The sequence below is a fragment of the Rhipicephalus microplus genome, chromosome 7 (assembly GCF_043290135.1).
Source record: "Rhipicephalus microplus isolate Deutch F79 chromosome 7, USDA_Rmic, whole genome shotgun sequence".
Lineage (NCBI taxonomy): Eukaryota > Metazoa > Arthropoda > Arachnida > Ixodida > Ixodidae > Rhipicephalus > Rhipicephalus microplus.
In genome coordinates this window covers 15,973,937-16,225,741 of record NC_134706.1, presented here as the reverse complement: position 1 = coordinate 16,225,741, position 251,805 = coordinate 15,973,937, and the positions used below count along the sequence as shown (strand labels likewise).

General features: G+C 45.1%; 9 protein-coding genes across 11 annotated transcripts; 7 read left to right on the top strand and 2 right to left on the bottom strand.

Moving 5' to 3' along the window:
- Positions 1-8,555: 8,555 nt before the first annotated feature.
- On the top strand, positions 8,556-53,443 carry LOC119179373 (uncharacterized). Of its 2 annotated transcripts, none has more exons than XM_075868764.1 (16): positions 8,556-8,928; positions 26,726-26,892; positions 29,498-29,611; positions 30,252-30,509; positions 30,728-30,812; positions 31,007-31,165; positions 34,981-35,342; positions 36,840-36,930; positions 39,456-39,555; positions 41,639-42,001; positions 43,507-44,195; positions 46,511-46,717; positions 48,988-49,051; positions 50,890-51,052; positions 52,250-52,370; positions 53,389-53,443. In XM_075868764.1, exons 2-15 carry the CDS (start codon positions 26,732-26,734, stop codon positions 52,356-52,358), a joined length of 2,925 nt encoding a protein of 974 aa, XP_075724879.1. In that variant the 5' UTR covers positions 8,556-8,928; positions 26,726-26,731; the 3' UTR covers positions 52,359-52,370; positions 53,389-53,443. The 2 variants fall into 2 exon arrangements, with proteins under 2 accessions (XP_075724879.1, XP_075724877.1); XM_075868762.1 differs by lacking the exon at positions 8,556-8,928 and adding an exon at positions 24,275-24,500.
- Positions 53,444-71,936: 18,493 nt separating this feature from the next.
- LOC142766818 (uncharacterized) lies at positions 71,937-74,132 on the top strand. The gene has a single exon (XM_075868043.1). The coding sequence runs from the start codon at positions 72,046-72,048 to the stop codon at positions 74,110-74,112; it is 2,067 nt and encodes a 688-aa protein (XP_075724158.1). The 5' UTR covers positions 71,937-72,045; the 3' UTR covers positions 74,113-74,132.
- A 20,052-nt stretch (positions 74,133-94,184) lies between these two features.
- LOC119183246 (uncharacterized) lies at positions 94,185-122,780 on the top strand. 2 transcript variants are annotated; one of them, XM_075868761.1, is made up of 15 exons: positions 94,185-94,495; positions 96,800-96,966; positions 97,997-98,110; positions 100,715-100,810; positions 104,045-104,281; positions 106,168-106,252; positions 106,995-107,150; positions 108,413-108,804; positions 109,516-110,127; positions 112,116-112,206; positions 112,769-112,936; positions 114,155-114,337; positions 118,460-118,638; positions 118,944-119,014; positions 120,512-120,704. In XM_075868761.1, exons 1-15 carry the CDS (start codon positions 94,364-94,366, stop codon positions 120,550-120,552), a joined length of 2,724 nt encoding a protein of 907 aa, XP_075724876.1. In that variant the 5' UTR covers positions 94,185-94,363; the 3' UTR covers positions 120,553-120,704. The 2 variants fall into 2 exon arrangements, with proteins under 2 accessions (XP_075724876.1, XP_075724875.1); XM_075868760.1 differs by having other exon boundaries at positions 94,186-94,495; positions 118,460-118,595; positions 120,512-122,780.
- Positions 122,781-125,446: 2,666 nt separating this feature from the next.
- Positions 125,447-160,872, top strand: LOC119179378 (uncharacterized). Its single transcript, XM_037430444.2, has 16 exons — positions 125,447-125,867; positions 128,671-128,843; positions 130,933-131,025; positions 133,793-133,906; positions 135,605-135,838; positions 137,512-137,769; positions 141,443-141,527; positions 142,584-142,733; positions 144,755-145,053; positions 148,892-149,065; positions 151,553-151,643; positions 153,977-154,144; positions 156,405-156,593; positions 157,732-157,867; positions 158,579-158,649; positions 160,391-160,872. Exons 1-16 carry the CDS (start codon positions 125,736-125,738, stop codon positions 160,658-160,660), a joined length of 2,637 nt encoding a protein of 878 aa, XP_037286341.2. The 5' UTR covers positions 125,447-125,735; the 3' UTR covers positions 160,661-160,872.
- Positions 160,873-167,509: 6,637 nt separating this feature from the next.
- On the top strand, positions 167,510-189,803 carry LOC119179784 (uncharacterized). The gene is made up of 7 exons (XM_075868759.1): positions 167,510-167,760; positions 178,237-178,781; positions 182,010-182,142; positions 183,429-183,540; positions 184,163-184,329; positions 185,724-185,890; positions 187,721-189,803. The coding sequence occupies exons 2-7, from the start codon at positions 178,502-178,504 to the stop codon at positions 188,161-188,163; spliced, it is 1,302 nt and encodes a 433-aa protein (XP_075724874.1). The 5' UTR covers positions 167,510-167,760; positions 178,237-178,501; the 3' UTR covers positions 188,164-189,803.
- An 11,916-nt stretch (positions 189,804-201,719) lies between these two features.
- On the top strand, positions 201,720-206,986 carry LOC142767181 (uncharacterized). Its single transcript, XM_075868402.1, has 6 exons — positions 201,720-201,797; positions 202,009-202,242; positions 202,329-202,378; positions 202,441-202,546; positions 203,408-203,478; positions 206,081-206,986. Exons 1-6 carry the CDS (start codon positions 201,720-201,722, stop codon positions 206,106-206,108), a joined length of 567 nt encoding a protein of 188 aa, XP_075724517.1. The 3' UTR covers positions 206,109-206,986.
- A 380-nt stretch (positions 206,987-207,366) lies between these two features.
- On the top strand, positions 207,367-222,146 carry LOC142767307 (uncharacterized). The gene is made up of 9 exons (XM_075868758.1): positions 207,367-207,504; positions 207,564-207,641; positions 208,110-208,218; positions 209,158-209,283; positions 210,066-210,194; positions 211,977-212,137; positions 214,384-214,534; positions 215,798-215,912; positions 219,859-222,146. Exons 1-5 carry the CDS (start codon positions 207,468-207,470, stop codon positions 210,085-210,087), a joined length of 372 nt encoding a protein of 123 aa, XP_075724873.1. The 5' UTR covers positions 207,367-207,467; the 3' UTR covers positions 210,088-210,194; positions 211,977-212,137; positions 214,384-214,534; positions 215,798-215,912; positions 219,859-222,146.
- Positions 222,147-238,176: 16,030 nt separating this feature from the next.
- Positions 238,177-240,584, bottom strand: LOC142767306 (uncharacterized). The gene is made up of 6 exons (XM_075868757.1): positions 240,534-240,584; positions 240,040-240,194; positions 239,900-239,977; positions 239,377-239,481; positions 238,296-238,434; positions 238,177-238,231 (listed from the first exon to the last, which is right to left on the bottom strand). The coding sequence occupies exons 2-5, from the start codon at positions 240,102-240,104 to the stop codon at positions 238,326-238,328; spliced, it is 357 nt and encodes a 118-aa protein (XP_075724872.1). The 5' UTR covers positions 240,105-240,194; positions 240,534-240,584; the 3' UTR covers positions 238,177-238,231; positions 238,296-238,325.
- Positions 240,585-241,054: 470 nt separating this feature from the next.
- LOC119180047 (uncharacterized) lies at positions 241,055-246,104 on the bottom strand. Its single transcript, XM_075868401.1, has 6 exons — positions 246,027-246,104; positions 245,585-245,812; positions 245,445-245,494; positions 245,273-245,384; positions 244,348-244,416; positions 241,055-241,188 (listed from the first exon to the last, which is right to left on the bottom strand). Exons 1-6 carry the CDS (start codon positions 246,102-246,104, stop codon positions 241,183-241,185), a joined length of 543 nt encoding a protein of 180 aa, XP_075724516.1. The 3' UTR covers positions 241,055-241,182.
- Positions 246,105-251,805: the final 5,701 nt, after the last annotated feature.

Sequence of the window (251,805 nt, the reverse complement as noted above, 5' to 3'; positions counted from 1 at the left end):
AATACATACATACATACACGCACATACATACATACATACATACATACATTCATACATACATACATACATACATACATACATACATACATACATACATACATACATACATACATACATACATACATACATACATACACACGCACATACATACATACATACATACATACATACATACATACATACATACATACATACATACATACATACATACATACATACATACATACATACATACATACATACATACGCACATACATACATACATACATACATACATACACACGCACATACATACATACATACATACATACATACATACATACATACGTACATACATACATACATACATACATACATACATACATACATACATACATACATACATACATACATACGCACATACATACATACATACATGCACATACATACATGCACAGGTGAACAAAGAGCATTACGAGACGCAGAAATCCGTGTGCACGCATTTGCGTAAACGTACGTGAGTAGGGCTTTGTGTCCGCAGCCTTTGTACCCAACTTCAGGGATTCTTTGATTCTTTGGTGTGTTTCGTTGGGTGAGTTCAGCTGTATCTGCGCGTGTGATAAAGAAATGGGTCCAGAGCTAAGCTTTTGTTGTTGTTGTTTTTTTTCTTTTTTTTTTGCATAAGCAACTACAATATCCAACGAACCCTAATATGTTTATTTTCGGATCCGTGTCGATCTCCAAGGAAATCACCTGTTTGCAATAACGTTATGTCGACGCGTAACTATACCTGTAACTGTTGGTTAGCCGTATAATGTTCGCGTAACATCGAAATCAATGGATTTTCGTTTAATACAGTGGAATGCCAGTCAACGTAGCGAGTAATAATTCGTTTGTTTTTTGCACTGCATGAAAAATTCGGCTAGCCGGCAAACTACTTTTTGCCCTTTACAATTGACGTTGTAGAGTTTCCTAAAATTAACTAGAGGGGACTCTGTCACTGCGATCGTTCAGCGACCATGAGAATGATGGGTAGTGCACACATTTGCCTATTCTTCGTACTTGCGGGCAACGAATCGTACTTGCGGCTTCGTTTATTGCTGTGTTTCGGTATTGTTTTGAAAGAAAGATTCAACCCTTTGAAACTTCTGGACCCAATTTGGAAAAGTAAGTCTTAAAAAATAGGGTGGTGAAGAGCAGCCGCTGAACACTTGTTGATTTTTGTTTCGTGAGAAAACAGCTTCAAGCCACACGAACACACACGGAGCCAAAAGCAGGCCAGAAGTACAAAGATTAGACAAATGTGTGTACTACCCATCATTCCCATGCTCGCCGAAGCGCCGTGCGTTGCGGCTCCCATAGACACTAGCACCAGAGTTCCCTCTAGCGTATATTAGGTAACTCTATGATTGACGCCGACTTTTATTTCGTTTCTCCCGATACTGAGACGCCTGCAAAGCAGCACATACACACATGGGGCCCTGATGCACCGTCTCTACTCAGCGAGATATAGCTCTATGTGCCCGCTCTGCAGCGTACCGGACACCCTGGCACACTTGCTTCTTGCATGCCAGTTTATTGCCAGATGTAATCTGCAACAACACTCGACTGATAATGAAGCAGGATGGACGAACAAAGACCTAACCGAAACGTGGGAGGCGAAGCTTGCCCTCGAGGACCTGCAAGACCAACAACAACTCGTCGCCAGGGCCAGGAGGGCAGTAGAAGCCAGAGGGTTCCTGGACTAAGGAGCCCTCCCAACTCAGGGTGACACCGGGCATTGATCGGGATGCTGTTTCAAAAATAAACGTTTACTTCTCTCTCTCTCCCGTTCTCTTGTTGCACAGGGTTGGCGTACAAAGAGTGGATACATTCCTTCAGTGTGCTTTGAAAAGCCTTCGGGGTCCTTCCGCACCTTCACTACAGGATATGGGGATGGGTGAACGTCCTCAAAGCTAGATAAATAGTCTGGGAATCGGAAAACATAGCGGTGGAAAAGCTAACTTGGAGGTGTTTTTCAAGCTTATGCGAAGGGGCGATTCCGTTGAGGCAGCTGACTCTCGATCGGTGGGACACCTGTGGACATGCTGAAATGACCGGCTGTCTCGTGAGTCCAGCTGGATGAGCCAGGATCCCTCGAAATGCCGCTTACACTAACTGTTCGCTATGTTGACATTTGTTCACCACGCTGCGCTCAGAGATTGTACTCCTTCGAGGTAAACTAGTGGTAAGCAGTCTCGGACACTGTCCGTTTTTTCCAAAGTCTCTAGATTTTTTCCCGTAAGGGAAAATTCTAGGGACTTTAGTTCTTCTGGGTCCTTTTCTTTTTGCGCACACCCCGCGAACGAAGCGTCACAGTCAGCACGTGGCATGGAGCGTAGAGATTCATGCTCCATGCCACCTATGTATGAAACTCTATAGTGGAGTAAACCGGCTTGTGCGCTTCCCCTTCGCCGCTTCACGCTGCCTGTCTTTTGAGCACAAACAGGCCAGGTGCCGGTGGTACACCTGCCACAATTCACGCAGAAGCCGCCACCTGCAGTTGCTCGTGGCGGCTTCTGCGGGGTTCAAGATTTGTGGGGTGATGACCCTCTTACCCTCCCTCAGGGGGTCGGCGTGTCTACAAAAATTTCTACCCGTGATTACTGGAAACAAAACCGATTCGGCTCGTGCATTCTTCACTAACGACCTGCGCAAGCCCACAGCTGTCTGACTAAGCGTCGAAAGAATTCGTCGGGGCTAGCTCGGGAAAAATGTCACCAACAAGATGAAAAAGTAAAGGGCGACGTGACATTACACCGTCACCGAAAGATGGTCAAGTAAGTACGCTACCCGTAACAGCTCCGAAATTGTAACGAATACGTTAATAGAGTTACTGAAAGACGTAATGCGATATTGGTAACGGCGTTACAAGTTACGCGTTCAGTGGCAACCCAACTGCCTAGCCATTCACCGTGACGTACTACAACAAACTACCTGTTTCCCACTCAACACGTGCTGCTGCCTATCGTTTCCAAGAATGCTACCTTGAGAGGCGCTCAACCACCACTATTTATTCCGATTCCCTTCGCATCGCTATCGGTAGGACGATTCTCTCGACCGTGCCTTGACTGCAGTACCTTTGAGGTCAAACTCCGGTGCTTGTGCTGGCGAGTGGCGAGTCATACTGGATGGGAGGTGGGGGTGGAAAGAGTGCTGTGACGGCTCGGAGAAATGAGGAATTCAGAAAGGGCTTTTTCTTCTTATCATATCTTCAACAACACGTGTCTACCCCTCCCTTTAAAACCCACGCTTACTTGCCCGCATACCCTGCGGCTTTGCACGCCGTCGACCAGTCCTGCCTCACTGGGCAGCTGCTCTCCATGACAATGGGTGCAGGAATGCGCGGCTGGCTGGCTGACGAACGCTTTCGAGCAAGTCACACCACAATCGAAGCATGAGACCTCCTTCATTGTGCATCTGTGGAAAACACCCCGCTATCGCTGTCGTTTACTCCTGACTCATTCAGTGACGGCCTCCATTCAGTAGTGACATTCTTGAGTCAGACAGTGGTCATGATAAGAAAATTACTTTTTTTTCCTTTTTATCTGTTGCAGTATAGTTTCTCAAGTTAGCAGCCAATCACTCCTACCACTCTCTACCATACTACTATCGATTTCTCTAGAAGAATGCGTGGTTCTAGGAGAAAGAAAAAAAAAGTTTTCAGACTTGCACTTGGTTGCTGTAGACACATATCAACGTAAATACGACTCTCGCAGCTGTTCCTAAATACTTTCGTGCAGGTGTGAAAAAATAACTAAGGGTGAGAGAAAACACCACAAAAAGAAAGGGCACGTTAGAAGGGCCAATAGCAGTGCAGCTTCGCGCGTGCAAAGCCACACAGGAAACGCACTCGCCAAGCAAGAAAGTTCTCTTTCTTCTCGTTAATCTCATCTCCCTATTGTTACTCCAAAACTTGACAAGGAGGCGGAGGGCGCTGCGGTGCTGCCTCGGCGAAGTCACGTGAGTAGCAAATATCCTTGTCCTCAAGAGCTTGTCTCGTCTCTGGACGAGTGGATATCGATTACTCCTTCAGAGCATACGAGCGTGCGTGACAGGAGACTTCTGGTTGTTCTCAAAGAAAACCGAGCACATCCCTCGTCAAAGATGACATTGGAGAAGAGCTTCTTCTCCGGCTCCACCATCGACTACCGCGCCCCGTGTACAAGCCGCGAGGGTCGTCTGTGCCACATCTTTGGAGACCTTCACGTGTGGAACGAATTCTTCTGGCAAGCGAACCTCGAACTCCGGGAGCTTTCGCCGGGCGAACTTTCTCTCGTCGACTCGTACGGCACGCAAATCCGCTACCATCCTGGCGCTCGACCGCTGCAGGCCCACCGACAAGCGGCGGCCGGCCTCCTCTGCCACTTGCTGACGCTCCACCACTGCATCGTTTCGGTGAACCTTACGAACTACATATTGGAGACCAACCACGAAGTTATATGCGACGTGTTATACAAGAGTACCAGCCTGAAAAAGCTCGAGTTGGAACCTTGGCCCTTCAGGACGAGCTCTTCGCGAAGCCTCACCACAGCGCTTCCGAAAATGAACCAACTGCAAGGGTTCGACTGTTGCGATGTTCCACTCGACCGTGCCACACCGGAGAGCCTCTCGAAGTTCTTGGCGAGCACCCAGACACTGACGACGCTCTACATGAGCACCGACCTTATCCAGGAAAAGGACGCAGCCATAATTATTCAGGGCCTCAAGCGGAACGCGACACTCACGACGCTGGAACTCACTGGATCTCTAATCACAGATACGCCCGAGTGTAACATAATGTTAGCAGAATACTTGAGCTGCAACCAGACGCTGCGCGTCCTGAGCGTGAAGTCTTACAGTATTTCATCGTATGACAAGCTTCGCCCAATAATTGGGGCGCTATGCTACAATAGCTCCCTTTTCGAACTGAACCTCAACTGTTGTAGTCTCGGTATCGACTACTTTGAGGCCATCGCCGATATGCTGAGACGGAACCGGACCCTGAAAAATTTCCACATGATAGACTGTTCCGTTTCCAATTATGATCCGCGCCCCACTTCCTGGAAGCGTAAAAGAAAGGGTGAGTCAAGCATCATTTCTCAGTGGTCGCGGACGCTCGCCGAGAACAAGGCGTTGGAGGAGCTCACCTTGGATCTGCGGTGGATCAAACGTGAAGAATGCAGTTCCCTCTTCAAGGCGTTCGCGTCTAACAAGTATCTGACGAAGGTCACCATCGACACGTTCCCCGACGAGCAGGTCGCCCACATATGCCGGGCACTGCGGGACACCCACGTGCCGGAGCGCTTCTTCGTCGGCAAACACCACCTCTCAGAGGACACCATTGCAGTGCTCCCGGAGTGCAAAGAGATTTCTCGGATTTGCCTGGAAAACTGGCGTCCCACCGAAGTTGAGCCCCTGCACACCACACTTTGCATGCTTCCAACGTGTGATCATGTGAAGTTCCTTTCTCTTGTAGTCCACGTGGATCTATTCAAAGGAAGTGAGGGCTCCTTGCTTGCAAAGTACGTCACCAACACCATGGCGCTCACGGAGCTAAACCTGAGAATCTTCCTGTATTCGGACGACATTGACGACTTTCGTTGTGACTCGTACCCCATTGACAGACCACAACGGACACTGCTGCAAGCTCTGTCCCTCAACAAGAGCATACGAAGGCTCTCACTTGGGGGTCTCTGCATCACAGAAGCTGAGTCCCAGATGCTGGTGGACACTTTACAGTCCAGCCGCACGCTATGTCGGCTGTCCTTCAACCCGGATTGCGAATGCCACTCGTCCGGCCTCCCGCTGATCCAGAAGCTGTCGGCTAACGTCTCAAGGAACTACATGCTGCTCGGCATGTACACGTTGTGGTACAAGCACCGCTGCAGCGACACGTTCACCATCGCTGACGCTGTGCGTCGCAATAACTCGCTGGTGACGCGGGCGGTGAACTTCGTGACTGCAACGAGGAACAAGCACTGCGGGGCTGCTCTGGAGCTGGTGCATTTCAACCCCGTACTGGTGGAGAAAGTGCAGGAACTCAAATCACTGGATGAAGTCGAGGCAGCTGCACTAATCGAGAGCAGCTTGAGGAGCTTCTCCGAAATGGACGACTTCATGCGCCTGGCAGGGGTCGTCAAGTACGGTGTGTCTTGTCACAGGCGCGACGACGGTCAAAAGCAGTTGGTGGACCTCGGTCGCGACTGCTGGCTGTACCTACGCCGATTTCTGAAAGTGAGTGACATCTTGGATCCAATGTAAGCATGGGCGCAATCATGTGCCCGGTGCGTATCTTGGTGTTTTTTTTTATTTTGCGGCAATGCTACACAATTTTCTCTGTTTACCTACTCTTCCATAGTTCTTCGTGGATTGGTATTTGGGCAGTTTTCTAACAATAGTTGCCAATTCAATCGTCATTTCTTCCCATTTTCTGTTATATTAATACAGAAGTTTTTTTTTTCAATATGTATCAGTGCTTCCAATGAGCGAGTGTATACAAGGAATTGTACACTGATTAGTGATAGCTTCGCAAGTCCCTCTCCGCCATAGAAGAAGTGCCTGTGTGAATGTTGTATGTAGATTAATTGAGGCGTGAAGTGTGTACAAGTCACCATCTTCCACTGTCATCTCTTGCGAACTTTGTCAGTTTCACGCTGTCTGCGTATTTCCATGAATTCTCGCATTGGTTTTTCGCGCTGTTTCATGTCCAAGAAGTGTTGCCTCCCGTGCAGTATTTTCGTCAATTAGCTTTCTAAATGTCACCCTTATTTGTCTAATCTGTTTTGCTCTGATTGGTGTTCTAACCTGCCATTCCCATTATTCATACACCCATGCCTACGCCCACTCACACAAATGAGAATTCCGATTTCCGTAAACATTGCCTCGTCAGAAATATAGCATACATGCCGCGCAGGCCTGAATATGCAGATTACGTTCAATTGTTGCCAAGTGCTTAACATTTTGCCAAAGTGCAGCTCGTAAATTGTGGATTAGTGTAGTATACGTAAGTGTGGCATATTACATGTCTGTATATCTCGATTTGTCTCTACAATGAATTCACCCTTCCTAATGCTCATTGCAGTTTTAGTCTTGGAGCAATTTAACTTGTGAGTGTTAAACTTCATTTTGTACCCCAGAGTTGCATATTTTGTTTTCGTTGCACATTTATGTTTTAAATGGAAGTTCAATTGTTCAATTTTTTAATAGAAGTTTCTGGAAATGCCTTTCGTGACTTTGACTTCTTCTCGTGCTTTCCGATGACGTGCCATTTGCGAGCGTGTATTGCAATGATCTTTTTGTTAACCTGCTTGTCCCCTCCAGATTTGATCATGTGCTGATGAATTCGTACTGAGGATTTTGCTACAGATGTCTCGAACAATTGTATACTGTACTGTTTTTTTCGCAATAAAGAAAGAAAAAAATGAATATATTGATTTGATTTGTAATCTCTCCATTGGGTTGAGGACTAAGCAACCTGTAATCGTCCGGAACGGGTTGCGCTGCTTCTTTCTTTTAAATAGGGCACTGTGGAATTACGATAGGTATGATGTTGTGAGAGGAATATGGAAAGGGGTCATGGTTCCTGGGCTGACGTTGCGTTCTTGTGCATGAGATCAGAAGTTCAAGCAAGATTAGAAATTAAGCAACGTGGAATAGGTAGGCTTGCTTTAGGAGCTCACGGGAATACACCAAACCAGGGAGTACAAGGTGATATAGAATGGACATGATTTGAGGGCAGGGAAGTTAGCAGCAAGATAAAATTTGAGAAGCGATTGAGAGAAATGAGGGAGGAGCGTTGGGCTAGGAAGGTTTTCAGCTACTTGTACATGAATGTCGATACAAAATGAAGGAAGCGAACCAGAAAATTGGCTGGTAAATACTTAGAAAACAGCAGGTGGCCAAACCAAAAAGAACTATCGGTTCAGAAGAAAGTGAAGGAAACGGAGACTGACATGTGGAGAATTGACATGATTAAGAAGTCCGCACTAGAGATCTATCAATCTTTTAAGGAGGAAATTACCAAAGAAAGGATCTATGATAATACTCGGGGTAGTTCTCTACTGTTTGAGGCCAGGACGGGAGTATTGCGAACCAAGACATATCGGGCCAAATACGAAGGGGTAGACACAGTATGCAGTGCGTGTGGAGAGGAAGAAGAAACTGCCAAACACTTGATAATGTTCTGTAAAGGGCTTCACCCTATAGTTCAGGATGATGGCGCAGAGTTTCTCAATGCACTGGGGTTTAGGGACAGGGAGGGCAAAATAGACTTTAAGCGGGTAGACTTAACTAAAAAGAGGTTATCTGATTGGTGGCTAAAGTCAAGGCACGAGTGAAAATTAAACCGTTCACTGCAAAGTACCCGTCCAACTTTACTATTTAAAGGGAAAAAAAGATTTGCGGCCACGAGTGGCATACTGTTAACACGTGCCTTCTTCTGTCATAGGAAAGCGAGGCTTGCCTCGCGCAACCAGCCCCAAGCCACCTGGCCGTTACTCATCAACCAAGCTGTCAACAATGCACTACTATCTAGCCCCGACCAGCATGACGAAAAGAAGAAACGCCCTTCTGTGACGTCACAAGCAACAGCGCCACCGGGACCATACTTAAACGCTGGGAAGCTGCTCACCTCCGGGATTTGCGGCCACGAGTGGCATACTGTTAACACGTGCCTTCTTCTGTCATAGGAAAGCGAGGCTTGCCTCGCGCAACCAGCCCCAAGCCACCTGGCCATTACTCATCAACCAAGCTGTCAACAATCCACTACTATCTGGCCCCGACCAGCATGACGAAAAGAAGAAACGCCCTTCTGTGACGTCACAAGCAACAGCGCCACCGGGACCATACTTAAACGCTGGGAAGCTGCTCACCTCCGGGATTTGCGGCCACGAGTGGCATACTGTTAACACATGCCTTCTTCTGTCATAGGTAGGAAACTTTTGTTCACACTCACCGTAATTGCAGCTACCACAACTTTATGAGGCCGTAAATCCCACCACGTGTGTTGTTACATTTGTGCCATGGGTGTCGACGTTTGTACGTACCGTGCACGCATCGGTACCTTCTTTCCCAGCCGAGCACACGGGTGCCGTCGTGTCGATTGTTTCTTTGCAGCGTTTGGTTTAACCCGGGTACTTTGCCCTAAACCTTCTTCACTGCTACTGTCTATGTGCCTTGCGCTCCTGCTGCTATCAACTGGAGATGTCGAAGCAAATCCAGGGCCCAAAATCGATGATGTGCTCGCACTTGTCAAGGAGTGTCATGAAGAAACCAAAACGGCTCTGGCAGAAATCAAACAGCATATCACAAGCATCGACACTCGTGTTCGCGCTATCGAACGAAGTATGAAAAATGTGTCTGATTGTAAGGTTAACGTCGATGCCGCCGCTGATTCCGTTAAAGAAGTGAAAGTTCACATTAACAAGGCCAATGAAGAGCTCGTAGATCTCGTGGATAACATGAATAACCGCATGCGCAGAAACAATCTTATAATTAAGGGCCTTGATGAAGTCGAACATGAGGACTACGTGGAATCGGAACGTATTGTAAGGGAATTTTTTTCTAAGCATCTCCGGCATGACGTTGGCGACATTGAACGGGCTCACCGCGTTGGTCGCAGTCGACCTAACTTTCATAGGCCACTCATTGTAAAATTTCTGAACTTTAAATCAAAAATAGAGGCTCTGAGCCTTGGACATAAACTGAAAAACCTCGAATCACCCAAAGTATGGCTTGAGGAAGATTTTTCCCAGAAGGTTCAGTTCGCTAGAATGAAACTGCGTGAATTCGGAAAGGCAAATAGAACTGACGGAGAAAAATACTATGTGCGCTTTAACAAGCTTCACACGGAACGCGGCACTTACCGCTATGATTCATCCATAAACCAAGTAGTCCAGGTTTCTGCAAAAAATCAGCCCTCCTCTAGGTGACACACTGTTAGTCGCTCACGTAGCTTCCAAACAATAGCCCCAGTTTCCTTACTCCTAGCAAACTTCCGCAGTATATTTCCAAAGCTTGACACCCTTAAAGCTATTATGCACACATGTTCAGCCGATATCATTATCAGCACAGAAACATGGCTTTCCGACGAAATGTCAAATAAACATCTTACCCTTCCTTCAAACTTCGAAATTTTTCGCAAGGACAGGTGCGGCTCTCGCGGGGGCGGCGTAATGATCGCAGTTAAAGAAGAGTATCGCCCATCACAAATAGACATCGATTCACCATTAGAAATTATCTGGGTCAGCGTTCACATTGGTACACCTTGTGTCTTAGGCGCTTGTTACCGTCCCCCCGATGGTCCCGCAGATTTCGTCGACAGTTTAAACGATACAATTGGCATCATCTTGCACGAATTTCCAAGTAGATTGTTAGTTATAGGTGGTGATTTTAACTACCCGGGTATCGACTGGCCAACAAACTCCGTCACTGCGCAAAATAATCGCCTCGAATGCCTTAGCTTCATTCAATGTATTGATTACCACCAACTTACGCAAATAGTATGCGAACCAACGCGGAGCGCCCATTTGCTTGACCTCATTCTCACAAATCAACCCGAAATTACTAACACACACGTCATTGACGAAATAAGTGACCATAAGGCCATACACTGCACACTATCAGTGGCACGCGCTATCAAAACTAAAACAGAAAAACAAATCTTCAACTACGGACGCGCTGACTTACAAAAAATGAACGATATGCTGGAAACCTTAACTGTTAATCTTGAAACTGGGTTGCAGGATCGTACAATGAATGAAAACTGGTGTCTATTTCGCGACAAGCTCAAAGAAATTCAGGCATCTTGTATTCCAAAAACGGTAATAAGCTCTAGGACGAACGACCCATGGTTTACCCGTGACGTCAAACGGCTTTTAAACAGGAAAAAAAGGGCCTACAGAAAGTCAACTCGAACCAACGATCCTGATGACTGGCAGAACTACAAACAGATTTCTACTTTAACTGAACAAACAATACGTGAGGCAAAACATAAGTATTTTAATATTACGCTCCCAAGTATTATGAAAACCGACCCAAGCAAATTCTGGAGTATTATAAACCCCAAGAACAAAAACACGGTACCCGTCCTAACCAATGCAACCGGGGTTAAGTTATCCTTGCAAGAATGTGCCGAACATTTTAACAAAGCCTTTGCCAAAGTTTTCACTACCGAGCTACCTTTAAATGACTCTTTTGATCCGTCGCAACCAAACATAGATTCCAGTTTTACGCCCATTGTATTTACAGCCCATGGCGTGGCATGCGCTATCGACCACCTAGCTTCCAAGACTAGCCCCGGGCCTGACGGTATAACAGCGAAGCTCTTGAAAATAACTTCTCCTTACTGAGCTTACCTGCTTTCGTTGTTATTTCAGCAATCCCTAGATTCAGGTTGCTTGCCGGACGATTGGAAATTTGCCCATACCCTACCATTTTTCAAATCTGGCGACCGGTCTGATCCCCTTAACTATAGGCCTATTTCACTTACTTCAATCAGCTGCAAGTTGCTGGAACATATTCTTTTCACGCATGTTGTAACCCACCTTAATCAGAATAACTTCTTCATTAGCAGTCAACACGGATTTAGGAAACATTTCTCATGTCAGACACAACTTTTTGAGCTGGTCACTGACCTCCACGTTTCGCAGCACAGGTTGCTTTGTACCGATGCCATTTTTGTCGATTTGTCGAAGGCGTTCGATCGGGTTCCACATCAGCGTCTAATGGCTAAAATTTGTAACCTTAATCTGGATGACAAAACAACCCACTGGATTCGTAGTTTTTTAACAGACCGTTTGCAATCTGTAAAATTAAATGACCACGTTTCTAACCCAGTGGGTGTCTCATCAGGAGTCCCCCAGGGGTCAGTACTTGGCCCTTTACTGTTTCTGATTTATATAAACGACCTCGCATGTAACATTTCCTCGTCAATTCGTCTCTTTGCCGACGACTGTGTGATATATAGAGAAATAGTAACTTCCGATGATGTTTCTACACTCCAGCATGATTTATTTACTCTAACTGAATGGTGCGAAAAATTGCTGATGAAAATAAACGTAGAAAAAACTAAGCATGTGCAATTTTCTTCTACGACAAGATCCGAAACTTATAATTACTTAATAGATAATGCCAAAATAGAAACAGTTTCATCTTTCAAATATCTGGGAGTTACATTCACCTCCGATTTAAGCTGGACCCCCATATAGAAAAAATCACATCGAAGGCGTGTAAAAAGCTCGGCCTGCTCAAGCGTCACCTTTATTTAGCTAATTCAGAGACACGACTTCACGCGTATAAAGCTCTTATCCGCTCTTCACTAGAATACGCGCAAATCATCTGGCATCCACATCAGATGTGTCTGACTAACAGGCTTGAATCCGTACAGAACAAGGCCGCGCGCTTCATTCTGTCATCGTACTCAAGATACCAGAGTGTATCTGCCTTGAAGGACGAACTTAATCTCCCCCCTCTCACTTAACGCAGGTAGTTGTCAAGATTAACTTTTTTTCACACCCTGTACCATCATCCAACACCATTCGCTCGCAAATTTATACTCCCGGCACCCTATACGTCCGCACGCGCTGACCACGCTCACAAAGTTGGCCCAATTTTTGCCCGAACAAACAAATATCAGAACTCACCCCTTGTTCTGGCAATCAATGAATGGAATTCTTTACCTAGTAGCCTAGTGGACCAAACAGACACCTCTTCTTTTCAAACCGCACTCCTCGCTTTTCTAGCTATTCAAAATACCCTGTAACTTGTCTTCATAATGCTCATCTTTTCTAGGCTGTAAATTTGTGTTCCTGCCTTCCAAATACCAGATTTTCTGTCACTTTTACACTTTTTTTATATGTTTCACGCTGTACTTTGCAATTGTGTACTTTTGCTGCCTTTATGATATTGTAATGTCACTTTTGTTGTGTTGATTCTTTCTTTTTACAATATTGTACGTTGTGTCGGCTTTCAACCCATTCCCCCCCTATGTAATGCCCATTTGGGCCCTTAGGGTACCTAAATAAATAAATAAATAAATAAATAAAACTAGTGGTTAGTTTACTAAGTATTACGCCTAGGTGGCGTTAGCCGCCGCCCGATGTAAAAGGTACAGCCATACATCCATACATCGATCCTAGAGTTATTGACTGCCTAAAGGTAGCATATATAGTAACTCTATTCTTCTAGCTGGTACCGGGGCACATTTACCGATTAGAGTAGCATTATGTCTTCAATGACCAGGAAATTTTTCTTCATATTTTAACTGAGCATAAACTGATGTTCTTACATTGCCACACATTTTTTAGACCAGTATTTGTTGTTTCTTCATTTTTTTTTACTGCCCCATACTGGAGTCTTATAATTCGCGCATGTACGGACAAAATATACTTCTAAATAAATATTGTGTGATTACTTCGTTGCGTGACAGATATCTTAATTGGCGGTGCCGTAATTCAATCGTTCTAGACCTGTACAAAAAAATTTGAGTGTGCAGGCAAACACCATTCATGGCTCTAGAGGTATGAGCCTTTGATTCACGTAAAACATATTCAGCCACGTGAGTACCTTGTAAAAATGAGTCGGCAAAACCATCAGCGCGAGCGTTATTGATATGCATTCATTGTTGAGTACCATGAATGTAGTTCTACAATTAAGGGAATAATTAAGTTACACATTAATTTGTCTTACTTTGTTACACTTGATGCTACAGCCTCTAATAAAAATAATAAAGTGCCAATAGCTTGGCTTTGTTTTGTTCTTTTTATGTAACAAACGCCAACTCTAACGTATTTAGCGAAAGTTGGTGTTTCTTTCCCGGTACACTGCACCGAAAGACCCTCATCATTCTCATTCCGAACATTATCATTATCATAACTTCGTGTTATAAAATTTTTAAATCTATTGACTCCCTCCTCTGGTGAAATAAGCTGCGCTACGCCTACTACCCCTACTACTATTACTACTACTGTTATTATACTACTACCACTGCTACTACTACCACTACTACTGCAACTTCAGCTACTGCGGCCCGACCAGTTCTGTAGGTCTGCTGGTGACGTGCGATCGGCCATTTCGTATATTGGTATACTTGACGTCATCACAAACGATCATGCTTGGGGAATGGAAATGTGAGGAATGGAAAGTAGTTTTTCAAAACGTGGTGCAATGAATTTCCAAGAGTGCACTTATGGTTACCAGGGTATTTTCTAGGTTGCTGAAAATTTCTTATTTGATGTGACGCAGCAAATAAAGACAGCTGAAAATTTCCGTATCACGACACGACAGCCGAACCAAATTACCAGATCACGATGTTTTGATTTAAAAGTTTAATAAAATTTAGCCATATACTAACTGTGACAAGACCACGCTAAATGTCATTTTTCGTCACAGCGAATTTTTGTCGATTTCTCTGGTTGAAATTCGCCATGTCAGCTCAATGGTGCTAGCATATACTATCATAGGAAACTCTACGGGTGCTTGGACCTTACTTCTTCATCCCTGTGGATATCATCGTCACCATCACCAGTATCGTGTCGCGTGGCTTGCGCCATTCACGCGCACCTTCTGTACCTGTGCCCCGTTAAGGTGAACGCTCTCTAGCATGGACGAAGACAAGCGACCACTTCCTTCGCCGAAGAGTCCGCCGTGGAGCCGCCGTCTTCTCGGGACCGACCGAGAAAACGCCTCCCGTACGAGAAGAGCCGTCACAGAGTCAACTTCATCGCTCTCATCAACGCGGCTTGTGCTGCCTGATGGAGTGACAGGTGAAGACTGCATCGCTATCAGCCCCGACATGGTATTTCGTCGCCGTACCTTGTACCATGACACCAGGCCTCTGTGCGACGAACCTCGGTCACTGTCCTCGCAAAGCAAGCCTTTTGAGTTAGGCCTCGAAGACCTGGGCGGCTGCGACGCTGCGAAGCCACGGGCAAGGATCTCCGCTTCATCGCGCAAAGCGACAGCCGTCCCGCGGTTGCGGAACCCACCCCTTGGGATTGCCTCTGACATGGGAGATGCTGTCTGCTTCGTTGCTTTGTCATCGCCACAGCAACGCCACAAGGCCACTTCGTATCCCAGATTAAAAGCAAGGGATGATGAATCTGCCGGCAGTTCTACCCGGGGAGGAAGAAATTCGCAAACAAGGTTTGATGATCCGGAATCAGAACCTTCAGTTGAAGTCTCTTGGCGTCGAGAAATATGGCCGACAGAAGCGCATTACACGTCCAGAACAAAGCCGATGCCAGTTCTCGCTCACCAAAAGAAATCTTCAATCGCGATGGGCCAAGCCAACGTGACGGAGAGGGTCTCGCACAGCGTCGCATCCACGAGCATGCGGAAGCCTCCGGCTGCCGGTGAAATGGAAGCAGATACCACAAGTCCAGGGCCTAAGAGGCAGGGCCTGAAGATCGATATATCATTCGAGAAACCTCCTGGTCCAGACAAAGACGGCAAGCTGCTCAAGTCCATCTCGACAAACGTCGAAAAGATAGTAGCGCGCCTCCTGGCGCGGTGTGGCGACGATCGACAGCCTCTGTCATGCGTCGACGACAGCGAAACGTCCGTGATAGAGCTAGACAGCCAGCAATGCGTCTCGGTGGACGTGAAGATTTCTGACGACGTCAGGGACCGAAAGCAGCCGCCACCGACTTTTCCCGTCAAGGCTACCCACGGCCAAGAGATCAACAGAACCATGTTGCCCCCAAGGCCGCACATCACGACGACGCCAACTAGGACAACCACTGCGGTAAGACGCCGTCATGACGGACCACGAAGAGCGCTGACACCGACGTCCATCATTCATTTGACAGTCGGTCCAATTCATTTCGGTCACTCGCAGCCAGGGCTCCAGGAGCTATCGCAACCGGTTGGCGGACGAGCTACCAAATGCTGGAAGACGCCCGCGGAGCGTTCGCCAACAAAAAGGACGACCTCGAGGACGCCAGGGGAAACTGAGACAGGTCAAAACATGTTGCAGACAGAAAAAAAGCGATTTCCTCAAGCCCAGGCTTTCAGAGGTGCACCTCTAACGATAACCAAAGAGCAGCAGCTAACACCAGAACCAGCGTTTTACCCTGAAACGAAAGTGAAACGAGGCAAGCAAAGCGACTTGACGAGTATACGGGATGCTGATGAAGATTACGTAAATAAGTATGTCGAGGAAAGCGTCAGTATACCCCGGTACGTTCCTGAAGGGAAGCGATCGCAGGAAGGTTTGTCATCGGTTCAAAATATAGCTCCTGATACTGGTGAGATACTCCCAGTCAGAAAGAAATCGATTTCGGATAAGATACCAGTGTCAACGGCGCCCACTATAGAAAGGCCGTTGAAGTCTCCCGTTTCTTCTCAAGAAACGGAACTTCAAAAAGAGACTCAAGGAGCAAAACCAGCAAAAACGGATCCAAAAAGTAAGTTATCTGTTGACAAGAGGAAGCTGCCTGCTGGCGTTATCAAGAAAGAGCGGAAAAGCGTGGGTAAATCTGAGCCCACACCTGCAAGAAAGTCATCACTGGAAAGTTTGCCGTCGGTTCACGAAATAAGCGTGCTTTCTCTGGATACAGAGAAACTCCTTCCAGCCAGAAAGAAATCAATTTTGCAAAAGAAACCAGTGAGGACAGAGTCCTTCAAGCAAAGTCTGATGAAGCCTCGCGTTTCTGCTCAAGAAACACATCAACAGGAGAATGAAGAAACCAAACCGGCCCAGAAATCGGATGTGGAAAGCGACATGTCATCTCTAGACAAATGTTTATCAACTGACGTCAAGAATTCGGGTGCAGAAAAAAAGAAACAAGCGACATTACCTGAAAAGCGCCGTTGCCTGAAGTATCCGGCTTCTCCCGAAGAGACACTGCCTCAAAAGGCCAAACCTGCGAAGCCGGTAGACAAAACACTTCGGAAAAGCGAGCTGTCGTCTCCCGACTCTGGAAAGTTGCCTTTGAAGAAAAAGAAGTCGGTGGCGGATAAGAAACGAGCTACAAGAGCACTCGCAAAGGACAGCCTAAAGGGCGTTTCTCGTTCTCCCGAAGAAGAACAAGCGAAAGCGACCGCACCTAAGCGGCTAGTTTCTAAGGCAGCCGAGAGCAGCGACGACATCAAGGAAGTCTCGAAGACAACAGAAAAGAGCCTGCCAAAACGAACTGATGAAGCACCTTCGAAAACTGGTGATCCATCGCAAACGTCTGAAAAAGCAGCCCTTAGTAGCCAACAAGAAAAACCTGAAGACGGTTCCAAAAGGCAGAGCAGAGCGATGAAAGACGGTTGCGGTGAGGCTGCCAAAATGCACGAAAAGCGTTCGAAGGTCCCTGAAGGGTCGAAAAGGTCCGCAGCGTCTGGAACAAAATTGAGCAGTCGCAGAGACGTGGCGTCAATGGAACCGAAAACTTCCGGTAAAGGCCCAAGTCCGATCAAACGATCATCGGAGAAGATATCCGTGGATGACCGCACAGGTCACACGAAAGATCTACCGTTGCAGGGTGCTGGTTCTGAAGAAGTCTCGAGATCGACGACTGCTAGGACGGTTGAGTCTGAGACGGGTGAAACGGCGTCAAAGACCATACGCACACGAGAGCTGGGTGAGTTGAAAGATCCAGACGCATTCGTCATTCGAGGGACGCACGAACAGTCGCTAGTAAGGAAGAAACGAAGCGAAACGGGTGAAAAAGACTTGGATGATTTTCGCTATGGTGTCGAGTTTGATCTGTCCCCCTACCGTGTGTTGGTTGGCCTCGAGCCAGCTGGGCCGTCAGCAGAAGACGAAGAAGGAACTACCAAGAAAGACACTAAGCTTTTCAAGGACCGTACGTACAAGAATCGAAGTACAGGCATCGTGAGAATAAAGAAATCTGACATAGAGTGGAAAGAGAAGAAAGGTCAGATTGGATCACCGCAATCTTTCAAAACTGGTGAGCGAGCCCCTGGCGCCAACGGAAAGAAGCGGAGGAGAGGCAAGAAGAGCAGACGCGTGTCGGAGTCGCGCGATAGTAGTCGTAAAAGCGCCGCGATCGTGGAGAAAGTGAGTGCCGATGCCGCGGCCGCCAGTTCAGTCACTCGCAAGGGAAAGAGCGCACCTGATGGGTCACAGCTAGAGCCGGCTTTGACGGAAGAGCGCAGTGCACGTGATTCACGTCGGCCCTCTATCGACGAACCATCTGGCTTGCGACAATTGGAGCAAGAGGAGGCCATGAGGGAAAGGAAGAGGAGGAAGAAAATGGAAGGCGGGAAGAAGCGCAAGAAGTCAAAGAAGCGCAAGCGCAAGAAAAAGCGGGATCGTCCCATCGGTTACAAATCGGGCAACGCTGCTTGCCGTATCTTGTGCCCCGTTGCAATCGGCTTGGTGTTTGCTGTGATTCTCCTGTTCATGCTTCTCAGAGCGCTCGTGAATGCGACCGCAGTGACTACCCTGGCCACTACGGAGCAACAGACATTAACATTCCTAACCCTACCACCTAGAGTTTCTACAACAAAACCAACTGCGGTACCACCTCCTCAGACGACGCCACCAGCGAGGACCGTTTACGTTTGTCCAACCGAGACCTGCAAGCGCGAAGGTGCCTACATTGCTACTCTCCTGAAATTTGACTCGAGGCCCTGCGACGACTTGCTCGGTTATGTATGCGACTCCTGGACCCGTGATCATCCAGTGAATCCCGCAGGCATCGGTGCATTCGTGTCACGAGGCACCCTCATTCAGGACGATTTGCAGCGAGAGCTCCTCAAAGTCATCCGGAGTGCGCCCAACGAAGACTTGAAGGTTGTATCAAGCCTTCACGAGTCTTGCGCAAAGAGCCCCCCACGCGAATCGCCACTCCTGTTCTGGAGGAAGATGTTTAACACTTGGGTCATCAGGACGTGGCCTGCAAACCCAAAGGCACACACGATGGACGTGTGGCAGTTTGCTGCCGAACTGGTCCGGGACTTGGGAATCAGTACCTTGCTTGCGGTCACAGTTGGCGTGGGCCGCAAGAGTCCACCCCAAGCCGCCGTAGAGCTCGACAGACCTGAACTGTTGTTCGAGGAAGGCGATGACCGCTTTGATCAAGTGCACTTGGTACTCCGCGGTGCTATTCTAGAGATGCCATTCAATACAACTCAACCCGGTAGTTTACGAGGGCTTGCAAATCAGACGCAAGATGTGATCTTCAAGCTTGCCCGTCTGCCAAACGACGGCCGACCTTACAGCACTACGACGCAAGAACATTGGATTTCGGTCAAGTTTAGCGAGCTCGAGGGAGGGCTGCAGCACTTTCTTCGAAAGCCTTTCGATAACATCGTTCTTCCTGGCCAAGAACAAGATGTGGTTCTGAAATCTCCGGCATACATTCGAGAAGGCCTCGTGCACTTCGTGAATAAGGCACTTCCAGTCGATGTCCTCAATTACATGGGCTTCATGGTTATGGTACGGCTCGCACCTTTTTTCCCTAAAAAATGGGACGCACGACGCCTGTTCGCGTACAGCGTGCTTGGCAGGACCATGTCCGATGTCACAGACAACTCTGCACTTTGTCTTCTGGCTGTGGAGTCTCTTTTACCAGAATGCATCTCTAAGGCCACCGCCATCTTGCGCGACCGGACCGACGCCGACTTTGGCGCGAGAGATGTGCTGTCGCGACTGAAGAGCCTGTTTGGCAGAGAGATTCCTCGTTTGGCATGGTTTGGAGAGTTGTCGTCCCTGGTAATGCGGTACAACTTGCAGAGCAGTCGAGTCATCCAGTTCGGTCCTCGCCCCGGGTCATGCGCCCGATGGCGGGCTAACTCCGAGGACCCGCCCCTGAAGCGCTACTTTGATATATCTCTGATGCGACAACAGGAGAAACTGCAGGCTGTCCTCAACTTTACTGCAGCCACGAAACTCCGGGCGTTCGAGTCGGACCTTGACACGGAGGTCAGATATGATCCGACTCGACGTAGAGTCCACGTCCCGGCGACTATCTTTAGTCCGTCGTCGCGCACCAACGAGTCGTTCTTCGCCTTGCAGCTTCCGCGAGTCGCCACCAGGTTGTACCGGGCTATGGTCCAGATGCTGACGGAGGAAGAGCCGTATGGCGAGCAGCTGCAGGACCTGGTGGCAGGACTTACCGAAAACTCTGCTCGCGCACTCGGCTTCCTGCTCGGTTGCCTTGAGAGAAACATGCCACACGGTTTGGCAACCAAGACTCAAGAAAAGATTCGAGCGAAGGCTGTGCTGGAGCAAGCGGTGGCCGTACACCTGGCCTTTCGCGCCTTTCGCGAGATGTTGCACGTGAAGCGTATCTGGAACCTCGACTATCGGTTGCCTGGACTGCCCGACGTCTCGTCCGACCAACTGTTCTTTATTTACTTCGCACTCGATAACTGCCACTCGGAGGACGCTGTGCGCCACGGACGATTGACGCCGGCTGCCGTCGATGAGCTGAGAGTCGGCGCGCCCTTGAAGTATCTTGCAGAGTTCTCGGACGCTTTTCAATGCGGCTGGCAGCCCGCATGTAGAATTGCTTACTGATGACGCTTTTCTGTGTGGACGCGTACGGTGTTCACATTTTATACTTTATTCTTAACTCTGTTCAAAACGTGCATTCGATCTCAGGCATATGCCAATGTAGAATTTCCGCTAGATTTGATAGCCATAGAAGGATTTGATGGCCATATATGCTCTATTATTTTTGCCTTTCGTGTAGTTCGATTAATGTACGACTGCTTTATACCACGATCAATAAAATGTAGCTTCGTTGTTTCACATCGAATCAGTATACGTCAGATTTAATGCAGCGTGTGAAAAGTTTACAGGAGGTTTTCAGAAGCCTAGAATGGGAACAGTTAGGGATAAGAGTCAATGGAGAATACCTTAGTAACCTGCGCTTCGCCGATGACATTGCATTGCTGAGTAACTCGGGGGACGAATTGCAACTCATGATTACGGAGCTAGACAAGGAGAGCAGAAAGGTGGGTCTTAAAATTAATCTGCAGAAAACGAAAGTAATGTACAACAACCTCGGCAAGGAGCAGCGCTTCGAGATAGGTAATAGTGCACTTGAAGTTGTAAAAGACTATGTCTACTTAGGGCAGGTAATAACCGCAGAGCCGAACCACGAGATGGAAGTAACTAGAAGAATAAGAATGGGGTGGAGCACATTTGGCAAGCACTCTCAAATTATGACAGGTAGTTTGCCACTATCCCTCAAGAGGAAGGTATATAACAGCTGTATCTTGCCGGTACTTAGCTACGGAGCAGAAACCTGGAGACTTACAAAGAGGGTTCAGCTTAAATTGAGGACGACGCAGCGAGCAATGGAAAGAAAAATGGTAGGTGTAACTTTAAGAGACAAGAAGAGAGCAGAGTGGATTAGGGAACAAACGGGGGTTAAGGATATCATAGCTGAAATCAAGAAGAAGAAATGGACATGGGCAGGGCATGTAGCGCGTAGACAGGATAACCGCTGGTCATTAAGGGTAACTGACTGGATTCCCAGAGAAGGGAAGCGGGTTAGGGGGAGACAGAAGGTTAGGTGGGCAGATGAGATTAAGAAGTTTGCGGGTATAAATTGGCAGCAGCAAGCACAGGACCGGGTTAACTGGTGGAACATGGGAGAGGCCTTTGTCCTGCAGTGGACGTAGTCAGGCTGATGATGATGATGATGAAAAGTTTTGGATAGAGTAGAGAATTTAAGTACCGTTTTTTCGGGGGGGGGGGGGGGTTAATGGGGTTTATGAAAGTAGCGAGAATTTGCGTATTTGCGTAAAAGGGCGTCTTTGCACGTCCAAAAATGAAGAGTGCAAATTCGATACTGACCTTAGCAACGCGCACACGCAGCCATGGTGTAAGAATACTTATTCTTACACCTCGCACGCAGCACATGTAGGACAAACTTTTCTGTACTGATTTTGAGACAGTTCAGCATTATGAAACAGCTGGTCCAGCAATGCAAGAAGCCCAGAAGGAGGATAATTATATGAGGACCACCTATTCAGAGTCGTCCAGGTCTTTTTCATCGGCCACGTTACAAATACGCGGCACCTTTCTATTAATAAAGTACTGTTCAGAAGAATTAGCTTGACACTATCATTACGTCCACTCTCAAAAGGCTACACGACCTACAACAGTCCGCTACCATAGAGAAACCCTACATCTCAATCATAGTCATCGGCAGGATTTTCTCTTGGGTGCAAACCATTGTTGCATCGTGGTTGATGGAGATGCAAGGTGTAGCTTAGGTGAGGACAAGTGCTGTTGTTGCTTTGGGGGGGGGGGGGGGGGGTGCAAAAGTGTCCCTTTTGCATCTGCGAACGTCTATGATCTTGGCCTTCACAATACAATTGATGAACTAAATGAGGAGAATCTCACTGCGCAGATCTTGAGGCTTTCAATAACGGGGCCACAAGATTCCTGAGAGGCAGCTGCATTGCCTATATACAAGCGCCACTTGTCGGGGTCCCCTGTCTAGGGAAGCTGAATAAAATAGGTCGAATCTGAACCGAGAAACATTCATACAGCATACAGGGTGTTTCAAGAAATGTGTCCAATATTCTTTGAAAATCAGCAAAAGGCGCTATTTGCTCACTGTCTTCGGCGTTGCCTTTTTTTTTTTTTGTAGCGACAGGCATCTTGAGAGGGTTGAAGAGATCATTGGGAACAGTAATCAGGAAAGTTAAAATTAATCAGCTTTTAATTAGTGGAGTTTAACAGACAAGTCAAATGATAGAATTGAAGCCCTTCGTGCGAAGCACTCATTGTCGATTTGAGATTTCGGAAAAACAGCCTGTAGTAATAACAGTGAATGATGACAAAAAAAAATGCAACGCTGAAGACAGCGAGCAAATAGCGCCTTTTGCTGTTTTTTAAAATATTAGACACATTTTTTGAAACACCCTGTATAACGAGGGCCAAAGAATAGCACGAGAGCCTTTATTAAAGAAAAAAAATAATAACCCACCAGAAGGCCCACGATATGGTAGTAAGGCTAAACCTTACTAGACAGTTATAGTTTGCCATTATCGTGATATCGGAGGTTAAGGGCATGGCGTTACCGTGCAGCGAACGTTCGTTGAGGACAGCGTCTTATAGTTTAGCGGGATAGCGTTTACGTGGTTTACGTGGCCCAGCTAGAATGGTGGCGCCACCTATGGAATGGTTAATAAGCTAAAAACAGTGAATAGGAAAAGAAAACGAGAGTGTTTATGCCACCGCGCGAAGCATTGTTACAAGTTTTATTTAGTAATATTAGAAGTAAATAAATATGAGCCACGCACCAAATGCGGAAACATATATTACATATTACATATACATTCGATATTACGAAATACGGGGGGGGGGGTATGTTTCCTCCAAGTTTTCGAAAGAGGGGGGATGCGCAATGTCTGCACCGTGCATTGGCCATAAAGAAAGAAGAAGACTTTATTTCTCTATGCATTGGCTTAATAGTCTACACCCACACCCCCAACCCTGAAGGGCGAAATTTCGTGGGAGCGCCTCCTGAGGAAATAAAAAGAAGTGAACCCCGCAACGGTCGCCAGCAGAGTGGGGCACCTCAGCAGTGGTTCTCAAGGGAAGGGAAAAGGGAGGATTAAAAGAGATGGAAAGAAATGTAAAGACTGTAAGACAATTAGAGAAGTTCGCGGACTGGGCCCCGATCAACCAAGAGTCTCCCTGAAGAAAAATGGCGCAAAGTAGCTCCGTGGTCACCTCCCACCGCCTTTGTAGCTACACTTGTCTTTTACAGCGGAGGAGGATAGCGCACGGTACGTAAATTTACGAGAAATAAGAATACGTTCCCGTAAGATAAAATACGTACGATTGTACGTCGTTATTACAACGGCTACAAATACGTCATGGCCGCCATAATTTTAACGGCACCGTTGCACTACTACAATCACGGAGGAAAGACCTTTCCTTCCTCCGTGACTACGATGATGATAGTTATAGTGCGACAACAAAACGACGACACAGAGACAAGAAGGACACGAAAGACACGAGCGCTATGTCCTTCTTCTCTCAGTGTCGTCATTTCGTTCTCGCGCTATAACTATCGTCATGCCATACCAACTAGCCCAAGCTGCCACACTTCTACGTTGCACTACTGTAGTTGAACGGAGGAAAGAGGTTCTGGGCACCCTTTAAAAACTTTTTTTTTTAATGTTGCTTCCAATGTAAACCAACGTTTATGGAACTAGGGTAGTTCATTTACGTTGTAACTATAAATCAACGTTTGTGCAAACGAGTTTGGTAAACGCCGACTTATCGGGAAATGTCAGGTTTTCGCTTGACCACCCAACATGCGTTATTTCCGCGCACTTTCCCGCGCCTGTTTTCTCTTGTACAGAGAAAGCGCTGCTGCTTGTACGAATGAGTTCGTTTTGTGTGCTGTTTGTTGTGTGACACTGCGGCGTTTTCCGGCGCCGGAATGGGCGACGTATTTTGCCTCGTGATATTACAAAACGGCAACCGGCGAAAGCTGAAGCTGGCGACGGGGACCTACGCCGAGTTCCTGGAGAAACTCGCCGCGATCGTGCATCTCGATCTCGGAAACACGCTGGTACATTTTTCCGTGCACCCTCTGCATGCTCCAGCTTCTATGACGCGATCGTAGTGGGGAGGTGAACGAGACGCTTAGAGTGAACGCGTACAGCGTAAGTGCAGCCGTATTGCCTGTCAGTGCAGTAGATTGTAAAACTGGGCTGTATGAATACTTGTTTGATGTATGCAGCGTTAAAAACGGAGATGTGATATTCGGAGTGCCCGCCTTGATGAAGCAGCGGCTAGGGTGCTTGGTTGCTGATTCGAAGGTAGTGGGTTCGAACCCAGTGGTGGCGGTCGCATTTCGATCGGCGTACTGTGCAATGTCATGCATGTTAAGGAACACCAGATCGTCGAAATTTCTGGATCTCTGTACTAGGGCGTCTATAATAATCACCTCGTGGTTTTGGAACGTAAAACCGCGCACATTATTATAGTGAGCAGGACGAGCGCTGTTTCTTAACTGTACCATTTATTTCGAAAAAAATAACAAAAAATAGAAAAACAAATCCGAGCACAGCAGATGGGCGCATAAGGAAAGTAAAATATGTCATTTAACATCAAGACGGGTACATTCGTGCACAAAACGTGCGGAATACATACTTCATTTGCGAGATGGTGCCTGTCGTGTGCACTGTGCTTTTACGACTTATGTCTGTACACATCTTACATTGATTTGTGTCTGTGTGCACTCTGTTTTTTTTTTTTTAGCGTTGCATTAATCATGCTTGCCTCTCGTACTTGTAAACTACTTGAGCAAGTCATGCAAACTTAAGCCATCACTATCATGATGACAATAACATGACTCTCAAGCACCAATGTGGTTTTTACGAGGGACATCCAACTTGCCAGATTTAGTAGTGATGTACACGTAGTAATTGGCGGCTGTGAAGTTCATATAGCATTTCTAGATTTCTGAAAGGCATTGGAAGATATGGGCAGCTGCCATTGGTCTGCATTTCACTCCTCGATTCGGGTCTTCCAGCGATCTGATTCGTTGTTACGAGGTGTCATGGAAGAATCGAATGTACAGCTTTGATTCCGTAAAGAAATGCGTGCTACAGGATACTCCAGCTGCATTCTTCTAATTTCTCTTAAAGGTTCCTGCATTTACTGATCATGTGGAAGAAGAAAACAACTTTTTAAATGATGCACTGTGTGTCCGTATAATATACGGAACTTTCAAAAGAAAGATTGCCGTTAATTTAGAACATCGCTTATTATTTGTACAGCTGTGTTCAAGGCTCCAGCCTAAAAACTGCGGGCAAGACAAACTAGTGCTCTGAAAATTGTGATTAAAATTATGATACTCAAGTGCTCCACAAAAATTTTGCTCACAGAGTGAACCACTTCTGATAGTAGTGTGTGTTTTAAGGATACTTGTGAAGCGTTTTCGAGCCTGAAAAGAGAGGTGTGTGCTTGCTGGCCTAGTATGTAGTCATTACTTGGACTACTTTGAAAGTTCATCGCTATTTTACATTGGAATTTTAGTGTTTGTTAGATTGGGTTCACATACATGATAGAGGACGCATGTTGCATTTGTTCCTTTTTGTGTGTCACTTGTAAAATTCGATTATCAGTTAAACGGAATCTTTTTTCCAGCAATGTATCCTTTGTATATTCTATATACCCTACTTGGCCTTTCACTAATTACTTCGAATATTGTTTCGCATCCCTATTTGTGTTGCTTTAACTGTATGCATTATATTGTCCGCGTTATGTATTTTCTGCGTGTATATTATTTTGCCCTTTCAGAATACTCTGTACCTCTGTCTCACACCTGCTATAATCTCTGTTCGAGACTGCAGTATTAATAAATAAATAAATAAAATAAAATGAATAAATGCTCTTGTGTCTGACATATTTTGACGAAAGCCACTTCAAGAATGAAACTCGTTATTCGTTATAAATCTACACATTCAATTCATTCTGAACTGCAAGCGTGAAATGAAACTAAGTTTTTGGTAGAATGAGTTGGCACTTGAACAAGTTAAAACACATGGCTTTCTTTCTGCCAGTTAGTAGTGCAGGTCTGGCAAACAGTGTGCAGCACAGTCATGAATGTGGTTTGACATTGTAACTGCTGTTTTAATGTAGCAAGAAAAGAAAATATAGCACAATGGAATAAACAGCCCACTGATTAAAACTAATAACGAAGGCATGTTTAGTGAATTGATTCGTATTCTATGGATAGAACTTCCTTTCTTTTTTAAGAAGCAAAATGTGATTTCCTGTCCCGAACAGATCCAGATGTTTGACAGCGACCTGGATGACTTTGTGGACCTGGCACCTGAAGACGACATTCCAAACAAAGCAAAGCTGCGTGTCGTCTCAAGGAGCACTTCAATTCTGTGCAACGCAGCAGCGGTTGCTGCCGGTCAGAATGTTGCTCCCAGTTGTTCTCAAGACTCGTGAGTGTTGTTCAATATCGGTGATTCAAAAATCATTCAGTCACAGTGTTGACATCATTACCACCATCTCTGTACATATGATGTAAGCACTAGTGTCTTACTTTCAACCAAAGACATTGCAATACACTTGTGTAGTGAATGAAATTTAAAATAGCTTTCTGTTGGATCCGTGCGTTTGACAAAAGGTTGGATTGGATGTGATGTTTTGTATCACTGCTGATAATCATTGTACTTTTTACCATGAGAACACCCCTAGATCAGGGATAGCCACCATACCCAGTCACTGATTCATAGACGAATATTTTTGTTCGTTAAAGTCGCAACAAACCATCATAAAAGATCAGTATGAGTTTTTTTTTTTTTCTTTTTTTTTTCACAATTGTAAAGCTAGCTTTTCTGCGATACACCGAGCCCTACTCATTGCAGCTAGTCATTGTGAACAGCGAGTTCGAATCCAGTTTGTTTGCTTGCGATGTGTCTTGGAAGATGAACCCTAAATACTCTTGATATAAGCACACCTAATAAACAAGCTCTAGCACCTGCAAACTATGACGTCTCGATTTGAGACGTGAATGGCACCACCATAAGGTGGGCAAACGTGCAGTGCAAGGAAGCACTCTTGTAGATTATAAAAACGGTCTATTATGAAGACTGCCTTTAAAGGCTGAAATTTGTAACCTACGGGATGAGTTTGTTCATTTGAATGTGTCTACATTGTGTACAGACGTGGAGGCTGCAATTTAAAACTGCGGAGATCGCAGACTCTCCAACTGTCTGCATTGTCACATTGTATCTCTTTGAGCACATGCAAACAAAATTGCAAATGGAGAGTTAGGAGATCCCCAGGTACCTTCTCACCAGGGGCCTTGAAGGAACACAGTTATTGTCGGTACCACTGCTTCTCACCATCTACAGTTCGCTAATGGTGTTCAGTTGTGAAATTCGGTGAAGTCAATAGAAACATTGCCCGTGCGGCTTCGCATAGCTTTCTTGGGATGTAATACTAAGTGCCTTGGAATTATTGCTATGTGAACTTGACTAATTCGTAGACAGTTCATCATAGTTCTGAAGGGGATGATTGGCAGGGCTTAGACGAATCCATTTGTTTCGTACTAGCTCCGTCATAGTGATGGGTTGTGCACTAATCACAATTTTCTTGTAAGTCATATGTCTTTAATTATTGTATCTGTAACCACTGCTATTTGTGGTGGCAAAGCAACGTGGAAAAGCCCATGCAGATGTGATCGCCTGTTTCAATCTGAACTCGTGCAGGCTACTTGCCCACTCTTCTGCACCAATAAATAGTGAAATTGGCTCACTTTTGTGACATCTCTTGTTGAGGAGAAAGTGTTGGGCATGCTTTAACGTGTCCTCATTATTGAAATCAGCTCTTTGCCCAATCATGCCTGCAAAGCCTTTTCCCCCAAAATTTGAGAGTGAATCGTAGAAACATTGCAAGATAGTAACAAGTGTGTTGCTATAGAACCATGAGGATGTCAATGTATGAAGTTAGCATAAGCGTCAGTTTAAATCTTATTGGCCATGCAGCACATGACGGCATCATAAATTAGATGTAGAAGGCCGATTTTTTTTGTTCTGATGCTGTCGTGTACTCACTTTACTTGCCGAACACATGCATGCAAATGCTATATGGACACTGAGCAAGAGATGTGAAATACTGCACAAAAGTTATCCGCTATTTTTATGGATCGAACAGCGATGTGGCCCTTACAGTACTGTAACCAACGTGTGAGGTGTATTGTAGTATATTATATGTTGGGTTTAGTGGCATAAAATTGATGTAGGCATGTTTTGCTAGGCACAGTACGCATTCCCCTTTGCGCTGCGAAACTGTCGGAAGAATATGTCGTGCATGTGCTCCTCCAAGTGAAACGAGTAAACATCTTGCTAGGTACTGACATTATACAGTGGCCACGGTAAACACTTGTCTCGTTTCATGTGCCTTGAAAGCGTAACACTCCAAATCACACCGTGTTTCTGGCATATTTCCGGTACTATGCTGAGCAGTGTTATCACACGCTTGGCCTTTGGGAAAAACTGCCCATTAATATATTTAGGTGTTTAATATAAAATGAATGCCATTACTGTAATAGAGTTTACAAATTTTCTATGTGTGAGCTGCAAGCGTTTTACTGTGTTGATTGCTTGCCCTTAAGTAGATTAATGTGTCTTTGGCCAGATCGTTCTCACTCATGTTAGTTGTAGCAATCATGTTAGCTTTTATTCTCCATTGCCCAGTCAATTTACATTTTGGTTAGTCTACCTGGCATGTTCCATTGCAAAGCATGTGTCGAAACTCATTCTTTCTGTACTGATCTATATCCTACATGTTGTGCCTTATCAAACACAAGGGCTGCGGCATTTCACTATTGTAACCTCTAAATCTTCAGAGGCTCTGTGAAAGCCTGTATCCAGGGGCTCTTGTTTGTTGTTAACTATTGTTGAGATAAAATTATGCAGCGGGGCTGTTAAGGTGCTCATGCAGCACATTCGAATATCAGATGCAATGTGTAAAAACTGGTGTTTACATTGCAGGACAGGGCTCCTGTTTCTAGACCAGAAAATTAATTTTTGATATTTGCAGTTGTGCAATCCAGCCGGCTCCGATCCGCGAACAAGGGGAAGTTGTGTTGCAAGCATGTGAAGCAGCAATTCAAGAAGATGGCAGCGATGCAATGGAGACATCTCAAGCTTTGCTGTGAGCTGACAATACATTAAAACTTTAGCTCTTTTTCTACAGTTTCAAATGGGTCTGCTGTAAGGCATATTGTATGTTGTATATGTAGCAGAGCATTTGCATGTGCAGTCATACTGCTCGCCCTTATTTTTCTTTATTATTATTACAATATTGGATATAGAAATTGGTCGAATTCTTGAAAAATATGTATTTTTGAAGTTCTGAACATCATTTTGGCAAAAAATAGTGCACCATGTGTTTGTAGCAGCTCAGTACAACATACAACTGCACTGATAAACTGTTCCTCTGCTGGTTACCATGTTAAAGCCAAGCATAATAAATTTGCATTGTGTTGCTTGCCTTTCCAAGCAACCACAGGCTTGTTCAATCATATTTTTGATGCATGTGCACTAGGAATAAAGGTTGCGCGAAGACTGAGATTACACAAGCTATCATTTGGGTTGAATATCCCGGCAGCAAATTCTCTTTCTATGCCTTTTTGAAAGGTTCAAATGTGTTGTCTTACAAAGTGCACAGGCAGTGTGTCCGTAATCCAAGAACATCTTTCAGCTCAAGGGCTCACTGCCTTCGAATATTGTCAAGTTCTGTGCGTGTGCCCTTACAGTGGGTCATTGACTCATGGTCCCATTGTGTTATGCAGGATCGTGACTCGAATCGAAGATGCACCATGTGCAGTTCTGTCTTATAGACAAATGAGCGGCAGTGACGAGGTGCAAATTGAGGACGCTGCCATCAGCCACGCGTCAATGCACGACAATGAGGATCATCTCAAGTTCCAGCTACCTCCATCCTTCGGCATCTGGTGTGACACTTTTTTGCGGAGCAAGCAGCCAGTCACTGCGAAGGTCAAAACGCACATTATTTCTCATCTCTTCAAGGCTTGCTACAGGATGACTTCGTAAGTGCATTAGTCTTGCACGTTTTTCCGTAAGGTCTGGAAAAATAAAACACCTTTTGACTATGGCATAAGTATTTTTGCATTGCATGTAACATTCCTTGACTAGGTTCAACAACAGAAACTAAAGTGGTCAATCGATCAAGTAGTGTGTGCTCAACAGGATTATTGCCGTCGTGTGTTGGACAGAGGTCCATGAATTTTTTTTTTTTTTTTGACAGATGTTCAACACCGAGGCTGTACAACAAAGTACTTGACTCGCTCGTGGCAAAGTACCCACATGTGATGGAAGGAAAGTACAACAGGGTAAGGTGATATCCTTAAGCAGTATTAGATAGCACGACACTACAACATCCTGGTACATTCAAAAACTGCAATTTTTCGCCCGTGTCACCAAATTTTGTGAATTGCTGAAAACGACATCAAATGGCCAGTCTTATCTGAAGCTTGGGTCTATTGTGAAGCACCAATGTTTGTTCGCTTGCTTCTCGCTTTGGCAGCGCCGCTGGTTGATCGCCTTGAGGAGCAGGTTCAAGAGCGAACGCGAGAACCTCACGGGGCCTTCAGCTGCTACAGTCGAAGCACAGGAAACGTCTGGACTCGACCTTTCACAACCTGATGCTGACGATGCATGCACCTACGCTCACACACAGCATGCGGTGAGTACACAGAGCAGCAAAGTTACCAGCAAAAATTAATAGTTTTGCCACTAGTTACATGAAGCAGAAAAGTAACCTTGTCAAAGTTACGTAAGCTATCAGTTTTTCAATTTTAACGAATTAACTTGTTACGGTCTCCATTGGTAAACAAATTCCTTCTTTGTTACTTGATGAACAGTAATTAAAGGGTTTTAAATGTAAAGTGGATATTATGTTTAGATTCATGCCAGAAACATTACCCTTTTTGAAATCAGTTATACATATCACTGTTTTGTTATTTTGAACACACTCAAACCCCGTAACAAAATTGACGGGTCGAACAATATTCATTTTGACGGAATTTCGTCACAGTAAAATTTTATCTACTGATCACAAAATGAGGTCAGATGTGATGAGTATGACCTGTCCTTTGGTTCGAGCAAGCGCACGTTTTGAACTCTCACTAACCGAGACGTACCTGGCTGCACACCGAGTGAACGTATTTTCTCGCATAACATAACACAAAAAATTAAGAACTATACTCGAGGTGCAGGTTATACATGAATTTCGTTGCACCAGTTGCCTTGACAGCACACCTTCCCAGTATTGCAAAAAAAAAGATGGCCTTGCAGTAATAAATGGGTATCTTTCTTCCATGGTTTATAGTTGAAAATGCCAGTTATATTCAAACTGTCTTCAGAGCATGCTGAGCATGAGCACTGTGAAGGAGTGTGCCAAAGCTTTGCTAGAGGCCAGCTGAAAACTTAGTGCTGAAGCTCCAGTGTTGTAAACAACGGGAAGGCCGTAATACTTTGTGCCGTTTTACGGGTTTATTGCATAAAATTTTAGCTGCGTACCTTCGGACAATAGCGAGTACGGTTGCCACAGTGCTTGTGGGGAACAGAAGCTCCGCTTTCAATTTGTGTTTACTGGCCGCGCACGTGCCTTAAAAACTGCGCCGGTGCTGTCACCGCGTCTACTGCAGCATTGTCCGCAATGTTGCAATAAGCAGCATTAATTTGACTCACTGGGCATTATACAGTAAAAGCTCGTTAATTCAACACCCGTTAATTTGGATAATTCGGATGGCTCTATTGGTCCCGGCCAAAGTGCATGTTAATCTATGGGACCAAACCTTCGTTATTTCATCGGAATTCGGCTCTGCACCGCTTCATTCTTAATTGGGACAAATGCTGACGGCTGCTGCTACACAAAAGTGTGATAAAGCAGCGCTGGCACCACTGGAGTGAAACCGAAAGCTGAGTGGCATCGCCATCATCATCAACTAGTGGGGGCGATCGCAGCGTCACCGAACGTCTGCGTCTTCTTTCTTCTCCACTCAGCGCCTCCGACGCCATTTTCCCTTATGTTGTCGTGTCGGAACCATCTCTTCTTGCGGAGTTCTCTTTTTCTTCCATTGTGACCGTATTTCATGCCACCACCATCGTGCGCTACAGTGATTCAACGCCGAAAAAGCGGCAGAACTACGACGCGAAGAACTTAGTGACTAAAGTGGAAATTTTGGAAGCACTGAAGAACGGCGAATCCCGACAGCAGGTTATGACCACGTACAACGTGAAGCAAAGCACGTTGGGAACGTACGTGAAAAATGAACAGATTCGACAAGCCTTCGAAAGCGAGAAGTTTCATGCCTCTAGAAAGCGATTGTGAACTGCATCTCATCCCCAGCTCGAAGAAGCTTTGCTCCGGTGGATCACTGACTATCGCAACGCGCATCTGCCTTTGAGCGGACCTCTCATCATGGCGCAAGGTGAGAAGTACGCTGAAATGATGAACATTGAATCGTTCAAAGCGTCAGAAGGGTGGTTTGCGAGGTTTCGAGAGAACTTTCACGAACTTGTCTTCAGGAGTGTGTGCGGCGAAAAGGCCACTGTTGACGAAAGCGTGATCACCGAGTGGAGAAATGTGAAGCTGCTGGAGCACATCGCCGCATATAAATCACGTGACGTGTTCAATGCAGATGAAACTGCTCTATCTTTCAGAGCTCTGCCCGACAAGACGGTGACTTTCAAAGGGGACGCGTGCATTGGTGGCAAGAAGTGCAAGCAAAGGATAACTGTGCTTCTTGCTGCCAATATAACTGGCACGGAGCTCTTGCCACTACTTGTCGTCGGGAAGGGGCTTAAGCCACGTTGTTTTAAAAACGTCAAATCCTTCCTGTCGCGTACACAGCGAGCAGGAAGGCATGGATGACATCGGACATTTTTCGCGGCTGCCTGCAGCAGTTGGACCGGCACTTCACGTCGAAGGACCGCAAGATAATTATGGTTTTTGACAACTGCAGTGCCCATAACTGTACAGTCGAACTGAAGAGCATCAAAGTAGTTTTTTTGTCGCCCAACACTACGTGTGCTCTTCAGCCGATGGACCAGGGTATCATTCACTACGTGAAGTCGAAGTACCGCAAGCACCTGCTAGAGTGAATGATCCTATGCTCAGAAGCTGGAAAGCTGTATCGAGTGGACTTACTTGGCGCAGTGCACATCATCGCCCTCGTGTGGAAAAACACTCCGCCGCAAGTCATCGCCAACTGTTTTCGGCACAGTGGTTTTGTGAGGCCCGAGCATGCAGCAGTAGCTGACAATGGCATCGAGGAGGTGTCAGCCGAGTCCACCGACGATGACTGACCGACTTTCGATGCTGTCCTTCCCACATATGTGACCCTTCAGGACTACATCGCGATTGATCATGGTGTCGCCACGAGTGGTCTCCTGACCGATCAAGAGATTATTAATGATGTCACGGGCGCCTATGAAGACCACGATTCCGACGAAGAATCATGCGAGGAGATACAGCCGCGACCTCATCGCACCTCACGGGAAGTCTCAGAGGCGCTGTTAATATTAGAGGACGCTTGCCTGAACACTCCCGAAAGCTTGCGTGCTGTTGGCCATTTGGAACAGTTAAGAAAAATTGTGATGTCAGCCGGAATCTGTGCGAAAACGCAGACGACAATTACAAAATACTTCAAATAAAGGTATGCTTCTGCAGCTTGATTTTAAATGTTGTTTTCCCTGTTCATTCGTTAATTCGGCATTCGGTTAATTCGGACAGTTTTTTTGGTGCCGTGAAAACCGAATTAACGAGCTTTTACTGTACATACAGATGAGGTTAAAGCTTGGACGAGTTGGTTCCCATACATAGTTAAATAACTCAGCGCAAAATGACAGGAAAGAAAAGCAGGAGACAGAACAGAGTGCTGACCAAAACTTCTTGGGGCAGCCACTCCTTCCCGAGAGAAAAAGACGGGGGGTGCGTGCTCGGCACCAGTAGTAGGATTTCACTATGTGTGTGAACAAAGCCGCCCAAGCTTTAACTTCAGAAAGCTTAATTTTTAGTAGAGAGGGCCCTTTTAGTTGTTTCTTTCATCCTTATCGCCTTCTCTGAGTCACCCTGATCTTCATCACCGTCTCTGTGTGCCGAGCACGCACCCAGTCTTTTTATCTCCGGAAGAAGTGGCTGCCCCTAGAAGTTTTGCTCAGTGTTCTGTTCTGTCTCCTTTTTTTTCTGTTTTCTGTCTTTTTTGCACTGAGTTATTTCATTATCTACAGATACATTGATGGTCCCCCATGGTTGCGTTGACTTCGCATTTGTGTTTGTGATCGCATTTGTGTTCTGCTAAAAAAAATGGCACCTTAAAAATTGGTTGTCGGTCCCTTTAAGTTGTGCCTGACTGAAGTTACTCTTGAAGACTGGCACAAAAATCACAAGTGTAAAGTAGTAGACTCCTCTTACCAGTTTACACCTGCAGGATTTAGTATGTACTATATTACATTTATGTGACTTTTTTTTGCTTTTCACTGCTTGCGAGCCAGAAGACACAATTGAGTTCATCGGCCTATTCACCTGGTTGCGAGGACAAGTCAGTTCACGAGGAACATCTCGGCGAGTTCACAAATGCATCTGCTCATGGTGCTGAGACCTATATAGCCGACACCTTGCCCTTGGACTCCATGTGCCCTGTGTCCGACTCAGTGGAATGTCTGGAATCTGAGGACGATGAGGAATCGATGGATTGTCCGAACCATTCCGACGGCTTGCTGGAGGACGAGACCGTGTCCAGCCTGCTTCGAAGCTGTACTGACGAAAAAGCGTCAGAGGCACTGATGGCACAGCAAGAAAGTCAGGCTTCTCTGGATGAAAGTGAAAGCTGTGATGAACCAACAGAGGAAATCGGGTACTGTTAAAAAAAATTCTTATTGTCACGTGACAATAGCATAGTTACTCTAACTACAGTCAGGTAAAGCTTTAGAAGGCAGCGGTATTTTCACGTGCACCAAAAAGTGCTCATTCTAAACTCATGTGTTTAGACAGACGGTCGGCGACTCTGGCTCAAGAACACCATCGAGGACTGGACCCAGACAATTTCTTTAGCTGCAGAGGAAATTGCCTGCTGCACTTCAGTCGTATGTGCAGGACCTCTTTTGCCTTACAAAGTTGTATTCAACTATGGTTACATTGGCATAATCTCATTAAGGGGACTGGTTTTCAATCATTACCTTCAGGTGCTTCAGTCAAACCCAGATGTGTCAAACTTGGAATGCATTACAAAACAGTTCTATACAGGGGTAATACGATATATAAGGTATCTTATGCTGGCAGAAATCGGTAGTTCGACGGAAACCCGTTTGTTCAGGAACAGACATGAAGACGATTAAAACAACACACTGATTACAAATATAAGCAAATAAAGGCACGACGTTTTGGCTCCCCGTACGGGAGCCTTGTTCACAAATGAAAAATGACTAGATTAGCGGTCTGGTACAGGGGCCGGTACGGGGGCCGGAACGTTCTGCTTTCATTTGAGTTTATTCGTGGTCAGTGTGTGGCTTTCAATTGCCTTCATATCTTATGGTGCATTTACTCACATATAAATGCACTCACTTAATAAACACATGCCCGAGTTTAGTAGTCAGAATTGGGATCTTTCTTTTTTATCCTGCACAGGGGGGTAAACACACACTCCACTTTTATCCGCCACAGTCTCGCGAACTGGTATACGGCGCCTTTTTGTTGTAGCGTTCTCTTTTTTTTCTATTGTACCGACACCCCCCAAATCGACTCCCCCTCCTTGCTCCCGCATGTGATACTTTGTATTCGTGTGCTGCACGGCCCTTTCTTATGGCAAGATCATTGCTGTAGCTCAGTTGGTAGTGCATTGAATGTGTGTCGAAGGGGGCAGATTCAACCTCAGCCAGCATCAAGTTATCTTTTTGTCCACTTAACTTTCTCCAAATTTATATTGCAGTTAGTGCAAATAATATACCTCTGCTCTCCCTGACATTACTGTCTGTTAGTCCTCGTTAATTAACCAGCAAGCCATCTTATGACCACAGGCACCAGCAGAAGTTTCAGTTTATTGCCTTGTGTTGCTTTGAGGTGGCGCAGAAACGTTAGTGTATTGGAATCTCTAATAAGCATGCCTCATTAGACTGATAAAAAACGGTGTTTCCTGGACGTCAAGTTCCGGGAAGTCAACTAGTTCACTATATCGAGAATTTCGTGGCATTGAAGTTTATTATATAGGGCTTTCACTGAGTCCCTTTAGCAGATTACTGCGAGTTGAAATTTGCATGAATTTTCACCACAGCATTTTTCATAGTTTATGCATAGCATCAGGGCGAAAAATTCGCACTTGGTGAGCTACGTTATTGGTGTGTGTCTATTCCTGCAGGCCTTCAGAAAGTAAACCAACCACAGAAGCGGTGCGCAGTGCGTTTCATAAAAATCCACTTGTGTCTAATGGCGAGGCAAAGACAATAAAGGTAAGTAGTTTTTTTTTTTTTTTTGCAGTAAATTCAAATAATACAATAGTTGTGTTAACCTTTAGAATAGATCTATATTTCTGGGTGAACTTCAAAAGACCCTTTACATCCCGAATTATGTTAACTTCGAAGTAGTTTCAAGAACTACCCTTTTCTCGTTGCGTATCTTGCATTGGCATAATGCAGTCCCAGGTCTGACACTCATGAGCGAACAGGCTGCATGTTAGGACTGCAGGCACGCTTTCTTAAACTCCAGTGGCGCCGTAGGTTTCTCCGAGCCAGCAAAGTGACATTGAGTGCCAATATCGGAAATCGGGCACAGATTTACGGAAGCGAGAAGCGTAGAAGAAAGAAGCAAAAGGAAAATGCCAGTGCCGAGAGCTAGACACAGGACGCTCAAAGTAACAAATATACAAAAACACTAGAAAGGAGATTACGAGAGAGAAAAGGATATCAAATTTCAGAATCACATGAAAACAGAATATAGTGAATAAACACAGGGGAAACTTGGCTGAACCAGTGCTCCACAGTTTGTACAGCTTTCGCTTGTAATGTAACGTAGTTCTTTTTTTATAATAAAAGGTTGCATTCTTCTGAGCCTGGAAAACATGCCATCAAACTAGCTTCAATTTTTTAAGACTTACCGAATGAAGTGACGTCATTTTTGTTTCTAAAGAGTACCACACCAAGTGGAAACAAACGTTAGCTAAGAAGAATATTCGTTTGGTATACATAAAGAAAAAGTTTTGCAAAGTACAAAAGAAAGCTTTCTTTTCTGCCTTCAGCTTATGGCTTTTACTTGTAATGTTGCTAGGTAAAATAGCATTGTGGTGCCACATCTGTGCATGGTGTAAGAATGCTACATATGACTGCCTTTACAGTATAAAATTTATGCAGTGTTTGTGCATTAAACTGACCTGATAATTTACAATGCTGGCCGTTTTATACAAATACAGAGGAAACCTACATTAAGTCAGTGGAAGTATTTTTTTTTTTCAGGTACAGAGAAAGTGTCTTTATTGGACCATTAACAAGTCATAAGGCTCACTCCTCTGTGAAGATAACTTCCAACTAAAAGACCCTATTTACCAAGCTCCTTATTACTTCAGATCTAGTATATGAAGGAAGGCCAGGAGGGGGGGGGGGGGTTAAATACAGCTTTCTTTCTTGTCTATGGTTTTCTTTTAATTATTTGTCCTGACAACCAACAGGTGTTTTTGTTTAAAGTCTGTTGCATTCATGAGGAACTAGTGTAAACAGCATTGAACTTCAGTCCTGACACACTGGCTGGCTGTCTGTATCCACAACTTCAAGCAGAAGTTTCTGTGCAACACTTCATGGTGCCTTGCCAGCACGGTGGTCTGGTGGTTGTTGTGATGCGAGTTTTTACACCCGAGCATTGCGGGATCAAATCCTGGTTGCAGAAGTCACATTTGGATGAAATTGAAATGATGAAGGTTCATGTACATTCATTTAGTGCATGTTAAAAAAACCCCAGGTGGTCTAGCTTTCCTTCTAATATTGTCAAAATACCCCAGAAATTGTTTTAAATTACAGTACTCTCAGTAAACAGAACTCGAAGGTACCGGGAAAACATGTTTTTAACAGGAGTTCCGTTTATGAAAGATGAACATGGGTGTTTAACACAAGCCAGAAACCAAATGTGGCACAGGCAATTGTTTCGTTTAGGTAGTAGATTTCTATTTACCAAGAGTCTGCTGTAATTATACGGTACTTTCATAAACAAACGAGGACGCCTCAAACAGGCAGGGCTGCGCAGCATCTTGCGGAACAGCTAGAAATCTTCAGTTGCTTGTCGTTCACAGTACTTTCTCAACAGTTTTTTAAAATCATAGCTTTGTGCCTTGCGTCTCGTGTCGCATTCAGACTGTTTGACAACCACCATTCAAGAAATTGCGGTATGAAATTTGACAGTTGCCTTTGTGGCATCATGGTGGATTCTTCATATGTCATAAGGTTTTGTATGACCTTACACACGTCAAAAACGCAAGTTAATGCACTAGTGCATTAACTTGTTACTAGCGTATAGTTCTTTGATTGTTGCAAAAATTGAAACAGCTAGACACTCGGAAGACATGACTAGCATTTCATCCCTCTTTTTCACATTTTCAAAGACATTTTCAAAGTCCCAAACTAGCTATCACAACTTGAATCGCACTTGTCTACAGCGGTCGAATGCGTGGCTGTTGATGCTAGTGCCATCTGCAGCTGCCACCCTGTGTTAGCTGCAAGATTCTGTTCATGCTTGCATAATAGCACGAGGACCCAGTATGACCATGTTTGATACGATTACAGCATTGGGGCCTGCATACGTTCGCAAAATGCGGCGGCCAAACGGCGCTGTACACAAGTGTGATTCAGACTGTACGTAGCGGCAGTGCTGCATAGTGCATGCGTTTGGCTATTGTTACTGCTTTGTTTAGTAATGGGAGCTAATATAGTGTATAACAAAAAAAAACGAGACTAAACTTCCACTTTTTCATTTTATGGTATTCGGAAAACAGGTAGTTCTGAAGAACTGCGGGGAGCTGGAAAAAAATTCTGAGGGAAACAGGAATGGTCTCCCCCTTAAGGACAGAGCTTCACGGGCCACTGTTCTGCCAGGTGCTCTCCTGCATTCTCAATCCTCTCAGTGGTTTTCGAGACATGGGGCGTATTGATTTTGCCTTACAGTATTTCCAGAAAGTCTAAAAATATCTATTCAGTGGGTGCACTCATTCGTATTAGTTCGTTATTGCAGTGCGTGTGTGTGTGTATATAAGTTTAACTCGGCAGGTGACATAGTTTGTTTCAAATGACCCACTGATGATGGGAATTGCAAAATGGTATATGCTGTCATCTTTTGCACTAACTTCTAGCCTCTAGCACCATGTGTCAGTAAAGCAAGATCAGAGCACTATTTTAATATGCATTGAATAGCACCTGCATGCATCAGTAAAAACAAATTTTCAGTAAAACTTGCAAATTCGTTCATTGGCAGTCGCATTTCTCATCTTTTTTTGTGTGTATAGTATATGTCTTTTGTTTTGTGGTGAGTACTTCCGTTGATTTTGTACGTAGATTACATTTTTGTATTGATTTGTGTGCTACGTATATATACGGCCTGTTACCGTGCTGTTACGGGAGCGTAAGCCTTTGTCAGGTCACACGACCTTTAGCGTCTGCTTCCTTTTTGTTGTAAACAGGAGAAATAAAACTCAGTTCAATTCAATTTATGCAGCTTTTGTAGCGATGAGCAAAAAAAAAAAGAATGTGACACTGTGTGTTACTACGTTATTGGCCTACTGTAAAATTCAGTGCAAGTTTGCCTTGCCCTTTTCTTGAGATTTGAAATAGGCGCCGATAGCCGAGCAAGTGCCGACCTCCCCTCCCGCCTTTCTTTCTCTGTTTCTTTCTCTCTTTTTATTTTTTCTAAGATTGTGTTTTGCTACAAAATCCTGCAGCAGCAGCTCCTAGAAAACCAAGCTCTCAGTCTTTATATATGTGCATATCGAGGAAAAAATTACTGCCATGGAAAATTAAATTGGTCAGCTAAAGCAATGTAAGGAAAAACTAGCAGAGTACGAAAAAAACTGCCTAGGAATGACTCAGCAAATACTAGAACTGACAGCTAAGGTTGACGATCTGGAAAACAAAAGTCGTCGTAACAATCTCGTAATATTTGGGGTGACTGAAGAGCCTGATGAAGATTCAAAATCACTGAAAGAAAAGGTTCAACGAACTATTTTTACTAATATACTTGGTACTGTCGTAAAATCTGTTGAAAGCATCCACAGAGTAGGCAATCCTCGTAGCAAACGCCCACGATCAATTGTTCTACAACTTTTCAATTTCTCTGAGAAGTCTAAAATTCTCTCTTGCTGTACCAAATTAAAAGGCACAAAAATATCGATTTTGGAGGATTGTTCGAAAATAGTGAGAGATATGCGCAGTTGTGGCACTCTGCCGCAGACGAGAAAGCACATGGAGCGAAGGTGTCCCTCGTGTTTGACGAGCTAAAAGTCGATGGCAAAATGTTTGTCTGGGACCCTGTGCAGAACACCAGACTAGAAGCTGCTGCAGGGTACTCTTGACCAAAAGTAGCTACAAGGGCAAGACCTGACGTTCAGAAGGCGGATTGACAGGAGAAGACCAAAAACTTGAGAATCTTGTCCCAAGAAGTCCACTGCATTTGCTCGTCAAAGGTGGATGCACACGAACCTGTATCAGTGGGCCCGCTCTCTGGACAAGATACGTGAGCCAAACTGCTGGTGACCCATCTTCGAAGAACATTACGACATTCACGAACAGGACGACTTTGCTGATTGCTGAGGCAGTCAGCTGCAATGCTTCAGTTGTCTAGGCGGGGCAGGATTCTCAAGTTGTATCTGTCTATAGTGTTTATCAGGGACAGCTTCCTGTAGTTGCGTTTGAGTGTTCTATTGCAGGAATGGGAAATGACTCCACTTAAAGCCTTGCTGTTTTGTTCTTCTCATTTACAATTACTTTTATATTGTGCTAGACAGTACCATACACTTTCTTTTGATATTGTTGTGCTGTGGCAACACATGCTTGCGAGGAAAACCCACTAATTGAACATGCAGTGTGTACAGGCCATGGCATCAGTGTCCCTTCGTGTTCTCATGAAAACGAGGTCACTGTATCAAGCTTTATGCTTTATAGGCTGTCTCCTTTTCCATTCTTCCAGGCACTTTACGAGGGCGCAGCAGTTCAACGGACTCCTCTGAAAGTGAAAAACAAAATGAGAATTTTTCGTTTCAGTTTGAAGGCTTGCCAAAGTATATTCGAAAGGCTCTCAAGGCCCAAAGGCCACTTCCCTCTGCTGAAAGAAGGGCTCTGGTACGATGCGTAGTCGAGCAGCTGACAGAAGTGTACCCCTATCCAAGCCGAGACTTGATTCGAGAGGTAGCCATAACGATTGTAGACGCCTTTCCCGAGGCCCTCAAGGACCGTGACCTGGATGGTGAAATGCTTGGAAAAGGACACAACTCCTTTTTTCAGCAACTAAAATGCCGTGCCGATACCATCGCTCTGGGAAGACTCTCACCAGGTGAGCACAGGCGTTGGAATCCAGTAAAAGAATAAATGACTGCCTGTCGTGTAATGTCGACTTATAATACGACATTAGACAGTCGTGTAATGTCGTAGGTAAAATTTAGCTGTTTCCTTCGCAAGAATACCTTACATTTCTTTTCATTTCTTAGACGGCACTGCTATTTCAGCATACCCGTTTCATAAAGTAAACATGGCGTCCATGGTGTAGTGGGTCAGTGCAGTGTCGCAAACACACTGTGCAGTTCCCCAAGAAAAGTTTACCTCTAATGTGGCCGTAAAATGTGCTCTGAGTCATTGAAATAGCTCTCCCATTCACATTTTTTTGTGTATCATACCCTGAATGTGTTAATAATGTGAATGAGCCAAACTACTTGCAGAGCAAGATAAATGTGTGGAAGCCCCGCCTCCGTAGCTTTCGCTCCAATGTCAAGCTAAGTTGTCGCCAAGCATAGATGTCATGTAGTGTGACTAAGATTAGATGGCCTTGGTGCCCTTTTTCCCGTTTCATTAGCTTGTTACAGTAAAAGCTTGTTAATTCAACCCCTGTTAATTTAGAAGCATTTCCTGGTCATGACCAGCATATGCATTGTTTTGTGGCAATAAACATTATTTATTTCACTTGTTAAACTTCTTACTCATTAATGTTTATCCAATCAGTCAACCTTTTGTTACCTCGGTAGTCTTTGGCCCCAACTTGTTTATCTAAACGATCTTTGAAACGGACTGAGCACTGCAATTGTGCACCACAAAAAAGTGTAAACAGCTTTCGCAGCAACCGCTGTCAACAGCTGTCCACATCACTGTTTTCATCAATTAGTGACCATGATTTCGTCCAGATCCATTGCTCGGTGGCTTCATTTTAGCCCAATGCAATGCACACGCAGAGTTACAAAATTTAGGTACGGGGGAAGCTGTTAAAGATGAGCTTTCAGCAACAGCTGGCATGCTGACATAATTCGTTATTAATTGGTTCATTGCTATGTGGGATAATGCTTAAAGAAAGAATGGAGAAGTATTGTCACTTGAAAAAAAAACATTCCACGATAAGCATTGCAGCACATCACAAGCAAGAGAATTAGTCGAAAAAGGCATGCGTTTTAAACATACTGGCAATGACGTAAATGTACAGCAAAAACCTTCAAAGGGTTAACATGCTACTCAAAATTACACCCATGTAAATACATTAACTTTCATTGAAGAAAAATAAGGTAGCCCAGAATTTGCAATCTTTATTGACTGTCACATGCTTTTGCTACCTAGTATAAAGTGATGATTATGTAAGTGACATAATTATAAAGTGTGGACATATAAAGTATAAAGGGATGAATGGAGCTGATGTGATATTGATATATATGACTTCTCCTAATTGAGGACTTGATAATTTTATTTGTCCTGTGAGCAAAAGTAGCTGTGTTTAGGTTCTCTATTGTTCACAACATGAAATCAAGGTCTCCACATCTAGCTTTGTACTTTACAGGCTGCTTTCTACTCTTCTTTCAGACACTTCACCGGGATTCAGTGGATCAATGCATTTGCATGAAAGTGAAGGACAATACGGGAATGTTTCGTTTTACCTTGAATACTTGCCCGAGCATATTAGAAGCTCTCTTAAGGTCGAGAGGCCACTTCCACATAGAGAAAGAAGAGCTTTGGTACGATGTGTCATTGAGAAACTGACCACAATGTGCGCCAGGCCCAGGCGGGACTTGCTTCGAGGGGCAGCCACCACAGTGGTGCGGGCCTTTCCCGACGCCCTTGAAGACCGCGGTTTGGACGGCAGTGTGCTTGGAAGGGGATACGACTCTTTTTTCCACCAACTGGAATGCCGGGCTGAAAACATCCGTAGAAAAGAAAAAGGTGCCGTCGCTCCAGTTGCGCAGAGAGGCAGTAGAAAAACAGTGAAGAATACATTTGGCTGTGTTAACTGGCAGCCTGTGAGGAACTCGGAGCCACCGGAGGACATTGAAGACAGGATTCAATTTCTAAAGCAAGAGGGGAAGAAAAGCCTGGAAGAGATCGACATGCTACTTTGTGTTGACTACATGGAGGAAACATATCCGGAACTGAGGAGTTTCGTAAACGCCGATCCTGCTCCCGGAATTTCTGTGGTGAAGGATCAATGGCCGATGCTTTTTCACAGACCATTCTTCTACAGGCACGGGAACGAGCTCCTTGCCAAGAATGTAAAGGTGCACTTAGCTTCTTTACTTGTAATCTTTCTGTCAAGTCCGAATTTCGTGCTCCTCAACTTCCCTTGCCTGCTCAAGTCCACTGCAAAGCAAGAGTCTCTTCTTGGTTTTTCTCCAACTTACTCCGCCATGTCTTGTGTTTTCGACTTGTTAAGGTTGCCTCACAAGATGTTTTCTTTTTTGCTGGCTCTCTTGGACTATGCTTGTGTACTTCCTGTACTTGCAGTAATAGTAAGCTTCAATCTGCCTGTCTTACTGACAGGTCTCCATGACTCATCCCAGTATGGGACACCAAAGTTTTCTACCGCACACACGTTTTACAGCGAAAGCTGTTATGAGATTAAAACACGGGTCACACCCCGCGCCGTGGTTGTTTGCCGCCGCCGGTGTTCGTAACCAGTATCGAAATAAAAAAAAAAAACTGTGAATACAAAACACCAATGACACAATGAAATTCGAACCCGGGTCCACTGCAATGCCAGCCCAGTATTCTGCCACTGAGCCAGAGCAGTGCTTGGAATTCGTTTCTAAACTTGCCTTTGGCAGGCCTGATATTGAGAAAGCAATCGCGTTAATATGAGTAATGAAGCATTTTAGAACATCAAGGAAGCAGCCAGGCATCGCACAATGTGAATTGCCTAACATGTGGGTCGAATGCTCCAACCCATTAGAAACCTTGTTCTTTATAACCTATTAACTATTGCGCATACCCACTACAGGCATAGTTCTTCATCGACGTCAGCCACTGCATAAAAAATGCACAAAATCCCTAACAAGTGTGTACCAGATACCATGTCTCTCCAAAGAATGATGAAGCATAGCATAGTGAATGCCGGCCTACTACACGAAAATTATAATTATTTATGGCGTAGTGGGTACCCAGCAGTGTGCTTGTAGCTGTTACCGAGAGAGTGTTAAGAAAAGCCTCTGAAAAGCTGCTCTTCTAGCTTTCGCTGTAGCTTTCGCAACTGCTCAAAAAATGGTCGTTGCATCTAAAGCAGGCACAAAAAACACTCCTAATTTCACCTTCACATGTGCAAAGTTTATGCAGTGAATAGTAAATGAAAAGTTTCGTTACAAGGTAAACTGACCCCTAGAGGCTTTTTCAGGACCCCTGCAACACCTTTTTAGCATTGTCAAAAACACTTCCGATTAATAGTAGAAGCTTCTCAGCACATTAGAGCCAAAAATTACAGCACTGCATGCGACCAGAACTTCCAAATAATTTTCAAAGTCAGCTATAAATTGACTCCCTCTTCTCTCGACAAGTGATGCTGTAAGCCTAAATGATTGTGCTATGAACTCAGCATTTATGGCCATTGGCTGACTTGAACATCAATAGCTGCATAGTTGCCAGTCTTGTTTTAGGAGACTGCAACGATGCCCGCATGCTCGCTTGAAACGACGCTGAAAGTAAGCCACATGCTTGAAGAAAAGAAAGTTCTCAAGGTCATTACGCGTGCTGACGAATTATCGTAGCTTCTTGGCCCCTTGTTATACGCCCCTCTTGTGTAGCTTTCAGCGTGCTTGCTTGCACAAAAGGATAAAAAAAGGCATTTAAAGCATGTGTGAGGAGGTTTATAAACCCCGCACCTCCACCAAATGTGAGGAGGTTTATAAGCCGTTAAAGACAGCGACGAGACAGCGTCAAGAACCGTCCAGCGATCGGCACAGCAACGAACCGAAGCACGAGCCGAGAGAGCTAGGCGTTGGCGATGCTGCTCGCTGCAGGCACATCTTCTTCTTCACACATGCAACAAGTCCCTGTAACTGTGCTCATACTTGACGGTTTCAAAAATTTTTTCAGGCAGTCGATTCAGGAAGCGTTTGGAGAAATGTGCTGCAGGATTTGTTTGAAAGAAAATATCCACAGATGACTTCAGATCATGCTCGTCAAGTACTATTACGAGTTGAACTGACAGGTTTGCTGGCTATGAACAGCACAAAGCCAAATCGCATGACAACTCTAAGCAAAGTCAAGTGTTTTGCATTTCCCGAACAAAAGTGAAGTAGGTGCTTTGAAATGTAAGCGTTAAAAATCTCGACATCCCTCCACTCTTTGAATACCTACGAGCAGTACATTCTTTAGTAAACCAGATATTGAACCTTTCCTTATTTGTGGCTGCCACTTATATCGTGTTCAATTTTATATCATGTTCAGTTTGTTAAATCTTTGCCTCTTCATTGTGGATTTTCCCAGATTCTCAGTTTCATTTTATCTTGTACGCGTTCTATGCTTAATGCATGCTAAAGCTACTCGAGGATACTGTGACTTGCCTGCATACAATCATTAATCAGTGCACATGATGTTTCAGGCAATATTTGATCAAAAAGTGTCAACATATGCACCACCACTCATCCAGTACTTGGAGTCAGTCCCCAAGAAAGAAGTCATGTACACGTTGATGATCATGCGTGAGGCAGCAAAAAAAGGCAACATGAAATCAGCAGAGGAAGCTGTGCCGCCCCTTCTGTGCACATATTTCAAAGAAGATGAAAGGCATCTATTCCAGGTCCTGGAAGTGAGTTGCATTACACGTTGTGGTTTTAGGTGTTGTCATTAACTTTCACAAAGCATGTAGCACATGCCTTTTATAATTGCTCTGGCTCTTGCAAAGAAAAATTGCTGCAAGTTCTAAAACGCACAAAGCTGGGTCACAGCAGAGCTGCTGAGGCCCCGCCGCGGTGGTCTAGTGGCTAAGGTACTCGGCTGCTGACCCGCAGGTCGCGGGATCTAATCCCGGCTGCGGCGGCTGCATTTCCGATGGAGGCGGAAATGTTGTAGGCCCGTGTGCTCAGATTTGGGTGCACGTTAAAAAACCCCAGGTGGTCGAAATTTCTGGAGCCCTCCACTACGACATCTCTCATGATCATATGGTGGTTTTGGGACGTTAAACCCCATATATCAATCAAGCAGAGCTGCTGAGAACCTAATTGGTCTTGGCTTGGCTGTTAGCTTTCACCTTCTCACTTATCATTCTCCCACACTTTAATATACTGCACTCAAACAATGTTATAACAAAGCTGCACCTTACAAGAAAATAAGTTTGTTATAACCGATATTTCGTTATACCTGTATTTGTTACATTGAGGTTTGAGTGAATACTATACAATATATATAGCTATGCATGCTGTCTCGTATAGCACGTATGCGCTATGTAAATTGGGCACATTCATTACCTCAGTACACTGATGCTCAAAAAAAAAAGTTCTGGAAACACTTGAGCGGCAAACACCAATTAGCGGCAACACATTTCAGCTTCTCTCGTTAACTACTAAGTGCGGGTTTGGTAACCGGGGGCGCACTGTTTCATGATGGTCATTTTCTATTATGACTTACTGCAAACCTTTACCATAACAGCTCTGCTGTAAAAGGTTTAAACAAAGCGTTGTCATTGCAGTGAGCACAGTGCTTGGCTACTTACCCAAAGGTCACGGGTCCCACCTTGGTCGTGAAGGTTACAGTGAAACGGAGGAAATTTATATATTTTTACCTCAAGTCGACCTCTAACATTCGTTCTTGCGACATTGCAATCTGATGATACGAGATCATTTCGATAAGCTGTTATTCTTTTTGCTTTCCAGTATTTTTGAAGGCGCTCACTAAGTAGCTCGCATAGAAAATATAAATTTTTAAATCCTTCAAAAATACTCGTTTCTCAAGAATCAGTTGCAGGCCCAAAATCAGCATGCAAAATTACACTGTTACAGTTTCGATCTCAAAAACTTGAAGCATGTTTGAGCTACGCTGTCAAAAGCGGAAAGGGATAGTGTAACTGGGCCCCGGTCTTATCGCCTTCTCAGTCACTAGCCCAGCATTGCTTTTCGACGAACACAACTGTGCCACGAGAAAATGAAGGCCTGTGCACATAAAGCTGGCAGTGTCAAGCTGACCTTAACTTGCGTACTGCAGGTACAGTTGCAAAGTGCCTGCTACTCCATAGATGTTTCATTTACAAATTGGTAAAGTATGCCTCCGTCAAGCAGTGTGCCCACCCGCACTATCGCTTTGCGATTAATTATATCTTGGTGTTTTGCAATAGATGGGACTTCAAACCAACTGCGGTTGTTTCTGATGCCTGGTGAGATTGAGTGCATCAGTGCATCTCCCACGCAAAATACAAGCATTAAAGACACTCACACTGCATGACATTCCTGGGCTTACGTTTCAAAACTGTTTTAGGTACAGGCATGGCTTCATTATGAAAAACCTGCTTGCTTGGCAGAAGTCCTGGGTCTAATTCCCACTCGTGCCGAAAATTTCTACCATTTCTTTATTTGCATGTATCAAATGTTCGCTCAAGGACAATGCTGGCACTTGAATTTTATTGCAATCGTATTTCTTGGCTGGCCTTGGGCTTTCACCAGAACGATTCTGTTGTAATTACCGGGCGCACAAAGGTCACTGCAATCATTGCACAGTCTCCGTTTGTGAAGAAAGCACGGTTTTCATACGAAGCAAAGTAACAACTGAGACGCTTCTTTGCATTCATCTGTACCTGTGAGTACGTTTTGTGCGTCATTTATGCGTGAGAAACGTGGGGCAAGTTTCTATCTGTTTGCCATTCTGTGTGTGACCTTCTGATTTGTTGCTATCGCATTCATTGCTTCACCTTTGTGGCAAAGCTGTGACTTTTTTTAGGAAAAGAGCTCTTTAGTGCTCTCACATTAGAACACCTGTAAATAAAAATAAAAGTTCAAGTGTAATGTTTGCGGTATTCAAATGCTTCTTTAGAGAAATGTTTAAGTACTGATGACCCAAATTCTTTTTCTTTTTTTTCTAATCTTCTAGGAAGAAAAGGACATTGCAGAAATGCTCCATGAGCTTCCATGCACCCCAACTATTGTTGCACTTGGTATGTTTCCTCAGAGCTTTCATTTGCATTGTTATTTACTCCTGAATGATTACGTAGCCCAGCTATCATCATCTTGAGCTTCAAGGCACGTCATGTGCTAGGTTTTTGAAGTGGGGTGACGGGGAAACGAGTGCAGTTGGTAGTAAAAGATATCATATACCGTATTTACTCGATTCTACCGCGCCCTCGATTGTAACGCGCACCCGATTTCCACCGCGAAAAAAAAAAACGTGAGACATCGATTGCAACGCGCACCCATTTTTTTTTTCTGGCCCGCACGATCACACCACTCGAAAAAACGATTCCTTTCGGGATTGTCTTCCATTTAAATATGAGGTACGGGCGAAGCTTATGCCCATCTGACGTGTAACAGAGCATTGCCGTCACTGTAGTTTTACCGTGGACCGATGTCAGCACGCGAACTTGCTTCGCCCCCTTCTTCTCGACAGTTGTGGTGCCAGGCATGTCGAAGTAAAGAGGCGTCTGATCGGCATTCCAGATTTGCCCAAGCAGGTAGCCGTTGTTGCGCCGCAAGTTTAGGACGAACCTCCGAAAACTGTAAAGCTTTTCGTCGTACTTCTCCGCAAAAGTTTTCGCATATGCATGTTCCCCTTCGGAGGGAAGAGCCTTTCCTCTTCATATAGTTAATTAGCCAGCACCTGCTCACTTTAAACAGGCTCCGCATTAGACTTTTTTCTAAGACTAATTGCATAGCCCGCACTTGGAGCAGTTCTGTCGTCATGGGCCGCTGTGCCGCTCGCTCCTCAAGCACATACTCGCGGAGCAGCTCTTCAATTTGCGGAAACCGACCCTGCTGTGGTTCACTGAAACCTTTGCGTGAAGCTTTGCTGTCGACAATCTTCTGCTTTTGTTTCCGCCGGTCCCGCACGCACGTTTCGAGAAGGACCGCGATGCGGCCCGATTTCCGTCCGTTTCTGTACACGCGATGACTTTTCTTTTAAAAGCGGCATCGTGGTGCACTCGAGTTTTTGGAGTCGGCCCTTCCACGTCGTCGATGCTAATGCACTACTAGATGACGAACTCCTCAGCACACGTACGAAGTGCCGCACATGGTAGACACATAGGCAGAAATAGCCGACGCACCATGCCGACGCACACGGAGGAAGGAATTCCTCCGTGCCGACGCACGTAGGGGGCGGCCATTTTGGATTTGCGATGGCAATAGATTGACCGTAATTTTTTTGTTCGTACTCGATTCTAACGCGCATGCAATTTATGAACTCGCTTAACCGGAAAAAAGGTGCGCGTTAGATTCGAGTAATTACGGTACTTTGCTTACATCTCACTAACCCCATTTTATATCTCTGAAGAGGCTCAACAAACTAACTGCAGTAAGTAATAGCTGAGGTTCATACGAGTTAGTGTAATGACAACAGTAGCTGTTAGTGTTGCCATTGTTGGTCAAGTGAAGGAAAAGTTAGGGGTAAAATTTATGTTCTTATGGACTGTTTCAATGAGTACCTTTCAGTTTTTAAATAGTTTTTCTTCTCAGTGACTGAATCGTGCAGATTAGGACCCTGCCTTAGGCAAGTTATCTTTCCTTCCACTTTTCTTTCTTCACATCCACATTACAATTACTTCTAATAACATTCCCTATACTTTCCTTGGCATCATCTGTTGGCTCTCATAAATATTAAACCAAGTGTGTTCTTTAACATCCGCTCCCCTAGCAGGCTTCCCGGGAAGCCAAGTAGTGCCATCGAGTGCTGCGAATGTATTGGCACCCTTTTTCCTCAAATATTTTAGCCATCACCTTGCAGTGATTGTGAATAAGGAAGTATTTTCGATAGGTTGTTCTGTTTGCAATCTTGTCGCAGGAGGCATTTTCCAAAAGAAATGTTTTGTGGCCTGCGAACGCGAGATTCTTTTTACCGAACCTGTAGACTTCTCGGAGGCAACCTGCCTTTTGCTTCTGAGCTACTACGTTTTCAACTTGGCATATGCAGACCCTGTTGCCACAACGCTGGAATTTCTTCAGAGGTGAGAAATGTGCTGTCTATAAGACAATCGGTGCATTCTACGCCAAACATTTCAGCCATATTAGCGACCATGGCAAATGTACTTTAAACAAATTGTGTCAAATCCTTTAATTGAAGACAGTGACATATTTGAATGTCCTGGATAAAAAACTTTTGTGGTCATGTGGGTCAATTTGTTCTGATAGTATTGTTTCTGATTTCAGTACCAAAGTTGGTTAACGTATTAAGCAAATATATTTGTGGTTGAAGCTAAGGAATGCTAATAATATACTTTTATTTAGCATAAATGCTTCCCAAACTTTGACGAGAATAGTCCATGTTTGCAGTTGTTACCATTGTACCCACTTTCAATATTTGCTTTGGCTGACTTTTTTGCATAACCACATGAATAGAACATCAGTTTGCATTATGTAGTTGTGCCATTTCAGCATTTTGATGCAGCCCAACTGGGTATCAGTCAAGTGGATGTTCTCGTTTTTCAGCTGGTCAAAAGAAAAATAAAGTGGTTATATTTGTTGTCCCTTTTAATTTTTAGCACTGGAAATGTTTTTCAGTAAATACTGAACAAGTAAATAAATTATCCCACTCATGCATTCCGAAGAACACTTCTGCAAGATTACACTTGTATACAATAACTTGTCTGGAAAAAAGTAACTTGTGCAAACTCAAAAACTAGCAACGATTTCATTTTTAATGTAAGGCAGGTAAAAGAGTTTTCTAGGAGATTGTTAGAACTTTAGGAGCAGAACAATGTGACCTGTACGCAGAAGAAATTCTTTGGGAAGGGCATTTGTCATATATGCTCCTGCGTTCGGATAACAAACCAAGGTTTGGCACTTTATCACTTTTTATCACAAGACGAATGCAGCATACGCTTCACAAGGACGGACATAAGGAACATGAGGCAGAGGCCTTATTTCTTGATCTATTTCCTTAAGTGACGTATTCCTTGACGCATTTTTGTGCCGCTTAGTCAAACTTTATGTGACTGTTCAAGCGGATCAAGCAAAATATACAGTGGAGCTGCTCGATAATTGCCTCTGCATAAATCAAGTTATGAGTACTCCTTAGTTCCTCAAGAATTAACGCATCCTTCCGACACACTCAAAGCGGGAAGAGACCTGATTGTGACTTTACAGTTTTACTGGGGAATTTACGAAGTAGGCGTCCAGCTAACCCAATTTCAATTCCCTTCTAGGGAGATGTTCACTGTCAACCCGCTTAGAGGCAGCAAATGCAGCAACGGGCGAAAGTCAAGGACGTCCGTGAGCAATAAGATAATGAGACTGATGCAACACTTGCGATGAAGGACTGCAGTTGTAAGTTGATATTCATCGGTGTTACTTGCTGATCTGCTGTGGCATAATGCTTGTACATGTAGAGCTTGAAATCAATAAAGGTGTACCGAACACGCTCGTTAGAAACAAATATGAAATGCTCAACCTGTGAGAAGATCCATTGTCACAAATTTTCATTGAAAGAATGCTAAAGCCCTTGTTTTTACGCAGCTAGGGGCCATGTCTCACTACAGTAAAAAAAGTTTCAGGCAAAGCGATGGTGTTTAGAACAATTCAACGGCAGCTTCGAAAAATGCACACTCACATTGGGTGACAGATTAGATTTCATTTTCATTATCATAGTTTGGCCTGCACCTAAGTAAACGCTAAAGAGAATTATGTTGTTTAGGTTGTGGGGGTCTTTCGCACACTCCGGAAAGTAATGGTTGCAGTACACAATCTAGTGTAACGAGCACGTGAATATCTTTTATACAGAGGCGAGCCCACCAGTGGAATCGTACGAATAGCTAGAGTAATGCAGCAAAGCACATTTGAATGCCAATATAATGTACACACATAACATAACATTCATATCTTCAAGGTAAAACTGGCATCCACAAAATAACAAGCAGAGACGCACTAAGACGAATGCAAGCGAGCACATACCTCTTTCTTTATTTCGTGCATACCACTTTTACTCTGTATATGAACCAGCTCGTCCAGTTGCAAATTTGGTTGACACACACTCAGAAAAAAAGATAGTCTCGCATTTTAGATGGACTTTGTCTCTCTTCAGTGCCCCTTGTATGGCATTCACACAAAAATTGTCATTACGATCTCTTCATGTGAGTGTTGCTTTTGTTCACTTGTTTAGGCATTTGAGGAATACATGTTTCTTCCATTTCTAAAAATTTCGTTGTGCTGTCAATATAATAAAACCTCTTTCCATGTGTCTCTTTTGTTAATGAAAATTAGATGTGATATGTAATTTTGGAAAAGATTGCTTTTGTTATTGGTTCAGACCTACCAATTCCAACCGTTTCCTCTTTTTTTTTTCCAGGTGAGCCCGAGTGTGATCAATCAAGTAAAAATAAATGCCCAACTGTTCATTTTCAGAGTGGCAGGATGTTGACTACTTGTCTGGCAAGAATTGATGCTTCCTTCCGCATTTACGAAGTTCCTCACGCTTTTAGGAAGCACAGTGGATCCTACAAAACTCACTGAGATATATTAGGTTGTCTTATTAAGGTGAAAGCCCTACATGCCTATGTAGCATTCATGTAAGATGTATACAACCCTGTACATTGCCCCCGTCTAAACGTACAGACATTATACAAGGAAGTGTCCGTTTTTTGATACCCAGTTTACATGTTATAGCTGAACAGTACAATGTATGTATTCTTGGGATTGTAACACAATTTTCCGGCAACGAAGCCAACTTTATCGTTTCTAAGAGGTTCCTTTCACAAGCACTGCACTTTAATTCTGGAATACACACCTGTCTCTTCATAAAAAGCAGAACAAACTTATGTTCAGTTCGTTTCATATAATTTAACGTTTCGAAGTTACGTGGAACTATCTGGCAACATTTTTCATTCTAGTTTGTACCAACCTTAAGTGCTTAGTGCACATTTATGAAAAACGGTTGTTTTGGGCTTTTGTACGATAGAGGGAATATTTAAGTAAATTTTCTTTTTTAGCATGTACTGGTATTTCGATTGTAAAATAGCGCTTGACTTTTTGTTGAATGTAGTGATGTAGGTTTTTCATTAGGTGCCTCCATTTTACAGAAAGTGTTGTAGCTTGGTAACAGAAAAGTTCTCCGTAACGGTTTGTATGAGGTTCTTAAAGGAACAGCGAACTAAAAACGTGAAAAAAACTGACAGAAAGCGCAGAGTTCTACTCAAATGATGCGACTGTTTCGTTAAACAAAGTTAATTTCCCGTATGCTTGAAAAGTTTCCTGTGCTTTGGACGATTGAGAGCGCGCGGCGGCCACACACTAGTTGAAGTCGTGACGTCACAATGGCTGGGGCGCATATGCGCATGTTCGTCCTCTTTCCTTTCTCCACTTCCTTTCATGCCACTCTCCCTCTTCCACAAAAGTACTGGTGCTATAACCAGCCGAGAGCATTGCTCGCTACTTGTGATGTCCATAGTCGCTAGTAGTTCGAAGAGCCGTAGGTGCAGCCAAGCGGATTGGGAGATACGCACGATAGCTGGCATTGTTGGCTTGCCCATTTCGGGCGTTTGTGGCATCACCAAACGTCCCCTCTAGTTCACGGTGCGGCCACTATACACGGCACTTTGTGAAAAACACAATAAATTCATTATTTGCCTGCAGTTTCCACCTGTTATAAACGTTGCCAATCAATTTTAGGAGCCAGACTTTGTTGAAAGCGCTGGCGGCAAAATTTTGTTCTGTATTCCTTTGACCTCAGAGCCAAAGGATGGCATAGCGTGCCCTCTTTTCCCTTCTTTGTAAACTTTTTTATGTTTTGCCTTAGTATACACCATACCACTGAAGTCTCTAAATTTTCCCTGTTCCTTCTCAAGTTGTGACAAGTGCCATCGATGAATCTCATCGGCTGACGCTCGTTTTCGGCAGTTATGTTCTTCCTAACACTTTGCTGCCAGCACTGTGGTAAAACGAGTCTGGGTGCGAAATACCGTGGCGCCACCACGCGGAGGCGTCCCTGTGACGTACGTGGTTGGATTGCTCCTCCGCCCGCAGCCGCTTTCGTGTCTCCTTTTTTTATCATTATTTTCTTGTACTTCCCTCAACAAAATTCGTAAAATACTGCTGCAGCTTCTTGCCTGACTCTACGTAGTGCTAAATAACAGCCCTGGAAAAGTTTTACGCTTCTCGTAATGCCCGACGTCGTCTGCTATGGCCACCTGAAGAAAACCACGGGGGTCGAGCACGCCGCCTCTGGAAAAGGTGGCAACTCATTCCGTGTCGAATGGAAGTATCAAATGAGTATCAACGGTAAAGAAACCTATGTTCGCTACAAAAAATGCGTGCAATTACGCTACTTGCTTGATATGTGGCGTTTAACGTCCCAAAATCACCATATGATTATGAGAGACGCCGTAGTTGAGGGCTCCGCAAATTTCGACCACCTGGCGCGTGGTTCTTTAACGTGCACTCAAATCTGAGCACACGGGCCTACAACATTTCTGCCTCCATGGGAAATGCCGCATCCGGGATTCGATCCCGTGACCTGCGGGTCAGCAGCCGAGTACCTTAGTCACTTAACCACCGTGGCGAGGCAACCACTCTACTTCATTCGTTGTAGATTCGCGTCAACTATCCGCCTACCGCGATGATGTTGCCACGCTTGTTTCGTATTTACAATCTTTGCTTCATTCGGTTTTCTTCCGAAGCCTGTCCTGAATGCTCAGCGCAAACTGCACCTTTGAGAAGGTTCGTGATCATTGCAGATCGTACTGTTAAGATTGCGCACAAGGCACCAACGCTCGGGATTATGCCAGAGCTTGTACGACAACCAGTGATAAGACTGGAACATTCGACGACACGTGTATAAATGTCGATGCGCTTCGCCGCTTGTGAGTTGATCGACGTCCGTTCACCACTATCAATGTCCGTGTGTTGCTGTAATCTGTCCTTCAGTTTTCTGGCTATACAAGTTCCGTCAAATAAACAGTTTCACCACGCTACTTCATTCGTTGTAGATTTGCGTCTCAAGAGGGGGCCGCGGTCTACATGACAAGCATGCGCAAAATACATTTTTGTTTAGCGCCCATAGCCCCACCAAGCACAGCGCAAGTGGATTTCGTGCTTTAGATGTGAAGCAACACGGCATTCCTACGTTCGCGTGCAGCCCTAACCTTTATGTGATCATTGCGGGCGAACGTGAGAATCACGCAAGCGCGTGCCTTATTCAAAGTTGTAACTTTTCTCTGCGGCACGATCCTAATATTTATTACGCGAAATTTCTATGACGGTCACGCGTTGCACGTTCAATTGCCATCAAGCCACACACGGGTAAAAATTGTGAACGATTGGTTCAGGTCCAGCATTTCTATAAAGGATTTAAAAAAAAAAATGACACCAGCCAGCCGTATCATTTTGTGCCCTTGAATGTGCATGCTGCGGGGTCTTGCGTACCGTAATCTAAACGGCAATTTCATGTTTCAGCAAAATTGCCAATGTCCAGTTTTTTTCTCCTTTTTTTTTTTTTTCACTGCTTCAGGCTATCGTAAGCTGTGTTATATTTCCCGGCAGCTCTTAGAATATGAATCGGTTCTCGAAGCTGACCGCGTTTTTGCATGTAGATCAAAACAACATTGAGATGAAATGACAGTGGCTGTGGGCCCATTCTACAGAAATCTGCATAAGCAATGAATTAAATCTGTGAGCTTAAGTCGCGGACAGCAAAGGCATTGGCAGAAATTTTTTCGGACGGGGAACCCCTTTGAATAGAATTGGGCTCGGGCAGACAGAGGTAGTACACCATTGTTCTGTGCGAATATACCATGGGATTTTTTTAGGGGGAGGGGGGTTCACGGGACTGGTGTGCTAGGACGCCACTGGTGGATGGAAACCCGTGTGGTCGGCTACACACACGGTGACGGACAACCGGGGAGGAGGATGGTGGCGCGGACTGCGGTAAGGGTTACCTTAAGCTTCAGCAAAGACGGAAGCGGCCCATGTATGGTGTAACAAAAATGGTATTAAATAATTGGTGGTAAGAACATCGAACTACTCTTCGTTGCGAACGCATCGACTGCGAGAATTCTCGCTAGCTTCCGCAACGTTGCACATGATGTGTGAAACAGAGTATAACAACGGGGCACTGGCCGGAGAAGGTCGCGTCCGCTGAGACATGGGTGGCTAATGTACTTAGACATGTCCGGGCTTTGTAAATCTTCTGAGTTATGAAGCAAATGGTGACAGACGCTGTTCAAAACTGTGTAGAAATGAAGTGGCGATATCGTCATCGGGAGGATTAGTTCAGTATTTGGAATAAAGAAGAGGTCGACGTCAGGCTTCGCCATGGAAACGGCGGCTAGTTCCTTCTTCGACAGACGCCGGATGCGTGTGGGTACTGCGAGATTGATTGATTGATTGATATGTGGGGTTTAACGTCCCAAAACCACCATATGATTATGAGAGACGCCGTAGTGGAGGGCTCCGGAAATTTCGGCCACCTGGGGTTCTTTAACGTGCGCCCAAATCTGAGCACACGGGCCTACACCATTTCCGCCTCCATCGGAAATGCAGCCGCCGCAGCCGGGATTCGAACTGGGTGCTGCGAGAGGAAGCAGTTGTCGGTACTTGGCTCTGCAGCACTTTTTGAGCATGGTCAGAAAACGCTGCCGATCGGTAGTGGAGGCTCCCGACAACACGCGAGCCAAATATAGCACAGCACGCGGCCTCGAATTCACAGTAAAATACCAAAGTCAGCTAGAAAATTGCTTTCTATTTTCTCGACAAATCACGTTATATGCCCAAAGTTCACACGTCAACGACCCATATATCAGCCATTGACTAATTTGAACATGGCGCGTTCGCTCGTTGCAGAGATCGCCGCGGGAGGCCGCTACTTGTCCACGCACGCGATCACACTGACAAAGCTGCGCATTCGAAGAAAAAACAAGCTAAAAGGTGCTCAAGGTTTCGAAGCGTGCGTGACGTTTTTCTGTGGCCCTGCCATCCCTCCCTGCCTATCTCCCAGCGCTTTCGTCAGGACGAGAGGAGAGAATGGAATTGCAGCATGCGACAAATCTTGTAACTCCACTCGCACTGGACAGATTCTTAATATTTTTGTGGCGTTCAATTCGTGAGACAATTAGCTCTTCTAGTGCATTCATTCCGTGGTTGCTTGATAAAGTGTTTCAGGGCCCCTTTAAAAGAAAAAAACCTATGGACTTTACTTATCACAAAAGGGGGAAAAACGCCGCCATGATGGGCTGGGCGTGAGAATAAAAAGACTAAAGTCATCTTCGGCAGAGCATTTCTGGGGCGTCACTCCGATTTGCTCAGCCCCCCCCCCCCCCCCACCCGAAAAAAAAAGACTATGGTGGCACCTAGGGAGCCGTTTTTAAACGGTATGACCGTTTCAAGTGTTTTCGAGGGGTGCTCCCTCCCCCCCCCCCCCCCCCGCGAAAAAAAACGTTGCCTCTGCGGGGGTAGAATTCTTCATTTTTTTTTTTGTAATGATAGCAGCACCTGATCAAGGTAAAGTGGTGATCCGCACTATACTGTCACAAACGTCTGCAATTCCTGTCTGCACGCCCTTTCGACGAAAAAGGGGCGCCTTTTTAAAACGACTCTTAGGGAACGGCGTCGCCAAAAAATTCCCGCACTTGCAATGAAAGGGCATCGATTTGTTTTGGAGGGAATCACTTCCAGGGGGATGCGTACGTCCTGGAAAAAAAAACAAAAAAACTTGTTTTTTCACGTGGGTCAGTACTGACGCACTGGTATCCATGTATTCGCCTCCAAGTCATCGTTAACAATGAGTAGACTGGCAAGCAACAATGAGGCAGTAATTTTTGAGAAAAAAAAAAGCTTTTGTGGTGTTTGGGCACCTTCACTGACAAATGGACCTTAACTAGGGAAGGAGCAGTGTTACGGTCATACGGTACCATATTTCTGCAATTTGCTAAAACCTTCTGTTATTACTCATTTCGCGTACGGAAAGAAACGAGGGGAAATTCTTTACGCCTCAAGTACTACAAGAGGGGAAAAGCACATGTTCTTCTTCTGGTGTTTTAGGTGTCTAGAATTTTCCCTCACTAAGATGTACGAATCAGCCCTGAAACAATTAAGTACCTCTAAGTTACGAGAAGTGTACAGCTGCTTGAAGAACACTCGAGAACTCTTCTGCTTCGCTTTTTTTTTTCTCTGGTGGTGCTTATTGGGAGATTGAATATTTCTGTCAAAGACATGTTTACGTGCCAGGCGCATATCGTCGGCCATGTTCGTTTTTGAGTGTGTCGTGCAGCTGTGGCAAGTTGGGTAAAACAGCCGCGTTTATATTCTAGGAGCACCTTTTTTACTCATGAAAATTATTTTTGTGGATACATGCATGTTGCACGCAGGCTTCAGTATATTTTTATTTCTCCCAAACTCCATGGCTCAGGAAGGTCATGGTCATCATTTAAAAATGACATTAGTTTTTGCGTGTTTTTTTTTCATTTTAGTTTCACTTAAGTACCCTGGCGGCCGGTTCTTGGCCCAACCCCCTCTGTGGGTGAGCGCCATCCATCTGAGGTTATCAGCATCGTGTGGCAGACGGCACACAGGTAAAATCACACTATAGGTCCGCTTAACGTCATTCGTTGTAAATGTCATCAGTGTTTTGGGACGTTAAACCCCACATATCAATCAATCAATCAATCAAATGGTATCAGGCTTACCGTCCGTGTTACGGGTATATAATGTTCGACCACTGAAACATGCCGACTCTGAAGAGAGCACTAGCAGCGTGTTCTTGGGTGCTTTTGCGACCCCGATGGAATTCGCCATAAAAAAAAAAAACAGCTGGTGCTAATCCGCCAGACCAGGGTGAAAAGGGTATGACCGGTAACCGTGCTCCCAACTATAGCGCTGCAGGAACAAGATATCTTCCTGAAATGCACCATGTGTACCCACATTTGCTCTTTCACGAATGACCCGAACAAATGGAATGCCGATTTTCGCTGTCTCTGCAGCCTTTGCTTTCCTATCCTAGATATATGGCATGTACCCACTTTGGGGTATTGGCCAAGAATGCAACGTAGAAACTGTCAAATGTTATTTTAGGTAAGCTATGAAATTTTAAACCAAAAATAAAGAAATGAAATGCCAATTACGCGTAAAATATTGAATTCAACTACTAGTAGTATGCTTTTGAGCCCGTATTCCAGACTACCGTAATAACCTGACGGGAATAATTTTTAAAACCGGCCACTGACCACCGTTCTCATCTTTCTCGTTTCGCTCTAGCTTTTCACTTCGAGCTCGAGCATATCCGAGAGCCCGTGAACGGCGTCCTTTATTTGTAAAATTGTTTTCTATAGCTTCAAACCACAAGTGTTCTGTTCAACCTCCAAAATTAAACGTCATTACTATTGCGCAGCGTACTATAGATGCTTTAAACTGAATGTTTTTACGTGAAGACGCCCGACTGTAAATTTTTTTTTTTATTCAGATACCCTAAAGGCTCCGAAGGGCATTACATAGGGGTGGGGGGGGGGGGAGAACAATGTGTTGAGTACATTTCAATTCAAGAGCAAACACAGTCAAGAGCGGGCATGTAACAAAAAACGGTAGAAAAGCAAACAAACAAACAAAAATAAATGGAAAAGAAATACAAAGCAAGCGCACTTAGTACATAGTTCACGGCTCTGATAATAAAAATCGCTTCAAGTGGCTTACAAACAAATCGTGATTATGGGTTGTGGCAATATCTTCTGGTAATCGATTCCAATGAAAGATGGCCAAGAACAACGGGGATTGACGAAGAAGATTAGTACGGGCAAACAAGGGGAGGACTTTGAAAGGGTGATCTAGACACGGAAAAATGCGATGCGCAGGTTTGATATGCGATGCAGCAAATGACGACGCACTATGATAGAGCCGGTGGAAGTGACATAGTAATGCTAGTATTCTTCGTTTTTCCAGGGAGGGCTGCTGTAGAGATTCTTTAATGGCAGTTATGCTAGATGTGCGGGAATAGTTCTTAGTAATGAGACGTGCTGCTTTATTTTGCAAGGCCTCCAGTCTGTTTGTTAAGTATGCCTGGTTTGGGTTCCAAATAATAGACACGTAGTCGAGTTTGGATCGAACTAATGAAGTATAAGCTAAAAGTTTAGTTGACTGACTAGCTAAATACAAATTTCGTCTGATGAAATCGGATGTTTTATTTGCCTTGGAAATTATAGCATCAATGTGTTCATTCCACGTAAGGTTGGACGACAAATAGACACCCAGATATTTTAGCGTAGAAACGTTTTCAATAGCTGTGTTATTAATAGAATACGAATTTAGGTGCATGTTAGTAGACCTAGTAAATGTCATAGCTTTTGTTTTGAAATCATTTATTTGCATTTGCCAATCCTCGCACCAGTTAACAATATTATCCAGGTCGGTCTGTAAAGTATTAGAATAAGTACAGGTCATTATGGTGCAAAAACACATGTTTTATCAAAATCACCATCTTTCTTTTCGGTGTAGCTTACCTTGTTGCTCACCTTATCACCTGCTATTTTGAGAGCTCGGTCGCACAGTTCGAATCGCTACTTTGAGAACATTAAAATAAAAATAAATAAACATCCGAAGCAAATAAACTTCCACCATTCTCTCTGTATTGTTAATAAAGAAAACAAATAATTAAAATTTTTTTTTCTGCAAGAAAATTTAACGCGTTTTAGTCGCACGAATTCATAGTCCTGCTAGATTTTTTTTTTCCTTTTAGAAGAAGCTTGGTAGACCACCTGGAGAAGGACGAGCGCGAAATCTGAGACAGTTGGCACGGAAGGCACGCTACGAGCAAGTGTGCGCCACGCGACGGACCTTAAAAAGTTTTTTTCCGTACCTTGGCATACAAGGCACAAAACGACATTCTACCTCATTTACCTTCCCCGAACTCTCCTTCATATGAAGGTACAGCGCCCCTCCCCCCTTCTCACGAAAAAAAAATCTGCCTACGCCTCTGTGTATATATATATATATATATATATATATATATATATATATATATATATATATATATATATATATATATATATATATATATATATATATATATATATATATATATATATATATATATATATATATATATATATATATATATATATATATATATATATATATATGCAAACCACTGCTTTGCGTGTTTTCGTATGAGGTTTTCAAACTGCGCTCGCCATTCAAAAGCATCTATTCCTAGTTTTCATTGTGGTCACCATGGCCGACATCTTGGGTTACAGCTCAAGTCGAGAGTTGGACAGAAATCCGTCTTCGGGTCTTCGGAGTATCGGCTAGTGGAGATGCAGCGTAAACTCTTGCTCGAAAGTGCTATAAGCGAGAAGCGCTGACAGGTTAGCAGAGTGACGTCGGTAACGCGTTACAACAACAAAAAAAAAAGCAAAGAAAAAAAGCAGGCGTCAATACCTAAGGTCACTAGCAAATAAGTGATGCTTTGTTTGCGGATATAGCGTGCATGATTGGATCTCCTATTACGTATAATGTCACATTCAGAAAGATGGCTTCGCTATGTGGCACAGAGTCGGAAGCCATCACACGCAACTCTGCGGGAACCTTTAGGCTATCTGTAACGCTGCTAAAGTCCGATGCATTCGTCATTACAATTCTAGTGAAATGAGTATTTCGGTTATATAATCCTTGCTGGAGGTCGAGGCTTGATGTAAAACACAAGTCTGAGGTTTAGGATACTTCTTATTGCGCTTTCATGTACCACCGGCATGTTGATTTACTGCACCAAAGGCATATTGATTAATACTTATGATTGAAGAGTAACGGTAGCGGTAACGTCCGTTGCATTTTTTTTACAGCGAAAGCTGTTATGAGATCACGACTCGGGTCACGCGCAGTTGTTCGCCGCCGCCGGTGTCCGTAACCACATCGCGTGAAATTAGAAAAAAAAAACTAGCATTAATGACTAAGTGGAGCTCGAACACGGGTCCGCTGGGCGCGAGCCCAGTATTCTACCACTGAGCTACACCAGTTTTTTTTTCTTTAATGAATGAAATTATCACCAGTAAAGTACACAGAACATACTTCATCAGAAGTCAGGCAAACACACACAAGCGTCCAGAACGGGAAGGCACTCCGGAACGGGGTCAAAAGTCTCGTCAACAATGCGCACTTGAGCAGCTGCTTCTCGGAAGACAGATCTCGTCGACCGTGGTGGCTCGGCGTGTCTATCGATCATGCGACTTTTTCTTGATGAATAAAGTCCCAACAACATAAACAAGTCGTAAGGAGTACTATCAGTCAGACTCTTTTTGAACGGAAGGAACCTAATACCAGTGCTTGTGACGATGTCAAACTTGCCTTAGGCAGGCTTGATGTCGGGAAGGCAATCGCGTTACTAGGACTTATAAAGCGTTTTAAGACAGCGAAAGAAGAACCAGTCGTCGCACAATGCGAATAACGTTACGAGTGGCCCGTCCAATGCTCCAACTCATTACAAAATATCGTTCTTGTTCCCATATTAACTGTGGCACATACCCACTTCAGCCATAATTACTCATCGTCATCGGCCACCCCGCTGTGGTGGCCTAGTGGCTAAGGTACTCGGCTACTGACCCACAGGTCGCGGGATCGAATCTCGGCTGCGGCGGCTGCATTTCGGAAGGAGGCGGAAATGTTGTAGGCCCATGTGCTCAGATTTGGGTGCACGTTAAAGAACCTCAGGTGGTCGAAATTTCCGGAGCCCTCCACTACGGCGTCTCTCATAATCATATAATGGTTTTGGGACGTTAAACCCCACATATCAATCATCGTCGTCAGCCACTGCATGGCATGAACAATGGGCACAAAATTCCTTGCAAGTGTTTAGCGGATACCACGCTTCTCAGAAGAATGGCGAAAAATAGCATAGCGAATTCCAAAAGGACTTGTTTTTGGGCTAGTTGGTGCATACTTGGTGCAGAAGACTGAGGCGCAAAAAACATAACGTGAAGCAGGAAGAGCAGGAGAGAAGACAATAGTTGGCGCTGTTCTGTCTTCTCACCTGCTCTTCCTGCTTCACGTTATGTTTTTTTGCGCTTCAGTCTTCTGCACCAAGCATAGCGAATGCCGGGCCTACTACCCCCCCCCCCCAAAAAAAAAATTATTATTGTCCTAGTGGGTATTGTTGAGAAGGCAGGGCCGATCCCGCCGAAGCCACCACTGTTGAGAAGCCACCTCCGAATCCCACCGCTGCCACCACTGTTGAGAAAGACGGCGACGCCGACGCGGTCCCGGAGGCGCCACTGCTTTCAACTCCGCCGGGAAGGTCACCAGCCGTTTGGTAGCGTATGTTTATCAGCTCGCGACTGCTTCTGCGCAAAGCTGATAAGACGAGCGGACGAGACGACGGTGAGTTAAACAAGGTTTATGTACAGCATATTTACAGAGGCGTTACAATTTCGGCACTGGGGCCGACAGAGACTCGAAGAGCCGAACTCTCCTCTCTAACACATAGGTCAGCCTTTCGCCTAAGACCGCTGACTCACACACATGTCGGCACTCCGACACGGGGACGCCTCTCACATAGGACCGCCGATCGCGACACGCCGCAGGGCTTCTTTTATTTGCACCGGGTCCAACCAAAAAGTCCAATCAGAAGCGCCGCTGGTCGTCCGAGCAGATTCCGCCAATGGGGGCCGCCGCGCCATGCGTCAGACCACCAGGCACGCGGCCGCCGGCTCGCTGTCACGTGCGCCGCTGACTCACTGCACCTGGGCCAGAGGGGCGCCGCGCGTGTTCACGCCGTCGAGGTGATCGCGCCAGGCGGACTGGCCTTGACCCAGATTGCCTTTTCCAGAGGCACGGACGTTTGACGAGGACTCGCTGGCATAACAGCACCCCCGCCGCCAGACAATGCACCGGAAAGACGAGCTGCTTCCACGGGGCTCGGATGTCAGGTGCGCTCGTTCGCCAGGTCCCTCCAGGTTCGCCTCCAGGGCCATGTGGAGAATACAGCTCCAAACTGTTCCGGGAACACATCCCATTTTTGACGACGGATCCCAGCTCCACTGGCTTGTCGCCACAACTTGCTGACCAGCTTCACTCGTCTCTTCTGACCATCTTCGGTTTCAGCACTTGTCGATGGTTCTGCAACTTGCTAAGAACGGTTCGACAACAGACAACACACGACACAAGCAAGTGCCCTTGGTCACCCGACAGAACACCAGACAAAGTATAGTACAACATATACCTATCTACGTGTTTATCGGAATTTTGTTCCCTCTACATCAAGAGGCACATGTGGGACACAAGACTCTTAAAATGACAACTCAATTTTTTTTTTCCCACGTACAACAACGTAACGAATTAGAATACCACCAAAGTTGGCCCCTTTGAGATCACTCTGAACGAGAGCGCTCAGCCCAGGTCGTGATGAGGTCAAAATTTTGCCCCGAATCGCCAGCCAGAAACCGAAAGGTTGAGAAGGTACTAGCTAGAACGCACTGCTCAATGCACCTGCATTAACGTTTACCTTTCCCTTTTTTTTTTTTTCCTTTAGCGAACGTCAAAGTTGCGCTGTGGAGCAACATGCTCCACCTCAGTAACCGGCCACTTTTAGGCGACGATACCTATGCGGCACCAAGAGCGGCTCACACTTTCGACGTTGTACAGGGGAACAACGATACGGCTTGCTACTGATTGACTCCTCACGGCTTAGCTCGATATCGTGTTCGACCACCGTCGCGTCTCCGGGACGGTCCGACAACACATACCCAAACTCGGAAACAATCTTTCTCAGGTTCTCTTTCTCAGGTCCTTCTTCACTTAAGCTAGGCTCTAGGTTTATCTGCTCCCGGATTACTTTCGATCCCCCTTCAATTACCTCACTAGAACTCAAAATTTCTGCTTCCTCTTCCTTTGAAGCATTCAACAACAGATTTACGACCGCTTGATGTTGAACGTATGGTTTCATCAAGTTGTAAATTTTGTCCGGCCGCCTTCCTAATTTCCCTTCATAATTTGTATCGCAAGGCTTCGATAATACTTTGGCGGGCCCTTCCCAATCAACCTCAAGCTTGTTCCTTTTGGATGGCTGCAGCCGCATTACCTGATTATCAACTTCAAAAGCGCGCTTCTTCCCCGATTTCTCGTAGTGCTCCTTCGACAGCACTTTTGCCGCGTTTTTCTGGCTTTCCACGAGCGCTTCAATTTGGCTTTCCACTAGCGCTTCAATCGAGAGATCCTCACTCTGCCCTCGAATGAGCGTCTCTCGATCAACTCTCGGCAGCTCGCTCCAACTTTCCGCTACAGGCGAGAGCGTTGCAACCCTCTCGCTCTGACTCAATGGCGCCATGTCGTCTCCCCTTTCTCCGGAAACCGCGCAGCTAGGTTCGGCGACGGGCCGCTCGCGTGACTGCTCACATGACTCATGCGGAAACTTTCCTTTCTGGGGTTCCGTCGACCCGCCGACAGGGTCACTTGAGAGTTCACCGCATGGAACCAAGTCAAGCTTTCGCGAAAGCTTTCGCGCTTGCGATCGCGTGAGAGCCATGCACGCTAAGTTGGGGAAGAACGATTTGCCCTGCTCTCTGAGAAGCTGCTCTGAGTTGTTGGAGAAGAGATAAGGAAAACGATCATTTAGCGCGGCAGACACAGCTGCTTCGGTGCAAAGCTTACCGAACGGGCCTTCAATGACAACCGTGGCGATTGGTAAGCGAACACTCTGCACCTCGGCGACTTGCCTAATCCACGCGCATTCTCCTGTGAAGTCATCCGGAGACACCAATGAAGGATGGACAACGTCCATGGTTGCCGCTGAGTCTCTAAGTGCTCGGCACGTTTTCTCGTTGACCCTAATTTCTTGGAGATACGGCTCCAACAACCGAATGTTTTTTTCTGATTCTCGGATCGTTGCGAAGGCAAACTTTTCCTGACAGTTTCTCGCGATGTGCCCTTCCTTTTTACAGTTGTAGCAGATTAGCGGCTTCCGTTTGTTTTCCGATTCCAATGTCTGTGTGGTAGAAACCTCACTTGATCTCTCCGCTTCTGTTTGCCCTTCCCCTACACTGTCCTTCGTAAGAGACGGGTCCTTTTTGAAATTACGGTGCGGAACGGGTTTCCGTTGATCAGGTTTCCTTGAAAAGCCCTCTTTCTTTTCATCCTTTTCAACGCGCGCTGCCCTGCTATGCAACTTTCGGCGAGTATAATACTCCTCAGCTAACTCAGCTGCCTTGTTTAACTGTACGTCTCCAAGTCTGTCCTGCAGCCAAAGTTTGACATCCTCCTCGATGCAGCGGTAGAATTGCTCCAATGCAACGCATTCCACCACTTTATCGCGGTCGTCATAAACACCTTCGCCCTTGAGCCATTCAATCAAATCGGCTTTAAGACGAAACGCGAAGTCAACGTGTGACTCATTCCCCTTTTCAGCATACCGGAACCTTTGCCTGAAAGCCTCGGGTGACAACTTATAACGTCTCAAGAGCACTTCCTTAACCTCGTCATAGCTCTCAAACGCTTCCCTCGACAAGCAAGTTATCGCGTCGGACACTTCGCCGGGAAGAAGAGCTAGCAGGTTCCGCGCCCAAAGAGACTGCTCCAAAGCATTTCGCTCACAGACGTGTTCAAACTTGACGAGATACTTCGCCATGTCCTCGCCTACTACGAACGGTGGCAGTTGGTCCCGAATTCTGAAACCGCTGACCTGAATCGTCGGAGAAGCTACGCTAGGCGCCTGCGAACACTGTAGGATTGCCAATTCTAGTCGTTTCAACTCTAGGCGCTCTTGTCTCTCGGCCTCCTCGCGCTCGCGAGCTTCTCGCCTTTCTTCACGTTCGCGAGCTTCGCGCCTTTCTTCACGTTCGCGAGCTTCGCGCCTTTCTTCACGTTCGCGAGCTTCTACTTCTCGCCTTTCAGCCTCCTCACGGCGTGCTTTAATATCCACCCAGGCCTCATCGACTTCCTCAGCCGACACTCCCTCATCCTTCATGATCTCAAGGATCGCTTGCTTTCGTTTCGCACGGCCCAAAGTAATGCCGAGTTCCTCACAAATTTCGATGAGTTCCTTCACTTTAAGGTTCTCCATCGTTCACACTAGCCTCTTGCTGTTTGCCCCTGTTAACAATTTACTTGCCGTACCCACTATAAGTCAACTAGCAAGACGCGCAAGCAACTTTTCACTCTCCCGTGTTTACCCCCTCCGCATTAACTTTGGTTTCAAAGCACTTCGACTTTGCTTGAAACGATCAAAGCTCACTCTAATGCTTCACACAGCCCTTCTCTAAACTACTACAACCTGAGCTAGAGTAGTCTGGTGAACTGAGGGGAAAACATCAGGCACTCACCGCATCAATGTCGCTGACGCCGGCCGATCCCGCAGCTGCCAACCACTGTTGAGAAACGGCGGACCGATCCCGCCGAAGCCACCACTGTTGAGAAGCCACCTCCGAATCCCACCGCTGCCACCACTGTTGAGAAAGACGGCGACGCCGACGCGGTCCCGGAGGCGCCACTGCTTTCAACTCCGCCGGGAAGGTCACCAGCCGTTTGGTAGCGTATGTTTATCAGCTCGCGACTGCTTCTGCGCAAAGCTGATAAGACGAGCGGACGAGACGACGGTGAGTTAAACAAGGTTTATGTACAGCATATTTACAGAGGCGTTACAATTTCGGCACTGGGGCCGACAGAGACTCGAAGAGCCGAACTCTCCTCTCTAACACATAGGTCAGCCTTTCGCCTAAGACCGCTGACTCACACACATGTCGGCACTCCGACACGGGGACGCCTCTCACATAGGACCGCCGATCGCGACACGCCGCAGGGCTTCTTTTATTTGCACCGGGTCCAACCAAAAAGTCCAATCAGAAGCGCCGCTGGTCGTCCGAGCAGATTCCGCCAATGGGGGCCGCCGCGCCATGCGTCAGACCACCAGGCACGCGGCCGCCGGCTCGCTGTCACGTGCGCCGCTGACTCACTGCACCTGGGCCAGAGGGGCGCCGCGCGTGTTCACGCCGTCGAGGTGATCGCGCCAGGCGGACTGGCCTTGACCCAGATTGCCTTTTCCAGAGGCACGGACGTTTGACGAGGACTCGCTGGCATAACAGTATCAAGCAAGCGTACTTGCAGTAGGCACCCAATGATTGTTCTGAAAACGCATTGAAAGGCCGCTCTTCTAGCTTTCGCTGTGACTGTGCTGCGCCTTCCGCGCAGCCCTGGCGTTTCTTTATTTATATAATAGCGACGTGTTACTTTGTTTGTTGAGGTCACGTAAGGTAGTAACGCGTTTTTTTTTCTTAGACTAACGAGTAACTTGTTTAGTTTTTCTTTTTTGTAACGAGTACAAACCCCGCGCATTAGTTCCCGTTTCCCCTCGTGTTCCTTCGCGCGGCCGGTGAACAGAAGACAGGGAAGAGCACTAAAGAACGCGGAGACCGAACCACCTGCCTGTCACGTCGAGGCTATTATGAACCTGCGCTATCTCAACCAGCACCCTACTCCTCAAAAAATACTTGATCGGCGGAACACGGGAGAGGTCTATGCCCCGCAACGAGCGTTGTCGGGGACTACGGTATGCCAGCGTGTATACCAGAAGCCCAAGGGTGACAGGAGTCTTTCCTCCTGATGCAGAATCTGCCGCGCTGAACACCTGCGACCGCTGAATAGAACGATTAACTGCGGATAGGGGACAATTACACGACCGGGCAGGACCTCTCTGAGCACTGTTTGCTGGTGGCGGGAATGCCGTCCCGATGGCAAAGAAACCTTGCTTTGTGTTCGTGTCGCACACCTGCGTTAGTCTCGCATTCCATTTTATGGTTCATTGAAAAGAAAAAAAAAACGCGCTCGAGGGATGGCATGAAAGCTCGAAAGGAGGAACAGAATGTCTTCTAGGGAAAAAAAGACCTTAAAAAAAAGCAAGCACACTTACCGGCCAAATGTTTCCCGCTCAAGCTGCGCGTTTTTAAGTTTCGGGTTTCTCAGTATAACCACGAAGGAAGGAAAGCTGAGATCAGGCTGCGGAATCCTATAGCGCGCGCCCAATTTCTGGCGATGCGCCGTGATCGCAGCCAGGTAGCAGATTTTTGTTTTGTTTTGTTTCCCTGGGATGTTGGCTCATACCCACTCAGGGGGATTGGCCAAGAAAGTGTAGTGCAGTTTTTCTGTGATCATTTTAACTATGTGTAATGAATTGGTATTATAATAATAAAAATGTAAAAAAACAACATAAAAAGAGCAAACGAAAAAAAAACCAAGTTGAGCAATTTTGAGATTTCAGGTGTTATGATTACCACTCAGCTGCGTTTACTTCACTCTGCCCTGGGGAGTAATAAATAATACTTTTTTGATTGAAGATCACAAAGGTATACGCTTGGTTGCCTGAATATAATCGCAAACGGCATTGAAAGCATCCCTGTGGCGATGTCCCAAAACTGAGGCACCAAAGCTTAGCGCCGTTTCCGCCGTCAATCTAACGCCTATTTTCAGAAATGGCATAACTGGTAACCTTTTTCGAAGTCTGTCGTAGCGGCGACAATACAGCAGAAATCGGGCGACTTCTCCTAACAACTACCGCCACCCCCAATGTCTGGCCAATGACACCCTCCTTTAGAATATGATAGAGTAATATTGCACAGCACTATCATACACACTATACAATCAGTGCGCGCACCCGTATCAGCGGCAGAGTGCGTACAATCGTATCACTGAGTGACATCACCCAGGCATGAATATTATAGACCGATATTATACAAGTGAATACAGTCATGTTGGAAGCAGAGTGTTTTCAATTCTTAATTAAGAAGTTTGCAGGTATAAAGTAGCAGTGGAAAGCTCAGGACCATGTTGATTGGCGGATCATGGGAGAGGCCTTTGACCCGCAACGGTCGTTGTCAGGCTGCTGCTGACAATAATGTTTCCGATTCAATGTGGCGCTCATCGCGACAGTTATTATTTTTTTAACTGTTTACTACTTCCCGCCGAGTGTGGAAAAACAAGGGGGGAAAGGTGGTGTTGGTTGTGGTTAGAAAAAGCAGAAGGTGTCTAATTTATCAAAATATCAGTCTACTGATACAGTATTAGCTCTTTTTCTCGTATTGATTCATATTTATTTCATTAATATTTTATTTTTGAAAGATTCTTTCCGTTTTTATTCGGTCATTTAATAATACCCTTACAATCAGTGTATCACATATAGCCTACTACAAGCTTTCATGGCCGATCTCCCAGAGTGGATATGTGCCAATGCTTAGAGGCAACAAACAAACAAACAAACTGCAGCCAGGTAGGGAGCATATCGCAGCGCTTAAAAGAGAGACCACAACAGAGCGAAGAAATGGCACTTTGGAGAGCCAAGTCATCGCATTGCAACAAAGACGCGTATGTAAGTCAAGCTAGTTGGTTGACATTCACACCGTGACGGTTTTAACTGCGCTTTAACAGGGTCAGTACACCATGATCAGACGGCACGTGCTGCTGTTTAATGCCACCTTTTGGGCGGTCCTCTGAGTGGGCCTAAGTCGGCGTGAACCCATCACTCCAACCTCACTCCTGTACCTCCCCCCCCCCCACAAACAAAAATATACGCAGCAGTCGCCTAGCCTAATTGTCTACTCCCCTGTCAACACGCCAACGTCCAGAAACGAGAGACTTGATGCCCTTCTCAGAAAAAAGGTCTTGCAGGGGCATGCAAACCGACCGGCACCTGCTCAACGGCGCAGACTACTTCAAAAGTTCGGTGTTGTGGGCGATCATTTTCCGAAGAAGTGACCCCCTCCCCTCTTTCTTTTGTTTCCCTCTCCTCGCCTTTCACCTCAGCGACACGAAGTCATGCTCTATTGTAGGCGCCTTTCGTAGACTCGAAGACCGGTGCGAAGAACGGCCGGCACGTCGGTGTCGACATTTTACTTGGTCGCGCTTAGCAGTCCGCGCACTCATACTTGGCTAGTCTGTCAAAGAGTGAAGAAGTTCGAGCTGTGTCGATCGACCGCCTCTCCGGAGCATACGAGCGTGGACATTCGCAGACCTGCGCGCCGATTCTCGAGGAATACCGCGCGCATTGACAGCAAACATGCCCGCGAAGAAGAAGAGCGGTCTCTGCGGCTCCAGGCCTAACTACAGGACGCCATGCACGAGCAGCGAGGACCGACTGTGCAACATCTTCACGGACCTTCCAGTGTGGAACGAATTCTTCTGGCCCGTGGGTTTCGAACTGAGGGAGCTTTCCCCGGGCAAACTGTCTTTCGTCCATGTGCCCGACGCGCGTGTACCTCTGGAAATAAGGACAGAAGAGAAGGAAGCCGCCAAGCTCTTGCAGCGCTTGCTTGCGCATCACCGCTGCGTCGTTTCGGTTGACCTGGACTGCGAACTTTTCAAGCACCACCAGCAAATGATATGCGGCGAACTGCGCAGATGTGAGTCCCTCGAGAAGCTCGCGTTACGCGTGCCGTGCTACTTCACGGAAAAGTCTCTGAAGTTCGTCGCCAAGCTTCCGCAGTTCGACCGCCTGCGGGAGCTCGAGCTTTCTCGTGTGCGTTTCGACCGAAGGTCCGTCGTAGGACTGTCGAAGTTATTGGCAAGCACCCAGTCGTTGACGACGCTCAACATCACCGAGCAGGATGTCGGGCCCGAAGACGCGGTCGCGATTGTCGAAGGGCTCAAACAGAACTCGACTATCACGAAACTGTTGATCAATGCAAGCCTACTCAGAGAAGCCCATCAGGAGGCCAATACAATGTTCGCCGATTTCTTGTGCAAGAACAAGACGCTGCGCACCCTAGGCGTAACGTCGCTTTTCCGTGGTGCTTCGAGTTACTTTCGTCCGATCATCGAGCCGCTTTACCAGAACACCACCCTAACAGAGCTGAACCTTATCGGCATGAATGTAAATTCGCCGCACTACCAGCTCATCACTGACATGCTGAGGAAGAACCGCACCCTGACAAGTTTCCATATGGTCGACTGCTTTTGTTACAACAACGGCCGCATCTCCAGCCCGGTCGCCATGTGGTTGGAGGCGTTGTCGAAAAACAACGCGCTGGAAGAGCTGACCATGGACCTGTCGTGGATCGAGCCGGAGGAATGCGGCTCCCTGATCGGGGCGCTCGCGAGCCACAAGTCCTTGAGAAAGGTGACCGTCCAGACCGTCAGGGACAACTGTGTGGCCCACATTTGCCGTGCCATTCGGGAAACACGTGTGCCGAATCGCTTCTTCCTCGACCAGCAGCAAGTCTCGGAGGACACCGCTGCGAAGCTCCCGGAATGTAGAGAACTGTCCCGCATCCGGATCGACTACTCCCTCAGCCCACGCGAGTCCGAGCTGCTGCACGATGCGTTGTCCCAGCTGCCGACGTGCGGACACGTGAAGTCTTTGCATCTCAGCATGAGAGAGACGAACTTCGATTCCAGTGTGAAGTCGTTCATTGAGGAGTACATCACGAAGACGACGGCGCTTACGGAGCTGGATCTGTGCTTCATCGCCAATGCATGGACCACCGTCGAGCGGCCCCAACGAAAACTGCTGCAAGCGCTGTCCAAGAACAAGGGCATACGCTGGCTGTCGATCCGTGGAATCCGCTTCGACGAGACCGAGACTGACATGCTGGTGGACATGCTACATTCCAGCCGGACTCTATGCTACCTGTCCTTCTTCCCGGACGATGACGACTTGGCGCTCTTGCTGGTCCGTAAGCTGTCTGCGAATGTGTCCAGGAACTTCACACTCCTTCGATTTGACGTGGGCTTGTTCGACGCGGGACGCATCGGGGACAAGTTCGCCATAGACGACGTGGTGCGGCGGAACAACGCGCTAGTGATGCGCGCTGCAGACTTCGTTACGGGAACGAACCACAAGCACTGCGCAGCCGCTGCCGAGCTTGTGCGACTCCACCCCGGCCTGGTGATGAAGGTGCAAGAACTCAAGTCGATCGACGAAGACGAGGCCGTGTCGCGAATCAAGGACAGCCTCAAGGACATCATCGAGTTGGACGATTTCATGAGGCTGTCGGGGGTCGTCAAGAACGGCGTGAGTTGCCGGCGGCGCCACGACGGCCAGAAGCAGTTGACTGACCTCAATTTCGAGTGCTGGCTTCATATCCGGCAGTATTTAAAGTTTGACGACATCCTGAATTCGAAGTAGGCGCGGATTTTCGTTTCCTTTGAGCCCCATGTGATTGGTTAATCGCACGCTGTAGGTCCCCCCCCCCCCCCCACCGTTTTTGTTACGACACGCGTACAGTGGTGCACGTGAACGTCTTTTTCTTTTTTGTCTTTGAAAGCTATAGGCGCTGCTCTTTCTGTTTTTTTTAGTCGCGATGTTGCATGCTAGTATATGCTGAGCAGTACGTCTCTTTTAATTGCCTGTCTTGTTTCATAATTTGTCTTACTTGCATACGATACAGAAAAAAAAGTGCCACCTCACGAAGGAAGCCTTGAGCGCCCGGTGTCAGGTTTTCCCGGTTGTTCGTCCGGTCGTCTTAACTGACTGTGGCTTTCTTGCCAAGCCGTGATAACAGACACGAAGACACATGGACACGTGATCTTACAGACGCTTGTTATCCCCCGATAGTTGTGTCGTGTACCGATTGCATGCCCTGTTGAGTGCTGTGATTCGTGTTGTAGCTTTTCTCTTCTTTTTTTTTCCTCCAAGTTTCGCGGTGATTGTGCGCAGGTACTGTTTTGATAGTCGTGACTACGTGTTATGAGAATGTGAACTAAGACAGCCACGTAAGTACAGTTGTGTATTGTGATAAGTAGCATATAGTTTCTTCTTTTGTTTGCGCCTGTATTAGGAAGCTATAGGCCGGTTAGGCACTGCTGGTGCCTTTATAGCTTTCTGTTTTGGCAGTCGTGGTGTTGCATGCTAGTGTATACGCTGAGCAGATTTTCTATGATGTGACTGTTTCGTTTTCATAATTCATCTCGCTTGCGTGATACAGAAAAAAAAAAAGTGGTCAAAGAATGCCTTGCGCGTTCGGTTTTTTTGTTTCACCGTATGTTCGTCTGGTTAGTGCACTATTACAAGTTTACGATGAGTACATTCTACTCTGGTTTTCTAGTCAACTGGTACAATTTCTTACCTAGCCGTGGACGCACAGACACGTTATATAGGTGTGTCCTCTGATAGTCGTGTTGTAGCGATTGCGTGCTCTGTTGAGTTCTGTGATTTATGTGACCTTTTTTTTCATTCCGAGTTTCGCGCTGATTGTGCGCGCGTATATTGTTTTGACAGTCGTGATGACATTTAATGAGAATGTTAACTGATATTTTTGCATTGATTGTTTCGTTACCGTAATGTACTTTACTTGGTAATAAAGAAGAAGAAAGTTCAATTCACCCGATGCATCTCGCGCGCTGGTTGCTTTGCGTGTTCGGTTTCGTGGTTCGTATCATTAGCTTGTTCCTACCCCCCCCCCCTACACCCTTCTGGTATAATTTCATGGCCGCATCTATTTTCCCGGCAGTTTGGAGTACTTGTACCAGCAGTTGCGGCCAGAAAAAAAAAAAAGAAGTCTGCGGATGGACCCGATCGTGAATTCTTTGTTTATTGCGACCACGAATACGATGGATGGATGAATGGATAGATGGAATTGGCTGTACCCTTTAGATCGGGCGGCGGCTAACGCCACCTAGCCGTCATACTTAGTGAACTAACCACTAGATTTATCTTTTTTTTTATCACATCAGCGTGGCAGCGCCAAACGAAAATACTCTTAATATTCTCTATAGGACTCCCCTCCCGTTCAGAGAAGCATGTTGTTCACGGTTTGTGTCATGCTCCTTCACTCCCTGCACTCAAAAAGATGTGGTGAAGATGGAGTCATATTGTCCCACAACGATAATCATCATTCAAGCAAGCCGGATGATAATTGATGTTTCGGGATGACAAGCATCTTTTTTTTTTACTTGCTCTTTTTTACAGGGTGCACGTTTATGCGTTCTCCTTGCATGCTGTACCACAACAGTCTGCACAGGTAGCGGTGGCAGGAGGGGAACGACGAGATTTCGATATATTTCCGTGTTTGTTCCAGTTTGGTGATGAAGGTTCATTGGAGGCGTATGGTTCGAGGTAATTGTGGTGCATCTCACGAACGGAATTCGTAATGGCGATTTTTTTTTTTTGAAGCCATATATCTGAGCAAGCAAGGAAAGTTAGTCACACGCCTTGTTTGATGAACCTGTGTTGTTCCTACACGTCGCAACAATGTGGATAAACAAACATGGCGCTGTGAGTGTCCATCTCGCGTCACGTCGCATAGCACTGCAGCCGTTATGCAGCAACGGAAAATGAATGTTGCTCTAAAGGTGATGCTCTATGTGAACAGCCTCCACGCAGATCGACTTTCAAATTTAGTGCACGGCGAAAAACTGCGAAATCAATTCCTTGCCTATAAGCTTTGTGATCGCTCTTCCGATAATAAGTTATAGATATAAATTTATTATATGCATTTATCGCTGCGATTACAAAATAGCATTCGATATAATGAAATAATAATGATTGCAATCAACACGCACTGCTCACGACAGCGGGATGCGAATTAAGTACGTTTACTTCCCGCTCACCCACATTAATCAAGCAGCCATGCGTAAAAGGCAAAAGAAGTTCGGGGCTAGCCTCTCATAAAACTTCTGCAAATAGCTTGCCCACATCAAGACAGGGATTTTCCTCGTAAAATAATACGTGCGTGTTTGTGGAATAATCTCAAGAACTGAGCGAAATTACCAAATCCAGCCCGGTCCTACTCACCACCTCATACAGAACCCGACCCGAGCTCTGCGCCCAGGTCCGCCGGGTCGTCTTTACCCGGCCCACTGGCCGAGACAAGGTGGTGTTGGCAGGGTCCGGGTTTTCGGGTAGGCCAGAGCCTGTGCAGTGCTCCAGCACTGGCATTATTTTCCGGGGGGGGAAGGGGGGGAGAGGTCGTGGGGTATGCGTTTCAGTGCGACACGCGAAATGAATCTGCAATTGTTGTTAGCAGCATTCGGAAACTCGCTTTCAAGCTTTTTCCAGGAATGGGGTCGGAGCGTGTCCCCTTTTCCCTCCTCAACTGACACCTACACACTGCCACGTTAATGCAAAGCGCTTAGAAGACGATGATAGAACTGCACTCGCGCAAAACCGTGTGAGCTTTCGTTGCCGGTGCTTTCACTCTATCCGTACACGGTGAAGCGTCATGCACGGTGTCACGTACACAGCCCTTTTCCGCCACTCACTGTATCAACGACATACACGGCGCTTGGCTTATCTGCACCCATATACCACCACACAGCACGAGATTGTACCGACATGTCGGCGGTAAATTCATTTCTAGGGACTTTGGTAGGGACTTTGGGCCAATGTTCTAGGCGGCGGACGCCGCTACAGCGCCCAAAGCGGACGACGTCCAAACGGGAGTGCAAGAAAAAGTCCCCGCACTCCCTTGCAATTTCGGATAAACTCTTTTTCTGTCCAGTAGGCCACACACCTCGATAAGCACACTCAGCTCCCGAATATTCATGCGATATGACTTTCAGTAATTGCCAGGGAACTTAATTTAATTTTGTACGTCGCCTGTCTTGACATGGCAGGTAAAGAGAGGTTGCTGTTGCTTGATGCCGCTCCCACTCTTCTCGCCCCATCAACGTAGATGCAACCCCTTGCAAGAAGTTCAGCAGACGCCCTTGCTGTTCTGTACGCTTGACATCGTCATACTTTCTTGTTGCTCCTTCGTATAATGAATCATCACCAGCTTAACCACGCCCACTGCAGGGCGAAGGCCTCTACCAAGATCCGCCAATCAACCCGGTCCTGTGCTTCCTGCTGCCACGTTATACCTGAAAACTTTTTAATCTCATCGGCCCACATAACTTTCTTTCTCCCCATCGTGCTTGCCGAATGCGCTCCACCCCATTATTATTCTTCTATTTACTTCAATCTCGTGGTTCGGCTCCACCAAAATTACCTGTCCAAAGTAGACATGTTCCTTTACAGCTTCCAGCGTCTCTCTACTTTTCACAAAGTGATGTTTTCTGCCAGCACTGTTGCACATTAGTTTTGTGCATATTAATTTTCAGAGCAACTTTCCTGCTTTCCGGGTCCAGTTCGCTAATCACGAGCTGTAATTCGTCCTCTGAGTTACTCATCAAGGCAACGTCATCAGCGAATCGCAGATTATAAAGTACTCTCCGTTAACTCTTATCCTTAACTCATCCCAACCTAGGGTCCTGAAAACCTCCTGTAAGCACGTGGTGAATAGCGTTGGAGAGATCGTGTCTCCCTGCCTTACACCCTTCTTTATTGAGATTTGATCTGTTCGCTTTCTTTATGGAGAACTATGGTGGCTGTGGATCAATTATGGATTTATTCCAGTATGTTTATGTCGGGTTCTACGATGTATGGATTTCGTAGTGCCTGCATTACTTATGGCATGACTGAGTCAAACGCCTTCTCGTAACCTATGAAGTCTATGTTGTAGGGGTTGGGTGTATTCCGGGCATTTCTCCAATACCTGATTAATAGTATGAATATAGTCTATGTGGATAGCCGGTATATACGGAATCCTGCTTGGTCCTTTGGTTGATTGAACGCTAATGTCGGCTTAATTCTATTAGCTATCATTTTTATAATAGTTTGCAGAGAATGGATAGTAAGCTGATCGGCCTGTAATCTTTTCAGTCCGTGACGTCTCCTTTGTTATTAAGATTATGTTGGCGTTCTTTCAAGATTCTGGTACCCATCCCGCAAGAGACACTTCGTATATATGGTGGCCAGTTTTTCTAATACCATTTCTCCGCCATCTTTCAGGAGGTCCGTTGTTACCTTATCCTCACCAGTGGCTTTGCCTCTTTGCATTCGTTCTAGGGCTTTCCTTGCTTCCCCTGTCGTTACTGGTAGAATGTCGAATTCCTTTGGACTATTATTGTTCCTCACTATATATCATCATGGTTGTTTTAGCTTCTGTACGTACAGCTCTCTGTAGAACTCCTCCGCCACCTCGACTATGCTATCCTATTGGTTATCACATTCCCTTCCTTGTTCCTTAATGCATACATCCGATTTTTTGCCAATGCACAAGTATGCCGTCGCAGCTTTTTTGGATTCTGCCGCTTTTTACAGCCTGCTCAATTTTCTACGTGCCAAACCTTCTGACGTCGGCTACCTTGCGCCTATTGATTAACAACTTGCGCACCCTTAATATTTTTCCAGCTGTACTAACAAAACATTTGCTCGCATATTTTGCGCTGCCCGACCCGCCCGAGCCAGCTCGCCGAGACGCGCACGGAGAGACTTTAGACCTTTGAATGCTTTGGACGGTCGCGCCGAGCAAGCGAGCGCAGTCAAACGGGCTGCGAGTCGAAGAACCTTCTTCCGGCGAATTCCTGCGACTGAACTATAGACTCCCTAGAATACCCTTCCCAAGGTCCTCGGAACGCGAGATGGGATACAGAGGGAAGTAAACGTTTGAGCAGCGCCGAGCGTTTGCCTTGACTCGCTCGCTGGATTCCGTGCCGACCAGTTGTGCCCTCGCGATCTCCGACGTCAGCATAGCCCTGGCCGACTGGGCTCGCCCTACGTCATCTCCTGACGCCGATCTCCAACGACAGCGTAGCTCTGACCTACTGGACTTGCTCTACGCCATCTCCTGACGCCGACAAGAGCTCTCGCAAGTGGTGGCCCGTCCTCGGACTCCTGTGACCGTTTTTTCATCTTTCCTATCTCTCCTATGCCCTCGATATGTCCTCGCTCGCTGGCTTAGCGCATCTCTCTTTCTCTACACCTTTATTCTTATCCTTTTAATTCCTCCTCACCCCCATCCCTTGTGAGCTACTGTTGAGGTGTTGCACCCTGGTGCAGACAGTTACGGGGCTCACATTTCTCTTCTTTTCCTTCTTCTAAGCATAAACTCCCCCCCCCCCCCCCCCCAGTTGGCCTTCTGTTATCTCCCCATCTCTAGAACACCATCAGAATGCACACTCGCATCACGGCACGGACGACTTTTTGCATCGGAGATGAGTGAGGGCCAAGGAGGATCAAATAAAAATTGCTTGAGTGGAAGCTCCCGCAATGTCTTGCCAGCAGAAGCGAAGCCACCTTTTGCCACTGCCAAGATGGCGGAAACATGTTCTTTTCTTATAGTGGCCACTTAAAGATCAAGTGGATTTGATATTTTATGTAAATGCTACGTTAGTTCTATATTAAAAGACATTCGTTCCCGACGAAATAACATGCAGAAACGAGTGTGGATAACTGAATTTTCAAGGAACTTTGCCTCCAATTAGAGGCTCACCAACTAGTAACTGTAAGACGCACTTGGAGCACTATGTGACCCGAAAAAAGTTTCCACAATAAAATCGGTGGGTGTACGAGGGAAACTCTCTGTTCTTAATCACTAAACGATGATACTTTATCATGCCCCTAGTAAAATCGCCGCCGCAGCCACCATCTTCACTGTTGGGCAATCACTTCCACTCCACCAGTTTTTTAAATCCTTCTCGGTGACGGCCTGTCACGCCAACTTCTTCCCTCGTTTTCTGCCTACCAGGAAGTCAAGCTCCCTGTTTTATTTGCCAAAGAAAACGGGAACCGCACTACCGCCATGCGCTTCTGCGTGAAGTTCTTCACCGCGTGACGATCGGCGCGATTCAATTATGCGCGAACGCTTAGGTCCTCCGGTATCCCCGTGTCGTGTGACTTGGCTTCTCCCAACATTGTCGAGAAGAGCTTAAAATATATGGGACATTCGAACGTGCTCGACGGAGCCGAAGACCATGCCGGGGGCCGAAGACGATGCGCTTTGAGAGGGAGGATGTGCTTTGAGAGGACGGTGACAGCGGCCATGACGATGATTCCCAATCAAAACGCTCGATCAATGATCCCGTCTAGACAGCGTGTGACCGGATCTGACTGGTTTAAGTAGGTGCTGGTTCGGTTAATTAAATAAACAAGTACACTTCGTTCGTGCACCAATTTATTATCATTTTTTAATGTATGCACTGCATACGTTAAGACCGTTGCACATTATTTCGTATGCGTTCGCAAAATCCTCGCGTCGAAGCCCCGAAATCGCAAAGGAAAAAAAAACTGCGCAAATAATGCGAGTAAATACGGTACGCCATATTTCAAACATAATTTTAAAGGCAGCATCTCCTGCGCCGCGCGGCGCAGCTGGCAACCCCGCTATGGTGGCAAGAGGAGAAGGTGACGCGAGCGCGGCGCGAAAGGCGTTCCGCTGTTTCATGATACGCAACAGCGGCGCTGCGGCTCGCAGTATGATGCCTGTCCGCCGCGATGGGCGCGGATTTCATCTACTGCGGCCACGGCGCTCATTGCGTTATTGGCTGCTCGTTTTGGTGTGGGCGCATCAATACATCTAAACTTTGTGAACCACGTTGATGCGGTACAAGTATCCGATACTTGCGCTTTGGTGCGTCTCTTTAACGCTATAACACTTTATTTCACTCCACTCCCTTTTGGCTAACCAGGGTCGCTTTTAAGTGTGAATACACTTTATAAGCGACCCCAAACCATCCACCGCCGTCGGCGGCGTCCGCAGTCTTCTCTCTATCTTTAAAAGAAAGAGTACTTGGCGGGCCGCAGCGCGACGCTCTACCGAATAAGCCACCGACGCGACGCTGATATCGGCTTCAGTAACGCGCCTTATACCCCCTCCCCCTTCGCTCGCTCCTCCGCTCTCCTCGCTCGCTGCAGCTGCGCGCGCACCCCTCTCTCTCGTGCGCCCGCCTTCTCTTTCAGTCTCCCGTCGAGAGCGGGTCGTGAGGGGGAGTAAAATTAAAATCCGTTGGCATTCACCAGTGAGTTAACGTAAACTCCCCCGTGTGATCAAATTGCGATTCCCAGGAACCATTGCACCATAAAGGCACCATCGTGTGATTAATAAATATAATAGTGCGAATTAATAAATACCCCGTGTATTCGCACTTAACCATGTTCACCCTCGGGGAAATGCTTGGGAGTTTTTTGAAACTGGTAGCTTGCCGTCGTAGTGTGCGATGTGTGACTGAAGTTCATAGCACCTGCATTTGCTAAAAATGTAGCTGGGCTAAAATGTAAGAATATACTGTCGGTGCTCATGTTAACACGACAACACTTTTATTTGCTACACGCGGACTTCAATGAAAAATATTTATGTTGTCCACAAGAATAAATTACGAGAACATATTCGAATCAAGAAACATATGCACGAAGTAAAAAAAGCACAAAAATGCATTCCACATACATAAATAACACAATAAAAAACGAACATAACGAGATATGTCGCAATCATAGCATACAATAAAACAAAAATATCAGTCTAGCTTTATTGCGAATTGCAGTAACTTTATCTTAAATAGTGTACTAGTAACAGAATAGAAAAGCAGATAATATGATGTATCTTGAAAAAAAAAAAAAGAAACAGCAAGTACTCGTTATTATTCGTGCAAAAAAATCCGACGAACACAAGAGCATTGTTTAACCATGCTGATTCTTAATCAAGGTAATGAATAATTGTCTTATCTAAACGAGTGACAAGCAACTATTGCACTCCTTTTATTCTGCCTAGGTTGTCTTTTCTTTTTTCTTTCTTTTTTCTGGAGGGTGGTTTCGATTGTGAAAAAAAAATCTTACTTAATTAAGTCATCGATTCTTGGCCGATCCCCCTGAGTGGGTACGAGCCATGTCTGTGGAATCATCATCATCATCATCATCGTTAGATTTATTTGTATGCTGGAACGAGATGGTTTGACCGCTTGCTCAGCAACCATTTTTGTTTATTGGCAGTTTTATCTCTTAACTAAATTTTGAGATTTGCTTTAATTTAATTTTAGTTTAATATAAGTATTCTGTGGCCCGGTTCTTGGCCCATCACCCTCTGTGGGTGAGCGCCATCCATCTGAAGTGATCAGCATCAGCATATGTGGAGCGGGTGACGTCGAAATCCGGACCAATCGTTTTAAAGGGTATCACTACAATCTGCCAACACAACCTTCACGCTGCGAAACGGATGCAAGATTTTTGTGCTGAAAGAAATTCAGAATGAAATCGCTACACTTGATTTCAATAATTTCATTCTCTTCTGCCTTTCACTTCGGAAAGAGTGCTGGTTATTCATTGGGAAATGAAGCCTATATATTATCTTGTTCGTGAGAATTGTGTAGCGCTAGGTACACCCTACAAGAAGTGTGGCAGTTTGGGCTAGTTGGTATGGCATGACGATAGTTATAGCGCGAGAACAAAACGACGACACAGAGACAAGAAGTCTTTCGTGTCCTTCTTGTCTCTGTGTCGTCGTTTTGTTCTCGCGCTATAACTATCGTCACACCCTACAAGCGTCAGCTTTGCGGGCTGATGGAATGTCACAGTTCACTTGCTTTAAACTACATCAGCGTGTAAATGTGTTATCAGGTGTTGCCGCGAGTGCATTCGGTTTCTCTGATGGGTATAAAAGGCCTGGTCTGTCGACTGCTTGAGTGAGGACCCACCCTTTTCTTGAAGCAGTTTTCTTTCTCCTACACATACTGGGGAAGGTAGGTGGTGGTAGTGGTTAGAAGATGAGAAAAGGCACCTAATTTATGCAACCCGGTCGGGAGCACGGCGCAGTGCCAATGGGGGAGGTAAGCGAACACCGTTCAGCACAAGTTGATAGGGAAATACTGCTTATCAAAATATAGCTCGTGAATTCTTGAGCTTGCGTCAAGAGGTTGATCTGAACGGGTTACTGGAAGCTGCCGCATTTTTTTAAAGGTTCGGGCTCTTTCGGCACGGAAAACGACACGTTTGCCAGATCTGGACGAGACGTACCCGCACGAGCAAGGCTCCTTTTGGCGTTGCATAAGTGGTTGCCAGACTGGCAGGGTAAGTGTTGCCAGATTGCCACTCAATTTGACAGCGAAATTTTTTTCTGTAGTTGTGGTTTCTCCGTGAGAATTTGGTGCCATCCGCGGTGCATTTCGCGAACGAGTGACGCTGGCCGTTTTAATTACCGGAATGAACCGCGCCTAGCAGTAGTCGAGCGTGGCGCTGCTGTGCAATTAAGAGGCCAATTTATTCAACGGAATGAACTGTGCCTGGCAGAAGAGTCGCACGAGGTGAAGCGCTGCCCCCTCCCCCCTTACTTTTTTTTCCCTCTCAGCTGATCGTGTCGCGTCGACCGCGCGCTACGACGGGGGACGCTACGGTTCCCCTAGCTGCCTTATTGCACGGCAGCGCCACGCTCGACTTCTGCGAGGCTCGGTTCATTCCGTTAATTAAAACGGCCAGCGTCGCTCATGCACTCGCGAAATGCACCGCGGATGGCACCAAACTCTTACAAAAAAGCCACAACTACAGACAAAAATTTTTCAGCCAAATTTAGCGGCAGTTTGGCAACAACCACCCTAAAATCTGGCAACTGATTTATGCAACGCCAAAAGGAACCTTGCACCCTACACGAACAGCCGGGTGCGAAGCAGAGTGTCTGCCTCGTTTTCTTCTTTACGCCCACTGAGTCCATGCTGCTAGCAGTAAAGAACGAGAACTTGCACGAACAAATAGCGCAATCTTGTAAGAAAAAAATGAACACACGACGATGTGCAGCACAACACCTTTTCTTCCTCCATGCAAAACACGAAAGAAGGCTCGTGAGCAAGCGCCATGAGAGAACAGGAAGCATTGATAGATGGATGGATTGATATGACTGTAACCTTTAGAATGAGCACGACCTACTATACTCCTGACCTGCCCAGCTGGCGGTGGTCTACAAAGTTGCCTGCGCTGGCTCGGATTCTGAACTTTGCCGCCTAGGGGGCGCTCGAGTTACCCCAGCTAGGATGGACATCATTTGAGGGCAGGTAAGCTAGCAGCAAGATAAAATTTGAGAAGCGATTGAGAGAAATGGGAGAGGAGCGTTGGGCTAGGAAGGTATTCAGCTACTTGTACATGAAGAATGTCGATACAAAATGGAGGAAGCGAACCAGAAAATTGACTGGTAAATACTTAGAAAGCAGCAGGGGGCCGAATCAAAAAGAATTATCGGTTAAGAAGAAGGTAGAGGAAGCTGAGACTGATATGTGGAGAATTGGCATGATTAAGAAGTCCGCACTAGAGATCTATAGAACTTTTAAGCAGGAAATTGCCAAAGAAATTTTTATGATAATACTCTGGGTAGTTCTCTACTGTTTGAGGCCAGGACGGGAGTATTGCCAACCAAGGCATATCGGGCCAATTCGAAGGGGTAGACACGGTATGCAGTGCGTGTGGAGAGGAAGAAGAAACTGCCGAACACTTGATAATGTTTTCTAAAGGGCTTCACCCTATAGTTCAGGATGCTGGCGCAGAGTTTTTGAAAGCACTGGGGTTTAGGGGCAGGGAGGGCAAAATACACTTTAAACGAGTAGAAATAACTAGAAGGAGGTTACCTAATTGGTGGCTAAAGTTAAGGTACCAGTGAAAATTAAAGCCTTCACTGCAAAGTACGAATCCTCAACCTCACTATTTAAAGGAAAAAAGTAAATCTAGTTTTTGGTTCACTAGGTATTACGTCTTGGTGGCGCTAGCCACCGTCCGATCTAAAGGGTACAGCCATATCCATTCATCCATCCTGAGCGCCGGTGAATGCATGGGAATGCATGGGTTGCCGCTGGTTTGAGAAGAGTTTCATCACGCATTGAGTAAATGTGGTGGTTATCTTGAATCATTTTATTTCACGTGACTTTTAAAATCTTCTTTTGCATTTTAGTTGACATTTCAGTGCATTATTTTTCAAATAGAATCGCAAATCAGGTACAAACACAGAGATCAGAGCGCAAAACAAGAAAGAATGACGACGTAGACAGGTTGTAAAAAGCTCTGGCCACCAAATGTTTGTTTAACTCATGATACCAGGTATATGTGTATACAATGGTAGACTTGTTGCCGTTGGATTACACTCACCTGGCTTGCATTTACTGTCTGGGCAAGAAAGGGCAAGGCCTATGACATTTGAAAGTGGCCACAGCATCCAGTGCGCATAGAAAACAACCCAATACAGATCATTTTGCGCATAAATGCCTTTCGTCTCAATTGGCAAATGTAGATCGCAGGTACATGAACAATCAATGGAAGACACTCTGCAACTGTTTTGAAACGAAACAACACTTAAAATCACTTATTCAAAACTAATTCTTCACACAATGGGTGTGTTTCAAAGCCTAGTTGCATAACCACATGTACATGGCTTCCATATGTGCATTCTTGTCATCTTTCCTCTTTTTTTTTTTGCTAATAAACAGTTGTAAGTATAGCGCGTCGTTGTTTACTTTCTTGAGGTTGTCGGTTTATTTTTTTTACGCTAATATGCGTCTCAGTCTGTCATGCACCACCAACCAGCCCAGCAACTCATTGTTTAGAGACACGTAGTCTTTTACAACACATTACATTTTCAGCATGCCAGACAACCCTTAATTGAGCAGACTTACCCTTCATAGAAATCACCTTGATCCATTTTTCACGGACCTCGGTCACTGGAAACTCATGAAAACTCACATCGGGGGGTCTTCCCTTGGTTCGCAGAAAGGCACGCAACACACCACCATCGTCATCGACCACCTCAGTGTCCTCACCCCGCTCCAACGCAGTGTGCCAAATGTGGAACCCCCGCACCTGCAGGTCTCAATACCCATGACTGCCACCCCAAGTGCCTCCTCTGCCACGGCGCCCATGAGACTGGGACCAGTGGCTGCACGGCAAAATATAGGAAACGCAAGAAGCCCTCAACATCTCCTCGAGGAACCACCTCATATTCGTCACAGCCAGACAGCGGCACTAACCTGCATCTGTCGGCTCCACCACTCCACGCCGACACTCAGGCATTCCCACCGCTCGAAGCACCAGCGGCGGTACCTCAGGTGAGCAGTTGGGCAGGGAATGCTGCTTCTAAGCCTCTCTCACCCCCTTCTGTCGATCCTCCTTCTCCCGAACTTGCGGCCCTTCGCCAGCAAGTTGCGGCACTTCAAAAGCAAAATTCTCTTTTAACTAAACAACTCGAACTTATAAATAAGCGACTTCAACCCCAACAACAGTGTACTGCAAGGCCATCCGGTATTGCCTCCGCTGTCCAGGCGGCTACGCCAGCTACGGCCAAGCTTAGTCCTTGCGCTAAGTCCACTTCCATTAAACCGCCGGTTCAAGCAGCCATGTGTACTCCAGCACTCGGAACCGGTGCCGCACCTACTCCAGAAGCTCTTGAGGCTCCTGGGGCACCTCAGGTTCTCTTGCCCGCTAACGGAACTCTCCCTAGCGAGGAGCGCGCCCCGCGCATAGAGGAACGCCTTACGCGCGTCGAAGCTTCGATTAATCACCTCCTCACCAGCTTCTCTGTCCAACGCATAGTAGTAGAGGTTACCCAGGCTATTCAAGCCTGGGCAATCACCCAGTTTCAACCCAAGGCATCGCGTTCCCGCTCCTGCTCGGTGAGCAGTGAAAGTGCAGCTCCACGGCGTCGTCGTAATGTGGCTACCACCACCCCGCCGTCGGACAATCCGGCCTCTGTGCCTCTCCCTGCCTCTGAGGATTCCGAGCGGGACATGGAGGGCCGAACATAAAACCTAAGACAATCACGATGGCTACCAATCGTACGTCCCGTTCAAACATTGCGTCTCAATTCGAGATCATACAGTGGAACCCTGGAGGCTTCGGGAACAGGCGAAAGAGTTCACATCTTTGCCTTTTCCTCAGCTCACTTGGCTCTCAGCCGGCCGTCTTGGCGCTCCAAGAATCTGGCCCTCCTCCATCCCTTTCTGGATACTGCTCCTATGTAGGTGGCACCACCACATGTCTCCTCGTGCATAAAGCTTACACGGCGATACAGATTGACCTCGATCTGGATCTTCCTTACGACTACTGCATGATATCAGTGCTGTCTCAGCGGAGGGGCCAACCATCAATACATATCTTAAACGTGTACTGTCCCCCTTCGCCTTGCTAGGGCTTCGTTTGCGCATCTCTTCCATCGGGCGCTGCGTATAGCGGCCCGACAACCACTGGTGATTGTCGGGGACTTTAATGCCCCCAGCCCTCACTGGGGTTACCACTACGAGAAGGCCCGGGGCAGAGAGCTCAAGGAGCTCATTTCCTCGCTGAGCCTCACGCTTCTTACCGATCCGGCACAACCCACACGTTCCGGCAACTCGGTCACGCGAGACACATGCCCCGACCTCTCCCTCACCCGTCACATCCGCGATGCTACATGGGAAAACTTAGGCGAAACCCTAGGCAGCGATCACTTTTTACTCCGCATTTCGTTCACACCGCGGCAGAAAATGCGCCAGCACTGGGGCCAAGCCCGTCTCACCGATTGAACTCAGTTCAGAATGGAACCATTTTCCGCCGTCCTCTCCTCGACCGAATATGCAGCGTGGGCATCATACACCCTCCATTTGAAACAAGCGAACACTCGCACCCTTGCAACCTCTAATTTGACTCCTGCAATCGATCCACACCTCCTACATCTTTGGCACGCTCGCCGCGGGCTCGTAAGGCGCTGGAAACGCAACAAACTTAATCGGAAACTTCGCGCTCGCATTGAGGCGCTCACTGCAGAGGCGGCCGCATACTCTGCACAACTTTCCGATGCTAACTGGGCAGACACCTGTTCGAAGGCTGCAAACCAGATGAGCTCTAAGAGTGCGTGGCGACTTTTTAGAAGCCTTCTCGATCCCTCCACCACCAGGGGAGAAACGCAACGCCAGCTCCACCGTGCTCTGCATGCCTTTCAGGGCACTACGGATCAACTCGCGCGAGAACTTTGTGACCGCTACATCTGCCGCACAATTGATCCCGCGGGCCCAGCATATACGTATTCCGGCGCCCCTAACAACGACCTCGACGCCGCATACACGCTTTCCGATTTACGATTTGCACTCACGAAAATGCGACGGGGCACGGCCCCTGGACGCGACGGAATCACAGTATCGCTCCTGGCAAATCTTCCCGACCAAGCACACCTCTCGCTACTCCACCTTATAAATTCGATATGGGACGGCTCTCCGCTGCCAACGGAATGGACCATATCGGTCGTGACATTCATACCCAAATCGGCAAAGTCCGTTAGTATCGAGGCACTGAGACCCATCTCACTTACGTCCTGCGCAGGCAAACTCATGGAAACCATGGTTCGCGAACGCCTTTCCGCCTACTTGGAGGCCAGGAGGACCTTTGCCGACACGATGTTTGGCTTTCGCCCGCATCTGTCGGCGCAGGACGTCCTGCTCCAGCTTCAACACGATATCATAGAGCCGACTACTATGCGCCATAACGATAAAGCCGTGCTCGCTCTCGATCTCCGCGGGGCGTTCGACAACGTCAAACACAGCACTATACTCACTAACCTGTCTACCACAAACTGCGGGCAGAAGACTTTCAACTACATTCGCGCCTTTCTATCACATCGCACCCTCTTCATTCGCCTTAATTCTACCGAACACGGCCCGTACTTATTAGGCACGCGGTGTACACCTCAAGGGGCAGTCCTGTCTCCTCTGCTTTTTAACCTGGCGATGATGAACCTCCCCTCTCTTCTAAGCGAGGTCGAGGGAATACAACACGCACTATATGCGGACGATATCACAATCTGGACCAACACCGGCTCCTTAGCGCAAATCGAAGAACGCCTGCAAAAGGCTGCCCTTCTGGTGGATACCTACGCTGGTTCATGCGGCCTGCTCTCCAGCTAAATCGGCTCTTCTTTCAGTCTCTCCGCTACCGCCGCCTAAAATTTTTCTTCCGTCTGGGCCCGTCCCGTCAGTGCAAAATATTCGGGTTCTTGGCCTTCACCTCACATCGTCCTTGGATCCAAAGGGCACAATAGCAGGCGACAGACGCACCAGCAAGCAGGTGAGCCGCATGATACGGCGAGTGTCTACCAAGCGCGGCGGCCTCCGCGGGTCTCAGTCCCTCCGATTGGCCCACACGTTTGTGACCAGTCGCGTCCTCTACGCCTTGCCTTACCTTCGCCTGCGTCGTCGACACGAGCACCAGCTGGACGTCCTTCTTCGTTCAGTATACAAACGCGCTCTGTACCTACCTATTGCAACTTCCAACAGCCGATTCGCGGCTCTGGGGGTACACAACACCTTTGCAGAGATGCGCGAAGCTCATCGCGTTAACCAAATCAATCGACTGTCACAGACGCCTTCAGGGCGCCGTCTTCTACACAGACCTGGCCTTAACCCGATATCTGACCAAGACCCTCTGCAGCCGGTACCAGAGCTCTGGCGTCAAAAGCTATGGGTGGAACCTCTACCCCGTAATATGAACCCCGACCTCCATCCTGGCCGTAGACTAGTACGCGCCGCGGCCCTTTATACGCGACACTCCGATCATCCTGGTGTTTTCTACGTGGACCTCTCGGGTCCCTCCCCCTCGGGTCACTTCACGGCTGCCGTGATTACAGAGGGCAAACACGTCGATGGCCTCTCCTTTCCAGCAGACACAGTAACGCACGCTGAAGAGGTTGCCATAGCTTTGGCAGCATCTCACCCTGCCTCACGCACCATCCTGACGGACTCGCGCTCGGCCTGTTCTCAGTACCTTCAGGGTTCCATTGCCCCGCTGGCGGCTAGCCTACTACAGGCAGCCTCTTGGCGCTTTAACCCTCATCCCATTCGTATAGTCTGGACCCCAGGCCACTCGGGCCTGCCCGGCAACGAGGCGGCAAATGCCGCTGCCCGCGCTTCTCCTTTCCGGGCCGTTACCCCTCCATGTCCCGAGACGGAATCTGGCAATACCAACCTGACGCGCGCTTTCGCGAAATTTTGGCTTATTACCGGGCTTCGCGCCGCCTCTACCCGGACCCCGCACGCGGTTTGGAGAAAGCGGACGAACGACTGCTACGCCGCCTGCAGACTAACACCTTTATCAGTCCGGCGGTCACCAGGCACTTTTTGCCGGAAATCAATGGCACCTGCTCGACCTGTCATGTCCTCGCCGACACATATCACGTCGTAGCATCGTGCCCAGTTAATCCCGTCCCTTTCTCATCCCCTTTTCCTATCCCAACTAGAGACTAGGCTTGGGAGGAGCACCTGTTCGGCTGCTCTACCTTGGCTGCGCAACGCTCCTTGGTGGAGCGCGCACGGGCAGCTTCCAGCTCCACTGGCGTCCCGGAATAGGGTCTGGCCACTCTAGCACGCCGATGGGCCACGTCGGCACTCTCTAGTAGACTTTTTCTGAAATAAATGTTTTTTACCACCACCACCACCATCGTGATGGTTGATTTGCACCAAGAAACCTCGCTTCGCTGGTGTACAACCTGCACCTACTTGAACGCTTCTGTCACAGCTCAGCACGAGCAGACGGTAGCAAAAGATTGTCATTATACTTTTAAGTTTATTCAAAAGGAGGCACTTATTCACTTTAATCGTCCAGAGTGTATGCACGCGTAAACAATGCTGCTTTTCCACAAGCTTTGCGCGAGCAGACGACAAAAAAAAAGTCAGATCCCACATACAGTGGGAATCGATGATAAGTGAAACACGAATAAGAAAGCTTGATATGTCACTTTAAAATCAGCACGACGCTACGAGGTAGAGGTAAATGAGGCCGTACATGACTTCCTTGTCATGATTATCATGTTTGGACGTGTCGTTTACCTTCGTCATCCATTGAAGTAACGTGATACCAAATTTAGTATATGTGGAGCTAGCGAAACGGCCGCGAGCACGCTATGAGCGTGGTAAGTTGTCATGTTCTTAAATCACACGTGTGTCAGGATTATCGTGTTTGCAGCAGTCATATATTTCGTCACCCATTGACGTCACGTAACACCTGATTTGGTATAGTGTGGAGCTATAGCAAAATGGTCGCGAGCGCATCATGAAGGGCCCTATATACTCCAATGTAGCATTGACGCGCGCGCACGCTGGGCACAGCAACGCTACGTCAGCGAAACGCAAGCACTCGTTTAGACGCCAGGCGCAAGTGACGCGACCAGCGTCCGTCGGCGCGGCCTGACGGTAATTTCGCGCCGATAACACTGCGTCTCTCTCTTTTCGTGACGGAAGGACGCCGGACGCGCTGAAACGCGCATGCGTCAAAGCAACGCCTCCTCTAGAAAGATGCCTGAGGAATGGCTCGCGCTCCCAGCGGAGTTGGCCTGCCTTCAGTTTTAAACAAGCTCCGCGCGGTGGCTCTCGCGACCGATACTATTATCACAACGATGGGCGGTACCAGCTAAGCGTTTTTCATCTGCGGCCCATAGGGGCGCGTCAGTCGAGAGTTGTTTGAAACCTGCAACTGTACACCACTGTTTCGGAGGCTATGCAAGGTGTTGCGTTGTTGCACCGTCCGCCACAGGTGACGCTAGCGACCGAGAACATTTCGAAATGAAGGAGAGAAAGAATGTGGCAGCTGTTTTTTTCTCATTCGGCACGCATCTTCCTAGAGGAGGCGTTGGTCAAAGCAACGCAGCGCGCGCCTGCGAGTATCTGGCAGGACCGCTACCTGGCGTGGCAACGCCGGCGTGACTCTACAAAACGAACGCCGGCGAGCACGCGCACCGTGTCGCGTCGAAAAGTATTGGCGCCTTGACTGTGGCATGTAGTCATGTTGTCACATTACACGCATCTCATGATTATCATGTCTGCACCAGTCACACACCTTCTTCATTCATTGACGTCACGTAATACCAAATTCAGCATATGTGAAGCTAGCGAAACGGCCGCGAGTGCATCATGAGTGCGGCTTGTCGTCATGTTTTTGCATGACACGCATGTCGTGATTATCATGTTTGGATGTGTTATTTACGTATGTCGTCCGTTCGCGTCGCGTAATGCCGAGTTTGGTACATGTGAAACTAGCGACACTGCCACGAGCGCATCATGAGCGTAGCATGTAGTCATGTTGTTACATGACACACATCTCATGTTTATCATGTTTACACCAGTATCATACTTTCGTAATCCACTCACGTCCCGTAATACCAAATTTGGTATGAGTGAAGCTAGCGAAACGGCCGCCAGCGCATCCTGAGCGTTGCATGTAGACATGTTACGTGACACGCATCTAATGATTATCATGTTTGCACCAGTCACATACCTTCGTCAATACCTCACGTACCGTATTACCAAATTTGGTAAATGTGACGCTAGCAAAACGGCCGCGAGCGCATCATGAGCGTGGCATGTAGTGATGTTGTTACGTGACACGCATGGCATGATTTTCATGTTAGGGTCTGTCGCTTGTGTTCGCCATGCAATCATGTCATACCATACCAGTTTTGCAACATGCCATGTGAACGAAACCACCGCATGAGCTGCAGGACCATGAAATGTAAATCATGACATTCATGACATACATGTCATAATTATCATGTCATAACTACTCAAACATGTTATTCATACTGTCATGTTATGCCATACCAAGTTTGGTATTGACACCATTATTGAAACGGCCAGGAGAGCTAAAAGTCGTAGGCGGCTAGATAGATAGATAGATAGATAGATAGATAGATAGATAGATAGATAGATAGATAGATAGATAGATAGATAGATAGTAAGAATACTGTTAGACGCCACGCCGGGGTGATGCAACCGTTTAATAGGCCGAACAGCAGCGAGACAGCAGCCAGCGGTTTCAGCAGCAGCACGAGCCTCTGCTACAACAAACGTCTTCTTCATCATCTCTAGCAAGCCCGTATTTTTGTCACTGCAAGATAGATAGATAGATAGATAGATAGATAGATAGATAGATAGATAGATAGATAGATAGATAGATAGATAGATAGATAGATAGATACGCTCAAAGTCACCGAAGTTCACTAAGAAATGCTTTGCATTTAAAAGCGCGGCGACCCATGTTTCGGCCGCCAGCAACCAGTGTGGATGAGGTAAGTTGCAGCGCCACAGGGCACTTAGCGGCAGGCGCCAATACCAGAAAGGGCGTGCTGGCGCTTCGCTCGCTGGGCAGGTCAGTAAAACACAGTAGGTCGTGAGATTGAGTGGTGGCTAACGCTACCTGTAATACTTAAAAACCAAAAACTAAATTTATCTTTTTTTTTAAATTTCCTTTAAATAGTGAAGTTGAGGACTGGTACTTTGCAGTAAAAAAATTAACTTTCACTCGTGCCTTGATTTTAGCCACCAATCAGATAACCTTCTAGTTAATTCTACCCGCTTAAAGTCTATTTTGCCCTTTCTGTTCCTAAACCCCAGTGCTTTGAAAATTTCTTTCTACGCGCTTTGCATACCGTGTCTACCCATTTGTCCATATCCCTGCCACTATAATAGCTTGACCATTGCGACTGTTTATAGGTGTTGTGTGATTTTGACCACCGAGTATTCACTATTTCTACTTGCTTTCCTGGCTTTCCCGCGCTGGCTGCTCGTGTATGAACGTGTTGATTTGGTGCGCTGTTGGGTGACTCGCGCAGTGCTTCCATCGCGTTGTTCCTGTAGCCAAAATGGGATACGTGTTCTGCCTCGTCATATTTCAAAGCGGCAACCGGCGAAAGCTGAAGCTGGCTACGGGAGCCTACTCCGAGTTGGTGGAGAAACTGACCGAAATCGTGGATGTCGATCACAAAAACACCCTGGTAGATTTTTTTTTTTCTTGCACCCCCCTGCATGACCCGCACGTTGTGACACGTAGTTTGTCCCAGTTAAAATGAGCTAAGGTGAACTGCATGCAGCCGCACGGCATCCTGTGTTTTGGAAATGGGGAGTATGCAAGAGCCGATGGTGTCTCCACTGCCGATGTGCATTTTACTCCCTCTTTTGGGTGTTACTTTGAACGATCCGATACGCTCCTTGTCGAGAATGCGCAAAAGTGAATTCATCGCTTGGAGCCCACAAACACAATGCATACTTAAAGAATCTCTAACCGCCGTTCTTTTTAATTGCTCGTAACATTTGTACATTTAAGTGACGACGCAGAACGGACACAACGTTAGCGCTAACTTTTAGCAAGTGTGTGTGTGTTTTTTTTTTTCAAGACTTTATTGCTCTGTGTCTGTCTCCCCCCCCCCCCCCCCCTCTCCTTTTCAAGTTGTTCGAGAGATTTAATTTAGCTGACACGCAAGATCAATGTTCTCAAGGCTGATGCATTTCGAGAAAAATCAATTAAATAACCGCATTCTTAATCCGCACTTGTTAAGAGTTGTCACTTTCGTTGTGTTCTTCCTGTGTGCCTGTCCATCAAGCAATTTATAGTTTTAAATGAGGCACCATGTAAGCGTACAGTGAAACATGCCCGTTTTAAAGGTAACTCTAGCGAGTGTGACAACAGTTTTGTTGTTATGGAAATAGGGAATGCAGTCATGTTCAGCAATTTAGCCCTAGAACTGTGTACACATGCTAAAGGTTTTCCAAGTGGGAAGGTAGATATACGAGTGCTTGCTGGCACAGTCATGTACAGTGTGTTGGTTGCTTGGTTATATGAGCATCGCATTGTCCTACAGAGTTTTTGGGGACCTAGGCCCAGATCTTCCTCGATGTCGAGTCCATCAGTGTGCAGAAACTGCTATAGCATGCGTAACGTCGAAAATTTTCTGTGCTTCCACCAATTTCTTTTCGAGTTTTATCTGAATATATCGCTAGGAATTATAGCGTCAGTCGCAGCTGCCCATAAAAGAAAATAATAACCTTTTGGTGCTTGTAATGTTCAAGCTAACATCGCCAAACTCCATGTTTGAAGCTTGCATCCCTTCAATGGGCGATAGAGAAACCAAAGGCTACAACAGAAGACACTTCGATATATCCCAGCTCGCGATAAACTATGGAAGTGCATGTTTCAGCTTTGCTACTGACAGCTCCTTATATATAGGTATCTTTGTGTTACAAAACAATAGTTGCTATGTCGAGTACTTATGTTTTCTTTCCTGGAAGCTACTTGCTCACTACTTTCCCATCGAGAATTTCATGTCATGCTTACTTATTGTGCACATGTGGTTTGAAAACTAGATGTGTTAGAGACACATTTGTAAACCAACAAGAGACACAAAAGATGGATGATGGCTGTTCTGGGGCAAAAATATGCCTACGAAACGGTGCAACTGTTACTAGAGTGTAGTATAAGTATTCGAACTTGATATTGAGGGGGCCATAAGTTTTTTATATGTGGTAGTTGTAACAGTAGCGATACAAAACGCCAATAACTGATTGGCAGTTTGTGTCATGGGGATATCCCAAATACAACATCGAATTATTCTCGGTTTCAAGCCCAATCTGAATGATGTAGCTTTTTCCTCTCTGCTTGCGGCCTTTCAGACTAAACAGACTTAGACATGGTATGGTGAAATAATAACAGTACTAAGTTCATGTGACGAAACCGGCCATTAATTGAATCCCTTTATTAGAGACACATGACGGAGCAGTTTTTGTCCCTTATATACGGGTTCTCTTATAAGCCTGGTATTGCATTCCCATTTCCTGATCAATCCTTACACCTATGTATGCACACTAGTGTCTCTTATATTAGAGTCTGTCAAGGGTGGAACAATATTTGAAGCAGAATGTGACTACCTTCTCAGCCAAATTTTCAATATTGCAAGGACATTGTTCTTCAATAATTATTTCACTATTTATGCCACTGTTTGAGTTTTGAACCTTATGCAACCCAAATGTTTCTTTATTACAGCTGGTATTGCTGCAGCACTAGCACTTTTTGTTTGGGTATGAAAATGTCGTTGAAAAAAGCTTTCCCTAAGGTGTTTGCATTTATTGTATTATTACTGACAATTCACTATTTCAGTCTTATGTATAGCGAGGTTCAAGTGTAGTGCGAGGGATTCGACAGCTCACTGATGATAATGTGTGGTAATACCACGTCGTGTGAATCATGACGTATCCTTGCTTTAGAACTTCCTTTCTTTTTCAATAAAATCCTGCATCTCATACAGGTCCAGATGTTTGACACTGATCTGGACGATTTCGTGGACCTTGTACCTGGAGAGAAAATTCCTAACAAAGCAAAACTACGCGTCATCTCAAGGAAGGCTTCAGCGCTGTGCAATCCAGCTGTGGCTACTGCTGGTCGGAGTGTTGCACCCCCTTGTCTGCGAAATCTGTTAGTATTGTTTCACGTCAGCTATTTTTATCCAACATACTGCTGAGTCATGGTGCCCTATATAAACCTTTTGGCTGTTGACAAGCATGGGTCCCGGACGGCTTCGAGTTTTGTGCACTGACACAGCCTAGTTAGCATGGGCGGGGAATCGAAAAGAGCCTTAGCCCGCTCATTTTCGATGCTTTTCTCTCTGTGATTCGCCATATATTTCAAATACATTCTCTTCTAGGCTCCACACAGCATTATAAAATCTAGTCCTTCACTTCAGGTGCCTTCCTTTTCCCTGAAAGCAAAAAAAAAGTTTTTTTTACTCTACCACAACATAAAAAAACTAGCTTTTTGCTTCGACATTAAGAGCGGTAACTGAAGCGATCGGAAGTTTCTTGGGAAGCAACACGTGCAGCTGCTATTGCAATGCTAAAACCGAGCTAAACGGCAAATGTAGACAGATGTCTTCTTCAAATATTTTTGAATATTGTGGTCACTAATGACGCAACAAATATGTTTTACACAGTGTTTAATTTAAGGGTCATTGTCTTGCATGGAAAGACGTCATGCCGCCGCTTGTGTGGGGAAATAAGTTTTCTTAAGTAGGCCGATGGGGTACTATCTACTGTGCTTGGTTCAGTGTAAATGTAGCGACATTTTGTTTTTTTCGAATATTTTAAACATTTCCTCTGCAGCTCTTCAGATCCCATGTGCAGGAGTTCTGTCTAACCAATACCTTTGGCAAGATTAATCAAAGCGTTTTTCGGTCTTGTGATTGAAGTACTGCTTACAATGCGTCCTTACCTGCGAGATTAATTGTTCAAACACATGAAGTGTGTTTACACATCTATCCAGTGACCTTAGTACTTGGATGCATGTGAAAAAGGTGAGGGCTGGCTGTCAAGCTATTTCTGTGAAGCAGTTAAATATTGTCATACGTCATGTGAAAAAAAAGTGCACTTGCTGTCTGTCACTCTGCAGTTTATTTCGCAGAACGGGCCTTTTAATTCTGTACATGAAAAATTTCTTTTGAAATTTGCAGTCCTGTAACAGAGCCACCTTTAGCCAAAGAACAAAGGGAAGTTTCGGTGCAAGCATGTGAAGCTGAAATTCAAGAAGCCAGCAGTGGTTCCATGGAGACACCTGAACCAGTGTTGTGAGCTGACCATATTCGTTCATTCATTCATTTTACCTTAAAGACCCCACAGGGGTGTTACATAAAGGGTGGGGTATAGAATACAAACAGGAAAAAAAATTACAGAGCCTGTTCACAAAATACTCTTGTTGATGTGTCCGTGAAGGCAGTTGAGGTGGCGATAAAAGTGATGTGGTGAGGAAGGCCGTTCCAGTCTCTGACTGTGCGATGAAAAAATGATGACGAGCAAGCGACAGTGGGTGCAATTGGGCGAGCAACGTTATATGAATGGCCAATGCGCACTGGAATGCGCGAAGAAGGTGAAATGTAAGGTGTGCGACGAAGTGAACTGTTGTAGAACTTGTGATGTAATGATAAGCTCGCGATACAGCGGCGATGAGCCATAGATTCCGATCCAGAATCTGCTTTTAAAGATGAAACACTGATGTCGTATGAGAATGATGAATGAATATACCTAACTCCGCGACTCTGCACGGACTCCATGGCGTCGTTGAGGTAGTTCTGATGAGGATTTTATATGGGCGATTCATACTCAAGCTTAGGCCGGACCACTGTTTTATATGCGAGTAGTTTTATGGGTTGAGGAGCACTGCAAAGGTTACGTTTGTGAATTCCTAAAGTTTTGTTTGCAGATGAAGTTATATTAGTCACATGGGAGCACCAGTTGAGATCATGTGTAATTGTGATGCCTAGGTACTTGTATGAGTTGACATGGTCGATGTCGGTGTCATCAATTGCGAAAGTAATGTGATTACGATTTTGTCTTGCGAGAAATCGACATGGACTTACATTTATTTGTATTCAAGACCACCATCCACTGATCACACCAGTTTTTAATGTTATTTATGTCATCCTGCAATGAGATGCGGTCGTGATTGTTAATGATAGATCGATGAAGGACGCAATCGTCTGCAAACAATCGATTGTTAGATGATACATAGGTTGGTATATCGTTTATGTATATTAAAATAAACAGCGGACCTAAAACGAAGCCCTGGGAAACGCCTGGCATGACTGGTAGAAATTCAGAAGCAGTATTGTTAATAATGACAGATTGTGATCGGTTACATAGAAATTTCTTTTTCCAATTTAGGACGTTAGGCTGCAAGTTTAAGTGAGAAAGTTTTAATATTAATTTTTGGTGAGGTACTTTATCAAATGCTTTCGCCAAGTCAAGGAAAATGAGTTCTGTTACAATGTTATGATCAAGGTTTGAGTGGAGGTCGTGCAGAAATGAGGCTAGTTGGGTTTCACGCGATAAGTTCTTACGAAAGCCATGCTGTGACGTATGGAAAAAGTTATTACTGTAAAAAAAATTGATAACCTGTGAAAATATGACGTGTTCCATGATTTTGCAATGTATACTAGTGATGAATATGGGGCGATAGTTCAATGGTGATTCACGGTTACCTGATTTGTAGACTGGAACGACCTTGCTCTTTTTCCACTCGTCTGGAAGGGTGCCTGATGATAATGATTGCGAGAACAGCAGAGTTAGGTACATGGGAGATATGCACTTGGTGTTTTTCAATAACGTCGAAGTGACTTCATCAACACCGGCTGATGAGGATAATTTGTGTTTGTCAATCAGTGCAGATATTTCGACTAGTGAAAAATGTACATCAGGCATTGAAGGCAATACAGGAACAGAAAATGCATGGCGAGGCATGGGCAGTTCAATTGTGAAAACAGATGCGGCACCGCAGTTAAACACATTGGCAATCTATGTCGGATAAAACTTCACAGTCTTTTAGAAATTGTGATACCAGAGGATGAATTGGGGTTGATGACCTGCCAGAATTTTCGGGGGTTGCTATTAAGCATGCGAGGTAGATCTGAATGAGAAAATGAATATTCATGTTGTTGAATAGCGACCAAGTAGGTGCGTTCAGCTTCGTATCTCAGGAGTTGAAGTTTGGCCGAAGTATAGCTGAGATGTGTTGGTGAACCATGGTTGGTTGCAATTTGGCCGGAGTACGGCTGTTGGTATATGTTGCGTAACAAGATTAGACAGCTTGTTCTGGAAGAGCGACAAGTTTTGTTTCATCGAGCGATTTTCAAAGCCCGATACGAATGATTCGTAGAATGCTTCTAATTCGCTATTCATAGCAACATAGCCTCCTTTAACGTATAAGCGGATTGTTTTGCGATCGGTGTAATGTTTGACAGGGAAAAAAGAAAAAACTGCATGAATTATTTTGTGATCGCCTATTTCGTGTAGACCGCTAATGGAGGACATGCTGCCCATATGTTTGAAATTTCATTCACTAGAGTTACAAGAGAGCGTGCATTAAGAAACAAGTGTACCTTGTATACGTGGCAGTGCAGTTGCTCGTTCAGCTGTACTATCTGCCCGTGTCTTCTGCTAGCTACTGTATTAGATGCAGACATGAATCGCATTCTTGATTATGTGCATTGAAAATAATTTCTGCCACTTATAGGTCGATGTCGCGGTCACTATAAAGAAAGACGAAGTGCTTTGGCTGAGGCCTCATTTTCTTTATACACTGCTGCTAGAAGAATGGCAATGCTCATGCTCTGTGGCGCAATGTTCTGCCTCCACGGTAAAAGAAAACATTTTTCTCTGCTGACCTTTTTTTACAGCGTCATCGAAATTCCTAGCGAGACTGTGCGCTGCTCAGACGCTGCTGTCCAGACCGTGCCATTTGGCGGTTGTGGCAGTCCTGGGTGCATGGCTGCGTGAGTACAATTGGAGTTCTGCCATAAAGGTTGTGCACTTAGAGCGTTGTATGTAAAACCCAACCTCTTAACTCGGGAATCGATTACTCAAAAACCTTTACGTCAGAGTAGCATTCTATCTCATTTCGAACACGATACCATTGGAGAGCTCATTTCACAGATGCCCTGGCGTCAGTTCTATCGATTGTGAGCAAATAGATTTAGATAGATGCAAATAGGTTATAAAAATTTTCTGTTAGTGTAGTAATCATACCAAAGACAAGCAGTGTGGCAAGCAGATGGTCCGCAACAGAGGTATGCTGGTGCGTGAATCTGTTTCAAAAAAAAGAAAAAAGGCCCTGTACAAATGCTCTGTGCTGTGCGGAGCCTCCTTAAGAAGTATGTTTTGACAGATTGCCAAAAAAGCGTTTTTTTATTTCATTACTAAAGAATGATGCACACTCTGAAGAGAGAAATCGTGCAACGGCAATTGCGGAGGAGCACTCAAAGGTAATTAAAAATGGTGCGAGAAACCATGCCTCATAACAAATGTTAGGCCTTGTTTACTTGTTTTCTATCATAATTTCTCATTGTATGTATTGTTTATAATAAATATGGCTAGATTGGTTCAATATATTCATTTCCTGTCATTTTCATGAGCAAATTGCAAATTTACAAAGCCCATGCTTTTGTAGTGTATTCATTGGTTTTATGTTGTGAAAACTATTCATGTGTGTTTAAAAACATATAGACACATTTTTCTCATGTGCTTGTTTTTGAAAATTGTCCAAATTTGATGTGCTTTGTTTGGAAAACTATCTGAAAAACAATTGCGCTAAAGGTTTCTCACTTTATACTTAAATCCATTCCAAATAGTCGAACTTAACCTTTTGAAAACTGTGTAAAATGTAATTTAAAAAATGATTAATTGGAAAGTGTGTCTTGTGGCATGTGACATGTGCGCACAATATTTTTTTTCTTGTCAGATATTTGTGTGAGCCTGTGGAATTAGCATGCTAGATTTCGCATTTGTAGTTTTTTGTTTTCGAGAAAAAACACATTTACACATACACTCTAGTATAAAATTTGGCTTAATAAAGCACTGACATCAAATTTCAGAATCGAGATGTGCCCTTCCTGTGATTGCTCGGTGTGCACAGATCATCTTGGCCAAATTTGAATCAAATCCACCCTGTGGTAGTTATTTTATTTCAACGGCAAGTAGCATACCAGAGTTTAATGAAAATGGAGTGCCCTGCGACATGGACACTAGTGCTACGTGTTCGGTCTGATACTACTTTCCACACATACCATCCCGAGTGACGCACGCTAGTAGCGATGACGTCTACGATGCGAGTGTTCTTATCGTGGCGCTGAATGGCGCCGAAGCCTGGATACTCACTCGCTCGTCACGTCTGATCATCGATGCACCGCTTTGAATGATTTCGCGAACACACCAAGATGAAAACCACCTATAAAAGAACAGCAAAAGAAAAGAGCATGATTAAAAGTATGCATGTCAATCAGCATGTCAGGGAACCGTTAGGAGTTGCGGGTGAGTTGCACTCGTCTCGTTCTAAGCGTGGAAAAAGCGCAATGCGGGTGTCTTTTCACGCCAACACGACCACAAGCTATCAAAGTGGAACAGCATTTAGACAAGATACCATTGCTAGCAAGTAACACGCAGGTATTGTTATAGTGTTTTAGTTCATCCGTAGACTTCTTTGCATCCGCGTAATACTGGGTTACTGCTGCCGCAACCGCGACAGACTGGATAGGTGGGGCCATCTGGAGGCGCAAAGAAGAACCTGGAAAGCAGGGAACGTATTCTATTTTTTCGCTGATGCTCCTTCCCGATAGCGAGATTCTATTGACCCCTTTGCCTATACCTGAATGCCGTGCACGCCAAAACACACCAATATAGCTAACTGAGACGCACGAGCGTACATGGCATCCTTGGGAACCTCCTCAGTACTGCTTGGAATGGTATCCATTTTGAAGTCGTTCTGTAAAGGGTCGACAGAAGCAAAAATAATTCGCAACGTCGTGAATCTCGGGGATTCCAAGCTCCAGACTCGGGTATTCAACTCGAGTCGACACTTTGTACGGCGACGACAACAATGCAGGTGACAAGGCATGTCTGAATGTTTCCGCCTAGCAGACGAAATGTTTGCGGAGCAGCTGAGGCTGACGCCACTGGGAGGTGGCCGTGAGGTCACGCCACTGGTAGTGCTCCCAGCGCTAGAAATGGTGGGATTGCCGGCTGTTTTGAGTCGTGCTAGATACCAGTGATATGAATCAATGAAAGTGATATACATTCCTCAGTTGCACTTTACGTCACGAATCGCTGGTACGGAGTCTATAGCTACTCGTTGACGCAAAAATCTTGGCATGAGTGAATTTAATGTCCGTGCTCCTTAAATACGAAACAATAACAAGACCTTTTTTCTTATTGCATGCAAAATTTCAGAATAAGATATGAAAAAATTTCTGCAATATAAAGTTTACACCAAGATGGTGTAATCATATGGTGGTTTTGGGACGTTAAACCCCACAAATCAATCAATCATTACACCAAGATGACCTATTTGCCCCATCCTACCCCCTTAATGAATCCAATATTGCGTGGCGGAGGTGTGAAATCCCACTAGGTGTTATGATTGCGCAACCTATGGTAGTTTCGTCTCACCGAATACAAATCGCTAAGGTACACTTGATTATCAGCAACAGCATCAATAAAGCATACCGAGCCTTATGGACGCATAGTGGGTACTACATCAATTTGTGAGGAGCAGGCGTTATGTATAGTTTAAAATCAACAAAGATAGATGGATATGTGGGGTTTAACGTCCCAAAACCACCCTATGATTATGAGAGACACCGTAGTGGAGGGCTCCGGAAATTTCGACCACCTGGGGTTCTTTAGCGTGCACCCAAATCTAAGCACACGGGCCTACAACATTTCCGCCTCCATCAGAAATGCAGCCGCCGCAGCCGGGATTCGATACCGGAACCTAAAATTAACAAACCATACTACCGTGTAGTTTGAAATGGACGAAGTCACGTGCGCACACATTCATTTTTCCTTGCGACACAGTTGAGGTGTGCACCGACAAATCAAGCCAGACTAGCAATTGAGATGCCGACGTTAACGAGGCCTAGCTGCTCTATCGTGTTTAACTTTCGGAGTCGAAGTTCAAGCATCCTTCTAGTTTTGCTGCTCTCTTATCGGCTGTTCGCTCTTGTGCTGTGCAGGAACGTCACACGAACGCAAGACGCATGGTGTGCCACGCAGCCATTCAGCATCACGGAAGCTAGTGTGGATATCACTCCCGCAGTAACGCGGGACAAAAAAGACCATCTCAAGTTTGTGCTGCCTCCTTCCTTCGGTGGCTGGTGCGACCTCTTCCTGCAGAGAAAGCGGCCAATCACCAGGAAGGTCCGGACGCACATCATCTCTGTGCTCTTCAAGGCTTGCTACAGGATGACCCTGTGAGTGAGTCACTTTTTTTAGCGTTTTTTTTTTTTTGCAGGGCATGATTTAAACTACATGGCTTAGAGACACTAAAGTTTATTGAGGAATCGATATAGGTTTTAATATTGTATTCTGACAGCTGGAATGTTGTCGATTTCATCGTCATAGCTTTAGTTATAGAAGAAAAAATGGAGGTAAACGATTCGTGTCTAGATTTCATGTCTTGATCCCTACACATATCGCGTATTTCAAAGTGTATTTTTCATATTTTGTCAGCATTGGCTTGAGGAAATTTTTGGAAACTTGGTATGTAGAGTCTCTGCACCACTCTTTTTCCCTTCCTGAAGGCGACGCCTTTCACATTTACCAATTAGGGTCTATGTAGGTACCAGCAGACGCTGTGAAAATTTATAATGTCATTATGGTGATTTTTGCAGAATCTTCAATGTGGTGTTGCCAGCTACATTTTTTTTTCACACTTTTTTTTTTCGCTTATTACGTGCATTCTTGTGTCAAGCATAGTGATTTTAGTATTGTGAAAGGGTAACTTGCTTGTTGTAGAAAAATAAAATAGTTCTCCCAACGATTGGCTGTAAGCCGATTAAAAAACACCCTTATGGGTGTCTCTGTTTAACAACGATTCTTACCTGCCCCGCCGCGGTGGTCTAGTGGCTAAGGTACTCGGCGGCTGACCCGCAGGTCGCGGGTTCGAATCTCGGCTGCGGCGGCTGCATTTTCGATGGAGGCGGAAATGTTGTAGGCTCGTGTGCTCAGATTTGGGTGCACGTTAAAGAACCCCAGGTGGTCGAAATTTCCGGAGCCCTCCACTACGGCGTCTCTCATAATCATATGGTGGTTTTGGGACGTTAAACCCCACATATAAAATCAAATTAACGATTCTTACCTAACTTGTGTGTCCTTCCTCAATTTAATGCCACACTCGCGGTGTTTTCAGCTGACTTGCGGTGCATGCGCCATCAGCGTATAATCAGAACGACGTGCGTCACAGTCTTGTGTGATCACATGATCAAGCCACCTACACTGCTACGTCGCTGCCCGACTCGGCACCCAGAAACCTAAACCAAACGTTGTCCACATAAACGAGGCAATACTAAATTATTTAGTGAGAATACGCGATGGTGCGTGTATCATTATTCCTGGCGCTATAAGAAACGCTGGCAGCAAAGAATGCGCAAGCTGCAAACTTGTGGCATCACCCCTTTAAAGTGAAGTGAGTATGATAACTAAATCTGCCCAGTGGTGGTGCAGACATCTAAATTGAAATTGAATTGAGGTTTACAATTGAATTCTGGCAATAAGTGGCAATGACCAGTGCTTGTCCCTTATATAAGGTGTCTCTTTTAAGCCTGATACCGTGTTCTGATTTTCGAACCAACTTTCAGTACTGGTGCACCTGTGTCTCTTATACCCAATCCCAATGTCTGTTATAACAGTGTCCCTTCTAAAGGGGTTCAGCTTTATAAAAGTAATTAGTGAATAATAGCTAGTTACACTTTGATATTACTGAACAGAAGCTTCATTTGTGGCATCAGGTAGAGGGTATCGTCATTACCGCCGCTGGTACTATGGCTGTTAGTCATCAATTATCCTACCAGAGAGCATGAAAATTTGGAGAAAGAAGCGTTTCAGCATTGGCAGACTCAGAAGTGCTTACGTGTTGGCTCTGACACGTGTAAGGGCTGCGAAGGCATTTCCATGATCAGGTGCCTGAAAAAAAGTCTGCTGTTGACTCTGGCAATATTTTTGTATTCAATCCAACATTGCTTATAGAATGTTCTACTGTATTTAAAGAAGCTAATATGGGTAATAGATGAAGTTGTGTTTGCTTCAAATATTATTGCTGTCATTCATAGCGCGAGGTCTCGAAATCTCTTTCTTGCAGATATCCAACATCGAGGCTGTACAAAAAGGTACTTGACTCGCTGGTGGCAAAGTACCCCCACGTGATTGAGGGAAGGTACAACAGGGTGAGACATTTTCACATGGTAGTTTCTGACTGTATGGCTTTTCAACATCCTGGCACATTTGAAAACTACAATTTTTCACCTGCATTGCCAAAACTTATAAAGCGCTCGGAAGAAAAGCACAAATGTTCGCAGTTGGATGAAGCTAGACGACAACTTAAGAAATTTATGTTGAAGAATACATTTCTATAAGAAGTGAGGCTTGTTTGATGTCGTGATTATGAAGTTTGACTGGACCTGGTGGCTTCTCTCTGAGAAGTGGCGAATGTTCTGGTTTGCTTAACTCTCGGGCGAGCGTCAGCACGATCCTCTGTGCTTGCAATGTTTGGCAGACGGTCTGGTTTAGCCCTGGTCAAGTCCTTCACTTTCCTAAGTATGGTTATTTCTGGAGACGTTTAAAAATGTAAAAGATGCCAAGAAATAGTTTTTGACTGTGATGACTGGAAACAAAAAACCTGCCACCTCTGCAATTGTTTGGAAACTGTAGCATCTTGAACAACTTTGCCAGGTTGCTAAAAGTTAGACTTTGATCTCTCTCTCTTTCTTAGACTATGACCAAAATGTGTGAGCGAGCTTTTACGCGGTGTCATTCTTGCGTGTGAATACAGCAAGTCACTTGCACTGCGGAATAGTCCGCGATCCACCGTTGCTGTGGAAAGGTGACGGCAGGAGTGCTCCTCGATGTCTTGCTTCATTGTATGAAAATAGAGGCAACGCTGTATCTGCTTGCCTCTCGCTGTCACAGTGCCATTGGTCGATTGCCCTGAGAAGCAGGTTCAAAACCGCACGCAAGAAGCTTGTGGCCGCTGCTGCTGTAGTCAAAGCACGAAGAACGCTGGGACTCGAGACAGAGCTGGTCCCTGATGACGACGAGCATGCCTACGCCCATACAGAGCTAGCGGTGAGTACATAGAGTGGTGAAGTTACCAGCACAAAGTGGCAGCGTTAGAGTTGCGTGAAGCAGAAAGTACTATGTTGCCTAGCCGTCTTCCTCTGTGCTACGGTGCTCGGCTGTTGACCGAAAGCTCATGGTTTCGGTCACTGCCGTGGTGGCTGCACTTTGATAAAGGCGAAATGCTGTAAGCCCCTGAGTTGTGCGATCCTCTTCTACAGCATGCCTGATATTGTGGTTCGGGCATGTGATACCCTAAATATTACTGAAAAGTGTAATAGCTGATTACTTTGAGTGAATTAATTAGAGGAAAATCAGATAATTCAGGCATGTTTTGTTGTTTCGGCCAACATGTGCATTGTTAAAAGGCATCAAGCTGTCATTGATTCGGTGCCGGACATGATGCTCTGTAAATGTGCATCGCACAAGAGCGAAAACAGCATTTGCTGGTGACCATACCAAGGCGGTGCAGTCCACGTTGCTGTCTTCATCAATTAGCGACCATGGTTTCGTGCACATGATCTGGCTCCCACCAGCTTCGTTTTAACTTGACGCAATGCACGCGCAACATCGCATAACCCAAACATGGCAAGAATTTTTTAAGAGGAAGCGCTTTCAACTGTGGTAGGCATTCTGGCATGAGAGTCATTGGCTACACTGCGATGGATGAATCATCAGTTGCTGGCCATATTACCTGGGAAAGAACTACATCGCCTTGTGCATGTGGTGGTGGTGGTTGGTGGGGGAGGGTGGCAGTACGGAATAAGAAAGAGGTGCCGAGATTGTTTTTGGATAATGAAGCACGGGAGCCTGGCACCATGGCAGCATAGAAAACGAAGTTGCAGGATGACAAAAATTGGGCCTTTTGAACTGCTCTTATAAAATTCAAGAAAGGGATAGTGTATTGATATGACAGATATTTTGTGATTGCGTCCTTTTGAGTGCTTGACTTTACGCACCACAGCCTTGGGCTGGGATAAAATAGGTTTTTTTTTACAAAAGTTGAGGCTGGTAGCTGGAAAAGAATGCAGCATTTCAACATTGAAAAGAGAGAAATTGATAATCTATGTTATTTCTTTCAATTTACCCCGGTAAAAATGCACTTGAAAAATTATTTGTGCTCGACCTGCCCATTTACTTCATCATTTACCTTGTGCAGTCTCTGCTAGCGAGTGGTACAAAGCCACAGGTTTGAAGGCATGGCTTCCATTAGCCTATTCACTCAGGTCAGTCTGTTCGTTGAAACGACATAATTTCTTTACTTGTCACAGCTTGCCAGTCAAGAGCCACCATTGAATTCATCAGGTGATTTGTCCGGGTGTAAGGACCCTCCAGTCCAGGCGGAAGAACTCAACGAGTCTAAAAACACGTCTACTCACAAGGCCGAAAATTCCAGCGATTCGGGAGCCACGCCTTCAAATTCCGTACAGTTCTGCGTTGTGTCAGAACCAATGGAATGTGTGTGGAAGAGTGAACAGTTGGAAGACGTGGAATGGGTGGATTATCCGGACTATTCTGACGCTGTTCTGGAAGACTTCACCGTGTATGACCCGCTTGGAATGTGCACTGATCAAAAAGCTTCCGAGGCACTGATGGCACAGCAGGGTAGTCTGGGTTCTCCAGATGAAAGGGACAGCTCTGACGAACCAGTGGAGGAAGTCAGGTACCATGCCAAACAAAAAAAATTATTGCCACTGTATAGATTAACCCTAGTTCTTCGATTAGATTAACGTAGTGACATTAAGTGCAGTCTGGTTCAGTTTAGACGACAGTTGCGTTATCGCTTTGAAAGTCATTGCACTCAAGGATGTTTGCACGTTCTAGGCTGACTGGAGTAAATCGTTCATTAGATGCGTGGGGCCGCTTCTTTCTTCTCTAGTTGCATCTGACAGTAGCTTCGCTAACAGTGGTTGCAGTGAGTGGGACTGGTTTCAAGCCATTACTTTGAGTTATTAATTGATTTTGTCAAGATTAAAGAAGAATTCGGCACAAGTGAGAGCACCTCTCCATATAAATTTACTGCTGTTTGATCTCTAGGACCACTTTAACCTTTGCTGTGTGCCAGACATCGACGTTGAATGAGATTTCACGCATTGCACAGAATGGCACTCAAGACCGTTTGTCACTACTTCTGTTACATTTAATTCACCACTTTGCATCGATTGTACCACGAGATTTCGTTCTATGTGCACGCACACTTCTGCATGCGTTGTTTCTTATTCAATTACAAGTATAAAGCTACTTTATTATAGCACATCTTGCACAAATGCCCATGTTTCTATGCAACTGAAGTACAAATGTTTAGCATTCTTTGGATGTCTGACTTGAAAAAGGCTTCTCTTTTTTTTTTTTTTCTCTTTTGTATCTAATGAAGCCCTCAAGAGGATGAGCCAAGCTCAAAGCCAGAGCAGCGAGGAGAGGTGTCTTTGAATCGACTTGACCCCATTGTGGTTTCGCCAAGCTCGAAGTCTACAAAACAAACAGACGATCCTATGGACGACCATGACCGCGCGATTCCTGCACCAAGCTCGAAGCCCGAGCAGCAAGTGGAGGTGCCTCTGGAGGAACCTGAGCCTGTGGTTCTTGTGCCAGGTACAAAGCCTGCAGAACAAGCAGAGGTGTCTTTGCAGGAACCTGACCCCGTGGTTCTTGCACCAAGTTCATGCATTTCTGCACCAAGCTCGAAGCCCAAACAGCAAGTAGAAGCACCTTTGGAGGAACCTGAGCGTGTGGTTCTTGTGTCAGATTCAAAGCCTGCAGAACAAGCAGAGGTGTTTTTGCAGGTACCTGACCCCATGGTTCTTGTGCCAAGTCCAAAGCCTATGGAACAAGTGGAAGAAGATCTACAGGAAGCTGAGCATGTGGAATTTGAGCTGCCTTCGTTTGGCGTTTTTGATGAGTTGCTCTGCATGAAAGTGCCGGTCAGCTCTACGATGCAGCAGCACATTGTCTTCAGCCTCTTCAATGCACTCTCCAAGAAAACTTTGTAAGTCTTGTACCTAAGTTCATTCATACATTTCTTCATTTATTCATTAATTTATTCATTTCTTTAAAGGCCACTTCTTGAGGCATCACTTGAGGAGGCGGTTATGAAGGGCTAACCGGAATATATTAGTTACTATGGGATGGTTTCGACGAGCTGCCTGAATACTATTGGGTCCATGACGGCGGCACCTTCAGTGAGCAGGCCATCTCATGCACATAAAAAAAAAACAATTGCCAGAGGGTATAGATTTTTTAGGATATATGGCAGGCAAAATGTTGCTGGCTTTTCTTATGCAAGGGGTAATCAAGTAATTTAATCTTCACTTTTAATGCCAGTACGTTTATTGTAGTAACGCCTAAGCAGAATAAATCATGTTGCCTGGTTCTGAACAGACCCCAGGGCGTTGGTAAAGTTATTCCAGTGGGTCTAAAATGAATTACACCGTTTCCCGCTGTAGGAAACCGTGTGTAAACGGGAAGCAGCGCACTCCATTGCTTACCCTGGCCGGAGCGGCATTGTACAGGCGAGAAACCTGGGCAGGCGCAAAAGTACGCAGTGATGGACCCATGTTTCCTACTGCAACATGCCAATTGCTGCTAATGGGCAACAAGAGGCAGAAGACTCCGACTGGATGCAGAGGCCTGCACTCTGTTTTTAGTTAGCTTGTGCTGCGAATTTTCGTCGTTTAACAATGCAGTCTCCCACCGGTACTACCTTGGAGGTCAGGATCCAATACCTGCGTATAAGGGGTGGCCAGTGAACGGTGGCGCTGCGCGAGCAGTCGGCTTTTTCAATCAAGAAAGTCGGGGTAGCAGACGCTGCCTGCTTCGGTGTTGCAAGGAGAGAGGGGGGAGTGTATGAGAGGAGGAGGGGACAGACATGCGTTGCGGGGCAGTAAACTCCGCTGGGAGAGATGTCTAAAGGAGAGAGCGCAGAGCAAGCATAAGCTACGCTCTTCTGCGGCAGGGTTGCGAGGAAAGAGGGAGGGTCGCTTTTGTGCCGTAAGGGTGGTCTCGCCACTCACCGGATTGAGCTCAATCATAAGACGCTTCACATATAAAACTACATTTGGATACTCTAGCTTTGGCCGCTCAGAGCTTTTGAAAGCAATTTGTTTAACAGAAGGAGGAGCAAGAGAAAGGTTACAGTGTGTATGTCATAAAGTACAATTAGCATAATATTAGCAGTCGACATATGGTTAATCAGGTACAATTAGTGGAATATTACCAAGATGATATACGGTTTAGTAGGTACAGCCACAGAAAGCCTCATAGTTCAACCTGCAATCACCCAATACATATGTTTAGTTTGAAATCTTGCTTTGAGGCATAATTATAACTTTTAGAGGTACACGCACAGTTTTGCGTAGCCAGTCAAGCAACGAGTTATGGTAAGGGTCATGTATTAAATGTCCTTCAATACGTTAGTGGTCTAGGCTTTTCTTTACGGGGGCCCTATACGGCTCTTCTAGCCCATGCCTGTTATTTATGGGTTATGTAAAGTGGTAATGAGGCCTTCAGAATAATTCTAGACATTGATATGTAAATACCTATTATTTCAGTAGTGCTTCCGACTGCATTGGTATGCAGTGGGTTGTCGAAAGAATTTCTGACATAAATGACACTGCAAAGCACTCGTGTATAATTGGTTATGAGCGGAGTTGGTGGATAATCACTTTGCTGCCACATAGTCTTGCTCGAGGATTTGTTAGTTTTGTTTTCTCTACTGTTTATGTCACGCAAAGGGATCCAATCAAGTAATAGTAGTAGGAGTTGGGGTCAATGTGTCTGCAAAAACGAGTTGGTGCAGGCCTTGAGCTAAATCTTTCATTCCTCGCATAAGGTCTTTATGGGGAATTACAATGACTTAAAATCACTCCTTTGCCCTTTACTGCGAGATTTCTCGTAGCTTCTGCTTATCGTTAGTTTTTTTAAATGCTGCAGTTCTTCATTGACCTTGTTGCCATGTTTGTTTTGCGTTTTATCCAGGCACCCAAAGAAAGAACAAATCGAAGAAGCTGTCGCTTGCCTGTTACATAAATATCCACACCTGTCAAGCATCAAGACAAAAAATGGAAAGGTAAAATAAAGTTTTGTTACAGTGGATAGGGGATAAAGGGAGCAGATGTGTCAACTTGAGATGGTGACTTAAAGGACATTGTTATTAAATTTAATTAAGCGATATAACAAAGCTATAAGCCTGGGTAATGTTACTTGACTCAAAGAGGTGTTCCGCCCTTGGGTTGCTTTCATGCAGTTCATTTTAAAACACTTATAACATAGATTTGCTTACCTTGTGAAAAGCACCTGAATTGCAGTTAGAAATGCTAATTTGTGAACTAGGAACTTTGATAATCTGAACACTGATAAGTGGATTATTGTCAGATGGCCAAGCATGGGGACCAAATTAAGGTCCCCTTTTCACGTCTAGTTTGAAACCACGAGATCACATTCACTCTGTCGCAAGATCGCAGTGGTGGACCGGAAGTTGTTGAACTTAAATGCAAGACTGCTGCGTTTCTGTACAGGCCTGTGGGCATACTAAAGAATGGCGTCGGTGTTTTCGCAATCAGTGACCTCTGACTTGGGGCAGTAGGCTAACCTTGGCTGGTTTCAAAATCTTGCCTGTTTTGATCTCACAGGAGTTTTGGGTGAATTCTCTAACGCTAAAGCTCCGCCTGCATCAAGCTGAATTGGCAGACGTCCCCACGAAACGACGTGAGCCTCGGAAGCCATGTGAGTCTCAGAAACCATGCGAGCCTCAAGGACTGGACCACAGCATGGACTCGCAGCGTGTTTTCCGGCCTCTGGTAAGCTAGACATGTCAGGTTCATGCTATTGTTTTAAATGGGAAACGACTGGCAGAGGGCCTGTTTTGGGGAGCGTTTTTCACTGTGAGCACCAACACATTTTATGCCAGAAGCATTGTAATGTTGATTGGTGGAGGCAATGGCAATTATACTGGCGGGAAAAGTCGAAAACTGAAACCGTGTGAGGTTTTCGCAGGCTTCATCTAATTTTGTTTATCAATACAACAAACACCTTATTGATCGCTTAGGGCACGTACATTTCTTTGTTGTTTTTATGAGCGGTGGCGGACGCGGTGCTCGCATTTCTTAGCCGTTTGCAGGCAGGCATGCAGGCAAGCAAACACACTGCTGGCAGCGCCACCTGGTGCCTATTTGAACACACAAGAGAAAAAAAAAGCAAAAGTTAGCCTGACGCAACCTAAAGCTGCCTCAAGTGCGTAAAATACAGTTTCAAGTTATACATATTTGTTCTTGAGCAAAATGAGTGTACTTCCAAGTATTTTTTGTCCTATCAGTAGACTGATCACATCGCTGTTAAATGACGCTAGCGGTCATCTTTTGTCGACTTTCAACATCAAGTTAAAATTATAATTACTTTTTATGAGACAAAATCTCGCTCGTTGCCACTGACGTGATGAACGATCTTCTCATTCGCGCCACAATCAGAAACATTTTTCTAAGCGGTACACGGTCCCTTTCGATTTCAATCTCTACACTCACTTATAAAGGGCAGCGCAAAAACACGGGGAAAAGGAAGACATATCTTTTTTTTCCCCGTGTTTTTGTGCTGCCCTTTCTAAGTGAGTACTATGAACCAGCTAGCCCAAACCAAAGTACTTCTCAACCTCTGTGTGGTTTTGAGGCTCATTGAAATAGTTTTATTTCTTGACAGTGTAATCTCTCCTTGCACCTTTATGACGAAGTGCTTATACTCACATGTGACAGAAAATAAAGTTACTTGATGCATAGCTTGCAATTCTTCATGGTGACCTCTTGCTTTTGTCTCCTTGTCCAGCGCACCTTTTCATGCCCTTGGATAGCTTGTGGCAGAAATGGAAAACTTCGTCCGTGCGTTGCACCACGTGATGTACTTACATGAATAACTTGCGCACTTTTCTTGTTGCTTTAGTGCTTCAATAAGGAAGGAATGCAGAGTTTCACACACAACCTATTTGATTGAGTCTTTTTAACATATTTCTTTTCTTTTTGCATTTTTAGCGGATTGGTGAAGAGCTATTAGAGTACAAAGACAAAGCACATCCACAAGGCGAGGCCGACGCTGCTCCAGAGAGTGTGGATGGTCACAAGCGAAAGCTTGCCATCGAGAGGCACAGCATCATCCATGAAATGTCAGTGGAGGAAGTCGTTTTGAAATTTCCCATCTTCAGAGAAGAGTCAGCCGTGAGTTAAACTTTTTGTAAACATGTGTCGTTGTTTTGGGACGCCACACCCCCGAAGATGATACGACTTCTTATACACCCAAACGTCATTGTAACAACGTTGCATCTTACACAAAAATGAGTTTGTTACATCCAAAAATTTGTTATAAATATTCACTCCTGACACCCTATCTATCTCAAGACTATTTTGCATTTACTTTGTTATAATCGACATTTGGTTAATTCCACGTTCGTTGTAATGAGGTTTGACTGTAATCGTGAATTCATTCTCCTAAACGGAACCATTTTATTCACAGTTTAAAGGGGTAGTGACACCCAATTTTTGACCATAATCTATCTTCTGTGGGTTGATCTTTGTATGTTCACTGACAAGCTTGCAAAATTTTAGTGCATTCGATCGAGCGATTAATTCATAATTCAATATTTTTATCAATGAGCGTGCGGCCCGAGAGTCGGCATGACTTGTCCACTCGCTAGTTGTGACGTAACGAACCGCTTGCTGGGCGAGCTGCCGAATGGTTTGTATTCCGGACAACGATCGTGGTCCATCGTCAGCTGCACTTGCAATCGAGCTTTTTCTGCGTTGTTCAACTTGCTTCTGGATCTAAATGACTTGCAGCGGTAGAAACAATGCAATAGCATCACTAATGTAGCGCTGATACTTACAGCAAACAATTTTTGTCACTCTGTCAGAGGTCAAAAGTTACCTGTGAATGTGCAACCTGTATGCCATTTACTGCTACGGATATATATTTATTGAAACTTCTCGCAGGCAGTGCCATAGTTACTTAAGCGTGTCGCTGTCTACTTTTTAACCGGCACTGAATGCAATCGACCGTGTTCAAGCAAATATTCGGCCAAAACGTACAATGTGAGTAACCCTAGTGTCGCACTGACATGCCGTTCGCTTCGGCTAATGTTTCCATATGCCGCACGCAACAGCCGATGAAAAAACAACAATCCCAACGTGCAGCATTGTTACGACCACTCATTTATATTATGTTCAGCACCGAAAGTCATGCACGCACGTATGCCAGCCAAAAAAAAAAAAAACTGCACGCTTTATTAATTCCACTGCGCAAAGTAACACTTGCTCTCGAAGGCTGCATCAACAGACGCCCGTGTCCCAAGCTCGCTTGTCAACCTGGCACCTTTGAAATAAACTAATTATCCTTGCGGAAAGCTGCCTGCAATGTCTACCACAACGCAAAGGTCGTTGGAATCTTGGTTCGCCTTGTCTTCAACGCGCTCTTCGTCGCTCGAGCTGGTGACGATGGGGTTGAAATCAAGATGTACAGCACGCACGACGTTGTCGCCACTTGTACTTCTCTATCAACCACTACCCAAGTCGTGAGGTGATGATGGGGCCCACGACGTAGCGATGGTACCGGTAACGACGCCGCAACACTTTTAGCACTCTGATACGTGTGAACCACGCGGCAAGCAACACTCGCCACAGTCACACTGACTGCATGCTGAAGATGCTGTGAGGCAGCAGACGACGGCACTGCTCCTTACGGCTTGTGGTGTCACGCACGCCATGGCAAAATGTCGATCGCTGGCGGTGTGTGGAGTGCACACGTGATTACTTTTGCAGGTTATTTTGGACTAAAATAACCTTTTGCAGTCCAGTTTTCACACGTGTACAAGCATATTTGACCCTCTACCTTTGTTTTTCAGCCAAAACTGTCAACTGTCGGGTGACCATGTCATGACCCCTTTAAAATGCATCAGTGTGAGCTGAAAACTTCCAAGATCACTCTCATGTCATCTCACTACTGAAGTTAGATTTGCTAACTAGATGAAAAATTGCAATTTAGACCTTTTAAAGCAAAATGCTGTCTTAATGTTTGCATATTTTATCTCAAAACTAACTTTTACATGCCTATCATTTAATGCATTCTGCAAGATGTTGAACACTGCAAGGATATCTATTTTTAATCTGTACACATAAATGGACACAGTTCCACAAGTTTTTATAAGTGTTCACCTGCCTCAAAAACACCACATTCAGTGTGTTTCTTCATTAGAAATGCTGCCGAACTGACGGTTCATCAACTGCCAGATCGCCAAATGGAACATCCAGATTGAAGGAATGCTGTGTTATGCCAGCGAGTCCGCAGCGAACGTCCATGCCGCGGAAAAAGGAAATCTGTGTCAAGGCCAGCACGCGAGCCCGCCTGACGCGAACAACTCGACGGCGTCATCATGCGACGGCGCCTTTCTGGCGCGCACGTGCAGTGAGTCAGCTCAGCCCGCGAGCCTGTCGAGTAAACAACCGGCGTCTTCCTGTCTGGCGGGTCCGACGCAATGCGCGGCGACGTCACTCGTCCTTGGGTGCAGCCACCTGCAGCGCAGCCTCTCCAGATTCGATGAGAAAGAATGACGCGGCCCAGCGGCGACCCCCATTGGAGGAGTCTGACCTCACGACCAGCGGCGCTTTTGGTTGGACAGCTGGGGTGGACCCGGTGCATATAAAAGAAGCCCTGCGGCGCGTCGAGAGCAGACCCCTTTGACAGCAGTCCTATGTGAGAGCAGACATGTGTGTCGCAGTTGAGCTATGTGATAGAGAGTTGAGCTATGTGTTAGCAGACCCCTTTGACAGCAGACCCATTTGAGAGTAGAGCTATGTGTTAGAGAGAAGAGCTCGGCTCTTCGCGTCTCTGTCGGCGCCAGTGCCGAATTTGTATATATGCTGTACATAAACCTTGTTTAACTCAGCGTCGTCTCGTCCGCTCGTCTATCAGCTCAGCGCAGAAGCAGTCGCGAGCTGAGAAACCTACGCTACCAAACGGCTGGTGACCTTCCCTGCGGAGTTCGAAGCAGTGGCGCCTTCGGGACCGTGTTGGCGTCGCCGTCTTTCGAAACAGTGGTTGCAGCGGTGAGATTCGTAGCGCCCTTCGTAACGTCGTCGGAGGCGCGCGTCGTAACAGCTGACACGAAAATGTTTACTTGTCGTTTTTATGCATCCAATAAAATTCCAAGTCCTCAAAAGCCTCAAAAATGTCCTGCTAAGCATGAGTGCAACCTGGAGAAATAATTACAATGTGTTTCTAAAAGCTAGTTTTAATTAGTGACGTACAAGGTAGTGACGTCACAACATGGTATGAGCTTCTCGTCACGTGCTCGTGCAAGAAATTGTGACGTTTCCACGGTCGCTCGGCACTGTGGCTGCATTTGGGGCGCACAAGCACCCATTTTGGAATATTCGGTGCCTGAAGTCATCACAACTAGCCCACCTTCTGCGTTACCAAAACTTGTACTCCTGCCAGACTTCAAGCTAGTGTCAGTGTTGGTAGGTGCGCCATGGAAAAATTGACTGTATGATATCAAAATGAAGTATCTTACTAGCATTTGCTGAGCAGCACACTTGCTCAGAGCCACCTCTCTAACAGGAGATCTGTATGGTTAACTGAACTCGCCTTCCAAAAGTGGTTCAGAGAGCACTCTTTCTTGAGCATCCTGTTTTGATTTGTAAGATCCGAATCGGTGTTGTGGAAAATTTCGACAATGGTCCTGAAAGTAATCACGGCATTTAAGAACCTCTTCATTGGTATTAAAGTGCTTCTTCCGCCATTCACATACCCAGCTCAATTTTTTTTAAAGTACTACCTCCGACACTCCTGAATCTTTGGCATGTACTACATATTAGTGCTTGTCCAATTTCACACACCTCGAGTCGCATTTTACAATACTTCTGTCGTGACTGAGCTCGCCAACTTGCAAATGCTGAAAGTTTCATCGGCCTTTGAGAGAGCCAATACTTTCCCTGGCACTTTGGCGACCAATTTCATCGCACTGCTGAGACGCGAGTTCGATTCCTGGTCATGGCGGCTGCAAAATAATTTCATTGGTGATTTTAACGTAGAAAGCATGTTGAAGTTCGTGATGCGATGCTTGCTTGTCACTTTTAATTTGTCGTTATAAGCAATGCAATAGTAACCGTACTGGCTGTGTATTTTGTGAAAAAATTTGTACTTTAGACGCATTTTTAAACAGTGTGCACTATCGGACTCCTGCCTGCGAGCTGGTGCAATGGCTCAACACAAATTAACAAAAAAAAAAAAAAAAGGAAGCGCTTTGCTGTGGGGCTTAACTGTTTGCTGTTATTACTCCTTTTCAGCTGCTTCGGGAGTTCAGGGTCCTCTGGAAGAGGGACATTGTTGCCTGCTTTGAGAGAGGCATCAAGAAGATGTTCCTGGTGCTGATGAACTGGGGCACAAGCGATGAGATCAAGGCCATTTCTCAGCCAGGCAATGGTACACTCAGACAGTGTTGCTACAGTTACAGTGTTTACTGCAAGTAATTAACTTCGGTTTCTTTCTTTAAAACCCCCGAGGGCTTTCCTCACGCGTTGCTTGTCATCTGGTTTCTCACACATGGCCAAAGCGCCTCACAAAGTATATTCCACCTAATGAGTTTCATTTGCCGAAAAATTCGTGTGGGGGTGCAACAGCGAAATATAAAACGAATCAAATTTGAAGCAGTTGCATCGTCATTTTGGCTAGAGCTGCTGACTATCGAGACACTGCTGTACTTACATTGCACATCTTCTAAATCGTTTAACCACAGTTCTTTTAGTAATATATTGTCCTCTGTCATTGCAGATGTTGTTCTTGTGGTGTTGGACTCCATTGCCAAGAGATGCGGGGAGAACCTGTATTCCGTCTTGGTCACGGTAGGTCGGCATTTTGCCGTTGACCTCATTCAAAGGCTTTGTCACGTGTCGAAGTTTAGTGGCATTGTGAAACGAACTTAAGGATGAATGACCTCCTGAGCCTATCTTTACTGATCTTTACCTGCCAAGTATCCCGGACTATCCGGAAGACTCTCGGATTTCGACCATTTCTTGCATTTGTACGGTTGACGTAAAAATCTCCTGGAAATAGAAATTTCTATGCTGTTTCCATCTGGCCGCATTGACAAAAATGCAGGCCCATCCGCTCTAGACGTTTTTTGCGAACCAATTCAATTTTTTTGTGAACCAATCGCAGTGATGCGAAACTGGCAGATACGAATTCGCGAAACTCTCCAGCCGAATTCCACTGTGTGGCAAAATTCAGATGTTCGGAAATTTTCCTCATTGTGGCGAGTGATATGAACTTTATTACCGAAACTGTCGAATGAAGCCCGATAGCAGGGTGAGCAAACCTTCAAAAGTACTACGTGCGTGACCAGCAGACGCACTGTCTCCTACCCGTGTGGTTGTGGTTTGCCTCAACCGCCGTGGACGAAACAGGGGTCGCTCTTGGCACGATCATGTTTGGCGACGACGTAGAATGAGAGAACTCCAAAAGTGTGCTCGCGCCCAACGCTCGACTAGTCAAAGTGACGCTGCTTTCCGCAAAGGCTGCAAACAAAGCTGAGGCAGTTGCGGGCATAGATAGCAAAAAAAAAAAAGAGAAAGAGATAGAGACTTAGTTTTGAAGGCGCGAGTGCAGCCGCCGCACACGAAACCGCTGTCACAGTGACGCGAAAGCAATCTACTAGCACCAAGGGCACGTGGCTAACGCAGCAATAGATTAAAGGCAATAAAGGCGTAAAAAAGGCGAGAAGCGTTTTGAATCTATTAACGTAGCAAAGCTTTTACCCACGCTTTTGTGGCAGCCAGCTTCTTTGTCCCCTATTTTCACTGGTGTCTCAAGAAGACATGCGCCAGTTCTTCTGACGGAAAAGATTTCGCTAGTTTTGATGACGCGGAATTTCGGCAGTATTTGCACTCCCCCTTTAAGACTCGCACCTAGGTTGGGAACCATACCCTCATGTGTTGGGCCGCTCCAAGCCTATATAAGACCGCAACGCCGTTGTTTGCGCTAGCGAGGTTGTTCGGACTCTCTCCCCCGTGTCTCGCGATCTTTTTTTTTCTTTTGGTGTAAAAAGGGCAAATAAATCAACTCAACCCCCCCCCCCCCCCTTGGTTTTACCAAGCGTCTGCTTGCGACAAGAGTACTGATCTTAGAATTGTGACAGATTATTCGAACTAACAAGAGAAAAAGTGTTCTTCAGTTTTGTGTCTCCTTAAAAAAAAAACTATTTGATGTCAAGTACTGTTAAAAATGCTACCTAGCTTACATTAAAACAACCTGCGCGCTGTTGCCGCAGTTTTCCGAAAATGAAATCGCAGCAGGAGGCAAGAAGGCATAAATTCTGATGGGCCACTTCTGCTTCTTGACAGGAGGACCACGCCCTGACAACGCCCTGCCTCGTCACGCGTGACTGCGAGAGCGTTGACCTGTTTGTCAACGGTTCCCGTCTGTTCTCGGCGTCTTCACTGCTCGGGGGCCTCTGCGCGCTCTTCGCATCCTTCTGGCTCCTCCAGTTGGAGTACTCCCAGTGCGTGCAGGGCATCATGACGTTCTTGGAGCACGCGTTTCTCAGCTTCAACTACACCGCGCCACAAGGCAAATGCAAGAGGTTCATCAAATTGTACAGGAGAGTAACGGCCCCGGACTTGCGTCGATAGTCTGGCGTAGTCGCTGATCCTCTCAACTGTCGCACTCTAAAAGCAGTTCCACTGCATGTCGCTCACTTGCGTGTTCTTTTTTGTAAAATGTGCACTCAGTACGTTCGTATCAAGAACACTGTTTAACACTGCCAGTGTGCGCATGTCATCCTTGACCTGAAAGTAGCATCCTAATGGCGTTTAAGGAAGGAAGGCCATGTGAGGTCGACACTTATCGCCTGCAACAAAAAATACACTCCAGTGGATGCAATTGTTTTTTAGAGTGTAGTCATTGCTATGTGCAATTCTCGCAAGTCATAGACCTCTTTAAGCATTTTGTGCAATTTCGTGCTGGTGTTGGAAATTTCACTGCATAACTGTAACAATCGAAGAAGCGAAGCTAACTGTTCAATGCGGTGTGGCTTCTACGTCTTCAACCGCGGTGAACATAGATTAGTGGGGAGATATAAAAGGCTGCACAAAGTGTTGTGGTTTGTTAGTTCAATTCGACTGCATTTTTATGCCCATGATCACACATACGCATTAGTTAATCTAGCTGGGCCATGAAGAGAGGCTGTTCCTAGCTGCTCATGAAAAATGCCGGTGTTTGATTTTGCCAGGAATGGAGATTTTTTTTTCTGTTTGTAGATTTTCAGTGGCTGCTGTGGTGTGGTAGGCAGTTTGGAATAGGCTGTTGGAATAAGTCCGTTATAGCTTAAGCTGTAAAACAAATAACAGTAATTGGCTCTTTCTGAACAGTACCTGAGGGTCCAATAAAGTATGCTTTGTTTAACAGGAGCGTCATTTACTGGGAGATGATTACGTTTGCGGAATTCAAGTGCAAAATCAATCATAAGTGTAGTTGTTCCATCTAAGATGCCCATTTACTGCATGTTTATCGCGCATAAGTTTTTTTAGTTCTCGATATGTCAAACTGGTTTCATTGTCAATGTTGAGTTGATGTTGTTTTATACGTTGCAAGTAATTTTGGTTCATAGCCTCTGTTTGTTCTGAAAAAAAAAGAAAGAGAAAAAGAGCTTGCTCATATTGCATTAAAAGATAATGATTGTTGCTAGACACGTTGGTGTGACGGGATTAAAAGGACAGTACTACTATTTTCATACTATTTTCATACAAGTATGAAGATTGGTAAATGTATTGTCTTATAAGATGCTGCACTGATCGCAATTAAGCCTGATTGGTACTGAATCTCCTCCTACTGTGATTGGTTCCCTTCTGCAGCTTGGCTTGAAGGAGCAAATCACAGTCGAGAAATTGAATAGATATTAGGAGCGATCAAAAGTGACTGTGTGATGCCTGTATTATACGTATCCTAGTCTGTCTTTATGTGAGCATGCTGGTTTAGATAAAATTATGTCAAACCCAATCTATGCTTCTAGTCTCATTGTATGTTATGCTTGCTCTCATTTGAAACTCAGTTTGAATCAATGCATGCAATGTATATCTGTATGTACACATGTAGATTGTCATAAGTGCCTTAAGAAACTCTTGCCGTTTTTATAAGTAGTTTTCATTGAAGGCACGGGAGTTGATGCAGTCATGTTAAAATTTTTTGAATCCTAGATAGGAGAGTTTGTGGTCCACTTATCATGGAACAGTGCTCTGAAGTTGAACACTTTTGTTTTGTACCTGTGATCCTATTCACTTGATTACAGCAAAAGGGTGGTGTGATGGACATGTACAAAAAGGCATGCACTGCTCGTTAACATTTTTGCTGCATTTTCAGTGTATTTCTGTTTTGTTGTATTTTCTGCAGTGTGTTGTTTTGAAAAATACAAATTTAATAAGAGTCGTAATTTTATCTGCCGGAGGTTACATTATTGTTTTATGTATGGTCCAGCTCTACAAATGTCCTTCAGACAAAAGCAGAGGTTTTATTACAAGATTCAGCAAGTTCTGCAATTCACGAAGGCTGGCTTTTGTAAAAAACTTTTTTAGCAATGGAAATTGTGAGAATAAATATCTACAGTTTCTTGTTTTACTTTTGGCAGTGTCTATTGTGGTTACGGTAGACTTTTTTTTTTCACAAGGTGCAACCATTGTTCAAATATGTTCTTTTCGGTGGCATTAAATGCAGGACTGATAGTTGGGCAAGTTGGTGATACATTATGGGCAGTACCAGCGCTTGTGCCTCTTTTCTTCTTCCCGTCAGTGTGTGCACTGGTACTGCCCATAATATATCAAATGCAGTCAATATTGGCCATGAAATGTAAAATTATAAGGTTAATTCTGTTCGGAAAGTGTTCTTTGGCTTGTTTGGGATGTTTTGTGTAATTCAGTGATCAGGTTTTAAATAAGTAGCTAAGCACTGATTTCTATTTGACTCAACTAGAAAACGGTCAGCCCTTCGGTCGTGCAAGGCAGTCATCGCTTCAAACTTATAAACAGGCAACGATAGTTCTTTTATTTTGCCGGGGTCAGGTTCCAAACTCAGGTGCAGGCTTTGAAGGTCAGTCTCTTAACCTCTGGGCTATCCAACCACGCAAGCAGAATGGTAATAGTATATGTAAACCATATAAATATGTACCTGCTGTGCAAAAAAATTGTGAAAAGCGAGGACTTCTTATGAAGGCTTTGTTAAATTTTGTGGTACTTTTGTAATACGTATCTCTCTCTTAGATGCGGTGTAAAGTTAACATGGAATGTTTTATGTTATTCAGAATTCGTGCATGTCTAAAGCCAAACTCGTGTTGCTGTGGATGCGGGAGGTGCCTGTCGGGGCTATTCTAGATGCTGACAAACACTGGAGAGAAGATGAAAGAAGCCACACCAGTGCTGCCCAAGATTCACATTTGGGAAAGGCCACAACGTGCGATAGGATTTTATGCTTACTCGTCACTGAAACAACTCCCAAAGAAGATTCTGCTTGTTTTCCTTTTTACTTTTATATCAATTTGCCGGTTGATGGCACAAGCCTTTTTTATTGTGAAAGCAAGGGTTATACAGTATGTGACACAGTACTCAAGCAGTAGCGATTTTAACTACAAGTGTTGGTTGACTCATCATTTTAAAGGAGTTAGGAGTTATTTTAAAATGTTAGGCAAGTGAGCTTTTCGACATAATGATGGCAAAGAATGTTAGCAAAGAGGATGAAATGGCGTTTACTTCTGGTCAAATCCAAGCTTCCGCTGACTTCCGAGTAGAAAGCTGGCCATGCAAAAGTGGAGTTACGCCTGCTCTCTCCCACACGCAAGAAATGAAAGCAAACATTTCGACAGAAATCTGTCTCACAGAGTAGAAGACCTGTTTAAATGGCTCTTGCTGCAGTTTAAAAAGAGCCTCATGTTAAAAAGAGCCTCTTGCAGAGCACTGTGACGACATTAAAATCAACCTTGAGGGAGCTTCTATTCTAAAAATGGAAAGGAATCTGGGAAGGAGGCTCTTGCTCGAGTCTTTGCACGTTCAGCACACATCCAAACAAACACATCCAAAGGCAAATGCAAACTGCTCGCTAAACGTGAGGAAATAGGAAAGCCAGAGCTGTAAGGAAAGTACAGGACATGGCGATGCTCCCATGATCAACACAGTCCCCCCCCACTAGCTCAGCAAGGTACCGAATCGGCCCCGAAATGTCCGGCTGGAGCAATTTCAACTTTGTAAAAAGTGACAGAGAACTGAAATAGAGACAATGAACAACGGAGCACTCAAACAAATAAAAATATGTAAAATGTAGAACATGGTTATACAGTTTTGTACGAGAAAAAAAAAAGTGATAGGAAGGTAGAAAAATTGTGTGTTGTGTTCCACTGTTTGCTCGAGGCAAAAAGGAAGCCGGTGTAAAAATTATGGAATGTTTCTCCTCTGACCTGCCCCTGAGCCAGGTCATTAAAGTTGCAAGGCATTGTTGTCATCTAGACTGAGCCAGGCTGGTGTTTCCTGGCGTAGCCATTTAAGGGGGAGGGGGTTCTCTGCTAAATTTTTCAGTTTTGCACATGTACATGTACGCACACAAACAAAAAGTGCGGTTGAACTTTCAAAAAAGAAATTCTGGCTATGCCCTTGGTGGTGTTGGTGAGAAGGAGGTGGGTTCAGGCTATACTACCCCCCCCCCCCCCCCCCCGTGTATCTACATTCGCTCATAGGACCTACCCCTTTTTCCTGTGTTACAAAATCTTGGCGACGTCCTTGAGCAATTTACATAATGTTTGTGTTGTAGAATGTCTTGCTTTCGGGTGAAAATGCCTCCTTTTTTTTCTGAAACCTTCCTCCTTCTCTTTTCTCTCTCTCTTTTATTGCGTGACTAGCGCAGCACGGACAAGCTAGATGTCCAGCTTCGATCTCGAAATGCGTTCAGCATGTGGTACTCGAAAATATGTTTTCATAGTTAATGCGATCATTCATCAACTGGTATATGCCACCGGTTCGTCGCCTCACTCACGGCTGTCCACTCGAACACACGAACCACGTGCTTTTCTCGATAACACCGTATTACGCAAAGTGTAAATGGCGATAGCGATACACACCACAACCCGCTCAACACCATTCGCCGTGCGTGCAAGACAATGGCACCCATTTTACACCCTTACTCAAGCCTCTAGAAGTATGGCTAGGAGTCTTCACAAAGCAGAGGGCGCAACCTGACACCCATAAAGTTCGCCAACACCTGTCAATCTTATTGCGTTGAAAACAATGCTGAAGACGGCATAGAAAACTGTTGCGCTCTTTGCAAGTTAAACTTGTTGTACTCGTTTGCAACTTATTGACTGTCACCTCCTTTCAACGCAATAGAACCTCTGAAGCAAATCAACTTTCAAGAATCACTCATAGATCCATCTTAATTATCCGGGCCCATTTAGCCGACCACCAACTCTCAGTTATTTCCATGCCCTATCGCGCGCCGACTCTCCGTGTTTGTCCGAAAGTGAACCAGTAAAATTCCGCGTGGTTAGGACGTGTACGTTTATGCGCGGCATCGTCCCGCAGTGCCTGTATCGCCATGGGAGACGTGTTTTGCCTTGTAATGCTGGAGAGTGGCAGCAGAAGAAAGTTGAAGCTGGAAACGGGTGCCTACGAGGAGTTACTCGCGGGACTTGCAGGAATTGACGAATTCGACTCCCGTAACACCCTGGTAGACTCCTTTGTGCTCCATGCATGCATGCACTTTTGATACGTATTGTCCGTGCTGAATACGGTGTTAGCTGGAACGCCTTATTGAACACCGCGACGAATTTACTGGAGTGGCGAACACCATTATGCTACACATTCTGCCGAATGGTGTTCCCTGTTCCAAAATTGAGTGCACCGATCCAGAAGTACTGCGATCCCGTGTCAGCGGCGATGTTCTTCGAAAAAAAAAAAAAAAAAAAACGTGGTGAAGGGCTGGTAAAGCTAATTGATTGCATTGTTGCAAACTTATCTAGCTCTTATTTGCTGCGTCATTGCTTTTTGAATTGTTTATTTAGCATCAAGATTGGTGGAAATACCCTTTTATGTTTAATTTTTCCCCCCTCTTTTGAATGCGGACCTGCTGGACTCTCGGAAGCTATAAATACTAAATTGCGATTCAAGCAACAGTTTTACCTGAGGTGCCTCAAATTATTATCAGCATTGTAAATAAACGTACACATAGAACAGTATGCTAATTATTTCGCATTGCAAGGTGTGCCACGTACGAGACATGACACAGTTTCATAGCCGCAAGGTCATTCTATCATTCACTGGTCATATATATTGAATAACTATCACGCTAGTGCGAATTACACAAACTCCAGCCTATCAGTGAACATTTCCTTATGTGGATCAATTAAGCTTTAATGTGTATACGCTTTCTGGATCGCTGGCTGCTGCTAGGCCCTTTTCTAAGGCTTAGAAAAAATGGCATATTTTGGAAGACTTAGTTAATTGGTAATTTGGTAAAAAGACTGCTTAAGGGACTGGTATCATCGTAGCTCAGGCGTTAAATAGATGTCAAACATTGACCAGGCGGCCCTGCGAAAAATGCCACCACACGTGCCCTCATCACCGCGCTGGCCACAACTGAGTAGCGCAAAAAGAGCTGTCCGCAAGCGAACGTGCATAGGCCCTCCACTTTCATTGGTGTTGAGGCATGGTTTACTGAAAATCAAGGACCTGGCAAGCTTCTTTCGTCAATCCAACCTCGCTTCATAAAAGTAGAACGCTCATCAAAGCGAACTGCGGGTATAATCCAAAAGATGTTTCAGTTATTTCGGCGTGCTGCTACTCGTAATTTAAGTGCAAGCGAGCGTCGCATGACATGTAGTTCCTGGCAAGCACTTCAATGCGTGTGTTCTGTAATGCCTAAATGCATAAATTTGGGCATACACAAGTTGCCAAAGCGATGAAGTGCATACATAAGCAATGTAACCTACAATCAGTGGCACGAAGCTCCCTTTATCGGGCACGAATGGCCCTGGCAATTTTCGCCTTTCCAGTTGCATTTTCTATTCATGTCTTGCTTCCTGTGCATTGAACTCTTTTATTACGCATCCTAGAATGTCCTGTTGATGAATGTCTTCCGTTTACATATACTGCAATGGGAAAAAATGCCTGTCCTTTTTCTTGGTTTACAACAAAAGGCAAAACTGAGGCCTCCAAGATAGCTTCAGCAATCGCGGAGACCCACGGCAAGAAAAACCTGCTTGTGGTCATGACCGAAATTTCTTCGTAGAGCGCGGAGCTGTAGCGTCTGCTCTTGTTTTCGTCGTCGTACTGCCAAGTGAACCAGCAAGCACATCATGGCGGTTTGGTGACGCGTCCGACTAGTAGAAAGAAATTTATAGCGCTTTTCCTGAGTGTTCAATGCGCAAACACACCTAAAATTTAACTCGATCGTTTTTTCGCTCGCGCTAATTGCACTTGGTTGCACTGTAATCTGTGCAAGGGAGTCGGGCTTTGCACTACCCAAAACTTTGCACTACGCGACTGGTGGCACTACATGCCTGCAAAACTCCAGAGTCTGACGTCTATGCAAGTATGCTATGTGTCGCTGAGGTAGCAAGAGGGGCACGTTCAAACTCTCTCCTAAGTTTAATGGCATGATTTGGCCGCAAAAGAGACACACACAAGAAAAGGAACACTCAAAGGAACACTCTTTTATTACGCATCCTAGAATGTCCTGTTGATGAATGTCTTCCGTTTACATATACTGCAATGGGAAAAAATGCCTGTCCTTTTTCTTGGTTTACAACAAAAGGCAAAACTGAGGCCTCCAAGATAGCTTCAGCAATCGCGGAGACCCACGGCAAGAAAAACCTGCTTGTGGTCATGACCGAAATTTCTTCGTAGAGCGCGGAGCTGTAGCGTCTGCTCTTGTTTTCGTCGTCGTAACGATGGCTTGGCGCATTTGCCTATGCACTGTAAAGCCTGTGGGTGTGTACCACGTTTTAATGAGTTTAAGATTCTGGGTAGAAGCAGGTACAAAACTGCGCGTGAGCTGATGGAAGCCTATTACATTAAAAAGAAAGGTGAAAGGTGTATCAGCGAACCGTCGGTGACGTTGTATGCTTCGGAGACAAGATTGTTTGATTGTTGGATAGCGTAAGGCTGTATGAAGACTGCGCATGTCTATATTTTCGTACTTAAGTCTGGGTCTGCACCTAGTCTGCTTTAGTTGGAAGTGCCGCCTGTGCTTGTCGTTTGAGTGTTCCTTTTCTTGTGTGTGTCTCTTTTGCGGCCAAATCATGCCATTAAGTAAATACCAACTAGGCCAACAATCAGTATTATTACAATATCTCTCCTAAGTTATTCATACATACACAAATGTACACCAACATACTACATGCTTACAATGGTCGAACACCCCCCCGCTCACGACCGAAAAAAAAATCTATGGCTACACCCCTGCATATGTTGTAGTTTGGCTTGCGCTGCATGAAGCTGTTCCTAACCATGTACTGCTCTCTCTTCAATAGATTCAGATATTTGATACTGACTTGGAAGACTTTGTGGACCTTATGCCCGGCGATGTGGTTCCGAACAAGGCAAAGGTGCGTGTCGTGCGGAAAAACAGTCCTGCTACAAGTTCCACGGCAGCATCTCCTGTCAAGGCCAGCATTCCAACAAACCACCCTTCCCAGCAGTATGCGTAAGTGTTCATTTGTAGTATAGTACGCATGTAGTTTGCCTTATTTACACTGAGTGTAGACTACATATATGTGGTGCGCTTCTCCAGAGCAGGTGAATGATTTCACCAATTAGAACAGTGCCAAAGTTCAGGTAAAGAAGGAAGCTTGGAGTGATGGGAGATCATTAAATAGCAATCTTCAATCAAGCCAATGTCTCTACAGAAAGACTTGACTTTGTCAGGGCGCTAGATTGATAGTGTCTATTTACAAAACAAGGGGAATGGTCCAAGGGGCTAGCTCTCTGTATTATACAAAACTAATCAAAAGGACAGAAGATGAAAAGTGTAAGGGACATTGCAGTTTTTTAACTGTAGGGAGACATATCTCACCTAAATTGAAAGAATTGTAGAATCATGACTCTGCAGTTCAGTAACCACAAGTAATGCCCCCTACGCAGGTCTTGTCTTAATTTCCTGTTGGTTTCATTAGAAATGACCATTTAAAGGTGACAAGAAGTATCAGCTAGGCTTGCTAAATTACTCCTTGGAATGTCTGAATATAAGTGTCAGTTGTGCTTACATTACTATAACGAGGGTAAGGCTAATTGAACTACCGAAGTAGCTGAAATTCAGAATAATAAAAGTAAAAAAAGCAGCAGCACATTCCTCCAAGAAAGGAAGTGCACACAATACAAATGGCGGTTAAGCTTTACTCCCCAAAAGGAGTGAACTATTATCAGATTGAAGCTGTTTATACAGCAAAAGACGGTGGCCAGTAAATGTGTAGCTGGGCACGCCATGTAATGATGGAGCAAAAAATGCTGTGATGAAATGGGCATTTTCTGGGCAGGTAGGCTTGCGCATGCACGCCAACCTCGAGTAGGCATGCGCCATTATTTTCGGTGGCCAAAACGCGACGACATGTGAAAGACCTAGAGACACGTGGAGTCGCGAACATGCTAATGTTTCTCCCAGAAAGATGCGTGAATGCAGGCCTATGAGATTGCTTACCAGCACACGGCAGACCATTTCGGTGTCCGAAGGGCACCAGTTTTGATTTCGACGACCTCCACTTGAGGTGCTGTACAGATTGGGAAAAGGCCCATTGGGAAAATTGCTGACACGACCTCGAATCGGGCTGGTGCTAAACAGGAGTGATGGGTTTTTGCTGGATTGGATTTTTGTACTGTAGTGCACATAAATGAAAAAATGCCAGGCCTGTGCGGTAGGCGCAGCAAAGTCACAGCGAAAGCTAGAAGAGCGGCCTCTCAGAGCCTTTTGCAAACTCATTGGGTAACTACTGCAAGCACACTTGCTTGGTACTCACTAGGGCATTAATAATAAGCTTCTGGGTAGTAGGCCGGCATTGGCTATGCTATTTTTTGTCATTCTTCTGAGGATCGCAGTATCTGTTAACACTAGCAAGGAATTTCATGCCCATTGTTCATGTAGTCGCTGACGACGATGAGGAATTATGTCTGAAGTGGGTATGCGCCACAGTTAATAGGGGAACAAGAACAAGCTTTTTTAATAGTTTGAAGCATTGGACAGCCTACTTGTTGCGCTATTTGCATTGTGTGACGACTGGTTGTTCTTTTGCTGTTGTAAAAGGCTTTATAGGCCGTATTAACGCAATTGCTTTCCCGACATAAAGCCTGCCTAAGGCAAGTTTGACAACTAGTCACAAGCACTGGTGTGGCCCAGTAGTAGAATATTGGGCTGGCACCCAGCGGAACCGGGTTCAAGCCCCACTGTCTTTGGTGCAAGTTTTTTTTTTCTAATTTCGCGCAATGTGGTTACGAACACTGGTGGCGGCGGCAGACAACAACATGTGCAACGCCACCCGAAAAGTGATCTCATGATAGCTTTCGCTGTAAAACATGATAATGAAAAGGAGTCATGCACGATAAATTCATAAAAACACACCTGTGGGCAGCATGCAAGCCGCATATTGCACAGCTCTTTTGGCACACCCCTTGCTTGGGCTTTGAAATTACGCATAATGTTTCAATAGAGTAGATAAAAATTTTGTTGTAGGTCCACAATGTGATGCAGCTTTCAAACAACATATAGAGAGCGCAATGACCTTCACAGTTCCACAAATTTTCAGGCACCAAGTTGCACCAAGGCCACCTGTGTCTTCTCAGGAAGTTTTCCACATTTCCGGGCCGGGGGACCAGCTGCATTACAGCATCCAATCCAGGTGCGTCTGCGATTTCGTCTTGCCGCATTGTATGCTTTTTTGTGTTCAAGTATTGGTGTCTCCGTGGGCTTTGCGATCACACACTTGGCACTAACGGGGTAATAGTTGGCTGGGCGGTATTTCGAAAAAGGAGATATTTTTCACACTTCAGTTCACTTCATCAGTGTGCCATGTCAGTGTATCGCTGTACCAGTATCACAAATGAAACAAGCCACATTTTTTTTGTCGAAATAGTTTTCTTACTTATGTCGTAAACAAATGAAAATTAATATAATGGAACATCTCTTGTTAACTAGGGTTGATGTTTGGGCTAGTTAATTCATGCTTATAACACAGAAAAAAACTGCCCCGAAATTCTGGCAGGACACAAAATATGTCGTGCCTTCTTTGTCCTTGTGTCCTGTCAGAATGTTTTGCTGTTTCTTTCCTGTTTTAAGATCTCCTGTTGCACCTCCACCTCTTTCTGCATTGTGTTACAGAGTTTCTTCCGTGTTCCTTGGTTTTGCATTTTACTACATATTTTATCAAAAACAATGTCTTATTATTTTTTTTGTTCATGTTGCATATTGTATCGGCTTGCAAGCATGCACTGTAGCTAACGTGCACATATTGCAGTTCTCATTTTAAGATGCATTTCTCGGCAGGTGTTTACCATATGCTTTTGAACTTGCGCGTAGAAATCTCTTCACTTGGCTGTGCTGCATAGTAATATTTTCAATGTTGGCACTGTAGCAACGCAAGCTTTCTGATTGCAGTAGTCGGGCTGCTGTTTGTGTTTTACCGTTCAGTGGTTCACATTAAATGTTCTTTTTAGCTGTCCTAGCAAAATTGCGTGTGAGCTGAAAGGGATGCTGAACAAGATTACGCGGTGGAGATCCGGTCAAATTGAAAGATTTGTTTTTGAAATACACAGGCACAACCTATATTTCATACTGAAACTAGCGAAAATTAATAAAGTCGATGAATTTCCACAAACTGCTTGTGAAACGGTCGAGGTGACGTTTTCTGGCATTAAAAGAGGCACTGACACAAAATTTCGTGGCCGAGGTAGCCTGTAGGGTTGATTCCCAGGAACGTTCGTATATCATGTGCAAAATATCAACACCGAGTATAGCTGGGAAGGTATTTTAAGAGAATTTTGAAGTTTACGCGAGCCCTCGACTCCATCGTGCCATTGACACCATCGAAGGGGGCCCCTAGGTGACCCCCTGCTTCCCTCATGTCACGACGCTTCAGTCAACAAAACAAGTTATGATGACGTCAGCCGCCATTTTTCTTTTGCCACGTTTGTTACCTCAGTCTACATTTCTCGGCGGCTGGTTGCGAGTGCGTAGCCGTGGCGCAGGCTCAGAAATCTCTGTGTTTGGCGATATTTCTGTCTCGTTTCCTATTAGAATGTAATTCTTGATGCGCACCATGCGGAAGTATGTCACAGTTCTGTGTGCTGACGTGGTCAAAAGCTGCGCACGCTAGATGGCGACAGTTGCACCCAGTTTTTGGCGCTCTCTCAAACCGAAACTGAAACTGATCCATAATAAGGGGCCTTCAAATAATTACCTGTCGCGTGCTTCAGCAAACGATGTGTCGTGTCATGACTAACAGGCCCCCAGCAACACATTGCAGCAGAAAAACGCGAGGCCAAAGTTTTTGTGTCAGCACCCCTTTAACATCTGCGACATTTAGCACCGGCGAAATTGGGTGCGCCAACCTTGCCAGCCATTGTCTGTGTCTTTCAACCTTTTCTGTTCCCACTATGGTTCCTGGAAGCAGCACTAACGGCATAGGTAGTGAATGATGCTCAGAAGTGGGGTTAAGCCTCTTAAAGGGACCCAGCAACCCTTCAAGTAGCCATGCAAATGGAAAGACCTTATTTCCTTGCGAATTCACCCTGGGAAAAATTTTTTCAATCTGTTGAGTATGAGCGGAGTTGCAAAGATTTGTCGGATGCTGCAATCGCATTTTCGCTTCCCTCGCTCCAACAAAAGCACTGAAAGCTACAGGGAAGGATGGCAAGGGCAAATAAAATGCGTCACGTGAGCCTGGTGACCATGGGCACTTTTTTTATAGTTTTTTTAGATTACACGGCCTTTTCAGTGCGATTGCTCATGCTCGCGCTGACGTGTCACTGCTTCTCGCAGCAATCCTTGTAACGACCGAGCACGCCATGTTCAAATCAGCCAATGGCTGATAGAACAGCTGTGACGAGGTATTTCTGAGCTTCTTTCGTCACTTGTTGAGAGGAAAGCAAGCAATTTCTAGCGGACTTTGGGAATTTATTGTGAATTTCAGGTCGCATGCCGCCCTGTGATATTTGGCTCGCATGTTCTCGAGAGCCTCTAGTACCTAGTCGGCAGCGTTTTCTGACCATGCTCAAAAAGTGCTGCAGGGCCCCTTTAAGGGTGGGCCATGTATCAGCGACTTTGTGAATGCAAGAGAGTGGGTTGTAAGAGAGGGAAATAGGTGCACAGGAAAGTGTACAACACGCATCTGCTGTAGGGACAATTGATGTCACAGGTGTCGATGCACAGCCCCATTCGCTCTGCCTTTCAACCTCTGCGTGCTGACAATCCTTGAGGAGTACAGCCAGACGTTTAAAGATATGTGAAATAGACAATGTTTATTAAAACGCACCTTCGAGTAGAATCCCCATGTTTTCATAATTTTTTTTTTTTAATATTTTCGTGCAGTGTACCTTTGAAAAGCATTGTTCCTTTCGTGCATGGAGACTACTGTACAAAAACAAGCGATGCGCTTTGCTGTTTTGCAGTGATGTCAGCGTGGCGCCAACTGTCTACACATTGACCGATGTTCTTGTGCATGCACCTTGCGTGATTGCTAAGGGCAGTGACAATGGTGCCGAGGCTTCGCAATCAATGATTATGTGAGTTAACCCTTCTCATATCCAAGCGTTAAATATTTGTGCTGTATTTGTGAACATCTGCTGCTTTAAGCCCCTGACAGCGGAAAAGCAGACGTGTCTCCATAGGGCTTTGTGTACGCAAAGGTGGTTTGTTGCAGTCCATTTTCTTGAAAAGAATGTCTAGCTATTTATTACTTTTATTTACCTTTTTTGTGTGGATTACTGAATACATCAGAGCTATTTGTTGTTTTGGGCTATTTCTCGTTGGCAATTGTGACATCGGATCCTGGCTGCGGCGGCTGCATTTCCGATGGAGGCGGAAATGTTGTAGGCCCGTGTGCTCAGATTTGGGTGCACGTTAAAGAACCCCAGGTGTTCTAAATTTCCGTAGCCCTCCACTACGGCGTCTCTCATAATCATATAGTGGTTTTGGGACGTTAATCACATATCAATCACCCACATATCAATCAATCAATTGTGACATCGGCAGTGTAAGTGACAGGCTTCTACAGAAAGTTCCTGGGATGTTGTCTATGTTGTTGCTGGGAACAATGTTGATTGCGGCCAGGTGTCAGAAAATGAACTTGTATGATGTACAGATGTATGAGCTAATTTCTTTTTGTTTGCTGCAATGACTATAAAAGAATTTTTAATGCTTGATAATTGAAAATTTTGATTGTCAACATGAGGGCAGTGCCCTTTAGTGCCTGCCTGAAGGAGTTTGTGTACATTTTTATAAAATATTTATGATTTCATGTATCTTCATGAATGCAATTCAAGGAACGAGGCCGTGCAGAAACCAGTAGCGTGCTTTTTTCGTTGTTGCAATGTCTGCAGTTTTTACTATTGTTTTTATGTGGTTATTGAGAAGTTACTTGAATGTCAGCTTGAATCAATTTATTTGTTTTCCATTTTACTTCATCCTCATTTATGCTATGGCTGATAACTTTTTTTAATTTATGTACATTTTGTACTGTCCGTATAAGCATTTAAGAAACTTTTTTCTCCTGTATGACATGTGCCTTATGAGTGGATGTTATAAATCACCTTTTTTATCATTTCTATCAATTAACATTAGCTGCATGTTAAGAATCACAGGTGGTAAAGTGTGTTCGCATTGCCTCATTACCATGTGGTGGTCATGTCATGTGAAACTTCAGAAATCATTATTATTACGCCTACCATGCTGGCGATTACTTCAAATTTTTGTGGGGTGCAACACGTGACTGGTAATCGGACTTTCTTGCGTTATCTGACATGTCTCTTTGTAAAGTATCGCTCGACAAAACACCCCTAACAGTAAGAGTATATTCAATGCATAATGAATAATCTTTAATGGGGCGAGCGTGTCTTCTTGCTTTTGGTGGAACTTTCAAAAAGACCTGCTGTGAGATTGCAAGAAGGTTTGTGCTGTTTGCTTATGCTGTTCGTAATGCCCTTCTGATTTTTACTGTATTACTTGTTATTAAACCTATTTAAAAATGCCCATTATATATACTTTGTGTGAACTAGCTCAGCAGTCAACTTTCTTATTCTGTGAGGGTTCATAGAAGGGTTCTTTCGTTGTAGCATCCAGAATGTTTATAAAAAGTTCTTGCCTGCAAAGTTGGCAAATGTTGCTAGTACTAAAAGCGCTAATGCTATGCCTCCAAAGGAAGTGGCACTGTTTTCGGTCTTCACCACGCAGCACTTGATTATAATTTTACGTTTGTTTTTCAGCGGTGTCACGGATGTGCTGGATGCTCCGGCAGCCCATTCACAAGAGATGAAAGCAACAGCCCAGTCCACCACCTGCGTTGAACTTGCCGAGTCCAACACATGCATTGCACCTGCCCAGTCCAACACATGTGTTGAACCTGACCAGTCCAACACATGCGTCACACCTACCCAGTCCAACACATGCGTCGCACCTGCCCAGTCCAACAAAACGGCAGAACCCGGAGCTGCAACTATGTAAGTGTGCTCTAGGTGTAATATAGTACTTGCGGATTGAAAGGCGAAAGCTAATGGCTATGTAAAGCACGTTCTTTTGTTTGCAGCATCTAAACATTGTGTCATGTTGGTATAATTTTGACTCGAACACCTGAATCGCAGCCAACATTACCCTTATCGCCCAGATTCGAAGCATCATGATGCAGCTATCGTGAGCAGTTGCTCATAGCAGTCAGCATAGTTCTAAAGACAAACAAAAAAGGTGTTGCATATCAATACTTGAGTACTGTACCAATGTGCAATACATGCTTTGCAATGCATTGCACATTGAGAAAGACTTGGTGACAGTGTACAATGCCCCGATAGACAGGGATTGCGATGGACTGACAAGTATGCTGGATTCCCGTAATTTTATTTCGAGGCACCGAATACTGTGCGCTACAAATGCAAGGCGGTAGCGCGTTGACTTGTGCATATCCAAGTAAGCTGGCTTATTTTGGATTTATTTAAAGATGCTATTATTCTACAGACAGTGATATTGAATTTTTGCTTAGGGACGCTTTCAAACTCAAAGGACTGTGCGCACAATCAATTTTTGATTGCACTCACACTTTGAAAAGAAAAAAAAAACTACGTCTATCATTGTTGCCGAAACGTGACACCTCACACAGCCCATAAATGTAGCAATGTCTTCAGCAATTAGTTGAAATGCCTTCAGCAATGACCTGTCATATCCATAATAGCGGTAGCACATGTGTGAGCAAACTTTCAATTAACTTGCATAAAGAAGAAATTGAATGCTTCAACGGCTATCCTTCACGTATACCAGAACAAGGCTGATAGCTTCACCGATTGCACGGGCATGCGCAAGTAAGTTTTCGTGTTTTTTTTTATTTTCTCCCGTTCTGCGCCTTTTCAGTTGATAGTCTGTATGGATAAAAAGCCAGCGGGAAAAACGAAAGCTTATTCCCCGCCGGCAACCATCTTGCGTGTGAGTGAAGCAGCCATGCATCATATAAAAAATCTCGACTGGTTATCATGGCGCCTAGAAAGGTCATATCTTTAGGGGACAGGTGCACTAAGATGTCACTGATGCAATTGCTTCCTTTTTTCTTAATGTAGAAGACTTTCAAAATTTTCCGGTCATTTTTGGTCTTTCCCTGACCTAAAATTCTAGTTCACCACTAGAATTATTGGCTAAAGATGGCCAAATGTTTGTTAATGTTCATAAGATTGTTACACCATAACATTATTATGTTTTGTCAATAAAATTGTGTGTCTTTTTATAGTTTTTTGCTTTACTTCATCTGTGCATTTTTTGTTGGAACGTGATTTCACTTATATAAAATTGTGTGCCTTATTTTTGTATTAGCCCTATTATTTCTTGTTCTAACTGATCACGTGCTCCATAGCATGAACTACCAGCTTGAATATGTGTTCTGTAGCTGTTGCTTATTTATTGTATTGTTAACTACCCCATGCAATGCCTTCACAAGCCTTTTGGGGCCTTAAATAACAAACAAATGTTGGCTAATGTTCATTCCCCTCTGTTACAACTTAAGCATACCCTTCATTCATTGCCAATCCGACAATTTATTTAGCAGTGTGTGCAAAAACTCGATTACTTATCGGACGACGATAGAGGGCCTGTGTCCCAGCTTGACCATCTTTTCATTGGTCTCTTTCTCTTGCAGGAGGTTGTCACGTGTTACAGAGGACCTGCGTGCAATGTTGCCGCCCCACCTGGTCACCGATGATGCGAAGCATGCAGTGCGAAACATCGCGATCATCCCCAAGAACGAGCATGACCGCAACGACTACCTCAAGTTCCGACTGCCGACCTCCTTCGGCGTCTGGTGTGACGTAGCCCTGGAGAGGAAGACGGTGATCACCCCTAAATTGAGAAGGCACATCATCAACGTTCTGTTTCAAGCCTGCTACAAGATTTCCTTGTGAGGTTTTTTTTCTTCTTAAAGCTTCGTGCATAGTTTTGCACATTTCCTTACATTGTGTAACGTTTGATGCCACAGCACCCTTGGCAAGGTCTCGGGGTTTGCAAGGGTACACGTTCAAACCTCGATTTCACAAAGCCAGATATAATGAAATATTGGCTATAACGAAGTAAATTATGATTAGTCTTGCAATATATTTGGTGTTAGGTATGTACTTTTATAATGAATTACTATTGGACGTAACGAACTCATTTTGCTACAAGATGCAGCTTTCTTATAACGAGTTTTGAGGGTAGTTTCCTTTTTTAGTTGCCTTAAACACACCATTTCAGATCACTTACCATTTTTTTGTTACCTGTCACACTTTTTTTTTGTAAATCAGCTTGTAGTTTTAGAATGTTCGAACCTTCATTCGTCTCTCTGGGGTTCATATTATATACTTGGCCTCATGCTTTAAGTTCCATTCTAATTACACTGGCCGTGCTGCATAGACCCATTTTTGCATCGTCACCACAGTGGCTTAGTTTTGTTTCAGTGTTCAGGTGTGAACCCAAAGGATGTAAGTTCAATGCCAGTTGCAGTGTGCACATTTCGATGGGAGCGAAACGCTAGAGGCCCATTTACCGTGTGATGACAGTGCGTGTTCAAAAATAACCAGAGCTCTGCAGCATCCCACATAGCTTATTTTGGGACACATAAAGCTAACAATTTTCAGGGTACGCAGTACGCACTGAATAACAATGTTAAAGGAGCGGTGCCATCGAATTTTTTAGGTTATGAAAAGCCTGCTGTAGGCTTCCTCTGTACGCAAGGACACTCAGCAGGAAGTGTTGGACACAGCAGAACGTTTAGATTATTTTAATTCGCTTTCATAGTGTGCCTGGCTGCTCATTCTTGGGGAGACCCATCGCTAGCGCAACTCATACTGGCATTGCAGGGTAGGAAGCGAAAGGAGAGTTTCAGTGAGATCAGACTGACATGAAACGAACGGTGACCCACAGCTTTGCTGCTCCAGGCAAGCCAAGGGTGCATCAATTGCGAACTACGCTCATATTTTGTGAGCTCGCTACCAAAGTAGCCAACCTTGCTTGCATTTCGCAAAGTGCTTTGCACCTTCACGCAAAACTGCAAAGATGAGATTAGAGAATTTTCGTTCATTTGCACACTTCTTTGCATACTTGGTTTCCATAGCCGTTCATCTGAGAAGCTGCAAATCACCAGAGTCACTGTGTATGCTACCTACGGGAGCGGACTAGCGCATAGGTCTGCCATTTTGCCTGGTTAGCAACCAAAGTTACGCGGCAAGGTCGCGTTTTGTTTTTGCAGGCGACTTGCTTAATCCTGTCGCCGATCGACAAAGCATGTCACCAATTGCCACCCGATGTGTCTGGGGTGTCAACGACCGGCAAAGAAAAAGAAATACAGTCAAATCTCATTAATTTGAAGATGCTTAATTCGAACTTCCGGTTAATTTGAACTCATGACGAGGTCCCGTCAAAGCTATGTGAATTCCAATGGGCGAAAATGCCCGGTAATTGGAACGCCCAAGCACTTCCGACGGTTCATTCGAGCATACCACGCTCCGAAAACGCTCTCAGCACCCCGCCCCATCTTGCGGCGGCTCCTGTGACATCTCAACGCTGCGCGCGAAGGAAATGAAAAGGAAAGAAAAGGCTGCGGTGGATTGTTTGCTCTCTCTCAAATGCCGATCTGCGACACGCCCGCGTCACGCTTCTCCATTTTCTGTCCCTGCCACGTAAAGACCCTTCTCCTTCCAACACCGCGCGCGAAGAGAGAGAGGAAAAAAAAACTAAATATGTCGCTGGGTTGAGTGAATGTGTGGTTGCAGGAAAGGAACAAGGCACTATCTTCTGCAGCCCTTGTGGGAGCGTTGCTCTGCACCTTGAGGGGGTGGGGGGGGCGCTCACGCGCCGGTGCCACGCTTCCCCCTTTCCCGTCCCTGCCACGTAACCCTTCTCCTTTCAACGACGCGTGAAGAAAGGAAAAAAAAAATTTCTCTCAAATGCCGGTCTGTTTCTCTCCGCATGGAGACGCTCCTCCTTTCTCGTCACATGCTGGCCATGGTGCGGCTGCGTAGGGGAGAGCGGGAGGCTCGCTCCGCAGTCCTTATTGTCGTTTTTAGAAAATGTCGACGCTGGACATTTCTGCGCCCAACTTCTCTTGCAAGGAGAATGCTGAAGCCGAAATAGAAATGCTTTGCAAGCTGCGTGCGAAATTGATTCACTCGCTGCAAGGCAAACGTGTGCACATGCGCATCACCGATTACTTCAATTAATAACGGACGTCCTGTGATTTGTGAATAAATGTAAGTGTTCTGAAACTTCCCCCTCGTGTGTTAGGTCAATGCACATGCACCACTGCATGGAGAGCCCTCCGTTTATTTTGCTTTCATTAATTTGAACTTCTTTTAATTCGAAACAAATTTTCGGGCCTCTTTGAGTTTGAATTATCTAAATTCGACTGCACCTGCTTCTGGGACTGTGTCACAGGAGTTCAAAAGCATTTTTTTAGTCTGTTCGGTAATGCGAAGCGCAAATGCATAGCGTAGTGCCGAATAAAATGCACCTCCGCTGCCGCATGGTCAAGTGGCCCCAGCTATAAAAGATAAGCAACAACTCACAAACATATAAATATTCGAAACTCAATGAGCGCCACACTAAGCCTACAGCATTCATTATTTGAGTATGTTTTTCTGAAATGGTGCCGAATCCATGCAAATACTTTTCTGTCGAAGCTTAAGGACATGAATCTAAAGCAAATAAAGTTACCAGCTTGTAGCTAACAAGCTACAGAGTGCACGACGGTCATTTGATAGATTTCAGGGAGACGGCAACCGCTTTTGGCAGTGCGTCCTGTGCACCAGCTTCTCCGCAGTGCATGATCGTTGGAAAACTAATGCTCTACTCTGTTATCTAAAGGTAGCATATACAGTGACTCTATAAGCCACCGGATCCCTAGGGGGCTACCTGGTGGCGAAAAGGTGAACTAGGCAAGCACAGTATTACTGTTGCAGAAACCTAATGTTTTCCACCTCTCTGCTGGTGTTAGTTCTTGGCAGTAGCATTAGTTTTGAATGCGTTGCATTTTGAAGTGTTTTTTTTTGTCACAGCTTTACAGCGAGAACAAAAAAACGTAACCGTAACTATGATAACACAAAGTGTCTCAAGATGTGGGTGCCATTGTCCCATAACCTGGTACTCCGGGAGCACCTCTGCATGCCAGAGTGCCGTACACTCAAATGTTTTCTATTAGAAAATTTCAGAGCATGTTGAAGGCATCGGGACAGTTGCTCACATGTGTGCGTGAGAGAAGACTATGCAGCGTAGCGTGCATAACAGCTTTGTGGGCCTGCGCGTTCAAGCTTCCAATAGGGTGAAGTCAGTGTCCAACTTGGTGCTAAGAAATCAAAACTGAAAGTTGTTTACATGGAGAAGGTAATATTAAAATATTTAGCAAGAATGCATGAATCTTGGAGCACATATCATGCTTCCTGAAGCACTAAGAAACATTCGCAATGGAGAACGCACAGGCTGCCAAGTCGATGACAAAAGGTTAACGAGTGAATTGCTATAGCCACTTCTGGTTACAGTGCTCAACTACTGGCACAGACGCCCTGAAATCGACCTGGTTTGTAAACCCCCTCGTTTTGCAGGTACCCAACGAGGAGGTTGTACAGAAGGGCAATCGACGTCCTGGTGATGAAGTACCCGCACATTGCTGAGGGACCTTTCAACTGGGTAAGCTAGCGTTTGACACGTGTGACTGCTACTTACTTTATGGCTGGTGTCATTAGTTCAGGCCAGGGTTCACTTGTTTCATTGGAAGATGTAGCATGACCTGTGTTGTTGAAGGTAAGATGAAATCATGCTCTTTGCGCTGGCTTTGTCATTTCCTTCATCCACTAACTAAGTAAAAGTTGAACGGGTAACCAAGTAATGTTGCTTTGAGGATATATAAAGCAGCGTGCTTAAAGACGAGCAAGATAGTCAAAGTGATGCATGTCAGCACAAGCAATGGCATGTGTCATTCTATCATTTCTGTACAGTTTCACACACTTTGTGGCGCACTCTCACTACAAATAAACATGCAAGTCAACGGAGTATGGGAGGGGGGTGGAGGAGGTGGTTTCAACCACCCTTCGTGTATATATCCATGCGTGCAAGTACGGTCAGACATGTATATATCGAACGCATATGTAACAAAGTATTCTGGTTATCGAGCAGCTTTAAAATACCTTTGAAATACTTTATTAATATGAAAATTACTGTAAACCAAGTTACTTATATATAGAACATTTTTGTGATTCCCTTCAAATTAAATGTATTGTAGGCATCTATTATGCGCTTTATCCTCATCTGGACTGCAGTCAATCATCATCACCTGTTCTGGCTGACAGTCATCATCGTCTTTGAACGTGCGCTTCATCTTTGGGTTCGTTGCGCTCGGATGACGACTCAGTTGTAACGACATTTATTGACCGTGAACTTGGGAGCGAACAAGCGCAGCGGACGCAAAGATGATGTGCACATTCAAAAACGATGATGGCTGTCAGCCAGAATAGGTGATGATGATTGACTGCTGTCCAGATGAGGATAAAGGGCATAATAGATGCCTAAAGTATTCAGATTCAACTCTATACATAAACAAGCATAGTTTAGAAACTTCGGGGAGAAAGGCAGAAAAGGGTTGTTGCACCCTACTCCGCACCAAACACCCAAGTGTCTGCAATACTCGGCTTCATTCTTGATTTCGAACTTGAGAGTTTCATACGTTGGTTCGTATGCTACTTCCAGCAATGCTGGTGTCTGGCCCTGAGGAGCAAGTTCAAGAACGTGCGACGAAAGCTCCCGGAGAAGCCTGGTCTCGTGGGTGAGTCGAGAAGGAAGTTTGGAGGGAAACGCACGCTGGAAGAAGTCCGGTACCAGGTGGCCGAAGCACAGAAGGTGGGTGTAAAATATTTGGCACATTCTTATCAGGTGCGAGATTGATGCATCCTGTTGGCAGGTATCCCAACAAATTGCGTGATAGTTTCGCAGCAGAAGCTTGTCACCTGCAAAGTAGCTTGAGCTGTTTGAGCGAAGCTCTGAGAGAACAGTGCTACAAGTTCGAATTTTAGCAGCTGATCGCAGTCGCAGTGCAGTAATCATAGTTGCAATGACACTCTAGAACACCTGTCATGCTACTTGTGCATTGAAAGGGCCCTGAAACACTTCTTCAGGTAACCATGGAACCGATTCACTAAAAGAGCTTACTGCCTCACGAATTCAACCCCGCAAAATTTTTAAGAATTCATCCAATGTGAGTGGAGTTACTAAGATTTGTCGCATGCTGCAATTGCATTCTCTCGTTCCGACGAAAGCGCTGGAAGCTAAGCAGGGAGGGATGACATGGGCAAAAAAAATACGTCACGTGCGCCCCGTGACCTTGAGCACTTTTTTTTTTCTTCGAATACGTGGCTTTCTTAAGGTGATCGCGCGCATGCATGGACAAGTCGCAGCCTCCCGCTGCGATTCCTGTAACAACCGAGCGCGCCATGCTCAAATCTGCCAATGGCTGATATAATTGGCCTTCTACAAGTGATTTTGGGTTTCCTCTGTCATTCGTCGAGAAAATAGAAAGCAATTTTGAGCTGATTTTGATCATTTATTGTGAATTCCAGGCCGTGTGCTGCGCTATAATATTTGGCTCACGTGTTCTCGGGAGCCTCTACTACCGATCGGCAATATTTTCTGACTATGCTCAAAAAGTGTTGCTGGGCCCTTTTACTCATGAAGTTATCGAAAATTCATTTAGTCATAATTCATTTAGCAATGAAAACATTATATAAAGCACCTACAGCACCCAAAGCTTTAAGCTGCAAGGGAATCTTCTGTACTAATTAAAAGATAACTAATAAGAAAAAGCCATTTACTAACAGAAAAAATCAGTTAAGTTTCGAAGAATTAATAACATTTGACAACGAAGGAACTAAAACATGATATCGAATTACACAGAAATACGTACTGTGAGAATTGAAACGAACAAAAAAAATTTGGTTAATACAAATGGCATTGCAGCATACGAGTCTACATACAAACATGTAACTTAGAAAAATAGTTGAATTCGTAAATGAAACACCGTTGTATGAGATAATTGCATGTTGTGATGAATAATAGTGATAAAAAAATGTAGAATGTATGAGACGGTACTGAAATTGCAAGAAGTTCAGATGTATGGCATTAAGTGAGCCGACATAAAATTGAACGAACATGATTAGTGATTTAATAGAACAGGTTGAACAGCATAAATTGTAGTAGATTAGTCACAGCTAAAGTAAATACGAAAATGATTGCTTTTCGAAACTGCCTATACTGTGAAAAAGCTTCATGTCACCTGGAATACTGGTCCAGAGGGAAATCAACTGTAAACAGAGAAGTGGATCGACCATTAGTTTTAACTTTTGGTAAGAAATAGTTACAGTGAAGCCTCGGTGACATGATCACGGCTCGTGTGAATTTCGGGGTGATACTAGTTTTTCTGCTGGGTTACTGTGATATGCTGATTTGTTTTGTAAGGGTCAGTGTTTCGAACTAATTCTACTCCTAACAGGGCGCTTGAAACCTCTCATATTAAGAGCAGCATATTGTACTGGAAAGATGATTGTACTCCTGCAACCAGCGCATGAAAAAACACCTAAAATAAAAACAAATATGCTTCTAAAGGAGCCCCCCTCGCCCTTTGACCTACAGCGGTGGTCTATTGGGTATGATACCCAAACAGCATGACAATGGAGGCGATATCATAGAGGCCTGTGTGCCTATGTTTCAGAGCACGTCAAAAAAACCTCAGGTGGTCAAAACTTTCAAAGCCCTGCACTATGGTGTCCCTCAATATAATATAGTGATTTTCTAACGTTATACCCCTACAATTATTGTAAGGATCACCCCACCCCCGCCCCCTCGACGTATTTTCCTCTCAATGACAGGCTCTCGGTGTTGACGTGCCATTGGAAGCTGGCGAGTCAGCAGACTCTCACCACCGATCGGGGGAGAATGCCTCCGCTGGCACGGAAATGACTTTCAAAGTAGAGCCGGATCAACGGAGCAGTGAGGCTACGTCGGACTGTTCCAACTTCGACGATTCCGAGTTGCGGGACGTCACCGTTTCGGAGCTACTCAGCGCGTGCACGGATGGTGGTGCTACGGAGGAGCTCGTGGAGCAAGCTGGTGGCAGGGCACTCGTGGACGGCAACACGAACGGTGGCGAACTGTCGCTCGAAGATAGGTCAGTTCAGCATTGTCATCAACAGTGTGCTTGATTGGGCTTGTTAATGGTGCACGGTGGACGACGACTAAAACAGCGTGGACGGGACAAATGAAGCAGCGCTGCGTTTGTGTTCTCTTCTCGTTTGTCCCATCCTTCGCACTGTTTTAGTCGTCGTCAGCATTGTCAAATTGGCACAGCTCGCTGTTGCCGTAATGTTGGGCTTATGCTTTGTTGTGGTGATGCTAAGCTCGGGGTGAATAACCGAGCGCTTCGTACATTTACATTAGTGTTACAGCATTCTAAATTACTTGGACATGAATTAGAAGGACATGAATTTGAAGTTTCTGAAGTTTTGAAGTATTCAAAGTGACAGTTTACTGCATGCAACACTCCTTATCTTGCACAGGCGCCATGACAACTCCATATATTGCACAGGCTCTGTGACAACTGATGCGGTAGCTAGGCCTTCCGTGGTAGCGTCTTGGGGGTTTTGCTGTATCACGGAGCACTTCTTGAAATTCGCTACTAGCGTCCTTCGCACCTTTATCGCACCAAACTTGTGCCGCGTGCGAAATTTGCGCTCAAGATTTGACATCGTGAAACTTCTCCGCTGACACTGAGGCAAAATGGCGCGCATGGACGCGCACCTCAATACCTGGAGCAGAGGAAGTCTGGAGCCTCCACCAATAGGGAGACAAGCTCAAGTCACGTGCGCGAAGTAGCGAATAGGAAGGCGCTCTGATACCGCCGCTCATTTTACAACCTGCCAATAGTTGAATTGGACCCATTCTAGCGGGAATTTGAAGGTGAAAGACGGCTCTCTCAAATGAGACCAAGTGGGCCGCGCTGGCACTCATGAAAGGGCAGGGGCGCGTCACGGAAAAGGTGCGATTTCAACGTTGATTTCGGCTCGAATATAGCTAGAAAGCGCCGTATAAAAGGCTTTCGCGGCTAAAATAATGATATAAGTGGCATTAAATTCACGCAACAAGTGGACTAGTAGCTGTAGATTTCAAAAACACAATAAAAAAAACAACCATTTTTGCGATTTTTCGGTCTCCACAGTCTGTGTCCCCCCTTAAAAGGGGTTTCATTTCATCGGGAGGTTGCTATGCCGCAGAACCACCCATGCAAGGAAAATCTTGGCTGCCGCTAAGCCACAATTCGTCTTATTCATTTTTCTGTGCGACCCACTGGCATTTCGGTAGGGTTTGGAAGGGGCCGCGAGGACTGGCATTGCTAGAATGAAAGCCTCTAACACTATGAGTCGTTTCTCGACTTTTTCGCTTGGCAAAGGGGCATGTGCCACGGCATCGTGGAAAAGGCAGGTACAGTGTTTAAATTCACATGTTACGTGCGTGTCGATAAACTATTTTTTGAACTTTAAAAGTGTGTTAAGCAGGATTATACGACCTAGGTAGCATAGAAAATTTTAGAACCCGATGTATTTTACCACTGGCTGCTTTATCCCTACTATTACTCCATTATACTGCTACTATTCAAAGTTGCTTCCACCTTGTTCCGAAAAAAATAAAAGGCATTTGCATTAGCCTTGTTCTAATTCATAAAAATGTAGAGATGTAAGCTGGGTCATGACAAACATGCTCAATATTCTTTATAGTAGTATGCGCTATAATATTTGAACTATGGGATTCAAAATTACTCCACCAAGTCGCTATTCGGTTCAAATTCGCTTTGCAACTTACTTTTTGCCCAAATTGGTACCATTGGCAGTTGTCGTAAAGCTTGGCTTGTGCTTTGTTGCGTCGACATCCATTGTGGCGGCATCTTTAGCAACTATGGCTATTGGTTGTTATGCTACTAAGTGCAAGGTCGCTGGTCTGATTGCAATCACAGCGGTGGCATTTCAACGGGGCAAAAGATGTCCATCTAATTAAATTTATGTGCACCTTGAAGGACTTCACACTCCAGCATGCCTTGCAGTCATGTCCGGGTTCTGACACATGCAATTCCAGTGTATTTGTCATCAAGAATTAGAATGGCTTACTTATGTGGTTTGGTTGTGATGAAACGTCGTAGATTCCTTCTGCTTTCAGTGTAATAAGTGGCATTTGTCACTTCATTATGGTATTCGGGTTGTGCAGTGCTCACACATTGAAATGCGACAGTTATAAGACTAGGCAATGGCTGTACAGTAGGCTCTCAGTAAACTGAAATCTGTTAAATGGAACTGCTGCTCAAATGGAACAACTTCCTCTGATATGATTGGTTTCATGAATGCTGAAACACACTTCACCTCTCAGTAAATGGAACTCCCGTTAAATGGAACACATTTTTCTGGATCCTTCAGGTCCCGTTTAATGAGAGCCTACTGTACTTCTGTTTCCATTGTTTTCAGTTCGCTTCGTATCAACATATTTGGAACTCAAAACGCTTACGTCAGAGCCAACATGACTTTTAGTGGCCAGATTTTGTGAGGCCGGCGAGTCAGTCAGCTGTCAGAACACATGGGCGCAATCACATCGTCATGCAACAAGAAAACACGACTGCTTCTAGACTGGCGTGCTCTCTAGCCAAATACGAACAACAAGTTAAGTGACACGGGATCCGAACACAATGCCAATACAACAGACAAACAGCATAAAAATCACGAGCAATATAATGCACTTACAAGGCACTGCAAATGTGGCATCGCCAATGTTTGACTCACCGTAAGGGCCTGCGGGCCTGGTTCGCAGATTCGTACAGACTCGTCGAGAGCTGTTCGTCCACGCACGCTGCCAAACTCAAAAGAGCTTCGCTGCTGTTCCCTGCGCAGCTGGTTACCCGGGCTGGTAGGGCAGCATGACAACGCACCCACAGCGCCTTCTCTTGCTTGACATCAAAACTAACCACGTTAACACTAACCCGCTGGATGCACGTGCCATGCGGAAAAAGCAACCGTGCAAGGGTGATAGCACCCTCACAATTTGTAGCAACATGAGGTGATATTGCGTATACAATTGCACAAGCAAGTCGTTATACTAAAGGTTTCAGTGTCACATTTCAAACTGTGAATGCTGTATATTCTAGGTAGAAGAGCTCAGACACGTTTTATGGTTAGTGGTCTAGTGCATTCACGTGTCAATGGTAACATGCTTTATGTTTAGTAATATAATGCAATAACATGTGAATTTTGATGCAATGCACTTTTGAAGTTTGTTGCTGCTGGTATTTATTTGTCATTCTTTTTATATTGCACTGGCATCCTGCATATTGTGTTTGTGCTAAAAGAGCCTGAATTCACTTTTCCCACTGTCGGCGGCAAAGTTTTCACAGTGTTGTTGTGAAGCTTTTCACTTGTTTGTTTCAAGAGAACAGAAACTATCATCATTACGGATGGCCTCCACCTTATATTGAATCTGGCATCACCAGGCAAATAGCACAGCTGCACTTCGTGTGTGCAGTGCAGTACGTTAGCATGATCAATACTAATGAAGCCAGGACTATAAGTCTAATTTGTTCATGTTGAGCATGACCGAATCAAGCTTAGTTTAACTTAGTGGAGCCTAGTTATACATTGTCAAATATTATTAAGCCAAGCCTAGTTAACTTATCTAATTAGGATTAAGCCTAATAAGCTAATATAAATGAAGTCAAGTTTGCCCAGCTAGGTTTAGGGTTGAGCCAGGCCAAATTAAGTTTTCCAGCGTAAGCTGATCCAATTTAATCCATCAGTCAAAATCAAGAATTCCGGCCTTCTGTGATCAAGCCAGTTGTAAGTAAATGTGTAAATACACTAATCCGAATTAAGGAGGATTATTACAAATACAGATTTAGTCAAGATTGATTAAGCTCTGCTTAGCAAGTCCATGCCAGATTAGTCTAACCCACGCCCCGACTATAATTAATCTAGGCCAAGCCCATGCAAAAAGGGGAGACCGTCTCTCGAGGACAGGGATGACATGCAGTTTGAACTGCCGTCCTTTGGGGTGTTTGAAGATGCGCTGGAGACGAAACAGCCAGTGTCCAGCAGGCTTCGGCGTCACATCATCCGGTGCCTCTTTGACGCTTGCTCCAAGATAACCCTGTAAGACAAAGCATCCTCATTTTGTATGCGACATTCTTTCTTTAGTGTTGTCATCTGCGTGCTAAGTGTACTGCATCTGGAAGCCCGCGAGCTTGTTTTTCACTTTTCTAGCACGCTTAGCAAACAACGACAGAAAATAACGACGGGGACACAGCACTTTTCCGTTGTATGTTTAGCGCACTTTGAAACTAAAGACAAATGACCCCGAACATGCCCGAAGATACATGTCACAGACCTTTTTTGAGTGTGTTTGTGCTAGTCAGCATGAAAGACAAACCAGTATTTGTGCATGTTTTATGATGAATCTACAGTCGAACCTTCTCATAACGAAGTTGACGCTGACATGAAAATTACAATATTATGCCCTCAAGTTCATCATAAACGTTCAACAGACTCTTGTTAAATGAACCCTAAAGACTGAAGAAACCAGGAATATATGCTCTAAGACGATTTCCATTTATTGAGTGAGTTGTAGGGGTGTGGAATTAAGTTATGAAACCAATCGCATTAACAGCACTCCTTTAGTTTAAGCTGCAGTTTCATTTAAGGAATTTTTGTTTACACAGAGTCTACGGTATATTTGCAACAGTGCATTAGTGTCAAGATATTCATTACATCCATAGTCACTATATCAAGAGTTGACTGTAGATACATAGTTGTTGCTACCACCACCACTGCCATGATGATAATTATCATAAGCAGTTACAGTAAAACTCCTCGAATACATTTTTCTCTGGATCACGAAAAGAAATACATACAGTAGCTGAGAAGCCTAGTGTGAACCTGTGGTTCAAGTTTGGAGAGAGTGCTGCTAAATAGGTAAAACAGATGCACTTCACACAGCTCTTAGTCAGAAATGTTTATTTATCGGTCAATGACTCGGTGAAGTTCTTCACGGAAGTATGGAATTTATTTCGGTCCTGTGACATGACGAAATTTTTTTTTAGCAGTCGGAAAACTTGCGATACCCCGCATCGCCAAACTCATTCATGCACCTCCAATGCAATGACACTTCACAGCATATGAGGTCGGAACGTTGCAGTAACAGTGTGTAAGAAGGCGATTCTAGTAGACAGGCGTTTGTAGCTTCGCTTGTGGGCCCATATGCAAAAGAAATGTTATTCATGGCAAAACATGTGAGGAACGTATAAGCGGGGTTCTACTGCTTATGGAGTCTCATGGCACGTTTACAGACACAGTTATTGTCTCTTGCAACCCAAGAACAACAGCGCAGCTCCAGTCTTCTCTGCAAGAGCGTTGTGACAGGTAGTTTCCATTGCAACCATGAGTACTTTTCTGTTGCTAATGTGAATATTATGCATACACTCAAACTTCATAATAACAAAGTTGCTTCTTAGATGAAAATAACTTCGTTATAAAGGGGTATTTAATACACTATCTAATGCAAGACTTTTTACTTTAGTTCAATATAACCAATATATTGTTATATCCAGGTTTGTTATATCGAGGTTTCAGTGTATTAGAAATCAAAAGTTTTTCATCACGACATAAAATATTACGTTTGGCTGAGCAGTGAGTGATATTAGAATTTTCTATGAGATTTAGCTAGAACTTTAAGTTTCAGACGAAAACTAGGTACAGCAACTTGTGTCTCTATAGGAAAACCACCTACCTCAAATACATGAAAGGTGTTTGGCATCATGGAATGAACAAATGTGACTGGATAGGGCATCTGTGCCAATTCTCCTTGAATTGAATAACAGTGACAGTTGGGTGGCACCTGCTAAAGGGGCCCTGCAACACTTTTTGAGCATGGTCAAAAACGCTGCTGATTGGTAATAAAGGCTCCCAACAACACGCAAGCCAAATATTATAGCGTAGCACACGGCCTGGAATTCACAATAAATTATCAAAGTCAGCTAAAAATTGCTTTCTCTTCTATCGACAAATAACAGAAAAAGCTCAAAAATCACTTGTAGCAAGCCCATCTATCAGCCATTGGCTGATTTGAGCATGGCACGCTCGGTCGTTACAGAAATCGCCGCGGCAGGCCGTGACTTGTCCACGCCTGCGCACGCGATCACATTGAAAAAGCCACGCATTCGAAGAAAAAAAAAAATGCTCAAGGTCACAAGGCACGGGTGACGTATTCTCTTTGCCCCTGCCATCCCTCCCAGCTTAGCTTCCAGCGCTTTTGTCGGGGCGAGAGAAGAGAAAATGTCATTACAGCATGTGCCAAATCTTTGTAACTCCACTAGCACTGAACAGATTCTTAAAATTTTTGCGCCGTTGAATTCGTCAGTCAATAAGCTCTTCCAGTGAATTCATTCCACAGTTACTCGAAAAAATGTTTTAGGTCCCCTTTAAGTTGTACAGCATTCTCTAGCGTTCTTGCCCGGCATAGTGTCCGCTGTTGAGCTTGGTAATTTCCATTTTGGTATTTCGTGTTGGTGTCAATGATTGCTAGCACGTCTGTACCAGTATTTGTTAGCTGGGCCGCTGGTTTTGAAATTTTCGATTTTTCAGATACCCGACGTCGCACCTGTACAGGACTGCTGTGGACCTCCTGCTCCACAAGTACCCACACCTGATTGATACCACTGGGGAAACTGGAAGAGTGAGAGAAATAATTAGCATTTGTTACAAGTCGTAGAGTGCCTGGAAAAGGATGTGTTGTGATGTCCTTTAAAATGTTCTTTTTAGTTTTTTTTATTTACATTGACTGCTAAAGCAAAAAAAAATACAAAGAAACATTTGATTACCCATCATTGTAGCCTAGTGGCTGTGGTCTTGTGCTGTTACTCTTTGAAGATGATGGTTCGACTTTGGCAAAGGCAGCTGTATTTTGTTGGTAGCCGAAAGCAAAAACAGCCACGTACTTCCAGTTGAGCGCACAGTAAAGAACTGCAAGTGATCAGTGATGATCCATAGTTTGTTACCAAGTGAAACAACGTTGTGGTTTCAGTGCAAAAGCATCAAGATTCAACTGTTTCAACCACCACCTACTCTGTGAATAGCATCGAAGAGGTCTTGTCTCCGTGCCATAAACCCTCTTTACAGGTAGGTAATAGTGCACTTGAAGTTGTAAAAGAGCACTTCTGCTTAGGACAGGTGGTAACTACGGAGCCGAACCACAAGAATAAAATGACAAAAAGAATGAGAATGGGGTAGAGCGCATTTGGCAAGCACACTCAAATCATGACTGGTAAATTGCCACTATCCCTCAAGAGGAAGGTATATAACAGTTGCATCTTGCCGGTACTTACCTACAGAGCAGAAACCTGGAGGCTTATAAAGATAGTTCAGCTTGAATTGAGGACGACACAGCAAGCAATGGAGAGGAAAATAATAGGTGTAATCTTAAGAGACAAGAAGAAAGCAGAGTGGGTAAGGAAACAAATCGGCGTTAAGAATATCGTACTTGAAATCAAGAAGAAGAAAGGGACATAGGCCGGGCATGAAGCCTGTAGGCGGGATAACCGCTGGTCATAAAGGGTAACTGACTGGTTTTCCAGAGAAGGCAAGCGGGTGAGGGGGAGACAGAAAGTTAGGTGGGCAGATGAGTTTAGGGAGTTTGCAGGTATAAAGTGGCAGCAGCAAGCACAGGACCGGGTTGATTGGCCGAAAATGGGAGAGGCCTTTGTCCTCCAGTGGGTTTAGTCAGGCTGATGATTAAAACCAAAGTAGTACAGTCGAAACCCGCAAGACCACGAAACTGATGGGGCACGAAAAAAATTTTGTTGAAGCGAAAATATTGTAGTGAAACCGAAAAAATGTAGCTGATTTAAGCTAGCAAAACAAAGGAACGTTTATTCTCAAAATTCAAAAAAGTCTCCGCTGCTTCCTATTTTTTCCCAGCAGCGTCAGGATGTGATTCTCACCCTTGCATAGCGAGGCCATGGTGAAAAGCACGATGAAACAACACGTAAAGCCGCCTTCGTGAACGAACCAAACAGTTGCATTAATACACTAACACCAGTAGCTGTCCACCGTCAAAAGTATCCGACAACGCCGAGATGGAGGCAGGGTATCATGGAGCGACGACTTTTGCATTATTCTATGCCATTCTTATCATCCATCACTCGCGGCTAGGTGATTTTGTTGACAATGCGGATGAACAGCCGCTCTGATTAGTTACCACACCGGCCAAGCGCAAACTTGATGATAAGCACCGGAATTGGTAAAGGCATCGTTCTGTGGTTGCACCCAGCAGCTGCGTGAATAACCATGAACTGAGCGACTGAGCTTCAGCTTCGGATTGTCTGCGGCTCAAAAGCAAGCCAGTGGCAAAGCCGGGGCAGTCTCAATGCCATCACTACCGAGCAATGGCGGCGCCCATGCTTGCTGATCAGCGGCGGTATAGCGGCGATTTCTGGTGGTGCCAACGCGTGTTTTAGACTTCGTTCACACATTTTCAGGCTCTGAAAATGCATCGAAATGTTAAAGCATGGGTTTACTGCATAGAAATAAAGATCTGCGCCTGGAGTTGCATCGTAAAATTTCGTTGAAGCAGGACGATCGAATAAAAAGTGTTCGTTGTGGCGACTATATTTATGCATTGACTCTTGTGGACTGCTAACGGGGAATTGTGAATTTTTCGATGTCGCGGAAATTTCATTGAAGCAGCGCTCATTGTAGCGGAGTTTGACTGTAATCTACTTGAAGTCTCCAATTGTTCTAGAAAAGGCCTAGATGAATTTCTGGGATATTCTACGATAAAATTTTTATAAGTTGGGCATATTGATTTTTTTATAATATAATTAATATCTCATAAACTACTTCAGATACATAAACATAGATTGCATATCTGCATCTGGCAGGCTAAAATGTATTTTGCCTGAAAGTGTCATTTTTATATGGTAAAAGTGAATGAAGTTTTTTTTTTTTTTTTTTGAAGACATTAATCGGTTGGCCAAGGACGTAGGGCTGAAATGGTTGCCTGTGCTGCAGGAGCTGTGGGTCGACTCGCTGAAGTCCAAGTTCAAGAACGTTCGACGCCGGCTGCCGGAACACGTTTGGAACATGAACGAGGTCCGGAGCAAGTTCACTGCAACCACACGGCGGGCCGCCGCTCCACCGAAATCAAAAGAGGGTGTGGGACGTGTCGTTCGTCCTGTGGTAAATGCCACCTCTCTTTCTGTCGCTCTAGTGACCCATGCAAGTCTGTGGCACTTTCCGTAGTTCCCCCAGGGATCTTTTCGTTGGCACGGGGTGTCTCTCGATGTTAATTTTTGAAAATTTGAAAGCTCACCGCATCGCATGCCTCGATTCTCGAACACGCAAGACTGCATGCTCAACACGTCTTGCGCTGGGTAGCCTGTTGGGACTTTGGGTCCAGTGGGTCTCATTTTGGTAGCGGGGTCCCTTCGCAAGACCCTTCAAGCAACAAGTCAGATGAGGCACTCGTAAGAATGACGAAAATTTAGTTACATGGTTACGAATGGAGAAGTTGACATACCGTGCTTATTGCGTATAACCCACACCAAAAACTAGAAAATTTCAGTGGCCAAGTGGGGGTGCAAATAATATGATAGGTTTTTTTATAGTGCTGCTTCACAGCAATACGTGTTATGCCATGAAGCTATCTAACAGTGCAGCGAAGGCTATGGATGCGGTTTTCGCAAATTCGTGTTGCTCCACAAGCAGTATGGCAGCTTGCGGCCCATTCCGGTTTGGCTTGCTTGCGTCGTTGAAGCGTTTAGAGAAATATTTGGCGAGAGACAATTTGATTGTTTAGTGTAAACCTCACTGTCACTTAGAAGTGGGGCAGTTTGGGCTAGTTGGTATGATATGACGATAGTTATAGCGCGAGAACAGAACGACGAGGTGTCCTTCTTGTATCTTTGTCGTCATCCTGCTCTCGCGCTATAACTATCATCATCCTCACTGTCACATTACAAGTATGTTATTTTTTTGGACGTTTGCGGCCGCACAGTGACTTTCTATCACCCTCCACATGTTTGTATGTCATGGACATCATGTTTATTATGGAAAAAAGCTTGCCAAAAATGTGGTGCTGTGTAAAAAAGAGAAGAAAAAGAAAGGCATTTTTGCGAAGTGAATAATATCTGTATCTTACCTACGACTTCCCACAAATAATAATAAATAAAACAGTATTTATTTCAGCAAGGCAAATTAGATATTAGTAAATTTAAGCGCTACTTTAGATATTAGTAATTTAAGTGCTAATTTAAGTGCACGAAGAGAGGGCGCAATCTAAACGATGGCCAAGTATAGTCGCGAACGCACAACACCAAGATTTCCCACACGACACCAGATTTTGCACACGTCTGAGGTTGCTAGAGTTCCAAGAACTCTCCCAGCAAGTAGGGGGATGTTCGGAAAGACCGGTTCCTCATAGACGTGCCAAAATTTTCTGTGCCTGTCTGCGTTCGGGTAGAATAGTGTAGCAGCCTGACAGGTTTATTGTCAAACAAGCCACCCCATGTAGCCGCATCCGTGGAAAGAGGGGGGGGATGAGGAGCGGTCGACTAATCCCTTGTCGTTTGCTAGGAGTTACTCCTTAACAACTGCGAATTTCCAAGACTTCGCTATCCTCGAAAGGTTCAGCTGCAACCGGTTTGGTTTTAGCTGCCACCCGAAACCGCGAATATCATGGTGGCATCTAAAATGGCCCCGGCGCCTCCTCGTTTGCCCGGAAAGCCTTGTATGGAGTCAAGGTCACAATGGCCTTTCCTGTTTCGTGGGTTTTCTTATCGCCTGAGCCAGCCCGAGGGCACTCTTGTTCGCGCTTGACAGAGAGGAAATCAGCTCGTCTCAACTGCGCACTTTTGCTTGGAATGCGTCTACAACTTAGCAACCGGTTCACAGCTGTTGAAAAAACCTAAATGATGATGACAGTCATAACAAGCCTATGAAGCAGGTCGTTGCAGCTGTAGTGCAAATATTCGCGAGTTTGACGATGTATACCTTATCAACAGTCTATGCTATAGAGAGAAATCATAATTTCAGAAATTTTACCCTGCGTAGTAGGTGCATGCCAAACTTGGAGCCGCATTTTCCGGAAAAAAAGTGCACCTCATATGCGAGTAAATACAGAATTCGTCTCGTGTAGGTCCCTTGCGGAGAGTCAATTTGTTGTTGGATAAAGTGTTTGCTGTTCCCATCGCAATCACCCCTGCTTCTAAATTCTATCCCCTGTAAGCACTCGCGAGATCTGTGACAAGCTACTTGGAAAATATGTCTCAATCTACAATGTGCAAAGTGCTTTATAGTTTAATGCAAGATTGCCTTGCCCACTATTCTAATAATGATAGTTCCATGATTTCAAATTATCACCGAGAGTACTTTTCTGGCAGTATCACACAAGGAGGCACCATGTTACATCGTTGGAGCAAACATGATTGTGTCTTTCTAGGCCATACAAGGTGTGACGTCGTTCAGCGCCAATTCCTCGTGGCAAACGGGCCTGCCGGCACTTGCAGGCACGGAAGGCGGAGGCGATCAGAGCGAAGCACTTGCAGTCAAGGAGCGGAGTGACAGCATACGTGACATGACAGTGGAGCAAGCCATCGCCGCCTTCACTTCTTACAGGCAGGAGTCAGCTGTAAGTTCGCTGTCATTACACCGTGATATCTGCTGCTGCTGTTTGCAGTTCCATGGCATCGTGCATTTTTATTATAAGTGATGCTGCTGTATTCCTTGCTCTGCTGTATCACAGGGATAGCCGCTACTGCTGTTCTTTGCTATTTTATGCTAGCTGTGATGTCGAGAGTATGAAGGCCTTTTTGGTCGGGATGCAGCATATTGAAATGAGGGACCCGGACAGTGCCCAAAATGATTTCAAATAACAGATGCACTAACATTTTGGCATTGTGAACATAGCTCCCCTGGGCGAGACGAAACATTACTACATTTTCTTGGGGACATCACAAGCGTGAGAGTGCCTTGCCAGTTGAAGGGGCCCTTCAACTCTTTTTGAGCATAGGCAGAAAAGGCTGCCGATCGGTAGTGGAGGCTCCCGATTATGGTGCAGCACACAGCTTAAAATTTGAAATTAGCTCCAAAGTCAGCTCGAAATTCCTCGCTTATGTTTAGACAAATGATGCCCTGCTACCGCTTCGTTAAGGCGAAGTCCACGGCCACCGGCCAATTCGAGCATTGGAAGCTGTGTAGCTACCGCAGCCACCACGGGATGCTGCAACGTGCCCGCACTGCATTTTGTAGTGCTAGAATTACGTTCTGTGCTTGAATCGTGCTAGAGTTAGCGCTATAATTATGCAAGCGCACTCGTGGTCACACTGAAAGTAAGCTGCGTGTTCAAAGAAAAAAAAATGAAGTAAGTGCTCAAGGTTGGGATGTGCACTCACAAGTGAATTTAGATTCTTGCCCTCTTGTCATCTCTCCATGCGTAGCTTTCAGTACACATGATAGTTTGCAAAGAGAGAAAAAGCGCTTGAGTGCGTGCAGCAAATCCCTGGAACCCCAACGCGACAGATTCTGAAAACTTTTATGGCGGTCGATTTGTGAGGTAATAACCTCCTTTAACAAAGTCGTTAGATGATTATTTTGAAAAGTGTTGCAGGGCTCCTTTCCCTAATCGCACCAAATTTTGCTGCAACGTTGAAGCAGCTTTCCAACTTTCTCAATTTTGCAGCAACGATGAGTCAACATTGGGTGCTACTTGGGTAGCTAATCACGACTATGCTGCCCACTAAACTATTCTCCGACATCTCCCTTCCTAGTTGCTCGCCGACTTCAAGACGCTGTGGACTGCCGACATTCCTGAATGCTTCGAAAAGGGCATCAAGAGGATGTTCCTGGTGCTGATGAACTCGGGGACGAAGGATGAGATACAGAAGATTTCCAATGCTGGAAACGGTACGCTAACCTGCTTTATGATGTGTCAAGTTTTGAGGGCCTTACTGAGCCAATTTGAGGACCTTACTGGCACAGGTGTACTGGTGTTTTGAGTTTCGATGTGGCATTAACTTTTAAAAATTTATTTGCTGGTTTAGAATGAAACATATCATTCCAAAATTAGGCAAAAGGGAGTTTTGAAGTAATTCTTTATCTATGTAAGCTAATTTAGCACTTGGCTTCAGTGTCTCTTTGTAAGAAAAATAAAATGGATTGTTTCTTTTGCTTATGTGCAGTTATCCATGAGTATCATTTATAAATCATATATTCAGAACATTCAGTCTGAAATCTTAAAGCAGCAGTTCTCGGCCATGGAAATGTTGGGGATGCCTTGTGGACCGGTGGAAGTGATGGGGGACCCCTCGCAGTGGAAGGGAGGGAGGTGGGGTACGTAGGCAAATTAACACAACTGGAGCGTGAAACAGGTGCCTTTTATTGCTACCAAAAACATCGAACAAATGTGCCACATCACTTCATTTGGACATATCTTCAACGCCTGGCACAGCCGCACTTAAATTTAAGTGCGACTTAAAAAAAAGAGCGGGTGAGGGTTTTTCGGATCATAGATTATCATTTGTGAACCACTGTCCTAAAGTATACTTTTCTTTATTAGTGCACTGTGCTTAAAGTTCACAATCAAACATGCTCTGAAAATTTTTTGTTTTGCCACAGATATTCTTCTCATGGTGTTGGGTGCCATTGCTCAAAGGGTTTCAGAAAGTCTGGACAGTCTTCTGACAGAGGTGGGCCTTTCAAGACTTCTTTGCTGTATTGTCTTTCATAGTTACCAGTTTTTCATTTGCAGTGTGTCTGATGACGACTTCATTGTTTGCTCTAAAATACTGTTGTCACTCTATGGCCAAAATACCTAATTTCACTAGAGGCAAGCCGATAGGGACCGCAATGCACGCAGCAGCCACAAAAAGTGAGTTGTGTAGTTTTATTGGCCCTGTATGTCACAGTAAACATTGTGACACACAGCTGGGCACTGGCAACAATGTTGGTCAGCGCACCGCGAATCGCAGCTGGCACACTCCTGTTTGAGAACCATTGTTTGGTTGAGGGAACAATGTATTGCAAATGCGGTAGCTCTTGGAAAGCATTGACAGACAGGTCGAATTGCCCATTGAAATAAATTGCCGTATCCGCAACTTCGTTTAAACCGGTAATTCGTTCTATTTCTTTTTCATGATATCGAGATTTTACAGTATTACAATATTGACCAGCTCTAAGCGGCAGGCCAGCTTGTGTTGTTCTTAGTGAAATAAATAAAAAACACCGAACAAGGTAAAAGGTGGAAAAATTTTAAAGACATTCTTGCTTCCAAATAAGAGCCTTGTTTACAATGACAGTAAACAAAACAGTATGTCCTCTTTAAGTATGTGTTATCACGTTGCAGGCATTGCATATGCAAGGGGAGCAGTGTTCTGATATTTCTGTTCGGTCTTAATAGCTAGATTCCTAGCGCAATCCGAGTGCCACAATTAATCTGCACGAACTCGCCCAGTTTTCCACCTTATGGAACAACTTTCTTTCAGTGGCGATGGTGCAGGCATCGTCCTAGTTGATTTCCTGTCCAATGGATACCACATGCTTCACAAGAGAATTAGAAGCAACTTTCTTATTCTTGTCCTCATTAAAATGCTTCATCATTAAAATCTTACAAGAAAATAAGTTTGTTATATTCGAAAATTTGTTATAAAGGTTTTTTCTAACACTGTGTCTATTGCAGGACTATTTCTCATTAACTTCATAAGTACGGACATTTCGTTATATGCGTGTTCATTATATCGATGTGTGAGTGTATGTTATTCCCAGTCTGCTCAAGGAATGTCGTACAGTACTCCTGGAAAGTTTTGCCTTTTCAGCTACATCTTTGACATCTGTGAGACCGCTTCTGTGTTTGGGTGTTTCGTTCTTGTCAGCGAGAGATTCCTGGAGGAGAATGCGCTAAGTAAAAAGAAATTTTCAACTTGCCCCTTCACTTCTACATTGGCCCCGACCGTTCTCTGAGTGGGAGCGTTATCATTGCTGGGGTTTGACAATCGAGAACCACGATATGATTATGAGAGACACCGCAGCGGCAGCAACCTCCTAAAAAGGTCACTTCTATAACGACAATGTGGAACCCCCCGGTAGCCACACGCACTAACCAGGTGACCTTTTAGGTTACGTCAGTTTAAGAGTAGACCTGCGTCATGGAGGAAGAATCACTGAGGAGAGGCCCCGACGTCCTAATCATAATTTGTCCAGCCTCGTCTATTTGCTGCGTTTACAATAGTATTAACAAACTTGTAAGCAAGGTAATTTCAGAAGTGATCGATCACTTTATACTAGCTTCTCAATTACGTTTTTGAAGGAAGTAATTACCTATACGTGTAATTATAATCCAGCGCTTTTCGTTTTTTTTTTTCTGTATTGTGTACAAGTTGAATTCTTAGTGAGAATAGCTGGTCTTTGCTGCTCTTCTTTTTTGTCCGACAGGGCCCAACACTTCCAACTCCATGTCTAGTCCAACGACCCAACGGGAACCTAGACCTGTTTGTCGGCGGGTTCTACCTGCTCACCGCCTCATCTCTGCTCGGAGGCGTGTGCGTGCTGTTCGCATCCTTCTGGGTGTTCCACATCGAGTATCCGCAGGGAGGCCGGAACATCCTGACATTCCTGGAACACGCCTTCCTCAACTTGCGTCACACCAAGCCCCGGCTCAGGTGCTGGGAGCTCATCAACCTGTACAGAAGCACGCACAAATGACGCTCCGTGTTGGAGTTTTGTTATTATCTAAGAAAGAGAGCCAAAGATGATGGTTGCTACGTTTAGCGCTGTTAGATGAACATCGCTATCGATGCAAAAGCTCGCTGAAGGGGAAATGAAAAGTCCTGTGTTCTTAGTCTCACGTTGAACGTTGTTAAGCGTTCATATTTTTCATCATATTGTTCCATCATACAAACTGTTTTCTGCAAGTATATATGTTGTCTGTTCTGTATTTCTGGTAACACTCAATCTCTTATCACAGACTGGGTGTTTCGCTGCCTCATTCTCTTGTCTCTTACTGCGTGCCATCGACTTACGGCGTAGTTGACAAGTTTTTATTGGTGAAGCGTACAGTCTGATCACTGTCACACCTGGTGTCATGCACGAGACAGCTGCATAAATTGTCTCAAAGAGCTAGCTCAAGCCTGCGAGATGTCTGCTGTGCACATTGGTCAAGAACTAGAGCTGTGCGAACAGAAAAATATGGGGTGCGACGCGATTTCAAATATTGAAGTGAAAGTGTGAAACGTATCAAATACTTTCTCTAATATTTCACGAATATTTCTGGAATCTTTTTCCAATAGCTCGAAGCAAAATAGCGGGAAAAAAACGTGCAAGAGGATTTCTGAGCTTATTCTCACGAGATAAAGCAACATGACAGCGTTTCTTTTCGCTAGGACGATGAAGTGCTCGCGGGGTGGTATTTCATAGTCGTCTTATCAAGAATTATGCAATGCGAAGGTCGCATTGATTTGGGTACATGACTTGGTGCTACCAAAGAGTTGCCAACAGCACTTCACACGTGAAAGGCAGAGATGCTATTTTCTCAGCCTCTTCTTTTATTTCAACTTTTATGATGTGGCAGACAGGGGTGTGCTCTCTTCGATTTGCAGTTCCAAATCTGCCTTGTAGATGTTTATGTAGAAAGACATCCAAAATATTGGATGCTAGATATCTTCTGGGACCAAACTTTCAAGCTTCCTGTCCAAATGTTGGGTCCAAAATGGCATTATTTGAGCCCCCACCTCTTCCACATCAATCATCAACATTTTGGAACCAGCAATTTTTCAAGTCAATACATTTGCGACCGCAGCGGAGCCTGAAAGGTAGCTTTGCTGCTATACGGCTTTGAGGAGATGAGGTGTTTAAAAAAATTAGAAGGGGCCACCTTATATCGTACTTTAAAAATTTTAACTGTAATGGAAATTGAAAGGTAGTTTTGCCCCAATACGAGAACGCAATGAGGTAAAGCATATTGAAGATCTGAAGGGATCACTTTCAATGTCAAAGATATTCGAAACTTGAAATTTCGCACATTCCTATCAAGAACACATCTGGACTGCAAAAGTTATGGACGTTCAAATGTCTTGGTGACATTTTGGCGAGCCAATCGTGTGGTGCTCTGTAGCCGTTCGTTTTTCAGGTTATTTAATTCATTGTTGTGACTTGGGTCAGTATGGAGTGTGTGCAAAGGAATAAAAAAAAAGGTATTTAATTGTTCGCTGGGGCTGCTCAGCATTCCCGCCACTTTACCCATTCAGTATACAGGTGTTTTTTTTATGCAATACAGATTTTTCTTTTAAAAACTATAATAGTTAGGCCTTAATCGCCTTCCCAGCCTGTCTATAGGCAGAGGCGAAAAGATTTTGCCAATATTTAGATCATTCAGAAATGATTAATTAACAAAATATTTAACTTTTTATTATTCATATTAGGGCAGTTCATATGGTGATGTTGTTCTACGCTCATTGTTCCACGTCACAAATCATGGACAGCCTAATTTTTAAAAATCAAAATATCGAATGTAGTTTCAAAGATCCTCTGTCAATTTTCCAGACCGCGATGCCGGAGGAACTGAAACTGAACGCACTGGCTATGCCGTAAGGACTACCCTGTGCTGCATCACGAGCACGGTGTTAGATACAAATTGTTTGCATCTTAATTAAACCATATTCAGATGTGAACGTCCCTTTGCGTAATCGCAGAGAGACTTACATGCCACCGTTTTGCATGCATTCGTATTCTGGCACTTCGGGCATCATGCAGATCCCCCGCATCAGGGGGAGATGCCACAGCTGGCACCGTACCAGGAGATCAGACACCGGTCATTGTGAGTATGAAACATCAAAGTGTTTCGGCTTAATATTCGACTCTTGTACCTTTCAGAGGTTAGCAATACAAAGGATAAGATAATCACCCCACATCACGCACAAAGAACCATTGGTCGAGCTGCTCTGCTAGGATGACATACTATTTGTCGCGTGAAGTGGCATTTTTTGAATTACGTAAGGGGAAGTTCAGGCGTGACACAGCACTAAGACCGCCTTTCCAGCGCACTCAGTGCGTTCAGTTTCAGTTTTTCTAGCATAGCCCTTTGGAAATTAGATGATGGATCTTTGAAACTACAATCGATGTCTTCAATTTTTTAAAACTAGGCTCCCCTTAATTTGCGACATAGAACAACTTCGCCAGTGATCTATTTAGTGGCAAAATCTTTCCACCTTGGCCTAGAGACTGGCTGCAAAGACGACACAGTGCCTAACTGTTAGTGTTTTCAAAAGAAAAATTTGTATTGAGTAAACAAAAAAAAAAAACGCCCTGTATATTGAATGGGTAGAAGTATTGGGAATGCAGAGCAGCCCCAGCGATCAATAAAAATGTTTTTTTTTTTTTATTCCTTCGTACACATTCCTATGTGACCACGGTAAATAAAATAACCCTAATGACGAATGTCTACGGAACAGCACGCCAAAATGTCGCCAAGACATTTGAGCGCCCATAACTTATGCAGTGTATATGTGTTCTTGATAGGCATGTGCGAATATTCGAAGTTTCGAATATTTTGGAATAGTGTTGGCTATTCGACTTGCTCTGGAATTGTCACCGGTCGAGTTTCCCAAAACAAATTACAGCAAACGTCCAATTGAAAATGGTGGCCTTCAAGTCACGGTTACCCGAATGATCCCCGGTGCTTCGCCCACTCGTCGTCATTCACTTCGTGGATATGCGGCGATTTTTTTTTAAGTGGTGCCTCTACACGTATTTCAGGTACAAACTTGGAAAACGGCTCATTGCGTGAATATGACTTTCAAGCTCATCCGATTTCAGGCTCATAAAGGTCACGCGAGTGCGTATACTCCGTCCACCTCGTCTTTTCGCCGTCGCGTGAGTTAACCGGCAACCAATTTCTTATAGAAGGCGATTTCTGCAGAGGAATTATGACTAATTATACCGCAAGTTAATTAGCAGTGGCTTAGCTCGGTTACGCCAGGGTATAAATAGCGGGATGCTAATTAGGTGCCGCCGCTAAATGTTTCACGCATGACACTGCACCGGCGTCAAGTCTGTCATGTGCCGCAGTCTTTCACACACGTTGCACGCATATTCAAACGGATTGTTTCCGAAGTCCGTCTCAAAAGGTTCCAGTTGCATTGGCGCTTTCGCTACATTTCACTGTATAGACCTTCTTGATGGAAATGAGGATCCTCTCTTTTCTGGGCTGTTGCACAGAAGCTTATCTCACAGCCTCGACAGTACATTTGGGGTTGGGGGGGGGGAGGGGAGGGGAGGGAGGTCACGCATGTTAACAGCTTAGAAAGAACTATGGCAGCATCCAGGGAGCCTTCAGTTGCCGATATTGTCGGGCATACCACTCAGCCTCCTAGCGACGCCGCTTTGCTAGGCGTTCCTCCCTTTACTCCGGTGTCTCCGCAGCACGTTTAGCCTTCTTTTGTTGGTTCTTCCTACGCTCCTGCACCAATTGCCAGGCAAATTCGGTATCCGATGAGATAAGCTTCTCCAGTTTTCTGCGCCGCTGAGCAGCAATTTCGCTCTTCTTTTGTAGCGCCGCAGCAAACGCGATAAAAAAGAGCAGGGCGTGATTCGAGGTACACGAGCCACGGCGTATAAGAATGAATCTGCCGTGACTATGACGTCACTCATTCTGAATGCGCGGACCTGCGAGGCCAAAGCGAGGCGCGCAATCACTGCTAATAGCGCATGCGCAGCACTACTCAACCTCGGCTAATGTAGCTCACGCTACAACAAGAAAACTTCAGCGTTGTTGTATGGTGACGCAGTGCTACAATTGACCTGCCGAGAGGAGCCGAGACCCTCCTTAATAAATGGAGGGGTGTTCGATTTTAAACTTTCATGATATCTATACAGTGTTGAAATACATACACGTTTTATTATAATACCTTTAAACTATAATGCGTGTTATACCTTCGTGTGTAGTGGGCAGAACAGTGGCGCCACAATCGCTTCACGTCATCCGGCGCCTCCGTGATTAGTTCCAGGAACGGCGCGTGGGCGGAGCTAATCACGCAGGCTACAGGCACCGGGAAGGTTAACTGAGGGGCTGGCAGCATCTGTCAGGTTGGAGAAGGAAAAACCACGAACGCCCGGCCCGAGAGGCGCTAAAGGAATTTCACGTGATGACGATCGTTCGGAAGACTTATTCTATCGCAGAAGGGTTTCCTGAAGGGTCAGTTGGTACATGATTCTACCATTCTATCTTTTTTTTTTAATTAAAAGTGGTCGAAGATGGCAAAATGAAGGAGGTTGCCACAGTTGAGAGCATGCCTATCACGCACCCAGGCGCCTCAGCTCATACTCTAGCGTCCAGATGGCCATTTTGTTCTAAACTGCCAAGGCGGGTATCTTTTGCACCAAGTTAACACGGCATGCAGGACATTAAAATACTAGAAATAGCCTATTCACACCGACACCGCTTACAAGAAGTCGTCTGGGCACCAGTGCGCCGTGTTTGGATGCGAAGACAATCAGCACAAAATAAAGATATTACTCAGCACTGACTGCGAAGATCACAACACGACTCGGGAATCGTACTGGTGCGGTGTTTTCAGATTGCACAGATTTTCATCCCTAACGGAAGCCATCGAGCTCCGCCGCCAGCGGATAATCGATATCAAGAGGAAAAACTATGAGGTCTGTAAAAGTATACGAGTAGGTGCACTTACTGCGTGTCTTGAAGCCAGCTATTTTCCTTGCAGCAGTGATTTGCGTGCAGTATGCCTGCAGTTTGCGGCACCTAATGATTGCTGTACCCTCGGAGGCCACATGCTAGGAGACATTACGACTAACGCGTACGTGCGAACTCTGCGCACGTGGAGTACAAATGTAACGCCCTACTATCACGATGCAAAGAAACATCAACAGCGGGAAGCGTGGCTTTCGACTCGGTCGAACTGCGACATGTTTTGGCTGTCGCTAGGTGAATCTGTGCTTTCAGTCGGTGTTACCGTATAGCACCGTAAAATCATGCTCCGAGTGGTACTTTCGCACTGCGTGTGTGCTCAGAGTGTATACACATGACTGGCAAATGATAAGTACATGTGGTATATGAGCGCAAGCCGGAGCGGAATTTTAGCGCTACGGTGACATCGGCTGAAGTCCGAAGCTCTCCCTAGCGACAATAAAGGCATGTCGCAATTCGACCGAGTCGAAAGTTACCCTTTCGGCTGTTCACGTTTCTTTACACCACGACCGTACGTACCTGACAAAGTTGCTTCCGCAAACCATATTGCACGTGCTGTAGACATTCCGGACTATCGATGAAGGTGTTTCCGACTTTCTACAAGAAAAAAAAGCCGAAGTATTTAGGAGTGAAAAGCGCGAAAGATGCTTACTGGTCGGATTCGGAAGTTTGAAGTGCGAAGTATCTGTTGGCATGGCAGTTCAGGGTGTTGCTTTACCGCGCTTGCGACAGATGGCGCGACGTGCTGCCTAAATATGGCGGCACCCACTAATCTCGCTGTGTTCTGGCGTATAACGTTTTGCGAGAAAGGCTGTAGAAATCGCTACGCGTGCCTCCTTTGCATTGCTGGAGAAGGCACCCGTACTTTTAGTGGCTTCGCAGATCGAAAAAAGTATTATAAAATATATCCACGCGATTCTGGAATCAACATACTTTACCACTACTGAGGGGGAACTTTTCGTTGTGCCGTAAAAAATCAGCTGGTAGAGAAGAAGCCCTTGTCAGTCTTTTCAGGAAAAAAACTTGAAATAAATTATCTGCAACTTGTTTCGGCAATATGTAGTTAAAGTGATCCGGAATTAGGGGCCAAAGGAGCGGGGCACGGACCGCGTATTTTCGAACTTTCCAGTGGTTTGCCCCAATGTTACCGTTCTGTGCTCTCGACGATGTGCGCCAGTCATCTCGTCTGAGCGCCCGCATAACTGCTCTGGCTCGCTGACACGGCGGTCTAGTGGCTAAGGTACCCGGCTGCTGACCCGCAGGTCGCGGGATCGAATCCCGGTTGCGGCGGCTGCTTTTCCGATGGAGGCGGAAAGGCTCTAGGCCCGTGTGCTCAAATTTGGGTGCACGTTAAAGAACCCTAGGTGGTGAAAATTTCCGGAGCCCTCCACTATGGCGTCTCTCATAATCAGATCGTGGGTTTGGGACGTTAAACCCCACAAATCAATCAATCGCTGACAGCGTGAGCTAAAGCTACTCCACGCTTAGCGTGAGGTCGATACGTACTGCAGGTGTTAACGTCCGATCAATCAGATCGCCGGATGCAGCCGTTTTTGATCGTAGTAAGTGGAATTCAGAATAAAGGCGAGCGGTCTTGTAGCTTCCACAGCGCAAAACGGAAGCGTGTGTGCCTTATAAAAGAGAAATCTCTCGCGACTAGATAAGATCCGCGCGCTCTTTGTCGGCTACTGTACGAGTATACGCGCGATAAGAGACAAAAAATAAGAAGGAAAGAAAGCAAATCGAGGCACAATGTGCGTCACAGGATGTACGAAAGCACAGACGTACTCTCTGCGCTCGGCAGACGACCCCGGCGCGGTAATCGCACTATCATTATTATGTTCTGCCGGACGGTCGCACGGCCACTCGCGCAGGGCTCTCGCGTTATCTCTGTGCGTGGTGTCAAAGAAAAGATACGCGTCGTCAGGAGAGCCTATCGGAGCTGCTTTCGGCGTTGTGTGTGTATATATCGCCCATAAGTGTTAGTGGCCCGTCTTCGGGCGAGCGTGTAACGCCGAGGAATTATTATTAATATGTGCTCGCGTGGAAGAAGCGTTCGGAAGCTGCCGACGTCGGACCTCGTCTCGAATGAAGACGCTAGGTGCGTTCTTCTTCTTTATTTGGTCGTTCGCATTTTTATGAGAAGCCTTATCACGCACCCCTCGAGTGGGTGCGTGATTCGAGCTCCTTGTGCGACGATATCTCGGCTGCTGCTTTTTTTCCCTCTTTGGGTGAGCTTTTATGTCTTCGCTGGTTCGTAAATCACCCGAAGGCGTTTAAGTACTGTCCGAATGACTTGTGTGCATGCTGTGTATACACATGCCGAAACTACGTGTGCAGTTTCGTCTCTGCAGTTCGTTGAGGTGTGAATGTTGGCTCAGGCTGTAGTTGCGTTCGCTGCAGGTAGTTTCTAGCTGGAAAAAAGAGAGTGCTTCTAAGTTTGTTGTTTATTTATTTATTTATTTATTCAATACTGCAGACTCGAGGTCCAGGCAGGGTAGTAATACACATACAAATAAAATAATTGCGAAACGAAACAATCAAGGGCGAAGAAGGTTGTTTGGTAGGTTAGTTCATTCATCACATGTATTAGTAAGACAGTTCCATTCACATATGGTTTCTTGGAAAGTACGAATACTTCAGTAGGTCTGTGCGAGCAAAATATGGGATCAAGGCCTTTGGGTGGTGGTGTCGGGGGGGGCCGGCTACTAAGGGGTGTCAAATACGGGGATGGGTCTAGAGCTATTTTTTTTTGTTCAAATGTTGATCAAGGAATTCTAATCTAGCTTTTTGTCTTCGCATCTGCAGTAAAGGAACGTTGTTGGCTAGCATTAAATCTGAGGGTGAGTCTGTTAAGAAAGGACGAGACAGTACGAAATGGGTTGGCCGCGGTGGAACAGTGTTCATGGTACTCGACTGTTGACCCCGAGAGTCGCGGATTCGATCGAGGCATCGGCGGTCGCATATCGATGGATGTTATAGATGCCCACGCACTGTCGATTGTAAGTGCACGTTAAAGAAAACACCAGGTGGTTGAAAACACCACAGCCTTTTGTTACCATATCCCTCACAACCATATCGACGTTTTGGCATGCGAAACGGATTCCAACTTACTATAGGCTAGTTTTCGTCCCGATCATCGTTTCCTAATTAAAAAAATTACGTTCGAAACGAAGGTATCGAACTCTGCTGATTCTCACCACTATTCAAGCAGTTTTTCAGTAGACAAAATGCTGATTTGTGTATTTTTTTCAACAGTATACAGCTCACAGGGCCTCCTGGTACACGTCGTAGGAATAACCATATGACAAAAAAAATATGACAAATCATCACAGTCGGCCATACATTGCCTGGCAGCCTATGCACGTCGGATAGGCGAGCTTAAACACAGTGTTGGACAAACAGCACACCGCACGTCTTGCAAGTGGTTAAACGCACGCTTTCCATGCCTCTGTCTATGTTTTGCGATTATCTGTGTCTTCATTCGTGCTAGACGTTATCAATGGAATGTAAGTGGCCAGCCGAGCGTGATTTTTAGAGGTTACAAACAAGTGAATGTTAAACTTCTTGGATAAAAAGAAAAAAAAACATACTTTGCTGTCGACATGCTGCGACATAAGCTCGCGGCATGCAAACGGAGGATATATATGCGTTGATTGATTGATATGTCGGGTTTAATGTCCCAAAACCACCAAATGATTTTGAGAGACGCCGTAGTGGAGGGCTGCGGAAATTTTGACCACTTAGGGTTCTTTAACGTGCACCCAAATCTGAGCACACGGAACTACAACATTTCCGCCTCCATCCGAAATTCAGCCACCGCAGCCGGGATTCGAACCCGCGACCTGCGGGTCAGCAGCCGAGTACCTTAGCTACTAGACCACCGCGGCAGGGCTATATAAGCGTTTACACACTGAATATGCTTTCCATCAAACAACTTTGTCTAAATAAGTGTCTTGGTAATGAGAGCCCTTTTGTTGAAATATAACTGAAAGGTAAGTGACAACATTCATTAGGACCAAATTAGAACATTAGAGAGGGAATACAGCTTTTAATGACGTTTGCAAGGAGCCCACTAAACACAAAGAATCTTTCCGTGTACCAAAAACAGAACATGTTATTTCGTATATAAGGCATTTTCTTTTGTGTTTCAATAAACAAATGGGCATTTTTTCGGGATTACGTAGACTTTGCTCGTTGATTTCAGAGAAGTTTTTCTAGAGTACGACAATCTTATGTCAATTTTCGATTCCTTTGTTAACCACCCTCGACTCTGGTGAGATGTGTCACAATGAGCAAGTCGAGCGTGTACGCATTTATTCGAGCTCTAAGTTCTTAGAGAAATATACGATAACAGAGGAAAGATTACATTTTGATATGCGATTGCGCAATGTGATTCGAGCACAAGACATGACCGCAACATCACAGCGCGCGTTCGGTGCAGGCAACACTACGGCAGTGTAAACGAATGAACAACATTCCAGATGGTCCCGCAGCTGGACACGTGCCGTCCTGAACACGGTTAGCGGGAACACAGAAGCGCAGGACGCGCATTGCTATCGGCGATGCCTCTCTGTATCGATAAGAAGCAGAGCACGTGCGCAGTGTGTTTGCGGTGTGGTTAGCTTCGATTGATCGATATGTGGGGTTTAACGTCCCAAAACCACCATATGATTATGAGAGACGCCGTAGTGGAGGGTTCCCGGAAATTTCGACCACCTGGGGTTCTTTAACGTGCACCCAAATCTGAGCACACGGGCCTACAACATTTCCGCCTCCATCGGAAATGCAGCCGCCGCAGCCGGGATTCAAACCCGTGACCTATGAGTCAGCAAACGAGTACCTTATATCCACTAGACCACCGTGGCGGGGCTGTCGTTAGCTTCAACGAAGTTGGGTGGGAGCCTTCAATGAAGGTGTGCACAAATAACGTGGTGAGGGCGATGGTATAAACAGTATTGTAGCCGACGCACTGCGCAGGCGCCGAACGTTGCGTTAGTGTAAGCTCGTGTCACTCCTAGGTCGTGAGTGAAGAAGCGAAATAATTGACTTCGCGAACAGTTCTACAGCGTGACGCAGTTTCCATCTCCATTATATAGCTTATTTTTGCTATATACGCGAAACTCCCGTTAAACTACAGAATAGAATCAGATACCCCCACCACGTGTTCCTACTCGCACCGACCTCTTTCCATGTGCCACACTTCGAGAACACACCTATTTGGTGAACAAGAACTGACAGGAAGGCTGAAGACTGGTGGCGACGTTCCCGGGGGTGGCACAATGGGATCGAGGGCTGGGAGCCACAGCCCCCCCCCTCTCTCCTTCGAAATGTACTCGAATCGCAACACAATGGGATCTAGGGCTGGGGGCCACAGCCCCCCGCTCACCCCCCCCCCTCTCCTTCGAAATGTATTCGAATCGCAACACCTAAGTTCCTCGCCTCTCTCATTTTTTTTCGTTCGTTCACGATGGATGAAAACGTGAAAATGAAGCCGTGACGCACCGTCACCCAAATCTGTAACTATCGTGCACAAGCGGCAGTTTTTTTCTGTGTATCTTCGCCATATTAACTGAATTAGGTTCCAAGAAGGGCGAGGAGAGGTGCATGCCCACAAAGAACATTCCCACAAAACCCTTTTTTTTTTACTTCCTTCTATCGTATGTCTCTGACAGGCATAAAAGTCTTCCTGCGCATGATATGGTTTAACATTTGGGTGGCTGAATTTCTCAAAATAACCTGTCTTTGGCCCCAGACTTCCCGGAAGTTAAGCAGTTACAGAAATGCCACATCAGGGGCCTTCATCTGTTATTGCTGTTAAAAAAAACTGTGTGGCCATAATCCTGCTCTTCATTAAACAATGAAAGGGCCGGTCCGAGTGAGCAACGGTGTGAGGCAGTCTATGCGTCTGTCCTCTTCCCTTTTGTTCTTTAGGCACTCACCGGGGGCACTCACTCCGCTACTCCTCCGTGTGCACGCCTGTGTATACTGTATATACATTCTTATGTGACACACACACACATTCGAACACGTGTGCGAGCGTACGTAAAAGTTGGTTGACGACGCCTTCCTAAGGCATAGCCGGTAAGAATTTCTGGCTGCGCCCCTAGTTGACACGTTAATGTCACATAGATCAAAATCCACTCGCAGAGAATTTTCGGTTTGACAATAACCGCACGTGACGCTAATAGTGTCACAATAAACCCGAAGTTGACGTGGTCGAGTCAAGGCTGTAGCGGCCGCATTTTCGATGGAGGAGAAAAAAATCGCAGGTTCGTGTATTTGGAGTTAGAGGTGTACGTTAAGGAACTCCAGCTGGCCGAAATTTCGGGAGCCTTCCACTGTCATCTCTCAAAATAAAATGATGGTTTTGGCACGTTACAGCTCGGATACTGTTATTATCGTTAGTGTGACGCTTAAACGATTAATTTTCAGTAATCGGTGAAACCACGCTTGTGCATGGCCGTCGAGTCGATCGTCTGACTATGCGGTGGTGAAGACCGGAAAAGTCTCTTATTTTGACAAGTGCTCGGCCTGTACCCTTTGTACCGAACAGGGGCCCACTCTTCCTTATCGTTCAGCGCTCGACTGGCGGTAAACAAGATATACTCTGAGCGGCGTTATGCTTCACTGTTACTATCATCGACGTGACGTTCGTTCACACGTGCTCGGATTTCTGTTGTCTTCGACGGCCGTTATGTACAGTCAGCTGCGTCCGTCACTTTCAACTCTTCAGAACGACGCTGTCACGTTCCAGCGCAAGTAGTTAAAAAAAGTATATCACAGCATATCCATGGAGTGAATGCTGACGAGTGTGGTGAAGCGTCTGTCTGTCCGTCCGCCCGATCCTATCACACTAGAGCAGGCATCGGAAGAACGGACGCTTCGCCCCAACTCATCATCATTGATTGATTTGTGGGGTTTAACGTCCCAAAACCACCATTTGATTATGAGAGACACCGTAGTGGAGGGCTCCGGAAATTTTGACCACCTGGGGTTCTTTTAACGTGCACCCAAATCTGAGCACACGGGCCTACAACATTTCCGCCTCCATCGGAAATGCAGCCGCCGCAGCCGGGATTCGAACCCGCGACTTGCGAATCAGCAGCCGAGTACCTTAGCCACTAGACCACCGCGGCGGGGCAACTCATCATCATTAAGCTCATAGATATGCTGTGAATTCCTTATTATAACAGTGCCATGTAAATAAAGTTTTTTTTATTACATTACATTCCTTTTTAATCGCCAACTATACGAAAACCACTAACGCCATCTAGTGATATTATTTCCGAGATAGATGGATGCTATCAGCGTCCCTTTTATAACGGGGCGGCGACATGTGTGCTACCAGGCTCGCAAGGAGAAGTGCTTCTTTTTATGTTGGTCCAATGTCTTACCTACTTCGATTAAATCGGTCGCCCCGCCGCGGTGGCTAGTGGCTAAGGTACTCGGCTGCTGACCCGCAGGTCGCGGGATTGAATCCCGGCTGCGGCGGCTGCATTTCCGATGGAGGCGGAAATGTTGCAGGCCCGTGTGCTCAGATTTGGGTGCACGTTAAAGAAACCCCGGGTGGTCGAAATTTCCGGAGCCCTCCACTACGGCATCTCTCATAATCATATGGTGGTTTTGGGACGTTAAACCCCGCATATCAATTAATCAATCGATTAAATCGGTCTTATTATAAGACATATACACGCAACGCCATACAATGAGCAATCCTTAAAGCTAACTAGAAGTGGTAACTACAACATACTATTACAGAGGAGGGAACGACCCGCACCCTAAGGAGCTTCGCCCCTAAACAAAGAAAGTGAACGTACTTATAGTCAGACGACTAATTTTAATGACAACGCTAAAGCTGAGCCGCAAACATGCAGGAAGACATAAAGGTCTTGCTTCTTTCCGACTTAACTTAGCGGGCAGTGCGAGAGTGGAATGCTTTACCCGAGACGGAGGTCGTGCAGCCCACTGCCGACAAATTTTACGAACTTGCTGGCCAAGCCGTTCTATCAGCTACATGATAGCGACGCTATTAGGATTGTACTGATCATTGTCCTCCCTGCCAGTACATTTGTGGTTTAAAAAGGTGGAAGTCGGTACCAACTTTGTATGCTGCGTGCTCACCTTTTTTCTTTCTTTTTCGTGTTTTTTTTCAGTGTGTGCACATGTGACGGAGACTTGTGCCTCGTTAATAATGTATAGGTCCATAATTGTTATCATTTTATACCATGATTTTTTTGTACCCATACAATTGTATAAGTATGTGAATATAGAATGTTTGTTGACACTTTTCAACCCACTCCTGTAAAAATTCCTGACGGGATTGACAGTATTGTTAAATAAATAAATAAATAAATAAATAAATAAAACTTGGTAAGCTCCACCCCCAGATGTAAGCTCCTCCCATTGGACTACTGTGCGCCCATCCTTCTTCTATGAAATGCAATCGTGCTAGCTCATTTACGTTCAAATGGTATTTTTTCTCGGCTGATGTAAATACTATACTCAGATTGACAGGTAATAATTCGTAGTTACTACTTAAAATATTGGGTTTCGCTGAGCAGAGATATCGGCATATCTGACGAAATATATTGGGCCGTTCAAATTGGTGACCCAAAACCAATTACAAGTAGAAACGTGTTTCCGTATTTGAAAGCCATGTACAGCGGCAACTAGATTTAACGAGATCTGCACGCTACCATTACTTCGCTAAATTGGGTAGTCCACGAAGTTGAGAAGATAATATTTCGGTCCTTCTAAATCTGAAATTGCAACTTATAGCAGCAGTCAACAGCTACGGTGGCATTGTTTTGGCCGCCAACCCACTCTTGCGCCTGTGACGATTCCGCGAGGGGGCGCCCCGGGCATGAAGACTGTTAAAAACATTAGGTCCGAAGTCTAAGCAGGCTTTGAGAGAGGCAGTGAGTACAATAATAATCGATGGTGAAGTTCCCGATGGATGGAAACTTAGCAGGATGAGCATGATCTATAAAGGAAAGGGGGACAAAGCTGACATAAACAACTACCGTCCTATAACAGTGACATCAGTGGTCTACAGGCTGGCGATGCAGATTATAAAGGAAAGACTGCAGGCGTGGATAGAGGATGAGGGGGTGCTGGGGGAACTGCAGAATGGGTTTCGGAAACACAGGAGGTTGGAAGACAATCTGTTCTCACTGACGCAGTGCATCGAAATAGCAGAAAAAGAACACAGGCCCCTGTGGCTAGCATTTTTGGATATCAAGGGAGCGTACGATAGCGTGGTTCAAGAGGAATTGTGGGGAATACTGGACACACTAGGCGTGGAACATGTAGTCACTAATCTTTTAAAGGGTGTCTATAAAGGTAACAAGGTAGTTATAAAGTGGGAAAAACAGGTATCCAAGCCGGCAGAGGTAAAACGGGGGCTTAGGCAGGGGTGCCCCCTGTCACCCTTATTATTCATGATGTACCTACAAGGATTAGAGGCAAAATTAGAGGGAAGTGGACTGGGCTTCAACCTCTCTTTAGTCAAACAAGGAAAACTTATTGATCAGGCACTACCAGCATTAATGTACGCAGATGATATAGTGCTAATGGCCAACAACAAGGAAGATTTGCAGAGATTGATGGACATCTGCGGTAATGAGGGAGATATGTTAGATTTTAGATTCAGTAGGGAAAAATCAGCAGTCATGATTTTCAATGACAACGAAGGTAGTGAGCTTAGAATACAGGAGGTCACGCTAGAGATAACAGATAAATACAAATATCTGGGCGTATGGATAAGCAATGGGACCGAGTATCTGAGGGAACACGAAATATACGTGACGACTAAAGGTAACAGGAATGCAGCAGTCATGAAAAATAGGGCACTGTGGAATTACAATAGGTATGATGTTGTGAGAGGAATATGGAAAGGGGTCATGGTTCCTGGGCTGACGTTCAGCAATGCGGTCTTGTGCATGAGATCAGAAGTTCAAGCAAGATTAGAAATTAAGCAACGTGGAATAGGTCGGCTTGCTTTAGGAGCTCACGGGAATACACCAAATCAGGGAGTACAAGGTGATATGGGATGGACATCATTTGAGGGCAGGGAAGCTAGCAGCAAGATAAAATTTGAGAAGCGATTGAGAGAAATGGGGGAAGAGCGTTGGGCTAGGAAGGTTTTCAGCTACTTGTACATGAAGAATGTCGATACAAAATGGAGGAAGCGAACCAGGAAGTTGACTGGTAAATACTTAGAAAACAGCAGGTGGCCAAACCAAAAAGAACTATCGGTTAAGAAAAAAGTGAAGGAAACGGAGACTGACATGTGGAGAATGGGCATGATTAAGAAGTCCGCACTAGAGATCTATCGAACTTTTAAGCAGGAAATTGCCAAGGAAAGGATCTATGATAATACTCGGGGTAGTTCTCTACTGTTTGAGGCCAGGACGGGAGTACTGCGAACCAAGACATATCGGGCCAAATACGAAGGGGTCGACACAGTATGCAGTGCGTGTGGAGAGGAAGAAGAAACTGCCGAACACTTGATAATGTTCTGTAAAGGGCTTCACCCTATAGTTCAGGATGATGGCGCAGAGTTTTTCAAAGCACTGGGATTTAGGGACAGCGAGGGCAAAATAGACTTTAAGCGGGTAGACTTAACTAGAAGGAGGTTATCTGATTGGTGGCTAAAGTCAAGGCACGAGTGAAAATTAAACCCTTCACTGCGAAGTACGAATCCTCAACTTCATTATTTAAAGGAAAAAAAAAAGATAAATGTAATGGTTAGTTCACTAAGTATTACGGCTAGGTGGCGTTAGCCGCCGCCCGATCTAAAGGGTACAGCCACATCCATCCATCCATCCATCCTGTTCGGGCAATGCAAGTCAAGTAGAAAGACAGTCACGTGAAGCTATGACCAGGAAACCGATATGCGAAAACGCGGATTTACCCGCCACGGTTGTTTAGTGGTTATAGTGCCCAACTGGTTATGGTGAGTGCTGGTCGCGGGTTGGAATCCCGGTCGTTGCAGCCGCGTAATCGATGGAGGCGAAAATGCTGGAGGACTGTGCTCTTACACTTAGGTGCACGTTAAAGAGCGTCAGGTGGTCGAAAACTTCCGAAGCCCGCCTCTACGACGTCTGCCATCATATTGTTGTTTTGGGACGTGAAACCCCAACAATTGTTGTAAATTATTATTATTATTATTACGCAAAAACGCCGAAGATGAGTGCAGTGATTGTGTGAGCTGGCCGAGCAAGAAAAAAAAAAGAAAATTGCGAGGAGCCGATCGGTGTCATCTATCACCTAATCCGTCAAATCACATGAACCAACCACCGCCGCCTCTAGCACCGCGAAATTCCCAGTGTCGATCAGCGTTGTATGCTACTGACTTTCGAGTGAAATTTCCCAAAATTCGATGCGAAATGTCACCGAAAGTCGCCATTTTCCTTCACGCGTCGCCAAAAAAAGACGTCACTCTACATATGTGCAGCGTGCCTGGTAATAAAAAATTCCTAATTATGTATAGCCCTACGAAGTAAGGTAACATACATAAACCCCAAATCATACTCACGTTTTTTAATGCCAGTCACATCAACCGCTTCACCATGGGAACACTGAGAAAGGGCATGTGTGCTCTAGCAGCGTCCCTGAATGCTAGCGCCTCATAACAAAAAGTTTGTAATGGTTTGAGTTGTAGCGAATACAGGAACAAGCAGTCACTACAAGAGATGGATGGCGCGCGTAGCCTTCCTGCAGACTTGTAGAATTTCGTTGCAGTGGAATCCTGCGTCCGATAGTTAAACAACTTAATTACAAAACAACCGAAATGAATTCGAGAGTACTGCTTAACCGTCGCAATGCCTGCACCGTGCTTATTGTGTGGTCATGCTTACCTCACTGCAGTTTCTGAAGGCTGCCCGATGAAGCCCGACTGTGAGGCTCACCTTAAGAATATATTATTAACAAATTCAAACTCAACATGCCAAATTAGGGGGGTACTACAGCAGTGAAGAAGTTGACAAGCTATTCACGACAGTGGGAGCTGTGGCCGAAACACGCAACCTATAGCCCTCACCTAGCTACTTCAGAAACGAAACTTTCAAGAAGCTGAAAGCTTATAAATCTTTGAAAACGTAGCATAACATCACTGCCTCGCAGCACGCCAGCAGTACACTGATCTAAATTTAGCTGGCAGGTTGCTGGTGAACGCACCAGTGCTCAAGTACCTACGTGATCTATATATACTATATAGAGAATTAGAAGATACAAACGAGAAACAGGACAGACGTACTAAATTGCGCGTAAAGTGCGCCTGGTGAAGTGCGCCTACTGTTGAGTCTAAAACTACAGAAAAAAAAATGTTATCGCTCATTCGTTTTGAAGACGCTAAGTATAGTATATGCATGGCTGAGTGGAAGCCTAAGCCGAAAATTGCCAAAAGTTTGCCATGTCGCCATTCATAATTTTAGGTCGTTTCGGGCCTCTCAATTTCGCCAATTTGGCGAAAAGTAGCCACCAGTGGCGGCACTGGTGTCGGTGTTTTTTTTTTTCTTTCTTACAGAACGCTTTAATTTGCAGCAGTTTCCAACTTGTTCTAATATTGCAGGCACTACCGATATTTCCTGTAATCGGCAGCACTTGGGTTCTCCCAAGGTCGACGCATCTTCCCTCGATGAGAGCGACGCAGAAGTCCGGCGCCATGATGAAATTCCAGGGCTTGCAAACCAGGGCGCCCGCTGGTGCGACCACGGGTCCGAATAAAACGACGTGCCTCCAACTCGGCTGAGACTCGACCGCTCGGTGCTCGTCGCTATACCCTCTGCTTGTCATCGACTGCTAGTCAGCGCGCACATGTAGTTGGTCAGACGGCGATGCTGGCCGCTCTACGGGCGAAAGGCGCGGCCATGTTGGACCGCGGCAATCGCCGAGGACAGGCGTCGGCCATCTTGCTGGCGGCCATGTTGTTGTCGTGCGCGCCCTCCGCGGCTCTATCAGCGGAAAGCTGGTGCAACCTGGAGGACGAGGACCCGGACTCGAAGTGGTACTGGCGCGTGGACGAGTACCCGCACCCGCTGACGCAACCGCGGTACTGCAACCGCTACAGGCCGTCGTTTGTCTGTGACCCGGACCGTGTCATGACCAAGAAGCAAGGCGAGTAATAGACAGTATTCTTTGGTTATCCCTGGGTAGGGGCATAAATAACCGAGAGGGGGTAGATTGAAGCGGGAGGGTTTTGACCTCCCTTGTGTTGAAGTTGGGAGGAAGGGACACCCTTGAGATTCATCTTTGTGTAGCCTGGTGATTATGCCATCATTGTGGTCGTCGTCATCATTGTCGTCATCGTCATCATTGTCGTCATCGTCATCATTATCATTATCATCGTCGTCATCGTTATCATCGTCATCGTCGTCGTCATCATCATCGTCATCGTTATTATTATCGTCATTATTATCATCGTCGTCATCGTCATTATTATCATCGTCGTAATCATCATCATGAGCCTGACTACGTCCACTGCAGGACAAAGGCCTCTCTTATGCTCCACCAGTCAACTCGGTCCTGTGCTTGCTGCTGCCAATTTATACCCACAAACTTCTTAATCTATCTGCCCACCTAACCTTCTGTTTCCCCCTAACCCGCTTGCCTTCTCCGGGAATCCAGTTAGTTACCATTATTGACCACCGGTTATCCTGTCTACGGGCTACATGCCCGGCCATGTCCATTGCCTCTTCTTGATTTCAACTATATATGATATCCTTAACCTCTAATATGATATCCTTATGATATCCTTAATATATGATATCCTTAACCCCTAATCCACTCTGCTCTCTTCTTGTCTCTACGCCTAGCATTTTCCTTTCCATTGCTCGCTGCGTCGTCCTCAATTTAAGCTGAACCCTCTTTGTAAGTCTCCAGGTTTCTGCTCCGTAGCTAAGTACCGGCAAGATGCAGCTGTTATATACCTATATGCTATAGTCGAATGCATATTTGGGTCTTCTGGGTGGTCACTACTTATACTGTACATTGGTCGGCGAGCTCCCTCATGAGTAAAATCCCCCGGACTCACTCAGACTCCGATCAAGCCGTGAGTCTAAGTCTGAGAGACTCCGGCTGAGTCGTATTTTGGCGACCTTGAGCCCAGTTGAAGAAATGTTTCGTGAGTGTTAGTGAGTTAGGCGGGCCTGATTGAGTTCCACTTTTTTTTTGCCGACCTAGGGTCACATGTATTCATCTTGAACGTTGCCATTGGTCTTACCTGGATTCACGTTCATCACTCACGTCTACTCGCACGTATTCGAAAGCAGTGTCTTTCATACACCATTTCGATATTTTTAGGGGCGAAGCTCCTTATAGCGGCACCCGTTCGTCCCGCGTAGTATCTAACCAGTTTTACGTTTTGACCTGCAAACATTTTGACCTCCAAGGTGGTGCCGGTGAGAGATTCCTTCTGTGCGTTGTTGAACAACAAAAAATAGTGCTTAATGTACATGCCTATAGCTGATAATGGGGTATGAGAGACAGGAGCATTTGGCTTTTAATTAACGGGCACGCTGCGATCCCCATTAGAAGCCATTGCATGTACATTGAGCACTATATCTGAAGGGAAAGGGTTGCTACGTTATACCCGCTGGGTGTAACCACCTTAGTTTTAGAAAGGTTTAGCGAGCGTTGAGCGGCAGTGCCATGAATACAATGAACTAGTATATACCATGAATGAACTCGAGGTAGTTAAAGGTGGGAAGTAGGTACGAAGTGCAAGCCGTAAGAAAGTAAAAGCCGAATTCTCCTGTCTCTCATTTCCCATCCAGCCATTGGCATGAACATTGAGCTCTATCTGCCAGGAAAAGGTTGCTACGTTATACTCGCTGGGCGTAACCTCCTTGGTTTTAGAAAGGTTTAGCGAGTGTTGGGCCGCAGTGCCATGAATACAGTGATCTAGTATATACCATGAACTCGAGGTGGTTAAAGGTGGGAAGTGGACCCGTAGCGCAAGCCGTAAGAAAGTGTGCGTGTGCCACCTCTCGTTTAGTCCTTGGAATGTCCGCTGGATGGCCGTGTTTCTCTATGGGGAATATATGATGAAAAGATGCGAGATGGTGGTACTTGGAGTGTTGAATAGATGGACGAACGGACACACAGACAGATGCATGAATGGACGCATGAACGGACGCAGGGGCGGATGCATGGACGAACGCAGGAACGGACGCACGCACGGACGGGCGGATGGACGCATGGACGGTCGCACAGACAGAAGGAAGCAAGAACGAATGAACAGACGAATGCTTCACCCCACTCTCCATCATTCACTCCGGGGATATGCTGCCATTTTTTTTTTTGATCAGATGTGCGATTCCCGCAAGGGAAGGTTTCAATCCCCCCCCTTCCCCACCGCCAAGTCCTCCAAGGAAGTTCTTGATAAGCGTGTCTTACGTTGTCATCCCTTTCGAGGAATATGATGTCACTGGGTTGAAAGCGCTTAAATTCGAAGGTATCCAAAGGCGCCAAGAAGAGCGCCGATTACATTGGTGTTATAAACCATTGACGTCATTGTCGACAAAAATAAATCTGGACTAGCAGACTTACAGCTTGAAACAACCGGACATAAACTAGAGAAAAAGGACACGATACAGCGCTAAAATAGCTGTAGCGTGTCCGAACAAAGACTAGAGGAAAAGACATGGTATAGCGTCCGAACATAGACTAGAGAAAAGGACATGGTACAGCGCTGTCCTTTACTCTAGTCTATGTTCGGACACAGATACAGCTATTCTAAAAGTCCTCTTCACTGGTATATCTTGGGGTGTTTTGCGCTGCCAGTCACGATGTAACTTATAATGCATCACTAATGTACCTTATACAAGTCGGGCGAAGTGCAGATAAATCAGTGGGGTTGATGCCAATTGGCTTCCCTGGGCATAGGTTCCGGTGAGGAGGACTTATAAGTTATGAATGTGGTAACGTCATATATAAACGTATACAGGAAACCATACTTCGTGCAAAGATGCTAGAATAAAGCACGAAACACAGTGTGGCCATTTGTTAAAGGCGGCTGTTTGGTTACAAATCGCCTTATTGAGTGTCCGGCAGGGTTAAGCGCGACCGAGTCTATATATGTCTTCTACATGATAACGTCGTGCCTCATCGCCGAATTGAGGGCCAGCTGGACGCTCCAGAATTGGTCATCGAGGCTGAGGCTGCGCAGAGCGGCTGAACAGCTAATCAAAACGTCACAAAAAATAGCCTACAAGTTTTTTTCTACGCCTCTTTTAAGAAACGTTGCTTATGTTCAAAAGTATTAGTCAAATATTTTCTGATCCTGTTGAACTGTAAATTCAGTTTTCCGCAGTGATATTAACTGGCACTTGTTTCTGTTCGCAGCTGACGCCCTGGACGGAATAATCGAAAGAATCAGAAACGAGACGCTCTGCATCTGCCCAACGTGCAGCAAATCTCACGCCAGGGGCATCACGTTGGGCGTTGCCATCATGGAGCATTTTCACAGGGTCAACAAGTGAGCGCACATCAATCAATCAATCAATCAATCAATCAATCAATCAATCAATCAATCAATCAATCAATCAATTATTCAATCAATTATTCCATTAATCAATTATTCAATTAATTAATCAACCAATCAATCAATTATTCAATTAATCAATCGGTCGATTGATTGATCGACTGATCAATCAATCAATAAGCCAATATGAGTGGCAGTCATGTCAGTATCACATTGAAAAATCAATACGGCAACCAGATCAACAAATCAGCCTTACTATGGTGAAACAGACAGAACAAACAGTTTTGCGCTCAAATACATTGTAAATCAATCACTCATTCATTCCAACGATAAAGCAACCGACTAATCAAATCTTCCTGCACTATTAGCAGATTTACAGATGATGAATCGATTCATCTATCAGCAATCTATACGACAGAAGTATCAGTGCCCGTACTTGTTTAAATGAACTTATTAACCATAAATAATGAATCTAGTATTAACGTAATTCGGTATATTACCTAATTTTTCATTCAAATAACTTAGGAAATTTAAATGCTCTTTAGCGGAACTCTGAATTTTAAAGTGTATCAACAATTCGTTATTTCGTGCTTTCCTTTCTTGCTATTACCATTCTATAGCAAAGTCTCCATTTTTATTGCTGCGTTTGGTTCTTTGATTGCCCTGAGACAATGAAAAAAATTATGCGGTTCATTATGCATTTGAAGAAGGAGCGAAAACCATCTAGTTTATTCTCAGTCCATTGTATTGATTGATTTCCCGATCGAAAACATTCATTCCAAAACACGAAGAGTTGAGTCCTCTCTCCTTCCCACCACCGAAATCTTTCTGCACCTAGCGTGGTTTCTGCAGTGCCTTCGGCATCGACCCACGCGCACCAAGTGGTGACGTCATGTCATGACGTCACCATGTGACCTCGCGTTATGCCACGCCATAGTGTCGCCATGATGACGTCCTTGCGTGGCGTCATCACATCGCGACTGCCGGCACCGCTCGTGTTAACGCTGATGGTCCCGTTTCGTGTTGGATGAATCATCGCACGCTTTCGCCATAAAAACGAAACGAATAAAGTCATTAGTCACTAAACATAGCTATATATAAAAAAACTACAACTGGTTTTCATAGATGTCGGTCATCGATATCGCAGCCGTTCAAAAGGCAAAGTTAAAGAAAACTAATCGATCTGCGCATGAAAGCACGCACTGATCTATAGAGTGAACAAGTGAATTGTCGCGGTTGCAGTAACGATCGGGTGACAAATTATTCTATCTCTGTTGCAGTCAGCCGGTCGAAGAAGCAGTGCGCGTGTTCGCGGAGACCCTGCGCAAAAAGTGGAACCTGGGAAATTGCGACGACGACATACTGCTTCTGATCTCGACCAAGGACACTATGGTAATGCGCAAAGGCCGGCATCTTCACGGGGGCCATAATCTTCATGCGGGGATCATGATGACGAAAATGGATACCTCTTAGAGAAGATACGATCCTTTCTTAAATGGCCCCCTATAAAGGTTTGCGGGTTTCACAAAGGTGGTTCAGCTACGACGAGATTAAATGACCGTAATTTAGGCGAAGCAACTTGTGTCGCGCACGCAAAGATGGAAGTCCATTCAGTTTAATCTGATTCAGCCAGGTCTGTCATTCAATATTCTTTGATTGGATGCCTTCTAACATATCTTAGTAGGTTTCGTTGCTACTTTTTTTTGCAGTTTGCGCCAGCCTGCCTCTGTAAACGTTAATGGGGTGATCATATACAGACCGATACATGTGAATTATTGTTTGAAGTTTAAAACTACTAATCGCTGTCGTGGTGGAAATAGAACAAGATTGTTTTAAGATTTTTAGGCTCTATACAACTTATTATTATTAATAAATATTTGTGATTAAAATAATAAATTATTATTTGTGGTTTTGGTTCATCTGTTTTTTCAAGTTAACCATTTCTTGTCATGACAGCTGCACAAGCACTTCCTTTCATTACTGCAACCAGAGTCTTTTTGTAACCAACGCGCAGTCGACCACGCTTGTGGGGCCCGCCGTGTCGGACGTATTCCCGCAGGAAGTGGCAGACCAAATCTACCTGGAGAGCCGCGGCCACTTCTCCAACTGCAACTTCTATCTGGGTCTCGAGTCTATGGTACAGTCGTACTTCGACAGACATGCTTCGCAGGTAACCCGTTCGTCACGGCAAATTTTACCAATCACAGTGAATTAACCAATGAATTAACAGTGAATTAACAGTGAAATAATGAATTGACAGTGAATTAACCAATCAGACAGTGAATTCTGTCCAGTCAGTCCCTTAAAGGGACCCTGCAACAGGTTTTCCAGTAGCCATTCAATGGACTCACTACAGAAGTTTATTGCCTCTAGAATTCACCGCCGCAAAAATTTTTCGCCGCCGCAAAAATTGTGGAACACGGCGTGCGCTAGATCCTTCGTTTCTACAAGTGGTCCTGTCTTCTTCAAGGCTGCAGTTGCAGTCTTGAAGACTTCAGAAGACAAGGCCCGCGTTCCGAAGATTTTCCAGATACCTTCAAGCTTCCATCTTCTCTCGAACTCCTACCGCATACTAATTGATTGCTGCGTCACTTGAAACGTTGAAATAACGTTGAAATTGAACTTTGTCAAACAGTTAAAATTCTCGGTGTCCATTTTCACGAACACATGGCATGGAATTACCATGCAGAACACATTAGTCACAAACTTTGTAAAGTTTTAGGTGTGTTGCGTCGATGCCACAACATACTACCTGTGAAACAAAAAAAAATATTAGTGTACAATGCTCTTTTTTCTTCACATTTACACTATTGTCATCTGGTCTGGTCTACAGGCTCTAAAGCATCTCTAAAGAACCTGGTCGTGTTACAAAAGAAAATGCCTTGCGGTGCATTGAAGACGTATCCTATAACGCACACACTGCTTCAATATTTGCAAAATATTGAATTTTAAGAATTACCTGTTATTACGAATACCAGCTTTTGTCAGCTATTAAATCAGAAATACGCAGAGGAAGTATCTTTTTACGCACCTTGGCCACCTTGCAACCAAACCCTGCCAGTCGCGTTACTCGCTGTACGGAGACTTGGCACGTACCTTGTCCTCGCACAAACTATGGATTTGAAACACTACGTTACCGCCTTCCAAGTGTGATGAACAAATGGAAACTAACAACTGACAATCTGCGTATATTGTCTAAAACTGAAATGTTAAATCGGATGTGCTGATTGTGTTGTAAATGAATGTTGGGCGATTTTCTGTAACGGTTATTCAGTTTTTATTCTTTCATGCATTGCTTTGTTATGAATATTTTTGTGTGTATTTTAGAGTTGTGATTCTATTGTTTGCTGTCATGGGCCACGTGCGTGTTTCTTTTTTGTATTGTCGCTTTTCGCTGCCTGTAACTTTTGTAACTTTTTGTAAATTTGTAGCTTAAATTTTTTTTCTGGGCGAAGGGGCCAGTCAAGCTGTGAAATGCAGCTTTTTTTCCCCTTCGCACCAAACCGCGTAAACAGTGTATTTTCGTGTACTTGTCACGTGGTTGAATAAACTCAAACTCAGAACTTGACGTGCAGGCTCCAACTCAAGGGTCTGGTCGGGGCTCGCTTGCAGCCGACGGCTGGCGCCAGTGCGGGCGTCATCGTCGGCATCGTGTTTGGGGCTCTTGCCGGTCTGCTGCTCGCCGTGGCCGCTGTGCTGCTGCTGGTGCGCCGATGCGACGCCCCGGCCATCTCTAGCAAGAGTAAGCGCGCCTGACGACAATTTCGCGAGCACGCACCTACAAAAGTGTACGAGTGTTGAAGATTGGGCGAGTTGGTTCGTCGTACTTGAACTGGTATAGCGCATTACGGGGAAGAAGAAACGGCCGAGCAGACCGACACAAGAGGACAGAGCGCTAACTTCCAACTGAGCTTTATTGTCAAACTGCATCAAATATGTAGACCGGCGCACGCGCCCCGCCGCGGTGGTCTAGTGGCTAAGGTACTCGGCTGCTGACCCGCAGGGCGCGGGTTCGAATCCCGGCTGCGGCGGCTGCATTTCCGATGGAGGCGGAAATGTTGTAGGCCCGTGTGCTCAGATTTGGGTGCACGTTAAAGAACCCCAGGTGGTCTAAATTTCCGGAGCCCTCCACTACGGCGTCTCTCATAATCATATAGTGGTTTTGGGACGTTAAACCCCACATATCAATCAATCAGACCGGCGCACGCGTACAAAACCACCCTAACGCAACGACAAGATTACACACAACATCGCACCGTCACATATCACAGATTCGTAGGCGGTCATCCTGATTAAGGAAGGCCACTTCGTGTTCAGATAAAACCAAAGAAGGGGCGCTAATACACGCGATGCCAGCTCTTGCTATACAATGGTTTTGTATGCGTGCGCCGGTCTACATATTTGATGCAGTTTGACAATCAAGCTCAGCTGGAAGTTAGCGCTCTGTCCTCTTGTGTCGGTCTGCTCGGCCGTTTATTCTTCCCCGTAATGCGCTATACCAGTTCAAGTACCACACTACAAAGCACGACAGATTGAGGGTAGAAATATTAGCGAATAATTAAAGAGATTAAGGTTACGAAAACTTGACATTTGCTCTGATTTGTGTAAAATATCCGTGTCGACCATCGTCGTAAGCAAGTAAACATAGTTAGTAGTCGTTATATTCCGTAAAATTGTTGCTGCAACAGCTTAATGAGTGACGTGGACATCGTATTGTCGTAAGGATGGTCAAGGTGTGCTAGCGTGCGTGCCTCGATGAGTAAGCCGTGTATCAAGTCACCCTAAAGAGCGCGAACGCTTGGGAACCCAAGCAGTCGCTTCATGAAGCGCGTTATCTGAAGACCCATCTCAGCTTCCTCCTTGTTTGTCCTCAATCACATAGTGGTTTTGGGACGTTAAACCCCACATATCAATCAATCTTGTTTGTCCTCGGTCATATCGCGGACCACATCTCGCGGCCATTGTCACACGCACTTGCCTAGCCAGGAGGGAGAGGAGATTGAGGAGATTGAGGAGATAGAATGGCGCTGTTCTGTCTTCTCTCCTGCTCTTCCTGCTTCACGTTATGTTTTTTTGCGCCTCAGTCTTCTGCACAGAGATTGACACCATCTTCCTGAAGACATTCAATTTTGTGCGTGTATAAAAATACATAAATAAATGGGCATGCATAGAAATATGCGTGTGAACTCGTAGGAGGTGGGATTAACCCCTCCCCCTCAAACAAAATTTCTATAGCTACGCCACAGTTCACTTCTTTTTGCCACTTTTTGCGGTGACAAGGTGAATGCGAAATGAAATTGAACGTTGCGAAATACGAGCCCTATTTCGAAATTGATATTCGCGAATATCCGCATTCTCAGAGTCATCTGAAAATTTCTACGCCACTTCCGTAACGGAAATGACGAAGTTACTTAGATTTTGTTGAAGTGAACATCTCTAGCGAAATAAAAGTGTACAAGCGTTATACGCGTGAAAGAATGCAAGCTTTCTTTAGCACTCCTGTAAAACTATACGTTTTGTGCTAAGCCTGCCCGTAAACGTGGCTCTCTGGCGATCCTAAATTTTACTGCAGGCATTCCTGAGGCCTGGCGTAGGATGCGCAACCTGCGAACGGGGGCGAGGCCAGGCGCCCCACATTCGGGTCTGCACAACAACACCAAGGCACCTCCGCCTGCGGCAGTGCCTTACCGTATCAAGGTTCCAGCCACTGGTACAGCGGCTTCGGAACGGGCGGAAGTGACTGTCCCGTTGACTTCCGGTCTGCTACTTCCGCCAGCGCCGCCTTGTACTCGCACTCCGCCGCTGAGCAACGGACGCTACGATGTTCCGACAGGCGGCTGCGACACGCCGGGGGGTCTCGACGCCAGCGACCCAAGTGACAGTTCAGACGACGAAAGGTCGACGACCGACAGCGACGACGAAGACTGCAGCAGCTGCGGCTCGAGTACCAGTGACGGTCACGAGAACAATTCGGCTGTCATTGCATCAAGTGCCGAAACAAGAGTCACGGTTTGAATGCCGTTATCTGCGGGACAAGACAATCGGCAAGTTATTTTTAGAGAGGGTATGTGTGAGAGAGAAACATATAAAGACAGTTAAGCGAAGAAAGGAAAGGTGGAAATGTCACAGACGAACCTTGTGGTTTGCTATCTTTCAATTCGAAAAGAAGTGAAGTGGTGAGAAGAAATACACAGGAGAAGACGAAATCGCTTATTGTCCGATCACAGGAAGCTGTACAAGAAGCCCACAAGAAGTCGCAGAGACCTGTCGACTTCAAGCAGCGATGCCATCATTACTCCTTGCGCAATTGGCCCATGCGGCCGTGTTCCAAGAAAGTTGGCTTTCGAAAATGGTTTGGAGTCCACAGTCAGTTTAATGTTGTCCCCGTAGGCGTTTCCCATCAGTGGGAACAAAACTCCGTTTCGGTGCCCCTTCTTCCCCTCCCCCATTTGGTTGATTCCAAGAAACATCGTTCTTAACAATTAATGGAAGGACGTGATTATGATAACGACCTGCCTTTGGTGGTTAGCTTTTTAGGTGTAAAGATTGGGAGCAAACAACTCGTGGAACGCAACATCAGGGGAAGTCGGCAGCTGTTATTTTCAGAAACCTGCATGGTCATTACCCTGCTGTTCATACCATAATGGTACAGGTCCGACTGAGTAAACAAACAGGGCACTTTGTCCCCACCCCCACCCCCGCCAGTGCCTTTGGGAGCATATGATTGTCACGGGAAAGTGAAAGCGGTCAGAAACAGCACAGTCATATTTGAGACCTCACCGAGTGTCAAGTTTGTGCAACTTGAAAAGCTTTATTTGAGACTTAAAAGAAAAAAACGCCAGATGAGATCGAGTAGTGTACAGGAAACCCCGCTATGTTACAGTAGTTGCAGTTCAAGTTTACCAGGTTGTATCCTATAAGCTTCTGTATTGATACCTACCAAGCCTCACTGTTGTTCGTTGCCCAAACCGGCAATAACATGCATAGATATAATCACTCCTTCTCCTGGACAAGCTTATGTATTCAGAGGGATGTGTTTCAAAACAAAAAAAAAGAAGAAAAATTCTCTGCGATGTTAAACATACTCATCGGCTTCTCGCAGTGGGCAACGAGCCAGTGTCATTTTAAATGACTGCCGTTGCACGTTCGAATGGCTCATGACTGGACACCATGAAGTCATGCTACGACACTCCGTCGTCTGGTTACGGGTTACGAGTACACTTAGTTTTGTATACATGTGTTCTGCACTTTCTGTGGTGACGTGGTCGATGGACGTGGACCACACAGTGAGTGTTTAGTGCTGTGCTGTTACAAGTAAGCGCAAGCTGACGTAACAAGCAAGATGTCCTTGACACATCTACAGGTGAAAATTTTCGGTGCCAATATGTTTTTACTTCTTACAGCGTGTTGTTTACAGCCTCCTTGGCAGTGGAAGTATGCTAAAGAGTGTGTGCTGCTGAGATGAACTGTATTCACTGTCATCACAACCAGTCTAGGCAGCTCTCAAGGACGCGATGCATCTTTGTGGATGTGACTGAAGCTACCTCACCTTACACGTGCGTACAGCTAAGCGCATTTTAGTTATCCATGAGCCATTAAAAATTAAAAAATATAGGCACATTCCGGTACTCCGCGTGCCAGGAAAGCTTACGAAATATGTGAAAGAATGGATTGCTTAGATCATTCCGTAAGTGGTACGGTACAGTGAAACTATAATAATGAAAAATCAGATCCGCGGAGAAAATTCTTCATTTCTTGGTGACAATATATTACGAAACAGAGTTTAACTAGACGGACTACCTTTAGGCGATCTGCAGATGACTTCGCTGTAGCGAATTATTTGCCACGTATATTCGAGTTCGCTTCGACAGAGCCTCGTAAAAGACAAATCCACTGGTAAAAGCGTTGGCTCCCTTGTGGTTCACCGCTGTTTGCATCAATAGCGAAACTAAAGAAGACGCACGGACGGGTGCAATAACCACAGCTCGCGAAAAGCGAATGGTGACCCCCACGTTTTGTTCATGCACGTATTGCAATGCGATTCGGCGCTGTGCCGCATGCGAGACTTTACCGCTGTCCATAGAAGCTGTTTATCAGATTGTTAAGACGAGTGCCGAACTATAATCAGCTACACCAAGGGTACTTGGTGCACCAAGTACACCAAGTACACCAAGGCATCCCAGGGTACACCAGGGTACACCAGGGTACACCAAGTACGCCAGGGTACACCAAGTAATCGCACAGAGCAATCGATTATGTAGTGGTGTTCAAAAGCGTTGACATTCAACGCGAGCCAAAAACGCGCAGTGCACAGGGAACAGAAAAAAAAACAAACAAGATGTGCGATAATTATCCTGTCATGGGATAATTATCGCACATCTTGGTGTCACCTTGTTTTGACGTCATAATTTGCCTCCCTGTCATGGGAGGCAAATTATGACGTCAAAACAAGGTGACACCATCGAGACACTACAGCGATTAGTTCTCATCGTAGGAAAAAAAAACACGATTATTCACTTTCCCACTAGTTGTTTCTCTCATTCATTCATTGACTCGGAGCTGGACAGGTTTCGAGGGAAAAATCGCAGCTTTCGTCCCGAGCACCGATTGCTTCGACAGCAGGTAAGTCTTAGCCGTGGTCATTGTCATAATCTACACAGAAGCCGTACAATAATCAATGAGGGTCAACGATGAGTCGTCTACTTCTCACAATGAGTCACGATGCAAATACTGACTCGCGCTCAGCTGGATCAAACAAGGACTCGTCAGTTGCTGCAGTGGATGAAAGACTTTGCGCAGATCTGGTCCTTGAGGCTCTCTATATACGGTCGATCGTGTGAGCAGCCGAAAGCGTCCGTCATCGGTGACTGCGTCCCGCATTCGCCGTAAAGCTTTCGTTCGTTCTGACGTACAGTTTACGCACCACTACACCTATTGAGGAACCCTATGTAGCCTAGTTCCAATAAAGAATGAGGTCACGAGGTAGGCTACTGGATCGGCGCCAACAACACCGTTGCTGTAAAAAAAAACAACGAAAGAAATGAAGATGAGATTCCGTTTGCGAATAAGTCATCGTCCTTTCTCGACTTCCCGGCGCCTAGTATGAGACGGCCGTCCACGCATTTTTTTTTTCTGTTGCGTTCAAGGACTGCCCCCTGGCCGTGCGAGCTCTAGGCGAAAACGAGAATACACCGCATTCTGCCGAAGTTAACCCTTATCGTTGTAACGTGTACATGAGCTACACACACGAAAATGATGAAGATAAAGGGAATGAACTGATAGAGGCCGTTTTATTTTTGCTCAAGTGGTTTAGATAGCATATCAGCCTGCCAAGATCAAGGAAGTACAGCTCCACACTACCACGAGCTAGTGAATCGGGTATATTACAACTCCCTCTTTGATTATTGATGCTCATAAGATGAAATTTACAGTTTCAGTAGAATTTGAGGGTCCAGAATAAAAGTCCAGCCCGTATTCCGTACTACCCAAGGCCATGGTGCCTTGGAAAAAATTAAATAAAGAGCGTAGTCTACCTTAAAAGCTTATCGTAAAAGGTTTTTGTCAACAAAAGTTAACTGCTGGTCTGTTTCAAGGTGTAAAAAAATTCAAATTTTACGAATTGCCACGTTTAAGATGTAAGGTTACAATGTGTCAAGGGCTACGGGGGACATTAAGCTTCTTTTCTTTAAAATTATGCCTTGCAAACTTTCTGGTACCAAGTGCAACTGGCTGACATAAGGTACGTTGTATCGCACTTACCAGACTGATGGGCTCGCTGAACTCCTAAAGAAAACATTTTGACATTTTGCATACTTCACCTTCGAAATATCCAGGTTAATTAAGGAGGTATACGGTGCCGCGATGCTAAGCTCAAGGACGTATAGGCTTGATTACTGGCGACAGCGGCTGCATTTTGGCGAGGGTGGTGTTCAGGTGACACCCATGTAGTTACATTTAGGTGCTCGTTATGGATGTCTTCTACTTCAGTGGAAAAAAATATATGTAGAACAATGAACGAAAAGAATGTGACGCATACAAGCACTTATTGGATTTTCTTTCTTCTTTGTTTTAGAAGCACATTTGCGCTAAAGGAGAAATAATGGATTATCATCTGGCCGGAATATGCACGCTGCTAAACAAGCCCCAGTTGGTCAAAATTAGGGCGAAATCAGTCGCTACGGTGTGTCGCATTATCGCACGACGCCTTTAGCTCGGCAAGCCTCAAAATGATTTTGTCATCACGTCGCGTTCTGTGTAGAAGATTCGAAGCAGCCTGTAGGTGTTGTTGCACTGATATTACTGACACTGAGCTCGTTCGGAAACTAAACAGTTCATTGTTTCTAGATTAAACATTATCTATTGTCTGTGGTTAAGGCTCAAACATGCCGTAAAAATTTGCCAGGACGTTCAAGTTGGTAGCTAAAACCAGCTATACAAAGTTGAATTTACGTCGTAAGACCAACTGGTATTGTGCTGAGATGGCCTTGACTACACAGAAATGACCAAGCCAAATTGGCTGGCACATCTGTATCATTCATCGTTTATTCGGACAGCTGTACCAGTCTCACTGCAGTTTTAGGTCGGCAGCAACTATAATATAGAATGCCGTTTTGAGAAGTTACCACATATGAAGGTGACGCAGGCACTATGGACGTTTCCCAAACAACATACCTAAGCAGGTGGCTACGGACCGTGGAGTAGGGGTGTGACTGTGATGACTGTGATGGTATGTGTGTGCCCATCTCTCTGCATTTTGTATAACTCTTTAAAACTTCTCGATCCGATTTCCTAGTGTAGGGTAGCATGGCAGTTATTTAACATATGTGCATTTCATATGTCTTCTGATTCTTAGGTTATCACAAACGTACAAGCATCTGGTATTACAGACGAGCAGAGGGTGGCTACGTCTGTAAAGCTCCGAGTGGCATTTCAGACTGCAATCGATCAAGACATGACAAAACTCTGAACAGACGAACAACGTTTAGCACGGCCATGAGTTTAACGCACATTATGACGTCATTGTCTGGAGCACCCCATGCGGCATTGCGACACATAATCGATGAAGCAGACGGCACAAATATGGCAGCCTGCCGGGGAAAGTGTCGTCGGGTACGCACAAGGAGGAGTATAGAGCCAGACACCCTAAAGACCGACTGTATACTAGCGTGGATGTTGTCGCCTCTCCCAGGTGTCCGACAGAGTCGTTAATCGTTCCTTCGACAGGGCTAAGAGAGGAGAAGGAAACAAATTAAGTCTCAAACAAGGGCACAGTGCCAACCACGCAATCTCGAGTACTTTCCAGCTAAATGTGTGCAGCGTTTGAGAAGCACTATAGCCGTCTGTGATGGTTAAGTGAACTGAGAGCTCGGACGATCGGCGTATAAGTCGTGGGTTGGATTCCACAGTCGCTGTGGGCGGTACGTCGTTCGAGCGCGTAAGGCACGAATCAGTGAGATAAACCTCATGACCTTTGACAGTGGGTAGCTTTTTACACGGGGCGAACTTCGTTTAGCAGTTGCTTACGTTTCAGTGTTCCCCAAACCAGGAAAGCGTCGAGTGGAAAAGCAGGCGAATCGCACTTGAAGCCCGAACAAGTGAGCCCAAAAAAACGGGGACATACTCCCAACAGCTTAAGTTTGTGGGACGCGAAATATTCAACAAAACTGGATTCCCGCTTTGTTTGGAGATGACATTTCGAAATAAATGTTTCATACTGCACTTGGCATTTAGACCTATACAGTCACCAGCTTGATTACAAGCATTAAGCCCTGATATAGGAGAAATTTGCATTTGTTGTGGAGCCAACGGTCTTGCAAACTTTTGCTGTTGATAGTCCTTCTGAGAAGCTGCAAGAGGAACAGTGGAACTGTCACGTTAAAGAACCCCAGGTGGTCGAAATTTCCGGAGCTCTCCACTACGGCGTCTCTCATAATCATATAGTGGTTTTGGGACGTTGAACCCCACATATCAATCAATCAATCAATCAATCAATCAATCAATCAACAGTGGAACTGTCCCTGTTTTGTTTTAGGGGCGTGACTGCGAGTGGTGAACGCTAACATTGTGCAACAAGAAGCAAAAGTAAAAGAAAACAAAACAAAGCTTTCATTTGGCCGCGCAAGGATTTAAACAGCAAAGCTATAGGTCGTTTAGAAACAGTAGTTCGGCTGCTTCTATAGGTCGTTGGTAGACTTTAGTCAGGTGACGTTAGGCTGTTTCTGGGTTCAATCTCGGCGCACAGGGGGTTCGAGATAACCACAGACAGTCACGGACATCAGAGACAGAAGCTCACGTCGAAACCATATGTTCACACCTCACATTAACCTACGGGCACGTCCTGGTCGTCTATCACTTCGGGGTCTCCTCGCGGTCACCGTTGCCTTCACCGTTGCCTAACAATCTCTCGTTGTACGTATTCGGGATTTTCTTTGGTGTAGACTTAACGCAAAAGCCAAGACGATACAAGGTCAAGCGCATACTATCAACTGCTTTTATATGAAAAGCGCACACATATATATACGCGAACAAAGTCGCAGTCACGAGTCACATTGACAAGCAATAAATTGGATTAGTGGCAGGCGCTCAAGTAATCTATCTCAGTGGCATGAATCGCGATGTAGAAGGCCTCGCTACGCATGTGTCGCCTCATCTGTCAATAAAAAAAAAAACGCTTCCTCAATTTCTCACGCAACTTTTTCCTTTAATCTTGAGAGCACATTAGCTTCTGAGAGCACGGGTGCGCAGCTGAGCACCCTGTAATGTAAGAAGAGATTAGAACAGATCATCGGCCCACCACCGTCGATTTGCAGTCATTTGATAGGCTGTTACCTTTACGTTTTTCTGAGCAATCGGACTTGGCCAATATCTGCGGTTCATACTCATTTATGACGACAGTTTGCGCGTAGGTCACACGACACATACCTGCTGACCATACAAACTATAAGGCTAACTTTAACGGCTCTGTTGTTCAAAATTGCACGCCGAATCTTTTTTCGGAATCGGTTAAGTGTTGCTGAAACGTATACAGCCTTTATGGTAACTTTAAGGCGCATGTCATGACCGTCAAGGCGCGTGTGTTTTTTTGGCATTGAACTTTCAGAAGACAGAACTTTTTTTCTCTCCTATATACGAAAGCTGGCGGTTTTCGCGTCGCTACGAAATACTTATACGAAACCTTGACAAGGAGTTTTAAATTTCTTTTGTAACGCCTTAGACAAAAAAAAAAGCACGGGTCACATGTATTTGCATTTGACGATTCCCAGTAAGTAGAGGGCCCTCTATCTTTCATCTCCCCCATCCCTCTCCCATGCGCAGGGTAGCAAACCGGCTGCCTATAGGCTGGTTAACCTCCCTGTCGTTATTTTCCCCCTGTTTTCCTTCCTTCCTTCCCAGTAAATAAGGCACGCGCCTTTGGAGCAATGTATTCGAGCAGCACCTCAGTGGTTCGAAACGTGACCCTACCGATAAATTTCATTTTGGATTGTTTCTTTAAAGTGATTCGTCTCGCATGACAGAGGGATGAATTAACAGTTTTCTCGTGGAGCTTTCTAAAAAAATTGCGCATTCAAAACTTAATTTAAATTTCCAACAATATGCAACCGAAACAGTAGGCTGCAACGTATGATCAGTACAGCCTGCTACATTGTTAACTCTGTGGCCTATGGGACAAGCGGACGTTGGGAAAGTTTCGAGACAATAGGTGACGCAAGAAGCTGAATATCGATCGGTGGCGCTTCAGCAGGTATACCCATCTCTTGATTTTACCGGCGTTTTCTAAAGCACGCTAGCAACATTCACTGCGCAGTTCGACAGAATATAAACAATTCTTGTCGAAAAACTTTGTTTTCTCGAACCTATAGTGGCATCTAAACACATGACACCGATTGTACACATATACGTACAATCTCGATGACACATTTTCTATGAAAATTGGAAAATAAACTTTATTAGGCAAAAATGATACCAACTAATGTGGTTAAAATAAGGAAAAGATGCGTACCCCGTTATTAATTCATTCATTCACCCATTCATTCTTTCTTTCCTTCTTTCATTCATTCATTCTTTCTTTCATTCATTCATTCATTCACTCATTCATTCATTCACCAAATTTATGAACAGTCATAAAGCCAGGGCTTTCGAGACAGAAGCAGGCACCTCACTCCTATTGAGCAACATGGAAGCAGATTTTCTTTTCAATGTCAGGAAGTAAATTCTTCTGAAAAGTTAAAAAAAAAGGTGTACAGAAGAATAAACTTATGACTTATAGGTATATCGATCAAGATCCTCTTTCGTGGTCGTATTATCCTATTTCAGGCAAATATGTGGCGATATATTCAAAATACTTTGGTCGAGAAGAAAGAGAGCAAAAAAAAATACATCTTGCCGTAAAACGCATTATGCGGAACCGTATCAACGACATTGCACGGTATCTATCGTCAGCATTTACCATTAGCGATGATGCTCACTTTTAGTGATACCACCTAAGCACGAACTGTAAGAACCAGTACAAGAAGAAGATAACATGAAATAAAGCGAAAAAGAATCTGACACATACGTCGCAGACACAGCACTCGAACCCTTTCCCTTCTACTCGGCGGTGCAGCACTTTCACGTGGCAAGACCTCCGTCGTTGTCAGGTCTGTGTCGCAACGCGAAGTACGCCTCCGGCCGTGTTCTCGGCTGCACCAGCCGTCTATAAGGGCGTAATTATCGAACAGGTGCTCGCGTGTGCGCCCACGGTAGGAGTAATTAGTCGTCCATTTGGGATTGAGCAGGCTTCTGCGATAAGGTCGTCGCAAGACGAAAGAACATCGTCTCGTCGTGCCGTGGAGCTTCCTACAATTTTATTCTTGGAGAGAAAAAGCTCTGTGGGGGAAAAAAACCCAATATCAGGTTAAAACCATAAATACAAAATACGCCCACATAGCACATACGTGCCAGAGACCTGCTGTCATACTCAGTGAAAATTCGCACAGAATTTAGTGTTTCGAAAAGTTTATTGGCACGCAGTACGTGACAAACAATTTGACATCGTGTGTGTACACACTGTAGTATTTTATGAAAGGGAACACGCAAACGTGTGGCCTGCGCTCTGTGAAGGTAGAGTTACTGTATATGCTACCTTTAGCTGCCTAAAGGTAGCATATACAGTATCTCTATGCTGGCTGGCTGGATGGATGGATATGGCTGTACCCTTTAGATCGGGTGGTGGCTAGCGCCACCAAGCCGTAATACTTAATGAACCAAAAACTAGATTTATTTTTTTTCTTTAAAAAGTGAGTTTGAGGATTCGTACTTTGCAGTGAATAGTTTAATTTTCACTCGTGCCTTGACTTTAGCCACCAATCAGATAACCTCCTTCTAGTTAAGTCTACCCACTTAAAAGTCTATTTTGCCCTCCCGGTCCCTAAACCCCAGTGCTTTGAAAAACTCTGCGCCATCATCCTGAACTATAGGGTGAAGCCCTTTACAGAACATGATCAAGTGTTCGGCAGTTTCTTCTTCCTCTCCACACGCACTGTGCACGGCAATGCGGTGGTAAGGCCTTAATGCGGCGGTGGCCTACAGCGCCATCAACCGACAGCAAAAGGAACCACGTTCGCTTTCAGCGTCATCTGTTGCCGAAAAAAGAAATGATAACGAGTTATGGCCGGTATAGACAAGCGCTGCTGAATTGCACTCTTTCTCTGCTCCCGCCTGCAGTGCGTAGTCCACTGCCAGGCTCCCTTAAGGGCTGCAGAAATAAGCGTCTTTTTTTTCCTTTCTTCACCGCACTACTACCATTACCCCACCATAAAGATACCTAATATATAAAGAGTGGCCACTGGAGCCTTTTCACGGCCCAGCAAGACAGGGTCTGACCAACCGCTAGATGGCGCACCAATCCTCGTCTTTACTATTTTGTTAAGACACGTAATAGCCTCCTCAAGATGAGATTGAATACCCAAGCTTGGCATCATTTTTTTTCAAAGAAGAAATTTTATCAATTTGTGCAATTTTACAAATCTGTTCTACATCATGTGCCACTGAGGACATTTAATGCCTTACAACAAAAAACAGTAAAGTATGACAAGAAAGTGTTGTCTTTCTGCATTTGTTTTGCACAAAGAGGCACATTTATGTGGTCTAGATGTACTGTAATGTATTCCCTGTGTGCACTGTAATGTATTACCTGTGCGCACGGATAGCAGTGCCCTAGCTGGGCCGCAGGGCCTTACGGGAGTGTCTGCTCTTTATGTAAGTATGTTTCTCTATGACCCCACCACCACAAACGTTGTTCGCGTCCACGGCGCAAGCTGCAGTAATCGCCTGATATCGCTCGCCGCGCTGGCGATCAGGGAACGTAATACAGCAGCGCTTGTCTACCGGCCATAACTCGTTATCTTGCTTGGCCATAGATGACGTTCAAAGCGAACGTGTTTTCTTTTGCTACCGGTTGATGGTGCTGTAGGCAGCCACCGCAGAGCGCAGGCCACGCGTTCGTGTGTTCCCTTTCATAAAGAACGACAGTGTACAATAATGGCATACGGTGTCTACAAGGACATCGTGTCTGTACAGCGACGTTGCTTCGCGACCATTTATTGATGAGCCGACTGTTGCCTTCCTTTTTAGCGGACCTGTCGTGAGCGGTAGGATTTATTTCGGTGGAACACACCTGTTTACGATTACGACACTTGTATGAATCGACTCGCAAGTGACAATTCGCTAAACGGCCTCACTGTTAGAAAAATATCGGGGAATCCTTAAGCCTCGCCTAAAATCTTTTTACGAGTTTAACGCGATATTCTGTCCCTATGGGGCGCACTTCAACCTCTTAGCTGATTTTACGTAATAATATCATGCTTTAAATCAGGAGCAGTTATGCGCGTGAAATGGCGTGAAATGTTTGCTTACTTGCTCAGGACACAATTAATTAACGTGCGTGCCTTTTGCAGTAGGTGGCCGGCTTTAAATCACGAAGACTGTATGGCATGCCCATGTTCTGACGCCCGATAACAATGCACTCTTGCTCCTAGCAATATCACTGCGGTATTACACGTTGTTTTTTGAAGCTTGTATACAGGCCCCGCGCATGTTTGTAAAGCATGAAAGTTATTTTCACTGCATTTCCACGCAGAGACGTGACTGTGTGGTAGAAAAACGCTCGTTAAGCAGGCGGCCCAGCGTCGATACTCACTCGGTCCAGGGTATTGTTATTTTATTTGCATCTTTCTCGATTTTTCAGTCACGGGCAAGACGATTTTTCGTTCACAACCAGCGACTCCGACGCCGGAATCCGTCGCCGAATGAAGGTCGCGGGATCGAATCCCATCCGCGACGGCCGCATTTTCGGTGGAGGCGGAAATTCTCGATGCCCATGTTCTTAGATTTAGGTGCACATCAAACAACCCCAGTCATCGAAAGTTTTGAAACGCGATCCATTACGGCACCTGTCATAATCCCATCGTGACCTTTTAGGGCGTCGAGCCTTATCAGTTATGATATATCCCTGAGACACTAACCCAATGCCACGCGCAAAGAAAGCACATGCAAAAAAGCATATGAAAGCTTTGCATATGCAAAGAAAGTGACGCTATACACTCAAGCGCATACTCTGGGGGTGCTCCAGGCGTGTGAGGTGAAGTGCACAAGCGTTAACCCCGATGCTGTCTCAGACAGATGGGTGGCTGCGATTCCCAGTCTGCACCGGGCCGACACACTCCAGGTCAGCAAGCCCACAACATGGCCGTCGTGCTTGACTTCCTTGTATATAGGAGCCCGAGATCCGCTTTCTTGCAGGGCCCCATTATAATTATTTTTCGTATATATTCTTATCCCATCAGACATGGCGCCGTTGTTGATCAAACCAAACATCTAGTGTCAGATCGCACTATACCTAACACCTTCCAGAAGACCACTGTAGCACTATACCTAAGACCTTCCAGACATGGCGCCGTTGTTGATCAAACCAAACATCTAGTGTCAGACCGCACTATACCTAAGACCTTCCAGAAGACCTTTGTTTACTTATTTTGAAATTCGCCACAAGAGTGCAATGACCTTCTCGCCCGGAGCGACATGCCACGGCCTCTTTGCATCCAGTGGTCACTGTTGAAATCTTTGCGTAGGCACACGGGGACACGGAAGAGGCACGCACACAAACGGGCGCAATCTACCATATGGTTTATTTTTTTGAAAAAATTCACGTAATAACTCTCAGATATTAGCAATCTGGTCACCGAAAAAACATTTGAACTGCGCACATGACAACTTACGATTACAAGCCCATTAACAACAGACAGGAGCGCTAATAAGGCAACCGAACGGTGCCTGTTGTTCAATAAGTCAGCGAAGGGTCTGCTGTTCAATGAGATTGTGATCGCAAGTTGTTATGTGCGCAGTTCAAATCTTTGACCGAATTGCGCAGATCTGAGGGTCATTCGGTGAATGTTTTCTAAAAATAAACCAGTTATTAGATTTCTCCCGTTTGTGTGCCTCCCTCTTCTGTGTCCACGTGTACAAGATTGATATGTTCCAAATAGGCCAAATAAGAGATGTGCTTCAGCTTAAAGCAGCTGTTAAGAGCCATTATACGAGTCATGCGAAGTGTGAAACGCTGCCACCCCTCCCCCTTTTTTCTTCCTTTTCTTTTCGTCCATAACACACTTAATATATTTCCGGGAGCATTGAGACATGCCTCAAACTATACATATCTTTGGTTGTACGGGCCCAAACCACCTTATGATTATGGGACAGGTTCTTGCCGAGGGCTCCGGAAATTATATACCATTGGTGTTTTAAGTTCACCGGCTTCGCACAGTACGCAGGACTCCGACGTTTCGCCGTTATTGAAACGTGACCGTCTCAGCCAGGGTCGAACGCGTGACTTTGCAGCACATCAACAGATCGCTGTAGTAATGTTCCCCAGCGGCGGATTTGAGAGGTGCGAGTTAAAGGAACACAAACACGCACACAACGGAACATGCTTTCTTGTTGCAACAGATTCAAGAAAACGATGGCGTGACAACAGTTATGCAAACAATGGCACATATAACTACAGTTAAATTATTTGCTCATGTTCGTCGCATAATGACAAGCCATGCCGGTAATACAGGGTTGCAGTTCGAGAGCGGAATTAGATGTATGCGACAACGTGGTCGCATGGAAGCGTTCCGGGCCGCTTCAGCTTAAAGCCACTTCAGCTCAGCAGTTTAGGCATCATTCCGAGCCTGCCTATCAAGCGCCATCCTTATGTTCTGTTTGTGTACATCTTTTTCTTCAATTTCGTTGCTCCGCAGTATACGGCGGGCGCAGATCTCGCCGATAAGACGGCGACGAACGATATCGTGACGTAATGGCGATATCACTTCTGACTGCAACAACGCATGCGCGAATGGCGAAGTTGCACACGGGCGGATGGCCTCAATTTTTCTCTGGCTGCTCGTCATGCTGCGCATTTTGCAGACAGCAGTTTTTCGGCGCCATGGAATGGCGATTTCCGTGATGTTAGGGCGCGGGGCGCGCGATAGTAGCAGTACGTACGAGTCGCGTCTCAGCTTTTTATTTCGCGTTTATGGACTTTACCTGGACGTATGAAACCACGCACCAGAAACCACGTCGCCAGGATTCCATTGAGGACCACTGCGAGCTTCGTCTTCGGCATCGAATTGGTGAGTTTCATAATGTGACAAGCCGGCGGGGGGTGGGGGCGTGTTCATCGAACATCACTCGCTAATAGCTTAGTTCAAGTGTTTAAGGCTAGGTTGCGTGTAACTTTAGCGGGCGGGTTCCTTGAACACGTCGCTACTTCATGGTCAATATTCCCGGGGACACAGGCGGGTAGGCTCAGCTCGCGGTTAGTTAGGCAGGTAAGACAGGTAGCTTTTTGTGTCCTCGGGATTATTGCACGTGACGAACTGGACGGCCCGTGAAGCCAGCGCTGCCATTATTTCGTGCCAGTGTTTTCTGGTACGTAAACACGTGGTTGTCGCGGGCCGTGACACGTGGCCGGCCGGTTCGGCTTGCCGGCTTGTTGAAGACTGGAGTGCGAATGCGAAGCGGTTCAAGCACTTCGTCTGCACGTCGCGTCGGGGGCCAACTCTGGGCGGAGTGCAGGTAAGTTAACCCTATAACCGTTCACTCCTGTTCTGAGTGTTTCTTTTGTTATGGTAACCCTTGCCCTACTTTATTTTCTTTTTTAGCATTTCCTTGGCTCGTCTACCGGCCATGGCTTCGCGCTCAAGCGTTACTTGTGAGTCTGCATATATTTACGCGTGAACTCTCATGTTCTAACAAGTTTTGCTTTCGTTCCAGGAGCGCTGAACGACGTACGTACTCGCGCGCCCCGCGCCACTCCTTCGCATCTTCCGCACCATCGTCGACGGAGTCTCTGGCGGACGTGCTACCGGCACTGCATCGAGTGAGCATGGCTTTACTATTCTCATGCGTAGAATAGTGCAAACATAGTAAGTGCGAAGGGCCGCTTTGCTTCAAGCTTTCTTAATCTCATCCAGGGTTCTCTGAAGGGTTAATGCGGAATCCTGGAAAGGGTGCCACCATCCGTAGCACGCGTATAGAGATGTGGCGTCTCACTCGTTGCGTTGATATAGCTAGAACTTGGGCTATGTTGTGGTTACTATGGCCGTGGCTCTGTTTGGCGCATTTCGTTAATTGTTTCAATGTGTGGGTGCCACGTGGGGCTTTGCAATTTAAACGAGCGTGGCAGCTAGTAAGCAATTTAAGCCCGCGTGGGTGCATGTGGTAGTTCTTAAGATATGTTAATTTGCCTATCCTTTTCTTTGTTATGGTCTGTTAGCGTACTTGAAAAATGAGTGGCTTGCTTTGTCGGTTTACTCGCAGGTGCGCTACGGAGGTAACAAATGCTCCTCGTGGCCTTATTCAGTTGTGCTTAAATTGGCATACGCTTTGGCAGTGTTTACGTTAAGCAGGCTTAATTTTCTTATGTTGCGCTCTCATTGAATTCGTTGGCTGCAGTCTTGCGCAGCAAATAAAGACCGTGATACCGAAAGTAATATTTCATTGGGTAGTGTCAAAATCTGAAATGTCTTTACTTTCCTTGCGTACATATTTGTATACCCAGCATTTTCATATGCCCATCACCTAGGTCGGCTATGAAAATTCAATCTCAATCTTGTCCACTATACAAATGAACCGGCAAAACGCAACTTGCGTCCCATTGTGTGCAATGCCCATAATGAATTCAATGTCTTAGTGAGTTCACTGAACGAGTTCATTAATGAGGTTATTGGCTTCTCCCAAGGAGCACTACCTTGTCTCACACACCCTGGGTCAGAAGATCGCCTGGCGGGCATCCTCGTGGCGCTTCCTTAAGTAAGCACTTTCTCATGTCTTCGAAAGCTATATTTACCAAAAGAATCTCGCTGCTGGTAGATTTAATTGCAGCAATTGTTCTCTGAAAAGGCTACCATAACATGTCAGTTTGTTAGACCAAACAGCTACCACAGTGACATAGCAGCTGGGGCGCTGCGCTGACGTGAGCTAAGACGCAACATCTATGGTTCCTTTCCAGCTATGGTAAATGCACATATTCTCTTATGTGAGAGGTATCCAGAACATTAAGAAAATCTAGCTCTTCGAAGACGTTGAATTGCTAGGCAAAAGCATGTGTACCTAATATGCCTGTTTAGTGTATTATTATAGGAAAAGACGATATTTGGCGAGTGAGGGATAGATCGACAGGCTGGGCGCTGACTTTCTGTAGTTCTGTCAGTCTTATCTAGTACAGATTATTCTGATATCGATGCATGCAGGCTTTTGGTCGACTTTACGCACACGAGCTTAGCGTTAGTGCCTCTTCCTGGTGGGAAGGTAGTAAACAATGGAACGAGTTGCTTACCAGGGAGGCTTGCGTGGTGCTATTGAGTACAGCTCGAAGTTTCTGCTTAGTGTTGGCGTGCTTCGTGTCGTGAGCAACATAACACGGTGAATACAAGTTATCACTGGAGAAAAATGGTGAAATGGCGAGAATAGCTAGCTCTGCACAAGACTACGCTGCGCAATAGTACTTTCACTTCACCTGCATTCAATTTTTTTTTTCTGCCAAGACAGCAGTAGGTTTTGGAGCTACAGGAGATATTGTGGCAAGTCTATGCGTTGTGTTCGTAAGCTTGTGTCGTGTCCGGTGCAGCAGTGAGGGTTCACAGATATTTCCTACAATTCACCCTTACGTGTGCTAGCAGACTGTTTTGTGCATCCATATTTAACTTCGTCGCTCCACCTGGTTGCACTGATTATATTCTGATAGCATGACCTGCGCAGTTTCATTTCTTACAACAGAGTTCACAAATCAACCTATCATTAGTTCTAATATCAGTTCAACCTATAATAATAGTTCACAAATCAACCTATCGCTAGTTTTCTCATAAGCTTCAGCGTTACTGGCAGACATCTTTACACTTGTTTACACAATACCAGTGATCTAAGGTGTTTGTTTAACGAATGATTCTGCTTGCAATGCATTGCTTTATTGGTGACACTTTGCCATAGGCAAAAAATTGTAACACGTATTGGCCTCGACTGTGCCTTCTTAGTTGAGCTGTGTGTTTAACATGGTACTTAACTGATAGTTTGTATATAATTAGTGTGAAAAGACGGTGCTGTATCTTCACTTTTCTCTATTGTGCTTTTGGTAGAGAGTCTTGTACGCGCCTTTGGAATTACTAAAGCAAAGTTTCCCCTTGCTTCTGACAGTAATTTTTAGACTACTAGATCTAGGAAAGGGATACCATTGGCATACTAGCTGTAGTGATGCGCTTGCGACCAGTATTTTCTGACTTGGAATCGTTTTAGTTCATCTTTTTTAACCTTGCTTGAATAGTCATTATTTACATGTCGCCAATTAAGGGCAAATTCGTGACTTTACCCGTCGCATAATATGTATTTAAACATCATATTTTACATGAACACCGCTAATGCCCAGGTGGTACAATATTTTTAGACCAGTTGTCAATCCCTTTTTAAATCTTAAAATTCAGTGCTACTTTCTAAATCAAGCCAATTGGGGCAAAAATATATTCAATTAATTGCAGCTCACTCAGCAATCTTAAAAGGTAGTAAATTGTGCTGTGAACACTTGGATTATGGGTGCGATATATAGGTCACATTAAAATTTTATGAATTAGTATTTCACCTTTAAATTTTGTCCAATGCTTTTGTGATAGAACACTGCCGTTTCACTGCTTACTGCGAAATTCTAGGCAAGGACAAAGGGAAAGGCACACATCACTCATTTTTCCCCCTTAAGCTCGTTAAACATGAATCTCAAAGAACAGACCAAACCTGCCGTATTGCTATAATTCACTTGAAGATGGCATGTGCGAACAAATCGGAATTTAAAAATTTTTAGGTAACTGGTTTACTAATGTTCGTGACCATGCTTACGAAGTGGCACATTTATGTACATTTGTGAATGGCCAACTAACTTCCACTCTTGTGGCAAACATTGTTTGTGACAAGCTCAATCATTTTGTTTGTAATTATTTCCAACGAGCTTTACTAAGAGAGTTGGCAGTGGTGATTCCTAGTTGTGAATTTCAATCCCCATACTTTTACTTCACAGTATTCATTGTTATGCAAAATTTTGTTATACCAGCCATTACGCTTTCAAGTAAAAGCACTCGAGTTGTCAAGAATTTATTCCGAAAAATGATGAGGCTGAAATCACTAGTGCAGAAGAGGGCAAAGCAAGATGAACCGTATGTGTGTTCTCTGATCATTGTTTGCACACCCACTCTCACACGATTAGGCTGTGAGTAAATAGACTGCCTGTGTCGTCTCGTGCAGTAGCAAAAGATTTGTTTACTTAAATTTTTTGTAGCACAGAATGCGAAGCTCCTACTGCAGGACATTGTAAACATATCGCGTGCAATTTATAAAACTTTATCGGTAACCACTGTTCTTATTGTCCTTGCAGCTCTAAGCATTCCCGCTGCCGGAACTAGCAACTGAAAATGAGCCCATGTTCAAGAAGTTTCATCGCCAGCAACTTCTTGGGGACCCCCTGCAAGCATCATCGTTACAGCGAGCTTCAACATCGGCATCATTGTCAGGTAAACCCTCTAACAAGGTTTAGGAGTCTGTCTTCTCCCATGACGGAAGCTCCAGGGTCAGCAACCGTTGGGCAGATGGGAATGTAGCTAGTTGTTAAGGAGCTTCTGTCGTGAGGGTAAGACCTTTTCAGGTTGCTGTTGCGCTGCCGGTCATCGATCCGTGCCAGTTTCCTTCCTGGTGCGAAATGCGGCTTTCGTGAATGCACTGTGGCACCCTCAACTGTCGTCTCGGCCTGTCAAATGTCGGTCAGCGTCGACTCCATTTGGCACGCCATGGCCGTGCCTCGAACGATTCAGGTACGGTTTCTATTTTTATCTCGCTTTCTCGTTGACTTGCGTAGTTGTCTGTAGTGTTTAAGTCTGCGTATATTAATGCGAAATCTATAGTTCAATTCTGCAAATTAGTGATCAAATTACTGTCTTCAAGTCATGTTAAAGAACACGAGGTGGTCGGAATTTCCAGTATCTTCGACAAGTATTCTCGTAGTCATTATCTTTATTATCTGATATAAATGCCTAATAATATTCAAATTGTAAGTAATCATGTTTCCTGTTGCTGCCAACTTGAAATAAAGGCTAGTCATTTTTCGAGCATTGCCCGTTTTGTCTCGTGCCGCCCATATACCCTTGTATTGATGAAAAAATAGTGTTACAAAATTGCTCTATAACAGTCAGTCCTTCAAGTTTGTGTGCCAGTGCACTGTCAATTCTTACTCGTTCATTTTCTCACGTAGGTGCATGACGGTCTCTGCTTGAGACCTGGTAAAGATCTCTGGGGCACTGTTGAAGGTGGGTCCCTATCATGCTTTAAAGAGTCCATTTTGTTTTTTATAGCTACCTAGTTATTTTCTACAAATGGCACTACTCGCACCTCTCTAACTAACCTGGGTATGACAAAATATCGGTTATAACAGTCACTAAAGAAGTTTTATATATATGTACTGCTAAAAAGTTTTTATAACGAATTTTCGGATATAACGAACTTCTATTGCGCAAGATGCAACTTTGTTACGAGGTCTGAGTGTATACGGCTGGACATGCGCAGCTCCTTTCGTCTGTCCTGTCTTTGCAGCATCATATACAGTGCTGTCTGTGTGGGCTTTGGTTTTTAACGGCTGTCTCATTTGTTTCAGGTCGCATGATCGGGTGTTCTCCATCTTCTCATTTGCCTAAGTGAATGAGGCGTATGAAGGACACTGCATCTTGCACAACGGCCATGCACAATGGTGTAGGTGTCCTGCCCCGTTGTGCATGGCGTCTTGGCCGATGCTGCCCTACACCAGCTCGTGTAAGTCTGAAAACAATGCTCTTAAGAACTGTCGGGAGTAACGAGAGATTATGTTGCAGCTCGTCAACTTTCATCCCTGGTGAAAGTTGGTTCGGCGTTCTTCCTGGTTCGAGCTTGCCTGCCGTGCAGCGCCTCTCGTAAGTACAATTTTACTCATGGTGCCAAACACGTGTTCACCAACTTTAGGTATTTTAGCAGCTAAAGTGTCGTGCTGCATTGCGATTCTAGGCTTGATGCCATGAATGACGCATTGATTTAGGTTAACTGTAGCAACACCAGGGTACCGAACTTGCCAATTGAAAAGTAGTTTTTTTATATTTTCGTACGACTGTTAGGAGTGTGCTGGTCACTAAGTATACTGTGAAGTTGGTTCCTAAACGTGACTGCCAACTCTGGAAATGAAAAATACCAGCATTGTTTGCTTAACCCTCAATTTTCAAATCAATACTCTACCTACATTTCAGTGTGAAATAATGGGGCTTCGGGTGTTTGGCAGTAATTTGAAGTTCTGTTCCATATACGGCGTGCTTTTTAATTGTGTGATAGTTGTGGCATTTGAGACTCCAGACTTGAATTAATGTAACCAGTGATGCATGTCATTGCAGCTCTACGACCTGTTGGCTTGGCCAGGGCCAGGATATTCCAAGTGTGGACCATGGACGTGGATCGAGCTGCTTCCCTGGCGATTCCTACGAGCTTGCGAACACCAAATTGGTAAGTTGTGGCGAGAGTAAATATGTTAGAGATGTTGGTGTGCTTTTTACTCCTATTGCCACTCCAGTCTTCCGCCATGGAATTCTAAAGTTGTGAAGGGTACTGGTAGGCGAACCTTTGCGCAGTTGTTGCCACTGCGGGTCCTCTCGATGATGAAATCGAAAGGGAACTGGCTTTGGAGGTGGTACTTGTACGTTCGGGTTTCACAAACCGGAAGTAGTAGGCGCGCAGCCAGAATTTTTTTCGGAGAGAACGGCACCCCCTTGAATTGGCGATTTTGCGCTCTCTATGCTATGGCGTAAAAAAAATGTCAAGGGGGCACGACCTTGTATGCCACCCCCAGCTACTCCCCTGTTAAGCAGTACGAGTCGTTAGTGACATGTCGTGGCTGTAGTGAAAGCACAACACTCGCAAATAAAAGTTTCACCCTTGGCAGGTCGCAAGTGGGGTGTTTGCATAGCTAGTGCCGAACTGTGAAGGCCAATATGGGTGAGTATTGCTTCGCCACTCATTAGACCGGTAGTACTTTTCTGGTGACTCTCTTCACAAGTGTCCACACAATAATGCTGTGGCCAGTCGCCACGCATCTCGATTAGTCGCGGTCTGAGGGGATCTTTAGCAAACACCAGACATGTCTCGGCTAAAAAAAGGCAGGTTCTGGGAGTTGTCTCCTTGCGATGTCGTCGACAGGAGTGCCCACTTTCTGTGCTGTTGTACTCCCATCCACAGTTTCGTCCCAGTTACTCCTTGTACAGACGTGGTTTTTATCAAAGCAAGGGTCCAGAGTTAACTGCTCACTTACTGTTGCGTTGACTAATTTCCATAGACTTGTATCGGCAGTTCCATTTCGTAGTGTTCATTCATGCTGCCATGAAAGCAGGGGTGTTTTTCATATTTTTCTCTCGGGCATTCTCTAATGTCCCCGATACTGTATTGCAGCTCCTGCACGGCAACGGTCCAGCTCCATATCTACAGACCAGCAGCTGCCCTCCGGTTTGGGTCTTCAAAGATCTTGACCTTGGATATTCTGAGTAGATCAACTCTGGGACCTCGCAGTAGGAAATGGTATGTGGTGTGCATAGACGGTGTTTTTGTGACTTTCTTTCGAGAGTTTTCATCTGCCTTTCAATTCCTGATGACCTTATCGGCACGCTCAATGCAAGATATGGCTGCCACGTCGATCCGATGAGGGTCCATACCAGCGCCAGAGGTGTTTAAAAGCCGCCGAGCATGTTCGTGTGCAATCGGGAGAAGAGTTCACTTCTGCTTCAGGCAAGACATATGGCCTTCATTGGCTACTTGCCAATATCTTGCGAGTGTACATGTAAACTTGTGCCAGTGGAAGTGCCATCATTAGCGGAACAAGCGAGAACATGCCACTCCTCAAACCGGATGGCTGAATTCGTGGTGGCCGCTATCGGAAACGCACTGGAAAGGGTGCAGCGGTTTCACCAAATGATTCTCTAGGGAAAAATTGTATCGGATTGCATATCACGGGCCCCTCGCAAGTACAAGGCTGCTATGCCTAACAAATCATGGAAGTGTGCGGCCAGTAGCTCTGGGCCAAATAGCGGAGAGCAGTCGTGTGTGCACGTGCGTGACAAATAGACGTCATACAGCCATAGACTTCTCAAAGCAACACCTTGTTGTGCTTAAGTGCTGCGGTAGCGGGAGCAATTTCAAACGCCTGTCGCACTTCCCTCAATGTAAAGAGACTTGTGGGCGGAGTCACAGTTCAAGAGATTCCTACTCGATAGGGGTTTGAGGCTATTACCACACGCTAGTGTGTTCAGCATCACAGTGCCACGTATGTTGAGGACTACCAAGTGGCTCGTTTGCCATTACAGGCCAAACAGCGTGACATACTGAAGTCTGCGTTTGCGCCAGGACATCCGCCGTCTACGGACCCCCATAGCACTTCCCCTTTGGGCGCTGAACAAGTTTTCCTGGTTGACATCCTCTCAACACTACTTCGTGTGAGTCTCTCGTACTTTGAGATATACGGCGAAGGACAATGCGAATATGCTTTTAGCGGAGTGAAATGACGGACAGTGTAGTTTAACACAGTGCATATAGTGGACGGTGCCTAGCTGAACAAGCGTTGCGGGGCAAACAGAAAACAAGTGAAGGGATGACGAGACAAGACGCCACTTTCCTATCAAGCGTTCACTCGTTCCTCATCTCTGTTAGCAGTGCAAACCTTTTGTTAAAGTAGCCACGACACTACAGCTGCCTTAACTTTGCTTGAAGGCGACTCTCGCCCTGTTCCGTGCAGTGCATGTCGCACAAGCCATAGGAAATGGCGGTTGCAGAGAGCTGTACAGTCTAAACCTGGTACCGCCCAAAGTACAAGATACAGCTAGGAAAAGGGACTTTTCGTCTGGTTTCCAGGATATAGCCAAGATTTAACCAGTACCTGATGAATAATTTAGCTGTTTATATACAGCGACTTCAGGCCTCATATTGCATTGAAGCATTTTTTTCACAATCAAGTTTTCATAATGTACAAGGACATAGAATGTAACCTTATCTTTCGCTGAATTTCACGAATTATGTGGCTATTGGCAAGATCCCCTTTAGACAATCAGAAATGGGTTTAACTTTGTACACTTTTCGACTTGGTTCACGTGCGGCTGCGCTGAAACGTGCTGGCTTTTGATGGCACTTGTGGCAAGTGGCTTTGTAGCTATGACAATGTGCCGATCGAAATACGGACAAAAACCACCACAGTGGCTGCATTTAACTGGGACCGAAATGCAGACACTTGTGTAGTTGTAAATTGAGGCGCCGATCAGGAACTTCACTTCGTAAAATAGCCCGAAGCCCAGCATGCGTGACATTTTCCATAGTTCAGGAAAACAATCTTCAATTTTGCTATTTCTACTTGGCAACGACGGTACATCTCTTTGCAGCTTTGTGAAGGGGCGGTGACAACTTGACCGTGCTCTGCAAAATTCGGAACCATTGCCACGGAGGTGCGCAGTCGGCGATCCGTCGGGGACCGCTAAATCGGCCATCGTTGCGATGAGCTTCGTTAGTGGCATGAACTTGATAGCTAGGTGAGCCTATATAGACTAGGGTTGTTGCATGCTCGCAGTATATTGCGAATTGCCGTAATTTCTTAATACTGCCAAAGTTTTAGGTTTGAGGGTAACTCAACATGTTTTCCAGTGCTTATGGCCTATCCTTCCACATATGCTCGAGATATTTGCGTACGAAGTGCACGTAACATTCGCTCTTCCACACGCGTTGACTGTCTACAAGTGCCTAAAATTTAGTTCGATGCGAAGGTTCTGGACACAGATTAACGCAAATGGAAGTGTTAAAACAAATACCACATTTGACAGCAATTACAATAGAAATGCGATGATTGTAGTAACAGTAAGTCTAAATTTCTTTATAAACTTTATTCAGTGAATCACTCAATTATATCGAATTGTTATCTGCTGGTGGCGAGAATTTACAAGGTAAAAAAATCTTGAAACACCTGCAAGACACCCACGTCAAACATCTTGTTCAACACTGCACTACCTTAACGAAAACATCTGAATGTATTCACTAACAAAAATGTTTAATTTATCAATAGGTAAATTTTTGGGGTCGTTTTCATCTTTACAGTGCACAGAAGTCACCAAGTGAGGGTGCTCTCGCAGAGGGCTATGTGCCGTCTAAATCGGCCTCGAGTACGTTGTGTATATTGGTAAAACGGGTGCGCCACGTCTTGCCGAGATGGATAAGCGGGTGGCCTTTCCTTGCAGCTCTGCATCTGATGCACGCAATGGACGGCCCCACGGGTTCCTGGTGCATTTTGTCCAGTCCGTGCTCCACCAGTGATGTCGACACTCAGCTGATGATCTGCCTGCTCGAGCCCGCTGCGCTGTCTTGGTCCATGTTTGCCCGGCGATCCGCAAGGACTTGTGTGAGTGAATTCACGTTGAGTACAGAGGCAAGGGAAGGGAATGCACAGACTCTCGACTCCATTTATGGGGAAAAGCACACCCAGGTTAACGCATGAGCACAAATATGCAAAATATTCCACATTCACAAAGAGTGATTAAAAAAAATGCCGCCATATCCACGAAGTGAATGATGATGAGTGGGCGAAGCTCCGGAGGTAAACCTGGTAAACCATGAATCCTCTGTACATTTTGCCCACTCGATTTCATTACATCGCTACCCCTAGCGTACGTCGCCGCACTAAATCGAACGATTGCCTTCAACCAATGACACGCGCCATATGTGACATCATTCCTATTTTATAAGATCTCGCGTCTTTCATCAACTACAAGTACCGCTTTCTAGTTTATAACATCTTGCATCTTTTCATCATCAGCTACAAGTACCACCATCTAGTAAACACTACAAGAACTAAACGAGAGGTGGCTACATACAGGAGACGGTACCGCCATCTAGTGAACACTGCAAGAACTAGAGGTGGCTACATACAGGGGACGGTACCGCCATCTAGTGAACACTGCAAGAACTAAACTAGAGGTGGCTACATACAGGGGACGCACAGCCCACGCCCTAAGGAGCTTCGCCCCTAAAAGTGCGCAGGTCACCGGATCAGATCCCGGCTCGATGGCGGCGAAAATGCTGTAAGCTCGTGCTCAGATTTGGGTGCATGTCAAACAACCTCAGGCGGTCAAAATTTCCGGAGCCCTCATCTTCGGCATATCTCATAATCATATAGTGGTTTTGAAACCTTAAACTTCATATATCAATCAATTGAAAAAAAATACAGAGGAATTAAAATCTACCATAAAAATTGCAAAACAATAAAGTAGTACCAAATTTTTGCTGAGTTCATACAAGACCCGATTTTATTCGTAAATTTCCTTTATGAAGTTCTTTCTAAACAACTTATTTAGACCGGAAGTCAGTCCTAGTCTCCTGAAAGACTTTCCATGATTCTTACCGATCGTCACCCAGTATTTTATACTGATAAAGGTATTCAAATGCGACACTCTAGTGCTACACTATGAACAAACTTGAGTTTCCAGTCTACAGTTTGTGCCATGTTGGTGAGATTTAGATGCAAGCGCTCGCTTAAGAGCTAACATTACTACACATGTGCGAACAGTAAATTTTAAGTTTTACGCCTGTAGAGAAGTGGAACAATTTTGAATCGGATTCTAATGGTGCATATAGCGTAACATAAAAATACAGCATATCCACGTAGTGAATGATGAGTGGGGCGAAGCGTCCGTCAGTCTCTCTGCCCCTAAATCTAGCACCTTTCCACGAAAACCACTAACGCAATCTAGTGACAGCATTTCAAAGGACATATACACACTATTCAATTAATATATTGAGCAATTCATAAACTAGCGGTGACTACATACCACTGCTACGAAGGAGGGAACGATCCACACTATAAGGATCTTCGCCCCCTAAATAATAAACAATGTCGTGAATCAACCTACCAGCACAATACTTTATTGAAATAAATCATGTGCAAATGTCTGTATTTTAAGTTCAAAAGAAACTGGAAGCAACTTGCCTTCGCGATGAAATAGTACGTGCCATCCACTTATCGCCATGGACAGACATGCATAAATGTGCGGAGCCACCGAACTTGATACGCGTGCCTTTCATAGGTGATAACAGAGTGGTATGCAGTATACCATCACGAAGGCTTGCCTCTATTCGGGTTTCATTTGACGTGGATAGAGCATCAAGCTTTAAAATTTACTTTACTTGTAGCATGTAAGCTAGCGTAACAAGCTTTTAAACGATGAATTCATGGGACGGCAATACTTTCATTAAACCTTGACGTTGTGCCTCGTGGCAGTGTAGATTTCTCTTAAATAGTTGTAATAACTATATCGCAACTCTCCACTGTAGCGAAACTGCCTTTATAAAGGGCCAGGTGATGCTGTTGGTCATATATGTTCATTTCGAATACTTCCAAATTACTTAGACATAAATTTTACTTCACAATTTTGAGGACAGTAATCCTTATATATTCGCAGCCTTCACATGCCGGTTTAAGCTCACGCCTAAATTGCGCACGTGTCTAAACATTGCCTGTAGTAACCATATTCCTAATATAATGGTGCGGTATCTCGCAGTTGGGAATACCAGCTGCACTAGCGATTTCAGTGTCACTACAATGGCACTCAACATTACCCTGTCATGAATGTGGCTCAATTTTTCTTCCAGCCTGCTAATTTTCGCACCTGACAGATGCAAGAAACGAGCCTGCAGGTCCGTATGTCATCCAGCCCTTCCTGCAAGAAGTCCTTTCCCCAGCAGGCAGTCATGCCGGCGGCCTCGTTCCGATGAACCTTTGCTTGAAGATTCTCAGACTCGCGTAAGCATGTGCACTTCATTGAGTAACAGGGGCGGAGTGCAACAATTGTGGACTAAGCAAACTTGAGTTCGCGCCTTGTTGGCATAATTTCGATGCGAGCACTGTGATCAGCACTGCCTTTAGCAGCCAGGTACACAGTGGCATGAAATTATTATCTCGATCGCTTGTGCATTAAAGCGACAGCCTCGAAGAGGTCGTTTCGTAAAAATTCCGGCGTCGTTGATTGTGAGCGAGAAATTGCATTGTGCGTGGCCAAAAAATTGAAAATGCAAATATCAATAAAAAAAAACTCTGGGTCCGACTGGGGATCGAACCCGGGTCACCTGCGTGGCTAGCGGGTGTTCTAAGACGTGCATACTTTTGAATACAGTGAATAAAACTTCCCCTACTTGGAAATAGTGAAGGTAACTTCCATGCATGCTTTGCGAACACACGTGTCCTGTATATGTATACATGCTTCAGAATAAAACTAAAATTATTGCAGTAGTAATGCATGGTGCAACCATACATAACAATCGGGCCTCGGATAATGCGATTATCGCAATGACTTCATGGTTTGAAGCTAGTCACTTCCTACAAAAGGCACACACGCTACTGCGCCTATTTCCTGAAGGCCACAATGTGAGTGCATGGCAAGTTCGAAAAGATTCGTGCACTACGTACTTAGAGTACGCACTTATGGACAGGGTAGCCCCATCAAGTTCAACGCTTGAAGGCGAAGCCTAAGGATCCCCCAATTTTTCAGAAACTTCTAGTTGCAATGCCCTTGAAGCGAAAGGAAAATTGATTGCAGCACTCAAAACAGGACGGGGATCATGTACTTTTCAATGTACGCAAACATAACCTCCCAAACATCCCAAACATCCCAAAAGGAGATATTTAAGATGGCACAGCACTTCCATTATAAAGAGAGAATGCGTCAACCTCTTGGCAAAACTAATGGGAAATTTATGGCACTAATAAGGGCAACTTACAACGATGCTTTAATTTTATAGTGAATCTAATGCTGCAATCGCACTTTCCTTTAATTCATATTTTCAGTCTCTTGTGTATACACGGTATAGCTATATAGTTACCCTCTAGACAGCATCTATAATTGTGTCACTATATTAAGTGATCGTGCTTTAAATTAAGTGCTAAAACTAGACATCAGTGTATGATCAACCTAGTGCATCGGTAAATTAAGGGCGCCATTTATAGCAGTGATTTCGCATTTGCTTTTTCTTTCTATCTTTGCGGCCTATGAACCTGGCACATTCAAAGAAAAAGTTCTGGTCTTTCGCTTACTTCGCCCACCCATTGCTTCGTGATTTGCCGGCGTCGAACATCCTTCATAGGAGTATTGGACCTCTCTTCTTGGCCATCTCCAGTGACGCAGGTAAGCACTGCTTTTTTTTTTCTTGTGACTGCTTTTGCAGGTTCTTTGCGTATGGCTAAGCATCGGCAAGCCTTAGTGGAACGAGATACTCTGCAACATTAGGGACTGTAATATTCTGAGATTGTCTTGCCAGGTATTGTTAAGAGAGAAGCAGTAGTTTTGTAGTGTGTGCAAGCGCATTCACGAGGCATTTTGGTGTGGATCAATTATGGTGCTGAAGCTGTGCTAGGTCCGGTAAGCGTGTGTGCCGGCAGTAAGATTACCATGTGTTTGTACACCATTATTGGCTTTCCCACATACCTACGCAATTTGTCTATTAGAAATATTATTATAAAAGTATTTGCCGATCTGATGTGTACTTATTAAATTTCCCGCTGTTATCTCACGCAGATACACAACTGCTAAAAAAATTCCGCGCTTTGATGGCTCCCTAAATACGGGTGCCATACTTATAGGTGACCGACGGCCCGTCAAATGGTTGGCACACCATAAAAATGGGCCTTTCGCACTTCTCTTGAGCTTCCAGACTTCTCTTGATCTCGTCGTAGCTGGAAAGCCTTGACACAGTACTTCTGTGCATCGGGCAAACGTTTTCGTGTTGACAAAACTCAACAGAAGCCTCAAAGGTCAGTTCTGACTGCATTCCCACCACTTAGCGGGGATTTAACTATGACGATGGGTGCATTTCTTTCACTTGGTTACGTATCTCTACACATTACACGAAAATTACTTGAACCACCGAAACAAAAGGCGAAAGGAAAGTGCGTCAACTCGCAACTCAATTTTTTGCCAAACCACCGCTATGGCTGGGCAAAGGTACTTTGAATTGTATCAAAATACAATACAAGATACCCAGACAAAGCGTTGGTGATACAGATACAAGATACTGCCGCAAAAATTTATCCGATACTATACTTGCCAATTACTCTTAAGATACTTTCATTCATTCGAATATTTGTTGTTGTAGACCCCCACAGTCTACTGTACGCGTGGGCACACAACCAAAAAAAAAAAAAGCTTCTGAAATGTGCCACGTTTCATTTCAGTGAAATTTTGGTTGGTACCTCGAAAGATTTCTTCCAGTATAATTTATTTTATGTCCGAACCCGTAATAGGGTGCGATTTAGCTTTTTAACAGGACACCTCTGTAGACACTTCGCTGACAGTGGTTCTCGCTTGTCATTGCTGTAATTGATGAGTCGCTTCTGAGCTCTCTGACCAGGTAGTGGATTGCCATCTAATCACACGAGCTTCAATAAGAAGCCTTCGCCCGATAGCGCTAATACCGGAGTGCAGTTTCAGATTCTCTACAAAAGATTGTTTTGCAATATTGATTCACCGCTGTACAGCAGGAACAACGCTGTTGGTGACATTTTTGTGGAGCACATAAAGCTGCTCTCACCTTTCTTATTCTTCTTATCTGCCATTGTAAACCACTCCTTATCTAAATACTCACCAACGTGCAGTCAATTTTCTTGAGCGAGAGAACATGTGCACCTCGGAAACGCCTTAGACCTGTTGCATTGTCACGTGGCGGTGACTATGAAGAAAGCGCCCGTCGCTGGTAGAAATGAAACTAATTAGCGTATTTTTGCCCGTAACAATTGTTCGAAGTACAAGCAAAGCGCGCTGTACTCTGAAAGCGAGTGTCGTAGGCGTTCTGTAATCTTATCAACGGCAGAACGTGTCTTGTATTTATACAGCACAGTGATCACTCATTCCAGAGTTATCGCTGGTTTAGCATGCCTAACGTCGCAACTTACCAAGAGTGTGTGTAAGGTGTCTAATCTGAATAGTCTTTTCAGACTTAACCTCCTAAAACTATATAATTAAGCGTACCGCCGAAAGGGAGAGCTATGGACAATTTTTACCATGCATGTGGTGTTCTTTGACATGCAATCATATCTAAAAGCGTGCTCCTCTAGCAAGCAGTTCAACTCCATCATGCAGCCGCCGCAGCCGGATTTGTGCGCAATCTGACCAGCCCAATCTGGAACAATCTCGAACTTTACGAAATATTGCTGGTGGCTTGTTTCGAGCGGTCATGCCGTTTGACTGAATCACACGAAACTGTAAAAAAACAAAAACAATTAAAAGTGCGTTGCAGCATAGTTGCAGAAATAGTCGAGGGACAACGCCGCTATTCACGCTGTTGCCGTCTATAGCTAAGGTTCCCTGGCTATTAGTAATAGCTAAGAAATGGGTAAGGTTAAAAAGAAGGCAAACATTTATAACTAAACTAGAAAGGCCGCTCTGTTTAAGCATTCGGGCTAAATCAGTTGAGATGCAAAATACAGGTGGTACTCCTAATAGCTACGGCAAATAAGCCATAGCTATCAAGAATGCACGCCCCCTGTGTTGTGCATCTGGAGAGCGGCATCAAAATTTGTATGGCCATTGCAACACGTATTCTGGTGCGCGGCGCTTGGGAGTGGCTAAGGGTAAGTGTCATGGCTATGATAAAACTAAAGAAAGTATTTCATGAAAACTAAAGACCCGTGGACAAGTACGCGAAGGCTATAGTTTCTGTCGAGACTGCGCGAGCTCTGTCGTGTTGCTCTGCTTCCCGAAATGGTCCCGCACACCTGATCGCCTGCCCTGACTGGTGGAGTCTGACGTAAATATAAAATTTCACTGCTTTTCAGTCTGTTAGGGTGGCTTAGTCACACTATTATTGTCTTGAAGATGGGAGTTCAACAAGTGAATGTTTCGCCCAGTGCACCATTGCGACTAGAGTGTCTTGGCTAGAGATACACGATACATTATCGAATGCAACTGAAATGGATACAGATACTCGCCTTCCGAGACGTATCACGATACACATTCAAGATACGCAAATAGTATCTAAAATAGTAGATCAGATACATGTATCTTCGATATTGCAATATATGCACCATGCCACATAAGCAAAACACACCGCTACGTACGTCACGCTGTACAATCGCACACTCTCACACTGCATGTGCTATTTTAGAAACCCATCAAAAAGATCAAATTTAGCTGACCGGAGTACCAACAACGTATCGCTCATACAAACATCTATCTTCCTGATGAGGCATGCTTCTAGCATCTCCCTCTCAATCACCGCCTTGTTGCTTTTACTTGGAAGGGTGTTATTAGCGAATCTCCCCACACATGTGACAGTGCATAGATATATGTGGCTAAAGGTTATTCTTGATCTAAAGATCATGCTCTTTCACTCGATAGTTTTATAGGTTTCTGAAATAGCAAGTGATGTGCGATTTTCTTGATTGTGCGATGTGATGCAGTGGTGTGTTTAGCGCACGTGTAGCATGCTGCATATATTGCGATTGCTTAGCAAACATAAATTTAGCGGTGACTTGATGCTCTTTTCGCCTTATCCGGCGATTTCCGTCGTCCAATTTTTTTCCTGGGCTAATTGGTGCATGCCAGAAGCTTTACTAAAGTGCATCCCAGTACATGTATTCCTGGAAGCGTTACCAGCGTCACTCGTAATGAAGGTGGCGAGTCCGACTCCTTTCATTAGAGGGTAGGTCATGACCTCTGCACAAGACTGCTGCTGATCAATAAACCTTTGTATGCTAGCGTAGGGTATGAACTCTGCAGGTGAGACTTTCGCTAAGAACAGTAGATTTTCTTTAGATGCTTTTCTTTTTTTGCTCAGCATGACTAAATCCAGAAATAAGACAAATCAAAGCATTGGGGACATTGCTGTCCCTAGCTGTTCTGAGGTAATTGGGATATAAATTGCACGAACTTCATACCCTTCAGTTCGAACCCACAACCTTACTGTATCACTTCCGATGCTCTGCCGATTGCATAAAAATTCCATTATCTTGTTTATTCCTTGGCTTGGGAGAAATTCGGCATTTTAAAATATTGCGTCCCGCATGAGCTCGTATTGCCGTGCGCAAGTTGTGTAATCTGCGCTACACATAACCGTGAAATGTTGGTGTACTTACAGCTCTTCAAGCTTCAACCCCGTCGATGGATGCTACATACAAGCCCACATAGCCTTCTACGTCCAGCCTGTGCCTCTTGAGTTGGCAAGACCATCCTTATCCTGCTGTCAGACCGTGCCTTCATCAGCAGGGATTCCCCTTCTGGTTCTCGCCTTTTGCTTGCCTTATTGGAAAGGCATCATGCAAAAAGCCTATCATTGTGGCGAGGACTCTTCGACAGTGCTTCTCGGTTTCGTTCCACTGTGATCGATAGAGTGCGCTACGGACTACATCTCTCATTGCCCCCGTGAGACATGCCAGCGATCTATGGGTCCACCCTGGGCTACCAGCTGCCGATGAGATGCTGTGCAATACCTTCTAGTCGGCGATATATTACCTATTCCTGTACAGGGCTGTTGGAAGAGTAGTCCCAAGGCTTGCAAAATCTATCGCACCCGGAAATTGTACGCTGTCAGATAACTAAGTTAATCTTGTTTTAGTGACTTTCAAATTTGCTGGACGCATATCATTGAATAAATAGAGCAAGTGTGACATATGGTGCCATGATTCCCACTAGTCTCCATATAAAACTGCAGACAGATTCATTGACCAATATACATGTTTGTTAGCCACGATAGGCATCTATACACATTGTGAAATCTAGTGGCATAGTGATGCTCTTTCTCTTTAAACTGCATGGAAAGCTGGGTAACTTGCAACAGATTGATCTATCAATCTTTGCAGCAGGAAGGCTGCTTTGATCCGCGTGTGCATGTCTTTGTACTTGTTCGTTGTGCATTTCGGTGACCCGCCCTTCCAATCGCAACTCAACTTGGTGCTCCTTCGGTTCGGTCTTTAGGCTCATGCGGACGTGCTCGGCAGGTTCTTGTTTGCCCAGTTAAGCTGAAGGATCGCCAATCGTTACGTGCGGGAAGTCAAGTTTTCTCTTCTGGACGATCTGAATACATCGGGCGCGTCCTGGTTGACAGACGTTGGGAGCATTGGTATTTGGTTAAATACTAACACTTGGCCGTGCACCTGCTTACTGTCCACGCCTTCGTCGAAGTACCAGTTACGTGCTTGTCCGTTTTTAATGATAGTATATGGTTTCGAATTCGGCATTCAACTTTGAATGTTTCGGTCTCTCTTCATCCGGTCAATGAACATGCAGGAGCATCATTATACCAAAAAGTGAACAATGTGACTGGAGGGCTGTGCAGGGGCAGGCCGTAATTGCCGCAAACAAAAACTAGTGGTTTAACAGGAATTGTTTCGGCACGTAATGCTTGCTTTCTTTTGTCTGTTACTGCAGTGTTGTTCTATATGCTTTTGTAGAACACGAATGCAGGGGCCAGGAGGTCAGCATAGTATGGCCGCGAAGCTGTAATTCTTGTGTGAATACTGTTTGTTTCACGGTGAAGTTGTGAAGTGTTGATAGGTAATGTCGTGATTACGAATATACGCTGTTTAGTTTTGTGCACTTTGATTGCTCTTGCATTTGATTTTGCTTACCAGATTGGTTATCTCTATATGGTTGCACCGTGTTTTTGTAATAAAGACAAATGTAGTGAATGTATCCTTTTCTTCAATTTGTGTTGAGCACTATAGTTGGGCAACCTTTAGAAGTCCGTAAAGGCTCACCCTGATCCCTGTAGGATGGCAGCGGGTCACCTTGGCGACTAAAGAAACAACTTAGAGGTCGCTGAAGTCCTGCTCATACAGTCAGCAATTTTTCGAAAAGAGAGGTCGGTGGACGTCAGGCTCTTGACGTCTGCCTGGAGTGCATGCCCATTCGTGCAGGCTTGTGAGCCTACGTTTAGAAGTCGGCGTTTCCTCTTTAAAGTGGCTGTCGGTTTAGTAGGGTACAAATATTTATTTGAAGCCTTTATCAGTGTCACGTGATTTAGAGAACTTAAAATTTGAAGTAATGGAGGGGGTTGTGAAATTGCAAGGTTGTTTGCTGCTCTGCTGTGCAGTTTTCTACTAGTATTGCTACACATTCACAAAGTAGTGTTGGGCCTCTACAATATTTGCGTTCTTTCCTCTAACACCTATTGCCACCACAAGGTTTGTTCGATTCAGCATTTGTATCGCTGTGCAATATATTGTTCATTCTGATCCGTAGTGCTAATACATCTCGTCTTTGGCCAGTCGAGTGTGAATTCCCATGTAGGCTAAGCTACTGTGTTTGCAGTTTGGGTAGCTTCAAATATAGCGTGAACATTCTTTGTCAAATTGCTTGTGCTGTTTTGAGGGATTTAAGTGCTTGTTCTATAATAAATTTTGGTTGCTGCAATTTCCTCAAATGAAACGTACGTTGTAATGTCAACTTTCTTAATTGGTGCTCGTTTGTGTTCTACTAGTTGAGCACTTCTCTGCCTCCTTGACTTGTACTCCAGCAATTGTGCAAACAGTTGCCCTCTATAAGAGACTCGTAAATAAAGTAGTTTGTTAGACATTCTAACAATGCGTTGCTGAAATAAAATTTCACGTACAAGAAATAATATTCCAAACGAGTTCAGAATATGGAGTCTCTACGAGGTCAATGTTCAACACTGCGTGCTGCTGGGGCCGTTTTCACAAGTGAGTTTGTCGTCTTGGCAAGTGGCTTAGACGCGACTCTTTCTCTACATGCCTTTCTCAGCGATGCTTGGTATTCAATAGTTGTACACAGCATGCAAGTCTTGTTTTACCAATAGATTTAAATTGTGCTTGACCTGTACACTCCCATGTGTGGAAGTGTTCATTTCAATTCGAAGTTCGGTTGTAGACTCCCGTTCAAGATCAGCATTCGCAACTGAACCTTCGGATTATACATCTTCAATCTCCCTACTTTGAATTGACAGCAGTAAGTACTTTTGCAAAGGTAAGTTTGGCCTCTCATAGCTGATGGCAATTACCAAGACTGCCAAAGGGAGGGAGGAGCAGCTGGCTGCCTAATATTACTGTCTGCCCCCTATCCAACATCCCCCCCCCCCCCACTTAAGAGCAATCATTCAAAACTTATCGAAGTCCCCAGCCTACCAGACCCCCTCGAATAACCATAATGGTTTCTTTCCGTAAATGAAAAAAAAACATTCAGAAATAACGCTTCATTTGCTTGTACATAGGTGCACTGTGGCCCTTCGCTTATCTTATAATACAGGTGTAAATATTCGTTCAAAATTCCATCAATCCTTGGGCGCTACTGTCAAGCATCGACGTCAACAAGGCGCAGTCTGTCACATTTACCGTTGCTCCCTTGCCTTGCCCTGGAGGAACAGTCTAATCTTTTTTTTTTTTTTTGGTCTTACGCATTGAAGCGTCACAACGTGTCCGTGGCGTGTCAATTCGGTGTCGCGTCACGGTCTTATGGAAGGAGGGGGGCATGCATGGGCACAGCAGGTCACACGCACTGACGGGTAGTTAGTCTAGGCGTGTAAGTCTCGGCCAGCTCGTGTCGTAGTAATCAGAGTCTGCCGAAAATTCCTAGCCTGTTCATTGGCTGAAAAATATTTAAAAAAGTTTAGCACTTCCCTTACCACTCCCGATGAGGCTCAACATTTGTCTGACGTCGCACCTTGCAGCGATGCGCCCTCTATGCGCACTTTCAGAGTTAAAAGTTCCCCTGGTCGTAGGCTTCCTCACACGAATGGTCAAAAACGGTCGAAAAAGTTTAGCCCCTTATCACCCCTGATAAGGCTAAACTTTTTTCTGATGTCACACCTTGCAGCAATGCGCCATCTATGCGCTTTTTCCCAGCTAAAGTTCTCCTGGTACGTAAGCTTCACCGCACAAGTAGCCCAAAAACGGTAGAAAAAGTTTATTCCCTTATCACCCCTGATAAGGCTCAACTTTTTTCTGATGTCACAGCTTGCAGCGATGCGCCATCTACGCGATTTTTCCCAGCTAAAGTTCTCCTGGTACGTAGGCTTCACTGCACGAGTAGCCCAAAAACGGTAAAAAAAGTTTAGCCCCATATCACCCCTGATAAGGCTCAACTTTTTTCTAACGTCACACCTCAATGCGATGCGCCAATTGTGCACTTTTCAAGTTAAAACTTCCCCTGGTACGTAGGCTTCACTACACGAATGGGTAAAAAGTGTCGAAAAAGTTTACCCCCTTATCAACCATGATAAGGCTCAACTTTTTTTCTGACGTCACACATTGCAGCAAGGCGCCTTTTATGCGCACTTTCCGAGTTAAAAGTTCTCCTGGTTTGTAGGCTTCACCGCACGAAGAGCCAAAACAGTAAAAAAGCACGAGGTGACATCAGAAAAAAGTTGAGCGTTATCAGGGGTGATAAGGGGCCAAACTTTTTCCACCGCTTTATGGCCCTTCGTACGGTGAAGCCTACTTACCAGGAGAACTTTTAACTCGAAAAGTGCGCATAAAAGGCGCATCGCTGCAAGGTGTGACGTCAGACAAAACTTGAGCCTTATCGCTGGTGATAAGGGGCTAAACTTTTTCTACCGTTTTTTGGCTACTCGTGCGGTGAAGCCTACGTACTAGGAGAACATTTAGCTGGGAAAAAGCGCATCAGTTGCGAATCGCTGTAAAGTGTGACATCAGAAAAAAGCTGAGCCTTATCAGGGGTGATAAGGGGCTAAACTTTTTCCACCGTTTTTGGTCATTCGTGCAGTGAAGCCTACGTACCAGGGGAACTTTTAAGTCGGAAAGTGCGCATAAATGGCGCATCGTTGCTAGGTGTGACGTCAGACAAAACTTGAGCCTTATCGATGGTGATAAGAGGCTAAACTTTTTCGACCGTTTTTGACCATTTGTGTGGAGAAGTCTACGTACCAGGGGTACTTTTAAATCGGAAAGTGCTCATAGATGGCGCATCGCTGCAAGGTGTGACGTCAGACAAATGTTGAGCTTCATCGGAGGTGGTAAGGGAAGTGCTAACCATTTTTTAACTATTTTTCAACCAATAAACTTGCTAGGAATTTTCGGCAGACTCTGAATACTACGACACAAGCTGGCTTAGACACGCCTAGACTAACTACCTATCAGTGTGTGTGACCTGCTGTGCCCATGCATGCCCCCTCCTTCCATAGGACCACGACGCGGCACCGAATCGACACGCCACGGACACGTTGTGACACTTCAATGCGTTTAAGACCAAAGAAAAAAAAGATTAGACTTTTCCTCCAGGGCAAGGCAAGGGAGCAACTGTAAATGTGCCAGGCTGCACCTTGTCGACGTCGATGCTTGAGAGTAGCGCACAACGATTGATGGAATTTCGAACTAATATTTACACCTGTATTATAAGATAAGCGAATGACCACAGTGCACATATGTACAAGCAAATGAAGCGTTATTTCTGAATGTCTTTCTTTTTTCATCTACGGGAAGGAACCATTATGGTTGATCGAGGGGGTCAGGTAGGCTGGGGACTTCTCCAAAAAGTTTTGAATGATTTCTCTTGAGTGGTGGGGTGTTGGATAGGGGGCAGACAGTAATATTAGGCAGGCAGCTGTCCCCCCCCCCCTTCCCCCCCCGTTTGGCAGTCTTAGTAATTGTTATCAGCTATGAGAGGCCAAACTTACCTTTGTAAAAGTACTTACTGCTGTCAATTCAAAGTAGGGAGATTGAAGATGTGTAATCGGAAGATTCAGTTGCAAACACTTCCACACATGGGAGGGTACAGGTCAAGCAAAATTTAAATCTATTGGTAAAACAAGACTCGCATGTTGTGTACAACTATTGAATACCTAGAATCGCTGAGAAAGGCATGTGAAGAAATAGTCTCGTCTAAGCCACTTGCCATGAAGATAAGTCCACCTGTCAAAATCAGCACGCAGTGTTCAACATTCATCTCGTAAAGACTCCGTATTCCGAGCTTCTTTGGATAATTATCTATTGAAGTAAACTTTTATCAAACAATGCGTTCTCCTGATGTCTGAAATACTAATTTATTAACAAGTTTCTTATAGAGGGAAACTGTTTGCCACCTTGACTGGCACTCCAGCTGGTTGAGCAGTTCTCTGTACAATAGCGGTTTAACACCAGAGAGCACTAATTAAGAAAGTTGGCACAACAATGTACGTTTTATTTGAGAAAATTGCAGCAACCAAAATTTATTATAGAACAAACAATGCAATTTATCCCGACAGCACAAACAATTTGACAAACAATGCAGTTTGCGAAACTTCAAATATAGCGTGAACACACAGTAGCCACGTGGGGATTCACACTTAAATGGTCAAAGACGGCATGCAGTAGCACTACGAATTAGAATGAACAATATATTGCATACCGATACATATTCTCAATTGAGAAATCCTTGCAGTGACCAAACAGAAAAAATGTAATATTTTGGAAGCTTAAATATACTTTAAGTGTGGAGAAATACTAATAGAAAAGACCTGTACATAGCGGAGCAGCAAACAACCTAGTAATTCCAAACAACCCCCAATATTTCAAAACTTAATTTTCCTGAATTACTTGGCACTAATAAAGGCTTCAAAGAAAGCTTTGTACTCTACTAAACTGACCTGTACAACTTTAAAAAACGCCGCTCACTTTTAAAGGCAGACTCACAATCCTGCACCAATGGGCATGCACTCCAGGCAGACGTCAAGAGTCCGACATCTAGTGACCTCACTTTTCGAAAATATTGCCGAGTGCATCTGCGAGACTTCAGCCACCTTTTTAAGTAGTTTGTTCATCCACAAGGTGACACATTGCCATCATACAGTAATTAGGGTGGGCCTATAGTGCTCAACATAAACTTAAAACAAAAAAAGATACATTCACAACATTTCTCTTTACTAGAAAAACATGGTGCACTCGTATGGAGGAAACCAACCTGGCAAGCTAAACCAAGTTCAAGAACATTCAAAGGGCTCAAAGCTAAACGGAACGTATTTGCGGTTACCTAATTACCTTTCAACACTTTACAACTTCACCGTGAAACAAATAGTATTCAGTCGAGAATTACAGCTTTGCAGCCACACTGTAACGATGTCCTGGCCCCTGCATTCGTGTTCTACAAAAGCATATAGAACAACACTGCAGTAACAAACAAAAGAAAGTAAGCATTACGCGCCAGACAGCTTCCCATCAATCCACAAGAATGTTTGCGGCGAATACGGCCCGCGCCGACATACCTCTGCAGTCACATTGTTTGCTTTTTGGCATAATGATGCTCTTACATGTTCACCGACAGGGTGAAGAGACCGAAACATTCAAAGTTGAAACCGAGTTTGAAATATAGTACCATCAAAAACAGACTGAAGGACGTAACTACTACTTAGATAAGTCGTAGCTTGTAAGCAGTTGCACGGCCAAGTGTTAGTATTGGACCTAATACAATGCTTCCGAGGCAATTCACTCAGGACGCACGAAGTAGACAGGTTCTCGAGAAGCGAAAACTCGAGCTCCCACACGCAACGTTTGGTGATGTTTCAGCTTAACTGGACAAACAAGAACCTGCCGAGCACGCCCGCACAATAGCCTAAAGACCTAACCAAAGGAGGACCAAGTTGAGTTGTGATTGGAAGAGCGTGCCAACGAAATGCACAACGAAAAAGTAAAAAAACATGCACAGACGAATAAAAGAAGCCTCCCTGCCGCACAGATTGATAGATGAATCTGTTGCAAGTTGCCCAGGTTTGCATGCAGTTAAGAGCAAAAGAGCATCAATATGCCACTACATTTCGCAATGTGAATAGATGCCTATCATGGCTTACAAACTTACAGATCGGCCAACGAATCTGGCTGCGGTTTTACATGCTGGTGAAATACGAACATTAGTGGACATCATGACACCATATGTTACACTTTATTCAATGATATGGGTCCACCATATTTGGCGGTCACTAAACACATGATCACCTTTATGGCATCAAAACAGCGAAACATTTACGGGTGCGATAGATTTTTTTAAGCTTTGAGACCACCCTTCAAACAGTCCTGTACAAGAATAGGCAATATATCACTGACGTGAAGGTATTGCTCAGCATTACATCGGCAGCTGGTAGTCCAGAGTGGATCCGTAGATCACTGGCATGTCTCACGGAGGCAATGAGATATGTAGTCCGTAGCGCACTCTTCATCCACCGCTATCGATCACAGTGGAACGACACCGAGAAGCACTGCCGAAGAGCCCTCGCCACAATGATCGGCTTTTTGCATGATGCCTTTCCAATAAGGCAAGCAAAAGGCAAGAACCAGAAGGGGAATCCACGCTGATGAAGGCACGGCCTGACAGCAGGACAGGGATGGTCTTGCCAACTCGAGAGGCAAAGGCCGGACGTGGAAGGCTATGTGGGCTTGGATGTAGCATCCATCGACGGGGTGGAAGCCTGAAGAGCTGGAAGTACACCAACATTTCACGGTCATGTGCAGCGCAGATTACACAACTTGCGCACAGCGATGCGAGCTCATGTGGAACGCAATATTTGAGAATGCCGAATTTCCACTCAGCCAAGGAATAAACAAGATAATGGCATTTTTCTGGAATCGGCTGAGCATCGGATGTGGTATCTTAAGTTTGTGGGTTCGAACTGAAGGGTACGAAGTTAGTGCAATTTATATCATAACTACCTCAGAACAGCTAGGGACAACAATGTCCCCAATGCTTTGATTTGGCTAACGTCTGGATTTAGTCATGCTGAGCAAAAAAGAAAAGCATCTAAAGAAAATCTAATATTCATAGCGAATGTCTCAACTGCAGAGTTCATACCCTACGCTAGCATACAAAGGTTTATTGATCAGCAGCAGTCTTGTGCAGAGAAGCAGCAGTCTTGTGCATGACCTACCCTCTGGTGAAAAGAGTCGCACTCTCCACCTTCACTACGAGTGACGCTGGCAACGCTTCCAGAAATACATGTACAAGAATGCACATTAGTAAAACTTCTGACATGCACCAACTGGTCCAGGAAGAAAATTGGACGACGGAAATCGCCGGAGAAAGCGAAAAGAGCATGAATTCGCCGCTAAATTTATGTTTGCTAAGCAACCGCAATATATGCAGCATGCTACACGTGCGCTAAACACACCACTACGTCACATCGCACAATCGGGGAAATCGCACTGCACGTGCATTTTCAGAAACAATAAAACTATCGAGTGAAAGAGCATGATCTTTAGATCAAGAATAACCTTTAGCCACATATACCTATGCACTGCCACACGTGTGGCGAGATTTGCTAATATTACCCTTCTAGGTACATGCAAGGAGTTTATTGAGCGAGAGATGCTAGAAACACGGCTCATCAGGAAGATAGATGTTTGTATGAGATACATTGGTGGTACTCCTGTCAGCTAAATTTAATCTTTTTGATGGGTTTCTGAAATAGCACGTGCAGTGTGAGAGTGTCCGATTGTGCAGTGTGACGTACGTAGCGGTGTGTTTTGCTTATGTGGCATGGTGCATATATTGCATGCATCGAAGATGCATGTATTTGATCTACTATTTTAGATACTCTTTGCGCATCTTGAATCTGCATCGCGATACGTCTTGGAAGGCGAGCATGTATCTATTTCCGTTACATTATATAATGCATTGTGTATTTTAAGATACAAGATACTGCAGTTGCAATGCTACACTGAGGGAAACATTCACTTATTGAACTCTCATCTCCAAGCTAGTACTGGTGCCACTAAGCAACCACAAGAATAAGAGCTGTGACATTTTATATTTACGTCAGACTCCACCAGTCAGGGCAGGTGATCAGGTGTGCGGTACCATTTCGGGAAGCAGAGCAACACGACAGAGCTCGCGCAGTCTCGACAGAAACTACCTGCGCGTACTTGTCCTCGGGTCTTTAGTTTTCATGAAATGTTTTCTTTAGTTTTATCACAGCCATAACACTAACTCTTAGCCACTTTCAAGCGCCACGCACCACAATACGTGTGCTAAAGACCGCACAAATTCTGATGCCGCTCTCCAGATGCTCAATACAGGTGGTGTGTTCTCTTTAGAGCTATGGCTTAATTGCCGTAGCTATTAGGAGTGCCACCTGTATTTTCCATCTCAACTGATTTAGCCCAAATGTTTTAACAGAGCGGCTTTTCTAGTTTAGTTATAAATGTTTGCCTTCTCTTTAACCTTACACATTTCTTAGCTATTACTAATAGCCAAGGAATCGTAGCTATAGGCGGCAATAGCGTGAATAGCGGCGTTGTCCCTCGAGGATTTCTGCAACTACGCTGCCACGCACTTTTAATTGTGTTTTTTACAATTAGGTCTGATTCACTCCAAGTCAAAAGACATGACTGCTCGACACAAGCCACCAGCAATATTTCGTAAAGTTCGAGATTGTTCTAGATTGGGCTGCTAAGATTGCGCGAAAATCCGGCTACGGTGGCCGCATGTCGCATGTGGAGTTGAAATGCTAGAGGAGCATGATTTTAAATTCGATTGCATGTCAAAGAACACCACATGGTCAAAATCAAAATACTAGAGAAGCATGCTTTTAGATTTGATTGCATGTCAAAGAACACCACATGCATAGTAAAAATTGTCCATAGCTCTCCCTTCGGCGGTAAGCTTAATCATATAGTTTTAGGACGTTAAGTCTGAATAACTATTCCGATTAGACACCTTACAAACACTCTTGTTAATTTGCGACGTCAGGCACGCTAAACCAGCGATAACTCTGGAATGAGTGATCACTGTGCTGTATAAATACAAGACATGTCCTGCCAATGATAAGATTACCGAACACCGCCGACACTGTCGCTTTCGTAGTACAGCGTGCTTTCCTTGTACATTGAACAATTTTTATGGGCAAAAATGAATTGATAAGTTTCATTTATATCAGTGACGGCCGCTTTCTTCGTAGTCACCGCCACGTGACAATAAAACAGGTCTGAGGCGTTTCCGAGGTGCACATGTTCTCTCGCTCAAGAAAATTGATTGCACGTTGGCGAGTATTTAGATAAAGAGTGCTTTAAGACGGCAGATAGGAAGAATAAGAAAGGCAAGAGCAGCTTTATGCGTTTCACAAAAATGGAGCGACTGGCATTGTTCGTGCTGTACAGCGGTGAATCAGTATTGCAAAACAATCTTTTGTAGAGAATCTGAAACTCTACTCCAGTATTAGCACCATCGTGCGAAGGCTTCCTATTGAAGCTCGTATGATTAGATGGCAATACACTAGCTTGTCGGAGAGCTCAGCAGCGACTCGCATCAAATACGGCAGTGACAAGCAAGAACCACTGCCAGCGAAGTGTCTACAGAGCTGTCCTGTTAAACCACTAAGTCAAACCCTAATACGGTTTCGGACATAAATTAGCTACATTGGAACAAGCTTTTGAGGTATTAACAAACAGTTCACTTAAATGAGATAGGGCACAATTCAGAAGCTTTCAAACCGTCGCTTTAGTGTCCACCCGTTCGCTACTAGACTTTGGGGCGTCTATAACAACAAATTTGCGAATGTATGGAAGTATCCTAATATAAAATTAGGCAAGTATCGTACGGGATACAATGTTTGAGGCAGTATCTTGTACATGTATTACCAATACTTTGTCTGGGTATCTTTTATCGTATCGTGATATAATATCAAATTATCTTTGCCCAGCCCTCGCGGTGTTTGGAAACAAAGTCAGTTGCGAAGTCACACGTTCGTTTGCCTTTTTTTTTCCGGTGGTTTGAGCAATTTTTTTGTACTGTAGAGAGACGAAACAAAGTGGACATAAATGCACCTATAGTCACAGTTCAATCCCGGTTAAGAGGTGGGAATGCAGTCAAAACTGACCTTCCGGCTGCTCTTGAGCTTTGTAAACAGAAAGAACACTGCTTGGTGCACAGAAGGACTGCGCCAAGGATTTATTAGCCATGATGAGATTAAGCGAAGCCTGGAAGCTCAAGAGAAGTGCGAAAGGCCCTTTTTGATGGTATGCTAACCATATTACGGGCTGTCGGTCACGGATAAGCATGGCACCCATATTCAGGCAGCGATCAAAGCGTGGAATTTTTTTAGCAGTTTTGTATCTGTGCGCGAGAACACCAGGGATTCTAATAGGTACATTTCAAATCAGCAAATAATTTTATGTAATTTTTATACTACACAAATTGCGTAGTTATGTTGGAAAGCGAATACAGGTGTACGAACGCATGGTAATCTTACTGCCGACACACACGCTTACCGGACATAGCACAGCTTCAGCACCATAATTGATCCACACCGAAACGCCTCGAGAATGTGCTTGCACACACCACAAAACTTCCACTTCTCTCTTAACAATACCTGGCAACACTGAATCCCAGGAGATCATAGTCCCTAATGTTGCAGAGTATTTCGTTACACTAAGGCTTGTCGATGCTTAGCCATACGCAAAGAGCACCTGCAAAAGCAGTCACCAGAAAAAAAAAAAACAGTGCTTACCAGCGACACTGCAGATGGCCAAGGAGAGAGGTCCAATACTTCTATGAAGGATGTTCGATGCTGGCAATGCACAGAGCAAAGGTTGGGCAACGTAAGCGAAGAACCAGAGCTTTTTCTTCGAATGTTCCAGATTCAGAGGCTCCGTAGCTAGAAAAAAAAAGTCCCTTGTAAATCAACGCGATACATGGATCCCTTACTTTAATGAGGCACTAGGTTGATCATACACTGCTATGTAGTTTTAACACCTAGGTTAGAGCACGGCCACTTCACAAAGTGACACAATTATAGATGATGTCATACACCGCAAGAGAAGTTTGCAACTATCCGGAGTAGATAAGAGACAGCAAATATGAGTTAAAGGTAGGTGCGATTGTAGCATTAGATTCACTAAAAAATTAAAGAGTCGTATTTCGCCCTTAATAGTACCATAAACTTGCCATTCGTTTTGCCAAGAGGCTGACGCATTCTCTTTTTAATGGAAGTGCTGTGCCATCTTAAATATCTCCTTTTGGTAGATTAAAGATTACTTGTTCCCCGTCCTGTTTTGAGTGCTGCAATCAATTTTTATTTCGCTTCAAGGGCCTTAAAACTAGCAGTTTCTGTAAAATTGGGGGATCCTTAGGCTTCGCCTTTTAGTGTTGAACATGATAGGGCTATCCGGTAGGGCTATCCTGTCCGAAATCTTTTCGAACTTGACACGCACTCACAAAGTGGCCTTCAGGGAATAGGCGCAGTAGCGTGTGTGCCTTTTGTAGGAAGTGACCGGCTTCAAACCTTGAAGTCATTGTTATAATCGCATGTTCCGAGGCCCGATTGCTATGTATGGTTGCATCATGCATTATTACTGCAATAATTTTTGTTGTATTCTGAAGCATGTATACAGGACACGTGTGTTCGCAAAGCATGCATGGAAGTTTCTTTCATTGTATTTCGAAGTAGGGGAAGTTGTATTCACTGTATTCAAAAGCATGCACGTGCTAGAACACCCGCTAGCGACGCAGGTGACCCGGGTTCGATCCCCAATCGGACCCAGAGTTTTTTTTTTACTCATATTTGCATCTTTCATTTTTTGGCCACGCACAATGTAATTTCTCACTCACAATCAACGACGCTAGAATTTCTACAAAACGAGCTCTTTAAGGCTATTGTTTTCATGCACAAGTGGTCGAGATAAGTATTTCATGCCACTGAATCTGGCTGCTAGAAGCAGCGCTAAGTGAAGTGCTCGCTTCGAAATTATGCCAACATGGCCCGAACTCAAGCTTGCTTAGTGCACAACTGTTGCACTCCGCCCCTGTTACTCAATGAAGTGCACATGCTTACGCGAGTCATTGCGGATCATCAAGCACAGGTTCATCGGAACAAGGCCGCCGGCATGAACATGGACTGCCTGCTGAAGAAAGGTCGACCGAGGGCATCTTGCAGGAAGGGCTGGATGACATACGGATCATCAGGCTCGTTTCTTGCATCTGTCAGGTGCAAAAATTAGCAGGCTGGAAGAAAAATTGAGCCACATTCATGACAGACTAATGTTGAGTGCCATTGTAGTAACACTGAAATTGCTAGTGCAGCTGGTATTCCTAACTGTGAGATACCGCACCATTATATTAGGAATATGGTTACTACAGGCAATGTTTAGACACGTGCGCAACTTAGGCATGAGCTTTAACTGGCATGTGAAGGCTGCGAATATTTAAGGATTACTGTCCTTAAAATTCTGAAGTAAAATTTATGTCCAAGTAATATGGAAGCGTTCGAAATGAACATATACGACCAACAGCATCACCTGGCCCTTTATAAAGGCAGTTTCGCTACAGTGGAGAGTTGCAATATAGTTATTACAACTATTTAAGAAGAATCTACACCGCCGCGAAACCCCACGTCAAAGTTTAATGAAAATGTTACCGTCCCATCAATTCATCGTTTAAAAGCTTGTTATACTGGCTTACATGCTACAAGTGAAGTAAATTTTAAAGCTTGATACTCTATCCACGTCAAATTAAACCCGAATAGAGGCAAGCCTTCGTGATGGTATACTGCACACCACCCTGTTATCACCATTTACAGGCACACGCATCAAGTTCGGCGGATCCGCACATTTATGCATGCCTGCATTCCATGACGACAAGTGGATGGCGCGCACTATTTCATCGCGAAGGCAAGTTGCTTCCAGTTTCTTTTGAACTTAAAATACAGAAATTAGCACATGACTTATTTCAATAAAGTATTGTGCTGATTGGTTGATTCAAGTCATTATGGTCATTATTTAGCGGACGAAGCTCCTTATGGTGTGAATCGTTGCCGCCTCTGTAGCAGTGGTATGTAGTCACCTCTACTTTATGAATTGCTTAATATATTAATTGTATTGTGTGTATATGTCCTTTGAAATGCTGTCACTAGATTGCGTTAGTGGTTTTAGTGGAAGGGTGCTAGTTTTAGGGGCAGAGAGAGAGACGCTTCGCCCCACTCATCATTCACTACGTGGATATGCTGTATTTTTATAATACGCTATATACACCATTAGAATTCGATTCAAAATTGTTCCACTTCACTACATGCGTAGAACCTAAGATTTACTGTTCGCGCATGTGTAGTAATGTTAGCTCTTAAGCGAGCGCTCGCATCTAAATCTCACCGACATGGCACAAATTGTAGACTGCAAACTCAGGTTTGTTCATAGTGTAGCGCTACAATGTCGCATTTGAATACCTTTAATAGTATAAAAAACTGGGTGACGATCGGTAAGAATCATGGAAAGTCTTTCAGAAGACTAGGACTGACTTCTGGTCTAAAGAAGTTATTTAGAAAGAACTTTATAAAGGAGATTTACGAATGAAATCGGGTCTTGTATGAATGAACTCAGCAAAAATTTGGTACTACATTGTTTTGCAATTTTTATGGTAGATTTTATTCCATCTGCATTTTTTTTTTCAATTGATTGATATATGGAGGTTAGGGTTTCAAAACCACTATATGATTATGAGATACGCCGAAGATGAGGGCTCCGGAAATTTCGACCGCCTGAGGTTGTTCAACATGCCCCCAAACCCGAGCACGGGCCTACGGCATTTTCGCCGCCATCGAACCGGGATCTGATCCCGCAACCTGCGCACTTTTTTTTAGTCAGTGTTTGTGAATGTTGAATATTTTACATATGTGTGCTCCTGCGTTGGTTTGGGTGTGCTTTTCACCATAAATGGGGTCACGAGTGTGTGCTTTGCCTTCCCTTGGCTCTGTAGTCCACGTGAATTCACTCACACAAGTCGCTGCGGACCGCCGGGCAAACATGGACCGAGACAGCGCAGTGGACTCGAGCAGGCAGAACATTAGCCGAGTGTCGACATCGCCGGTAGAGCAAGGACTGGACGAAATGCACCAGGAACCCGTGGGGCTGTCCATTGTGTGCATCAGGTGCAGAGCTGTAAGGAAAGGCCACCCGCTTATCCATCTTGGCAAGACGGGGTGCCAGCGTTTTTCCAATATACACAACGTACTCTAGGCCGGTTTAGACGGCACATAACCCTCTGCGAGAGCACCCTCACTTGGTGACTTCTGTGCACTATACAGATGGAAACGACCACCAACATTTACTTCTTGATAAATTAAACATTTTTGTTACTGAATACATTCAGATGCTTTCGTTCAGGTAGTGCAGTGTCGAACAAGATGTTTGACGTGGGTTTCTTGCAGGTGTTTCAAGATTTTTTTTACCTTGTATATTCTCGCCACCAGCAGATAACCATTCGATATATTTGAGTGATTCACTGAATAAAGTTTATAAAGAAATTTAGACTTACTGTACTACAATGATCACATTTATATTGTAATTGCTGTCGAATGCGGTATTTATTTTAACACTTCCACTTGCGTTAATCTTTGTGTCCACAACCTTTGCATCGAACTAAATTTTAGGCACTTGTAGACAGTCAACGCGTGTGGGAGAGCGAATGTTACGTGCACTTCGTACGCAAATATCTCGAGCATATGTGAAAGCTCATTGAGCGAGGATGGGGCATAAGCACCGGAAAACATGTTGAGTTACCCTACAACCTAAACGTTTGGCAGTATTAGGAAATTACGGCAATTGGCAATATACTGCGCGCATGCAACAACCATAGCCGATAATAGGCTCGCCTAGCTATCAAGTTCATGCCACTAACGAAGCTCACCGCAACAATGGCCGATTTAGCGGTCCCCGACGGATCGCCGACTGCGCACCTCCTTGACAATGGTTCCGAGTTTTGCAGAGCACGGTCCAGTTGTCACCGCCCCTTCACAAAGCTGCACAGAGATGTACCGTCGTTGCCAAGAAGAAATAGCAAAATTGAAGATTGTTTTCCAGAACTGTGGAAAATGGCACGCATGCTGGGCTTCGGGCTATTTTACGAAGTGAAGCTCCTGATCGGCGCCTCAATTTACAACTACACAAGTGTCTGAATTTCGGTCCCAGTTAAATGCAGCCACTGTCGTGGTTTTTGTACGTATTTTGATCGGCACATTGTCATAGCTACAAAGCCACTTGGTAGAAGTGCCATCAAAAGCCAGCACGTTTCAGCACAGCCGCACGTGAACAAAGTCGAAAAGTGTACAAAGTTGAACCCATTTCTGATTGTCTAAAGGGGATCATTCCACTAACCACACAATTCGTGAATTTCAGCAAAAGATAAGCTTAGCTGCTATGTGCTTGTACATTACGAAAACTTGATTGTGAAAAAAAAAATGCTTCAGTGCAATATGAGTTCTGAAGTCGCTGTATATAAACAGCTAAATTATTCATCAGGTACTGGTTAAACGTTGGCTATATCCTGGAAACCAGACGAAAAATGTCCCATTTCCTAGCTATATCTTGTACTTTGGGTGGTACCTGGTTTAGGCTGTACAGCTCTCTGCAACCACCATTTCCTATGGCTCGTGCGACATGCACTGCACGGGACAGGGCGAGCGTCGCATTCAAGCAAAGTTAAGGCAGCTGTAGTGTCATGGATACCTTAACAAAAGGTTTGCACTGCTAACAGAGATGAGGAACGAGTGAACGCTAGATAGGAAAGTGGCGTCTTGCCCCATCATCTCTTTTCTTGTTTTCTGTTTGCCCCGCAACGCTTGTTCAGCTAGGCACAGTCTGCTATGCACTCTGTTGGGCTACACACTCTAACATTACACTCCGCTAAAGCATATTCGCATTGTCGTTCGCCGTATATCTCAAAGTACGAGAGACTCACACAAAGTAGTGTTGAGAGGATGTCAACCAGGAAAACTTGTTCAGCGCCCAAAGGGGAAGTCCTATGGGGGTCCGTAGACGGCGGATGTCCTGGCGCAAACGCAGACTGTAGTAGGCCATGCTGCTTAACCTGTAATGACATACGAGCCACTTGGTAGTCCTCAACATACACAAAGTACTGTGGTACTGAACACACTAGCGTTTGGTAATAGCCTCGAACCCCTATCGAGTAGGAATCTTAGGAATTGTGTGTCTGCCCACAAGTCTCTTTACATTGAGGGAAGTGCGACAAGCGTTTGATATTGCACCCGCTACCGCAGCACTTAAGCACAACAAGGTGTTGCTTTGAGAAGTCTATGGCTGTATGACATCTATTTGTCACACACGTGCACGCGACTGCTTTCCGCTATTTTGCCCAGAGCTCCAGAGCTACTGGCAGCCCACTTCCATGATTTGTTAAGCATAGCAGCCTTGTACTTGTGAGGGGCCCGTGATATGCAATTCGATGCAGTTTTTTTTCTCTAGAGTCAATGAGCGAAACCCCTGCACCCTTTCCAGTGAGTTTCCGATAGCGGCCACCAGGAATGCAGCCATCCGGTTTGAGGAGTGGCATGTTCTCGCTTGTTCCGCTAATGATGGCACTTCCACTGGCACAAGTTGACATGTACGCTCGCAAGATATTGCCAAGTAGCCAATGAAGGCCATATGTCTTGCCTGAAACAGATGTGAACTCTTCTCCCGATTGCACACGAACATGCTCGGCGGCATTTAAACACCTCCGGCGCTTGTACGGACCCACATCGGAACGACGTGGCAGCCATCTTGCATTGAGCGTTTCGATAAGGTCATCAGAAACTGAAAGGCAGATAAAAACTCTTGAAATAAAGCCACAAAAACATAGTCTATGTACACCACGTACCAATTCCTACTGCAAGGTCCCAGAGTTGATCTACTCAGAATATCCAAGGTCAGGATCATTGAAGACCAGGCTTGAAGACCCAAACCGGAGGGCAGCTGCTGGACTGTAGATAGGGAGCGGGACCGTGGCCGTGCAGGAGCTGCAATACAGTATCGGGGACATTAGATAATACCCGAGAGAAAAATATGAAAAACACCCCTGCTTTCATGGCAGCATGAATGAACACTACGAACTGGAACTGCCGATACAAGTGTATGGAGATTAGTCAACGCAACAATAATTAAGCAGTTAACTCTGGAATCTTGCTTTGATACAAACCACGTCCCGTACAAGGAGTTAACTGGCACGAAACTGTGGATGGGAGTACAACAGCACAGAAAGTGGGCCCTCCTGTCGACGACATCGCAAGGAGACAACTCCTAGAACCTGCCTTTTGTTAGCCGAGACATGTCTGGTGTTTGCTAAAGATCCCCCCAGACCGCGACTTATCGAGATGCGTGGTGACTGGCCACAGCAGTATTGTGTGGACACTTGTGAAGAGTCACCAGAAAAGTTCTACCGGTTGAATGAGTGGCAAAACAATACCCACCCATATTGACCTTTACAGTTCGGCACTAGCTATGCAAACACCCCGCTTGCGACCTGCCAAGGGTGCAACTTTTATTTGCGAGCGTTGTGCTTTCACTACAGCCACGACATGTCACTAACGACTCTTATTGCTTAACAGGGGAGTAGCCAGGGGGTGGCATACAAGGTTGTGCACCCTTGGCATTTTTTTTTTACGCCATAGCATAGAGAGCGCGAAATCACCAATTCAAGGGGGTCTCTTCTCTCCGAAAAAAAGTCTGGCTACGCGCCTGCTCCTTCCGGTTTGTGAAACTCGAACCTACAAGTGCCACCTCCAAAGCCAGTTTCCTTTCAATTTCATAACCGAGAGGACCCGCAGTGACAAGTACGCCAAGATTCACCTACAAGTACCCTTCACAATTTTAGAATACGATGGCAGAAGACTGGAGTGGCAATAGCAGTAAAAAGCACACCATTATCTCTAACATATTTACTCTCGCCACAACTTACTTACCAATTTGGTGTTCGCAAGCTCGTAAGAATCGCCAGGGAAGCAGCTCGATCCACGTCCATGGTCCACACTTGGAATATCCTGGCCTTGGCCAAGCAGGTCGTAGAGCTGCAATGACATGCATCACTGGTTACATTGATTCAAGTCTGGAGTCTCAAATGCCACAACTATGACAATTAAAAAGCACGCCGTATATAGAACAGAACTTAGGATGAAACACTGCCAAAAACCCGAAGCCCCATTATTTCACACTGAAATGTAGGTACAGTATTGATTTGAAAAATTGGGGTTAAGTAAGCAATGCTGGTATTTTTCCGACCAGCACACTCATAACAGTCATACGAAAATAAAAAAAAAATTCTTTCAATTGGCAAGTTCGGTACCCTTGGGTTGCTACAGTTAACCTAAATCAATGCGTCATTCATGGCATCCAGCCTAGAAGCACAATGCAGTGCGACACTTTAGCTGCTAAAATAGTGAAAGTCGGTGAACACGTGTTTGGCACCATGAGTAAAATTGTACTTACGAGAGGCGCCGCACAGCAGGCAAGCTCGAACCAGGAAGAACGCCGAACCAACTTTCACCAGGCATGAAAGTTGACGAGCTGCAACACAAGAATCTCTCGTTACTTCCGACAGTTCTTGAGAGCATTGTTTTCAAACTTACGCGAGCTGGCGTAGGACGGCATCGGCCAAGACGCCATGCACAACGGGGCAGGACACCCACACCATTGTGCATGGCCGTTGCGCAAGATGCAGTGTCCTTCATACGCCTCATTCACTCAGGCAAATGAGAAGATGAAAAACACCCAATCATGCGACCTGAAACAAATGAGGTGATCCTTAAAAAACAAGCGCACACAAACAACACTGTATACAATGCTCTAGTGCTGGAAAGAGTGGACAGACGAAAAGACCTGTGCATGTCCTGTCATATATACTCGGGCATCATTACAAGAACGTTGCATCCTTCACGAAAATAAGTTTCTTATATGAGAAAGTGCATTAGAAATGTTGATTTTTAACACTAAATTGTAAGACTATATTTACACCGTTATCACCGCTATACAGAGAAGAATAGTGTAGTGCCACTTGTAGGAAAGAGTGAACTAGGTAACTATAAAAGGAAAAAATGCTGTTAAAACCATGTTAGGAACCCACCTTCAACAGTGACCCAGAGATATTAGGTCTCTAGGAGAGACCGTGACGCACCTACGTGAGAAAATAAACTAGTAAGAATTGGCAGTGCATTGGCACAGAAATTTGAAGGACTGACTATTATAACGCAATCTTGTATTACTGTTTTTTTTTCATAAATACAAGGAGGCACGAGACAAAGCGAGCAACGCTCGAAGATAGATTCGAGCCTTTTACAAGTTGGCAGCAACAAGGAACTAGATAGATAGATTAGATAATTATTAGGCATTTACAACAAAAACATAGTAACCATGAGAATACCAATGGAAGGCACTGGAAATTCTGACCACCTCGTGTTCTTTTACGTGACCTGAAGAAATTATTTTGATCACTATATTGCAGAATTGAACTAGATTTCGCATTAACATATATACGCAGACTTAAACATTACAGACAACTACGCAAGTCAACGAGAGAGTGAGATAAAAATAGAAACCGTACCTGAATCGTTCGAGGCACGGCCATGGTGTGCCAAATGGAGTCAACGCTGACCGACATTTGACAGGCCGAGACGCTGTAACGATGCTTGCAGTAGTCCCCAAGAAGTTGCTGGCGATCGAACTCCTTGATCATGGGCTCATCTGTAGTTGCTAGTTCCAGCAGCGGGAAGAGTTTAGAGCTGCAAGGACAATAAACACAGTGGTTATTGATAGTGTTTTACAAATTACACGCGATATGTTTACAAAGTCTTGTAGTAAAAGCTCACTTCCTATACTACAAAACATTAGAGTAAAAAAATCTTTTGCTACTGCACGAGACGACACAGGCAGTCTCTATTCACTAACAGGATAATTGTTAGAGAGTGGGTGTGCAAACGCAGATCAGAGAACACAAATGCGGTTCATCTTGCTTTGCCCCCATCTGCATTAGTGATTGCTGTCTCACCATTTTTAAGGATGAATTCTTGCCAATTTAAGTGCCTTTTTTAAAGCGTAAAGGCTAGTATAAGAAATCTCTAAATTCTAATGACTGCTACAAAGTAAAGGTATGGGCAATGCAATTCACAACCAGTAATAATCACTACTACCTCAATCTCTTAGTAAAGCTCATTGAAGTATTTGACAACTTATGATTGGATTGATATGTGGGGTTTAACGTCCCAAAACCACCATACGATTATGAGACGCTGCACCGGAAAAAGTAATTGAAAACAAAACTGTGAGAACGTCGCTAACGAGGTTCGCTACAATAGTAGAAATCAGTTGGCAATTCACAAATGTGCATAAAGGTGCCACTTTGTTGGTATGGTTAGCCAACATTAGTGAATCAATTACTTAAAAATACTTAAATGTTAATTTGGTTCGCACGTCCCATTTTCATGAATTGTTATAGCAAAACTGCAGGCTTCGTCTGTTCATTGACTTCATCTTTAATGAGCTTTAAGAAAGAAATGAACAACACTCTACTGAGAGCACCCTGTGCCTTTTTTTTACGTCATTGCCTAGTTTCGTGCTGTAAGCAATTAGAGTGTTCTTTAGCAAAGGCATCGGGCCCAATTCATAGGTGAAGCAGTAATAGATAAAACTCAAATGTGAACAATATATCAGCCCTCTAATCCAAGTGCTCAGAGCAAAATTTACAGCCTTGTCATAATTTCCAAGTGAGCTGCAATTAACTGAAGACATTCTTGTAATGATTTGCTTAATTCAGAGAGTAGCAGTTAACTTGGTTAAGATAAAAAAGATTTAAAACAGGTCTGAGAATATTGTATCACCTAGACATTAGTGGTTTCCATATAAAAGCATGATGTTTCAAATACAAATTATTATGTGAAGGGTGAAACCGCAAATTCTCGTTGTAATTGGCAACATGTAAATAACGACTATTCAAGCAAGATCAGAAAAGGTTAGGCAAAACGATGCCAAGTCAGAAAATACTGGTCACAAGCACATAACTACAGCTAGTGTAGCAACGGTATACCTTTGCTAGAACTAGTAATGTAAAAGTTACTGTCAGAAGCTGAGGGAAACCCTGGTATTGTAATGCCAAATGCACATACAAGACTTGTCTACCAAAATCACAATAGAGAAAAGTTAAGATGTGGCATTGCCTTCACTCTAATTAATATACGAACTATCAGTTAAGTACCATGTTAAACACACAGATCAACTAAGAGGGCACGCCCCACCGCGGTGGTCTAGTGGCTAAGGTACTCGGCTGCTGACCCGCAGGTCGCGGGTTCGATTCCCGGCTGCGGCGGCTGCATTTCCGATGGAGGCAGAAATGTAGGCCCGTGTGCTCAGATTTGGGTGCACGTTAAAGAACTCCAGGTGGTCAAAATTTCCGCAGCCCTTCACTACGGCTTCTCTCATAATAAATGGTGGTTTTGGGACATTAAACCCCACAAATCAATCAATCAATCAATCAATCAACTAAGTAGGCACAGTCGAGGCCAATACATGTTACAACTCTTTGCCCATGGCAAAGTGGCAACTATAAAGCACGGCATTGCAAGCAGTACTATTGATTAAAGGAACACCTTAGATCACTTGTAATATATAAACCAGTGTAAAGATGTCAGGCAGTTACGCTGAAGCTTATGATAAAACTAAGGATAGGTTGATTTGTGAACTATCATGATAAAACTAAGGATGGGTTGATTTGTGAACTCTGTTGTAAGAAATGGAACTGCGAAGGTCATGCTATCAGAACAGAATCAGTGCAATAAACACCAGGTGGAGCGACGAAGTTAAATATGGATGCACAAAACAGTCTGCTAGCACACGTAAGGGTGAATTGTTGGAAATTTCGGCGAACCATCACTGCGGCACCGGACACCCGGACACGATACAAGCTTATAAACATTCAACACTTAGACTTGCCACAATATCTCCCGCATTTCCAAAAACTACTGCTGTCTGTCTTGGCAGAAAAAAGTTTTGAATGCAAGGTGCCGGCATTAAAATCTATCTACACAGCACTTGACAACATGGAAGTGGCTCAAAATCGTGAATGGCGCCACCCTTATGTATCAATTCAGTGAACCTGTACGTGTCGTTTGGTTTCAGGAGTCCTTTCAACAAGGCTGGCAATGAGCCTTGCCCTCGACAGGGTGAACATTTTTGACGGCCAGAGTGAAAGCACTATTGAGCATTGTAGTCTCGTGCAGCACTAGCTATTCTCGCCGTTTCGCCATCCTTCCCCAGTCAGATTTTGTATTCACCGTGTTTTGTTGCTCTCGACACTAGGCACACCAACACAAAGCAGGAACTTCGAGCCGTATTCTACAGTACATAGGAAACCTCCCTGGTAAGCAACTGTAGTATTTTTTGTTTCCTAGCTTTCAACCAGGTGAAGGCACTAACGCTAAACTCGTGTACGATTAAGTGAATCGAAATACTGCATTTATCAATATCAGAACAATCTGTGCTAGATAAGGCTGACATAAAACAGACAGCGTCAAGCCTGTCGATCTATCCCTCTCTCGCTGAACATCGTCTTTTCCTATAATAATATACTAAACAGCCATGTTAGGTATACATGCTTTTGCCTAGCAATTCATCAACGTTTTCGAAGAGCTAGATTTTCTTAATGATCTGGGTACCTCTCACATAAGAGAATATGTGCTTTATCATAGCTGGCAATGAACCATAGCAGTTGCGTCTTAGCTCACTGCAGCGCAGCGCCCCAGCTGCCATGTCACTGTGGTAGCTGTTGGGTATAACAAACCGACATGCCAATGTTAGCCTTTTCAGATAACAATTCCGGCAATTAAAATCTACCAGCAGCGAGATTCTTTTTGTAAATATAACTTTCGAAGACACAAGAAAGTGCTTACTTGAGGAAGCGCCACGAGGATGCCCAGCAGGCGATCTTCTGACCCAGTGTGTGTGAGAAGGCAGTGCTCCTGGGGAGAAGCCAATAACCTCATTAATGAACTCGTTCAGCGAACTCACTAAGACATCGAATTCATTGTAGACACTGCACACAATTGGACGCAAGTTGCGTTTTGCCGGTTCATTAGTATCGCGTACAAGATCGAGATGGAATTTTAAGAGCCGAGCTAGGTGGTGGGCACGTGAAAATACTAGGTATACAAATACGTACGCAAGAAAAGTCAAGACATTAGAGATTTCGATACTACCCAATGAAATATTGCTTTCGTCATCACCGTCCTTATTTGCTGCGCAAGACTGCAACCAACGGATTGAATGAGGGCTCAACATAATTGAGAAAATTAAGCCTGCTTAACGTAAACATTGCAAAAGAGTATCCCAATTTCAGCACAACTGACTAAGGCTACGAGGAGCTGTTACCTCTGCAGCGGACCTGTAAGTAAACGGACAAAGCAAGCCACTCATTTTTCAAGTACGGTATAATAGACCAGCATAAAAAAAGGATAGGCAAATTAACATATCTTAACTATCACACGTGCCCGCGCGGGCTTAAGTTGCTCACTAGCATCCGCGCGCATTTAAATTGCAAAGCACCACGTGGCACCCACACGCTGAAACAATTAAAGGCGTCTAACAGAGCCACGGCCATAGTAACCACAACATAGCCCAAGTTCTAGCTATATCAACGCAACGAGTGAGACGCCACATCTCTATACGCGTGCTACGGATGGTGGCACCCTTTCCAGGATTCCGCATTAACCCTTCAGAGAACCCTGGATGAGATTAACAAAGCTTGAAGCAAAGCGGCCCTTCGCACTTACTATGTTTGCACTATTCTACGCATGAGAATAGTAAAGCCATGCTCACTCGATGCAGTGCCGGTAGCACGTCCGCCAAAGACTCCGTCGGCGATAGTGCGGAAGGTGCGACGGAGTGGCGCGGGGCGCGCGAGTACGTACATGTACGTCGTTCAGCGCTCCTGGAACGAAAGCAAAACTTGTTAGACGATGAGCTTTCACACAAATATATGCAGACTCACAAGTAACGCTTGAGCGTGAAGCCACGGCCGGTAGACGAGCAAAGGAAATGCTAAAAAAGAAAACAAAGTAGGGCAAGGGTTAGCACGGCAGAAGCAACACTCGAACAAAACACGAGTGAACGGTTATAGGGTAAACCAACCTGCACTGCGCCAGCAGCAGGGCCCCGACGCGAAGTCCAGACGAAGTGCTTGAACCGCTTCACACTCCAGTCTTCAACAAGCCGGCAAGCCGAACCGGCCGGCCACGTGTCACGGCCCGCGACAACCACGTGTTTACGTACCAGAAAACACTGGCTTGAAATAATGGCAGCACAGGCTTCACGGGCCGTCCAGTTCGTCACGTGCAATAATCCCGAGGACACAAAAAGCTACCTGCCTTACCTGCCTGACTAACCGCGAGCTCAGCCTACCCGCCTGTGTCCCCGAGAATATTGACCATGAAGTAGCGACGTGTTCAAGGAACCCGCCCGCTAAAGTTACACGCAACCAAGCCTTAAATGCCACTCGAACTAATCTATTAGCGAGCGATGTTCGATGAACACGCCCCCACCCCCCGCCGGCTTGTCACATTATGAAACTCACCAATTTGATGCCGAAGACGAAGCTCGCAGGGGTCCTTGGTGAATTCCAGACGACGTCGTTTGTTGTGCGTAGTTCCATACGTCCAGGTAAAGTTCATAAACGCGAAACAAAAAGGTGAAACGCGACTCGTATACGTACTGCTACTATCGCGCTCCCCGCGTCCTAACATCACGGAAATCGCCATTCCATGGCGCTAAACAACTGCCGTCTGCGAAATGCGCAGCATGACGAGCAGCTAGAGAAAAGTTGAGGCCATCCGCCCGCGTGTAGCTTCGATATTCGCGCATGCGTTGTTGCAGTCAGAACCGATCGCGCCATTACGTCACGATATCGTCCGTCGCCGTCTTATCGGCGAGATCTGCGCCCGCCGTATACTCCGGAGCAACGAAATCGAAGAAAAAGATGTACACAAACAAAACAGAAGGATGGCGCATGATAGGCAGGCTCGGAATGATGCCTAAACTGCTGAGCTGAAGTGGCTTTAAGCTAAAACGGTGCGGAACGCTTCCATGCGACCACGTTGTCTCGTATACACCTAATGCCGCTCTTGAACTGCAACCCCATTACCGGCATGGCTTGTCATTATGCGGCGAACGTGAGCAAATAATTAAAATAGTTATATTTCCACTTGTTGCCTTATCTGTTGTCACACCATCGTTTTCTGGAATCCGTTGCAACAAGAAAGCATGTTCCGTTGTGTGCGTGTTTGTGTTCCTTTGACTCGCACCTCTCAAATCCGCTGTTGTGGAACATTACTACAGCGATCTGTTGATGTGCTGCAAAGTCACGCGTTCGACCCTGGCTGAGACGGTCACGTTTTAATGGATGTGGAATGCCGGAGTCCTATGTATACTGTGCGAAGCCGGTGCACTATAAACACCAATGGTATATAATTTCCGGAGCCCCCGGCAAAAACCTGTCCCATAATTATAAGGTGGTTTGGGCTCGTACAACCAAAGATATGTATATTTTGAGGCATGTCTCAAGGCTATCAGAAAGACCCCGCCGCAACGGCCTAGTGGCTAAGGTACTCGGTTGCTGACCCGCAGGTCGCAGGTTCGAATTCCGGCTGCATTACCGATGGAGGCGGAAATGTTGTAGGCCCGTGGGCTCAGACTTGGGTGCACGTTAAAGAACCCCAGGTGGTCGACACTTTCTGGAGCCCTTCACTACGGCGTCTCTCATAATCATGTGCTTGTTTTGGGACGTTAGACCCCACAAATCAATCAAGCTCCCAGAGAGATATTATGCGCGGGGTGGATAGGAAAAAAAAAAGGGTGTCACAGTTTACATGATAATAGCTCTTAACTGCTGCTTTGAGCTGAAGCATAAACTGCAATTCGGCCTACTTGAAACATATCCAGCTTGAAATGTTCGCGCAAGCACACGGGGACACAGAAGAGGCACTCAAACGGGCGCAATCTAACAACTGGTTATTTTTGGAGAACATTCACTTAATAACCTGCCGATCTGCGCAATCCGGGCACCAAAAAACATTCGAACTGGGCACTTCACAGCTTACGATTACATGTAAGCTCATTGAATGACAAATACCCTTCGGCTGCCTTAATAGCGAAAGAAATTTCGATCCCGTCTGTTGTTCAGTGAGCTTGTGATCGTAAGTTGTGATGTGCGCAGTTCAAATGTTTTTTACAACGAAAGCTGTTACGAGATCAAAACTCGGGTCACTTGCCGTTGTCCACCGCTGCCGCCACCGGTGTTCATAACCACACCGCACGAAATTTAAACAAAAACAAAAAAACCTAGTACCAATGACACAGTGGGGCTCGAACCCGGATACGCTGGATGCCAGCCCACTATACGACCACTGAGCCACGCCAGTGCTTTGTTTTGCTTTAATGCATAAAATCATCACCAGTGAACCAGTGAAGTATGCTTGGGATTTGTTGGCAAACTTGCCTTAAGGCAGACTTGATGTCGAAAAAGCAATTGCGTTAATACGACTTATAAAGTGTTTTAAAACAGCAAACTGAGAACAACCAGTCGTTGCACAACGCGAATAGAGTAACGATTGGGTCGTCCAATGCCCAAACCCATTACAAAAGCTTGTTCTTGTTCACCTATTAACTGTGGCATATACCAACTTCTGGCATAATTCCCCATCGTCGTCAGCCTCTGCGTGATCAATTGGCACCAAATTCCTTGCAAGTGTAAGTATACCACGCTTCTCACAAGAGAGAGAGATAAAGATGCAAGGAAAGGTAGAGAGGTTAACCAGACGCGCATCCGGTTTGCTACCCTGCAAACGCTTCTCACAATAATGACGAAAAAAGCATAGCGAATGCCGGCCTACTACCCCAAAAAATGGCAGCATATCCACGGAGTGAGTGATGGAGAGTGGGGCGGAGCATTGGTCCGTCCATTCGTTCTTGCTTTCGTCCGTCCATACGTCCGTCTGTGTGACCGTCCATGCGTCCATCCACCCGTCCGTGCGTGCGTGCGTTTGCTCGTGCGCCCGTCTCGGCGTTCGTCCATGCATCCGCACCTGCGTCCATCCATGCATCTGTCCCTGTGTCCGTTCGTCCATCTATTGAACACTCCAGGTACCACCATCTCGCATCTTTTCATCATATATTTCCCATATAGAAGCACCGCCATCCAGCGGACATTCCAAGGACTAATCGGAAGGTGGCACACGCACACTTTCTTACGGCTTGCGCTTCGGGTCTACTTTCCACCTTTAACCACCTCGAGTTCATGGTATATACTAGTTCACTGTATTCATGGCACTGCGGCCTAACGCTCGCTAAACCTTTCGACGCACAAAACATGCACTCACTAAGCGCCCTACGCTTTGCATGTGTGCGTAGTTTCATATGCCCAACGTGCTGGCTTCTTCGCACAGTTTAAACACGGGTAGGTTAGCTAGTATATCCCCATGCAGTCGGTAATTGCGCCAGAAGCGCCAATCAGTCAGTTGGTGTTTTAGTAGGCCAAACTGTGAAACTAATTGATTGATGTGTGAGGTTTAACGTCCCAAAACCGCCATATGATTATGAAAGACGCCGTAGTGCGGGGATCCGGTAATTTCGACCACCCGGGGTTCTTTACTGTGCGCCCAAATCTGAGTACACGGGCCTAAAACATTTCCGCCTCCGCCGAAAATGCAGCCGCCGCAGCCGGGATTCGGTCCTGCGACCTGCGAGTCAGCAGCCGAGTACCTTAGACCACCACGGCGGGGCCAAACTGTGAAAAAAAAAATATTGATGCTGCTGCTATGGCAATGTCTTTTTGTTGTTGATGATGATGAGAGAGGAGAAAACACCGAGCTACTTGTCTGCTATGCGCTCGACGAGCAGGCGAATACATTCTAAACCACAAACGATAAACAACACCACTTGCATTTTTTTTTGGTTGTGTCGCTGCTGCATTTATTGTTCTCGACAGTTTTCGGTTGCCGATTTTTTTTCGGACTCTCAGGACGTCCTCAAAACATTTGTTTGGAAATATTTCTCAGATGAATGCGCGCGTACCAGTAAGCCCTGAAGTGTGACAAATTTGTTTGAGCAAGAAAAAGAAGTAGTCGAAAAATGTGGTTTGCATGTTCACTGTTTTCATTAGCAATGTATTGCAATCAATAAAACTCAATACATGCCCCAATAGCCCAGAGCTGTGCATATCATATACGGTAAATACGAACTAAACCTTGGCATTCTGCATCGGGTGCACAAACACAAGAGAACTCTCGACACCATTCATCGAATACAAAATACAGCCGGAGGAGTCGCAACGCACATTGTCTGTACACCATACAATTCTCCAACAACGACGCCTCAGGGTAACACTTTCATTAATAATGAACTGATCGTGCACTGTAAATGACCAGCACAGTGAGCCCAGCACTATACCAGGTCTTTTTTTTTTTTCTTCTCTTTTCTATGAAAGCTGCTATTCGAAACAACTTTCTATAGAAAGTGGATTTCCTACAGAGCTCAGCTTGCGCTAATGTACCCTTACAGATTGAGCAAATTATATTCACATTTTAGCAATTACTTTATTTATCGATGAAACGCGTAAGGTCTCGTTCAGAGTTGTAGCGTTTCTAACAGGGCATTATATTACAGAAATAAATCGTTTAAAGCAAGGCCAAGTTACACTGCGTCTTCTTATGAGCGTGAATTCTGTCATGTAAAAAAGTATATAATCCCACCTTTCGCTGCTCCAGGAAGCTGAAAAGTATTCTCATGTGCACGTGGAACGAATTTCGCGGCGAAAAGTCACGTGATGCCAGACTACCTAAAAAAAAAAGCACTTTGTGCAGTTTACTTTTGCGCCATACTCCGTACACTTGTTCTAAACAAAGCGAGAATGCATGCCCCTTCCTTAATGCCCCAAAATCAACAAGCCGGCTTGAGCATACCTGCAATCTGGGCGACTCTAGACGACGGGGCCAGGGTGTTCTTGAGCCGCAGCAACCGTGACTTCTGCCAGGGAGGGTCCTTGAAGGTATAGGGTACATATCAATCTCGTTTAAGTAAGTAGCGAAGGAAAGCAATCGTGGTAGAATGAAATACAATGTCAAGGACACACCTTGAACTCGTGCGTAAATAAGGAACGTTAGTTATGCTCCAGGCGATGAGGTGAGCGAGAACGAGTTACAAAAACCACACATATACGCAACCGCCAATAAATCGTTTTCATTACCTTCGTCCATCGGGTATCCCACTTCCGCTGCAACAGTGTGAACTAACCGTCAACAAAAGCCGTGTTTCGGCAGGGTTCGCGAAGGCACTTCCGGAAAAGGGGGTCACAGCAGAGGCGGCAGTCGTTGTAGTGTGTACAGTTGCTTCCGTGCGATTCCCTCAAGGTCTGCCCCTTTGGTGTCGTTCCGCCATACGTCACCCCTATGAAATGAAACAAATAACAACATGGATATGAATGAACACGTAAAAGCGACACGAATATAGAGAGTGCGAAAAAATGGGCGAAAACCATGTTTCACAGATTCAAAAGCGAAGCGCAGCTCGGCCTTAGCGCAGGTAACACGAACTTCTCGTAACACGGAATGCAAGAACTCACTGCTAAGTAAATGAATTTGGGGGTTCTTTGTTAAACATTGAAATGTGGTAAAGTCACTACAAGCAACTCATCATCGGAACGCTATGAAGCCGAAGCAGTTAATTCGTCAAAGAAGCACAGTCGGCGAACATACTTCGCAAGATTTCTTCTCGAAGAAAGGAACATTACGAGCTATACCGCAAAGAAAACCGATACTGAAGCGAAATTTCCGTCTGGGCGTCAGCTGGTGTCAATCTGCTCACGAGAAACTGTCCACGAGTAGCTTTAAGTGCTTTCAGCATTACTAACAGATGCGCAGTGGAAAAAAAAAGAAGGGGGGGGGGGGAGAGCTTCAATGTAAAGCAACAACACAAATTTTTCGGATCGCCCTGTAGTTGTTTTGATAAGAATAGCACTTGCATTTTCGCACCGAACAAAAAGTGCACGTGCTTGCCAAGTCATCCGCTGAGAAGCGGAAAATTTTCGCTGCTCTTGTTTTTTCCCGAGTCGTTGCACCACAAAGCAGCGCAGCACGCCTGGGGTCCTTTTCATCGACACTTTGAGCACGATCGCACTCATGAACACCGAAAATTTTACCATCAAGGCATTCTAAAATGTTTCACACGTGCGCAGCGAAAACGGCAAGAACAGACGAACGGAATGGTAGCAGAAGGGGGTGAATGAATGAATGAATGAATGAATGAATGAATGAATGAATGAATGAATGAATGGATGGATGGATGGATGGATGGATGGATGG

Excerpts from the sequence above, each read along its gene's own strand:
- LOC119179373 (XM_075868762.1), top strand. The coding sequence starts at position 24,369 with ATGGGCGACGTATTTTGCCTCGTGATATTACAAAACGGCAACCGGCGA. Across the intron at positions 24,501-26,725 it reads TCGATCTCGGAAACACGCTG|ATCCAGATGTTTGACAGCGA; the intron begins GTACATTTTTCC and ends TGTCCCGAACAG. Across the intron at positions 51,053-52,249 it reads ACGCTGGAATTTCTTCAGAG|GGAGATGTTCACTGTCAACC; the intron begins GTGAGAAATGTG and ends ATTCCCTTCTAG.
- LOC119179378 (XM_037430444.2), top strand. The coding sequence starts at position 125,736 with ATGGGAGACGTGTTTTGCCTTGTAATGCTGGAGAGTGGCAGCAGAAGA. Across the intron at positions 128,844-130,932 it reads CACCCTTCCCAGCAGTATGC|GCACCAAGTTGCACCAAGGC; the intron begins GTAAGTGTTCAT and ends ACAAATTTTCAG. Across the intron at positions 149,066-151,552 it reads GCTTGCTCCAAGATAACCCT|ATACCCGACGTCGCACCTGT; the intron begins GTAAGACAAAGC and ends TCGATTTTTCAG.
- LOC142767181 (XM_075868402.1), top strand. The coding sequence starts at position 201,720 with ATGAAACCACGCACCAGAAACCACGTCGCCAGGATTCCATTGAGGACC. Across the intron at positions 201,798-202,008 it reads TCGTCTTCGGCATCGAATTG|CTTTTTGTGTCCTCGGGATT; the intron begins GTGAGTTTCATA and ends TAAGACAGGTAG. Across the intron at positions 203,479-206,080 it reads TCCTCGTGGCGCTTCCTTAA|CTCTAAGCATTCCCGCTGCC; the intron begins GTAAGCACTTTC and ends TTGTCCTTGCAG.
- LOC119183246 (XM_075868760.1), top strand. The coding sequence starts at position 94,364 with ATGGGATACGTGTTCTGCCTCGTCATATTTCAAAGCGGCAACCGGCGA. Across the intron at positions 94,496-96,799 it reads TCGATCACAAAAACACCCTG|GTCCAGATGTTTGACACTGA; the intron begins GTAGATTTTTTT and ends CATCTCATACAG. Across the intron at positions 107,151-108,412 it reads ACGCCCATACAGAGCTAGCG|CTTGCCAGTCAAGAGCCACC; the intron begins GTGAGTACATAG and ends TACTTGTCACAG.
- LOC142766818 (XM_075868043.1), top strand. The coding sequence starts at position 72,046 with ATGCCCGCGAAGAAGAAGAGCGGTCTCTGCGGCTCCAGGCCTAACTAC.
- LOC119179784 (XM_075868759.1), top strand. The coding sequence starts at position 178,502 with ATGCTGGCCGCTCTACGGGCGAAAGGCGCGGCCATGTTGGACCGCGGC. Across the intron at positions 182,143-183,428 it reads CATTTTCACAGGGTCAACAA|TCAGCCGGTCGAAGAAGCAG; the intron begins GTGAGCGCACAT and ends TCTCTGTTGCAG. Across the intron at positions 185,891-187,720 it reads CCCGGCCATCTCTAGCAAGA|GCATTCCTGAGGCCTGGCGT; the intron begins GTAAGCGCGCCT and ends ATTTTACTGCAG.
- LOC119180047 (XM_075868401.1), bottom strand. The coding sequence starts at position 246,104 with ATGGAACTACGCACAACAAACGACGTCGTCTGGAATTCACCAAGGACC. Across the intron at positions 245,813-246,026 it reads TCGTCTTCGGCATCAAATTG|CTTTTTGTGTCCTCGGGATT; the intron begins GTGAGTTTCATA and ends TAAGGCAGGTAG. Across the intron at positions 245,385-245,444 it reads TTCACGCTCAAGCGTTACTT|GAGCGCTGAACGACGTACAT; the intron begins GTGAGTCTGCAT and ends CTTTCGTTCCAG.
- LOC142767306 (XM_075868757.1), bottom strand. The coding sequence starts at position 240,104 with ATGGTGTGGGTGTCCTGCCCCGTTGTGCATGGCGTCTTGGCCGATGCC. Across the intron at positions 239,482-239,899 it reads CCTGCTGTGCGGCGCCTCTC|CTCTACGACCTGCTTGGCCA; the intron begins GTAAGTACAATT and ends ATGTCATTGCAG. Across the intron at positions 238,435-239,376 it reads AGCTTGCGAACACCAAATTG|CTCCTGCACGGCCACGGTCC; the intron begins GTAAGTAAGTTG and ends ACTGTATTGCAG.
- LOC142767307 (XM_075868758.1), top strand. The coding sequence starts at position 207,468 with ATGGCGTCTTGGCCGATGCTGCCCTACACCAGCTCGT. Across the intron at positions 207,505-207,563 it reads GCTGCCCTACACCAGCTCGT|CTCGTCAACTTTCATCCCTG; the intron begins GTAAGTCTGAAA and ends ATTATGTTGCAG. Across the intron at positions 207,642-208,109 it reads CCTGCCGTGCAGCGCCTCTC|CTCTACGACCTGTTGGCTTG; the intron begins GTAAGTACAATT and ends ATGTCATTGCAG.